Below are 288,358 nucleotides of genomic sequence, written 5' to 3'. Positions count from 1 at the left end.
TGCCCATGCCAACCAACATGCTCTTATCTATACTAGTCCTATCTGCCCGAAGTTGGCCCATATCCCTCTAAACATTTCCTATCCATGTATATCCAATTGTCTTTTAAATGTTGTCATAGTATCAGCCTCAACCACTTTCTCTGGCAGCTAGCTCCATATCCCCACCACCCTCTCTGTGAAAAGTTGCCCCTCATGTTTCTAGTAACTCTTTCTCCCCTCTCACCCTTAAACCTATGTCCCCTGGTTCTTCAATCCCCTTCTCTAGGTAAAAGACTTTGTGCTTTCACTCTATCTATTCCCCACATGATTTTATACGTCTCGATAAGTTCACCCCTCAACCACCTGCACACCAAGTGCTACCCTGCCCAACCTCTCGCTATAGCTCAGGCCCTCAAGCCATCGCAACATCCATGTAAATATTCTCTTACTCTTTCCAACTTAACTCTTTCCAGTTTAACAATATCCTTCCTATAACAGGGTAACCAAAACTGAACAGAGCACTCCAAATGTAACCTGACCAACATCTTGTAACATAACATCCCAGCTTCTATACTCAATACCCTGACTCACGAAGGCCAATGTCCTTCTGAACCACCCTAATTACCTTTAATGCCACTTTCAAGGAACTAAGTTCCTGCACTCTAGATCCTTTTGATCCCCAGGGACCTGCCATTCATTATGAAAACCATGCTGTGGTTTGACTTCTTAAAATGCAATACACTTACCTGCATTCAACTCCATTCCTCATTCCAACCCAATCTTTCCTGCAACTGATAGCATTGGGAACAGCCAAATAATCCTTCTCTTTTCAATATCTTTCCTGACAAGTGTTGCCCGGATTGCCCACAACACGCCAGCTGAGGTTTCACCAATCATTTATAAAACTGCAGCATAACCTTTTTGTTTTTTATACGGTTTCTCGACTTATACAACTCACATCCAGTTTACATTTGACAGGTCTAGCCATCTCACAGGGTTTCAACATGGACACCAAGGTCCCCCTGCTCAATTGCTGCTTTCAGAATGATGCCACTTTTTGGCAGACATCTCCACATTAATCCTCGTAAAATGCCTCATGTCACACTTCATTGAACTCCATCTGCTATGCATCTGTCCACTTCCATTCTACCTATGTTCTCCTGAAGTCTACATTGCACCTAGAGGCATCACGGGAGAATTACATGACTATGTCATTATAAACACATTACATAGAAACATAGAAAATAGGTGCAGGAGTAGGTTATTCAGTCACTCGGCCCAGCACCGTCATTCAATATGATCATGGCTGATCATCCTAAATCAGTACCCTGTCCCTGCTTTTTCCCCATATCCCTTGATTCCTTTAGCCCTAAGACCTAAATCTAACTCGCTTGAAAACATCCAGTGAATTGGCCGCTACTGCCTTCTGTGGCAGAGAATTCCACAGATTCACAACTCTCTGGGTAAAAAACGTTTTCTTCATCTCAGTCCTAAATGGCCTACCCCTTATTCTCAAACTGTGACCCCGAGTTCTGGACTCCCCAACATGGGAATTTTTTTCCCTGCATCTAGCCTGTCCAACCTCCAGGGCCTGTCCCACTTAGGCGATTTTTTGCTGTATACGGCTATATACAGCTGTAAAATAGGCTGTCACCACATGTTCGCAAGTGATGCGGGGTGACCCCTGTATTGTCGTGAGATGTCTCCTCAAGTATCATAACTTTTTTCTGGTCGCCAAAGGATTTTGAAATGTTCTGTGGGCTTGACATTTCCTGTCTTCTCCTGTCGTAGGTGCTGTCGAAGGTTGTCTCTGGGTGCTGACTTTGGCGAATTCCATTGGCAACTCCTTACGTCAACCGGCGACAGGTACCGGCGACTGAATTGTCTTCAGTTGTCGCCGACAGGGTCATAGTTTGTCGCTGGTGGACGTAAGTTGACTTCGGTTGTCGTAGGTTGTTGCCTGTTTGGTCGAAGGTTGTCGTAGGTGTGGTCGTTCGAGGACATCCCAAGTCGCGCGGAATTGTGTCGCCGGTTAACGTAGCTTGTTGTAGCTTGACGTCGACTAGGTGGTAGCTTATCGTAGACGTTGTCGTAGGGAGTCCAGAGAAGCCATTTTTTCGGCATCCCGCTACGATTGTGTCACTTGCAGTCACCTAAAAATCGCCTAAGTGGGACAGACCCTTTAAAAATTTTATATGTTCCGATAAGATATCCTCTCATCCTTCTCAACTCCAGTGAATACAAGCCCGTCGACCTATTCTTTCATCATATGTCAGTCCCGCTATCCCAGGAATTAACCTGGTGAACCTACACTGCACTCCCTCAATAGCACGAATGTCCTTCCTCAAATTATAGAGTAAAACTGCACAAAATACTGCAGGTGTGGTCTCACTAGGGCCCTGTACAACGGCAGTAGGACCTCCTTGCTCCTAAACTCAAATCCTCTTGCTACGAAGGCCAACACACAATTAGCTTTCTTTGCTACCTGCTGTATCTGCATGCTTACTTTCAGTGACTGATGTACAAGGACACCCAGGTCTCGTTGCACTTCCCCTTTTCCTAATCTGACACCATTCAGATAATAATCTGCCTTCCTGTTCTTGCCACCAAAGTGGATAACCTCACATTTATCCACATTATACAGCATCTGCCATGCATCTGCCCACTCACCCAACATATCCAAGTCACCCTGCATTCTCATAGCATCCTCCTTGCAGCTCACACTGCCGCCCAGCTTTGTGTCATCCGCAAACTTGGATATGTTACATTTAATTCCCTCTTCTAAATCGTTATATTATATATTATAAATATTTGGGGTCCCAGCACTGAGCCTTGCAGCACCCCACTAGCCACTGCCTGCCATTCTGAAACGGACCCGTTAATTCCTACTCTTTGCTTCCTATCTGCCAGCCAGTTCTCTATCTGATTCTCTATGCCAATATCCTGGATACCATGTACATGGTATCCATGTGCTCTAATGGTGCACACTTATCTCTTGTGTGGGACCTTGTCAAAGGCTTTTTGAAAGTCCAGATATTACAGACTTGAAATGTTATGTGTTGATCATATGGGAGTACCACTCATGACCAGTGTAGTCAGACCCCGATTAAAGTGTTTTAACATTAATATTCAGCTCCTTGCAATATGCTCAGCAACAATTATTAGTGTTTCAATCACAGGAAAGGGTTAATATTGATATGGGAGGCATTGTACAACATGTACTGTCGGCTTGGCTGGCCATTAACTCCCCTAATTGTCTGCTACTTCATTCAGGTCAATATTGCAATAGTTCCATGATCCCACAGGGTTAATATCTTCATCAGGGAGATCAGCTGGTCCCACAGCAGTGTAGCTGCTGCTAAAATGTGGCTGCATTGATAGATGTGGATATCCAGCTGGGTCCAATGAAGAGGAAGATCTATTTGGCTTAGGGAATGTGTCCATGTGGTGAGGGTTGTTATAAACTGGCATCAAATGTCTATAACAGAGGGCTTGGGCAATTGGATCATGCCTGATAACTGCAGCAGTCTGAGCAGCTTGTTCCGCAGACAATTTGTCATCTCAGGTGTTTAGCGTCTTCTTGTTCTTTAGGGGCACGCTGTCATCCTACACACAGCTGCACCATCCTCACTGCTCTGTCTGCCGGGGAAAGACAGGATGGAATACAATATTCCACTTCGCCATTTCTCTCAGTACTCTTGGGAGTAGCAGTTCTAAGAACATCAAACATCTCTGTTGATGCCGACTATTTCCTTCAGCCATGATCTCATGGGACAAGACTCATCCACGAAAGCTTTCAAATTCTAGGGCATTGGTTAAATAGGTCAACGTTTGCAAATATTTGTTGAGGCAAGAGTGAGGCCCAACGCAAATTGGAAGAACAGCACCTCATATTTCACTTGGGCAGCTCACAGCCCAGTGGTATGAATATTGATTTCTCTCACTTCAGGTAGCCCCGGCAGTCCCTTTCTCTCTATCCTTCCCCACCCAAGTCGCACTAGTTTCTCATCTTCACCCTACAAACAGCCTGTTCCTTTATCATCGTAACTTTTAAACAAATCTTTCATTCATTGTTCTTTATTTCTCCACATCACCGTCTATATCTCTCATTTCTCATCCCTAACCAGTCTGAAGAAGGGTCTCGACCCGAAACATCAACCATTCCTTCTCTCCAGAGATGCTGCCTGTCCCGCAGATTTACTCCAGCTTTTTGTGTCTATCTTCGGTTTAAACCAGCATCGGCAGTTCCTTCCTACACACTTGTTCAGGCAAGATACTCTAATCATTCTTGACCACTACTGAGCAAATGAGAAGGAGCTGAAAGTGACAGAAGTAGGAAGGAGTTTGGAAAATCAAGTTAAGTTGAATTTACTGCCATGTGCTTCAGTTCAGAGAGCTACAAGCACAATGAAACTCTTGCTTGCAGCATCACCACAGGTAAGTAGACTCTGACAACTAAATACATAAATTACACATAACTTATACTATATATAACGGCAAAAAGAGAAAAAAGACTTTGCAAAAAGCAAGGCACTCATGCAAGGCATAATTTGAAAAACACCAATCTGTGTTAGTGCGAGACATGGAACTCCCAAGGCGTGGAAGTCCAGGATTTGATCATCAGTTAATTATGGACCTCCTGGTGTATTGAAGGTTAGGTGGTCCGCAGTGTTCAGTTGTCAAGATAGGGTCAGAGTTGTACAAGTCAATTCAAGAAGCTGACAGCTACTGTATAACTACCCATGTCACGAGGAACCCATGTTCTGTATCGGTCAGCTCTGACCCAGTTGACTTTCATCTAGCTGGAGATTAAACGGTATTGTGAGTGTAGTTGTAGTGGGGAGATGAAAGAGGCAATAGATCAAACCACACATGTATTGTGTAGGATGCGTGGCAGTGCGGATGCAGGTTTACACTGAAGCTGGAGTAACTCTGCGAGACAGGCAGCATCTCTGGGGAGAAGGAATGGGTGACGTTTCGGGTTGAGACACTTCTTCAGATGGTAAGGGATGGGAAACGAGAGATGTGGGGAGATAAAGACCAATGAATTAAAAATATGCAAAAAAGTTACAATGATAAAGGAACAGGCTGTTTGTAGGGTGAAGATGAGAAACTAGTGTGACTTGGGTGGGGGTAGGATAGAGAGAGAGAGGGAATGCCGGGGCTGAAGTGAGAGAAATCAATATTCATACCACTGGGCTGTGAGCTGCCCAAGGGTAATATAACCATATAACCATATAACAATTACAGCACGGAAACAGGCCATCTTGACCCTTCTAGTCCGTGCCGAACACATAATCTCCCCTAGTCCCATATACCTGCGCTCAGTCCATAACCCTCCATTCCCTTCCCATCCATATAACTATCCAATTTATTTTTAAATGATAAAAACGAACCTGCCTCCACCACCTTCACTGGAAGCTCATTCCACACAGCCACCACTCTCTGAGTAAAGAAGTTCCCCCTCATGTTACCCCTAAACTTCAGTCCCTTAATTCTCAAGCCATGTCCCCTTGTTTGAATCTTCCCTACTCTCAGTGGGAAAAGCTTATCCACGTCAACTCTGTCTATCCCTCTCATCATTTTAAAAATCTCTATCAAGTCCCCCCTTAACCTTCTGCGCTCCAAAGAATAAAACCCTAACTTGTTCAACCTTTCTCTGTAACTTAGTTGCTGAAACCCAGGCAGCATTCTAGTAAATCTCCTCTGTACTCTCTCTATTTTGTTGACATGAGATGCTGTTCCTCCAATTTGCCTTTAGCCTCACTAACAATGGAGGAAACCGAGGACAGAAAGGTCTGTGTGGGAATGGGAAGGAGAATTAAAGTGTCCAGCAACCGGGAGATCAGGTAGGTTCATGCGGGCTGAGCGAAGGTGTTCCACGAAACGATCGCCCAGTCTGCGTTTGGTCTCACCGATGTATAAGAGTCCACATCTTGAACAACGGATACAGTAGATGAGGTTGGAGGAGGTGCAAGTGAACCTCTGCCTAACCTGAAAGGACTGTCGGGGTCCCTGGATAGAGTCGAGGGAGGAGGTATAGGGACAGGTGTTGCATCTTCTGCAGTTGCAGGGGAAGGTACCTGGGGAGGGGGTGGTTTGGGTGGGAAGGGATGAGTTAACCAGGGAATTGTGGAGGGAACGGTCTCTGTGGAAGGTGGAAAGGGGTGGAGATGGGAAAATGTGGCTAGTGGTGGGATCCCCTTGGAGGTGGCGGAAATTCCGGAGGATTAAATGTTGTATGTGATGGCTGATGGGGTGGAAGATAACGACTAGGGGTAGTCTGTTCCGATTAGGGGGAGGGGGATCAAGGGCGGAGCTGTGGGGTATCGAGGAGACACAAATGAGGGCTTCATCTATGATGGGAAAGAGGAACCCCTGTTCCCTAAAGACTGAGGACATCTCGGATGTTCTAGTATGGAACACCTCATCCTGGGCAGAGATGCGGCATATTCGGAGGAATTGGGAGTAGGGGATATAGTCTTCGCAGGAACCAGGGTGGGTAGAAGTGTAGTCGAGATAGTTGTGTGAGTCAGTGGGTCTGTAATAGATGTCAGATCTATTCCAGAAAGTAGCTGTTCTTGAACCTGGATTCTGAACCTACGTGGTTTAGTTAAGTTTAGTTTAGTTTGGAGACACATCATGGCAACAGGCCCTTCAGCCCACTGAGCCCACGTCTGTGCTGGCTCGAAGGGCCGAATGGCCTACCCCTGCACATATTTTCTATGTTTCTTGGTCCTTCTGCAGCCTACACCATGGTAGGAACAATTTACAGAAGCTAATTCACCTACAAACCTGCACGTTGTTGAAATGTACGAGGAAACCTGAGAAAACCCTCATGGTCACAGGGAGAATGTATAAATTCCATACAGACAGCACCCATAGTCAGGATTTAACCTGGGTCTCTGGTGCTGTAAGGCAACATCTCTACCGCTGCGCCACGGTGCTGCCGTTCAAATGAAACAAGTAGCAGCGAGAGGGCATTGCCCAGATGGCCGGATCCTTAAGGGCCTGTCCCACTTGGCGATTTTTACGGCGACTGCCAGCATCATTGACTGATGTATCAGGTCACCGAAAAATTTGGGATTGACAATAACTTCCAAGCTGGTGAGCGTGTCTTCTGAGCTCCAACCAAACACCCCTGACATTGAATGTGTTCTGTCTGTCAGATTTATGAGAACGATCCCAGGAATTAGTGGGTTAACATATGATGGGCATTTGACGGCACTAAGTTTGTACTCACTGGAGTTTGAAGGATGAAGGGTTCTCATTTAAAATTACCAAATAGTGAAAGGCCTGGATAGAGTGACAGTGGAGAGGATGCTTTCATTAGTGGGAGAGTCTAGGACCAGTGGTCATTGTTTCAGAATTAGAGGACGTTCCTTTATGAAGATGAGGAGGGATTTCTTTAGTCAGATGAATCTGTGGAACTCTTTGCCACAGAAGGCTGTGGAGATCAAGTTAATGGATATGTTTAAGGCAGTGATAGATAGATAGATACTTGATTAGTAAAGGTGTAACTTGCAAATCATCTGATATTTAAATATACAAAGTAGATCAAACTCAATGTAATTAAAAAGTAATCTGAACTCAAACCAAATTCATTTATTAAACATAAACTCAATATCAAAGATTTTAATTACAGTCAAGTTAATTAAATTCCATCAAATAAGTAAATAAATAGTAATTAGGAATGTCAGGAGTTGGCTGGGTGGCAGCTAAAGTGGAATGTGCCAGACAATTCGAAATTACTCTGCTCGGAGATTATCCTGCAAAGGACAATCTCACTCGACCCTGTCCAACCATGAGTGAATGAAGAAGGGTCTCAACCCGAAACAACACCCATTCCTTCTCTCCAGAAATGTTGCCTGTCCTGCTGAGTTACTCTAGCATTTTGCGTCTACCTTCGAAGTTTGGAACAGTTTTTCCCACGATTAGCTCATGTTGGAGCACAGTGCACATAAGGGAGGTGAGAAGCTGTCTCATAAGGAGCTCATTGTAGACTTCAGGAAGTCCAGAGGCGGCACGCACACCCCCATCCACATTAACGGGACGGAGGTGGAACGTGTTTCCAGCTTCAGGTTCCTGGGAGTCAACATCTCCGATGACCTCTCTTGGACCCACAATACCTCAACTCTGATCAAGAAGGCTCACCAGCGTCTCTTCTTCCTGAGGAGACTGAAGAAGGTCCATCTGTCTCCTCAGATCCTGGTGAACTTCTACCGCTGCACCATCGAGAGCATCCTTACCAACTGCATCACAGTATGGTATGGCAACTGCTCTGTCTCCGACCGGAAGGCATTGCAGAGGGTGGTGAAAATTGCCCAACGCATCACCGGTTTCCTCGCTTGAGTTTGTCCAAAGCAAGCGTTGTCTGCGGAGGGCGCTCAGCATCGCCAAGGACTGCTCTCACCCCAACCATGGACTGTTTACCCTCCTACCATCCGGGAGGCGCTACAGGTCTCTCCGTTGCCGAACCAGCAGGTCGAGGAACAGCTTCTTCCCGGCAGCTGTCACTCTACTCAACAACGTACCTCGGTGACTGCCAATCACCACCACCCCCCCCCCCCCTGGACACTTATTATTATTTATTCAAATCATTTGCTATGTTGCTCTTCCAGGGAGATGCTAAATGCATTTCGTTGTCTCTGTACTGTACACTGACAATGACAATTAAAATAGAATCTGAATCTGAATCTGAATCATAAATCATAGGGAAACATGACATGTCTCCAAGGACTCTGACCAATTTGTTTGAAAGTCATGGTCAAGGTCTCCATGGGGTAGGTGTGGGAAGGTACTGCAGATGCTGGTTTACACTGAAGGTAGACACAAAATGCTGGAATAACTCAGCGGGTCAGGCGCATCAGGGTCCTATCCCTTAAATCCAGAGATGCTGCCTGACCCACTAAGCTACTCCAGCATTTTGTGCCTATATACAAGGGGTACATTGCCCAACCGATGCCAGGACAAAAAGGGCACTGAAAAAGGAGGGGAGAATCCATCCATGGTCCATGTCCAAATGGAGGTAGGTTGTGAAAATGAATAGTATCTAAAGGAATGCATGGGAACAAGGAATAATGAGGCCACGTACCAGAAGCAGGCAGGAAATATGTTTACCTTCATTTATACCTCAATGTGCCTCGGCAAGGCCAGCAGCATAATCAAGGAGAAGTCACACCCTGGTCACTTTCTCTCATCCCCTCTCCCATCAGGCAAGATTGCAGATTCAGGGACAGTTTCTTCCCAGCTTTTATCAGGCAACTGAATCATCCTACCACAACTTGCAAGCAGGGCCGAATTACTATCCTCATTGGAGGCCCTCGGACTATATTTGATCGGACTTTGCTAGCTTTACCTTGCACTACAGGTGCACAACCTTTTATCCGGTGTTCCAGAAACCGAAAAGCTCCGAAAACCGGCCATTTTTTCCAGATGTCGTCTGCGCACCAAAGCTCGCGTTTGGCGCCAAACTTGACCCAAAACGACCCACGGTCAACCCAGGTCTGTACTACTGTAGCGGCTGCCTCCTCCCTGGAGACCGGGAGACGCTTAAACATCTGTAAATCATTGCTTAAATGTTAGTCAGTTAGTTTGGAGGTCTTTTATGTGAAGGGGGGGTGAAGGGGTAAACTTTAATTCTTAGTCCCCTACCTGGTCGGAGAGGCGGGGAGCGGTCAATGCATTACCGGGTCGCCGTGCAGTAAGCTCCGCAGCGCTGTGGCCGGTGGGGCCGCGGGCGGCGCCGGTTGTAGCTCCGACCCCGGCAACTCTACCCCTGGCTGCGTGGCGCTCCAAATCCAGCGCGGCCCGCGGCCGGACGCCCCAGCTCCGCGAATGTCGGGAGTCGGCGGCGTCGCGCTGGGATACCAGCGGGGAGCGGGCAATGCCTTACCGGGTCGCCGTGCGGCAAGCTCCGGAGCGCTGTAGCCGCCGACACACAACATCGCAGAGCGTCGCTGGATTTGGAGCCGCGCAGCCAGGGGTAGAGTTGCCGGGATCGGAGCTCCAACCGGCGCCGCCCGCGGCCGGACGGAGCCTCCAGCTCCGCGGCTCCAAATCCAGCGACGCTCCGCGATGTTGTGTGTCGGCGGCCACAGCGTTCCGGAGCTTGCCGCACGGCGACCCGGTAAGGCATTGCCCGCTCCCCGCTGGTATCCCAGCGCTGCGACGCCGCCGACTCCCGACATTCCCGGAGCTGGGACGTCCGACCGCGGGCCGCGCTGGATTTGGAGCGCCTCGCAGCCAGGGGTAGAGTTGCCGGGGTCGGAGCTACAACCGGCGCCGCCCGCGGCCGGACGGAGCCCCCAGCTCCGCGAGGTTGGGAGTCGCCGACCAGGTAGGGGACTAAGAATTAAAGTTTCCCCCTTCACCCCGACTCCACCACCACCACATAAAATCCCTCCAAACTAACTGACTAACATTTATGCAATGATTCTCCCGGTCACCGGGGAGGAGGCAGCAGCTCCAGACTTTTCAAGCCGCCCGCGCTACCTACCTAATCTACGCTAAAAATCTTCCATTCTGAAATCCGAAAATGTCCGAAATCCGACAAGTGTCTGGTCGCAAGGCTTTCGGATAAAAGGTTGTGCACCTGTATATGTTATTCCCTTATCATGCATCTGTACACTGTTAACGGCACTATTCTGATCGTGTATTCTCTTTCCGCTGATTGGTTAGGACACAACAAAACACAAAAACATTTCACTGTACCTCGATATGCGTGACAATACACTGAAGCAGAAACTTTAACATGGGCTTTTCTATCACAGATTCTCAGCTGAATGGTTCAACACTGATGTGCAAAGTAAGTTTAGCCGATGAAATAATGTGGTGGTGGCAGTTGAGGTCAGTTTATTGCCATCCCCAGCTGCAGGCCACACCCCCCCCCCCCCCCCCCCTGAAGCCGGCCCCCGTCCCCAGCTGCAGGATGCTCTACACCAAGGTCGGTGGTGAGCAACAGCGGTAGGCCCATGCCAGTGGCAGCAGTAGGCCAGGGCAGGATTAGGTCACAGCTGCGCTCTCCCCCCCCCCCCCCCCCCCCCCCCCCCCCCAACCCCCCACCGGACCCCAACAGGCCCAGCCTGAAGCTGACCCCGCCCCCGGCTACAGAACACTGCCGCCTGAAGCCGTCTCTGTCCCCAGCTGCAGTTCATTCGGCCCACAATATCCGTACCAGCATGCTAAAAGTCCATTCGGCCCACAAAGTCCATACTAGTCCTCTGGAACCAGTCCTTTTGGCGCACAGCACTGTACCAGCCTAATAAAAAAGTCCATTCGGCCCACAATATCCATACTAACCCACAAGAAATGTCCCTTCTGCCCACAACACCAGTACTAGCCCAAGAAAAGTGCCTTCCGCCCACAACCAGTCACTTTGGCCCACAACACAAGTACTCGCCCTCCAGAAAGACCCCCCCCCCCCCCCCCCCCACCAGCCCCCTGCCTGAAGCTGTCCCCTCCTCCGTGGCTACAGGGTGCTTCCTCTGGCCCCCGCCTGAAGCAATCCCCTTCCCCAGCTTCAAGACGCTTCCCACCCCCGCCAGCCCCCGCCTAAAGCCGTCCCCCCTCCAGCCAGCTGTAGGACGCACCTCCCCCCCCCCCCCCCCCCCCCCCCCCCCCCCCCCTACAACAGCCCACGCCTGAAGCCGTCCCTCTCCCCTGGCAGCAGGACGTTCGCCTTCACCCCCCAGCCCCTGGCAGCCCCCTCCTAAAGCCATCCACATCCCCAGGCTGGAGGACACACCTCCCCCAGCTGCAGATCGCTCACCCCCCCTCCCCCCCTCCACTGGCCCCCGACAGCCCCAACAGCCCCTGCCTGAAGCCGTCCCATCCCCAGCTGCAGGGCGCTCCCCACAGGTCCCCGCCTGAAGTGACAGGTCACGGTCATGGCAGCGTTAAACCACGGCAGCGATAGGCCACGGCAGCGCCAGTAGCAAGCCATGACAGGGGTAGACAGCGGTAGGCCAGAGCAGCGCTCCCCCCCCCCCCCCCCCCCCCCTGACACATTCTCAATTGAAGATACCCATCCAAGTGTCCGAGGATACATGCTGAAACTTTGAGAAGAACTCTCACACGGCACGTTTGATGAGGCAAGTGAAACTCATTGTTTGGGATGAATGCCCAATGATTAGGAGGGAGAGCTATGAAGCGGTGGACAAAACTCCTCAAGATGTACACACCAACACTAAGCCTTTTGGTGGCATTCTTACCATTTGTTGTGGTGATTTTTGACAATTCCTTCCTGTAGTGAAAAGGTGGATGCTGGTGTCGAGAATTCCTGCATCAAGAAATCCTACTTGTGGAGACTCTTCACCAAGTTTCAATCGCAGACGAATATTGAATTGAGAGAGGGATAAAGCGACTATTCTCAATTTTTGTTGGAAGTTGGAGAAGACAAGATTTTAAAGAAAGAAGACAATGAAATTGAAATGCCAGATCAGCAAAAACACTGGAGAATTGTATTGATTTCATCTATCCTGCATTTGACAAACCTGCAGAATTATTCTCCGACAATTGTATCTTGGTTCCACACAATGATACGATGAGAAGGATCAATTCTATATGTATCAGACGCTTCCCTGGAATCCTTAAGGTGTACTTTTATTTCAATTCTGTCACTGAGGGAACTGATGCTTCCTCGATTCACATCTCTGGATTACCACCACACAAATTGGAGTTGAAAAAAGGATTTCCGATCATGTTAATGAGAAACTTGGAACCCCCCAAAGCTATGCAATGGAACGAGGATGATTGTGGAAGAGCTACACAATCATCTGATCGTTTCAAGAATCAACATGGGAGCCTTCAAAGATGACATTATTCTCATTCCTAGGATAACGCTCAATTTGACAGAAGGCGAAGACATTCCCCTTCAGCAGACCCAATTCCCCATTCAGTCCAGTGTTGCTATGACGATCCATAAAGCGCAAGGACAAACCATGGAGAAAGTGTTGATATACCTCAAGAAACCGGTATTTCAGCATGGACAACTCTATGTGGCTCTTAGCTGAGGAAAGGTGAAGGAAAATGTCAAAGTTTTCCTAAAGGATGGAACATGAACCAAGAATGTTGTCATTAAACACGTGCTTGGAGGAATGATGACTTCTGAGGTAAATTGTCAGATTTTCTTCTTTAAAGTTTGACCACTCAATAATGTCTCTATATTAAAAGCTTGTGTGTCCTTTTTTTCATCAACAGCAAAGAGACATCGAGACGCTGTGAGCAGCAGAACGCAACAAGAAAGAACTGAACTGAATAAATCCCATCTTTAACGTTTAAATTGGTGTTATATTTTAAGAGTTATTCACATTTAAGCTTTAATAAATTCCTTTTCCACTTGCTGCGCCCATCAACTGCGCCTGCACAGTAATACCTGCGTGTACTATGTTACAATGACCATATGGTGCCAGCACAACAACCTGGCTCTCTATATCAGCAAAACCAAAGAACTGATTGTGGACTTTGGAAGAGGAAGGATGAGGACCCACAATCCTGTTTACATCAATGGGACGATGGAAGAGAGAGTCAAAAACTTCAAATTCCTGGGCGTGTATATTTCTGACGATCTTTCCTGGGCCCAGCACAGTGATACATCAGATGTTCTAACTGAGACAGACACCCAATCACATCTGCCATAGATGTCCCAAATCATCCGACAAGACATGTCCAACAGACTTGGCTTTGACTTTGCCCCGACTCGGGGTTGCCAGGCTGCTCCCTTCAGCAGTGCAGATAGGTGGTCTGTTGGTATCATCTTTAATTTACCAGACAGGTTGCACCTGCTAGTGACTCCGAGCCTTACTCCCTTCTGGAGCCCCAATGAAGTATTACATGGAAGGACTGGAGCGCCTCTGGCCCCCATATGACTCGGATGAGCCGGCGTTATAATCGGAGTCACCTCTTCCCGATAGTCCGCTAGACTGAGTGGGAGAAATACTGCAACTCTGCCAGGTGTTGTCATAGGCAATTGCGCTCATGTGATTAAAAGAAGCATATCCCCATAAAATCAGAGATTCGACTACTTTATCGATATGCAGATAGTTGGAATCTCTTATAAATGACTCTCCAACAGTCTCCTCTAGTGAACTGAAATTACCATGAAGCCACCAGGTCTCTGATAGGCACAGCTCAAAAAAGGCTTCCTAAGCCAGGAGCTCTGGACTGCAATGGCAAGACCAATTTCACTACCCCATTGGTGTATGTGATAAAAATGTCTTTTGTAATTATCATTTACTATAAACTTTATTGGCATGATTAGATATATCGTTATACTGCCAAAGAAATAAACATGACCTTTGAATGCTAGCGACTACAATAGTCACAAACATGACCGTGTGGCAACCGCTATTGATGCCAACTCTATTTATAGCTGCCCAAAATAAACATACACTATATGATGCTGTAGCATACGTAGCTGAACCCCTCAGTTAGCAGCAACTATGTTAAAACTGCTCAGTGCTACGGCAGCTGAGCTTACCTGAGCGGTAGCTCCTAAAACCTCCTGCTGCAAATAACGAAATCCTGGCTCCTTACGGAGCCCCACGGCTGCCTGCAAATCTGTCCACCTGCTCCCGTTCGGAGCTGGTGCCGGCAGCCATCATCCCAGCTCCTATGGAGCCCTACAGCGGTCTCCAATATCGCCCGCTTGCTCGCGTGCGGAGCTCGAACGGTGGAAACCGCAAAATTAAACTCTAGCTCCTTATGGAGCATCCATGGTGGCCCAAACCCCGGCCGCCTCCATCAGTGGGAACAAGCTACTTCGGGCCCGCTACCGGAGCGACTCGCTGGGAATAAAATTGACTTACCTGCTAGAGCAGTTCAAACTGCTCCGGCATGCGCGCCATGCGTTAGACGTATTGATGCGCATAAGGGCTGGCGGGCTTCTTCACGTGGTCACTCACGTGACTTCGATATAAAATGTAGCTTGTCAGGATTTGAATGGCTTACCACAGAAAAACCAATCCCTGATCTTCGTAGTCAAAGCATTGATATGTTTGATTCATCTGAATCTCCAAGTACCAAGAAGCCAGCTACGATGCTGATGGTGAGAAAGTCGATGATTGTAATATTGTTGAATGTCAAGGGTAGATTGGTAATGTTTCTCCTGTTGGTAATAACACTTAAAGATCATGATTGTCTTTTGCCAAGCGTCAACCTACGTCTAAGTCTTGTGTACAGGAAGGTTGCATGAGTACAGCATTAATACATAAAACCCTTCAGCACACCAAATCTACACCATGAATCACCCATTTACACAAATCCTATAGTATCAGAATGATTGAGTCATACAACAGGCCTTTTGGCTCAACCTGCCAATGCCGCACAAGATGCCCCATCTACATCCACATCCACATTGCCATCAACTTGTCCCAGGTGCTACTACTCAACGACACAAGTGGTCCATCAACCTACCAACCCACATATGCTGGGAGGGAACCAGAACACCTGGAGCAAACCCATGTGGTCACAGCAAGTACGTGTAAACCCCACCCAGCAACGGTGAGTCAGTAATGAACCCAGGCTGCCGGAACCCAGGCCCTTGCTGGTTACAGACCACATTCAATTCTGCATCGATTGCTGAATGGATCGATTGTGATCATGGATTGTCTTTCCGCTGACTGGTTAGCACGCAACAAAAGCTTTTCATTGTACCTCGGTACACGTGACAATAAACTGAACTGAACTGAAACTGACCTACATTAAATCCATTTACTTTTACCCAACAAGTAAGAGTATCTCCAACCCTGTGTGAAAATTAATGCACACTTCACCTCTCTGTGGCAATCTAGGCTTCACTGCAGGTGGCATCACTCTGCCACAGATGATTGGCATGGTTTACTCTGGCTACCATTTGGGAAAGCGAACCAAGACTCAACTAATACTAAAGGTGACAAGTAAAAGCAAGGAAAGGAAAGTGAAAGGAAAGTCTCCAGGAGTAGCTGAAATGTAGAGAATGATGATCCAGAATTATGTTCCAGAAGGCATTGCTTGGCAATGGCAGATATAAAACCACACTGAACTACCCACACACACACACATCGTAACTCCGAGCAGGCTCTGCCACTTACACCCTGCTGAGCTCATTTACCATGTTTAAATCATTGTGTTTGTTTGAAGAATGTATTAATTTAGATGTTTTAATGCTTTATGTGATTTTTTATTTAATCAATAATTTTTACATTATTTAAATACATATCACACAATTAACATCAATTGTTTAATTGCCTTCAGTCGTTTTTAATGTATCTGGATTTGGAGCTTGCAGAAGAAATAGAAAATAGTACTGACTGCTTTTATTTAGGTTTCAATGCTTTATATAATTTTTTAATAGTTAATATTTTTTACATTATTTAAATATAAATCACACAATTAACAGAATCACAGTTACACAATTGTGTAACTGCTTTCAGTGGTTTTGAATGTGTCTAATTTCTGGGCGTTCAGGAGGAATAGGAAAGACTGAGTGCATTGATCGCTGTCTGGTTTGGCTCATGACCTTGCTGTCAGCCATTTTGAGGGCGGAGCTTGTTCCCACCTGCCGATCTCTGCTTCTGTGCATGACCTCACCGCTAGGCCTGAGGATTACAATTCTACACAACAAATTCTATGTAATTTTTATTAAGCAGTTGCTACCTTTCCGGGTATTGACAGAGCAACTAAAGGGTCTTGATACAAAACGTCACCCATTCGTTCTCTCCAGAGAGGCTGCCTGTCCCGCTGAGTTACTCCAGCATTGTGTCTATCTTCAAGTGTAAACCAGCATCTGCAATTCCTTCCTTTGACCATTAACATGGGTTTGGATATTTCTATATCTAAATTTCCCTTCCCCTTACAAGTTTCTCTTGTGAGGAACCTAGCTATAGTTGGGCCCTGTGTAATCCATTCTTACAGATGCCATTTCCATTTATTTGGTGTCTCGAAATCAAGTTTTCAAATCTATAGGAACATAGAGATGTGACAACATAAGAAAGAGGAGCAGGTGAAGAGTTGCTGCCTTACAGCGCTTGCAGTGCCAGGGACTCAGGTTCGATCCTGACTATGGGTGCTGTCTGTACGGAGTTTGTATGTTGTCCCCATGACCCCACACTCCAAAGACATACAGGTTTTGAGATAAATTGGCTTGGTATAAGTGTAAATTGTACCTACGTGTGTGTAACACAGTGTATGTGTTCGCGGATTGCTGGTCTGTGCGGACTCGGTGGACCGAAGTGCCTGTGTCTGCGCTGTACCTCTAAACTAAACTAAACTAAGGTAAACTAAGCTAATACACTGGGTCATCATTTTCAAGTGTTGTAAGGGCGGTGTAGGGGGCGCCGTTCAGTATGGCTGCCCTGCCAGCAGCTGTTAGTCCTTTCACCCTTTAAAAAAAAATTTAGTGAGTTAAAAAGTGTTTGTTTTGGAGGTCTAGTCTTTTTATGTGGGGGGTGGTGTGGGGGGGGGGGGGGGGGGGGGGGGGGTAGTGGGAAACTGTTTTTTCTCAGTCCCTACCTGGTCAGAGATGCTTCTTTCCTCCGAACCGTATCTTCACCCCTTCCTCACGGCCTACCAACGGGACTGGAGCAGCGTTTCCTGCCAGGACCGGCCAGAACTTCAGCTTTGGTGGCAGCACAGCGCTGAAGCACCCTCGTGGAGCGGGCGATGCCTTACCCGGGTCACCGTGTGGTGGGCTCCAGAGTGCTGAGACCGCCGACTACGAAACCGCGGTGCTGCAGTTTGTGGAGCGTCCAGCCGCGGAGGCGCTGAACTTTAAACACCGCGGAGCCTGGGATCTCTCGCCGAGATCGCCAGTGTTGGAGCTCCGACCAGCGCGGCCTGTGGACTTCAGGAGCCACGGTCTCCGGGGAGGAAATGTTCTCCCGACGCCAGAGTTCCATTATCCGGCGAGAGGGTCTGAAGCCGCTACGGGCAGCCGTAGCGGCGATTGAGGAGGCCTCAATAGGCCCAACTATGGATGAACAGGGGATAGGACTAGACTTTGCTGCATTCCATCACATCTCCATTGTGGGGGGATGTTTTTATGTTTATTGTTATATTCTTTAATGTTGTGTCTTATCTTTATTGGTGTGCTGCAAATGGCAACTCAAATTTCACTACACCAATAAATGTCCTTTGTATCCTTTGTAAGTGCAGGGATCTTGACCTGACCATGAAGGTCTGTTGTCCTGCTGGCGTTGCAGGGTGGGCCTGGCTGTGTAGCTGTGGTATCTTCCACTGCTGCTCCACCGCTATAGAGTACGTGTGATCCATGTGCGCGGCCTCTTCGACCAGCGCACAGTCCAACTGAGCTCCAGGCTGCTGCAGGGCCTCCAGCGGCCCACTCTCCCATCAAGCCCGTGCACCCACTCCCAGGCTGCTGCAGGGTCTGCCCACCGGCCCACACATGGGAAAGAGACTCTGCATCTACCCCATCTGTAATCCTCTCCTTTAAGATTTAAGGGGCAGCCGATTGAAAGGCTTTCTAACTTGAATATTAGAATCTCAAGACATATGGTGACACTATCACTTGATTTGTGGAGATGTTGGCTGAGTGCTGGGGTGAAACGATTATGCTTATCATTGTACTTATCACCAGTTGTGGAGCTCCAACCGGCGCGGCCTTGTCGGCTTCGGAAGCCGCGGCCTCCAGTACGGAGGCGCCGTTCCAGGGTTCCCATGCCGCTGTGAGGACTCTCCCAACGCCGGAGCACCACCACCCGGCGAGAACGGCCAGGAACATCGGGCCTCCGTAGAGGCAACTGTGGAGGCCTCAATAGGCCCGACTATGGGTGAACTGTGGTTGGGGACTGGACTTTGTGCCTTCCCTCATGGTGGGAGCCATTGTGGGGGGATGTTCTTTGTGTTTAAGACTCTCATTGGTGTTATGTCTGTATTCTTTTGTGTGCTGCAAAATGGCAAAAAGCATTTCACTTCATTACAGTGAATGTGACCAATAAAATACCTTTGATACTGAAGTGATTTTCACTTCTGTCATAGTCACTGACAGTGAGCCAGGTTTGTGGGTAAACAGAATATTCATGGAACGGGCAAGACTGGCTTTGAAAACACGTCAACTTTGAATGTGTTGGAGCTACAGTTAATATTTGCAGCGCGCACCGAACAGCGACGAAACATTCTTAAATGAGTGTACATGGAGGCAATATTACTTTACTCAGATCAACAGGATGGGTGTCAACAGGATGGGTGTCAACTGAGCAACAGTTTCTTCAGCTGTGGAAACAGAGAAGCTTCCTACAGCAATGCTACTGTGCCTCTTGTACAGATGCTCATCAGCTCACATCTGTTGTTTTGAATTAACATTCTAATCCTAGTGTTCACATTTCTTCACGGCCCTTCCTTTTTCTTCAATATTCTGTTGCAAAAACGATCTCCAAATTCCTTCCTTTCTTTAGCATGCCATTGGATGTCCTGCCCGCAGCTGCACTGGCCCCAAGTTCAGTTTAGTTTAGAGATATAGCGTGGAAACAGGCCCTTCGGCCTCCGAGTCCGCACCCACCAGCAATCCACGCACACTTACATTACCCCACAAACACACACTTGGGACAATTTACAATTATACCAAGCCATTTAACCTACAAATCTGCACATCTTTGGAGTGTGGGAGGAAACCGAAGATCTTGGGGAAAACCCACGCAAGTCACGGGGAGAACGTACAAACTCCGTACAGACAGCACCCGCAGTCAGGATCGTACCCGGGTCTCTGGCGCTGTAAGTGCTGTAAGCAAGCAACTCTACCGCTGCGCCACCGTGCCACCCGTAAATTCTGGATTTCCATCTCCAAATGTCTCCTTTCCTTAGCTGTTGTTTAAAACTACCTCAATGCATGGAAACAAGCCCTGCAGCCCACCGAGTCCACACAACCAGTGATCCCCATAAATTAACACTATTCTACACACACTACCAAAGTCAATTTACCTACAAACCTTTAGTTTAGTTTAGAGATACACGCGGAAACAGGCCCTTCGGCCCACCGGGTCCGCACCGACCAGCGATCCCCGCACATTAACACGATCCTACACACACTAGGGACAAGTTTTACATTTACCAAGCCAATTAACCTACAAACCTGTACGTCTTTGAAGTGTGGGAGGAAACCGAAGATCTTGGAGAAAACCCACGTGGTCACGGGGAGAACGTACAAACTCCGTATCAAGCTCGGGTCTCTGGCGCTGTAGGGCAGCACCTCTACCGCTGTGCCACCGTGTTGCCCATGATGCCCATTGCACGTGGTGGCAATAAAAATGAAACCAATATTGTGTCTTCAAACAGAGCAAGGAAGAAATAGGAGACTCGGGCTACAACTGGCAAGAGGTAAATTTACTTAATGGATTATACGATATGATGTGATATGATAGAACTATATTTATCCCAGGAGAGAACTTGGTCTGCCAACAGTCATAAAACACAACAAGATACACGAAGCATCAATTTAAAGTGATGTGGAAAGTCCAGGATTGGGGGATGTGCAAATAGTTGTACAGTTTGATAGACACGGGGGACAAAAGATTTTCCTGTGGCGTTCTGTGCTGCATCTTGGTGGAACCAGTCTGTGCTGAAGACTGTATGATCCACATTTGCAAGTGGTCATCCAAATCAGATGGAAATATCACTTAGAATTACACAATGTATGAATCCTGTACTCACCAAGTTAATGAAACATTGAGCCTATCATATCTAGTCCAATCAATGGAAAACGATGTAACCTTTCTGACCTATGTCCACCGCCCTGCTCTGGTCACACCTCTTTAAACACACATCCATATAATGAGGGCTCTTGTCTCCACCACACTTTCAGGGCGTGAATTCCAGAACCCTGCAACTCTTGGGATGTGAAAATAATTTCTTCAACTCCTCTCTAAACCTTGTACCATTTATTTTAAATCAATGCCCATTGATTTTTGACGCCTTTGCCAAAGGTAACAGATTCTTCTTATTTACTTTGTCTCACTTCACTCGACAAAGTTCTCAACAAAGGCTCCTCTGATCCAAACGCCTGCCAATCCTCATTTAACAATTTTCCAATCCTGGTAACACCCTCAGAAATGTCCTTAACACGTATTGGGATCATACAACACAGAAACAGGCCCTGAAGCCCAACTCACCCCTGTCGACCAAGATGGCCATCTAAACTAGATCCATTTGCCCCTGTTTGTCCCAGGTCCCTTTAAACCTTTCCTATCCATGTAGCTGTCCAAATGCATTTTAAAAATTATTGTACCCACCTCCTCTGGCAGCTCATTCAATCCACCCACCACCAAATCAAAAGGCTCCTGTTAAATCTTTACAATCTCACTTTTAAATTATGTTTTCTGGTATTGATTTGCATATCCCGGTTAAAAGACTGTACATTCACCCTATCAATTCCCCTCATGATTTATAACTACATAAAGGGGAAAAATGTAACTAGAGAGAGAGTGGGACCCGTCAGGAATCAAAGTGGCCACCTCTGTGTGGAGCCACAGGAGATGGGCAAAGTCCGCCATGTGTACCTCCCCTCTGTATTTACCGAGGAGAAAAACAGGAAGACGGAGGAACTTGGGGCAGTCAATGGAAGTGTCTTGAGAGCAGTCAATGTAACAGTCAAAGAGGTATTGAAGGTACTAGTGTATGTGAAGGTAGACAAATCTCCTGGGTCAGATTAGATATTCAAGGACATTGGGGGACTCTGGAGAGGAAATTGCAGGAGCCCTGGTTGACATTTGCGAGTTGACTTTAAATACAGGAGAGGTGCCGGAAGACTGGAGGGTGGCAAATGTTGTGCCTCTATTCAAGAAGGGCTGCAGGAATAATGCTGGGAATGTGAGCTTAACATCTGTGGTTGTAAAGTTGCTAGAGAGTATTCTGAGGGATAGGTCATACAGGCACTTGGATGGGCAAGGGCTGATTAGGGATAGTCAGCATGTGTTTTTAAGTGGAAGGTCGTGTCTCACAAATCTGATTGAGTATTTTGCTAACGTGACAAAAAAGGTTGATGAGGGAAGAGTTGTGGATGTTGTGTACATGGACTTCAGCAAAGCTTTCAACAAGGTTCCACATGGTAGGCTGCTCTGGAAGGTTAGATCGCATGTGATCCAAGGGGAGATAGCTGAATGGATAGACAATTGGCTTCACGGAAGGAAGCAGAGGGTGATGGTGGAGGGTTGCTTCTTGGACTGGAGGCCTGTGACTAGTGGTGTGCCTCAGGGTTCGGTGCTGGGTCCATTACTGTTTGTCATCAACATCAACGTTTTGGATGAGAAGATACAGGCCAAGATTAGCAAGTTTGCTGATGATACAAAAATAGATGGTTTTGCAGATAGTGGTTGTGAAAAATTGCAGCAGGATCTTGATCGATTGGCCAGGTGGGCTGAGGAATGGTTGCTGGAATATAGAGAAATTTGAGGTGTTGCATTTTGGGAAGTCTAACATGGGCAGGACCTATACAGTGAATGGTGGAGCTCTGGGGAATGTTGTAGAGCTGAGGGATCTAGGAGTGCAGGTACATGGTTTCTTGAAGGTGAAGTTGCAGGGGGAATGTGTGGTCAAAAAGTATTTTGGAACTTTGGCCTTCATCAGTCAGTGTATTTAATATATAAGTTGAGAGGTCATGTTGTAGTTGTATAAGACGTTGGTGAAACCACATTTAGATTATTGTGTTCAGTTCAGGGCACCATGTGACAGGAAAGATGTTGTCAAGCTGGAAAGGGTACAGAGAAGATTTGAACGTTTGAAAATCATGTCAGAGATTTCATCAATCAGAGTGTTGAGTAAAGAAGTTGGGAGGTCATGTTGCAGTTGTATAAGTCGTTGGTGAGGCCAGCATTTAGAATATTGTGTTGTGTTCTGGGCAGCACGTTATAGGAAAGATGTGCTGAATCTGGAAAGGGTACAGAGAGTAATTATGAGCATGGTACCAGCAGTGGAGGGTGTGAGCCATAGGGAGAGGTTGAGTAGGCTGGGACTCTATTCCATGGAGTTCAGGAGGATGAGGGGTGATCTTATAGAGGTGTGCAAAATTATGATAGGAATAGATCGGGTAGATGTAGAGAGTTTCTTGCCCAGAGTAGGGGAATCAAGGACCAGAGGACATGGATTTAAGGTGAAGGATAAAAGATTTAATAGGAATCTGAGGGGTCATTTTTTCACACCAAGGGTTTTGGGTGTATGGAACAAGCTGCCAGAGGAGGTAGTTGAGGCTGGGGCTATACCAATGTTTAAGAAACAGTTAGACAGGTACATGGATAGACAGGTTTAGAGGGATATGGACCAAATGCGGGCAGGTGGAACTAGTGTAGCAGGGACATGTTGGCCGGTGTGACTCGTACACAGAACTAGTGTATGAGTGATCGATGGTCGGTGCGGACACGGTGGACCGAAGGGCCTGTTTCCACGTTGTATCTCTAAACTAAACTAAACTAAACTAAAAAACTAATTTCCAGGTATTCATATGATATACTCCTGTAGATGAGGAATTGAGGCTTGGGAGTTGTGCGGTTAGGACATGGCACATGAGATCAGGGGCTGAGAGTTAAGATATCAAGGCCTGGGATTGAAATTATTTGTGCCCAGTGTTTGGGCATCGGAGGATGCAGTTTGTGAGCAAGTAGCCTTGAAATCACGTGATTCTGGCCTGAGGTTAAAACATCTGGCTCTAGGTGTTTTGCTTTTAGTTGTTTTTATAGTTTTAGAGATTTAGTTTTAGAGATACAGCGCAGAAACATGCCCTTCGGCCCATTGGGTCCGTGCTGACCAGTGATCCCCGCACATTAACCCTATCCTACACTCACCAGGGACAATTTTTACATTTACAAAGCCAATTAACCTACAAATCTGTACGTCTTTGGAGTGTGGGAGGAAACTAAGCTCGGAGAAAACCCACACTGGTCACGGGGAGAACGTACATACTCCGTACAGACAGCAGCCGTAGTCGGGATTGAACCCGAGTCTCCGGCGCTGCATTCGGTGAGTGCCTGAGGATTGTATTTGGAATATGGCCCATTGAGATTGGAGCCTAAGAATCAGGAATGGAGGCTGAAGATCGGCAGATGTGGGCTTAAACATAGAAACATAGAAATTAGGTGCAGGAGTAGGTCATTCGGCCCTTCGAGCCTGCACCGCCATTCAATATGATCATGGCTGATCATCCAACTCAGTATCCCGTACCTGCCTTCTCTCCATACCCCCTAATCCCCTTGGCCACAAGGGCCACATCTAACTCCCTCTTAAATATAGCCAATGAACTGGCCTCAACTACCCTCTGTGGCAGAGAGTTCCAGAGATTCACCACTCTCTGTGTGAAAAAAGTTCTCCTCATCTCGCTTTTAAAGGATTTCCCCCTTATCCTTAAGTTGTGACCCCTTGTCCTGGACTTCCCTAACATCGGGAACAATCTTCCTGCATCTAGCCTGTTCAACCCCTTAAGAATTTTGTAAGTTTCTATAAGATCCCCCTCTCAATCTCCTAAATTCTAGAGAGTATAAACCAAGTCTATCCAGTCTTTCTTCATAAGACAGTCCTGACATCCCAGGAATCAGTCTGGTAAACCTTCTCTGCACTCCCTCTATGGCAATAATGTCCTTCCTCGGATTTGGCTTGGAGGCTTAGAACATTTCAACAGAGAGTTATGGACCTGTACAGCACAGGAACGGACCTTCTGCCCTTCTTATCCTTGCTGACCAAAGGAAACTTGTGGAAGAATTCTTCTCACCAATTGTTTAAATGAACAATAAGTGCACATCTATATTTATCAGAAGTGTGATTTTCAAGAGTTGTTCATACAAATGTCTGGGATGGCATAATTCAACTTTAAGATCTCTGTAATCATATTCCACTTTGAACAGTTTAGTTTTGTTTATTGTCAAGAGTCAATATCACCAACAACATCTCCTGGACCACCCATATTCAATCAACGACTAAGAAAGCACACCAATGCCTCTACTTCCTTAGAAGGTATAGGAAGTTCTGTATGTCCTCTGCGACTCTCACCAACTTCTACAGATGCGCCATTAAAAGCATTTTATCAGGATGCATCACAGCTTGGTTTGGAAACAGCCCCATCCAAGACCACAAGAAGTTGCAGTGAATTGTGGATGCAGCCCAGACGCAAACCAACCTGTGTAAGAAGGAACTGCAGATGCTGGTGTAAACCGAAGATAGCTGGAGTAACTCAGCGGGACAGGCAGCGCCTCTGGAGAGAAAGAATGGCAGACATTTCGGGTTGAGACCCTTCACAAACCAACCTTCCATCTATTGACTTCATTTATACCTCACGCTGCCTCGACAAGGCCAGCAGCATAATCAAGGACGAGTCACACCCTGGCCACTCCCTCTTCTCAATGCACACCTCCAGATTCAGGGACAGTTTCTTCCCAGCTGTTATCAGGCAACTGAATCATCCTACCCACAACCAGAGAGCAGTCCTGATCAACTATCTACCTCTTTGGTGACCCTCGGACCATCCATGACCGGACTTTGCTGGCTTTACCTTGCACTAAACGTTATTTCTTTATCAGTACACTGTAAATGGCTCGATTGTAATAATTTACGGTCTTTCTGCTGACTGGTTAGCACGCAACAAAAGCTTTTCATTGTACCTCGGTACATGTGACAATAAACTAAACTAAACTAAACTAATGTGTATCGAGGTACAGATGTATACTATCAATTTGCATCATTCTGACGAGTCGTACACACATAAACAGACACAAGAACATCTTTCTTGGCACTGTGGCAGGACTTTCACTTGTGTGTCAGTAGGTCATTAGATTAGGGATTAAACATACAAGACAATCAGGTGCAGAGATGATTCCTATCTGTGCAACAGGAGATGCTGTCTTTTAAATAATACCATGAAACTGAAATATTGTCTTCCCTTATATGTGGCAATCATAAGTTCAGACTCTTATATTTGTGGTTAATAATACAAACTCATACTGAATACAAAATGTTTATTCTCTGACACTATAGCTCAGGCCTGAAACTCCAAATATTCTCAAGAAGGATCCTGACTTGTAATGTTGTCTGTCCATTTCCTCCACAGATGCTGCCTGACCTGCTGAATTCCTCCAACAATTGTGTTTTGTACAAAATATAGAATGGCCATTTTTATTTATAGCAACATTTTGAGCTTTTCCTGCCCTATATATATGTATCAAAATTGGGCTTGTTAATAGCATGGCTATTGAGTTAACCCATAGTGGGTTAACTCATAGATAAACAAACAATGCTGGAGTAACTCAGTGGGACAGGCAGCATCTCTGGAGAGAAGGAATGGGTGACATTTTAGGTCGAGACCCTTCTACAGGTTAACTCATGGTGGATACAGCACCAGTGTGAATATTGCTCCAGGGATTTCCATATGTTTTCATGTTAGTATGTCAATGTGCATCCAATCGCATCCCTATTTGCTCAATATTCACTCCTTTAGTTTTGTTTAGTTCCGTTTATTGTTACATGTACCGAGGTACAGTGAAAAGCTTTTGTTGTGTGCTAACCAGTCAACAGACAGACAATACATGATTACAATCAAGCCATTCACAGTGTATAGATACATGATAAGGGAATAACGTTTAGTGCAAGATAAAGCCAGTAAAGTCTGATCAAAGATAGTCCAAGGGTCACCAAAGAGCTTGATAGTAGTTCAGGACTGCTCTCTGGTTGCGGTGGGATGATTCAGTTGCCTGATAACAGCTGGGAAGAAACTGCCCCTGAATCTGGAGGTGTGCGTTTTCACACTTCTATACCTTTTGCCTGAGAGAGGAGAAGAGGGAGTGACCAGGGTGCGACTCGTCCTTGATTATACGGCTGGCCTTGTTGAGGCAGCATGAGGTATAAATGGAGTCAATGGAAAGGAGGTTGGTTTGTGTGATGGTCTGGGTTGCGTCCACAATTCACTGCAATTTCTTGCGGTCTTGGATGGAGCTGTTCCCAAACCGAGCTGTGATGCATCCTGATAAAATGCTTTCTACACCGCATCCTGTCTCGCCAGTCGAAATGAGTGCTTTTGGCCATAATCACAGCACGAGTGAAAGTACACTGAGTTACTCTGTTGTTTCCTTCATAATTTAAGGAGAGTCTGCTGACTTCTGTAGCCTTTTTCAGACAGCTTCAGGCTGCCATGCATCCTCCAAGCAACAAGTAAAGTGAGCATTTTGGTGACCCTCGGACAATCTTCTATGCTTCATGCTTTATTTGACACTAAATGTTATTCCCTTATCATGGATCTACGGTATACACTGTGAATGGTTCAATTATAATCGTATAGTCTTTCCGCTAACTGGTTAGAATGCAACAAAAGCTTTTCACTGCACCTCGGTACACGTGACAATAAACTAAACTAAACTAAACTAAACTAATCAGTGCTGTGTTCAGGACTCTGCTCATGTTGAATTGGTTGGGGTGAAGGGGGTACGTCACTGCTGCAGCCAAGAGCGGAACCCGCTATCAAAACATGGAGGGGACGGGGGACACAATTTTTTGGTGGCCACGCGTGCATGCGCACACTCACACACATGCGCGCGCGAGGCTTCGGAGGCTCAATCCAGCGCTAAATGCAGCTCAACTCTGCCTGTCTTACCGGGTTAACTACAGCCCTGTCTGGACTGACGGGATACCAGCGCTGTTTCTCCACGCTGGCCATATTTCCCGCAAGTCCAGGAAGGGCTGTAAGCTCACCTGGCGGGACAGGCAGAGTTAGCTGGGTTTAGCGTTGTTTCTCTGCGCTGGCCCGTCTGACTCCCGACCAAAGATCCTAGATCCTATAGCGGAGGATCTTTGCTGCCGACCTCTCTGGCCACCCGGGACCCGGGGGCACTCGGGACCGCGCCGGAGACCTGGCCGGGATCGATTCTGGCCCGGATCGAAGCGCACGTCTCTGTGCCACTTCTCCCCCTCCCCCCCCCCCCCCCCCCCCCCTCAATCATCGCGCCGAATCATGTCCCGTCCCCATTGCCTGCCTCTCTCCTCCAATTGGCTCCCTCGATCACCGGGTTTTAAAATCCCGATTACAAAAACTTGGGGGGGATGTCCCCCACCTCTCAAAACATGGAGGGGACATGTCCCCTCTGGCCTCCCCAGGTTTTCCGCCCCTGGCTGCAGCAGGATGAACTGCTGTAGTTCCCACATGCCGTGCAGATGCTCCTGTTGGGGTGAAGCTGTTCATACAAGGCAGCTCTGTGCTAGTGATGAGGTGCAACCTGCTTTATGCCATCTCCCTGGTGAAGGAGAACATATGCAGCATCCCACTGCTCCTGGGGAACTGCAAGCTGCTCACTGGGAGCATCTTGGGGACCTTGGGGAAAGCAGCAAACAGCTTGACAATGGAGTAATGGAGTCCCCAGCCCACTGCAGCCAATGGCTGTCGATGCCACAATGATGGCAGATCACCACTGCCCTGGTCATCACTATCTTCTCATCAAAATCTATTTAGATGATGCCATTCCTTCGTGAAGACTGTCCCTGGGTGATCTCTCTGATGTATGGGAGAGGAATGTGTTGGACAACACAGCCGAGATTTTCTGCAGCCACTGAGAGGCCCTGTGGCAAAGGAGCTGAGAGTCAACATGATATTGGTTTCCAGAGAGAGGACAGTGCAGGAACGAGACCACAGCTCAACGTCTGCCTCCAAACCACATATACTTCAGCCGAGGAAAATCTACGTCTGTGAATACATTGTTTATCCAGAAGGCATAGAAGAGCAATCTCTCTGACAGTCTGTAGGAACGGGCTGTCTGCTGTCTGTAGGAACAGGCTAGATGCCACAAAGCATAGCCAGGTAATCTTCTACCTCCTGCTGTGAAATCCTAAATTCAACGAGTGTGAGTACGGTTCAGATTCAGATTCAGATTCAACTTTAATTGTCATTGTCAGTGTACAGTACAGAGACAACGAAATGCAGTTAGCATCTCCCTGGAAGAGCGACATAGGATATGATTTCAATAAATAAATCTATTTACATGTATACAGTCATAGTGTATTTTCCTGTGGGAGGAGTGTCCGGGGGGGGGGGGGGGGGGGTGATGATGGCAGTCACCGAGGTACATTGTTGAGTAGAGTGACAGCCGCAGGGAAGAAGCTGTTCCTCGACCTGCTGGTTCGGCAACGGAGAGACCTGTAGCGCCTCCCGGATGATAGGAGGGTAAACAGTCCATGGTTGGGGTGAGAGCAGTCCTTGGCGATGCTGAGCGCCCTCCGCAGACAACGCTTGCTTTGGACAGACTCAATGGAGGGGAGCGAGGAACCGGTGATGCGTTGGGCAATTTTCACCACCCTCTGCAATGCCTTCCGGTCAGAGACAGAGCAGTTGCCATACCATACTGTGATGCAGTTGGTAAGGATGCTCTCGATGGTGCAGCGGTAGAAGTTCACCAGGATCTGAGGAGACAGATGGACCTTCTTCAATCTCCTCAGGAAGAAGAGACGCTGATGAGCCTTCTTGACCAGAGTTGAGGTATTGTGGGTCCAAGAGAGGTCATTGGAGATGTTGACCCCCAGGAACCTGAAGCTGGAAACACGTTCCACCTCCGTCCCGTTAATGTGGATGGGGGTGTGCGTGCCGCCCATAGACTTCCTGAAGTCTACAATGAGCTCCTTGGTCTTCTTGGAGTTAAGGGCCAGGTTGTTGTCAGCGCACCATGCTGCTAAGTGCTGGACCTCCTCCCTGTAGGCCAGCTCATCATTGTTGCTGATGAGGCCAATCACCGTTGTATCATCTGCATACTTGATGATGGTGTTAGTACCATGTACAGGTGTGCAGTCATAGGTGAAGAGGGAGTAGAGGAGGGGAATCAGCACACAGCCCTGTGGAACACCGGTGTTCAGGGTGAGGGTTGAAGAGGTGTGCTTGTCTAACCTCACAGACTGTGGTCTGTTGGTTAGAAAGTCCAGTATCCAGTTGCAGAGGGAGGGGTCGATGCCCAGGTTACCGAGTTTGGGGATCAGTTTTGATGGTATAATGGTGTTGAATGCTGAGCTGTAATCGATGAACAGCATTCTTACGTAAGTGTCTCTGTTGTCGAGGTGGGAGAGGGCGGAGTGAAGTGCCGTTGAGATGGCATCCTCCGTACTCCTGTTCTTGCGGCAGGCAAACTGATAGGGATCCAGTGTGGGGGGTAGGCAGCTTTTGAGGTGTGCCAGGACCAGCCTCTCGAAGCACTTGGTGATGATGGGGGTAAGTGCAACTGGGCGGAAGTCGTTGAGGCTTGCCGCAGTGGAGTGTTTTGGCACTGGCACGATGGAGGTGGTTTTAAGGCAAGTGGGGACAACTGCTTGGGCAAGTGACAGGTTGAAGATGTCAGTCCAGACGTCTGTCAGCTGCGCAGCACAGGCCCTGAGCACGTGCCCGGGGATGCCGTCAGGGCCAGCAGCTTTACGTGCATTAGTCCTACTCAGTGCCACGTATACGTCGTCGGGGGTGAATGTGAGGGGTTGGTGATCGGCAGGTAGCACAGCCTTGATGGCTGTCTCTAGATTGTCCCTGCCGAAGCGGCCATAGAAGTGATTAAGCTCCTCAAGGAAGGAGGCGTCGCTGTATGTGGGGGTGGTGTTGGAGGGTCTGTAGTCCGTGATGTCCTGGATGCCTTGCCACATGCGTCGGGGGTCGGAGATGTTGTAGAAGTGCTCCTCAATCCTGAGCTTATGGCAGTGCTTGGCCTTCCTGATGCCCCTCTTCAGGTTAGCCCTGGATGAACTGTAGGCTCGAGCATCGCCTGACCTGAAAGCGGTGTCCCGTGCTTTCAGCAGTAGCCTGACCTCGCGGTTCATCCATGGCTTCTGATTCGGGAATATGGTCACCTGTTTGAGGGAGGTGACACTATTGATGGTGGAGTTTATAAAGTCCAGAACAGAGGATGTGTAGGAATCAATATCCGTGTGGGAGTCAAGGGTGGCCTGGGCTGCAAACGCCTTCCAGTCAGTGTTTCCAAAACACTGCTGAAGTGTGAAGTCCGCTTCCTCTGACCAGACTTTAACTGTCCTTACAGTTGGTTTAACCCGTCTGATGAGTGGGGAGTACTTAGTGAGCAGGAACAATGAGACGTGATCAGACTGACCAAGGTGGGGGAGGGGGATGGCTTTGTAAGCTTCAGCCATGTTAGTGTAGACTTTGTCCAGTGTCTTGTCTACTCTAGTGGGGAAGGAGACATGTTGGTGGAATTTGGGGAGTACAGTCTTCAGGTTGGAGTGATTGAAGTCACCCGCAACAATGAAGGCTGCCTCAGGGTTGTGAGTCTGTTGTTTGCTAATGGCAGTATGCAGCTCTTTCATTGCAAGCTTAGCATTAGCATCGGGAGGGATGTAGGCTGCAGTCACAACAGTGGAGGTGAACTCTCTGGGCAGATAGAACGGTCTGCATCTAACCAAGAGGAACTCAAGGTTAGCTGAGCAGTGACTCTCGATGATGGTGGAGTCCGTGCACCATGCTTTGTTTACATAAATGCACAGGCCCCCACCTCTGGTCTTACCAGAGTCTGATGTCCTGTCCGCTCGGAGTAAATGACGCCCCGATAGCTGGATGGCGCTATCAGGAACGTCGATGTTGAGCCAAGTTTCCGTGAAGATCAAGATGTTGCAGTCCTTGATCCGGTTGTGGGAGGTGATCCTTAGCCGGAGTTCATCCATTTTGTTTGCCAGTGAGCGCACGTTGGCGAGGAAAAGGCTAGCAATCGCTACCCTGTGTGGGGCTAGCTCTAACCTGGCCTTTAGGCCACCTCTGCGTCCCCGGCGGTGCTTTCGTACGCATCGCCGTCTGTTGGTGCTTCCGGTTGGCCGAGCTGGCTTAGTGCGCACTGGTGTACTGCCGCTCCGTTGCTCCGCATCTCCGTTGCTCCGGTGGCGGTCTCCAGCCCCATGGCTTTGCTGGCGGTCTCCAGCCCCGCGGATCCGCTGGCTTTCTCTAGCCCCGTGGATCCGCTGGCTTTCTCCAGACCCGCGACTCTGCTGGCGTTCTCCAGACCCGTGACTCTGCTGGCGGTCTCCAGCCCCGCGGCTCCGCTGGCGTTCTTCAGCCCCGCGGCTCCGCTGGCGGTCTCCAGCCCCGCGGCTCCGCTGGCGTTCTTCAGCCCCGCGGCTCGGGTGGCGTTTTCCAGCCCCGCGGCTCCGGTGCTCCGTTGCTCTGACGAGCTCAGGAGCAAGATGGAGATCGCCCAGAAAGTTGTTGCAGCCGCAGGAACCGAAGTCCAGAAGTTCCTGTCGGCTGTACGAAATGGATACAAGACTGCTCCGTGTGAGCAGCCTTGAAACAGGTAGGGGAATTGTCGCTATTTTTCCCATTCTTGGGAGACACGGGGCGTTGCGATGTGCCCGTGCCGCCGCCATTTTCTTTATCTACATCCACTCTTATTCCTATGATGTGGGAGAAGGTAGGCCTGCTGTTTCACACCTCCAATAACTTAGGGTGGATGTTGACCTCCATCATCGCTCTCTACTTGGTGTTAACTGTGACAACATGAGGTTTCTTCAGTTGGATTATTATTGGATTCATATACACTGAACTCCGGAGTGCCACAGGGCTGTGTGCTCAGCCCTCTCCTCTACTCCCTCTTCACCCACGACTGCATCCCAAAGTACGGATCCAACGCCATTATTAAGTTTGCTGACGATACCACGGTAGTAGGACTGATCAGCGACAACGATGAGTCAGCCTACAGGGATGAGATCCAGCACCTGACAGCCTGGTGTGCCAACAATAACCTCGTCCTCAACTCCAAAAAGACGAAGGAGATTATTGTCGACTTCAGGCAGACCAGAGGAGGCAGTCATACCGCCATCCATATCAACGGGACTGAGGTGGAGCGCGTCTCCAGCTATAAATTCCTCAGAGTGCATATCTCGGAGGACTTGTCCTGGTCCCTCAACACCTCCAAGCTGATCAAAAAGGCACAGCAGCGCCTTTACTTCCTTAGGAGGCTCAAGAAAGCCCACCTGTCCCCCCAGATCCTGACCAACCTTTACCGCTGTACCATAGAGAGTATCCTGACCACCTGCTTCACGGTATGGTACAGCAGCTGCACTGCTGCGGACAGGAAGGCACTACAACGGGTGGTGAAAACCGCGCAGCACATCATCGGTGCCCCGCTCCCTGCCATGGATGCCCTCCACCGAAAACGGTGTCTGAGACGGGCTGGGAAGATCATCAAAGACCCCTCACACCCCAACCATGGACTGTTTGCCCTCCTCCCATCAGGGAGGCGGTACAGGAGCCTCAGGTCACGTACCAGCAGGATGAGGAAAAGCTTCTATAACAACACAATCACACTGCTGAACTCGGAGTCCCGACGATAGATTTCTCTGGTCCCTCCGTCCCCCTTTGTTTAATCATTCTGTATTTCCTGATTATTCTGTATCTTCCCTCTTTCTATTTTTTTCTTGTTTTTTCTCTTTATGTACAACTACTACGGACTGACGCAAAACTGCATTTCGTTGTACTGATACTTGTATTTGTGCGATGACATTAAAGTTGAATTGAATTGAATTGAATTGAATTGAATTGAATAAAGTGTGGACACGGTGGGTTGCAGGTTTCAGTGCTGTACTTGAAATAATATGAGTGCAACATACCTGCACACAGCAAGATCTAGTCATGGGATGAAACATGTCGAGAAACATCATGATCCTTGAGTGTTATAACCAACAGTGGATACTAACTATCTATTCCAGAAACTCAATGGCATTACATTCATTGATACAATCACACAACCAACCTCCCTTCCATTGACTCCATTTATACCTCACGCTGCCTCGGCAAGGCCAGCAGCATAATCAAGGATGAGTCGCACCCTGGCCACTCCCTCTTCTCCCCACTCCCATTGCGCAATAGGTATAGAAGTGTGAAAACACACACCTCCAGATTCAGGAACAGTTTCTTCTCAGCTGTTATCAGGCAACTGAATCATCCTACCACAACCAGAGACCAATGCTGAACTACTATCTAACACATTGGTGACCTTCAGACTATCTTTGATCGGACTTTGCCGGCTTTACCTTGCACTAAACATTATTTCCTAATCATGTATCTGTACACTGAATGGTTCCATTGTAATCATGTATTGTCTTTCTGCTGACTGGATAGTACTTAACAAAAGTCTTTCACTGTACCTCTGTATACGTGGCAATAAACTAAACTGATACTCCCACCATCAACATCCCCCACCTGAATGGCTTCTACAAGCTGGAAACTCAGATGAATCAGCCATAAAGTGCCTTGCTCACAGAGGAGGTCTGTTATCCCTGTGTCCAGGTAGGTTATCCTGTGGCCTGACAAAAATAAATGACCTGAACATAAATGTAGATGGGTTTGGTGAGTGAGTTTGCTGACAACACCAACATTGGAGGAGATGCAGACAGTTAGGAAGGCTGTCGGCAGATACAACGGTATATAGGTCAACTGCAGAAATGGGCCAAGAAATGGCAGATGGAGTTTAACTTGATGAAGTGTGAGATGTTGCACTTTGGTGGGTTGAATCTAAGGGGAAAGTATACAGAAAATTGGCAAGACCCTTAACAGCTTTGTTGTGCAAAGGTATCTTGGAGTCCAAGCTCATAGCTCACTGACTGTGGCAGCACAATAGATAAGGTAGTAAAGAAGGCACATGGTATGTTTTGCCTTCATCACCAGAAGTATTGAATATAAGAGTCAGGAAGTCATGATGCAACTCTACAGGACTTTGGTTGGACTGTGTTTGGAGTATTGTGTGCAGTTCTAGCCAGCGAATTACAGGAAAGATGTAGAGGCTTTTAAGAGGGTGCAGAGGAAATTTATCAGAATCCTGTACGGATCAGAGTTTGGATAGACTTGGATAGTTTTCACTGGAAGTCAGAGGTTGAGGAAAGACTTGATACAAGTATATAAATTATGAGAGGCAGAGATAGGGTAGACAGTCAGAACCTTTTCCCCAGGGTATAGCTATAAGGCGAGAGGGAGAAAGTGTAATGGAGATGAGGAGGGTAAGTAGTTGGGGCCTGGTACGCATTACCAGGGGCAGTGTTGGGGGCAGATATGATAGTGGTATTTAAGAGGCTTTCAGACATGTACATGGAAGTGCAGGGAATAGAGAGATATGGATCATGTACAGGCAGATGAGGTCCGTTTAGTTTGGCATGTTGTTCGGCACATTGTGGGCTGAAGGGCCGGTTCCTGTGCTGTACCATTCTATGTTCTATGTTCCATTGTTCTTCCCATGGACAAGGATATGAAGACTGGGGAACTTGGGACAGTTAATGGAAATATCTTGAGAGCAGACCCTATAACAGCCTAGGAGTTGCTGAATGTCCCCAGGTTTATGAACGCCTGATCAGGTTTATCTCTCGGGCCTGATCAGATATGTCCAAGGACACTGCAGGAAACTAGAGAAGAAATTGCCTTGCGGTGTCTTGACTGAGATGCATGAACCATCATACATGGGAGAGGAGCCAGAACACTGGAGGGTGGCGAATGTTGTGCCTCTATTAAAAAATGCGTGGAAGGAAAAGCCTGGCAACTATAGACAAGTAATCACATCTGCGGTAGGCAAGTTACTGGAGAGTATTCTGAGGGATAAGATATTTGGACAGACAGGGGGTGATTAGAGATAGTCAGCATGGTTTTGTAGGGCCTGGTTCTGTGCCGTATGACTCCATGACTCTAAATAGTGTTTTGTCTCAATATTGTTCTGTCACCTGACTGTGCACATTCTCGCGGCAATCTTTGGACATTTTACAAGAGTATCTACCTAGCAAAATCAAAAGTACTCTGCACGGTGGCACAGCGGTAGAGTTGCTGCCTGACAGCGCAAGAGGACTGGGTTCAACTCTGACTACGGGCCCTGTCTGTATAGAGTTTGTACGTTCTCCCTGTGATGGCATCAGTTTTCTCCAGGTGCTCCAGTTTCCTCCCACACTTCAAAGACGTACAGGTTTGTAGGTAAATTTGCTTCGGAATAATTGTAAATTGGCCAGAGTGTGTGCAGAATAGTGTTTGTATGCGGGGATCGCTGGTCGGTGCAGACTCAGTGGTCCAAAGGACCTGTTTCCACGCTGTATCTCTAAACTAAACTAAACTAAACCTGGATGTAAATTGAGAGTGTTTGCTACTTTCATTATGAAATAGATTCTCACAGCTTCTTCAGAATTCGTTGCTGTGGGCATGTTTTGAATCATTTTGGTCTCTGTGGTTAGTAACTGCGCTGAGATGGAGTTTAAACATTTGAAGTTACGGGTGAGACTGAACTAAAGAATAGAAATGTGTTTTTTTGCAGGTTGCGATTAAAAATTCAGTTTAAAAAGCATGAACAATGTCACGCATATTGAGCATGCCGGTACTCCAGAAATGCCTCATGCCTCATCAGAACAAAATGTTCCCTGAGATGTAACCCGTTTGGTTTGTGATCAGGTTGACCAAATAGTGAAAGGCTTGGCTAGAGTGGATGTGGAGAGGATGTTTCCACTAGTGGGAGAGACGAGGACTATAGGTCATAGCCTCAGAATTAAAAGACATTCCTTTAGGAAAGAGATGAGGAGGAATTTCTTTGCCACAGGCGGTTGTGGAGGCCAAGTCATTGGATATTTTTAAGGCGGAGATAGCTAGATTCTTGATTAGTACTGATGTTAGGGGTTATGGGGAGAAGGCAAGAGAATGGGGTTAGGAGGGAGAGATAGATCAGCCATGATTGAATGGCGGAGTAGACTTGATGGGCCGAATGGGTTAATTCTGTTCCTTATGGCACAGGTGGTCTCTTGAAGAAGGAGTCATGCCCATCAACCAGGTTCTTCTCTCCATTAACCTTGAACAGCTGCCAACAGCCTCCCAAACTGTAAGGGTGGCACCTTACTGAGACTACTCAACACATGCAGGTCACAGGGAGAATGTACTGGACAAGAATGTACAAACTCCATACAGACAGTACCCGTAATCAGGATTGAACCTTTCTCTGGCGATGTAAGGCTGCAACTTTCATTTATTCTCATTTAACCTCTAATATACTGGCGAATAGCAACTTATTCAACCACAGGTGCACAACCTTTTATCCGAAAGCCTTGGGACCAGACACTTTTCGTAATTCAGAATTTGTCGGTCTTCGGAATGGAAATTTTTTAGCGTAGATTTTAATGGCTGGCTCAGTGGTAGAGTGCTCGGCTCATATCCGCAAGGTCGCGAGTTTGCGCCTTGATCCCGGCAGTTACTCGGTCGCGAATTTGAGTCTTCAATGTCGTTTTTTCTTGCAGAATAAATGTTTGTATGAAATGCAGTGTAGGAGAGGTGTACTGACTGTGTGGGCAGAACTTTGGAAGTGATTGCCCACCAGTCTAAAAAGCCGCTGTCTCCCTGTCCCTGGGATAGCAGGGGGCGATCAAACAGCACAATACCCCCCTCCCCCTCCAACTCCAGAGGAATCGTCTCCCCGATGGGCCGCTACGGCGACAAGTGGCAGTTTGCCCACAGCCCGAGCTGCGCCACCCCAAGAACACCTTGCACACCGTCAGCTTCTGCCCCTACGTGTTCCTCTGGAGTTGGAGCGGGGCTGGGCTGGAGTTGCTGCTGGCTATGGGTCTCTGGGATCTCCGGGCTTGCAGTGGGCCTGGGGGTCACTGTCCCGTTGGTCCTGACGTCTCCGGCCACCCCCCTGGACTGGAGCTGAGACTGGGAACTGTACCGCCCTTGCCCCCTCCCTCTGCAACTGCAAACAACCCCACTCTCCTGCAAGGGCGGTACAGTTCCCGGAGGATAGCAGGTGGCCAGAGACGTCAGGACCAACAGGAACCCGCTCCCCGATGGGCCCCTACGACGCCCCGAGCCGCGCCCCGTCATCCGCAACCCAGGTTCCTCTGTAGTGGAGCGGGGGTCGGTGTCCCGTTGGTCCTGACGTCTCCGGTGACTGGCACTGGCTCCGACGTGAAGAAAGTACAAAGCCCCCGCGCCGGTGCAATGAGCGGGGAGTTGGAGAGGGGAGGGAAGGGCATGGCCGGGAAGCAGAGGGGTGTAGGTGGGGTGAAACTGAAGGGAGCGACAATCTGCTGCTGCCTGCCCGCTGAGTTAAAAAGTTCCCACGCAAGACTCACAATACACTGTGTATCGTGAGTCTACCGTGGGAACTTTTTAACTCAGCGGGCAGGTAGCAGCATATTGTCAATTATTAACCCTCCCGCTCAATATACCCTCACCTTCTCTTTTATGAATGGGGATTTAGTTCCCCTTTCTTCGAGGACCAACCGGAGGTTCCGCTGTCACCTCTGCGGGCCGCCCTCGGTGAACGTTTTCAAGGTCCTTTCTTCAAGGACCGAAAAATTGTCCGCTATTCGGAGGTTTTCGTTATTTGGATCTTTGGATAAAAGGTTGTGCACCTGTAACAGTAAAAGGCAGTCATAAAGCTAAACAGCATGGATTAAGGCCCTTCGGCCCCACTTGTCACTGCCAACCAAGATGCCCCAACTAAGATACTCCCATTTTCCCACCTTTGACCTATCTATCTATACTATTACTAAAATTCTCATCTTGACCACTACCTGTTTGCATTTTTTTTCTCTCGCAAAAACGGTACCCTAAATCGCTAGGATTTTTTTGCCACCTTACTCGCCTTCTCCTCTGCCCCAAGCGCACCAGGTTTTGTTCCAATCAGTGGAATATTACAAATGTTATGAAGGTTTAAGAAATCGTGAGATCAGCAGATTGGTCTTCTCGCCTGTCATCCACCATCCCTTCCGTGCGAGGAGAAAAAAATACCCCGGAGGCGGGGCTGAGTCCACAAGCCACGTGGAGTCTGGGGAAGCCGCTGTGTGGACTGTGAGGAGGATGCTATGAGGATGCAGGGTGACTTGGACAGGTTGGGTGAGTGGGCAGATGTGTGGCAGATGCAGTTTAATGTGGATAAATGTGAGGTTATCCACTTTGGTGGCAAAAACAGGAAGGCAGATTATTATCTGAATGGTGTCAAGTTGGGAAAAGGGGAATTACAATGAGATCTGGGGGTCCTTGTTCATCAGTCACTGAAAGTAAGCTTGCGGGTACAGCAGGCAGTGAAGAAAGCAAATGGCATGTTGGCCTTCATAACAAGAGGAGTTGAGTATAGGAGCAAAGAGGTCCTTCTGCAGTTGTACAGGGCCCTAGTGAGACCACACCTGGAGTATTTGTGCATTGAGTATTTAGTCTCCAAATTTGAGGAAGGCCATTTTTGCTATTGCGGGAGTGCAGCCCAGGTTTACAAGGTTAATTCCCGGGATGATGGGACGGTCATATGCTGAGAAAATGGAGCGGCTGGGCTTGTATACTCTGGAATTTAGAAGGATGAGAGGGAATCTTATTGAAACATATAAGATTATTAAGGGTTTGGACAGGCTCAACGCAGGAAACATGTTCCCGATGTTGGGGGAGTCCAGAACCAGGGGCCACAGTTTAAGAATAAGGGGTAAGCCATTTAGAACGGAGATGAGGAAAAACGTTTTCACATAGAGGGTTGTGAATCTGTGGAATTCTCTGCCTCTGAAGGTAGTGGCGGCCAATTCTCTGTTTGCTTTGAAGAGAGAGTTGGATAGAGCTCTTAAAGATAGCGGAGTCAGGGGATATGGGGAAAGGCAAGAACTGAGTACTGAGTGTGGATGATCAGCCAGTGAATGGCGGTGCTGGCTCGAAGGGCCGAATGGCCTATTCCTGCACCTATTGTCTATTGTCTGTTGTATATTGTCTAAATACTGGCTTGAACTCCTTTGTCCACATATAACCAATGAGCTCACATTTATCCCAATGTGTATCACACCTGATGCTTGGGCAGTCACTCTACTCATGAGTGGCTCTGCCTTCTCCCCAATACCACAAATTCAGCCCTAGTGTGCTTCTCACCCGCTTGGACCATTGCCTTGAAACATCCAACTGTCAGGAGTGGCCACGATGATGTATAAGGAAACAATTTCTTCTTACTCTTTCTTGAAGTGCCTTTTATGGCATTCCATTTTAAGTCTTCCCACAGTGCTCTAACAATAACATTGCTATCACTTCCCAAGTCTACTACAATGTCTACTTCTACATCTCCAATTCTCACCGGCACCTTTGTGTGCTTATTGTTGATAGCAAAAGCGTATCTTGCATCCATCCTTATTTCATCACGTTCACATTCATACCGACATTCATCAACTTGGCATCAATTTCAACGGTATCCGCCTCTGCCCCCTTCTTCCTCCAAATCTATTTGTTTATCCATCATCTCTCTCTGGTTTTCCTGAGGCTTGACATTTCTTTGCAAAATGTTTTATTTTACTTCGGAGTCACGTGAGTGACTTCGTGAAGAAGCCCGCTCAGGGCGCAGGTGCGGCATTACGCCAGCAAGTACAACAGCGGCGGCAGCTGGAGTCAGGCTCTCCAGCTGCACTTTCAAAGCGCACTTTCAGGTAAGTGAAGGGTGCGTTGGGAACGGAGCGAGTAGGAGTTGGTTTTTGTTTCAGGAAAACATGTCCCAACGCAAGAAACTCGCGACCAGAGCTGCCCGAGCTTTAACTCCGCCAGAGGAATCTATTCCAGCGGGGCAGCAGCCAGCGGCACTACCGCTGGAACAGCGGTTTGAGATTCCTCATACCGAGCCGGGCCCAGTCACGCCAGAGCCTACACGGCGGGCTGGGAAAGCCACCTGTAAAACTAACCGGCCGGCCGATTCCGATTCGTCGGAGGAGGACATGTCCACCCCCAAGCTGGGGAGAGACAGCCGCTTAAGCAGCATCATGCAGCTGCTGGAGGGGATGGTCTACCGGGAGCAGCAGCGCTCTCGGTCAGACAGGACAGGCGCCCCCTCCATGGTGCTGAGTCCGGCACCCCCCTTTGCGACCTCGGACCAGGACTGGGAGGTCAGCATCGGTGACCAGGAGCAGGCTGGTCTGAATATGGGGCAGGCGGAAGGTACCGACAAAGAGCAGGGTGTGCAGGAAGAGCTGCTAGGGGTAGTAACACGATTCGTTGCTACCCCACGGGTTGGAGCACCACTGCAACCTAGAATGGCTGCAAGTATAAATCATCTATCAAATAAGCCATTGCAGGAAAAGGTGCTCGCCCAAGTGCTGGACGAGCACATCGCCCCGGATAACTGTGAAGCCCTGAAGGTCAAGAGCCTCAACCCTCAGATATGGGGTAACGTGGGTGGACCTATCCGCACTCAGGAGGTCAAACTCCAGCGGGTACTTCGCCTCCTGACGGCGGCGATAACAGCATACGCACGGGGAGTCGAGACCACAGAAATGACAGCTCATCAACAGGATGTCTTGGCGCTCATGTGCACCACGCAATACGAGCTGAACAATCTCAGGAGAGATAACATTAGGCCGGCACTGAATCCTAAATTTGCAGGATTGTGTAAGGCTCCCACTGTAGAGACCGACTCATTTCTTTTTGGAAAAGATTTAAATAAACAACTGAAAGAAATGGAGGAGGCTTCGAAAACCTTTAGCCTCATGAGGGCAACACCGCCAGCACCTATACCGAAGCTTTTTATAACACCAAGGCGGCAGCACACCGCTGCATCCACCAGTCGGCATCATCCATATGCGACTGGTCAAAGCTTGGGGCCGCACTATCCCCAGAAACCTTTTTTAGGTCAGGGCCTGCAGCGGACCCCCTGGAAAATGCGCCTCCCCCCAACATCGCCAGCTCGTCAACAGAAAGCCATCCAAAAAGAGAAAACCTCAACCCCGCCAATAACCATGGAGGTAGGTGGATCTGGTTCCTACCCGCATATTGTGAATAAGGGTGAATTACTAACAGGGGGAAGGTTACACTTATTTACAAAAGCATGGGGGAGGATCACAGATGATAAATATATACTTAATAGTATTCAAGGTTATAAAATAGAGTTTATTTCGAGTATACCGCCAGTTCAACACATGCCTAAGAGGACATTTGTACTGTCCAACAAACAACAACTGGAGGGACAAGCTGAACTGGTAAGGCTTATAAACAAAGGGGTCATAGGAAAAACTATTCATGAGCCCTTGGAATTTGTTTCCAATATATTTACTAAATGTAAAAGGATGGTGGATGTCGCATCATCATTGACTTAACATCCTTGAATGTGTTTGTTAAGTATATACATTTCAAAATGGAAACATTTGCGACTGCTAGACAATTGATTTTCAAAGGATACTATATGGCCAGCATCGATCTCAAAGATGCTTACTATCTAGTACCGATACATAAAGATTATAGCAGATATCTTAAATTTATCTGGATGGGGGAGCTTTGGCAGTATAAAGCACTGCCTAATGGGCTTACTTCAGCTCCAAGACTATTCACTAAAATATTGAAGCCAGCCATGGCAATGTTAAGGAAACAAAACCATATAGTCATGGCATATTTGGACGACATCCTCATAGTTGGGAAAACTATGGAATTGGCTGTAGCAGCAGTATCAGCTACAAAACAGCTCTATTAAGTTTCTAGAACTCTAGGGTTTGTCTTACATCCAGATAAATCCAAGTTAAATCCATCCACAATTATGGACTACTTGGGGTTCACAATTAACTCAGTCCAAATGACGATTACCATGCCAAGGGAAAAATGATTGCATTAACACAATCATGTGAAAACTTAAAAGTAAAGAGAAAGCCAACTATTCGACAAGTGGCAGCAGTAATTGGCAAAATGGTAGCAGCATTTCCAGCTATCCAATTTGGACCTTTGCACTATCAAAATTTGCAAAGAGCAAAGATAATAGCATTAAAATGGCACAGAGGTCATTATGATCGGATTATGACTATACCCCCTGAAGCAATAGCAGAGCTACAGTGGTGGATTCAATATATTTGGCATGGTTATAGTCCTATAGTTATCACTAATCCTACGTTAGTAATCCAAACCGATGCTAGTGCTCAAGGCTGGGGAGCAACTAACTCCATATCCAGCACAGGTGGTAGATGGACTAACTCAGAATCCTCATTACTATCTACACTGGGCATTAACACTTTGGAAATGTTGGGCGCCTTTTATGGTTTGAAAGCATATGCGTCTGATATGCGTCACTTGCATGTTAGATTAGAAATAGATAATACAACGGTGGTGGCTTATATTAACCATATGGGCGGCATCAAATCTTTATCATGCGACAAATTGGTTAATATGATTTGGCAATGGTGTGTCGAAAGACATATTTGGCTTTCAGCTACCTATCTACCAGGTAAGCTAAACATAGTGGCGGACACCAGGTCACGGAAATTCAATGACAACATCGAATGGATGTTAAATCCTAAAACATTTGCTAAAATTGTAAAGCAATATGGGAAGCCAGATATAGATTTATTTGCATCAAGACTGAATCACCAACTACCAGTCTATGTCGCGTGGGAACCAGATCCGGAGGCAGCAGTGGTAGACGCTTTTACGTTAGATTGGGGAAAGTTTGTGTTTTATGCTTTTCCCCCCTTCTGCCTCATTAGTCGGGTGCTTCGAAAAATCCAGACGGATTCAGCGTCTGGAGTTTTGGTGGTGCCCGACTGGCCTACACAGCCATGGTTCCCAATTCTCCAGGACATGGTGGTGGAAACACCTATGGTATTCCCCAGTCATCCAGGGTTACTGACTCACCCAGTATCAGGCATCAGCCACCCATGCCACAAAGATATGAATCTCCTGGGTTGCAGATTTTAAACCGACCTTACCTGGATCTGGGGCTATCGGAACAAACCATCGCCACCATGTCAGCATCCCTACGGATATCCACGAAGAGGCAGTACCTAACCTGCATCAGAAAATGGGAAACGTACTGCCAGAAAACCGGGATTGCTTATAAAACGGCCACAGTAGCGGATGTTCTGGAATTCCTGGCAGACTTACATCATCGTGAAGATTTGAGCTACAGTGCCATCAACACGGCACGTAGTGCTCTTTCAAATTACCTCAAACCTGCGGGACATCAGGCCATGGGAGCCCATCCGCTGGTGGTAAAACTGATGAGGGGCATATTTAACAGCAAGCCCCCCACCCCGAGATATACAAAAATCTGGGATGTCAGTGTTGTACTAACATACCTTCGGGACAGACCACCAGCCAGATCTCTCAGCTTAGAGCAGTTGACTTTAAAAACACTCATGCTCATGGCACTAGTATCTGCACAGAGGGTCCAGTCCTTACATAAACTTCGACTGGACAACATGGACACTACATCGGATCAGATCACATTCACTATTCAAGGTCTGATAAAACAGTCCAGGCCAGGAACATCCAACACGCTAGTGGCATTCCGGGCATACCCACTAGAGCCACGATTGTGTGTGGTGACCCACATAAATATTTACATAGACACTACCCATAACATCAGAGGAAGTGAGAGAGCCTTATGGGTCAGCCACAGGAAACCACATGGCAGGGTAACAAGTCAAACCATTTCAAGGTGGTTGAAACAGGTTTTGGAAGCTGCTGGAATTAACATTAATCTGTTTAAATCTCATTCTACCAGGGCAGCATCCACATCATCGGCGGCCAGAATGGATGTGCCTGTGGACTTAATCCTCAAGAAAGCAGGATGGTCACGGGAAGCCACATTCCGAACATTTTATAATAAACCGTTGGTGGAACCTGATATATTTGCAGTCAGCATTTTAGAAACTGCAAATGTTTAATTTAAAGCCTGGGGGAGCTATTTTTTCTTTTCGTTATTGTTAATAAATACCGTTTTGTTTTCAAAACAGATTCATTGGTTGATTACAATAACACTTCCTTCCTCAAGAGCTTTCGGTAGTGAGTGTATAAACTGTTACACGGTTTGAAATCACAGAGCTTTGAAATCTTCACGAAGTCACTCACGTGACTCCGAAGTAAAATAGTAAGATTAAACGAGAACTTACCAGTTTGAAGTTTGATCTGTATTTTATGAGGAGTTACGATGAGGGATTACGTGCCCTCCGCTCCCACCCTCATTACATGGATCAAACCGATAAATTGATGTCTCTTTGTTCTTTACTATGTTACTTCAAATACGTGTCTGTCTGTGATTCCACACCGCTGCTTGGAAGCATGCCGCACCTGCGCCCTGAGCGGGCTTCTTCACGTAATCCCTCATCGTAACTCCTCATAAAATACAGATCAAACTTCAAACTGGTAAGTTCTCGTTTAATCTTACTATTTTCCCACATCTTCTGCACATTTGTCCCATGGCAGGGCATCAGGAATCCTTGCCAAAATGTCCAAAATTCCCACATATAAAACTCTCACCGTCATCTGCAGCTTTGGAATGACCCTCGCCAAGTGTAAGTCCCTTACGAGTGCCAGTAGATGTCATCTTGTTAACATGGCATCCTCCATCCAATCTCATGGTCGGAAACTGGCTTTCCACGGCTTCAAATGACACGGCAATTGTCACTGTTTCCACGAATGTCAACGTGCCATCTTTCTCCAACACCTTGCGTCATAAGCAATTTGATTTGCAACTTTGTACAAACTAATCCCTGATTTCAGTTCCGTTCAGTTCAGTTTTATTTGTCATATGAAGGTTAACACAGGGTCAACGGTACAATGAAATGTTTTTTGACATGACAACGTGTCACCTCATCAACGATGTTCCAAGGATGAAATTGATTCTCCAACTCAATTCCATAGTTGCAGCGCTCAGAAACTTGACACAATCTTGTGACAAACTCAGCAATGCTTTCCTCATCTCTCTGTGTCGTCTGGCGAAATACATGTCGTTGAATGCCCGGCGATGAAATGTCCGGCAGGCCGCTGTGGAGTAGCCGAGGCCAGAGCCCCCGCGGGTCGGAGTCCGTGGCCGGTGGAGCCCGTGGCTGTCGGAGCCTGGGTCGTTGGAGCCCGCACGCTGAGGTTGGAGCCAGCACGTTGCAAGTCGACGGAGCCCATGGCTGGGTTGGTGCCATGGAGGCGTCAGGGGAGCACCAGGCAGCGTTAGTGGAGAGATCGGGGATGGCACCAACCGAACGTCCACTCACCACACTTGCTTCCCCACTCGGCTCAAATAGATTCAAACCTCTAATCCCAGATGCTCCCACTCCACCAAACACCATGTCTGATTCCAAAGTTGAACTACACAATTCCTAGGTACACAAAAATGCTGGAGAAACTCAGCGGGTGCAGCAGCATCTATGGAGCGAAGGAAATAGGCAACGTTTCGGGTCCCCGAAACGTTGCCTATTTCCTTCGCTCCATAGATGCTGCTGCACCCACTGAGTTTCTTCAACATTTTTTGTGTTACTTCGATTTTCCAGCATCTGCAGTTCCTTCTTATACACAATTCCTATCTCATCATTGTCAGATCCTCACCTTGATCCGATGATGTAAAATACATATTCAACACCAATGAATACAAACCTGCTGCTTTATTCCCCATCAGTTATTTCCCACCAACATTTGTCACCAAACCTTTCTGCCTGTGTAACATGTGATACATTTCAATACAACAAAAGTTGCCATGACAGGTATTTCTTTGGACCAATCTACCTGAGGCATCAGGAGGGTCAGGTACATAGGTGTGGGAGCTAGTTAAACATAGAATAAAGAAAAGTACAGCACAAAATAACATTCAGCCCACAATCTCATTACCAACACAATGCCTAGTTAACGCAGTAGAGTATACACAGTGTTTAAGACACAATGCCTAGTTAAACTGATCTTATCTGCCTGTACATGATCCATACCCATCTATTACCAGCATGTCCATGTGCCTTTCAAAAAGCCTCTTAAACGCCACTATTACATCTGCCCCTTCAACACTCATGGCAGCATGTTCAAGGCACTCAACACTCACTGTATAAAAAAAGCCGGCCCCACACGTCGCCTTTAAACTTTGCCCTTCTCATCTTAAAGCTATGCCCTCTGGTCTGTGCAGTTCCACTCTGGGGAATAGGTTCTAACTATCTACCCTTTCTATGTCTCTCGTGATTTTCTATCACTTCTTCACTTAACCTTTTTAGCGTTCCAGAGAAAACAAATCTAGTTTGTCGAACGTCTCCTTTCAGCAACCACTCACGAATCCAGGCTACATTCTGGTGAATCTCTTCTGAACCCTGACAATAGCATCTGTGTTCTTCCTGTAATGGGGTGATCAGAACTGCACACAATACTCCAAATGCAGCTTCACCATCCAAATGCAGCATCCCTGACTCATATATTCAATGCCCCGACAATGAGAGCAAGCATTCCATCTGCCGCATTTACCATTGGCCCTGCTGGATAAAACTTGGGCAACAGAACTGAACCGTGGGATCCCAGCACTATTACAACTTTGTTGTTATGAGTGTCCAAGACCATGCACTGTTGGGACAAGCTGAACTAATTTCCCAAGTGGAGACCCAATAGAGATATGGAAAATAGTGCATTTACTGCATCTCACTCACTAAATATGTCAGATATGGACAAACCATGCAGCTGAGAAATGGCCAGCCACATTTTTGGAGTGGTGAGAATCGACCTGGAAATGGTTATTAACACGTCACTGAAATAAATAGAGCTACCGTATGTGACTGACTTTCTATATTTCCAGATGCACATTTTATTGACATGAACAAGGATTTAAGCAGTCCTCCCAATTCAGAATATCTTCATGCTTCAGGGAACGGGGGTTCCCCTCCCCTACTGTAGATGAGGCTCTCACCAGGAGTTCTTCCATACCCCCTAACACTGCTCTCTCTCCACATCCCCCCACTCGCAACAGAGTCCCCCTAGTCCTCACCTTTTAGCCCACTAGCCATCACATACAACAAGTAATCCCCCGTCAGTTTCGCCACCTCCAACGTGACCCCACCACTCGCCACATCTTCCCAGCTCTCCCCCCCCCCCCCGTCTGCCTTCTGCAAAGACCGCTCCCTCCGTAACTCCCTGGTCAATTCTTCCCTTCCCTCCCGCACCACCCCCTCCCCGGGCACTTTCCCTTGCAACCGCAAGAGATGCTACACTTGTCGCTTTACCTCCCCCCTCGATTCCATTCAAGGACCCAAGCAGTCGTTCCAGGTGCGACAGAGGTTTACCTGCATCTCCTCCATCCTCATCTATTGCATCCGCTGCTCTAGATGTCAGCTGATCTACATCGGTGAGACCAAGCGTAGGCTTGGCGATTCGCCGAACACCTCCGCTCGGTTCGCATTAACCAACCTGACTTCCCGGTGGCTCAGCACTTCAACTCCCCCTCCCATTCCGTATCTGACCTCCCTGTCCTGGGCCTCCTCCATGGCCAGAGTGAGCACCACCGGAAATTGGAGGAGCAGCACCTCATATTCCGCTTGGGCAGTCTGCACCCTAGTGGCATAAACATTGAATTCCCCAATTTCCGGTAGCCCTTGCTGTCTCCTCCCCTTCTCAGCTCTCCCTCAGTCCTCGGGCTCCTCCTCTTCATTTCTCCTTTCTTCTCCCCCCCCCCCCACCTACATCGGCCCGAAACGTTGATTATTTCCTTTTCTGCTGCACCCACTGAGTTTCTCCAGCACTTTTGTCTACCTCCCAATTGAGAATTAGATTTTATTATGAAGATAGACACAAAATGCTGGAGTACCTCAACGGAACTGGCAGCATCTCTGGAGAGAAGGAATGGGTGACATTTTAGGTCGAGACGCTTCTTCAGACCCTGCACATTAGGGTCTTCCAGCAAATTAGATTTTATCATCCCATTCTTTTCTCATTGCCATCTTTATTTTGGTCCCCCCCATTCTGGCGATCCCTGTGCTCTATAAACTCATCAGCAGCATAAACAGAGTTCGCTGTTCAGCAGGGGATCAGTGCAGCTAGTTGTTTGAGAATAAATGTAAAGGGCATCTTGTCTACACAAGTGAGAGCCAAATGTCAGGGGCAGCTGCATCAAACTTCTACTACACAGCAAGACTTGCTTGGAACCGCTGCCCATTCTCATCCCCCACGGAGAACTGCAGAAGGAAATATTACTGCCTGTTCAATTAAAGCTAATAATAGTAAATTAAAATACTCTGATGAACAACCCATGGGGAACACTGGCAAGTAATGATGGAAAAATAAAATATCATGTTTTAATGTCTTAATAAGCTGATCCCACTACAAATTGTGGAAAATAGCCAAATATGGCCTTAGGATCTCTGAGCTGGGGGAAGGGTTGCTGGCTGACAGATTTCCTGTCCCTAATTGCCTTATTGGAATAGCTAAAACAAGTAGAATGCTGTGCAATGATAAATTTGACCTTGCTTCTGATTATTCGGGTGGTTTAGTTTAGTTTAGTTTAGAGATACAGTGTGGAAACAGGCCCTTCTGCCCACCGAATCCACACCAACCAATGATCCCCGCACATTAACACTATCCAACATACACAAGTGGCAATTTACATTTATACCAAGCCAATTAACCTACAAACCTGTACGTCTTTGGAGTGTGGGAGGAAACCGAAGATCTCGGAGAAAACCCATGAAGGTCACGGGGAGAACGCACAAATTCCGTGCGTCGGGATCGAACCCGGATCTCAGGCACTACATGTGCTATAAGGCAGCAACTCTACCGCTGCGCCACCATGCCGCCCGTTTGAATAGCTCTCTGTGAATTAAAACAGGCCACTTAGATGTGGCCACTAATACCACACACATGAGGATGGCAATACCCTCCCTCATAAAAAGAGAAACTTACTGAATAACATTTTTTTGTAAATAATTGACGTTTAATTTTACTTCGGAGTCACGTGAGTGATTCCGTGAAGAACCCAGCAGGTACTGCGCATGCGGCATTATCGCACAGCTGTGCAACGCGGCCAGCGGGAGTCGGGCTAGCTCCCGCATCCAAGGAACGAGAGGTAAGTACTTACCTTAATCGGGCCTTGTGATTTTTGCTCCAGGGGGAGCAAAGTAGAGAGGCATGGTGAGCGGCCCCCGTTTCGACTCCAGCGTGGAGCCGACAGTGGACGGGGAAAAGGTGCCACCCGGACCGCTAACGCTGCGGACCGCTGCAGGGAGCTGCGCTATACCGGTCCGCTGAACAGCTGTTTGCTAACAGCGGCGGACCGGCGGGAAGTTTAAAAAACCCGACCGGCAGCCCTGCAGACTCCTGACTAGGAGAATCACCGCCCGGGAACCGCCACAACGCCGCCTGGAAAACGGCAGGCAGCCTCTACATGCAGGTAAGGGGAAATCTTACCAATTTACAGGTTCTACAGGAGCCATCTTCCTCCAAGCTGGAACAGGTTGGAGAAGGCAAAAATAAGTATGTCTGTCTCCCCAAGCCAGAGGAGGTCATGGAGTTCACCTCCAGGAGAAAAGGGGCACTGGCTGAATGCCAAGGGAGCTGACTCCTACCCCAGTGCTATTGCACTAGCCATCTCCCTTGTCGAGGGATTGATGCAACAGCGGAGTTTGAGCTATGCCTCCTCCAATTTAGCACACCCTTTTGCTCCCTCTTTTGAGGCTAGCTAAGGAGGCCAGGGCTGGGCTGGCTTAAACGCTGGGCAGGCGGACGAGAACAGCAGTATGCCAGGGGAGCAGGATCAGGAAGAGCTACTGGGTGTCGTGGGCCACTACATGGCTCCTCCACGCGACCATCTTCCCAACAAAAGTCCTGCAGGAGCAGGCCTTTCCAGAGGCAAATCCGCAGGCAGCTGGGTCAGCAGACTCGCAGACAAGCAGCGAATTCTACAGAAGGGTCAAGATGTTACCGCCTTTGCTCGCCTTTTCCACGGATTATACTCTCCCAGGATGAGACTATCCCATTGCACTACCAGGGTGCTGACGCCTAAGATGTTCCCAAATTTGGGATACTCGACTGAACAATGGTGCATATAGACCTGCCCGCAACCCCAAATATATGGGGCTATGCAAACCGCTGCTGCGGGAAGAGAGGCAGATAAACCTGTGCGCCTCATGAAGGCAGGCCATGGAACGAGCAGGACATCGCATCGAACACCCAGCTGGCAGCACCCCTTGGCATCCACCAGTGAATCAAACAAGGACTGGTGAAAGCCTGGCGACCGCTTCACTTTACCCCCAAAGTTCTTTTCAGACGGGGCCCAGAGCGGAGCCGTGGGAAGATGCGCCGCCCCACCGACAGCACCAGCATACCAGCAAACTACGCCTTCATGAAAAAACAACAAACATGGAGGTAGGTAGTCTGGTTCCTCCCGTTTACACTAAACAAGGGTGTTCTACTAACTGCGTGGGGGGGGCATTTACACTTGTGGATAAAGCATGGGATGCTGTCACAAATAACTAAAATATACTCAACAGTCTTAGAGGATAAAAACGAATTCAAATTGGGCATATTACCGCCAGTTCAGCAATGCGCCCAAAGGGCATTTTCTCCCTCTAAGAAAAGAGAAGTGAGAAGGTCAAGCTGAACTAGAAAGGCTCATTACTGAACGGATCATGGGAGTAAACATGAGCCATTGGAATTTGTATCGAATATATTCACCAAAACTACAAAAGATGGTGAATGTAGCATCATCATTGATCTAATATCACTAAATAAATCTGTTGAGTATATACACTTTAAGATGGAGATGGGTTCTTGTCACTGCCAGACATCTGATCTCCCTAGGATACCTATGGGGAGCATTGATATCGAAGATGCTAACTATCTTATACCCATACACTAGGATCATTATAGATACCTAAAAAATTTTACCTGGATAATGGATATCCCGGTTAGGGCAACCATGGGAGCATATAGCATTCCCTATGGTCTAACCTCAGCCCTAAACTATTATAAATGGCCATGAAAATATTAAGAAAACAAGCATAATCATGGCATATATTGGATGATATCCTCATATTAGGGGAAACAAAGGAATTAGCTGTGGCAGCAGTTCTAGCTACGAAACAGCTCCCTAAAGCTGAGGTTTATCCCACGCCCAGATAACCAGAATTGAAGCGTTAACTACCAAGGATTATCTGGGCTTCAATAATAATTCCGTCCATATGACTGTTACTTTGCCAAGGTACTTGGGTCACTATATCAAATCATGAATGTACCCACTGAAGCTATATCACAATTAAGGTGGTGGGCAGACATATATTTGGCATAGTTTTCAGCCCTATTATCATCACCAATCCCAACCTGGTTATTAAAAACCGATGCCAGTACTTTAGGCTGGGGAGCAACTAAACTCCATATCCAGCACAGGTAACAGATGGACCAATTCACAAACATCGTTACTACACATACCGGGCATCAACTACTTGGGATTGGTGATCGCCTATTGGGCTAAAAAGCATATGCATTTCAAATGCAGCACGTACATATGTGGTTACGGATTGATAATACTATGGTGGTGGCTTATATCAACCATATGGGGAGCATAATAATCATTATTGTGCAACAAATTGGTCAAACACATCTGGCAATGGTGTGTCAAAAGACATTTTAACTATCAGCTGCCTATGTCCTAGGAAGCTAGAACACAGTGGGAGACACCATGTCACGGGGTAAAATCTATGATTACATTGAATAGATGTCAAACCCAAAATATCTGCTAAATTTATTAAGCAGTTTGAAAGCCAGATATCAATTTGGTTGCACAAGACGGAATCACCAGTAACCCATGTATGTGACTTAGGAACCAGATTAGAGGCAGCAGCAATAGATGCCTATACGCTGGAAGGGGGAATTTCTGCTTTGCCTTCCTCCCTTCTGCCTCATCAGACGGGCACTTCGCAATACAGAGGGATCTGTCTCCGAGATATTGAACGTGCCCGACCGGCCTACACAGCCATGGTTCCCAGTTCATCACGACACGGTGGGCGAGTCACCTATGGATTTCCCTAGTGGACCATGGTTGCTGACTCAACCCAGTATCAGGCACAAGCCACCCATGCCAGGGAAACATCAAACTCCTGGGTGCAGGGTTTGAATAGACCTTACCAGGGACTGGGATTATCCAAAGGAACCATTACCACCATGTCGGCATCCCTGCGAACAGTCACTAAAAGCTAACATGGGTAAAATACTGCCACGACGCAGGGACAACGAACTATTCAACCACTGACGTATTGGAGTTCCTGGAACATCTACACCATGACTAAAAGGTGAGTTACAGTGCCGTAAATACAGCATGGAGCGCCTTATCTGCTTATCTAAAACAGCATGTCAGCAGAGCATGGGATCCCATCCACTGAAGGTATGAAGGGCAACTATAATATAAGCCCCAAACACCCAGGTATATACCCATGTATGGGATATTGGTGTGACATTGACATGTCTCAGAGATGGCACCAGCCAGATCCCTCAGCTTGCTTAATCTATGTTTTTAAAAAACGCTCATGCTTATGGCTCTCGTACACGCTCACAGAGTCCGGTCACTCCATAAACCAGACTGGATAACATGGTGATTACCCCAGACGCATCACGTTCATATTTAGGTCTGGTAAAATCTAACTCGCAGGTATATGGGACTAGGCGAGATTATGAGTTCGGCACGAACTAGTAGGGTCGAGATCGCCTGTGTTTTCCGTGCTGTAGTCGTTATATGGCTATATGGACCAGGAACGCCCAATTCACTGGTGGGATTCCGGGCCTACCCACCAGAGTCCAGGTTGAGTGTGGTGACCCATCTACTACTATATATAGACACAACCCACAATCTTAGAGGGAGAGGAAAGCCTATGGGTCAACCACAGTAACCCAAGACGGGGTACGAGCCAAACCACTCCAAGGTGGCTCAAACAGGTACCGAAAGCTGCCGGAATAGATAATAATACATTTAATCCCATTCCACTAGGGCAGCATTGGTATCAGCGGCTGAACGAATGGACATCCCGGTTGACCACATTTTCAATACAGCAGAATGGTCAAGGGAACGGCGTTCAGAACATTTTGTTTTTATTATAAACCGTTGATAAACCTGATTTAATTGCAGGAGAATATTACAAACTGCAATATTAATTTAAGCTCAGAGGAGCTCTTTTATGTTGTTATTGTTAACAAATACCTTTCTGTTTCTTTTGAAAGCAGATCAACTGGTTGATTACGATAACACTTCCTCCCTCATAAACTTCGGCAGTGAGTGAAATAAAAACTGTTACACGGTTTGAAATCACAGACCTTTGAAGTCTTCACGGAATCACTCACGTGACTCCGAAGTAAAATAGTTAGATTAAACGAGTACTTACCAGTATGAAGTTTGATCTGTATTTTATGAGGAGTTACGGTGAGGGATTAAGTGCCCGCCGCTCCCACCCTCATTATATAGATCAAGCTAATAAACTGATGTCTCGTGATCTTTACTATCTTACTTCAAATATTGTGTCTATTCTGTGATTCCACACCGCTGCTTCGAAGTATGCCGCATGCGCAGTACCTGCTGGGTTCTTCACTTAATCCCTCACCGTAACTCCTCATAAAATACAGATCAAACTTCATACTGGTAAGTACTCGTTTAATCTAACTATTTTATGTACATTGTCCTGTTTGTGGACAATTGCAGTTCAGAATCATGTTCTTCTTCTTCTTGCCTATGGCGTGCACAGCCTAAAGTTGTAGGACAACTTGTTCTATTTGATCTTATTTGATTGTGCACGCCAGGTTGATTGCATTCGTCGAAAAAGTTTTCATTCGTTCATTTTCATTCAAACGTAGCATTTGGTTGCACCACGTAATGCTTCTTCAAAGCAGCAACAGTCATCGTATAATCTACTTGTCCACCTCCCTGGAAGTGTTTTGAAAGTCTCCAGAACTGAAGCTACAGCGCTGTATGATATCAATGATCACTGTCGTGTCAGCTGCACTGGAGTTGCTAGTCAACATGGTTCATCTGACTACGCGTCCCGACGTCCACTCACCACACTTGCTTCCCCACTCGGCTCAAATAGATTCAAACCTCTAATCCCAGATGCTCCCACACCACCAAACACCATGTCTGATTCCAAAGTTGAACTACACAATTCCTAGGTACACAAAAATGCTGGAGAAACTCAGCGGGTGCAGCAGCATCTATGGAGCGAAGGAAATAGGCAACGTTTCGGGGACCCGAAACGTTGCCTATTTCCTTCGCTCCATAGATGCTGCTGCACCCGCTGAGTTTCCCCAGCATTTTTGTGTACCTTCAATTTTCCAGCATCTGCAGTTCCTTCTTATACACAATTCCTAGCTCATCATTGTCAGATCCTCGCCTTGATCCGATGATGAAAAATACATATTCAACACCAATGAATACAAACCTGGTGCTTTATTCCCCATCAGTTATTTCCCACCAACCACGTGAAGGTTGCAATCCCCCACCCCAAGAATCATGATTGTGAGGTTGAACTCTCAAGTCTGCGCTGGCCACATGGTCGCCACATGGTCGCTGGTGGTCGCTGGTGAGTCTCCTTCATGGTCGCGAGGAGTTCCCGCATTCTGGGATCTAGTCGCGGCCTCAGTATGGTCGCCATGGAGATAATCAATAATCCTGTAGTTGTGGGTGTAGTTGTAGTGGGGTAGCCATGTAGTTGTAGGTAGTCGAGGCAGTTGTAGGTAGTTTTAGTTAATCGCCTTTGTTGACTGGTCATTTTCATTGGCTCATTGGGGGAAATAAAACGTAAGCACGAGTTTTCAGAACCGAGGAAAACTGACCGATAATGTTAAATGTCCGCCAAACTTCACAGCTGTGTATCTCTGGCTTATTAAAAGTTGTCTGGCTTCTTAAAAGTTGTCTCCATTCCTTCTCCCTTCTTCTCCCCTCCCCCCCTCTTTTAAAGGACTTACAGTACACTGTGCTTTAGCCGTCTTAATTACAGCGCCAACCTTCCTGTTGATCGCAGTGTGTATCTGTATCACCTTGGCTTTGCACCGTGGGAATTTCAGATAGTGCTCCCCCCGCTTGCCCTGGCCCCTGCCTTTGCGATGTGTGTGTGTGTGTGTGTGTGTGTGTGTGTGTGTGTGTGTGTGTGTGTGTGTGTGTGTGTGTGTGTGTGTGTGTGTGTGTGTGTGTGTGTGTGTGTGTGTGTGTGTGTGTGTGTGTGTGTGTGTGTGTGCGTGTGTGCGTGTGTGTGTTCCACTCTGACAGACGCCGATCCAGTCCCCGGTTTTTCAGGGGACTGCTGGCAACTTGACAGTCGCCGGCAGAAAAAACGCCTAAGTGGGACAGGCCCTTTAGTCAGCAATTGCAGGTGACTGTCGCTATTTATAGACTCGTGAGCTCAATTATAGGTAGTGGTATCTTCATGATTCAGGCCAATAACTGTCTTTCAGTTCCTTCAACTTTGTTTTGCATCTGTAACAGATGGTGGCATCTGGTGCGTGATACTTCAGCAATGGCAGATGTGCCAACATTCATGTGCTTGCAAATAGAAAGGTTCAGAATGTAGCTCACACCTGCTGCAATAAATAATCAAGACTCTTCAATCATGCTGTCAACAGCCATGGCCCAACGTGGCCCGTGGTGCCTCACCGATGTGAATTCCAGAACTGAAACTTCTGATCACTGAAAGATATTTTGTTGATTTACTGATTGGACTTCATAGAATCGAATGGCTGAGAGGTATTCAAGGGAGAGTTAGAGCTCTTAGAACTAAAGGAATCAAGGGATATGGGGAGAATGCAGGAACAGGGTACTGATTTTGGATGATCAGTCATGATCATATTGAATGGCGGTGCTGGCTCAAAGGGCCAAGTGGCCTACTCCTGCACCTGTTTTCCAAGTTTCTATGAGAATTAAAGGGAATTAAATTTAAAGCACCATTGTGACAAAAATTGAATTGTCTGGTGTCTGCATTGCCTTTACTGCTGTGTCACATTCCAAAATAAAACTGGGATTTGGGATTATTTCACTTTTAGGTCATTTATTGAAATTGGCAGCAATTGTATATGATTGCATTTCACGTATTCAAAGGTTTGAAAAGTTACAAAGGTTACTGTGTGAATGCAGCAGTGGCCCAGCGGTAGAGTTGCCGTCTTGCAGCGAATGCAGCGCCAGAGACCCTGGTTCAATCCCGACCACGGGTGCTGTCTGTATAGAGTTTGTACTTTCTAACAGGACCGCATGGATTTTCTCCGAGATCTTCAGTTTCCTCCCACACTCCAAAGACGTACAGATATGTAGGTTAATTGGCTTGGTAGAAATGTGAATCGTCCCTAGTGTGTGTTGGATGGTGTTAATGTGCGGGTATCGCTGGTCGGTGTGGGCCGAAGGGCTTGTTTCCACACTCTACCTCTAAAACGAAAACTAACAAAACACCCCAAGACAATGTTTTTCATTCTCTGATACACTGGTAGACAAAAATGCTGGAGAAACTCAGCGGATGCAGCAGCATCTATGGAGCAAAGGAAATAGGCAACGTTTCGGGCCGAAACCCATCTTCAGACCGATCTGATACGCTGGATATGCTGATACCCTGATGCACTGGATATGAAACGTCCTGCTGAAAAAGTTCTGATGCATCCACCCAGGTATTGTTAAACATATGGCATCTGCGGAAAAAGATGCCATACGGTTAATATTTTGAGTCGGTGACCTTCCGGTAAGCTCTGTAATTATAGAGAGAGAGCTGTGGCTGAGGCTGGAAGCATAGAGGCTTTGGCTTAAGTCCACAGTATACACTTTTTTGGAATTAATGCACCATGACTGGTATGTACAAACCTTGTCAAGGACATGCAGAATACTTTAGTGGCTAGAAACCCATATCCACAGCAGTGTGACATTGAGACAGTCTCAGCAGACGGCAGGAGTGGCCACAAATGTTGCCTTCCATCCAGCAAGGCAGTGCAAGTGACATAAAGCATCCCAGGTTGAATTAATTCTCAAGTGCATCGTACGGTGAGGTACAGGTACAATGAAAATCTTGCTTGCTGCAGCATCATTGACACAAAGATGCAGGCAACACACAAAAACATCAATTATACATGAGTTACATATAAATTCTGTAAGACGGTCAAAAGAAAAAGACCATGCAAAAACAAGATCTTCTACAATAGATGAGGCTCTCATCAGAGTCTTTTCTATATCCCGTAATTCTACTCTCAGCCCCTACCCCCCACTCGCAACAAGTCCCCCATGTCCTCACCTTCCACCCTACCAGCCGTCCCATACAAAACAAATAATCCTCCGACATTTTCGCCACCTCCAACGTGATCCCACCATCTTCCCATCTCTACCCCTGTCTGCTTTCCGCAGAGATTGCTACCTCCGTAGCTCCCTGGTTAATTCGTCCCTTCCCACCCAAACCACCCTCTCTCGGGCACTGTCCCTTGCAACTGCAGGAAATGCTACATTTGTTGCTTTACCTCCCCCCTTGACTCCATTCAAGGACCCAAGCAGTCTTTCCAGGTGCGGCAGAGGTTCACCTGCACCTCCTCCAACCTCATCTATTGCATCCGCTGCTTCTAGGTGTCAGCTGCTCTACATTGGTGAGACCAAGCGTAGGTTTGGCAATCGCTTCGCCCAACAATTCCGCTCGGTTCGCATTAACCAACCTGATCTCCAGGTGGCTCAGCACTTCAACTCCCCCCATTCCGAATCCAACCTTTCTGGGCCTCCTCCATGGTCAGAGTGAGTTGCACCGTAAATTGGAGGAGCAGCACCTCATATTTCGCCTGGGCAGTCTGCACCCCAGCGGTATCAACATTGGCTTCTCCAATTTCAGGTAGTCGTTGCTTTCTGCTCCCCTTCCCAGCTCTCCCTCATCCCACAGTCTCCACCGCTTCTTTTCTTCTTCCCCCACCCCCCTTCCCACCCTCACATCAGTCTGAAGAAGGGTTTCGGCCCGAAACGTTGCCTATTTCCTTCGCTCCATAGATGCTGCCTCACCCGCTGAGTTTCTCCAGCATTTTTGTCTACCTTGCAAAAACAAGATGTCAGTGCTAAACACATGTTGGAAACAAGTCCATTGGAGTTTCAGAGGTGGGACCTTTGTCACGGTCCTTTCAGCATCATGTTCCTTTGCCAATGTAAGATTAGGCATAGGGTCAACAAGAACCTGATGGTTGTGGGAAAGTATCGGTTACTGAACTTGATGGTGCGTGGCTTCAGGCTTCTGCCTGGCAGGAGTAGCAAGAAGAGGACATTGCCCAGAGGGATCCTGCCCCATAGATAGATGTTGCCTTCTTGAGGAAGTGTCTCATATAAATGCATTTGATGGTGGAGTTGGCAGGACTTGACTGAGTCCACAATTCTATGCAGCCTTATTCATTCTTGGGCATTGAGATTTCCCTATAAGGTCATGATGCAACCAGATTATCCACCATGCACCTGTAGAAAGTATCTTGATTGAAATTCCTTGTCACCATTTCCTTGCAAAATCCATTGTCTTCCTTGTCCCACGCTAGTCATGGATTGAAAAGGAAACGCTCAACTCCATTCTTCAAATCTCTCTTCAGCTTTGAGTAAACCTAGCACACAAGCTGGGACCTGAAATATCAATAATAATAAGTCATTGACAAATTAAAAGAACATCCTACTTAAATCATCTGGAAATCTCGGGGTTACATACCCAGGAATAGTCTGAAGAAGGGTCTCGACCCAAAATGTCACCCATTCCTTCTCTCCAGAGATGTTGCCTGCCCCGTTGAGGTTCTCCAGTTTTTTGTGTCTATTTTCGGTGTGAATCAGCATCTGTGGTTCCTTCCATCACAACAGTTATGGCCAGTTGTGTGACTTTGCATGTAGTGTACAAAACCGCAGGAGCAAGATTAAACAAGGGACAGATATGCATGGTAGAATATGCACTAGCAGCTGGAGCATGGAAGGTAAAAGCAACAAATGGGGTGGTACGGTGGTGCAGCGGTAGAGTTGCTGCCTCACAGTGCCATAGACCCAGGTTCGATCCCGACTAAGGGTGCTGTCTGTATGGAATTTGTACGTTCTCCCCGTGACCGCGTGGATTTTCTCCGAGATCTTCAGTTTCCTCCCACACTCCAAAGATGAACAGGTTCATAGGTTAACTGGCTTGGTATAAAATGTAATATTGTCCCTAGTGTGTGTAGGATAGTGTTAATGTGCAGGGATCACTGGTCGGTGCAGACTCTGTGGGCAGAAGGGCCTGTTTTTGTGCTGTATCTCCAAACTAAACTAAACTAAACTAAACCACTGTCAGAACCTCGCCTTGATCCGATTATGATAAATACATTTAAACTAAACTAGACTAACATGGCTGGTGCTGTTGAAAATGGCGCATATCCCTAAAAACGTACTATCCTTAGAGGCATTTTCTGCAACGAGCCAAAATTGAAGTGATCAAGATATTCGTCTCATTTGATTGTAATCCTTCAGCAGTAAGTACAGGTGCTGGTAAATGGAGTAAACCTCTCACCTGTAAACATCTGTATGCACTCTCCCATACAACATCAGGCGATAACGTTTTGATATGCTGCACAGGCAAATATAGGTCAAATTACTTGATTTGGAAAAATCGCTCACAGTCATTCTTTATTTCCTGAATTAAAGTGTCATCTGCAAAGTCAATGGCCCATCTACCAACTTCAGTAAACATTCAAAAGTAAGGTGACTACTAATCTCTTCAATACAAATCTATCCAATACTGTTCAGTTTTAGCCACTGTGCCATTGGTAAGATGCCATTAAGCTGGAAAGGGTGCAGAGATGGGTGTTTGAAATTGAGTTTGATATTTTAACCAGTATATTTGTATTGGTTTGGTTCACTTTGGTTGTTCGTATATGGTTATTAGAAGCAACGTTGATATAGAACGATGTGCAAAGATCTGAATGTGCTCTGTTCCTGCCTTTAACTTGTAGTTTGAGTTATAATCAACTGTGGCTCAGCAGTAATTTGAGTCTCATCATTTCCCACTCATGATACTAGCTGTGGTGTTTTACTAACGCTAACAGGAGACTTTGACAAAATTACAAAGATGGATCCCCACCACCACCTGTTTTTCAGCTTTCCTTCCCCTTCTCCAAACAGTCTGAAGAAGGGTCCCTATTCAAAAGCTGTTCATTCCCCCCACATATGCGGTTTGATCTGCTGAGTTCCTCCAGCACTTTGTGCTGTACTAATAAGGAGACTTACTTTCCCCTCAGGAATGCATAACACTTTAGCCACAAGTGCCGGTAAAATTAGTGCTGGCTGGATGACACTGATCCAGCTGTCTCTCGCACATCAGGAAATAAGAGAGAACTGCATAGTCATCAGCAGCTATGCCAGCAAGCTAAAATAATCAACTGAAGCACACAGACTAGAAAAAAGCATTGAGATAACCAGCAGTTGGTTACTGTGGCAAAACAGTGGGAGCAATTTTGCAAAGAAGACATGGAAATTCTCCTGTGTAGTTGTAAGACTTGGCTGAAAAATGTGACCAAACCTAACCTAGTTCCTATGTGTCAGAAGGAACAGCTGGTTTACACTGAAGATAGACGCAAAATGCTGGAGTAACTCAGCAGGGCAGGCAGCATCTCAGGAGAAGAAGGGTCTTGACCCGAAACATCACCCATTCCTTCTCTCCAGAGATGCTGCCTGTCTCGCTGAGTTACTCCAGCGTTTTGTGTCTATAACCTAGTTCCTGGTGACATCAGGCCAGTAATATTGTCTGGCACTGTCAATCAGAACATTATTAAAGGTTGTTGAGATTAGAATGGGGAGGAAATATTTACTCTCTTCTCCAGTGTGTGTTTTTTTTTAATGATTAAAGCACTTGTTGTGCAGAATATTTAACTTTATACCTGAGCTTGGTACATCAAAGGTGTGTAACACAAAGGGCACAAAGTGCTGGAGTAACTCAGCGGGTCAGGCAGCGGGTCTGGTGAACATGGATGGGTGACATTTCAGATTGTGTTCCCTCTCCAGACTGGAAAAAATGGTCCCGATCTGAAACGTCTCCTATTCATGTTCCCCTGGGATGCTGCCTCAACCACTGAGTTACTCCAGCACTTTGTGCCCTTCTGCGCTGTTAATCAGCATCTGCAATTCCTTGTTTGTACATCAAGGGTGCGTGACGTTTTCAGATAAAACTGCCCGTCACTATCAATTCCTGATGTGTTACTGAGTTGTAAACTGTCCTGGGTTCGGTACAATTCCACATTGTACACACGTCGCGTATTCCTCTGTACACAAGTATGATTGGGTTTTGTCACTTGCCACAATGTTAACCCAAAATTGCAATTTTGTTGTGGGATTGGAAAAAATCCCTTTTATTTGGCATCCAGTGATTTGTTGATAGTCTAATGACAAATTATTTGTTGAATAATTCACTGAATTGTGTGTAATTCCACCACATATTGGTGAGGGGCAGTCTGGTTAACATTAACATATGGTTTCTTTATTGTCTGGTGTATCAGGTGCAGTGAAATATATGTTTTTGCCTACAGCTCAGCAGACTATGTCTGTCCTTGAGCACAATCACCCCAGTTAGTACAGAATGTACAGAACAGCCCACTGTATCCATCCGCATGCATGGGGCACCATTTAGGTGCCATTTCCCAGTCCCAGCTGCCATTGCCTCCATTCCAGTCATCCGGTGATCTGATATTCCGCTCCCCACCTAACCCTCTGCAGCCAACCTCGAGGGTGCGGAAGGTGTTCCTCTTTGTCCAGAGCCTGCCGCCGCTGTCGTCCTGATTCCCGGTCCACGGGGTGAACAGGGGCCGGGCGCGGTGACCTTCCCTCTCCGGGTGAGCCGGGCCTGCGGTTGGGATACAGCTGCTCCCGCCGGGCCCTTGGCCGAGCCCCAGGCTGCTACCGCCCGGGCCCCCAGCAGCCCTCTCCACCACGGAGGCCATGCACTGCTTCCCACCCCCGCTCCATAAACCGGCCCTCAGTCCGACTCCTTCCTCTCTGGTCCACAGGGTGGGCAGGGGCCGGGATCAGCGGCAACCTCTCCGGGCGGGATCTCATTACCACGGCACCGAGCCGGGCCTGTTGTCGGGCATGTCCACAACCATAGCCCGTCAAAAGTGGATAGGTGTTTGATACAGAAATATCTAAAATTGGGCAAGACTTAATTTATAGCAAAATGATTGATGGAAGAAAATGCAGTGAGAAATAATATCTGAAATAATAGGCACCAAGACAACTAGATTGAATGGCTTGACAAGATGGCCATTGTAAGCAGCAAATAGTCAAACAACAAACTCCAGGGATGAAGGTCGTGGAAGTTTAATTAATCTCAGACTAGTTTAAGATTCATTTGTTGAATAGTTTTTTTTAATTAATTATTATCATTAATTACTATAACAAATGTTATTCTGTGACATTGATGTGAGTATGAGAATCAGGATAATGGGAATCAGGATAACTATGTCATTGATGTGTGTATTAGAATCAGGACAATGTTTCCTCCACTTGAAATGCAACAGCAAGATAAACTAGAAAATGAATGAATCTCATAAAAATGAAGTGGGTAGTGGCAGCAGTAGGCCTCGGCAGCAGCAGCGGTAGGCCATGGCATGTGTAGGCAGCAGTAGGCCTCGGCAGCAGCAGCGGTAGGCCATGGCATGTGTAGGCAGCAGCCCCTGCCTGGAGCCGTCCCCCTCCCCTGGCTACAGGATCCCCCCCCCAACCTGAAGCCATCCCCATCCCCGTCCCCGGCTACAGGACGCTCCCGCCAGCCCCCGCCTGAAGCCACCCCCTCCCCCATCTGCAGGTGCTTCCACACCGGCCCCCGTCTGAAGCCGTTCCATCCCCAGCTGCAGGATGCTCCCCATCGGTCTGGTGGCAGCAGTAGGCCATGGAAGCATTAGGCAGCGATAGGTCATGGTAGTGGCAGCAGTAGGCCATGGCAGCAGTAGGCGAGGGAAGCGGAAGGCCACGGCAGCATTCACACGCCAGCCCCTGACAGCCCCCGCCTAAAGCCGGCCCCGTCCCCAGCTGCAGGATGCTCCCCACGGTCCCCAGCTGAAGCCGGTGGGGGGCGGCAGTGGTAGGCCATGCCAGCAATAAGCAACGGCAGTGTTAGGCAGCTGCAGGCCATGGCAGCAGCAGGGATAGGCAGCAGTAGACAATGGCAGCGGCAGGCCACGGCAGTGCTCCCCCCTCCACCACCAACCCCCAACAGGCCCCCGCCTGAAGCCGTCCCCCTCCCCCAGATGCAAGACGCTCCCCCCCCCCCACCAGCCCCCGACAGCCCCCGCCTGAATCCGTCCCCCTCCCCGGCTTTAGGATGCTCCCCACCGGTCCCCGCCTGAAGCTGATGGAAAGTGGCAGCGGTAGGTGTAGGCCATGCCACGGCAGCGGTAGGCCACCGCAGTATTCCCCCCCTCTCCACCGGCCCCCAACAGGCCCCGCCTGAAGCCGTCCCCCTCCCCCGAATGCAGGACGCTTCTCCCACCAACCCCTGACAGCCCCTGACTGAAGAAGTGCCCCTTCCCCCGGCTGTAGAACGCAACAAGAAAGAATGGACTGCATAAATCACATCTTTAACGTTTAAATTGTTGTTATATTTTAAGAGTTATTCGCATTTTAAGCTTTAATAAATCCATTTTCCACTTGCCATGCCCGTAGCTGCACCTGCACAGTAATACCTGCATGTTTTACATCTCAATGGGAATCCAATGAGTGGGAATGGCTGCACTGTCGGAGAGCCGCTAAGAGTGGATGGGGGAGGGGTTTGAGGGGGAGAAGGAGTGAGTGCGTGGGGGGGAGGGGGGGAGGGCAAGGGGCAGAGTGGGGATTTGAGGGGAGGAGGGGGATCAGCGGCATCACAACGGGATGCGTGAGTGGTGGAATATTGTGTTGAGGGACCAGGAATCCCTTGTGACGTAGTCTAGTCTGTCCTATAACATGGTGCCCAAAACTGAACACAATACTCTAAATGTAGCCTCACCAATGTCTTATACAACTGCAACATGACCACTCAACTTCTATACGCAATGCTTTGACTAATAAAGGCCAACAGATTTTGAAGGATTTGAGTTTAGGAGCAAGGAGGTCCTTCTGCAGTTGCACAGGACTCTGGTGAGACCGCACCTGGAGTATTGTGTGCAGTTTCGGTCTCCTAATTTGAGGAAGGACATTCTTGCTATTGAGGGAGTGCAGCGTGGGTTCACCAGATTAATTCCTGGGATGGTGGGACTGACATATGATGAAAATATGAGTTGACTGGGCTTGTATTCACTGGAATTTAGAAGGATGAGAGGATGATCTTATAGAGACATATACAATTGTTAAGGGTTTGGACAGGCTAGATGCAGAAAAAATGTTCCCGATGTTGGGAGAGTCCAAAACCAGGGGTTACCGTGTAAGAGTAAGGGGTAGGCCATTTAGGACTGAGATGAGGAAAGACTTTTTTACCCAGAGAGTTGTGAATCTGTGGAATTCTCTGCCACAGAAGGCAATGGAGGCCAATTCACTGGATGTTTTCAAGAAAGAGTTGGATTTAGCTCTTAGGACGAATGGAATCAAGGGATATGGGGAAAAAGCAGGAACGGGAGTACTGATTTAGGATGATCAGCAATGATTATATTGAATGACAGTGCTGGCTCAAAGGGCCGAATGGCCTACTCCTGCACCTATTTTCTATTTTCTGCCTATGTTTCTAACGTACCAAAAGCGTTTTTGACCACCCTACCTGTGGTGGCATTTTCAGCTATTTATGTACCTCTTGATCCCTCTGCTCTACAACACTCCCCAGTCCCCTACAATTCACTGTTTAGGTTCTGCCCATGTTAGTGCTCCCTAAACACCTCACATTTCTATGTATTAAATTCCATCAACCATTCCTCAGCCTGCCTGCCCTTGGGTTTTATCCACATTAATGCTCTTCAAGAGCCACATCTTCTTCAACTTGAATTCCCTTTCACATTAGGATTCTCAACACTGATCTCACTGTCTTCCATGTCCTTCTCCCTGGTGGAAACAGATGAAAAGTATTTGTTTATAAACAAAAATACTGGAGAAACTCAGTGGGTGAGGCAGCACCTATGGAGAGAAGGAATAGGCGACATTTCGGGACGAGACCTTTATTCAGACTGATGTCGGGTGGGGGTGGGAAAAAGGAAGGAAGAGGCGGAGACAGTAGGCTGTGGGAGAGCTGGGAAGGGGAGGGGGAAGGGGAGGGAGAAAGGACCATCTGAAATTGGAGAATTCAATGTTCATACCGCTGGGGTGTAAACTACCCAAGTGAAATATGAGGTGCTGCTCCTCCAATTTGCGCTGGGCCTCACTCTGGCATTGGAGGAAGCCCAGGACAGAAAGGTTGGATTCGGAGTGGGAGGGGGAGTTGAAGTGCTGAGCCACCGGGAGATTAAGTTGGTTAGTACGAACTGAGCGGAGATGGTGGACGAAACGATCGCTGAGCCTGCGCTTGGTCTCACCGATGTAGAGAAGTTGACACCCGGAACAGCGGATGCAGTAGATGAGGTTCGAGGAGGTGCTATTTGTTTAGCACCTCACCTACATCCCCTGCCTCTATGCATAAATTCCCTGCTTTATCCAAGAGTTGTCCTATAATCTCCCAGATTATCCTCTTGATTGCAATATAGGAATGAAAATTGAGGATTTACTCTAATCCAACTTGCCAAAGCCATTTTGTAGTCTCTATTGGCCCTTCTAATCACCCGCTTGAGTTCTTTCCTATCTTTATATTCCTTATAGGCTTTGTCTGATTCCAACATCTTAAGCATTGCTTGGGGAATACTTGCATAGAGTATCCTTGCCTTCATTTGCCAGGGCAGTGTGGGTAAGAGTCAGGAGATCATGCTTTATCAGTCTGAAGAAGGGTCTCGACCCGAAACGTCACCCATTCCTTCTCTCCAGAGATGCTGCCTGTCCCGCTGAGTTTACTCCAGCATTTTGTCTACTTTCGATTTAAATCAGTTCTTTCCTGCAGGTTTATAACACTTTGGTTAGGGCATATTATGCACAGTTCTGGTTGCCCTGTTATAGGAAGGATGGTGAGGCTTTGGAAAGGGTGCAGAGGAGTTACATGAGATTGAGACCTGGGGAGATAGTTCAAACTTTAATTGCTTTCTCAGGAATACTGGATGCAGTTTCAGGGGAAACCTGATGGAAGTATTTAAAATGATGAGAGGCATAGCTAGATAAAACAGTGAGAACCCTTTTTCCAGGATGGAAATATCAGATACTAGAGGGCAACTTTGAGATGAGAGGGGCAAAGTTTAAAGGAGATGAATGGATTAACTAGTTTTGAACTAAATCAAAACCCAGTCTTTGTCTGTTTTTCGTGAAGTTCACTGCACTTTTTTTCTCTTTTGTGTTACTCAAAAGGTCACTTTCAAATTGAAGATCATAAGAGTGGGATTTTCATAAATTCATAAGACATAGGAGTGGATTTAGTCCATTCGGCACATGGAGACTGTTCCGCCATTCAATCACGGCTGAAAAGTTTCCTGTCTTCTCTCTTGCCTTCTCCCTGTATCCTTTGACCCATTACTAATCAAGAACCTATCAATTTCCTTTTTAAAAGTACCGAATGACAGCCTCCACTGCCATCTGCGGCCATGAATTCCACAGATTCACCACCCTCTGGCTAAAGAAGTTCCCCCTCTTACGCCTTCTGAAGGTACACGCTGTTATTCTGAGGCTGTGCTCTCTGGTCCTAGACTCTCCCACGTCTGGGCGGCTGGGTGGTGCAGCAGCAGGGTTGCTGCCTTTTAGCACTTACAGCGCCAGAGACCCGGGTTCGATCCTGGTTACAGATGCTGTCTGTACGGAGTTTGTACATTCTCTCCGTGACCTGCGTGGGTTTCCTCCAAGAACTTCAGTTTTCTCACACACTCCAAAGACGTACAGGTTTGTACGGTAATTGGGTTGGTATAAAGATGTTTTTAAAAATTGTCATTAGTGTACGATAGTGTTAATGTGTGGGGATCGCTGGTCGGTGCGGCCTCCGTGGGCTGAAGGGCATGTTTCTGCGCTGAATCTCGAAACTAAACTAAACTAAACTAAACTGAAAACTTCCTTCCCACATCCACTCTAAGCAAGCCTTTCACCATTTGGTAAGTTTTAAAGAGATATCCCTTCATTCTTCTAAACTCCAGCGAGTACTGGCCCAATGCCTTCAAATGGCCCACATACGTTAACCTAATCATCTCTGGAATCATTCTTGTAAGCCTCTTCTGAACCCTCTCGTATCCGAGCACATCCCTCCTCAAATATGGGGGCCAAAATAAGCGAGTTCGGTATTCCGAAATTTGCAAGGAATCATGGGATTTGTCAAAGGTCGAACGCTATAAATAAAAATCAAACGAAGCACTGTAGTGTGTATAGTGAGTATAGTTTGGGTCCGATTTTTTTTTGGGGGGGGGAGATGGGGAGGGGGGGGGAGAGGGAGACTTGCAAGGGATGCCGAACTGCCACTGGACCATCCCCGGTCCCCTCCCCCCTCTCAAGACGTCCGGACCAACAGTGCACCGGCCCCCAGGCCCAGCACGGAGAAGCACCAACCCCAGCTCACCTCCGCCTCTCCTGCCCGGCCAACCGACAGCCTGGATCAACGACACCAGTGACCCCAGGCCCACAGACAGCACCAACTCCAGCCCAACCCCGCTCCAACTGCAGAGGAACCAGCTCCCCAATGGGCCGCTATGCCGACAAGTGCCAGTTCGCCCACGCTCTGGCTGAACTGCACTCCTTCAGCCGCCACCCCAAGTACAAGCCTTACCTTGCACACCACCGGCTTCTGCCCCCACGTAACCCGCTGCCGCTTCATGCGCAACCCCAAGGAGGAGCGAGAGCCCCGGCCTCACCTGCGCCAGCCTCCTTCGGCCCGGCGCTAGACTGGGCCGCGCTGCAGGCGGCCTTCAGCCCCGACCTGGAGTTGGAGCTGGCTCGGGCTCTGGGCTTGGGGCTGGGCAAGGGAGGGGGAGGAGATTGCTGCTGCTGGCACCAACAGCACCAGCGGTCCACCGGCCTGCCCATGGCCGGCAGGAGCCCATTCGCAGACTCCCTCTCCGACCAGGACGACTCCAGCAGCAGCGGCTCCGGGTCGGCCACCCGCCCAGCGGCTGCCCATCTTCAGCAGGATCTCGATCTGAGGGGGGGGGGGGGGGGGGGGGAGGAGGTGGAGGGCTGTCGGGCCGACCCGGGCGGCTGCACGTCTGGGGCCGCCCCACTAGCACATGGCCACTCCGGACACCTCCGGATAGGATCGGGACACCAGGGAGGGGACGGGAACGGCCCAACAATAACTCAACAGCATCGGAGAGCCGACCCCGACCACAACTACGGACGAAATGCAAACCTGCACACAATGCAACACCACCGTTTTATACCTAGTGACCTATGACCTGGGCATGTGCAGTCGGAATACCGAACTTGCTTATTGTTCACAATATTCCAAATTAGGCCTGACCGGCAACTTGCTAAACTGGTGATTACATCCTTGCTTTTATTGCATTTGTCTTCCTTACTCAATCTGCAAATTGGCCTTTTGCACCATCACACCCAAGTCCCTTTTCACTGCTGAATTCTGAATCCTCCCCCCATTTACAAAATAGTCTATGCCTTCATAGCTACTACCAAAATGCATGGCTGCACACTTTGCTACACTATATTCCATCTGCCCACTCTCCCAACCTGTCCAAATCCTTCTGTAGACTGTATGCTTAGAGTCAGAAAAAGGCCCTTTGGCCCAACTTGCCCACACCGACCAACATACCATCTACACTGGTCCCACCTGCTTGCATTTAGTCCATATCCCTCTGAACCTTTCTATCCATGTATCTGTCCAAATGTTTCTTAAATGTTGTGATAGTACCTGGCTCAACTACCTCCTCCAGCATCTCGTTCCATACACTCTCGATTCCCCTACTCTGGCTAAAAGATCCAGTGCATTTACAATATCTATTCCTCTCTTGATCTTGTACACTTCTATAAGATCACCCCTTATCCTGCTGCGCTCCAAGGAACAGCCTTCACCTGCCCAACCTCTCCCCATAGCTCAGGCCCTCGATTCCTGGCAACATCCTTGTAAATTTCCTCTTCAGCCTTTCCATCTTAACAACATACTTCCTCCAGCAGGATGACCAAAACTGAACATGATACTCTAAATGCAGCCTCACCAATGTCTTGTGCAACTGTAACATGGCCTACAAACTTCTATACTCAATACTTTGATTGATGGAGGCTAATGTGCCAAAAGCCTTTTTGACCACCCTACAGTATCTACCCGTGACGCCATTTTAAGGAGCTATGTACCTGCACTCCTAGCTCTTTCTGTTCTACAACACTCCCCAGAGCCCCGCCATTCAGTGTAATCATGCCCTAGTTAGACTTACCAAAATGCAACACCTCACACTCCTCAGTATTAAACTGCATTAACCATTCCTCAGCCCACTTGCCCAGCCAATTAAGATCCTGTTCCAATTTATGATTCACTATCTATAATACTGCCCATTTTAGTATCATCTGCAAACTTACCAATCATGCCTTGTACGTTCTCATCCAAATCATTGATATAAATGACAAACAGTAATGGAGCCAGTACCAAACCCTGAGGCACACCGCAAGTCACAGGCCTTCAGTCTGAAAAACATCCTTCCACCATCACCCTCTGCTTTCTTCCATGAAGCAATTTTTCTATCCAGTCAGCTAGCTCTTCTTGGATCCCATGAAATTTAAATTTGCAGAGCAGCCTACCATGTGGAACCTTGTTAAATACAGTATTTCCTCAACACTACCTGCCCCTCACCTGCCTTCATTTCATCTGCAAATTTGGCAACAAAGCTATCAATCCATCATCCATAGCATTAACATATAATGTGACAAGTAGCAGATCCAACACTGACTAGTTAGAACACCACTAGTCACCGGCAGCCACCCAGAAAGCCCCCCTTTATTGCCACTCTTTGCCATTTGCCAATCAGACAATTTTCTATCCATGTTAGTATCTTCCCTTTAATACCATGGGCTCCTATCTTGTTTAGCACCCTCGCTTACAGCACTCTATCAAAGGCCTTCTGAAAATCTAAGTTAACACTTACTCTCATTTGTCTATCCTGCTATTTACTTCCTCAAAGAATTCCAACAGATTTGTCAGACAAGATCTCTCCTGGGCAAAACTATGCTGACTTTGACCTATTTTATCAAGGGTTCCAAGTACCCCGAACCATCAACCTGAATAACAGACTCTAAAATTTCACCCACCATTGAAGTCAGATCAACCAGCCGAACTCTTCCTTTCTTTTGCCTCGTTCCCACGGTGGAGTTACATTTGTGACAGAACCATTCCTGATTCTAGTGATTCTTGAAAGATCTACACATCTACTAATGCTTCCACAATCTCTACAGATACCTCTTTGAGAACACTGGGGTGCAGGCCATCTGGTCCAGGTGACTTTCACCTTCACACCTTGCAGCTTCCCAAGTACCTTCCTCTCAGTAGTTGTGACTGCACTCACTTCTGCCCTCTGACCTTCTTACATTTCTGGCATGTGCTCTCACTGAAGACTGATGCATAATTGTACTCAGTTCATCTGTCATTTCTTTGTTCCCCATTACTATTTCTCCAGCATCATTTCCCTGCGGTCCGATGTCCACTTGCCTCTCTTTACTCTTTATATATCTGAAAACAACTTTAGTATCCTCGTTTATATTATTGAATAGCCTACCTTCATCTTTTCTCTTTTTATTGCTTTTTAGTTGCTGTTGGTTTTTAAAGGCTTCCCTATCCTCTAGCTTCCCTTTGCTATATTACATAGCTTTTTGTTTGTCTTTATGCTGTCTTTGACTTTTGTTGTCAGCCATGGTTGCCTCATTCTCCCCGTGGAACAAAGATGCTGGATTCATGCCACGTTAATCGGGTGGCAGCCTCGCCAGCAGCGTCAATCATTTCAACTTATTTTTAGTATGTCTAAATGTACGCGCTAATGTTTCTCTGTATGTTTTTATGTGTGGGGGTGGTGGGGGGGAATAGGGGGAAACCGTTTCCAGTCAATTATCTCGTCAGAGATGCAACCTTTCTCCTAGTCGCCTAACAACTTGGATTGGTGCGGCCATTCCCGGAGACGGCCCAGAGCTTCAGCAGCAGGCGCGGCATGGCGCAGACTTCCATCGCGGAGGCAGAAGGAAGGCTACAACCGCCGGCCTGTTGACTTTAACATCGTGAAGCTGCGGTCTGCGGAGCTTCCAGCAACAGGCGTGGCGTGGATTTACCATCCTGGAGCCAGGGATCACCAGAGAACAGCTCCAACCTCTGGCCTGCGGCCTATAACATCTAGAAGCCGCAGTCTCCCGTAAGAAAGTGGCCGATTCGGGAACTCCAAGTTCCATCCACCCTGACTGCGGAGGGTCAAGGCCCCAAACACAGGTGAACAAAAAGGAGGAACACTGAATAAACTTTATGGCCTTCACAGTGATCACAATGGCGGATGTTTATGTTAAGTTCTATCATGTATTGCGTTCTTTTAATTGCATGGTAACTCAAATATCACTCACTGTACCTCAAAATGGTGCATGTGACAATAAATGTGAACTTGAGGGACTCGTATTACAACCATTCAGAAAAATTGTTGCCTTGCTTTCTTAAACTATTCGCCATCTTTCTCTTTTTTAATATCTAAGCTGAATGCATAATAGACCCAAATTCTATTAATATTCCTGCCAGTAAACCGTCTAATGGATGTCTAGGTTTTGAATTTCATGTGCAGACATGATTTCATGGTTCATTCACTCAGGTCCAAAATACATATTTGTAGTGAGCTTGTTATTTTGCACAAACTATTTTCAACATTGAGGACATGCCTGGTTCCCAGAATGACTTGGCTATTATCAGGTTTTCTGCAGGTTATAATTAGTATGTTAACTTTTGCTGCTTAGAAGTAAGTTCAAATACTCATTTGTACGGGATTAATATCCATTTTCCAAATGATAATGAGCCGAATGATAATGCAACACCGACTGAAATTAACTAATGTGTTTGAATCTTGCTGAAGTATTTGAAGTCATAGCTTCTAACTCAGAGCCAAATATACTGTTACTGAGCTGTACTGAACACCCTGGGTATAAATCTTGTGCTATATTCTCTAATTGAAATCTGTGCATGAGGTTTGCATATGGCCCATAGGAAGGACTATATATATATATATGTATATGTATATATATCTTAGGGATTGGTGTTTCAGAAAGAATGGCCAGGCCAAGAGAAGGCAGTACCAAGGAAGTACTGTACTGGGCCATATTTGATTAACACACCCCAGACAAGTTTCATAAGTAATAGGAGGAGATTTATGCCATTCGGTCCATCAAGTCTACTCAAACATTCAGTCATGGCTGCTCTATCTTTCCCTCATAATTCTATTCTACTGCCCCCTCTCCATAACCACTGACACCCATATTAATCAAGAATCTATCTGACCCTGCCTTAAAAAATAACCATCAACTTGGCCTCCACAACCTTCTGTGGCAATGAATTCCACAGATTAACCACCCTCTGACTAAAGAAGTTCCTCCACATCCCCTTCCTAAAGACACATCTGTGGTTATGACCTCTGGTCCTAGACTCTCCCACTAGATTGGAAACACCCTCTCCACATTCACTCTATCCAAGCCTTTCACTATTCGATAAGTTTCAATGAGGGTCCCCTCATCCTTCTAAACTCCAGTTAGTACAGGCCCAGTGCCGTCTAATGCTCATCATATGTTAAACCACTCATTCCTGGGATCATTCTCGTAAACCTTTCTCAGATATGGGTCAAAAATTGTTTCACAGTACTCCAAATGCAGCCTGACCAGCGCCTTATAGAGCCTCAGCATTACAATAGACAATAGTCAATAGACAATAGGTGCAGGAGTAGGCCATTTGGCCTTTCAAGCCAGCACTGCCATTTAAAGTGATCATGGCTGATCTTCCCCAATCAGTACCCAGTTCCTGCTTTCTCTCCAATATCCCCTGACTCTGCTATTTTTAAGAGCCCTATCATGCGTGCTGGCAGGGTCTTCACGTAGTCACTCATGTGACTCTGAAGTAAAATTGCCTCCTTAATGCAGGTATAAGAGAGCTCTCAGCACCTAGTCTTTCCTCCAGTCTTTCCATCACCTTTGAAACTTTTATCGCTGTTCATCAACATAAGGACCAAAGTTGTCCAATGAAAGTCAAAGAAGCCATTATGGGACTGAGAAACAAGAATAAAACAGTTAGATACATCAGCCAAACCTTGGGCTTACCGAAATCAACGGTTTGCTACATCATTAAGAAGAAAAAGAGCACTGGTGAGCTTACGAATTACAAAGGGACTGGCAGACCAATGAACACCTCCACATCTGATGACATAATATAATAAGACTATAATAAAGAAAAATCCCCAAACTCCTGTCCAACAGATCAGAAACACTCTTCAGGAGTCAGGTGTGGATTTGTCAATGACCACTGTCCGCAGAAGACTTCATGAACAGAAATGCAGAGGCTACACTGCAAGATGCAAACCACTGGTTAGCCGCAAAAATAGGATGGCCAGGTTACAGTTTGACAAGAAGTACTTAGAAGAGCAACCACAGTTCTGGAAAAAGACAGATGAGATGAAGATTAACTTATATCAGAGTGATGGCAAGAGCAAAGTATGGAGGAGAGAAGAACTGCCCAAGGTCCAAAGCATACCACCTCATCTGTGAAACACAGTGGTGAGGATGTTATGGCCTGGGCATGTATGGCTGCTGAAGGTACTGGCTCACTTATCTTCATTGATGATACAACTGCTGATGGCAGTAGCATAATGAATTCCAAAGTGCATAGACACATCCTATCAGCTCAAGTTCAAACAAACGCTTCAAAACGTTGGCCGGTGGTTCATTATACAGCAAGACAATGATCCCAAACATACTGTTAAAGCAACAAAAGAGTTTTCCAAAGCCAAAAAATGGTCAATTCTTGAGTGGCCAAGTCAACCACCTGATCTGAACACAATTGAGAATGCCTTAATATGCTGAAGAGAAAACTGAAGGGGACCAGCCCCCAAAACAAGCATAAGCTAAAGATGGCTGCAATACAGGCCTGGCAGAGCATCACCAGAGAAGACACCCAGCTACTGGTGATGTCCATGAATCGCAGACTTCAAGCAGTCATTGCATGCAAAGGAAATGCAGCAAAATACTAAACATGACTACTTTCATTTACATGACATTGCTGTGTCCCAAACATTATGGTGCCCTGAAATGGGAGGACTATGTATAAACACTGCTGTAGTTTCTACATGCTGAAACCAAAATGCATCAAAATGGCCTTTGTTAAAATCTGACAATATGCACTTTAACCACATGAGATTTTTCCTATTACAAATCTCAAATTGTGGAGTACAGTGCTGGAATCTAGCCTATTGTTACCTCCTTGCCTGTCTAATGGGATATTTATGCCCAATGTCTATGTTGATGGATGTTCTTATGCCATTTAGTGATGGGGGCGCCGTTGAGTATGGCTGCCCTGCCTGCAGCTTTTTTTCCTTTCACCGTTTTTTTTATTTTTAGCGTGTTAAAAAGTTTGTGTTTTGGAAGTCTAGTCTTTTTATGTGGGGGGGGGGAGGGGGGGGGGGGGAAACTATTTTTCGGGGTCCCTACCTGGTCGGAGATGCGGCTTATAGTTATAAAAAGATGAGGTTATAGTGTAAAAAGGGTCTAGTATAAAAAAGAGGTCCATGCTTATGGTACCTGGAGCTTGTGAACCAGCAGGAACTCTGGGTTTGTTGTGGAATGGGAGGTGAGAGGAAGGATCAGTCTGGTGACACAAGGTCCTGCAGATTCTGGAATCCTGAGTAAAACACAAAGTGGCAAGTGATAGGTGGATACTGGTGCAGAGGGTTCATGTTACAGATAGGTGGAGTAAGACAAAGGCGAGAGATGAAGAGGAGACAAAGAGGGGACAATACTGGGACACATGACAATAAACTATCTTGAAGTGGAGTGACTACAGAAATGTCTCCTCATCTCCTTCCTAAAGGAACATCCTATAATTCTGAGGCTATGACCTCTGGTCCCAAGTGTGGCTTCTGCTAGGCAGCAGAGTTTTACAGTAATTCATTCACGACCTATATTTTTAATTCTTTAAATATTAATTAAATCTCTGTGGGAAGACAAACAATCTTTGTCATAATGAGTTCTGCTAACACTGTTTGGCATGGCGGAATGAATCAATCCCTGTTGCCTCAGTGAATACGCTTTGTGTGGTTTACAATGTGTGTATCCCAGAGCTTCCTTTAGTTGCTACTAATTATCTGTTGGAGGAACTCAACAGGTCGGGCGGGAAAAGCACAATTGACGTTTCAGAACAGGAGTCTTCATCTGGATGCAGGTAGGTTGATGGACGTCAGGTGGGACGGGTGGCGGAGACTGGGAGGTGACAGACAGGTGGTGGCAGCAAAGGGCTGCAGATGGTGGCATCTCATAGGTAAGGATGTGAATCGTGAAACATTGGGTGGGTTATTATCACCATCTCTCACTAACGGGACACTATCACTATATCCACCCATCATCCCTTTCCTGACTCCGTCTGACAATCACCCCTCTTCATCTGGACCCACGTATCACATGCCACCTCTTGCCCCATCACTCCCCCTCTCACCTCCTCATATTGGCAAACTTCCCTCTGCTCTTCCAGTCTAGATGAAGTCCCAACCTGATACATCCACTGCCCCTCTCCCTGCACTGATGCTGCTCAACCCGCTGAGTTCCTCCAGCACCTTCACTTCTATCCCCATCTTCCTTTGGTTGCTGCTTGGGTGAAGGTAGGAGATAAGTGGGTGATACATGCCATCAAACTGCTCTTGTCATTGAAGGAGCCCTTCATGTTCTATTGACAAGTGCCGGCCCTGTGGTGGATGCCTTGAGACAAAAATGCAACATGCTCAGCAATTCAAGCAGCACCTGCACAAAGAGAAATAGTCAACGTTTCCGATCTGAAAATATCACAGAACTGAAACTTTGACTGTTTGTCTCTCAATAGATGCTGCCTGACTTGCTAAGATTTTCCAGTATTTCCTGTTTCTTTCCTAATTCCAGAATCAGCAGTTTTTTTAAATTCTCATTGATGACCTGGGGACAGTTTGGGTCAGCCCTCTTTGCAGCTTGCCATTGGATCGTTTGAGAGTGGGGTAGGGTGACATGTATAATTTACCAGCTTGAAATAGCTGCCTGCTCCTGCCGCACCTCTCGTTGAGCAGTGCTTAGTAGGGGGCAGACTCACAGAGAACGCTGAAGTCTCAAGCTAATGTCCTGTGCAGATGGCTCCTTGCTCAGTGGATTCAGCTAGAACCAAAACTGAAGTTCTATATTGCATCAGCATCTTGATGAATGATTGGACACATGGTAATCTTGCCTGGAATTAGCACTGCTGCAAGTGATGCCGGAGATAACTATGTTATTGTGGATAGTCCAAACTCACATAGGGGTTTAATCCTTAGGGGAATGATGTGGCTTGATAACTCTCCTCATATGCTCTCAAGTGGGGCAGATATTTTAAGGAGAGTTTTAAGGGGAGTGTCATGGTGGTGCAGCGGTAGAGTTGCTGCCTTACAGCACCAGAGACCCGGGTTCGATCCTGACTACGGGTGCTGTCTGTACGGAGTTTTTTACATTCTCCCCGTGACCTGCGCGGGTTTTCTCTGGGTTCTCTGGTTTCCTCTCACTTTCCAAAGACGTACAGGTTTGTAGGCTAATATTTAGCCTAGTTTAGTTAAGAGGTACAGTGCGGACCGACCAGCGATCCCCACATATTAACACAAGCCTGCACACACTAGGGATGATTTACACTTATATCAAGTATACAAACCCAAGCCAATTATCCCACAAACCTCTACGTCTTTGGCGTGTGGGAGAAAACCGAAGATCTCACAGGTCATGGGGAGAATGTACAAACTCCGTACAGGCAGGACACGGTCGGCTTGGTAAGGCAGCAACTCTACCGCTGCACCACGATGCCGTAATTGGTTTGGTATTTTTGTGATTTGACCCTAATGTGTGTATGATAACGTTAATGTGCGGGGATCGCCGGTCAACATGGACTCGGTGGGCCAAAGGGCCTCTTTCCGCACTGTACCTCTAAATTAAACTAAATTAAATGTGCAGGGCCAGTTTTTTTACACAGAGTAATCGTTCACCAGTTTATTGTCACGTGCAGAGAGGTAGTGAGAAGCTTTTGTTACGTGCTAACCTGTCAGCAGAAAGACAAGGAAAGTCAGCAAAGTTCGATCAAGGATAGTCCGAGGGTCACAAAAGTGGTAGATAGTAGTTCAGTATTAGAATTGGTGGAGAGGTGGAATATTGCTTTGGGGAACCAGCCCTCCCGTGTGAACATGGGACCCAACGGGTCCCACTTAGTCTAGTTAAATCATAAAATTTGAATAATTCTTAAAATATAACAACAATTTAAACGTTAAAGATGAAATTCATTCAGTCCATTCGTTCTGCAGCTAGAGGAGGGGAACGGCTTCAGGCAGGGGCTGTCGTGGGCCGGTGATGAGGGGTGGGAGCACTGCCGTGGCCTATTGCTGCCTACCCCAGTCACTGCCATGGCTTACCGCTGCCTACCTCTGCCGCTGCCGTGGCCTATCGCTGTCGTGGCCTACCGTTGCTGCTACCTCAGGCAGGGACCGGTGGGGAGCATCCTGCAGTCGGGGAAGAGGGATGGCTTCAGGCAGGACCTGTCCAGGGCCGAAGGTTGGGGGTAACGCTGCCATGACCTGCCACTGCCTTGTTCTACCGCTGCCTATCACTGTCCTGGCATCCCATTGCTGCTGCTTACCGCTGCCATTGCCGTGGCCTTTTGCTGTTGTGGCCTACAGCTGTGGCACTCCACCGGCTTCAGGCGGGGGCCGTGGGGGGTGGGAGGTGAGTGTCCTGCAGCGGGGGATGCAGATGGCTTAAGGCGGCGGCTGTTGGGGGCCGGTAGGTGAAGGGGTGGCGTCCAGCACCCGCGGGAGGGAGCCAGCTGCAGGCAGGACCTATCGGGGGCCGGTGAGGAGGAATGGGAGCACTGCCATGGCCTACCGCTCCCTACCCCTGCCGCTCCCTACCCCTGCCGCTCCCTACCCCTGCCGCTGCATACCCCTGCCGCTCCCTATCACTGTCGTGGCTTACCGCTGCTGTGGCCTACCGCTACCGCTACAGCTACCGCTTCCTCGGGCGGGGACCAGTGGAGGGGGGAGCATTCTGCAGCGGGGGATGGGACAGCTTTAGGAGGGGGCTGTCGGGGGCCGGGGGTGAAGGGGGGTCCTATAGCTGGGGTAGGGGTGCGGTTTCAGGCGGGGGCTGTAAGGGGCAAGTGGGGGTTGGTGAAGAGCGTTGTACAGCCGGCTGAGGGGGACGGCTTCAGACAGGGACTGTTGAGGGCCAGTGGGGAGGAAACGTCCTGCAGCCAGGAGATTGGGACAGCTTCAGGTGGGGTCTGCCGCGGGCCAATTTGAGGGGGGGGGGGGGATGGCTTCAGGCGGGGGCTGTCGCGTGCCGGTGGGGGGAGGGTTGGGACTGTGGTGGTGGGGGGGGGGATGGGGGGGGGTGGGGAGCATCCTGCAGCTGGAGACGGGGAAGGCTTCAGTCAGAGGCCTGTGGGAGCGTTCTGTAGCCGGGGGATGGGGAACGGGGACGGCTTCAGGTGGGGGCCGGCGGGGACCGTCCTTCAGCCGGGGGAGAGGGACGGCTTCAGGCGGGGCCTGTTGCGGATGTGGGAGAGCGCTGCTGTGGCCAAAAGCTGCCATGGCCTACCACTGCCGCTCCCCACCGGCATCAGGCGGGGACCGGTGGGGAGCATCCTGCCTCTGGCGAAGGGGCCTGTCGAGGGCCGGTGGGGGGGGGCCGCTACTGCTGCCACTACCTACCCCTGCCCTGCCACTGCCCATCCCTGCCGCTGCCACTGCCGTGGTCTACTGCTGCTGCCTGCGTGGCTTATCGCAGTCGTGGCCTACCGCTGGTGTGGCTTATCGCAGTCTTGCCTACCGCTGCAGTGGCCTACTGCTGCTTCTCCCCACCGGCTTCAGGCGGAGACCGATGGGGAGCATCTTGCAGCCTGGGACAGGGACGGCTCCCAGGCCCGGCCTCACACAGCGGCTCCCGGCTACGGCCGGACTCAAAAGATCCCAGCTCCAGCTCTGACTGCACTCAACAGCTCCCGGCCTGGGCCCCGGCCTCACTCAGTGGCGTCCGGCTCCCGGCTCCACTCAACGGCTCCCGGCTCCACTCAACGAATCCCGGCTCTACTCAGCAACTCTCCCGGACCCGGTCAGCAGCTCCCAGCTTGTAGTGGTGGTCGACGCAGGCGCAGACATAGACGCCACCCGCTCTCCATAGTCTACTCACTCCGCTCCGCTGGTTTTGACGATTCTTGAAACTTAATAACTTTTGCATTTTGCACAGTTCAGAACGATATGTGGTGCACTCGCAGCACAGGAGAATGGTGAGTGAGCTGGCGAAAAATCGTAGCGCTATCGCGTACCGTTTTTGCGCAAATAGAAAAACGGCACAAACCGGAAGGTAACAAGATCAGAGTTTTAGTTATGTATAGATAGATATAGGGGTGCAAATGAACGTGGTATTTCACTTTTGAAATTCAGCACAAGGTCATTTCAAAAGGAGATGATGATGTATTGTAATTGGCTCCTGGATTGGCTGTTTAAATCAGAGGACCAGGATTCTATTTGTTATATAAAGTAATAACCTCTGGGGTAGTTTGGAATAGATGGGGTTTTTCCGACTTTGTTCAGGAACTGAGATTTATTTGTCTTGGCTTAATTGGCAATATGCGACCTCTGTGGCTGAGCGTTATGGGTTCAATTTCCATTACAAAAATGTATGTGCATATATCTGGACTGGATGCTTCAAAGATAGTGCACAACCCAGGCGACTATTAGCACGCTAGCCACAGAAGCAGATCTACAATCATTTATGCACACTCTTGGATCTCTGCTCCTACGGCAGCGTTTCTTACTTTAACTTTGCTGGCTTTACCTTGCACTAAACGTTATTCCCTTATCATGTATCCATATACTGTAATGGCTCGATTGTAATCATGGTAAGGCCATCAAAGAGGCCAAAAGGGACTTCTGCTCTAAGCTGGAGGATGAGACGGATGTTCGGCAACTGTGGCAGGGCTTGAATGCCATCACTTCCTACAAGGCGAAATCAGGAGGCGGCTCAAACGACAGCGAAGCTTCACTTCCCAACGGGTTCAATGCGTTTTATGCACGGTTCGACAGGGAGAACACTGGTGTGCCTTCCTGAGCCCCTATTCGCCCTGACGGTGTTACAGTCATAGTCACAGAGGCCGACGTCAGAAGATCCTTCAGGGAGGTAAACCCTCGGAAAGCATCTGGACCTGATGGTATACCCGGTTGAGTTCTCAAGCAGACCAACTGTACAGACCAACTGGCTGGAGAATTTACAGACATTTTCAACTTTTCATTTCTGAGGTCTGAGGTTCCCACCTGCTTCAAGAGGGCATCAATAATACCGGTGCCCAAGAAGAGTAAGGTGATGTGCCTCAATGACTATCGACCAGTGGCACTAACGTCTGTGTTGATGAAGCGCTTTGAGAGGTTGGTTATGGTGCACATCAACTCATACCTCGACAAGAACCTCGACCAACTACAGTTCGTATACCGCCATAACAGATCAACGGTGGATGCGATCTCACTGGCTCTCCATTCCGCACTGGACCACTTGGACAATAAAAACACCTACGTCATACCGTAGTTTATAGACTACAGCTCGGCGTTTAATACCATCATCCCTTCCAAGCTAGTTACCAAGCTCACGGAACTGGGCTTCTGCGCATCCCCCTGCAATTGGATCCTCGACTTCCTCATCCACAGACCACAGTCTGTTCAAATTGGAGGAACCACTTCATCCTCAGTAACAATTAGTACGGGAGGCTGCGTGCTCAGCCCCCTGCTTTACTCACTCTATACCCATGTAGCCAGACATAGTGCGAACTCCATCATCAAGTTCGCCGATGACACCACTGTGGTTGGACGAATCACAGATGGGGACGAGTCAGAGTATAGAAGTGAGATTGACCGACTGACCAAATGGTGCCAGCACAATAACCTGGCCCTCAACATCAGTAAGACCAAGGAACTGATTGTGGACTTTGGTAGGGGAAGGATGAGGACCCACATTCCTGTTTATATCAATGGGACGATGGTGGAAAGGGTCAATAACTTCAAATTCCTGGACGTGCATACATCAGAAGATCTTTCCTGGACTCTACTTCCTGAGAAGATTACAGAGATTCGGCATGTCGAAGAGGATTCTCCTAAACCTCTACAGGTGCACGGTAGAGAGCATTCTGACTGGTTGCATCATGGCCTGGTTCGGCAACTTGAAAGTCCGGGAATGAAAAAGACTGCAAAAAGTTGTGTCCACTGTCCAGTCCATCACTGGCTTTGACCTCCCCACCGTCAAAGGGATCTATCGTAGTCGCTGCCTCAAAAAGGCAGCCAACATCATTAAGAGGTCACATCATCCTGGCCAAACACTCATCTCACCATTGCCATCAGGAAAGAAGGTACAGGAGCCTGAAAACTGTAACGTCCAGGTTCAGGAACAGCTGCTTCCCGACAGCCATTAAACACTACAACGAATAAGCTCTGAGCTCTGAACTGCAAAAGACTATTATTATTTGTTATTTACACTATATTTGTTATTTATTGAACTTTTTCTTTTTTTCCCCCCATTATATACAATGTTTACATATTCACTTATTCTGTTGTGCTGCAGCAAGTCAGAATTTCATTGTCCCGTCCGGGACATATGACAATAAAACACTCTTGACTTGTATTGTCTTTCCGCTGACTGGATAGCATGTAACAAAAGCTTTTCACTGTAATTTGTTACACGTGGCAATAAACTAAATTGATACTCTAGACCAACATTAATGAGCACTGCTCTATCAGAAATCACTTCTTTCAGATGTTAAGCCGGGGTCTGAGGCAAACTTTTAAATTGTAGAGAATTGTCGGTATGTCAAGGAGGACTCTCTCGAACTTCTACAGGTGCACAGTAGAGAGCATGCTGACCGGTTGCATTGTGGCTTGGTTCAGTAACTTGAGCGTCCAGGAGCGGAAAAGGATGCAGAAAATTGTAAACACTGCCCAGTCCATCACCGGCTCTGATCTCCCCACCATCGAAGGGATCTATCGCAGTCGCTGCCTCACAAAGGCAGCCAACATCATCAGGGACCCACACCATCCTGGCCACGCACTCATCTCTCCACTACCATCGGCAGAAGGTACAGGAGCCTGAAATCTATTACATCCAGGTTCAATAGCTGCTTCCCCACAGCCATCAGGCTATTAAACTTGCCAACAAACAGACTCTAAACTGTAACAGCCTATTGCACTTTATCTGCTTATTTATGTGTATATTGAACTGAACTGTTCTGTATTTTTGCTTACAATATTCTGTTGTGCTGCAGCAAGCAAGAATTTCATTGTCCTATCTGGGACACATGACAATAAACTCTCTTGACTTGACTTGATACTATAGCAGTATATCAAAGTAGAGATATCCCAGACACTCCAGACACTTCTTTATCTTTCAATCAACATCAGTAAAAAGAGATCATCTTTATTGCAAGACAACTGTTTGTTGGAAACTGCCTTGTACTGATTGGCTGTAGCATTTTTAGAACAAGGATTATATTACATCAGTCTTTTAATGGCAGTAAAATGCCTTGGGACTTTCAGAAGTTGTGAGAAGCGGTTTAAATGTAATACATTGAAGGTGTCCTTGAAGACTTGCCTTTACGATTGGTTCTAGTTTAGCCTGGAGCTCAGAGTAAAATAGAATTACACAGTTTAATGTAACTGCTCCACTGATTTAATCAAATGGAGAGTTTGATCCCTTGACAAAACTCAATGTAATACGGTTTATGTTCTTGTTAAGTGTGAAAAGTACTGAACATGTAGAATAGTACTTTGCTTCCAAATCCTTGCTGGGATCCCAGCTTCTTGAAACTCATCAACTTGAAAGATGTTGCAGTTTTCCAGAAATAAACCACTGTTATAAGGCTTGTTCTGGTAATTATTGACATGTTCATACCTTTTTATCAATAAGATGGGCAGGGTCAATTTTGCTTTCCAGTAGCATTCTTGTTTTCAGTAAAAAAAGTGGCAACTTGGGACTGGACTCATCTTTGGACATGTGTGAAGAGATTTTCAGATTCTGCACATTCCATTGTAAAAAGGGAGTAGACTAACTATCTTATGATCACTCCCCCTCGACTCCATTCAAGGACCCAAACAGTCGTTCCAGGTGCAACAAAGGTTCACCTGTATCTCCTCCAACCTCATCTACTGCATCCGCTGCTCTAGATGTCAGCTAATTTACATCGGTGAGACTAAGCGGAGGTTGGGCGATCGTTTCGCCGAACACCTCCACTCAGTCCGCAATAACCTACCTGAACTCCCGGTGGCTCAGCACTTCAACTCCCCCTCCCATTCCCTATCCGACCTCTCTGTCCTGGGTCTCCTCCATTGCCAGAGTGAGCAACACCGGAAATTGGAGGAACAGCACCTCATATTCCGCCTGGGTAGCTTGCGTCCGGATGGCATGAACATTGAATTCTCCCAATTTTACTAGCCCTTGCTGTCTCCTCCCCTTCCTTAACCCTCGAGCTGTCTCCTCCCTTCCCCCCGCCATCGGGCTCCTCCTCCTCCCTTTTTCCTTCCTTCTCCCCCCCCCCCCCCCCCACCCCCCATCAGTCTGAAGAAGGGTTTCGGCCTGAAACGTCACCTATTTCCTTCGCTCCATAGATGCTGCTGCACCCGCTGAGTTTCTCCAGCATTTTTGTGTACCTTCGATCTTCCAGCATCTGCAGTTCCTTCTTGAACATCTTATGATCACTGATGGGCCTGTATTTAGGCTTTATTATTTACTTCGAAAGAACAAGTTAACTAAGTCTGAAGGAGGGTCTCGACCCAAAACGTCCCCTAATCCTTTTATCCAGCTGTCTGACCCGCTGAGTTATTCCATCTTTTTGTGTCTATCTCTACTAAATCATCATATGGATTGACCACACTGCTGAAAAACATTTTACTCAATCTACTAAAAGATCATGACCTCCAAACTCATAATCTCAAGAATATGTATCCACCCTCTGAATTCTCTTCGATGTATTATCCTTGTGAAAAAGTTTGTGCAAAGATGTTTTTAATATTGCAAAAAGTAGCCTCGTTATAAATTAAAGGTCAAGATAATGTGTTCAGCAATCAAAAATGGTCAAAAGTGCATCTTACAAATGTTTTAAAAACTTCAATTTTCAACTCATTGATTTAATGACAATGGCAGTCCAGATCCACAGTAAATCTTTAACAACAGCATTTCATTACTAATACATTTTATTGCTTCATTTAATTAGCAAACCACTACAAGACTGGGTGAATTGTGCTTCAATTGATACAATTTTCTGACACAGTATTAATTTCTCAACCCAGCGTGACTGCAAATATACAGAACATTCACTAAAACCCATACATGGTTCAAGAGGAATGTATGCCTGCAGCAAATACATATTAAAAAATAGAACTGCTTCTCCAAACAGTTTTTTTGCAAAACATAAAATACTATTAACATCAGTATGCAAACAATTACAATAGGTTCTCTTTACAAAAATATTTACATTTTAATAGCAAGATTTCATCAATGGCCTTCAAGTTAATTATTCATTTGTCATTAAATGATCTTGGACATTTCCTAACCGCAGCAAAATGACCTTTTCTTCAACGGCGAAGTTCAGTGTAGTATTTTAGAGTGCATTACAAACATGATGGAAAAGTTCAGAAAAGTTTAGTTAATGGGGAAAACAGTGGAATGTAACACTTTGAAAATGACACCATTGCAAAGATGGTATTACATTTTAACAGGTACAAATTCTTGCAAACTAACACTGCTCAAATCATTCAACAACGTAATATTTTAATACAATTGATATCTGACTATGTGAGATGACACTTAAATGCCTGCCTGGGTCTATTTAACTACAGACGACTAGAAGAAACAAAAATCATGAACAAGTTGGAAGGACACACTTGGAGAATTGTGAATCATTTTTGGTCTCCCTGCCATAGGAAAGATGCCTAGAAAGTCTGCAGAGAGGATTTACGATGTTGCTAGGCCTTGAGGACCTGAACTGTAGGGATAGGTTGGGCAGGCTAGGATTTTATTCCTTGCAGTCTTTTTCCCCAGAGTAGGGGGAAACAAAAACTAGAGGGCATATGTTTAAGATGAGAGAGATAAGACCTAATAGGATTCTGAGGGGCAACTTTTTCCACACAGCCAGCGGTCTGTTACACAGACAGCAGTCCATATTTGTATATGGAATGAGCTGCCAGGGGAGGCAGATAAAATGTTCAAGAAGGAACTGCAGATGCTGGAAGATCGAAGGTACACAACATTGCTGGAGAAACTCAGCGGGTGCAGCAGCATCTATGGAGCGAAGGAAATAGGCGACGTTTCGGGCCAAAACCCTTCTTCAGACCCCAGGGGCAGATAAAATAACTACATTTAAAAAACATGTGGATTGATACACAGATAGGAAAGATTTAGAGAGACATAGGTGGATACATGAGTAAAGTTTAGATGGGGCTAAGACGAATTGGACAATTTGGGCTGAAGAATCTGTTTCCGTGTTGTATGACTAAGTTCCTATTGCTGAAATAATGAGCTGAATGCTGAATTCCAACCTTATTTTCTGAATTTTTTTTGTACAGAGATTTTATTCCACCTATTTGAAATGTTAATTATTTAAACAACAGGTAAAAGAGTGCTATGTCGACATGTTGGTTTATTGTCCAACACCCTGGCTAATTCCAATTCCTTTTGACTCAACTAATTCTAATATAATTGAAAATCAGAAATTTAGTGTAGTAAAGAACATTATTTTCAGTGTCTTTACTATTTTGACCAATGCTAATATATATTATAGTTCACTTTTAAAAACTCTATATTGTCTAATGGAATATAAAATTACAATAACAAATAAAACTACACTTGTGTAAACAATAGACCTCTAAGGTTAAACGCAAAGTCACGCAGATTTCTTCCTCACTATTGGACACTCAACATATGCACTCATTGATTAGACTGTGGACATTATTGAGTAGCTATGCTTTTGTAGGTGCATTTGGGAGGTAAAATTACCAGCATCACAATTCTCAATAGTTTCGAAGTCATACTGCCAGAGCTATTATTTTATATATTAATTTAGCAACAAGATTGCATTTTTTCATAGTCTGCATCACAGGGTTTCAATTCAGTACAGATGAATTCACAGATCTCATACCAAAATTGTATCAAAGATCCCTAAACCAATGTTGGACAGGTGTAATATAATACAAATTATATAATGTTGTCTATCATATATTGCCAATACAAATACATCTGATTGTCAAGGAGGTGAACTGAGTGGGGCAAGATATTCTATTTATAACAGGTTTGTATTTACCAAAGTACTTTATTTTAGCAAATATGAAGGAGGAAACCTATTTGTTCGTTCTTTCACTGTCAAATCAATGATCTTCGTAATCAACGTAATCTTCATGATATTCTAAACTAGCAGGATTCCAAAATCCACCCATCTCATTTCCATGCAAGCGCACACGGATTAGAAGACAAATACAAATTCAATGTAATAATCTGTTGAGAGATCTCACTCTGAAATTTGACATGAGCAACAAACAGATTCATCAAGATTTTCCCCAAGACTTGGTGGAATAATTATTTTGTTAATCTGGAATTTGACTTTGAAGTCCAATTATTTTTAGTGGTGTCCAGGCTACGTTCCTCCATATTGGAATGAATCAATTTTTGATCCATGCTCTCTGGTCTTTTGTGTAATAAGTAATAATTTTCTACTTCAGGTTGTTATTTTTTTCTTATGCTCATAAACCAATGTATTTTCTTCAGCTATAGAAATGGACCATCAATGCTTATGGTACAGGATATCAAGTTATTTGCCCCCCCAAAATGTACCTCCTTATTTATGATTACATCAGTGGTATATAACAAAAACATTAATAGCTTCAAAAGGTTGTCCTTATGATCAGTTAACAGACTACAAACAAACAAAGTCAATGCATGGTTTAACCGGAATATAAATGTATTCAAGGCCGTAGACCTAGATTTGTCATTTTGCTCTATGTTTTAGCATTAGCACAAGCACATGTATAACTTCAGGACATAGGCTTTTAAACACATGAACAGTGTTTCACTGACTATCAACTCACAGGCTAAAAAAGGGGTGATTATTTGCAGTCTCCAACACAAATATCACACTGACGAACATTGACGTTTCATGGCTCCAGTAGCAGAATAGCATCAAGCTTGTTCTTGGGAAAAATAAACACATCTGAAAAATGGTAGACAGATACAAATTCTGTTTCTATTTCGAAATATCTGATTCAGTCCAATATATATCCATTCATTGTGCAAACTGTCGATGGGTAAACTTTAGTGCAGTATCCTCCATAGTGGATAACAGCTGCTCTGGTCTAACCAAAGTCAATCCTTGGCCGGTACTGTAGTACCATTGGATAAGACTGTAAAAACAAAAACAGTGATTACTAGAAGGACAAGATTACAATTGATTAGATACTTAGGATAATGCTTATACAGAAGTTATATTCTGAATATTTTTCAATTATAATCACTATTTCTATTGATTATTGATACAATTGGTACAATCCATTTGATAATCCATTCAATAGCAGTGTGGATCACAAAAATAGTAGGCAATGTCCTCCAAGCAAAAAAAGCCTGTCCACTTAATCTTGATATCCACGTTACCTGAGTAAACACCATCAAAACACCCGCAGCTTTGCCACTGAACCAAAAGACAACTGGACCAGCCACTTAACACTGTGACTTTGAAAGCTACATACTCTTTGGTGTTTAGCCTGCTCCCTGATGCCCCAAAATCTTTTGACCCCCTACAGCTCAGTGTTGAAAACCATCATCCCCTCCAAAGATGTTACCAAGCTCATGGAACTGGTTTGTGCACACACACACACACCCTTGCAACTGGTTCCCCAGCTTCCTCATAAACAGAATACAGTTGGTATGAGTTGGCACCAGCAATTGCTCTTCGATAGCTGTCTGTGCAGGGGCACCTCAAGGCTGTGTGCTCAGTCCCCTGCTCTACTCACTCTACAGCCATGAGTGTCCAAGCCCATCTTTAAATTTGCCGACAACACCGCTGTTTATAGATAAAACACAGATAGTCATGAGTCGATGAGAGCGAGAGATCGTCTAATTAAATGGTACCAGAACAGTAACCTTGCTCTCAATGTCAGTGAAAGCAAGAAGTCGGGTGGTGACTTAGAAGAGGAAAGAGAAGGATCCACTAAACGGCATTCAGTGAGAGAATCAACAACCAATTTCCTGAGCATGCATATCTCTGGGAAACTGTACTGCACCCAGCACATTGATGCAATCGTCAGATAAAGCCCATTAAAGTCTTTAGATTGCGGAGATTCGGTATGTCGATGAATACACTCTTGAACATCTACAGGTGTAAGGCAGAGAGCATATTTTGTGGTTGCATCATGGTCTAATTCAGCAACTCAAAGGCCCAGGAATGAAGGAGATTACAAAAAGTGGCAAAGGCTGCCCGGTCCATCACATGAACTGATCTCCCCACCACTGTTGGGATCTCGGGGAGGCAGTGCCTCAAAAAGTCATCCAGGACCCACACCACCTGGCCACACACTCATTTCATGCCTGCCATCGAGTAGAAGGTACACTGAAAACTGTGGCCTCAAGGTTCAGGATCAACTCTTCCCAACAATCAGCAGGCTATTGAACACTGCAAACACCAACTAAACTTCAAACTACAAACTGGCTTGGTTACACTAAGGAATTTTAGTTTTTATTTTATTTTGCACTATATTGTATTGTTTTTAATTTACTGAACCGCATGTTTATTATGTTATCTATTGAATACTGTATTTACAAAGCTGCTGTGATGCTGCAAGTGAGAATTTCGTTGTTCCATTTGGTACATTTGACAATCAAATACTCTTGACTCTTTGAAAAGCAGTGTTGATGCCCTGTCAGGTTCTGCTATAATCTCATAAAGTGGCAGAGCAGGCTTAAGGTACTGCCTGGCCTACACCAGCTTTCATTCTCCTAATGAGTCAGGTAACATTCATGTCAAAATTACTATTGTCTGGAAACTGAAATGGATTATCCGTGAAATTAGAACAAATCAGAGACTGAATATTCTGCAAAGAGAGACTTACAAGTTGATACCTCAAACCTTCTTTCCTTCCACAAAGCAGAGGAAAGGAGCATGATGATGTACTCTCTAGTTTCCAGCACTCTCACAACACTCAAGAAACTTGTAGAAAGGAACTGCAGATGCTGGTTTACACCAAAGATAGATGCAAAGTGCTGGATTAACTCAGCGGAACAGACAGCATCTCTGGAGAGAAGAAATGGGTGACGTTACAGAATGTCTTCAGAATTCAGAGTTGTCACCCATCTCTCCCGAGATGCTTCCAGCATTTTTTTATCTATTTCAAGAAACTTGACAGCAACAAACTAAAAACAACCAACTTGACTTGGTCTCCACCACCCTAAATTTGCCTAAATTCCAGCAAAATTGCACCGTGGTTGGAGGTGTGCCATCTTAAAATGCACTTAATATCAGGAAAGACCAGAGCTAAATTTAAACAACAAATTTTGCATCGTAATTGAATAAATAAAAAATGACTAAACATAGTGCTTTTTTCTGATGGCTACTATGATGTACCAGCATCTCTGAAAACATTAAGCCGTTTTTTAATCTTTTCAGGCAATGTTACACGTTTGTTTATTAATGGTGTTTTCAGCACCTTTTCGACTAAAGCCAGTGTATATTGTATGGCTATTTTGGTTTGCAAAGAAATAGGACTTTGCAGTATATTATTCTGAATATGTCATGGTGGCGCAGCGGTAGAGTGCTGCTTTACAACAAATGCAGCGGCGGATACCCGGGTTCGATCCCGACTACGGGTGCTGTCTGTACGGAGTTTGTATGTTCTCCCCGTGACCTGCGTGGGTTTTCTCCGAGATCTTCAGTTTCCTCCCATACTCCAAAGGCGCACAAGTTTGTAGGTTAATTGGCTTGGTATAAATGTAAAAATTGTCCCTAGTGTGTCTAGGATAGTTTTGGTGTGCGAGGATCACTGGTCGGCGCGGAACCGGTGGGCCGACGGGCCTGCTTCCACGCTGTATTTGTAAACTAAACTAAACTAAACAGTAATCCAAAATGAATAACTTATCGCCTTCTAAGACACTTTGCAGAAATGTGTTTGTGTGTAAGAACGATTAATACAGGCAAATGCTCACAGAGCTGTGTAAAATACTCCTACAGTAATTACCACCCTAACCAGGCCCAGTGCCTAATTACAAAGTAATTAGAAATTATAAATGAGCAGTTGTTTGCAACCAGCATGTAGAATTAACAAAGTCAGCAACTTGGTTCTATTAGCTATTTATGTACTGATGCTACCACCATTCATCTTGTAACAAATGTTTTCCAATGTTCTATTGTTCAATTGACACATTATTTTATTGAATGTGAATGTGCTATGATAAATAAGGCCACTTTGATCAGCTTAACCACCCATTAAATACTGTGATTACATGGTAGTTTGGGGAAGAGCAGCATATTTTCAATTAGGTAACATCTGTTTCATTAGTGCATGTATTTTGAAATAATGGTCACACGAAACAAAAACAAGTTAATACAGACTTAGGAGAACATTTCAGAAAATGAAATATCTTCAATCATCTTCGTAGCCCCAAACTTATGATGTGGCTGAATTTTTAGAAATCATGGCAAAGGTGTTCAGAAAAAAACGTGGAAGGATTTGAAAGCTGAAGATTTAAATAATGTTATAAATCTAAAAAGTTTCATTTTTAAGTCACACACTGAAAACTGTCCCAAGCTTATACTGTACATCAGGCTTAAAATATATAACACAGCTGCTATGTTCGTGAAGAAATCACTATTTATTGTTCAACATCCATTCAGGAACACTTACTTCACTTGTCTCTGCATGCATTTATGAATATTGTGTTGTACATAGTACATACAGTAGATAAAATATAGAACAGTACAGCACAGGAACGGGCCCTTCAGCCCACAATGTTTGTGCCAAGCATGATGCCAATTTAAACTGATCTCATCTGCCTGTACATGATCCATATCCCTCTATTCTTTGCACTTTTATCCGCTGATATGAAAGGCTCTTAAACATCAATATTGTATCTGCCTCCACCACGATCTCTGGCAATGCATTACAGGTCTCCTGTGCAAAAAACCTGCCCCATGCATATCCGTTAAACTTTCCCACTCACCTTATAGCTAATCCCTCTAGTGCTGGGCATTCCCATCCTGGGAAAAGGGCTCATTTATCAAATTATCTCTGCCTCTCATAATTTTACATAGTTCTATCAAGGCTCTGCTCGAACTCTGATATTCCATAGAAAATAACCCAAGTCAATCCAAACCCTCCCTGTAGCTGACACCTCCTAACCCAGGCAGTATTCTGGTCAACCTCCTCTGCACCCACCCTAAAGCTTGCACATCTTTTCTGCTAGGGGGTGACCAGAACTGCATGCAAGACTCCCAATGCAGCCTAACCAAAGTCCTATAGAGCAGCATCATGACTTCCTGACTCTTCCTGCCCCCGACCAATGAAGGCAAGCATACCATCCATCTTCCTTTCCACCCTGTCTACTGGTGCTGCCACCTTCAGTGAGCTATGAACTTGCACCCTTGGATCCCTCTGTGCTGTTGAGGGTCTTGCCGTTAACCTTAGATTCTAATCTCCCAAAGTGCAACATCTCACACTTGTTTGTATGAAGCAAAGATTCTAAATCTCAATGAAGAACAATCAGAGGCCATCCCAGAAAAGGTCCATTTGAGTTGGGGAGGCTATCTGGTGCAGCTGTAGCTCCTACTTTCCTGCTCCACAAATAATTCTTCTGATCTTCCAATCTACCTGACTGAGGCCCTGGTACTTTCTCTGTTCTGAATCACTATATACGACTGCAACCAAAAAATATATTTAAGGGATTCGACAAAATACATTTATCCTTATTCATGCCAGATGAATAAATAAGATCTTAAGAAGGTTACCAGCCTTTTTAGAATCTGATTCCTAGTTAGGGTCTTGCATTCTCAGACACATACACCACAGCTCTTTCAATCACCAGTGGTTATAAACATAAGGGATTTTTGCACTCAGATTAAATTCATAATTGTGTTTAACAGTTGCAATAGATATTTATCTTTAAATATACATTTCTATTTGAAAGATGTAACTTTCTTAATCTCCTCCAAAATGAAACGTCTTTGATGGAATGTTTCATTCAAATAATCTCATCCACCTGCAATCCATTGCTATGGTGACACTGTACAACAATTATACTGAGCCGCAAAGTTCTGCAAAACTTTGACCATGGGAACAGCTTCTGTCCTTGTGCCATCAATCAATTCAATGAATGGATGAATGAATGAACACTTTATTGTCCCATGTGACAAGTCCCAGTGAGATGTTTTGTTTTGCATTACCAAGGTATGCAAAGAGTCACCACATAAAGGGTGCTGACAAACTATTCCACCTCAGGTCCTCCTTTGTTCTACCCGACCTCTCATGGTGGTCCCCCGATGGCGGATCCTCTGTTGCCCCCCCCCCCCCCCCCCCCCCACGGTGGTTCCCCATGCCGGGTCGTCCCTTAATTGTGGTGGACAGATGGATCTTGAAATTCAAAAACTTGTTTTGTGAATTCTGATACCAGCAGATTGAGGCTTGAAAGAAATTGAAAAATGCTCCAAGGTGCTGTCTGAGAGAATGGCTTGTCATGTAAGTTCCAGGCACAGTATCTCACCTTCTGACAAGGTACTGAAGATGGATTTGAAATAAGGGAGTGTCTAATATAGAGCTAATGCAGAATAATGTTAATGGTGTGGCACTACATTAAAGATAGAATTCTTTCTAAATAAAAATAGGAAATACTGGAAATATTCAGTGGCTCAGCCTCGCTCTGTGGAGAGATATATAATGAGTTAATGATCCAGACTGAGTACTTTTCTCAGAACATGGAAAGTTAGAAAGAAAACGTCAGTGAGAGGCTGAAGACAGAGAGTTTGAATAGGTTGGTGGCTGATGGCGGGTGGTGACATCTTGTCCCAAAGGTTCAAGGAATAGCATGTTATCTTCCAATGAGGCTTGCCGTCGCCTTCAGGACTCATCACTCAATATAACATTTCCGACAACCAGCCTTTCCAGTTTATGTCAGAACTGATGAAAGGATGTCAACTTGTTATGGTGTCACAGATTGTCTTTCTCCACAGCATTGCTGTGCAACCTCCTGGGCATTTTCTAGTGTTCTCTCTCAGTGTATCATATCTCACAGTTCCTGCATTATCACCCCTCCTCCCCTCCACCTTCTCATGTCTTCATTCCTCACTCTCTCTATCAGCTCCAACTAACAAACCCTCACCCTCTCAGCTGCCACAGCAACTACAATATTTACACCATTTGTGAACGATGTCTCCATACATCGCCTTTGTCCTCTCTCCTGCCCCTTTTTCTCTGCAACCTGAAACATGCTTGCTTTTTTCATTTTTTCTCCATCAGAAACATATAAGGTCCTGAAGGATCTTGACAGGATTGTTGCAAAGTTCTTGTGGGAGAATTGAGAACTGGAGGTCACCGTTTCAAAATAAAGGGTCAGCATTTATGAAATGTAAGGTGACTATTTTTTCTCTCAGAGAGTTAGGGTCTTTGAAACTCTCTTCTGCAAAGGGCAGTGGAAGATTAGATTCTTGCTCTGCTAAGATGTGGAAGACAACTCAGGATAGATAGGTATAGAGTTGAGTTTTGAGTCGGATTAGCCACAATATAAATAAATGCCAGAGAGACTTCCTCTACAACTTCTATGTAAAGGGCCTGTTCCACTTTCATGACCTAATTCACAACTTTTTTTACTCGTGGACATTTTTCATCATGCTAGAAAAACGCACCGACCTACTTGATGCCACGAGTACCTACGACTAGCATCATGGCCTGCTACGACCTACCTATGACCTCCTATGACCTTGTGACGACCATGTTGCGAGTATGAGTCAAGGGCAAACTCGGCAAAATTAGGTCATGATAGTCGGACAGGCCCTTTAGTAAGATAAAATTGCAAGATCAATGTGGATGTCAATCATTTAGAGTCATAGAGTGACACAGCATGGAAACAGGCCCTTCGGCCTAACTTGCCCGCACCGGCAACATGTCCCAGCTACACTAGTCCCACCTGCCCGCGTTTGGTCCATATCCCTCCAAGCCCGTCCTATCCATGTACCTGTGTAACTGTTTCTTAAACATTGGGATAGTCCCAGCCTCAACTACCTCCTCTGACAGCTCTTTCCATATATCCACCACTGTTTGTGTGAAAAAGTTCCCCCTCAGATTCCGATTAAATCTTTTCTCCTTCACCTTAAACCTATGTCCTCTGGTCCTCGATTCACCTACTCTGGGGGCAAGAGCCTCTGTGCATCTACCCGATCTATTCCTCTCAGGATTTTATACACCTCTATAAGATTACCCCTCATCCTGTTCTCCAAGGAATGGAGTCCCAGCCTGCTCAACCTCTCCCTATAGCTCACACCCTCTAGTCCTTGTACAATACTGTATGACATTACTGGATAAAGTTTGAAAAGGCCGAAATGGTTGTGGGACACACTTACACACTAGATCACACACTTTCCAGATTGTGGTCACTCCAAGTCATGCAGCTACCCATTAAAAATGCTTCACTTTAAAGAGATTTAAAGCACCTCTTTATTGTGCTTTACCTTATATACGGTTTCTGGTAAATTACCTAAGTAATATTGTAATTTCACCAAAAAATTGAACAAAATCCATTTAAGAAACAGCTCTAGTCTCTAATTATTAGATAGAATTTTAATTCCCAACTGTGTATTGTATGTGAATGAATGAATGATACTTTATTATTACATGTGACATGTCACAGTGAGAGTCTATGTTTTGCGTACGCGAGGTATGCAAAGAGTGGCCACATAGAGGGCGCTGACAAAGGCACAAAGCATCAGATGTACTCATAAATTATTTTGCAAGTTTCTCGAACTTTGTAAACTTAATGTGATATTCTTAAGATACGGTCCATGGTAAAAAAAAACACTACCTGCGAGATACAATGCAGTGATTAATACAATTTTACTTCGGAGTCACGTGAGTGACTAAGTGAAGAAGGGCCGCCCGTCTGCGTCATTACGTCTGAACGCAACGCGCGCGACGGACTGGCAGAGGCATTGTGTCCTCCCAGCCCGTCGGGATGGGCAGGTAAGCAAAGTTGAATTACTTACCTGCGTTCTTTCGGGCTTGAAGCTTTTTGTAGTTTCAGGGCCCAGATGTCGAGGAGACGGTCCGCGGGGAAGTCGGCTGCCGAAGACCGCAGCATTTCCAGTAGCGGGTGACGGTCTTGTTCCCGACATTAGCGCCGGCAGAACCGGCAGGAGTCTTCGGAAGGACTCTCCCACATGGGGCAACTTTTGGAGAAGTTGCTCCAACAATGACCTGCCCCAAAGGAGGGAGCTGTGTCAGCCCGGGGCCTACAGCAGTGCCGGGAGCCTCGCACATGGGGCAGCCCCACATGGAATCTACACTCCCTACCAGTCCTACTCCCAATCAAGGGGAGAGTTCACTCAGTAGACGACCAACACACCCCACACCTCCATAGGGGTAAGCGGTTTCACTGACCACTGCCCCATTGGAGGGGGAAGTACATATGGAAGAAACCACACTGAATCAGTTCAAAAGCAGGGGGGGGGGGGGGAACCTTCCCAGGGACAAACAGAAGAAAGGAAGTAAGTAAGTAAGTTTTACTTTCACTGTTTAAGTTAACTCGCATTGACACCAAAGTGCTTGACATAAAATGAATAATAAGCTTCCATACAAACAAAAGAAAAGAAGTACTTCTGCAATCATGCAGGTTCCACTGGGTGCTTCCCTGGATGGAGATCTAGCAAATGTCTCCTGCTCTGAGGAGAGGAGCATTCATGGTCAGTTTCAGTCTGACCCAAAGCAAGAATCTCCTTTAGGTCAGCTGGATGGGCCATGTCAGCACAGGTATCCTCAGGGGCCTGTGGCAGCACCTGTTTTGAGGACTGCCTACAAATCTCACTCTCAGTGGAGGGGTGTGTGAGTGATCAGTAGGTAACTGATCTCGAATTTAAAGTATGAACATACTGAAGCACATGCATATGGCCTCAAGAGCCAGCAGTTGGCAGAATATCCGCACGCTACAAATGCCGGCAAGGTAACAGCACTATCAGGGTGACTGAAGAAACCAGCCGCCGAATCCTCTCTTCAGGTAAGACCAAAAGAAGGAAGCAAAAGCTGTTGGACCAATCAAGGTACCAACGACAAGCAAAACATCATCAGTAGGCGACAACACACCCCACACCTCCATACGGGGTAAGCGGTTCACTGAAGCCGGTGGTAGCTTGAAAGCTGGGCACGGAAATATGATTAGTCGTCTTTCAAGGCAGACTCAGAATTATGGCCAGAATTGTCCTACAAGGCAGGCTCAGTATTATGAGGTTTTTTTCAGACCAACATGGAATCTACACTCCCTACCAGTCCTACTCCCAATCAAGGAGAGAAAAGGAACCCGCATCAGGGGCCTTTGGGCTTACCACAAGACCACCGGTAGCCATGGAGGTAGGTGGGTCTGGGTTTACTGAAACAAGGGATTGTGGACCAGTTACATTGTGTTTTTGTTCAAAATGACAATAACATGAATTTCAGATCTGTTTTAAAAAAACAGATACTAACATGTGATTATGTTTGCTGCACAACATACATAGGTCCCAAGCACACTTGGAACTCGGACCGGAATTGTCTTCAAGGCAGGCCCAGTATTTTGGGCAGGATTGCCTTTCAGGACAGGTGACAGATGGAGGATGTCACTTCATCCAGGTTTAACTCATTTGTGCAGTACAGACTTTTAGAAACAGCAAATTTTGTTACGGTCTAACAACTGTTTTATAGGAGTTTCCTATAAAATGGTCACATGGCATGCATCGACCTCAAAGATGCATACTATTTGGTGTCTATTCATTAAGAACAGGAGATATTTGAAGTTTAACTGGATGGCATGGCTCTGCCAAATGGGTTGACCTCAGCTCCTAGACTATTGACTAAACTACGGAAACCAATTCTGGGTCTACAAAGGTCTCAGAACCACATAGTAATGGCATATTTGGAGGACATTTTTCATTTTGGAGTCACCAAGAATTGGCAGAAGCATCAGTCAAAGCAAACCAAAACCCTGTTTGAAAGAATTAGTTACCTCATCCATCCAGTTAAATCAAAATTGACACCTACAAGGGTAATTGATTACCTAGAATTTACTATCAAAAACAGTAAATATGTTGGGAACTTTGCCTAGGGGCAAGCAACAATATTTAATTAAGCCTGCTATGACCTGATAGTCAAATACTAGCCATCTATCAGGCAAACAGCGAGTGTAATTGGCAAATAGTAGCTGCATTTCCAGCAGTACGTTACGGGCCTTTGCATTACCAGAATTTACAGTGAGCAAAGGAACGAACACTCAGATTCCATGCAGGCCAAATTGGCAAACTATGGATTGCCAGCAGAGGCCATTGTTGAATAACTATGGTGGATAATGAATGGGAGACAGCTCAAGGGAAATCTTGCTCGAAAGCTATCAGGGGTTCTTCAGACCTATGCAAGTGACTAAGGATGGGGAGCTACAAACACAGTCTAGAGCTGTGGGGGCAGATGGAATGAGCAGGAGTCTGTATTCCCCAACACATGGAATCAATTACCCAGAATTGTTGGGGGCACAATATGGACTCAAGGTTCTCTGTAGCAATATGCAACCGGTGCTTGTTCAAATTCAGATTGATAACACCACTGCGGTGGCATATATCCATTAACAAGGGTGGTGGAAAATCTGTATCTTACGACAGATTGTCGAACCTCATTTGGCACTGGTGTATCGAGAGGAATATTTGGGTAACAGTGGTCTATCTACGAGGTAGATATAACACACGGTGACAGATGCTGGATCACGAATGTTTAATAACAACACAGAATGGATGTTGAATCAGGCAGTATTTAACGAAATAACTACACGATTTGGCATACCAGATATTGATCTGTTTGCATCTAGACTAAACCATCAGTTACCCAGATATGTGTCCTGCGAGCTGGATCCAGGAGCAAAGGCAGTGGATGCTTTCTCCCTCAATTGGGGAAGAATGTTTATGTATGCTTTCCGCCAATTTGTCTCACAAACCGAAGCTTGACCAAAATCAAGCAAGACTAAGCCACAGGCATATTGGTAGTGCCAGATTGGCCTACTCAAGCCTGGTTCCCAAAAACTAATAATTTGGGAACTATAGTCCAGCCAGTTATGGCTGTACCCAAGAGCAGGGACCTCCTAGTGAACCCAGTTACAGAGAGTAATCATCCACTACATGAACGTATTAACTTGTTGGTCTGCAGATTCTGAGGAGGCCATTTCAAGGCATAGGACTGTCCGAACAAATACAACACAGTTCGGATAACGGATGTCTTGGAGTTCCTATCAACTCTGTACTATAACTATAAACAAAGTTATAATGCAATCTATAGTGCCAGAGGCGCACTCTCCTCCTATATATTGCAAGCAGGGCACGGGTCGATAGGAATGCACCCCTTTACAACAAAATTCATGAAGGGAATTTACAATTTAATACCTCCAAGGCCAAGGTACATGGACACATGGGATGTGAGCATGGTACTAACCCTACTTTGACAGTGGGGACCGCCTATAACTAACCCTGAAGGTGGTATGCTGACAAAGAGTCCAGACACGGCAAAAGCTACGGTTGGACGACATATGAACAATGTGACCACCAATATGAACAACATAACATTCGTAATCAGGAACCTGATAAAACAGAGCAGGCCAGGAATGCCAGGGATGGAGATCCAGTTCTTGGCATATCCAGAGGACCAACGGTTGTGTGTGTGGTAACATACTAACACCACTATCTGAGAGTTATGGAGAACCTCAGAGGCTCAGAACAATCCGTCCTCATCAGCCATAAAAAGCAACACCAGAAGGTGTCAACTCAAACCATCTCCAGATGGTCAAAGGAGGTAATAGCGGTAGCAGGAGTAAACGTTTATATGGTTAAATCTCACTCCACCAGGGCTGCATCTACATCGGCAGCAAGAGCTATGGACGTGCCCCTTGACGACATCCTAGTGGCTGCAGGATGAAGACGAATAAGAAATAACGGTCCACCGGTTTTTGATGGGCAAACCCTGTAACCACGGTACTGGGGTGTTTTTGCACGTACCACTTTTAAGTTCTGTCCTTCTTATTTTTCCCCCCAAGGTTGGGAGGGGAGAGGGTAGGCTGAAGATTTTTTTTGCTCCTGGGCTTTTCTTTCATTTAAAGCATCAGTGTCTTTACTTAACTACGTAATGTCTGAATGCTTTTAATTATTACACGCATCCATTCAGTGTGTGGGCACCCTGAGGGATTCATAACCGGCGTCCGCATCACAGAGCCTTGAAATCTTCATGTAGTCACTCACGTGACTCCGAATTGTAAAATAGTAAGGGTTAAACAAGAACTTTGTAGTTTGAAGTTTGATCTTGATAATTGATGAGGAGTTACGATGAGCAAAAAAAAAAGTTTGACGTGCCCTCTGCTCCCATGAGCCTCATACTATCAAGGTCATATGGAAGTTCAAGTTTCTTCACAATCTTACTATTCTCAGATCTTCTTTTTGAATTTGTAGAATTCCCTGCCACAGAGGGCAGTGGAGGCCAAGTCACTGGATGGATCTAAGAGTTAGATAGAGTTCTAGGGGCTAGTGGAATCAAGGGATATGGGGAGAAGGCAGGCACGGGTTATTGATTGGGGATGATCAGCCATGATCACAATGAATGGAGGTGCTGGCTCGAAGGGCCGGATGGCCTCCTCCTGCACCTATTTTCTATGTTTCTATGTTTCTAAGATTCTTAGCCCGTAATTGACTATAAAACTAACAGGTGGGAAATTACAAGAGTAGTCAAACAGTTTATTTCCTTTAGCTTACAAGCCAGTGGTATGAATCTTGCTTAGGCAATTTTCAGAGGCCAATTAATCTACAAACCCGCAGGACTTTGATATGAGGGAGGAAACAAGGGAACCCAGAGTGAACACACGCAGATCACAGGGAGAAGGTGCAGACTCCATACAGACAGCACCCGAGGTCAGGAGCTGTGAAGCAGCAGCTCTGCATGGGAGGGTCCAAATCAAAAGTCTCAAAATAGGGGCATTCATTTAAGGCTGATTTGAGGAAGGATTCTTTTCTCCCAGAATTATGAGTTTATGGAGCTCGTTGCCACAAAGCGCTGTTGGGACAGTTATTGAGCATATTTAAGGCTGGGAGAGATCGATTTTAAGGATCAGGAGGAAAATATAGGAAAGTGATTGAGGAACCCTACCGAGTGACACAACAGGCTCGAAGGGGTGAATGCCTATTCCGGTTCCCAAATTTCATGGTTTTACACAGTGCCAGCCCCTTAGAATGCTATATTTATCACAAAGATTACATCTCATCCTAGTATGAAATATGTTATAAATAATTTATATCAATTTTTCCCTTTGCATCCCCCACACTGAATAATCCACTTTGCAAATATTATAAAACATTTTTTAATTATGAAAGCAGAAAATTCAGTCAATATTGTCCAGCTGTCCATGATAGCCTTTGTAATCCCTCCTCTACCCTGTTCTGCATCAAAAGCTACCTTGTTAGTTAGTTTAAGAAGGAACTGCAGATGCTGCAGAAATCAAAGGCAAACAAAAAGGCTGGAGAAACTCAGCAGGTGAGGCAGCATCTATGGAGTGAAGGAAATAGGTGACATTTCGGGTCGAGACCCTTCTTCAGACTGATTATAGTTTAGTCATTTTTGCCCTCAATGCCAAATTGACTAAATTCTACCACTGGATTACATTTAACTTTCACTGTAATACAACGATGAAATGTTGTTGATCTATCCCTGTTATACAGCACTAAAATTCAACATGGCTCTTACTGTAGTACATCCTGAGTTACACCTGTTCTCATAATGCAATATAACAAATCATCGGTTGTGGATAATATGGTGTCACAATTACCATGGAGCATCCAGGCCAGGGCTTCAAACGCCCCACAACTGAGACTTCAAGTGCAGTAGTGAATGTCCGTTGCACTGTCCATGCTGTTGGCTTTCTAAATGTACTGTACACTACACAATGACAATAAAGTTTGAATCTGAATCTGAATCTGAAATGAAATCCTAAACCATAGCACCCATACTTTCTTGGAAGGACGTAAAAGATATATTGTAACGGGCTCACAATTGATCATAACATGTTGATCTGTATTTATCTCATAAGCAAAATCACTACAACAGGTTATCTGGTTGTAATCACAGTGCTACTGTGGAATCTTGCTATGCACAAACTGTCGACAAACAGTGTAAAAATAAGTGTTGGAGTAACTCAGCGGGTCAGGCAGCATCTGTGGAGAACATGAGGTGATGTTTCTAGTCAATAGACAGGAGTAGGCCATTCGGCCCTTCGAGCCAGCACCGCCATTCACTCTGATCATGGCTGATCATCCACAATCAGTACCCTGTTCCTTCCTTCTTCCCATATCCCTTAACCATATAACAATTACAGCACGGATACAGGCCATCTCGACCCTACAAGTCCGTGCCGAACAACTTTTTTTCCCTTAGTCCCACCTGCCTGCACTCATACCATAACCCTCCATTCCCCTCTCATCCATATGCCTATCCAATTTATTTTTGAATGATACAAATGAACCTGCCTCCCCACTTCCACTGGAAGCTTATTCCTACCACCGCTACCAACTCTCTGAGTAAAAAAGTTCCCCCTCATCTCCCCTCTAAATTCTGTCCCTTAATTCTGAAGTCATGTCCTCTTGTTTGAATCTTCCCTATTCTCAAAGGGAAAAGCTTGTCCACATCAACTCTGTCTATCCCTCTCATCATTTTAAAGACCTCTATCAAATCCCCCCTTAACCTTCTGCGCTCCAGAGAATAAAGACCCAACTTATTCAACCTATCTCTGTAACTTAGTTGTTGAAACCCAGGAAACATTCTAGTAAATCTCCTCTGTACTCTCTCTATTTTGTTGACATCCTTCCTATAATTGGGTGACCAAAATTGTACATCATACTCCAGATTTGGTTTCACCAATGCCTTGTACAATTTTAACATTACATCCCAGCTTCTATATCCCTTGACTCCACTATCTTTAAGAGCTCTATCCAACTCTCTCTTGAAAGCATCCAGAGAATTGGCCTCTTCACTGTCTTCTGAGGCAGCAAATACCTAGAAACATGATGCAGGAGGAGGCCATTCGGCCCTTCATTGTAGCACCCCCATTCATTGTGATCATGGCACCATCCCCAATCAATAACCCGTGCCTGCCTTCTTTCCCCAAAGTCGATTCCACCTAGCCCCGATTCCACAGATTCACAACTCTCTGTGTGAAAAAGTGATTCCTCATCTCCGTTCTAAATGGTTTATCCCTTATTCTTAAACTGTGGCCCCTGGTTCTGGACTCCCCCAACATCGGGAACATGTTTCCTGCCTCTAGCTTGTCCAAACACTTTAATAATCTTATATGTTTCAATAAGATCCTCTCTCATCCTTCTAAATTCCAGAGTATATAAGCCCAGCCGCTCCATTCTCTCAACATATAACAGTCCCGCCATCCCGGGAATTAACCTTGTAAACATAGGCTGCATTCCCTCAATAGCAAGAATGTCTTTCCTCAAATTAGGAGACCAAAACTGCACGCTATAATCCAGGTGTGGTTTCACCAGGACCTTGTACAACTGTAGAAGGACCTCTTAGCTCCTATACCCAACTCCTCTCTTTATGAAGGCCAACATGCCATTAGCTTTCTTCACTGCCTGTTGTACCTGCATGCTTACTTTCCGTGACTGATGTGCAAGGACACACAGATCTCGTTGTACTTCCCCTTTTCCTAACTTGACACCATTCAGCTAATAATCTGCCTTCCCGTTCTTGCCACCAATGTCGATGTCCTCATATTTATCCACATTGTACTGCATCTGCCATGCATCTGCTCACTCACCCGCATCTGTCCACTCTGCATCCTCCTCACAGTTCGCATTGCCACCCATTTGTGTCATCTCCAAAAGTTGTAATTTTTTGTTTAATTTTAATCTAAATCATGTGGGTATATTGTACATAGCTGTGGGATACAGCACTTCAGCAGCCTTCCTGGTACCCAACTTCCTTTTTATGTAGTCGCGACATCAGTAGCCCCCTGAACCTTGAAAGCGGAATGAATACCTTTATTGGCCAAGTATTCACATACAAGGAATTTGACTTGGTGCTCCAGCACATGACGGGACATACAGTGATTGTTAGGAAACACATAAAACATTAATGCATTAATAATAAAACATTATTAATTAAACATGTGAATTAAATAAAATACCAGAGCAAAAGGAGGCTACAGATTTTTGGTTATTGAGTAGAGCTACTGCACGTGGAAAAAAAGCTGTTTTTATGTCTGGCTGTGGCAGCTTTGACAGTCCGTAGTCACCTTCCAGAGGGAAGTGATTCAAAGAGTTTGTAGCCTGGGTGAGAGGGGTCAGAGATGATCTTACCCATTCAGAAAATAATCTGCCTTCCTGTTTTTCCACCAAAGTGGATAACCTCACATTTATCCACATTAAACTGCATCTGCCATGAATTTGCCCACTCACCCAACCTGTCCAATACACATTGCATCCTCATAGCATCCTCCTCACAGTTCACATTGCCACCCATCTTTATGTCATCTGCAAATTTGCTAATGTTACTTTGAATCCCTTCATCTAAATCACTAATGTATATTGTAAATAGCTGCAGTCCCTGCACCGAGCCATGCGGCACCCCACTAGTCATAATTGTACGTGGGGGAAGAAAGCTAGAAAAGATGAGGTACTGGACAAAACCTGGCAGGTGATAGGTTGGTGCAGGTGAGGGGGGAGGTTCACACTGGTAAAATCCACAAACTGGATTGACCTGATAGACTCATTGTTTCTGCCAGCTCCTGCCTCAAGGAACTCATGTCCAAAAACATTGATTCCATCCTATTCCCACCCTGGTCCCCTTGTCCAGTCTGTTCTGATCTGCATCTGAGACACCTCACATGCACTTCAAATTTTCAATAGCTTTTAGTTTCCCGGCTCCTAGTGTGTCATTTTTGTCATGGATGTCCAGTCCCTTTACCCTTCCAGCCCCCACCAGAAAGGTCTTGGGGACCCTATGGTTCTTCCTTGAACAGACACCCAAACAGTTTCCCCCGACTAATATTCTCCTCAGCCTGGCGGAACATGTTCTCATCCTTAATAACTTCTCCTTTGACTCCTCTCACTTTCTCCAAGTTAAAGGTGTAACCATGGGCATTTGCATGGGCTCCAGCTTTGCCTGCGTTTTTGTCGGTTACGTTGAACAGTCCTTGTTCCAAACATACTCTGGCACCTTCGCCCATCCCTTTCTCCACTACATTGATGACTGCATTGGGGCTGTCTCCTGCACTCGTGCAGAACTCATGGATTTCATTCACTTTTACTACTAACTTCCACCCTGCCCTCAAATTCACTTGGACTATCTGACACCTCTCTCCCCTTTCTGGAATACCTGTCGCCAACACAAGAGACAGACTATCGACTGACGTCTATTACAAACCTACCAACTTCCACAGTTATCTGGACTACACTTTCTCCCACCTGGCCTCTTGCAAATACGTTATCCCCTACTCTAAATTTCATAACTTCCCGTTGGATCTGCTCCCAAGATGAGGCTTTCCATGTGATTTCCCCAGCCGTCATAGAAGGATCCCTCACCCGTGACTCCTCTGTGTCCTGTAGTTCTGCTCTCACTCCCCCTCCCCCCAAATGGAAGAAGAAGAGTTCCCTTGATCCTCACCTCTCTTCCCACCAGCCTCCACATCCAATACTCCATCCTCCGACATTTCCATCACCTCCAACATGATCCCATCTGTGTTTCCGATGTGGCCTCCTGTACATCGGTGAGACTACGTGTAGACTCGGTGACCATTTCACAGGGCACTTGCACTCGTTCTGCTGAGGACGACTGGATCTCCCAGTTGCTAACCATCTCCTCTTCCCATTCCCATACTAACCTTTCTGTCCTGGGCCTTCTCCATTGCCAGAGTGAGACTATATACAAACTGCAGGATCAACACCTCATGTTCCGCTTGCGTAGCTTGCATCCTATGCACGGTATGTACCTTGAATTCTCCAATTTTAGATAACTACAAAACCCTCCCCCCCCCCCAGATAATTTCACATATCAAAACTCTTCAATCTTTTTGTCTCACACCTTCTGTCTTTTCATCTTTGGCCTTTGCCACCATCTGCCTATGAAAAACGTCCCTCACTTGTGTCAATGAATAGGCTTTGTCCAGCCCCTGTTCCAGCTGTCTCTCCCACCCCAACCACACAATCAGTGTGAAGAAGTGTCCCGACCATCGTTCTCCAGTGATGCTGATTGACCTACTGAGTTTAGTGGTTTAGTTTTGTTTAAGTTTAGTTGAGACATACATCGTGGAAACAGGCCCTTCAGCCCACCGAGTCCATGCCGACCAATGATCACCCTTGTATACTAGTTCTATACTACACACTAGGGTCAATTTACAGAAGCCAATTAACCTACAAACTTGCAGGTCTTTGGAATATGTGAGGAAACTGGAGCACCCAGAGAAAACCTGCACAGTCACTGGGAGAACATACAAACTCCGTACAGACAGCAGTCATTAATCTGGATTGAACCCAGATCTCTGCGGCATAAGTGACTTCCTCTGCCCCACTTTGCTGTCCAGCTAGTTACTCCAGCTCTTTGTTTAAGAAGGAACTGCAGATGCTGGAAAATCAAAGGTAGACACAAATGCTGGAGAAACTTAGCGGGTGCAGCAGCATCTATGGAGCGAAGCAAATAGGCCTTTGCTTCCTTCGCCCCATAGATGCTGCCTCACCTGCTGAGTTTCTCCAGCATTTTTGTCTACTCCAGCACTTTGTTTATTTTTTTCATAAACCAGCATCTGTAGTTCTTTGTATCTACATTTTACTGTACAAAATGTTTTTTTGACAATGAAGTGGTTTGGAGTGTGTGAGATGGCATTGTGGTGTTGTGTAAATTCCCGCCTTCCAGCCATTCTGACTATAATACGCTAATCTAAGTGAATTACTGCTGATCTTCCTCACTTCAACATGTTGGCCACTTGTGAATAAAAAAAATACATGTTTACTAATGGTAGACACAAAATGCTGGAGTAACGGCGGGACAGGCAGCATCTCTGGAGAGATGGAATGGGTGGTGATTCGGATCGAGACCCTTCATCAGACTCGCTTACTAATCACAGAAAAGCCGTAAGACTTTATTAATATTTCTTTTTCATCTTTAAAGCTTAGAGACTCAAGTACTCTCATAATGATCTGTTCGAACACAATCATTGCTTTGTTTAGCCACACTGGGCCTGACTAGTACACCTGAAACCAAGAGTTTATTCCATCAAAAATTGCCATTAAGTTGCACAAATGCAATAACTTCTAACAGATCAGTGATGGCTCAGCAAAGTTTGTACTTAAAATCTTACAAATCAATAAGTCTACATTGAAAGTGTTTCCAACCCTTAACAAATTGGGGTCTGGTTAAATGATAAAATTCAAACCTGGAGTATAATACAGATAAGTGTGAGGTATTGCATTTTGGGGCAGGCCCTCACAGTGCACGGTTGGGCACTGGGGAGTGTTGTAGAGCAGAAGGATCTGGGAGTACAGGTACATGGTTCACTAGAAGTGCGCCACAGATAGATAGGGTGGTCAAGGGACATGAGTATTTTATTGTCATTTGTCCCAATGAAATTCCTACTTGCAGCAGCACAACAGAATATGTAAACATAGTACACTGTAAACAATAGAATAACCGAGAAAACAAAAATTTAGTGTGTATATATACACATTCATAATAATATAGATTTTATATATAAAGAAGGCTTAAGCTTAGGCAATTTTTTTGGCGACTACAGGCCACTAGGCTGTCGCCACATGGTCTCCGGGTAGTTGAGGCAGATACTAGAACAGCATTTGATAGACACTTGGATAGGTATATGGATAGGAAAGGTTCAGAGTAAAATGGGGCTAATGTGGGCAAATGGGATTATCTTAGATGAGGCAGCTTGGTTGGCATGGATGGGTTGGGCCAAAGGGCCTGGTTCCGTGCTGAATTACTCTATGATTCCAACCCAACATCTTCTTGGTTTAATAGACACAAAACAAGGAGCAGAGCACCATTGTTCACTCAGAAAGTAGGTTGGTAATTTGCATATTTTCATGAGTTTGAAAATCTCTAGCTGTGTAACGACAAGTGAGAGGGATGGAACATAGAAACATAGAAATTAGGTGCAGGAGTAGGCCATTCGGAAACAGGCACAGCAGCCCCACGGACTGAAGAGAAGAAGTTTCGAGCAGAAATATGTAACAACACCGCCAAAGGCAGCAAACATGTCAAGACAAATAAACAGGGCTCGTTTACAATGAAGCACAGAATCTTGCAATTTCCAAGGGGTACGGAATGTAGACACATAGCCCCATCAAAACATCACTAAGCAACAATTTCTCATACTTAGTGATTTGTTCTGTCAACTGTATTCCTGCATTGTAGCACTATACGGCACCCGCTGAATGAATGTAGCCACTGTTAACCCATCACAGTGCTATTTGCTGGTTGAAAATCCTTATGCTAAATCAGACCCCCCACTGTAATTCCCACAGGAACAAGAGATCAGGACACGCTATTCCTTTGAAAAGCACATACTAGCACACTGTTTAGAAGCTTATTGCTTAAAAGATCATCCCTCATCAGTAGTGCTAATTGGGTGAGACCACAGTGACAATGTGTTGCACCTTGCCTCTGAAAGTAATTCTATTGTGAAATGTGGAGACATGCTATTCTATTGCACTGCAAGCATTGCAGCTAGGGAGTATTTCTCATCAAAACTCTTAAGAAACCTATGAAACACTAAAAACCTTATCAATTAATTTTAAGACATACATATTGTAGATCCCTAAAGTAATTTCACTTCTCGTCTTGTTTTTGATTTTGGTTTTGGGTGATTTGGAAAATGTAATCAATAAAGTTCCTTTCTTCTCGTATCTTGATTACGATAGATCAGGAATCGAGGAGGAACTTTAAATAATGAATATTGCAAGACTCCTAATCATACCACTGCCATGGCACGGCAACCCTGCAACAGGGAGAGTGGGCAGAGAACAGAAGTCAAATCAGTAAGAAAACTCAAAACATTGCTACACATACTCTAAATAAGACCCACACATGAGCAAGAAAAAGAGAGCTACCTAGAACTTAGAGTCAGAGTGATACAGTGTGGAAACAGGCCCTTCGGCCCAACTTGCCCACACCGGCCAACTTGCTCCAACTACACTAGTAGCCCATGTTTGGCCCATATTCCTCTAAACCTTTCCTACCCATGTATACATCCAAGTGTCTTTCAAATGCTGTAATTGTATGTGCTCCAACTAGGTCCTCTGGCAGCTTCTTCCTTATACCTATGTTCCATATACCCACCATCCTCATGTTCCCATTTCATCCTGGGATTTAATCAGCGCAGTTTTAGAGCCCCAACACCTCTTCCCTCTCACTCTCAAACTACCCCTGCATATCAGTATTCTCCATACACATCTCACTGCCCTCCATGTCCTTCTCCTTGGTGTAAACAAAGTTCTTGTCCAGTATCTCAACTACCAGACCCCAAAAACAAAATGTTTAAGAAAGAACTGCGGATGCTGGAAAATCGAAGGTAGACAAAAATGCTGGAGAAACTCAGCGGGTGAGGCAGCATCTATGGAGCAAAGGAATAGGCAACGTTTTGGGTCGAGACCCTTCTTCAGTCTGAAGAAGGGTTTCGACCCGAAACGTTACCTATTTCCTTCGCTACATAAATGCTGCCTCACCCGCTGAGTTTCTCCAGCATTTTTGTCTACCTCCAAAAACACATTCCTCCTTTATCCACGAATGGTCCTCCTCGCTCCCTGGTTACCGTCTGGTTTTTAATCTGGGTATAAAAGGTTTGGGATTTTCATGTTGAAAAGACATACGAGCGGAATTAGGCCATTTGGCCCATCGAGTCTACTCCACCATTCAATCATGGCTGATCTATCTTCCAGAGCAGCCTACCATGTGGAACGTTGTCTAATACTTTGCTAGTCATTTATCCTCCTCATCTGTCCTTCCCTCTCATCCCCATTCTCCTGCCTTCTCCCAGTAAGCTCTGACAGAATTACTAATCAAGAACCTATCAATCTCTGCTTTAAAAATACCCAAAGACTTGGCCTCCACAGCTGACTGTGGCAATGAATTCCACAGATTCACCATGCTCTGGCTGAAGAAATTCCTCCTCATCTTTCTAAAGGTATATCCTTTTATTCTGAGGCTGTGCCCTCTAATCCTATATTATCCCTCCAGTGGGAATATTCTCTCCACACTCACTCCACTTTCATTATTCGGAAAGCTTCAAAGAGAGCCCCCGCATCTTTCTTTAATCGACTCTCCAGTCATTTCATGGTCCCCTTTGTCGATGAACCAGTTTCAACCATATTCTCAGGCAGGGCCTTATAATCGTTCCCGCTCTCAGGGTGAAAATGTCACCCCCAGATGCCCTCTAAATCTCTTCCCCCTTGCCCTAAACCGATGCTCTTTAGTTTTATCTACCATCGATGGGGGGAACTAGTTCCTGCAGTCACACCTACCCATATCAGCATAATTTTATAGACCTTATTTTTGCTCCCTCTTATCCTCCTCCATGGAGAAAACACCCAGCTTCTCCAGTCTCTTCCCACTACTGTCACAAGCTTCATCCTGGCCAGGGAGCAGTAAAGAAACACTGATAATGAAAACAGACCATCACTAAAGGTCAGCAGAACATCCATCAACGTGGACATTGGGCATAAATACCCCATTAGACAGACAAGGAGGTAATGATAGGCTAGATTCCAGCACATCATAGTGCAATGGCATACATGGATTCTGCTGCAGAGGACCCAGATATGGATTTGCACTTGGGTGTGTTTTGTGCAGGCATATTCAAGATGGAAATGGTCAACTTTGTTTGGATGCTTGTGATCTCAATCATGATAGGGCCTCGGAGGGTCAACTTCCTTTGCATCACTTGCAAGGGCCATCTAATAACTGAACACAAGTGAAAGGTCAGCCGACACACACGCACTTGGCGACCTTTCTCATAATTACACTGTGGGGAGCAACATGCACAGGCACAGCACCCCAACTCTCCCTCCTTCAGTGGAATGCTGAGGCTCTATAAGGTGCTGGTCAGGCTGCATTTGGAGTACTGCGAGTAATTTTGGGACCCATATCTGAGAAAGGTTTACGGGAATGATCCCAGGAATGAGTGGATGTGGAGAGGATGCTTCCGATCTGGTGGGAGAGTCCAGGACCAGAGGTCATAACCTCAGAATTAAAGGACGTGCCTTTAGGAAGGGGTTGAGGAGGAATTTATTTTGATCAGAGGGTGGTGAATCTGTGGAATTAATTGCCACAGAAGGCTGTGGAGACCATCAATAGATATTTTTAAGGTACTGATAGTCAGATTTTTGATTAGTACGGGTGTCAGGGGTTATGGAGAGAAAGCAGGAGAATGGGATTAGGAGGGAGAGATCGATCAGCCTTGATTGTATGGCAGAATAGATGGTAGGCTGAATGGCCTAAATCTGCTCCTATTATTAATGAACTTACAAGAATGTTCTCCTGGTCAAAATCATTTTGCTCACAGATTGAACTTGCTGTAGAGTTTAACTTTAGCTGGAGCTAGCCTGCCACAATACTGATGTTGTTGATACATTGAACCAAGAGACTAAATTATTACCACTGCCTGTGTGCTGCAACCAAAGATACAAACATGAAGTTGGGATTCTACCTGCATTTCAAGCAAATTTACCAGTTAGTCATGGGCTTTTTGATTCATTAAATAACACTGGTCCTATTCTGTAAACAACATGCAAATCCTAAATAGAAATATCGTGCTGTAGATTCTGTATAATGATGTTCATGTTAAACTTACTTATTCAGAAATATTCTGCAGATGTAAACAAGAAACAATAGTTTGTGATAGTATACAAAATGCTGGAGTAATTCAGCAGGTCAGACAGCATCTCTGGAGAAAAGGAATAGGTGACGTTTCGGGTCTGAAGAGTCTGAAGAAGGGTCTCGACCCGAAACGTCACATTTCTTCTCTCTCGAGATGCTGCCTGTCCGGCTGAGTTACTCCAGCTTTCTGTGTCTATCTTCGGTTTAAACCTGCATCTGCAATTCCTTCCTAAACAATGGTTTATGATATATTTATTGGGACAAGCGCTCATGCCACATTCGTTTGTTAACATAAAAATGATTTATAACCTAAAACTAGACTAAGTGGGACCCGTTGGGTCACATGTTCACACGGGAGGGCTGGTCCCCCGACGCAATATTCCACCTCACCACCAATTCCAATAATGGTGGCCAATGGGGGGGCTTTCTGGAGTGCTGATATGGGTTCTTGGGGTGGCAGCTCAGTCCCTCAAGCCTGATCTGCTGGCAGCTCACTCACGGCTGGTGGGCTGGCAGTTGACTCATGACTATTCCTTGAAATTCAATTTCAAGCAGGGTGCAAGGCCACCAAATTCAAATCCATGTTCCTACCATTTCAAGCAGGGTGCAAGGCCACCAAATTCAAGTGCAGTTTCTTACCACTATGAGCAGGGTGCAAGGCCACCGAATTCAAGTGCAGATTCCAACCACTTCAAGCTGGGTGCAAGGCCACCGAATTCAAGTGCAGTTTCATACCACTTTCAGCAGGGTGCAAGGCCACAAAATTCAGTGCAGTTTCATACCACTTTAAGCAGGATGCAAGGTCGCCAAATTCAAGAGCAATTTCATTCCACTTCAAGGAGGGTCGAATTCCACCAAATTCAAATCCAGCTTCATACCATTTCATGCAGGGTGAAACCACCATAAAACCACACAAAACACCAAACTCACACTTCAGTAGACATTCAGTGTGTTCAGTTGATTCACAGCCCAGAGTCATGACCTCCCACAGTTCCGGGTTTTATAACTCCTCCCCCTCCCACCGGAAAAGGTGTGGCTTTCAGGGCGTGATTGACAGGAGAGAGATTCTCAACAGTTTTTAAACACTAATAACACTTTTATTTTTCATTGATGGGAATAATTATCTGCACCTGCTCGGCGGAGGGGGGACTGAGTAAGATGGCAAAAAATCACAGCCGTAAGTGGTAGCATTTTATCTTAAATCAATATTCAGTGCAAACAGGAAGTAAGTGCATTTTCAGTAGTGCCTTTAAACTTCAAGCCAAAGCACCCAAGCCACCATTTGCAGTAAGTAGTGACTTTCAACTTCAAGCCAAAGCACCAAAGCCACAATTTGCAGTAAGTAGTTCCTTTCAACTTCAAGCACCCAAGCCACCATTTGCAGTAAGAAGTGTCTTTCAAGCCAAAGCACCCACCACCATTTGCAGTAGTGCCTTTCAAGTTCAAGCCAAAGCACCCAAGCCACCATTTGTAGTAAGTAGTGCCATTCAATTTCAAGCAAACCACACAAGCCACCATTTGCAGTAAGTAGTGCCTTTCAACCTCAAGCCAAAGCACCCAAGCAACCATTTGCAATAAGTAGTGCCTTTCAACTTCAAGCCAAAGCACCCAAACAACCATTTGCAGGCAGTACCTTTTACTTCAAACAAACCATATTTTCATTTTCAAACCACATTAAGGGTACTCACAGTTGTGTAGACATTTGTTCAGTGTTATTCAGAGCTCATAGAGACGTGACCCTTGGCTTCATCCATCTTGCAGAGATTGAGGCACACCACTTCCTGGTTTTATAGTCCCTCCCCCTCCCTCCAGCAGGTGCAGCAGAGAGAATGGTGATTTTTTTAAACTTCAAGCCAAAGCTCCCAAGTCACCATTTGCAGTAAGTAGTGCCTTTCAACTTTAAACCAAAGCTCCCTAGCCACATTTTGCAGTAAATAGTGCCTTTCAACTTCAAGCCAAAGCACCCAAGCCACCATTTGAAGTAAGAAGTGCCTTTCAACTTCGAGCCAAATCACCCAAGCCATCATTTGCAGTAAGTAGTGCCTTTCAACTTCAAGCCAAAGCACCCAAGCCATCATTTGCAGCAAGTAGTGCCTTTCAACTTCAGGCCAAAGCACCCAAACAACCATTTGCAGGCAGTGCATTTTTACTTCAAACAAACCATATTTAGATTTTCAAACCATATTAAGGGTACTCACAGTTGTGTAGACATTTGTTCAGTGTTATTCAGAGCACAGAGACGTGACCCTTGGCTTCATCCATCTTGCAGAGACTGAGGGAGGCACACTACTTCCTGGTTTTATAGTCCCCCCCCCCCCCTCCCCTCCCCCCCTCCCTCCAGCAGGTGCAGCAGAGAATGGTGATGTTTTTAAACTTCAAGCCAAAGCTCTCAAGCCACCATTTTCAGTAAGAAGTGCCTTTCAACATCAAGCCAATTCACCCCAGCCATCATTTGCAGTAAGTAGTGCCTTTCAACTTCAAGCCAAAGCACCCAAGCCACCATTTGCAGTAAGTAGTGCCTTTCAACTTCAAGCCAAATCACCCACCACATCATTTGCAGTAATTAGTGCCTTTCAACTTCATGCCAAATCGTCTGCCAGTATTTGCAATAAATAATGCCTTTCAACTTCAAGCCAAAGCACCCAAGCCACCATGTGCAGTAAGTAGTGCCTTTCAACTTCAAGCAAATCACCCACCACCATTTGCAGTATTTAGTGCCTTTCAACTTCAAGCCAAATAACCTGCCACCATTTGTAGTAATTAGGGCCTTTCAACTTCAAGCCAATACACCCAAGCCACCATTTGCAGTAAGTAGTGCTTTTCAACTTCAAGCCAAAGCACCCCAGCCACCATTTGCAGTAAGTAGTGCCTTTCAACTTCAAGCCAAAGCTCCAAACCCACCATTTGCAGTAAGTAGTGCCTTTCAACGTTAAACCAAAGCTCCCAAGCCACCATTTGCAGTAAGTAGTGCCTTTCAACTTCAAGCCAAAGCACCCAAACAACCATTTGCAGGCAGTGCCTTTTTACTTCAAACAAACCATATTTTCATTTTCAAACCACATTAAGGGTACTCACAGTTGTGTAGACATTTGTTCAGTGTTATTCAGAGCTCATAGAGATGTGACCTTTGGCTTCATCTATCTTGCAGAGACTGAGTGAGGCACACCACTTCCTGGTTTTATAGTCCCTCCCCCTCCCTCCAGCAGGTGCAGCAGATAGAATGGTGATTTTTTTTAAACTTCAAGCCAAAGCTCCCAAGCCCCCATTTGCAGTAAGTAGTGCCTTTCAACTTTAAACCAAAGCTCACAGGCCACCATTTGCAGTAAGTAGTGCCTTTCAACTTCAAGCCAAAGCACCCAAGCCATCATTTGCAGTAAGTAGTGCCTTTCAACTTCAAGCAAAGCACCCAAGCCACCATTTGCAGTAAGTAGTGCCTTTCAACTTCAAGCAAAGCACCCAAGCCACCATTTGCAGTAAGTAGTACCTGTCAACTTCAAGCAAAGCACCCAAGCCACCATTTGCAGTAAGTAGTGCCTTTCAACTTCAAGCCAAATCACCCAAGCCACCATTTGCAGTAAGTAGTGCCTTTCAACTTCAAGCCAAAGCACCCAAGCCACCATTTGTAGTAAGTAGTGTCTTTCAACTTCAAGCCAAAGCACCCAAACAACTATTTGCAGGCAGTGCCTTTTTATTTCAAACAAACCATATTTTCAATTTCAAACCACATTAAGGGTACTCACAGTCATGTAGACATTTGTTCAGTGTTATTCAGAGCTCAGGGAGACGTGACCCTTGGCTTCATCCATCTTGCAGAGAGTAAGTGAGGCACACCACTTCCTGGTTTTATAGTCCCTCCCCCTACCTCCAGCAGGGGCAGCAGAGGGAATGGTGATTTAAAAAAAAACATTAATATCTCTCTGATTTTTCATCGATGGGAAAAATCCTCCGGACCCGTAAGGCGGAGTGGGGCTCTGAGCGAGATGGCCAAAAATGACGGCCGTAGATGGCGGCGTTCTGTCGGAAATTGCAGCACAGTGGGCCAAAAGCGGTCAAGATCAGAGATTTAGTAATATAGATAACAGAACATTTACATATGCATACTTACATTTTCAGCTCTGAGTCTCCATCTTGTCATATATATGAATTCCATAGTATGATCCTTCCCCATAATTTCCCCATTGCATAGAACATCGAGCTTTGGGAAGAAAACAAAATTATTATCATTGATCAATGCTTAGATATTTTATAATATATACATAATGGAGAGAGGCTTCCACTTCCATTCAACAAAGAGGCAACTTTGTTCATTTGAGTCATTGGACCTCAGCATGAAAAAAGTGAACATTTGTGATTCCTGAAAATGCATGTTTGATTTGTGGGTTTTTACTTTCAGAGGAACTGAGGTACCCTAATAGAAACATAGAAACATAGAAAATAGGTGCAGGAGGAGGCCATTCGGCATTTCGAGCAAGCAGCGCCATTCAATGTGATCATAGCTAATCAGCCCAGTTTAGAGAGACAGTGCGGAAAAGGCCCTTCAACCCACCGAGTCTGCATTGAACAGCGATCCATGCACATTAACACACTAGAGACAGTTTTTTTACATTAATACCAAGGTAATTAACCTACAACCCCGTTTGTCTTTGGAATGTGGGAGGAAACCGAAGATCTTGGAGAAAACCCATGCAGGTCACGGGGAGAACGTACAAACTCCATACAGACAACATCTGTAGTCAGGATTGAACTCGGGCCTCTGGTGTTGTAAGGCAGTAGCTCTACTGCTGCGCCACCATGCCACGCTAGTTCATACATCATCCAAAGACATACTGAAAACGGTCCTAACAAGATCATTAAGAGAATCCTGTGTTCAATCCCGAACACAAACCACAGCCTTTATTTTTTCATCACAATCAGTCACACAGCAGGAAACAGGCCCTTCAGCCCAGCTTGTCCCTGCCGACCAAGGTACACATGCATTAGTCCCATGTGCACGAGTCTGGCCCATATCCCTCTCACCCTTACCTCCCCATCTATCTGTCCCTTTTAAAAACAAAAGATTGGAACCTTGGAGAATCAGATGGGCATTGCTAGTCAATGTCACTACACCTTCTGAAAATGGGCCATTTAAAAATTATTTTCCCCATTCAAAAATATCGTCAAAAAACAGTTTATTGCTGGTTGATTTCAGTGTCGAAACAGGGGCAGGAGAATTGAAAATTAGTCGGTGGATTGGTTGCATGATCAAAATTGGCTAATTGAGCAATCAATAAAAAGGAGGCAATGTGTGGTGGAGCTGGCCTATTGAGCATCCACGGGGGGTGTATGGAGTGTCCATGAGGAGGGGGGTGTGTATGAAGGGAGGAGGAGGAGGTCAGTGTGGAGGGGTGAATATGTGGGGTGAATGTGTGGGGGAGGGGGAGTACATCGAGAGGGGGAATGTGTGTTTGTGTGGGGGGGGGGGGGGGTGGGTGGGGGATGTGTGGGGAGGGGATTGTGTGTGGGGAGGAGTGTGTGTGGGGGGAGGGGAATGTGTGCGGGGGAGGGGAGTCTGTGGAGGGGGTGTATGTGGGGGAATGTGTGGGGGAGGGGGAGTGTATTTGTGGGGGGGGTGTGTGTGGGGGAGGAGTGTGTGTGGAAAGGAGTGTGTGGGGGGGGGTGTGTGGGGGTGTGTGTGCGCGGGGGGTGGTGCGGGGGGAGTGTGTGGGGGGGTGTGTGTGTGGGGGGGAAGTGTGTGGGGGGTGAGTGTGCGGGGGGGAGAGTGTGTGGGGGGGGGGTGTGGGGGGGGCGGTGTGTGGGTGGGGGGGGGGGGAGGGGTGGGGTGGGTGTGTGGGGGGGGGGGGTGGGGGGGTGTGTGGGGGGGGTGTGTGGGGGGGTGTGTGTGGGGGGGGGTGTGTGTGTGGGGGGGTGTGTGTGGGGGGGTGTGTGTGTGTGTGGTGTGTGTGTGTGGGGGTGGTGTGTGGGGGGGTGTGCGTGTGTATGTGTGTGTGTGTGTGTGTGTGTGTGTGTGTGTGTGTGTGGGGGGAGTGTGTGTGGGGGGGGTGTGTGGGGGGGGAGTGTGTGTGGGGGGGGAGTGTGTGTGGGGGGGGTGTGTGTGTGGGGGGGGTGTGTGTTTGTGTAGGGTGTGTGTGTGTGTGGGGGGGTGTGGTGTGTGGGGGGTGTGTGTGTGGGGGGTGTGTGTGTGGGGGGGGGGAGTGTGTGGGGGGTGTGTGTGGGGGGGGGGGTGGGTGTGTGGGTGTGTGTGTGTGTGGGTGTGTGTGTGGGGGTGTGTGTGTGGGGGGGTGTGTGTGTGTGGGGGGTGTGTTTGTGTGTGGGAGTGTGTGTGTGGGGGGGGGGAGTGTGTGTGGGGGGGGGAGTGTGTGTGTGGGGGGGGGGTGTGTGTGTGCGGGGGGGAGTGTGTGTGTGTGGGGGGGGTAGTGTGTGTGCGGGGGAGGTGTGTGGGGGGGGGGGGGAAGAGTCTGCATCCCCGTTACCTTTCCTCTTCAAAACAGGTTTCCTCTTTATTTAGGGTGGGGGGATGAATGGTGGAAGGTGGCTTCTCGGACTGGAGGCCTGTGACAAGTGGTTAGGTGCCTCAGGACTAGTTTATATCAACAATTTGGATGAAACTGGACAAGGCATGATTAGTTTATTTGTAGATGACACTAATGTGGGTAGTGTTGTATATAGTGAAGATGATTATCAAATATTACAGCAGGATCTTGATCAGTTGGCAAGTCAAACCAGGGCAGGACCTTCATAGTGAATGGCAGGGCTCTGGGGAGTATTATAGAGCACAGAGATCTAGGAGTGCAGGAAAATAGTTCCTTGAAAGTGGTGTTACAGGTAGATGATGTGGTTACGAAGGCTTTTGTCACTTTGGTCTTTACCAGTGATGGGTATTGAGTGTGGAAGTTGGAATGTTACTTTATAGATGTACAAGACATGGGTAATACCACGTTTGGAGTATTGGAGTTTAATCTTTGTCACGTTGCTATAGGAAAGATGTTGTTCAGCTGGAAAGGGCACAGAGAAGACTTACGAGGATGTTGTCAGAACTCGAAGGCCTGAGCTACAGGGAGAGGTTGAGTAGGCTGGGACTTTATTCCTTGGAGCACAGAAGGATGAGGGGTGATCTTATAGAGGTGTATAAAATCATGAGGGGAATAGATAGAGTGAATGCAGTCTTTTACCCAAGGCAGGGGAACCGGGGACCAGATGCTTAAGGTGTGAATGGAAATTTAATAGGAATCTGAGGGCACCTTTTTCACACAGAGAATGGTGGGTAAATGGAACGACCTACCAGAGGATGGAGTTGAAGCAGGAACCATAAAGGTGTAGAGGGATATGGGGCAAATTCAGGCAGGTGGCACTAGTGTGGATAGGACGTGTAGGACTGAGTCTGAAGAAGGGTCTCGACCCGAAACGTCACTCATTTCTTCCATCCAGAGATGCTGCCTGTCCTGCTGAGTTATTCCAGCATTTTGTGTCTTGCTTTGTATAGATAGGACACCTTGGTGGGCAGGGGCAATTTGTGTTGAAGGCCTTGTTTTCATGCTGTATGACTTCATATATTGCTTCATGACTCATTAAGTAAATATATGTGCAAGGATACTTTGTAAATGGCAATTATTATCAAGTTTAATGGGATATTTAAAAAATGACCTTTGCATCTTTAGAAGAAGGCTGCGGTTAGGGAACAGTAGTCATACAATAGAAAAGGTTTTTGATCAAGCTAATTGCTCACCTAATTATTTCTAATCTCCTATGATAAAATGACTGAAGTGAAAAGAATGTCTGAGGGTTTTTCAGAAATTGCTCCCGATCTATCTTTGTAACATCAGGGAAATGCCTCTACAAACTTTTAATTAAGTTACAGTATCAAAGGAGAGCCACGTCCAAGGCACATGCCAATTAATATTTAATTCCATTTAACATTCTCTTGCTTGACAATCAACTATATATAAAAAACACTGTAAATGTTAAGAATTCTCTTTGGGGTTACACTGACTAACTATACTCAAATCTCTTTAATGTAGAACAGTCTTACTATTAAAAAAAAATACACATTAATGATTTTGTATTGTTGACTTTGGAATACATCGCCCATCTTTCTTACTCCGTCCAAATAGTTACTTGTTTCACTTCCAGACACTGAGTCAATTAGTTATTTCTTTTGGATGTATAATTTTTTCTCTGAACAAGGCTAAATAATGCACAATGCAGAAACTTTCCCATTAGAATCTGGCCTATGTGACAAAAAGGGGCAAAGTTGACTGTTTCAAAGAAAGGAATATCCGACTTTAATCCCAAACTACGATGGGAAAATACACATAAATGATTAACCAAGTAAAATTTTGCTTTGATTTTTCGTTTTAATTTGCAATATTAAGAGTGCTACAAAATGTGATTTTTATAAACTTTATGGATATTAACTGAGCAAAGAATTGCTCCTGCTCTGGGGAAAATTATCACATTATATTATTCTACATATTGAAGTTGATAAATTTGTGTCATAGGAGCAGAATTAGGCCATTCGGTTCATCGAGTCTACTCACCATTCAATCATGGCTGAACTATCTTTATCTCTCAAACCCATTCAAGCCCAGCTTGAGGGGGGCTGTGGCTGTCCAGGGAGACCCGAAAATCCCTCCCACCGTCGGGTGCAACCGCTGGCACCTTGCTTTATGCCAATCTAACGATGACTTATTGTTGCTCCCCGTGTTGTGTAGACGCTGCAGGAGAAGCTGGAGTATCCTCTCCAGGTTGTAGGTGTAGGTTTGCAGGTGATGTGTGGTCGGATGCAAGCCTGGGCGATGTCATATGGAGGACAGGCTGGTGCCCATGCAGCACATCCCCCCCTCTCCACATCGCTGATCGATCCAAAGGAACAGCAGGGCCGTTCCAGGAGCTGCCAGAGCGAGGTTGTAGACAACGACGAATGGCGTTAGAGGCTCCGACTCCGGATTTTCTTGATGTTTACTCCTGGAGCCTTTTCCATGACAAGGCAGTGGAGGTTTTAAATCAGTGTTTTCCCTCTCCTAGATGGACTGCCTTCCCAGGCTGACGAGCCCCATCTGCCCGAGACTGGTGGGGGCGGGAGTGTCTACCTTCCCGTGCAGGTCTAGAGCACCTGCCCACCTACCCTATCAATGCCTCTTCTAAGTTGATATACTTCTATCAGGTCTCCCTTCAACCTTCAGCCTTCCAAGAAAAGCAACCAAAGTCTGTCCAACCTCTCCCTGTAGCTGTTTAAGAAGGAACTGAAGATGCTGGAAAATCAAAGGTAGACAAAAATGCTGGAGAAACTCAGCGGGTGCAGCAACATCTATGGAGCGAGGGAAATAGGCAATGTTTCTGGCCAAAACGTTGCCTATTTCCCTCGCTTCATAGATGCTGCTGCACCCGCTGAGTTTCTCCAGCATTTTTGTCTGCTCTCCCTGTAGCTAATAGCCCACAATCCATCAATCTAGTAAACCTCCTCTTCACTCCCTCCAAAGCCACCACATACTTTACAATTAAAAAATAGATTTACTAAACAATTTTCTGTGAACAAAATCACCCTCTTTTATTTATTTTTAATAATTTAAAATATAATACATAATTTAAAAAAAGTACCATACCTTATTTTTCCTTCTGCTGACCTAACAACAACTTTTCAAATACGAATATTCTGCACCAGGTCTAACAAAGCAGGGTTCTAAGAGCAGATTTCTCCAGTTTAAATGCTGAGGTAACTCAGCAAGCTCTGGTTCTGCCATTGGATTCTATGGTAAGTTACTGGCAGAAGTCAACCAATTGGTCTGCGACATTCTCACCGGCACAGGAGACCTGATGTGTCCTGGTACTCAGACTATAAATAGTGCACAAGGCGTGAATTGTAACTTACGTTTCCTACCATTACAGCCATGTAAGTTTTTTATCAGTACAGTGATAATTTACACAAATCAGCTACCATTTTCTAACCAGTACTCAGTTCTGGCCAATGCCAACTTAAGGGCCTGTCCCACTTGGACGACCTAATCCACGAGTTGAAGAAAATGTCAAGGTCGTGTTGACTCGCCGAAGTAAAAGACCTCCTACGACTATGTCTACGACCTCCTACGACTATGTCTACAACCTCCTACGACTATGTCTACGACCTCCTACGATCCCCCTCGACCTTAGTCTTCCACACATAAGACCAACTACAACTAGCTACGAGTGGAAAATGATCACATGATAAAATGAGGTCATGTTTGAATTTTTTTTCTCGGGCCAGTTACCGACCTACGATTACCTACGACTACCATCACAACCTTGCCATAGAGGGAGTACAGAGAAGGTTCACCAGACTGATTCCTGGGATGGCAGGACTTTCATATGAAGAAAGACTGGATAGGCTCGGTTTGTACTCGCTAGAATTTAGAAGATGGAGGGGGAATCTTATAGAAACTTCCAAAATTCTTAAGGGGTTGGACAGGCTAGATGTAGGAAGATTGTTCCCGATGTTGGGGAAGTCCAGGACAAGGGGTCACAGTTTAAGGATAAAGGGGAAATCCTTTAGGGCCGAGATGAGAAAAACATTTTTCACACAGAGAGTGGTGAATCTGTGGAACTCCCTGCCACAGAAGGTAGTTGAGGCCAGTTAGATGTGGCCCTTGTGGCTAAAGGGATCAGGGGGTATGGAGAGAGGGCAGTTACAGGATACCAAGTTGATGATCAGCCATGATCATATTGAATGGCGGTGCAGGCTCGGAGGGCCAAATGGCCTACTCCTGCACCTATTTTCTATGTTCTATGTTTCTATGACCTACCTAGGAGTAAAAAGTATCAATTTTTTCCATGCCGACCTTTTTTTTTACTCGTGGACATTTTTTATCAGGCTGGTAAAAACACCGCAACCTACTTGAGGCCACGAGTACGCAGAGACGACTAATCCGCACGAGGAAGAGTTACGAAGACCTCCTACGACCTCTTGGTGACCATGCTGCGAGTATTAGTCAAGGGCAAACTCGGCAGAGGTCGCTAATTAGGTCGTAAAGTGGGACAGGGGCTTTACTTCCAACTCTGGCTGGCCCTTACTGGAACAGCCAACAACACGCAGGAAAATCTGCACTAAATAATCTTTGGGGCCTGAATGACAAAGCATATTTTCTCTTGGAAATATGTTTGCTAAATTTTAGTTAGCAAGAAAAAAATATTGCAAGCCCATCTTTAAGCATGGCAATATAAAAAGCTATGCATTAATTTGAATAATGCCACCGAGTAAATGAGAGGAGTATTGGCAGAGACTGACAGATGCACTGATTGCATTTGACATCAGATCCACTTCCAATCTTCTTTGTTGAAACAGAAAACACCACTAAAACCACACAATAATTGAAAGTTATCTCAATTGTATTGGGCCTGAGTGTATCAGAAGGTAATGAATGTAGAACAAATACAGTTTCAACATATTTTTCTTTTTGTTAACACAATACAGTCCTAGTTCTGGGTCAGTGACACAATCTATTGAGGAATACTGGACTAATCACACTAGAATAGGGTTGTAATGGTTGGTCTTGCACACATGCTGCATAATTTCACCCCATCAACCGTCACATACAACATATAATCCTCTGCCATTTTCGCCATCTCCAACGGGATCCCACCTCGTCACATCTTTCCATCTCCACCCCGTTCCGCTTTCCGCAGAGAACATTCCCTCCGCAACTCCCTGGTTAACTCGGCCCTTCCCACCCAACCCATCCCCTCCCCAGGTATACATCCTCCCTTGACTCCGTCCAAGGACCTCGAGGCAGAGGTTCACTCCACTCCATCAACCTCATCTACACTATTCCAGGTATGGACTTCTATACATGGGTGAGACCAAGCGCAGGCTCAGCGATTGATTCACTGCACAACTCTGCTCAGTCCGCCTAAACCTACGTGATCCCTCCCATTCCCACACAGACCATTCTGTCCTGGGCCTCCTCCACTGTCAGAATGTGGCCCAAAGCAAATTGGAGGAACGCCACCTCATATTTTGCTTGGGCAGCTTCCACCCCAGCAGCATGAATATTGACTTCTCTAACTTCAAATAACCCTTGCTTTTCCTCTCTCTCCATCCCTTCCCCATCCTAGTTCTGCAACGAGTCTGATTGTCCCCCTGATTAAATTCTATCTCTGTGTGCTTCATTGTCACCTTCTCCAAGCTAACCATGATTTATTCTACATTTTCCTTGAGCTTCATCACCTTTGATGTCTCACTCTCACACTTTATGCCCCTGTCCCAGTTAGGCGATGTTTTAGGCGTCTACAGGCGACTAGGCTGTCGCCACATGGTAGCCAGGGTGTCGCCTGTATGGTCGTGAGTAGCCTCTTCAGTCGCCCAAAGTGTTGTGCGGTTTTCTGGTCGCCGCTGGTTTTTTGCAATGATCAGAACTTTTCGGCGACAGTGGGCGACTGTGGGCATGCCAATGAGCGTAGCTTGACTTCTCCTGACGTAGGTGCTGTCGTAGGTTGTCGCCACGATGACGTAGGTTGTCGCCAGTGCTGACTTCGTTGAATTCCATTGGCGACTACTTACGTCAACCTACGTCAACCGGCGACAGGTACCGGCGACTGAATTGTCTTACCTTGTCGTAGCTTGTCGCAGGTGGACGTAGGTGGTCATAGGTGTGGTCGTAGGTGGATGTCCTAATGGGTCGTCAGTTTCCGTAGCTTGCCATAGCATGACGTCGACTAGGTGATAGGTTGTCGCAGGCATTGTCGTAGACATTGTCCTTGGGGGATCCAGTCGCCATTTCTTCGGCGACCTGCTACGATTATGAGTCGCCGGCAGTTGCCAAAGAAATCGCCTAAGTGGGACAGGCCCATTACCCTTCCTTACAGTATCTCTGTGTCTCCCTCTCCCCTGACTCTCAGTCTGAAGAAGGGACTCAACCCAAATCGCCAGCTATTCCTTCTCCAGAGATGCTACCTGTCCCGCAGAGTTACTCCAGCGTCTTACATTTAATAAAATAACACATTTTTAAGAAGCCAAACATGTTACAGCCAATGTTAGGGTATATTTGTGAGTATCAATTAATTCAGCTTTCATCCTCCCAGGTGCACACAAGTGTGTACACACAAACACTCACACAAACAGACACGCGCATCACATACACAGAAAGCAAAGGCATACATTGTCAGTACTTCAGTGATTATATTTTGCAATCTCACCTCACAAGTGCTCGGAAGTTTTAATTTCAAACTGAGAAATTTCTTTATAGTTCCCACTGTGACTCTTGTGGAGCAGCGGATAAATTTCTTCATTAAGCCCTGTTGACATCAGACAAATATTTACAATAAATGGCTAGGACCCAGCAGGTTATAAACTGTGTTCCAGATTCAGGTTTGTTACATATACTGAATTCAAAATTCCACCATATGCTTACAACAAATATTCAAGCTGATTATCTACTCACAGGAAGAAGAGTTTGCTTCGATCGACACAAGAGACTGCAGATGCTGGAATCTTGGGTGAAAAACAAACTGTTGGAGGAACTCAGCAAGTCAGGCGGCATCTGTGGAAGGAAATGAACAGATGATGTTTCGAGTCTGAAGAAGAGTCCCGACCCGATATGTCATCTGTCCATTTTCTTCCACAGATGTTGCCTGACCCACTGAGTTCCTCCAGCAGTTTTTTTTTTTCTTCTTTTAAGTTGTATCAGGCCTCAGTTCAACTTGTGAAATTATCCATTTGGTGACATTGTTCATTCATTATATCTTGTTAATCTAATTTAGCACTGGTGGGCTAGCAATATTGTGGCAACTGATGAGAGTGTATAAGTATACTGACAATATTCTGATCACTGATAGTCAGAAGGATGTAGTGTATGAAAAAGATGGTGAAATCTACCCCTTCTCCACTGACTCCATCTGTGATATCAGAAACGTAAGAAGAGTTTCTTAGCAAGACCTGGACATCAATGAAAACACTCAAAATATGGGTTGATTAAACTCTATGGACAAAAAGCATTCTCTTAAACTTATGCTTTCGCCTGTTTAAGAATTGACTAAACTGATATAAACTTACATAAGTGGTCATTAAGCAGGGGTGTGGAATCTGACAAGGTCTCCTACTAGACACAAGTAACGGCAGATGCTGGTTTTTAAAAAAGGTGGAGGGGGTGAAGTCAATGTTCATACCATTGGGTTGTGAGCTACCCATGCACAATATGAGGTGCTGTTCCTCTGGTTTGTATGTGGCCTCTCTCTGCCAATGGTGGAGGCTCAATAGAGTATCGGAATGGGAAGGGGAGTTAAGATGGTTAGCAAACGGGAGGTGCAGCAGGTCTTGGCAGAGCGAGCACATGGGTTTGGTGAAACCGTCGTCTTGTCTACTCGTGGCCTCACTAATGTAAAGGAGGCCACATTGGGAGCACTGAAGGCAGCAGATGAGGTTAGAGGAGGTGCACATGAACCTCCGTCGCACCTGAAAGAACTGTTGCGGTCCCTGGATGCTTGTGGGGGAGAAGGTTTAACAACAGGTGTTGCATATCCTACTGTTTCTGGGGAAAGTACCTGGGGAATGGATGGTTTGTGTGGAAAGGGATGAGTGAATTTGAAGAGGGAGAGAGATGAAAGGGGTGAGGATGGAAAGATCGCGTTGAAGGTGGCGGAAATGTCAAATGTGTTGGCTTGTAAGGTGAGGAACAGTGGAGTTCTATCCTTGTTCCTCCTGGGGGGAGGGCAACGAGAGCGGAAGCATGAGATGCAGGTGAGGGAGTTATCTCTGACATGAGCGAGGAAACTATTTTTACCATCATGGACGTCCAAGGGTGGGAAGCATCATCTTGGGTGTAGATGCGGCAGAGAAGGAGAGTTTGGGAGTTGGGGAATGTTTTTTTTTGCAAGAGTCATAGTGGGAGGAGTGGTCCAGATAACTGTGAGAATCAGTGGGTTTATAGCAGATGTCAATCAGTCATGTGTCCCCTGTGATATAGACAGAGAGAGATTAAGAAGGGAGAAAGCAGTGTCAGGGATATCAAGAAAGGGGACTCCCAATAGACATGAGTTGATTGCTGTGCTTACCTAGCTACAATGTTTTAGAAAGGTTGTAGGAGATTAAAACACTTCTGGTTTACTAGAATTGGAGGAAAATATCAATCGTAAAGAGCATTCTCACGTCAACCACTTTATTCTCAATTCTCACTATTTGCTTTGTGACTGATCCCACCCCTTTCTCAGAAAAATGTCTAAATATATCTCCAAAAAAATGAAATGACACTTCAAGATATACAATATTCTGTTTGAGTTGAAGATTAGTTAGTACCTTTACTGTATTGTCTCCCGATTGGCCATTGTTGCGAAGGCAGTCTAGACAAATGGCTATCTGTGGGTCACTTCTGTGATAATCCTGATCATCTTGGTCCTCTTCCTCTTCCACTTTAGGCTTCTTTGCTTTGGGGCCTTCATTATCTTTACAGAAACACAGGCAATTATTTTGTAAGATACACGCTGCAAACATTGTAGTACCAGTTCTCAGCCAGAAATGATCTTCTGAGGGTTATCTCCCAAATTGTAGTTCCTTATCTCATGTAATAATATTACAGCTTTTGGTACATGCTTTTACCACATTTCCAACTATTTAAAAATTACATAAGTCCACCCTAAAGCTTTTTAATATATGATCAAGAATCATGGTGATCAAATTGGAAACAAGATGACCAGCTGAAAATTAGGTTGACTGTGGAAAATTAAGTTGACTGGTGAATTGTCATTCTTGTCAATAGAAAATAGACAATAGGTGCAGGAATAGGCCATTCGGCCCTTCGAGCCAGCACCGCCATTCAATGTGATCATGGCTGATCATCTCCAATCAGAACCCCGTTCTTGCTTTCTCCCCATATCCCCCGACTCCGCTATTTTTAAGAGCCCTTGTCCTTATTCCTATGTCACTACTCAATAGAGAAAGAGAAGATTGTAGGGTTTTTTTGCAGCGTTAAAGCTAGTTGCTTGAGATGATTCATCTCAGTCTGTTTTTCCTCTCATGCATTCAGCTTTTCTGTTCAATTGGTCAGGGTTTTCTTTCCGTCATTGTTCCAAAATAATCAATTATTTTCACCCATGTGAAATCCTTCTTTAATGATCTTCAACATGAATGCATTGGATTTCTCAACAGGATGATCAAACATATATTAAAAAAATGTTAGTTACCGACAAAAATTTGGCGATTTCACAAGCACACATAAAGTAAACAGTACAGGGATACTCTCCGGGGATTGGAGTGGGGATGCATGTTGCTGAGGTTGATGACCTTTCCAACTGAACATACTATATTTAATCTGGCAACATTTAGCAGGATACTGGTTAGCTATATGATAAACACATTTTTTATCACTGACACCAAAGCTTGAGGAACATATAATTTGGGCGAATGTTAATTTAAAAAATATTTTGTTTAAATGCTCTTCCTCTTTTTTTTTGTCTTATTCTTAATCAACTTACTTTATCCACCATATCTGAATAATGATCCAAAGTTCCCGATGTTGCAGGAGTCCAGAACCAGGGGCCACAGTTTAAGAATATGGAGTAAGCCATTTAGAACGGAGACGAGGAAACACTTTTTCTCACAGAGTAGTGAGTCTGTGGAATTCTCTGCCTCAGAGGGTGATGGAGGCCGGTTCGCTGGATGCTTTCAAGAGAGAGCAAGATAGGGCTCTTACAGATAGCGGAGTCAGGAGATATGGGGAGAAGGCAGGAACGGGGTAATGATTGGGGATGATCAGCCATGATCACATTGAATGGTGGTGCTGGCTCGAAGGGCCGAATGGCCTACTCCTGCACCTATTGTATTGTCAATTATACCATTTCCATGAACCAAGGTGAATTGGGTTCAAATTAATATTTTCTAGGGTGGGAGACAGCAACCTTCACATGGTCCACCCTGTTTCGACTAGTGCAATCAACCCGGCGTGCACAAGCAAATAGATCAAATAGAACAAGTTGACCTACAACTTTAGGCTGTGCACGCCATACGCAAGAAGAAGATTTTCTACTAAAAGTTCTGTCATTTCACTGTGGATTCCTGAATATTAGCAAAGAAATATTAAACAAATGGCTGGGTTTAACGAATAAACATATTACTGAAACAAGATTGCTGTTGTCTTTGCTTTCAGATTGCTGTTTGATCACTTCACTGATAATCAAGTAATAACTAAGTGAACCAAGGAGGTAAAGCTTTGACAAAAGGTGTCCTCTTAAATGAGGAAAAGGATGAATGGGAGAAATGAAGCAGGTTACTGCTTTGCCATCTAAATTTAGCAACAGAAATAGAACTGTTGGATTTGATGTGCAGGATGGAACTGCAGATGCTGGTTTAAACCGAAGATACACAAAAAGCTGGGGTAACTCAGTGGGTCAGGCAGCATTTCTGGAGAAAAGGAATAGGTGACCCAAAATCACGGTCTGCTTCCCTCGTTTCCCTTTCCCGTGACTCTCAGTCTGAAGAGGGGTTTCGATCTGAATCGTCACCTATTCCTTTTCTCCAGAGATGCATCGTGACCTGCTGGGTTACTCCAGCTTTTTGTATTGTTTAAGAAAGCACTGCAGATGTTGGAAAAATCAAAGGCAGACTGAAAGCTGGAGAAACTCAGCGGGTGAGGCAGCATCTATAGAGCGAAGGAATGGGTGGTGTTTCGGGTCAAGAATGGTAAATAACCTAGAGTAAATGAAGGGTCAGTGTGAGCGGGCAACCTACTGCCAAAATACGCTGTAGTAAGTACAGCAGACTTAAGTTTTCATCAGATGACTGGTCTTCTGTACCAACACAAGGTCTCCAAAACCACAAGATCTTTAGGACAATTCATTACACTGAAGGTGAAGCAAAGATTCTAATTTAATTTACCTTCTCCATTCTCTTGTGGTTTATTTTTTTTCCAGAATTCTTCTTCCTGTCGTTTTTCCACTGGCCAAAAGAACATATATATCCTCTAAGATTATTAAAATATTTTTCAATTTACATAGAAAGCAATTATAAAAACCATGGGAGTAGCATTCCCTGTCACCACATACGGTGGATTTAATTTCAAATGGAGGACAGATACTGCCAGATTTAAACATTATTTAGGAAAATGCCTCAAAGGTTTTTCTTTAGCTTTTAATGAGTTGTTTACATCTTAGAATAAATCAACCCCATTCTACTTAATCTAAATGTGTTAGCATTATCCAAATAAAACATACAGGTGCCACCTGTTGTTCTGAGCACTGAGATGGTCATAGAAATGTCCTACATTCAATATTTTGCTCATTTAACTATGGAATGTGCACGGTTCAATCAATTAATACACAAGATCACGCAGTCACTATTTTATATACCAAAACTCAGAGGTATTGTTCTATTGTGTTATTATTTAGTTTAAATTAGTTTAGATATACAGCAGGGAAACATACCCTTATTAGGTATTTAGGCCCACCGAGTCCACATCGACCACCGATCCCCATAAACCAGCACTATCCTACACAATAGGGACAATTGTTACCGAAGCCAATTAACCTACAAACTTGCACACCTTTGGAATGTGGGAGGAAACCGGAGCACCCGGAGAAAATCCACTTGGTACATAGGGAGAATGTACAAACTCTATACAGACAGCACCCATAGTCTCTGACGCTGTAAGGCAGCAACTCTACTGCTGTGCCACTGTGCTACCTTTTTGAGTAAGGTCAGATGACAAGTACTCAGATCTCCCTCATTACTTGCTGGTATTGCAAGTTTCACAGGCATACTCTACCTAAGACAATCTGAGACTTATTGAGTAAGCAATCATTTATTTATTCTACTTATTCAACTTCCACTCCTAAATCTGCACCCATACAGTTGAATAATCTCCACAGATATTATAAGATTACAATTTTTAATTTTACTTGTTGAAATATTGCTTCTAAAAACATCCAATTACTCTTACAAAACTATCAATGTTCATAATTTAGAATGGAATTGCTTTCTCTTCACCTGTTCAGATATCATTTATTCCAATCCTAATTTCTATTTTCAGAACATGAATGATACTTCCATCATGACTATAATACACGATGACAGTTCTCTTTTTAATTCATATTTTTAAAAAGACAATTTAAATAGACAGTGAATCTGCGGAGTTCATTGCCACAGAAGACTGCGGAGGCCAAGTCAATGAATATTTTTAAGGCAGAGATTGAAAGAGTCTTGATTAGTACGGGTGGCATGGGTTATGGGGAGAAGGCTGGAGAATGGGGTTAAGAGGGAAAGATAGATCTGCCATGATTGAATGGAGGAGTAGACTTGCTGGGCTGAATGGCCTAATACTGCTCCTATCACTTATGAAACATAGGAAATAGAAACATAGAAAATAGGTGCAGGAGGAGGCCATTCGGCCCTTCAAGCCAGCACTGCCATTCATTGTGATCATGGCTGATCGTCCCCAACATAGAACTAATGAACAATTTCAATCAATATCAACTAAACATGATATTTGTAGAAATGATACTTCATTGTTCACTTATTTAAGGGCACTAGAGTCGGCAAATAGTTGCATTTTGAATGCACTTTTGATCCAGTGAGATTTGTACTGGGCTAAATGAGCTGCATGAAAGAGTGAACTACCTCAGTGAGATCACCCTTAACTCTGGCATTCCTGCTCAGCTGTTAGAACTGGAGCTTGTTCTTCCTTTCCATCCCAACTCCTAAAGGGCCATAAATAACATAATTGATCTTGAATAAGGATTTAAACATCATCAATAATGTTTTTGGTTGACCATTTATTAGAAATACACTAATTCAGAAGTAGGACTCAAACTGATTTAAAAATATGTGATAAAGATCTGTATCAGCTTTCTATTTTATTTGGTCACCGCTTTATATTACTTTTCATTAATAAAAAGTGGAACACATCCCCCTGAGTATCAGTTTCAATTTAAACAAATCTACTAAATACATTTTATCACAGATGGTCCACCACAGTATTAGTATATTAAAGGGAATCTCACAGTATTAGAAGGAAGATACTAGCATGGATAAAAGGTTGCAATAAAGGGTGAACAAAGGGAGCTATTTCAGGTTGGCTGCCAGTGACTAGCGGAGTTCCGCAGGGGTCGGCCGCTACTCTTCACGTTGTCTATCAATGATTTGGATGAGGGAATTGAAGGCTTTGTGGTCAAGTTTTCAGATGATATGAAGATAGATGGAGGGGCAGGTAGTGTAGAGAAAGCAGGAATTCTGCAGAAGGACTTGGACAGGTTTGGAGAGTGGGCAAAGAAGTGGCAGATGGAATACAGTGTAGCAAAGTATGGAGTCATGCATTTTGGTAGTGGGAATAAAGGGGTAGTCTATTTTCTAAATGGGGGGAGGATTCAAATTTCAATAATATTTCTAATTTCCAAGTGATCTAAAGGGAGGCACTAATGACTGATAAGGTGTAAATAGAGTATTAATAGGACCGAGTGCATTAAACATTTGGCTGGAACAATAAAGAATTTAATGATGATGTTCACTTACATTCTTTAAGACCAGGCACCACCTTAAATATAATTTCTTCCAAAGTATTGTCCAACCTGTAAAATAGATTCAGATAGGGTTACGGTTAGTTCAAAAACAATCCTAAAACAAATCATTCTCTCAATTCCAAAATGAAGATTGAATTTTCATGCATTTTAATTCTGCTAAAAGCAATATACAACCGCCTTGGGGTTCCTCTCCTGACCCGCACACAATTGGCACCAGGACCCACATTTCCCCGCATATTATCATAAGGTCATAAGTGAGAGGAGTAGAATTAGGCCACTCGGCCCATCAAGTCTACTCCTCCATTCAATCATGGCTGATCTATCTCTCCCTCCTAATCCCATTCTCCTGCCTTCCCCCCATAATCCCTGACACCTGTACTAATCTAATATTCTGCTCCTTTCCTCATTGGACATGAGAAACTTCACCTGGGAGCATATTAGTTTTCGGGCAAAGAAGGTGCAAGAGCTTTTCCATCCACAGAATGTTCTTAACTCCCATATCCTCATGTCGATTTCGTTTAGCTTTCCTTTTGGACAAAATCTATGTTCACCTACTTCAGAAAGAAAGGTTCTCCATATCTCTCTAAATGACTATCTGCCATTATGTAGTCCACTTCAAATGCTGATGCACCATGATGCCGGTTTTGTATAAACAGTACCATCCATTATTACATGAAGCATATCGATTTGCCTCATATAAAATCTTAATGAAGCCTCATTTAAAAATGCTGTGTTTCAGTTCTGGCCCCTGCACACGGCAGACTGAACTGGGGCTTTGCAATGGAACCCCAGGTATGATTTATAGGGTGATTGTACGGTTGACACTTGACCCGTAATGTTGCCACGCAACGCCTTCTGGAGGACAAGCGATGCACTGGAGGCAAGCGCGAGTGTGTTGATTACTATGGCTGCCAGTATAGCCAGACGTCTTCGGCCCCAGCAGTCCCAGTTGAATTGTCGCTGGAGCTTGTTGGTAAGCATTTTACCAGTCCTCCCGAAAATATGTCAGAGTATGTCATGGAGACCGATGACCAGGGAGAACAAAAATGGTGCTACTGTCAGGAGGTGGACAGTGAGAAAATGATCACATGTGACAACACAAAATGTCCTATTTCATCGTTTCATTTTGAATGCCTGAAACTACCAGAAAATAATGAGATACCAAACACATGGTTTTGCCCAGATTGTAGGCTCCTCCCAAAATCACAAAGAAAAGTTCCCAAAAAGAAATGAACTGCAAGTGTTGTGCTGAACAGGTTTGTCATCAATACCAAATCTTGCATTTGTCTACCAAGTTAGCCCTACACTGTATAAAACCACATCATAGGGCATTTTGTGGTCATTTTCACACACCAGTTTCTTTTTCATACTCTAATATTTAAGTTTAATATTAAATATTTTGATTGGTGCAGAGTTAAGCAATGATATGCACCCTTTTGGCATATGTTTTAATTTTTAAAAGTAACAACGGTATTAAAAATAGAGATACCAAAGTTATTTAAGTGTGCTCTCTTTAATTAAAAACATTTAAAAAGGTGATTTCTTTGTTTCAGAAAGTATGGTGTTTTCTTTGTAGTATGCCTAAGTAAATCATACATGTATCTGTGCTTTTATTGAATTGGTAGATTAATGGTGCTTTCTTTGAAGTATAATCCATATGTCAACGATACATCAAGTGTGTGCTGTTGAGGTAAACTGTACTTTCTTTCAAGTGTGTGTGTGTGGATAAAAAATGACAAACTGTCAATTGATATAAAAATAAGTGTGCTTTCTGAGAAAACTGGGAGAAAAAATGCTTTATTTCAAGTGTGCTTGTTGATGTCAACACTGCCAAGGCAAATTGAGAAGTTATTTTCCAGGCCTTGTAGTGAACTCATAAAAGAGACAAAGGAGACAAGACTGATGAAACATTGCCTGATGAAACATTTTAAATGGACACTAGACTAAGTGGGACCCGTTGGGTCCCATGTTCACACCGGAGGACTGGTCCCCCGACGCAATATTCCACCTCTCCACCAATTCCAATATTGGTGGCCAGTTGGGGGGGGGGCTTTCTGGAGCGCTGGTATGGGTGTTGTTGGCTGCAATGACTACTAGTCTCCAGAGGGCTAGTGTGAACATTGTGGGCCAAATGGATTCTTGGGGTGGCAGCTCAGTCCCTCGAGCCTGGTGTGCTGGCAGCTCACTCACGGCTGGTGGGCTGGCAGTTGACTCACGGCTATTCCTTGAAATTCCATTTCAAGCAGAATGCTAGGCCACCAAATTCAAATCCATTTTCCTACCATTTCAAGCAGGGTGCAAGGCCACCAAATTTAAGTGCAGTTTCTTACCACTTTGGCAGGGTGCAAGGCCACAAAATTTAAGTGCAGCTTCATACCACTTCAAGCAGGGTGCAAGGCCACCAAATTCAGGTTCAGTTTCATACCATTTCAAGCAGGGTGCAAGGCCACCAAATCCAAGTGCAGTTTCATACCACTTCAAGCAGGGTGCAAAGCCACCAAATTTAAGTGCAGTTTCATACCACTTCAAGGATGGTGCAACAGTTTCCACCCACCACATTCAAATGCAGTTTCATACTATTTCAAGGCCACCACATTCAAATGCAGGTGAAAACACCATAAAACCACACAGTAGACATTCAGTGTGTTCAGTTGATTCATAGCTCAGACAGAGTCGTGACCTCTCCCTCCCCAATCATGCCGAGACTGAGCCATACCCACACTTCCGGGTTTTATAATCCCTCCCCTTCCCACCGGAAAAGGTGTGGCCTTCATGGTGTGATTGACAGGAGAGAGATTCTCAACATTTTTTAAACACTAATAACACTTTTGTTTTTCATTGATGGGAAGAATCCTCTGCACCTGATGAGAGGAGGGGAACTGAGTAAGATGGCCAAAAATCACAGCCGTAAGTGATAGCGTTTTATCTAAAATCAATATCGTGCAAACAGGGAGTTGTCAAGTTTAGACAAACAACCATTTGCAGGCAGTGCCTTTTCACTTCAACCCAAACCCCCGAAACAACCATTTGCAGGCAGTGCCTTTTTACTTCAACCCAAAGCCCCCAAACAACCATTTGCAATCAGTGCCTTTTTACTTCAAACCAACCATATTTTCATTTTCAAACCACATTAAGGGCACTCACAGTTGAGTAGACATGTGTTCAATGTTATTCAGAGCTGAGATAGATGGCTTCCTCCATCTTGCAGAGACTGAGTGAGGCACAGCACTTCCTGGTTTTATAGTCCCTCCGCCTCCCTCCAGCAGGAGCAGCAGAGAGAATGTCAGTTAAAAAAAAACATTAATATTTCCCTGTTTTTTAATCGATGGGAAAAGTCCTCTGGTCCCTGAAGGCGGAGGGGGGCTCTGAGCGAGGTGGCCAAAAATGACGGCTGTAGGTAGCGGCGTTCTGTCAGAAATCGCAGCACAGTGGGCCAAAAGCGGTCAACATCAGACTTTTAGTAATATAGATATTACTAAAAGTCTGATTGCCATTCTCTCTGCTGCCCCTGCTGGTGGGAGGGGAGAGGGACTATAAAACCCGGAAGTGGTGTGCCTCACTCAGTCTCTGCAAGATGGAGGAAGCCTGAGGGTCACGTCTCTCTGAGCTGTGAATAACACTGAACACGTGTCTACTCAACTGTGAGTGCCCTTAATGTGGTTCTAAAATGCTTGCAAAAAGTGTCTCTTGTTTCTAAAATGGTTGCAAAAAGTGTCTATTGGTTCTAAAAGGCTTGCAAAAAGTGTGCAAAAAGTGTCTATTGGTTCTAAAATGCTTACAAAAAGTGTCTCTATTGGTTCTAAAATGCTTGCAAAAAGCATCTCTATTGCTTTTAAAATGCTTTGAAAGGCTGCACTGCAAAAAAAAAACGGCAGTTGGTGGTGGTAACTGCTTTGAAAGGCTGCACTGCAAAAAAAAAATGGCGGTAGTTGGTGGTGGTAACTGCTTTGAAAGGTTGCACTGCAAAAAAACTGGCTGTTGTTGGTGGTGATAACTGCTTTGAAAGACTGCACTGGAAAAAAATGGCTGTTGTTGGTGGTGGTAACTGCTTTAAAAGTGTCTATTGGTTCTAACATGCTTGCAAAACGTGTCTATTGGTTCTAAATTGCTTGCAAAAAGTGTCTATTGGTTCTAAAATGCTTGCAAAAAGTGTGTCTATTGGTTCTAAAATGGTTCCATAAAGTCTCTCCAGCAGGAGCAGCAGAGAGAATGGCAATTAAGAAAAAAACATTAATATCTCTTTGATTTTTCATCGATGGGAAAAATCTTCTGGTATGCGGAGGGGGGCTCTGAGCGAGGTGGCCAAAAATGACGGCCGTAGGTGGCGGCGTTCTGTCGGAAATCGCAGCACAGTGGGCCAAAAGCGGTCGAGATCAGACTTTTAGTAATATAGATGAATGGAATTTAAGTTTGTTCTCATTTTAAAAGGACAAAGTGCGCTTTTACTTCTGTGTTTGTGATTCAATGATTTGCCAATTTGTTACAATTTCATTCATAGTAAATGCTGATGAGCCAAGTTACTTTATTGTAAGTGTTGATTGTTGGTATATGCCCCATACGAAAGCACAACTACTGCGAGACTATGGATTAATTTAAGTTGACAAGTGCACAACAGATCCTTGCAATTTTATCAATTTTGGGTACTTGAATTTCAGAGTTGGTCATCATGTACTCCAGTGGTACAGTATGACTTAGAATTAGGTATTTTTGCCTGACAACGCCAATCACATGCTCTACATGAATGCGTAAATGTGCAATTTCATGAGTTTTTTCCACAACCAGCGCAGATAATTGTGCTTTCCCTCTTGTACATGCAGGAATTTCTGCTTCACAACCGTAAATTCCGGCATCATCTTTTATGTCAAAACCACAATCAGCTAAAATTACATCTCCAGGGAGCAGGTGGTCAAAAAAGTTAGATGAAAATGTGATTGTGTTATCTGTGCCTCTGATTCACAACACTACAGACAATCTTGTACCCAGGAAACAGTGGTCTATCAAATAATGGATGATTGGGAGAACCCAAGACTCTACATAGTCTCCTGGACTAACTTAATTGAATGTAAGGACTCGAGAGATAGTTAGACTTTGGACTTCACTTTAGAATTTAGAGATGCAGGGTGGAAATATGCACTTCGGCCCATCAAATCCGTGCTGACCAGCCATCACCCTGTAGTGTACACTAGCACCATCCTAAAGGGAAACTTAGAGATATGGAAATATATGGTGTGAAAACGACAGAAAAGCAGACAATGGTCAAGGAAATGTAGACCATATCTCTAGACTCACTCTCCCCTGACTCTCAGTCTGAAGAAGGGTTGTGATCCGAAATGTCACCCATTCCTTCCCTCCAGAGATGCTGCCTGTCCCGCTGAGTTACTCCAGCATTTTGTGTCTATCTTCGGTGTAAATCAGCATCGGCAATTCCTTCCTACACATCATGATTGAAGGAGATTTGGTAACAAAGATCTCATCACATTCTTGATTTGTGCCAAGTAGACAATAGAAAGGCTCTGGGTATCTGGACATTACTCACATGGCCGAATATCTACTTGATCTTGTAACCATATAATTTACATGGCAAGTCAACTTAAGCTTCTAGTTAAAGAAAAGGCACAAAATGCAGGAGTAAAGGGCCTGTCCTACTTAAGTGATTTTTTAGGCGACTGCCGGCAGCTATCATAGTCGTAGCAGGTCATCGAAAAACCGGCGATTGGACCCCCCTCTCCGACAATGTCTATGACAATGTCTACGACAAGCTATCATCTGGTCGACGTCTAGCTATGACAAGCTACTGACAACCGGCGACCCATTAGGACGTCCACCAACGACAACACAGGCGACAACCAAAGTCAACCTAAGTCCACCCGCGACAAGCTACGACAAGCAACGACCTTGTCGACAACAACTGAAGACAATTCAGTCGCCGGTACCCGTCGCCGGTTGATGTAGGTTGACGTAGGTAGTCGCCAATGGAATTCACCGAAGTCAGCACCGGCGACAACCAATATCACCTAGCTACAACCTACAACAGCACCGACGTCAGGAGAAGTCAAGCTACGCTCATCGGCGTCAACCCACTGTTGAAAACCCAGCGGCGACCAGAAAGACGCTACGGCTTTTTGGGCGACTGAGAAGACGACTCATGACCATACAGGTGACGCCCCAGCGACCATGTGGCGACAGCCTAATCGCCTAAAAAATAGCCTAAGTGGGACAGGTCCTTAAGTCAGTGGGTCAGGCAGCATCTCTGGAGAACATGGAAGGGTGACGTTCTGGGTCACGACCCTTCAGCACTTAGTGTCTTTTTTTAAGTCACTCCAGCATTTTGTGTCTTTTTGTTGTAGATTTTCCCGCATTTTGTGTCTTTTTTTTGTAGATATTCCAGCACTTTGTGCCTTTTATTTTACCTGCTGAGCTACTGGGTCTTTTTTGTAAACCAGCATCTGAAGTTCCCAGTTTGTACGTTTCCAGTCAGCTGTGGATCCCGACGGTTTTAGTGTATGATTCAGCAATGGTACTGTCATTGAACATTAAGGGTAATTGTTCAAACTTTCTCTTGTTTATTTTGCAATTGTTTGTCACAAATATAATTTCTATTTTCTGGCGTTCTATGCATTTCTGTGTCCCGGCAAGGGTTGTTTCATTTTCTGAAAGGTGGCTGAAAAAATTAAATATTGTGAAACTATTAATGAATATCCTCACTTCTGAGCTAATGTGAGGAAGCAGCTGAATATATCTAGGCTGTGGAGCATGCACTGAGGAAATCCTGCACAGATATTGTACGGCTGAGATGGCTGCCTTCCAACGTCTTCTGCCCATGTTTGGACTGAGGCAGTAAACTGAGTGCGGAGCTATGAAGTCCTGGTGAAATCTAAGTTGCACAGCTTCCACATTTGAAGGGAGATACAAGTGTGACAGCTGTTTTGAAACACCTTAACTAGAGATGCTGCAAGTTTTGGGATTCTGTCTCATCACGTATCTTTTATTCAATACTCAGCGGTGTTTTGATACCATCTCGAATTAACAAAGCTGGCACCTCAAAAAGAAGCAGAGGTACTTGATTGCCAGTTCCAAATGCTTTATCACTCACATGAATGGAGCTTACCCTTTTCTATCATAGATGAGGCCCTCACACGGGTTTCCACGGTACTCCGTAGCTCCGTTCTTGCTCCCCCTCCCCCGTGTCCCTAGTCCTCTCCTTTCACTCCATCAACCATTGCATGCAGCACATGATCCTCTGACATTTTCACTACAGGTGCACAACCTTTTTATCCGAAATTCCAAATAACAAACAGCTCCGAATAGCGGACATTTTTTCGGTCCTTGAAGAAAGGTCCTTGAAGACGTTCACCGAGGGCGGCCCGCAGAGGTGACAGTGGAACCTCCGGTCGGTCCTCGAAGAAAGGGGAACTAAATCCCCATCCGTAAAAGAGAAGGTGAGGGTATATTGCGCGGAAGGGTTAATAATTGACAATCTGCTGCTGCCTGCCCGTTGAGTTAAAAAGTTCCCACGATAGACTCACGATACACAGTGTATCGTGAGTCTTGCGTGGGAACTTTTGAACTCAGCGGGCAGGCAGCAGCAGATTGTCGCTCCCTTCAGTTTCACCCCACCTACACCCCTCTGCTCCCCGGCCATATGTGTGACCCCTTCCCTCCCCTCTCCAGCTCCCCGCCCATTGCACCGGCGCGGGGGCTTTGCACTGTCTTCACGTCGGCGATGCCAGCAGGTCAGTGCCAGTCACCGGAGACGTCAGGACCAACGGGACACCGACCGCCAGGCCCACTGCAAGCACGGAGATCCCAGAGACACACAGCCTGCAGCAGCCCAGCCCCGTTCCAACTCCAAAGGAACACGCTCCCCGTAGGGACAGAAGCTGATGGTGTGCAAGGTACGTCTTGTTCTTGGGGTTGCGGATGAGGGGGCGCAGCTCTGGCTGTGACGTCTCCGGCCACCCCCCCCTGTATAGGAGCTGAGACTGGGAACTGTACCGCCCTTGCAGGGATATGAGCCGAGCACTCTACCACTGAGCCAGCCATTAAAATCTACGCTAAAAATCTTCCATTCCGAAAGCCGAAAAATTCCGAATTACGAAAGGTGTCCCAAGGCTTTCGGATAAAAGGTTGTGCACCTGTACCTCCAAAATGATCCCACCACTAGCCACATCTTCCCATCCCCACCCCTTTCTGCAGAGACCGTTCCCACCCTGGTTAACTTATCCCTTCCCACCAAAACCATTCCCTCCTCAGGTACTTTCTCCTGCAACCGCAGGAGATGCAACACCTGTCCCTATACCTCCCCCCTCATCACCATCCCGTCAGGTGAGGCAGAGGTTCACTTGCACCTCCTCCAACCTCATCTACTGTATCCGCTGTTCCCGATGTGGACTCTTATACATCGGCGAGACCAAACCTAGATCGGGCGATCGTTTCACTGAACACCTTCGCTCAGTCCGCTTTAGCCTATGTAATCTCCAGGTTGCTAAACATTCTAACTCCTCTTTCCATTCCCACACTGACCTTTCTGTCCTGGGCCTCCTCCATTCTCAGAGTGAGGCCAAACGCAAATTGGAGGAACAGCACCTCATATTTCGCTTGGGCAGCTTTCAACTCAGTGGCACAAAATATTGATTTTGATAACTTCAAGTAATCCTTGCATCCCCTCTCTCTCCGTCCTCCATCATCCTAATCGTTGTACAGGTTTCACTGTGGTCCTGCTGAGTTTCACTGTTTGTATCACTAGTTATTACCTTCCCACAGCCAACAATAAACCATTGTGGGCTCCACCTTTTCTTAATCATCGGTGCCGGCCCTGTTTTGTTCTGTGCCTTTTCATATCTCTTGTTTCCCTCTCATCTGACTCTCAGTCTAAGAAGGGTCTCAACCCAAAACGTCACCTATTCCTTTTCTCCAGCGATGCTGCCTGACCCGTTGAGTTTCTCCAGCTTTTTGAGTCTAATCTCACTGTTGTTGAGGATAGGAATACCCCTGGAGAGCTATTCACCTGTTAGCTGTTTCAATGTTGATCGCATACACAACTGCATGTGGCGGGACCGCAGAGCTTTGATCTTCATTATCGTTAGTTAGATCAATTATCTCTTCTCAATCTTTAGATATATATTGTACTAATCCAATCAGGATATTCTACAAGGCTGACCAAACAAGAACTAGTCCACTGGGATACGTTTGTAACATGGGCTGTCAGGTTATAGATGGTGGGGGAATATATGTCCTTAACTCCTGATAACTAATGATACCTCAGGCACAAACTATCATATCTGTTCTGCTTCAATCCCATTTAACACAAGACTTCTATCACACAACACATTGGAGGTTGTCTTCATTGTGAACATAGGACGTGGTTGTGAACTGTTGCAGATCTAGGTCAAGTGGGTAATCTTAGTCAAAACACAAAGTGCTCGAGAAACTCAGAGGGTTAGGTAGCATTAGGCCAAGGATAGGCGACAATAGAAGCATCTACGCCCTCCACAGATGCTACCTGACCCACTGAGTTACTCCAGAGCTTTGTATTTTACTCAATCTGCATTTTACCCAATTTACTCAGCATCTGCAGTTCCCTGTGTCTGGTTGGTTTGTTCAGTAGCTGCCCTGCCCTGAAAGACTGTGAACTGTATGGAATTTATGGTCCGATAATTTCACAGCCATTATTGAAAGCAATATTAAATAAACCCTGATGAGTTGATCAACAATACAAATGTTCCAGCTGCCATGCGTTTGTGTGTTTCTTGATATTACATGGACTGAATCTAAATCATTGAGGACCAGCCTCTTCTGACGGGGGGAATGTCAGGAAAACACCAGACAAGATCACCTTTCCACATGGAAGGTAAGTATCCATCAAATTGTTGTGGATCTGAAGTCACATACAGCATAGACGGGGTAAAAACAGATTTCCTTCCCGACAGAATCAGTTGGATTTTTGCAACAATCAAATGACCTCAAAGTTACAATTGTTCCAGATTCAATTAATCAACTAAATTAAAATGACCCAGTTTCCATAGTAGAATTTGAACTCAGACCTTGATTACACTGAACAATGGAATACTGGTAGATACTGGTGCTATAGGGGGGTTGCACGGAAGGTCACTGGGTCATAGGGCTCGACGCACGGAGCCGCTAAATCCAACTGGAAGACATCCGTCACTTCTGGTATATGTTATTAATGCAAGAAACGCATACTTTCCTACCTGTTAAAATTGCCAAAATGTTGAATTCAGCAATTTTGTGTACCTTGGAGTTTATCAAATGTGTTCAGGAGAGTTTTCTCCAGCAATATGTAGAGGCCCTACATGGGAGAGGACAACACTTGATCTAGTATTGGGAAATTGGGAGGGGCAAGTGACTGAAATGTTCGTGGAAGAGCCTTTTGGGACCAGTGACCACAGTTCCATTAGGTTTAAGATAGTTATGGATAGGGATAGGGCGGGCCCACATGTTAAAATGCTAAATGGGGGCAAGGCCAACTTTGAGATAATGAGACAGGAACTCATGAACTGTGAGAAGGCTGCTATGAGAATGCAGGGTGACTTGGACAGGTTGGGTGAGTGGGCAGATGCATGATAAATGTGAGGTTATCCACTTTGGTAGCAAAAACAGGAAGGCAGATTATTATCTGAATGTTGTCAAGTTGGGAAAAGGGGAAGTGCAATGAGATTTGGGGGTCTTTGGTCATCAGTCACTGAAAGTAAGCATGAATGTACAGCAGGCAGTGAAGAAGGCTAATGGCATGTTGACCTTCATAAAAAAAGAGTTAAGTAGAGGAGCAAAGAGGTCTTTCTGCAGTTGTACAGGGCCCTAGTGAGACCAGACCTGGAATATTTGTGCAGTTTTAGTCTCCAAATTTGAGGAAAAACATTCTTGCTATTGAGGGAGTGCAGTGTAAGTTCACAAGGTTAATTGCCGGATTGGCGGGACTGTCATATGATGAAAGAATGGAGCAACTGGGCTTGTATTCACTGGAACTTAGAAGGATGAGAGGGCATCTTATTGAAACATATAAAATGATTAAGGGATTGGACACGCTAGATGCAGGAACCATGTTCCCGATGTTGGGGGAGTCCAGAACACAGTTTAAGAATAAGGGGTAGGTCATTTAGAACTGAGATGAGGAAACACTTTTCCAGCGAGTTGTGAATTTATGGAATTATCTGCCTCAGAAGGCAGTGGAGGCCAATTCTCTGAATGCATTCAAAAGAGAGTTAGATTGAGCTCTTAGGGCTAGCGGAATCAAGGGATATGGGGAGAAGGCAGGAACGGGTTACTGAGTGTGAATGATCAGCCAAGATCACATTGAATGGCTGTGCTGGCTCAAAGGGCTGATTGGCCTACTACATCTATTGTCTATGTATCTCTGTGATCAGAAGGGCAAAAAGGGAACAGGAGACAGCTTTGGCAGATAGCATTAAGGAAAATCCCAAGAGATTTTATAAGTACAAAAAGGGAAAAAGGCTATTCAAATATGAATATTGATTTCTCTAACTTCATGTAACCCTTGCATATCTTTCTTTGTCCCTCCTCATCCAAATCATTGTATGAGTTTCAAAGTCGTCTTGTTGAGTTGTCTATACCAATGACCTGTGTCCTTTATCATCCTTACTTTTTTGCATATCTTTCATTTATTTGTTCTATATCTCCCTATAATCATCATCTATATATCTTGTTTCCCTTTCCCCTGTCTGAAGAAGGGTCTCGACCCGAAACATCACCATTTCCTGTTCTCCAGAGGTGCTGTCTGATCCGCAGAGTTACTCCAGCTTTTTGTGTCTACCTTCGTGTGTTGAGAGCAGTCAGTATTAGGGTCAAGGAGGTGCTGAAGGTCCAGACCCATATGAATGAAGGCAAATCTTCCCGGCCGGATCAGACATATACGGGGATACTGTGGGAAGCTAGAGAGGAAATTGCGGGAGCCCTCACTGAGATTTATGAGTCGTCATTAAATACTGGCGAGGTGTCGAACACTGGAGGGTGGCAAATGTTGTGCCTCAATTCAAGAAGCTCAACATCTCTGGTCAGTAAGTTACCAGAGAGTATTCTGAGGGATACGATACACAGGCATTTAGATGGGCAAGGGGTGATTAGGGATAGTCAGCATGGGTTTGTACATGGGAAGGCCGTGTCTCACAAATCTGAGTTTTTTGAAGTTGTGACCAAAAAAGTCGATGAGTGTAGATGTTGTATACATGGATTTCAGTAAGGCATTCTACAAGGGTCCACATGGTAGGCTGCTCTGGAAGGCTAAGTCCCGTAGGATTCAAGGAGAAATAGCTGAATGAATAGAAAATTGACTTCATGGAGGGTAGCAGAGGGTGATTGTGGAAGGTTGCTTCTCGGACTATAATGGGTAGTTTACACGGGGCGACTTGACGCAAGATGTAGCCAGAGTGGAGTGGTCGTGGTCTAGCACGATATCACACGATATAACGGGGGGGTAGACCAAGAGTTCCCACGGTACTCGGCAATTCTGTCATTTGTGCGAGTGACTTGTCCGTGTCCCGATCTTTCCCGAATGAACATCGTGGACTGTAGTGTAGTTAATCACGTGGCACAAATGATGTTACTTTGTTGTCACACACTCTATTCGTTTTTTTCACCCGAGCTCTTTAATGAGCTGAAGAATAATCTGTTTTTTTAGACAAATGTTGTTTGGTGTGATGCACCTTCTCTCAATATGTGCAAGAAGTCGTCTTTTTATTTTGTCAAATATGAATAAAGACTGTATCTCACATTGACCATGATTATTGTGTTATTTTATGATCTACTGAGAGGTGAAACTTTCAGTCTGAAGAAACTTTCAGCCTGAAACGCCACCCGTTCCTTCTCTCCAGAGATGCTGCCTGTCCCTCTCTCTCTCTCTCTCTCTCTCTCTCTCCCCCTCCCTCTCTCTCTCTCACACAGGCATGAATGGATGAACTCCGCGGGCCAGGCAGCATCTACTGGACAGAGAGAAGGGACTTATGTCTCGACCCATTCTTCCCCCCCCCCCCCCCCCCCCCCCAGGCTGCCTTATGACCCCCCCCCCCCCCCCCCCCCCCCCCCCCCCCCCCCCCCCCCCCCCCCCCCCCCCCCCCCCCCCCCCCCCCCCCCCCCCCCCCCCCCCCCCCCCCCCCCCCCCCCCCCCCCCCCCCCCCCCCCCCCCCCCCCCCCCCCCCCCCCCCCCCCCCCCCCCCCCCCACCCCAACCACCCACCCCACACGCGAATGCTGCTGGAGAAACTCAGCGGGTGCAGCGGTGCCGAAACGTTGTCTATTTCCTTCGTTCCATAGATGTTGCTGCACCCGCTGAGTTTCTCCAGCATTTCTCTCTGTAGATGCTGCCTGGCCCGCGGAGTTCATCCATTCACGCCTGTGTGAGAGGGAGGGAGGGAGAGAGAGAGAGAGAGAGAGAGAGAGAGAGAGACAGTCCTGGTCAGTCCTTTGAAGATAGACACCAGTTGCTTGGAGCAACTCAGCGGGACAGGCAGCATCTCTGGAGAGAAGGAACGGGTGGCGTTTCGGGTCGAGAGCCTTCTTCACACTCTCCCTCCCTCACTCTCACACAGGCATGAATGGAGGAACTCCGCGGGCCAGGCAGCATTTACGTTCCTTCTCTCCAGAGATGCGGCCCGTCCCGCTGAGTTGCTCCAAGCAACTGGTGTCTATCTTCAAAGGACTGACCAGGACTGCCTCGCTCTCTCTCTCTCTCTCGTCTGTCCATTTCTCTCTGTAGATGCTGCCTGGCCCGCGGAGTTCATCCATTCACGCCTGTGTGAGAGGGAGGGAGAGAGAGAGAGAGAGAGAGACGCACACACAAGGTGGATGCGAAATCTTACCTGCCTGTTTCAGTGACAGACACCCACCGCCAGTAAATGAAGACACCCCCATCTTTCAGACAAAAAGAGACACACTGACATTAATGAAATGCTTAGCTAGTTTTATTAGATTTGTATGTAAATAGCAAACTGGCTGGATTCACTCTATCCAACTTCCGGGTTCACCGTTGGCAGGAGTTCCCACGGTGACCGCAAGAGTTACTACCGATATCGCACGGGACACTTCGTTCATAAAATGTTGCAATGCTCAACCACAAGTGCACAAGACACTCTTGGACAAATTCAAACATGTTTGAATTTTCTCCCGAGTACCCAAGGTACACGATTACATGCCGTTAGCGCCACGGTGGTCCACGAATGCCGTATTGTTACCGCACGAGGTTCCCACGATGTCAAACTCTGGTTACCTCTTGCGTCAAGTCGCACCGTGAAAAGGGGGTTTAAGCCTGTGACTAGGGGTGTGCCTCAGGGTTTTGTGCTGGGTCCATTGCTGTTTGTCATTCATATCAATGATTTGGATGAGAACATACAAGGCAGGACATGATGAGCAAGTTTGCAGATGATAGAAGAGTGAGTGGTATTGTAGATAGTGAAGATGGTAGTCAAACATTGCAGCAGGATCTGGATCGATTGGCCAGGTGGGCTGAGGAATGGTTGATGGAATTTAATACAGAGAAATGTGAGGTGTTGCATTTTGGGAAGTCTAACATGGGCAGGACCAACACAGTGAATGGTAGGGCTCTGTGTAGTGTGGTAGAGCAGAGGGATCTAGGAGTGCAAGTGCATGGTTCCTTGAAGATGGCGTCACAGGTAGATAAGGTGGTCAAAAAGGCTCTTGGCACATTGGCCTTCATCAGTCAGAAAATTGAGTATAAAAGTTGGGAGGTCATGTTGCAGTTGTATAAGACATTGGTGAGGCCGTATTAAAAGTATTGTGTTCAGTTCTGGGCACCATGTTATAGGATAGATATTGTCAAAATGGAAAGGGTACAGAGAGAATCTCGGGAGAGAAGGAATGGGTGACGTTCGGGTTGAGACCCTTCTTCAGGCTTGAGTCAGGGGAAAGGGAAACAAGAGATACAGATGGTGAAGTTGAGAGATGTAGAACAAAAGCCCTTCAGCCCTTTTCTTCTTTGTTTTGGATAAACATTTAAATTAAGCTAGACACAAAATGCTGGAGTAACTCAGCGGGACAGGCAGCATCTCTGGAGAGAAAGAATAGGTGACGATTCAGATCGAGACCCTTCTTCAGACCCAAAATATCACCCATTCCTTCCATCCAGAGATGTTGCAAGTCCCACTGAGTTACTCCAGCATTTTGTGTCTAGCTTCAGTGTAAACCAGCATCTGCAGTTCCCTCCTACATTTTTAAACAAGTTTCTGCTTGAATTGTTTTCCTCATTTCATTCACATGCTTTCATTATGTTTAACATAATTTTTTACTTATTTCACTGCCCTTTCCTTTTATATATTTTACTTTAAACAAAAATTGAAAATTAGTATGTTTTAACAAGGATAAATTTTAAAAAAAGGGAGAAATGATAGTTTTCTGGGGAAAATATGAAAAGCAATTTTATGGAAATTGTTGGCCATTTTCACACCTGCTTTTGAAGTCAGCACCAAAATGAGATAATTTTTAAAAATGAATTAAAAGCAAGTTCCGTGAGGCAAACCTTAATATTTGGTGGGATGGGCAAAACCCAATTGTACAAACAAGGGAATTAAGACATTTTTAGTTATATGATTTTAGAAAACATTCAACAAAATAGCTCATAAGTATCATGAACAGCCATGGTCACAATGAATGGCGGCGCTGGCTCGAAGGGCTGAATGGCCTCCTTCTGCACCTAGTTTCTATGTTTCTAAGTTTCTAAGTAATTTGTTAGAAATTGCATAAGAATGCACTATTGGTTGAATGAGAAATAGAGATATGGAGTCATGTTTGTGCAGGATCAATTCTTATTTTCATATAACTTTGTACTTATGGAGCACAATATTGAAATAAAGTAAGCAGTTTAGCAAAATAATTGTAAAATATTTCCTTAGAGGCATAGACAGGTGAACAGAATAGGCAGGCCTAAGTTATTGTGGCAAGCAAACAAAAAGTGGAAGAATATCTTCAGTGGAAAGATGTTGAATAGCGTGGGATTACACTGTGTGCCAAAGCCAACAGAAATGTCAAAGCATTTTATAAATGAAAAATGAAGTTACAAGAATAAAGAAAAAATAATACTCTTGCGGGCAAGGCCAACAATAACTGCTATTGGAATCTTATTACAAAAAGGACAAAGCAGCCAACAGAGTGGAAACCCCTGAAAATCTTGAATTATGTGGAAGATTTTTATAACGGAGCAGGAGGTTGAGAGAATCTGTTTTTAAATGTATGAAGAATTCTAATGGGATGAAGAGGATAAGTGTCTACTGTAGATGCTGGTTTAAATTGAAGGTAGACACAAAATGCTGGAGTAACTCAGTGGGACAAGCAGCATCTCTGGAGAGAACGAATGGGCGATGTTTCTGGTCGACACCCTTCTTCATACAAAATGAATGGATTGCAACCTTTGTTAATGTTAACAATTGCTGAATCATGGAATTTTTTGATGCAGGGAACAACTTCGACATAACTATTGCATTATTTAAAGAATCAGAATCTATGTTCTCCCCCTTTTTCCTACCTCATCAGTCAGGCACTACGGCCTCGTCAGTCGGGTACTGCGCACATGCCACGATAAATTAAACTACTGGGTTGCAGAATTGGGAAGACCACTGCTTGGCCTGGATTGTCAAAATAGTGCTATCGACACGATGATAGCATCCCATCGCATATCCACTAGGGAGCTTACTTGGCGAAACATCAAGAAGTGGGAAGATACGACTTCCAGTGGCACCATGCTGGACTAGCAGTCGCAACTTTTAGCTCCGCTGCTGTAAAATCGCGATTTTTCGCGTTAAAATCGGGTCTGGAGGTCGGGACCAATTCAAAAACTCACTGGAGCCCCGGGACGTCGCGCTGATGACGTCATCAGTAAGCGCTGCAAGTTAAAACGGAGGGAAAAAGGATTTAAATGAAAAAAACGTCTTCAGCTCAGAGCCCTCAGAGAACAGTCTCATAACTGCTGAAAACACAGAAAACTGAAGAACAGATCTCTGAAGTGGATTCTGGAATGGCTACAAGGGCAAAGACTGAGATGGCTACTAAGGAGAAAAATGAAATGGAGGAGATAAAGAACTCGGTAAGAGATCTGAGAAAAGATATTGAGGCTGGAAACTCAAAAATGATGGAAAATATTAATGTTAAATTGATGGAAAATATGTCGAACATTAATGCTGGTAATCAAAAAGTTATTGACTGCATTGGCATTATACAAAAATGAATTGAGGATGTGCATGAAGAGCTAATGGGGAGAATTAATAAAGGGGAAGAAGAATCTAAGAAGAAGTTTGAGGCAGTGCATGTAATTGTTTCTTCACAAGTAACTGCAATGAAAGACATGGAAACAGTTGTTGATCAAATGGCTGAAGATATGCAGGGAATGAAGCTAGAACTAGACAGCCTCAAGAGTCAACTGGCAAAAGTCTCAGATAAATGTCTTGATCTCGAAGCTTGCTCAAGGCGCCAAAATCTACGAATACTGGGAGTAACAGAAGGGGCAGAGGGAAACAACGCCCGTGAGTTCACTGCCAACTTAATCAAAAAGGTACTCAATTTACCTGTGGAACCGGAAATTGAAGTGGCACATCGAATACCCAGATTTAAGTCAAGATCACAAGCAGATCCAGCCCACCCACGACAGATCATAGTCAAACTTCGGGACATTTCAGCACTTGAAGAGCTGATGAAAAAAATCAAATATGGAGTGAAGATGACCTTTGGAAACGACACTATCAAACTCCTCCGGGATCATCCCTATGAGATCGTGCAAAAGAGAAGAAAGTTTGCACAGACAAGACAGATTCTCCACGGAGTTAAAGATGTCAGAAGTGACGTTTTTTATCCGGCCAGGATGCGCATTACTTTCAAGGGAAAAGAGAAAACTTGCACTAATTCGGACGCATCTTATAAATATGCCCAAGAGATTGTGGCAGAAACAGAAGATTAATCAAGGCAGCGGGACGATATGGACAATTTATTTCCTTTTATTACTTTATAGAGAACACCCGAAGATAAGGGAAGGAATACTATTCTCAAAAAGTTTTAAATGGAAGATCATTTCCACGTGCGCCGGTCTAGACACCTTATCTCCTTTGGACGCTTTGGAATTCAACTCAAGGACATTCTTTGTTCAAAATGAAGGAAAGACTGATAAGCAACGCAGAGACGAACAGCAGAGCCGAATTTGGAAAACATCACAAGGACAAATGGCGGTTTAAGATCTTAAAACAGCTTTACAAAATATAGAGAATTAACAATACTAATATAGAAATATAAATGGAAACTAACCTGAACTATATAATGGGCAAAATGTAATAATGTGCTAAAAAGACTGACTAGCGCGTATATAGAGATAACACATTTTAGAATTAAAGTAGATAATACTGAATGTTTAAGTGTTATGTAGTTTGGCTGGGGAAGGGAGAAGACTCAGGCACCTGGCATAATTCCAGGAGCCGGTTTCAGGTTAACCCTTACAGCTAACAGTTTACTATTATCAAAAGTATAACCAATTATAAATAATTAGTAGATGAAAGTGTTAGATAAATAAATTTCACAGTAGCTGAACACAAATCTGATAAGTCTGAATGAAATATATAGTGTAATTGGGTGAAATATAATTGATTTTGAAATGGTACCGCCCTCTTAGGTTTAGAGTAATAAAAGGAGCGGAGCTAATTGTACAACATCAACTTCGGAAGTCGAATAGATGTCGAACCACACAGACGCGTGGGACACGCACTACAGTGTCGAATACTTCAGACACTGTAACTTTACTTGTTCAATTTTTTTTTAATCACAATATGTCACTATGTGGTTTTTTTTCAAGGAAAATCGCAAAAGGGATCTACTAAGGAAGTTAGTAATAAAAACGCCCCCCAAATATCCAGAGTCCTGAGGTATGGATGCACCGTAATAAATAAGGGTATTAAAATCAGAGAAAATGCAAGATGATAAACAAAAGAAAATGGGAGGAATCACATTGTGTAGCTGGAATATAAGGGGTATTAATGAACCAATTAAAAGGGGCAAAATACTAGCTCAGTTGAAATCATATAACACGGACATTACTTTTCTACAAGAAACGCACCTTAAACATCAAGATCAGATGAGATTGAGGGCGATTTTGGATAGGCCAAACATTTCGCTCCTCATATACTTCGAAATCCAGAGGCACCGCAATCATAATTCGCAAAGGAATACCATTCAAATTAAAGAACATTATATCAGATAAGGAAGGGAGATATCTTATAGTTACAGGAGAGATCCATGCTACGCCAATCACCTTGGTAAACATATATGCGCCCAATTTTGATAATCCTCAATTTTTTAATCAAATCCTGAATATAATTGCAGAATTTAACTATCAAAATGGTATAATTGGAGGAGACTTCAACTGTGTTTTAGATCCGTACTTAGATAAATCGATGCAAAAACAAAGAGGTAATATGAAATCTAAAACTAGTGAACTCTTAAATACATATATAAAAAATACAAATATAGCAGACGTCTGGAGGATCGCGAATCCGACTGGAAGGGAATACTCGTTTTATTCAATGGTACACAAAACATACTCACGTATAGACTACTTCCTAGTGGATACAAAACTAATCCCTTATACTACGAACCCTAAATATCACACCAATACGATTTCAGATCACTCTCCGCTAACTTTCGTTCTAAAATTAGAAGGAATGTCTACGAACAAATCGTTCCGGAGGTTTAACTCACAAATTTTGAAAGACCCACAAGGGAGTATATATCTAAAAAAACAGATGGACCTATTTTTTGAGACAAAAGATACACCAGATATATCGCCCACTTTATTATGGGAATCCTTCAAAGCATTTATTAGAGGAGTCATTATCTCGTATCAAGCTTTCCAAAACAAAAATAATAAGAATGAACAAAGACAATTAGAAGAACAAATTAGAAAACTAGATATAGATAATGCTAAAGATCCAACTATGGATAAACATAATAAAATTTTAATACTGAAATTTAAGCTAAATAAATTATTATCAGATTATTTATAAGATTATAAGATTATAAAATCATTCCAAATTACAAAACAAGAACATTTCGAATTTGGGGATAAACCCCATAAACCTTTGGCACGCCAACTGAAAAAACGGGAAACAGATCATGCAATTTTAAAGATTAAATCAGATAGAGGGGAATTATTAACACTTCCTAATGATATCAATAAAAGATTTGCTCAATTTTACAAGAATTTATACACATCAAAAACGCTAATAGACAATAATAAAGTTTCAGAATTTTTGGACAATTGTAACCTTCCAAAACTAGAACTGAAGGAACAAGTGGATCTGAGAGCACAAATTACATCTAAGGAAATAGAAGACACAATAAACTCACCAGGACCAGACGGATTCAGTAATTAATTTTATAAATGTTTTTACGACATAGTTACACCACATCTACAGAAAATGTATACATACGCTTTTAAAGAACAAATCTTACCTGAAACACTAGCAGAATCAACGATCACATTAATACTTAAAAAAGATAAAGATATAGAAGAACCAGGCTCATATAGAGCTATTGCTTTGTTAAATACGGACCAAAAAATATTAGCGAAAACACTAGCTAGAAGACTAGGTCAATATGTTAGTAAATTAATAAATGAGGATCAAACGGGATTTATAACTAAGAGACATTAATTTAATAACCTGAGACATCTGCTTAACATAATGCACTCTCACAAATCTCAAGAACCAGAGTTAGCTATCATTTCATTGGACGCAGAAAAAGTGTTTATTCAAGTAGAATGGGATTATATGATTAAAGTATTGCAAACATTTCAAATGGGAGAGAACTTCATCGCATGGATAAAATTATTATATAACAAACCCACGGCTAGAATATTAACTAATAATATACTATCCACGAAATTCCAATTAACAAGGCGCAATAGACAAGGATGTTCATTATCACCGCTGTTATTCGCTCTGGTAATTGAACCTTTAGCTGAAAACATTAGAACACACCCGGATATTTATGGTTATAATACTAAATATTCAAATAACAAAATATCCTTATATGCAGACGATGTATTACTGTATATCACAAAACCCCAAATCAGTATACCAAACATATTAAATCTAATTGAGGACTTTGGATCTTTCTCAGGATACAGAATAAACTGGAACAAAAGTGAAATCATGTTGATAAAACTGAAAGACTCAACACATCTCTTGAAATTCCCCTTTAAAATATCCACAGAAAAATTTAAATATTTAGGAATTGAAATCACTAGAAACTATCATGCTATGTTTAACGCCAATTATAGCCCCTTACTTAAGAAACTAAATAATCTAATCAAATTCTCTAAAACGCTCCCGATGTCTTTAATAGGTCGAATAAATGCTATAAAAATGATCTTTTTACCACAAATCCTATATTTATTTCAATCAATTCCAATATATCTTCCAAAAAAGTTTTTCAAAAAACTAGACTCAGACATTACAAATTTTATATGGGATTATAAATCCCACAGAATACAAAGAGCACACCTTAGTAAATCAAAAGAGATGGGTGGTCTAGCGTTCCCTAATTTTATGTACTATAATTGGGCAGTAAATATTAAAAATATGATTCACCACCTGGACAATTCTGCCCAGCAGGTGGACTGGATTGTAATGGAGAGAGAAGACTGCTCTCCGTGTAATACAGGAGCGACTCTCCTCTCACCAATGAATCTGAATAACAAAAATTATAATAAAAATCCAATGATACATAGCACAGAACTTGGAAACAAATAAAACAGAATCTAAATTTAAGAAATCTATCTGTTTTAATGCCAATAGTCAATAACCCGTCGTTTAAACCTTCAATTATAGATAAATCATTTACACAATGGGAAAGAATGGGAATTAAAACGATCGGAGACCTGTATGAATTAGGAAAATTATTATCATTTCAACAATTACAACTGAAATATAATTTGAAAAATAATCAATATTTTAAATATCTTCAAATCCGTGACTATCTGAAAAAATACACAAAAGACTATCATAACATGTCCCCAGACTTATTGGATGAAGCCATGAAGACAAAGGCTGAATCAGCAAATCTAATATCATACTTATACAACATTATTTTAAATATAGAAATACCTACAACCGATGGTATTAGAAGAGACTGGGAACAAGAACTAGCTATAAAAATTTCAAAAGAGAGCTGGGATAAACACTTACTATATGTGCATAAATGCTCGATCAATGTATGACATACTATAATTCAATACAAAACATTACATAGACTATATTATTCAAAAACTAAAATAAATAAACTTTTCCCCAATGTCTCACCCATTTGTGATAAATGTCAGTCACAAGAAGCTACCATAGCGCACTCTTTTGTTTTTTGTATAAAAATCCAAACATTTTGGAATGAAATATTTGAAATCTTCACAAAATTATTTAAAATAAAACTTGTACCAAAAGCAGAATGGATCATTTTTGGAATATCGGAAGGTAACCCCGAATTAAACGTGTTTCAAGAGAACTTAGTTAATTATGGGCTAATAATCGGAAAAAAGCTTATACTCAAATTTTGGAAAAATGCTCCAATACCAACAATAAAAATGTGGATTTCAAACATGTTCGAAACACCACACTTGGAAGAGATGAGACTTCTCCTAGCAGGCAAAGCAGACCACTTCCAAAAGACGTGGTCTGCATTTATGGAACTATTACAAGCATAAGCTGCAATAATAATTTAAAATATAAATGGTACCAGGATCTGGTAACGGGGGGTATAAAATATATATATTTTTTAAAACACGGTATATCCTTTTTTGCGAGTTTTGTGTTACAATAGAGCGATTGTTTTTCCTTTTTTTTCCTTTTCTTTCTAGGGTCTTATTTCCTTTCTTTACTTCCTTCTCTAACTTCTTCCCTAAGGGGCTTCTTTTCCCAACACTTTCCTGCACCTTCACGATTCTTGCTCACTTTCCTTACTTCTTTTATTTCTATCTTTTTTAAAGCTCGAAAAACGAAGTGTACAACAAATGTAATCAGATATATCTGATGTTTATTATTGTAATTTACTGTACTTCTAATAAAAAAAAAAAATAAATAAAAATAAAAAATCAGAAGACAGCATTTGAAGCAGAAGCAGGTACAAAGCTGTGGGAGAAGACTAGAAAAGTAAACCAGCATCTGCAGCTCCTTCCTACACTAGAAAAGTGGGATTTGTTTATAAATTAGTCGATCAAAGACATGATATCTCCAAGTGTCTTAAACTCTGTTTTATACTATGAATAACTACTTTGGTTCCGTCTTCACTAAGGAAGACATAAATAATCTGCCGGAAATAGCAGGGGACCGCGCGGGTCAAAGAAGTTGGAGGAATTGAGTGAAATCCAGGTTAGCCGGGAAGTGGTGTTGGGTAAATTGAATGGATTAAAGGCCGATAAATCCCCAGGGCCAGATAGGCTGCATCCCAGAGTACTTAAGGAAGTAGCTCCAGAAATAGTGGATGCATTAGTAATAACCTTTCAAAACTCTTTAGATTCTGGAGTAGTTCCTGAGGATTGGCGGGTAGCAAACGTAACCCCACTTTTTAAGAAGGGAGGGAGAGAGAAAACGGGGAATTACAGACCAGTTAGTCTAACATCGGTAGTGGGGAAACTGCTAGAGTCAGTAATTAAAGATGGGATAGCAGCACATTTGGAAAGTGGTGAAATCATTGGACAAAGTCAGCATGGATTTACAAAAGGTAAATCATGTCTGACGAATCTTATAGAATTTTTCGAGGATGTAACTAGTAGCGTGGATAGGGGAGAACCAGTGGATGTGGTGTATCTGGACTTCCAGAAGGCTTTTGACAAGGTCCCACATAAGAGATTAGTATACAAACTTAAAGCACACGGCATTGGGGGTTCAGTATTGATGTGGATGGAGAACTGGCTGGCAAACAGGAAGCAAAGAGTAGGAGTAAACGGGTCCTTTTCACAATGGCAGGCAGTGACTAGTGGGGTACCGCAAGACTCAGTGCTGGAACCCCAGCTATTTACAATATATATTAATGATCTGGATGAGGGAATTGAAGGCAATATCTCCATGTTTGCGGATGACACTAAGCTGGGGGGCAGTGTTAGCTGTGAGGAGGATGCTAGGAGACTGCAAGGTGACTTGGATAGGCTGGGTGAGTGGGCAAATGTTTGGCAGATGCAGTATAATGTGGATAAATGTGAGGTTATCCATTTTGGTGGTGGCAAAAACAGGAAAGCAGACTATTATCTAAATGGTGGCCGACTAGGAAAAGGGGAGTTGCAGCGAGACCTGGGTGTCATGGTACACCAGTCATTGAAAGTAGGCATGCAGGTGCAGCAGGCAGTGAAGAAAGCGAATGGTATGTTAGCTTTCATAGCAAAAGGATTTGAGTATAGGAGCAGGGAGGTTCTACTGCAGTTGTACAGGGTCTTGGTGAGACCACACCTGGAGTATTGCGTACAGTTTTGGTCTCCAAATCTGAGGAAGGACATTATTGCCATAGAGGGAGTGCAGAGAAGGTTCACCAGACTGATTCCTGGGATGTCAGGACAATCTTATGAAGAAAGATTGGATAGACTTGGTTTATACTCTCTAGAATTTAGGAGATTGAGAGGGGATCTTATAGAAACTTACAAAATTCTTAAGGGGTTGGACAGGCTAGATGCAGGAAGATTGCTCCCGATGTTGGGGGAAGTCCAGGACAAGGGGTCACAGCTTAAGGATAAGGGGGAAATCCTTTAAAACCGAGATGAGAAGAACTTTTTTCACACAGAGAGTGGTGAATCTCTGGAACTTTCTGCCACAGAGGGTAGTCGAGGCCAGTTCATTGGCTATATTTAAGAGGGAGTTAGATGTGGCCCTTGTGGCTAAGGGATCAGAGGGTATGGAGAGAAGGCAGGTACGGGATGCTGAGTTGGATGATCAGCCATGATCATATTGAATGGGGGTGCAGGCTCGAAGGGCCGAATGGCCTACTCCTGCACCTAATTTCTATGTTTCTATGTTTCTATACATCTTTGTGGCTCAGTTTGCTTCTTATCTCCATGTTCCTTCAGATCATTCAAATAGATCAATTTGTTTGCTTTAAATTCACCATGGCTCCCTTTACAATTCCAGTCCCCAGTGCTCATTAAACATAGTTAGCTAACTGAGAAATATTATGAATCACATCTTCATTTTTTTCTCTTTCTTTAATTATGCCAAGTCTTTACAAACTGAACAACCACAGTTATCATTTTTAAATCCCTACCTCTCGCGACAGCTATTACCATCAAATCTTGGATCTCAAAAAGTCCGGCACGGTGGCGCAGCGGTAGAGTTGCTGCCTTACAGCACCAGAGACCCAGGTTCAATCCTGACTACGGGTTCTGTCTGTACGGAGTTTGTACGTTCTCCCTGTGACCTGCATGGGTTTTCTCTGAGAGCTCTTGTTTCGTTCCACATGACAAAGGCATACAGGTTTGTGCGGTTAATTGGCCTGGTAACATTGTAAATTGTCCCTACTGTGTGTAGGATAGTGTTAGACACAAAATGCTGGAGTAACTCAGCAGGACAGGCAGCATCTCTGGAGAGAAGGAATGGGTTGCCTTTCAGGTCGCGACCCTTCCTCGGAAAATGTAGGAAAATGCTAATGTACGGGGTTCAGTTATTCGGCGTGGACATGTGGGGCGAATGGCCTGTTTCCACTCTGTATATCTAAACTAAACAAAACTGCCACATCACCTTCATTGCTAAAGCTGCCTCTATCATACTTAGAGTCATGGAGTCATAGAGTGATACAGTGTGGAAACAGGTCCTTAGAAACATAGAAATTAGGTGCAGGAGTAGGCCATTCGGCCCTTCGAGCCTCACCGCCATGCAATATGATCATGGCTGATCATCCAACTCAGTATCCCGTACCTGCCTTCTCTCCCTACGCCCTGATCCCCTGTAGCCACAAGGGCCACATCTAACTCCCTCTTAAATATAGCCAATGAACTGGCCTCAACTACCTTCTGTGGCAGAGAGTTCCAGAGATTCACCACTCTTTGTGTGAAAAAAGTTCTTCTCAGATTCGGTTTTAAAGGATTTCCCCCTTATCCTTCGGCCCAACATGCCCACACGTCCCTCAGCTACAATAGTCCCACATGCCTGTGTTTGGTCCATATCTGCATCTATCCAATCTATTCGTCTCATGATTTTATACAACCCAGCATCCTCCTGTGCTCCAAGGAATAGAGACCCAGCCTACTCAACCTATCCCTATATCTCAGACCCTCTAGTCATGGCAACATCCTCGTAAATCTTCTCTGTACCCTTCCCACTTCATGTAGTTTATTTAATTGCCCACCTTTATAACACCTGAATACTTTACATTCTTGGAGAACCTTTTCTAACCTGCCATACACTCTAAAATGGAGACCAGAGAAAGTTGGCTCTCAGCTCTGATTTCCAATTCTTCTTTCCAGATTTTTGTCCATATTTTTTTTTTCAATACTAATGTCCGTGCACCTCTGAGCTTTTGTGCAGCATCAATTTGACCAGGTACATGAAAGGGAAAGGTTTGTGGGGTTTGGTTCAAACAGGGGTAGGCGGGATTAGTGTCGATGGGCATCTTGCTACATGGGCAAGTTGCGACATTGGGGCTGTTTAAGTCTATAACTATCAACTTTCCAAACGTATTGCTTTACGTACTCTGCCACTCTACATGCTTGTGCTCATAGTGTTGAAACTAAGCTGTGTTGCACAAACCTCTACTTCTCAGCATTCTTTCCCAAATCTTCACAACTGTGAACCTCATTACATTGTACAGCATTTTCTTCTGGTAAAAGTCAAGAAAGTTTGTATTATGTGCTCTCTATTTTGCCTTCTACTTCATATGTTTTTTAGTTTAGAGTTACAGCACGGAAACAGGCCCTTCAGCCCACTGAGTCCGCGCCAACCAGCGATCCCAACAAATTAACGCTACCCTTCACACACGAGGGATAATTTACACTTATACCAAGCCAAATAACCTACAAATCTGTACTTCTTTGGAGTGTGGGGTGGAAACCCAAGATCTCGGAGAAAACCCACGGGGAGAACGTACAAACTCCATTCAGACAACACCCCTAGTCTCTGGCGCTGCAAGCGCTGTAAGGCAGCAACTCTACCACTGCGCCATCGTGCCGCCCTTCGATGACGTCTTGATTTCCCAGTTTAAAACATTTTTTTTGAGTCTCTAGATATTTAATGATGAATCGTACCTTAACATTTCCAATGGGTTCGTTTCATGAACTTGAATTCCACATTTTGGACAGTCGTTTGAGTCTTCAAAATGTTGAACAATACATCTTTTGCAAACTGAAAAAAATGAAAGGTATTTGAACTTAGTAAAACATTCTATTTTAGACCGATGATTTCAACTAATGATATTTACTATTATAACATAATAAAAGATGAAATGTATTGGGTTTCAATCTGTACCAAAATTAAAGTGAAGATGCAATTTTTCAATTTGCCAAGCAATGCTGAGTGCTACAGTGAAATGCATTGGTAGACAAAAGCGTTGGAGAAACTCAGCGGGTGCGGCAGCATCTATGGAGCAAAGGGAATAGGCAACGTTTTGGGCCGAAACCCTTCTTCAATTCCCGCTGAGTTTCTCCAGCACTTTTGTCTACCTTTGATTTTCCAGCATCTGCAGTTCCTTCTTAAACAGTGAAATGCATTTGTAGCCAAAGGACTATGGGGTTTAGTATTGTGAGTACTTACATCATATGAACTTATATTATACACACTCTCCTAAAACCTCACACAAACCCTCTTGGTCTAATACATTGTTCAGTATGCATAATTATCCATACATAATTCTTATCAATGTTCGGCAACTACTCTCATGGCTTTAACTTTTGATTTTGGAAACTTGCTTTGTGGCATGATGGGTGTGGAACCTCTTAGCCTGCCAACAATTGCTTATAAATTCCAATCTCCAAGAGTTATCCACTTTTAAGTTTTCATCTCAAACGCAGTAAAACCGAAATAAGTCCTGACCATACTGCAAGCTATTCTTCATTCTAACAAATAGCTTAATACCACAGTATTAATGCTGTGTGACTGCAGCTACCACCAGAGACATGTAAGATAATCAAAGCACTTTGAATAATTTCTTCAACTTCTGTTCTTTTCCCTACCTCATTCAGTCATCTCCATGATCTTTTAATTCTAATTGATTTTTACCTGGCGCAAAATTTAAAATAAAGTTCTGGTGCAGAAACTGGAATCACATTTTTAGAAGACAATTTGCATTATCCATATATATATATTTTGATAGACACAAAATGCTGGAGCAACTGTGGGTGAGGCAGCATCTCTGGAGAGAAGGAATGGGCGACGTTTTGGATCGAGAACCTTCTGCAGTCTGAGGGATGCTGCCTCACCCGCTGAGTTGCTCCAGCAATTTGTTTCTACCTGCGATTTAAACCAGCATCTGCAGTTCTTTCTTATATATTTTGGTACTTGCACAGTTCACATTAAAGTGGTGCTCAGTTGCTGTGTTGTGCTGTGAAATGGTGTTTGAAAAGTAGAAGATTGATCTCATCCGGGATCCAGTCCTCCGGGCAGTATGGTAAAAAAGAATGACCATCATACGCATCTTCCCAAGGATGCATGAATTAAATGTGCAACGTGTTATTCGTCTTCATGATAGTCTTCTGCTGATTTGCAACCACAGTCATCGAAAGATTAACAAGGTTAATTCCCGGGATGGCGGGACTGTCATATGCTGAGAAATGGAGCAGCTGGGCTTGTACACTCTGGAGTTTAGAAGGATGAGAGTGAATCTCATTGAAACATATAAGATTGTTAAGGGTTTGGAGACGCTAGAGGCAGGAAACATGTTCCCAATGTTGGGGGAGTCCAGAACCAGGGGCCACAGTTTAAGAATAAGGAGTAAGCCATTTAGAACGGAGACGATGAAACACTTTTTCTCACAGAGAGTGGTGAGTGTGGAATTCTCTGCCTCAGAGGGTGGAGGAGGCCGGTTCTCTGGATGCTTTCAAGAGAGAGCTGGATAGGGCTCTTAAAAATAGCGGAGTCAGGGGATATGGGGAGAAGGCAGGAACGGGGTACTGATTGGGGATGATCAGCCATGATCACATTGAATGGCGGTGTTGGCTCAAAGGGCCAAATGGCCTACTCCTGCACCTGTTGTCTATTGTCTATTGAAAGATGCAGCAAAGAATGGCACTTCAGCCCACCAAGTCCACGTTGACCATCAGTCACTTATTTACAGTAATCTTCCATTGATTCCTTTATTTTTGATTATCCGCACAATCTTGTGAACTCCCACCAGATTGTACCTCTCACCCACACGCCAGAGGCCAATTAACCTGCCTACTCGGTGTGTTGGGTTTGTGGGAGGAAACGGGGGCATCCGGGGAGAAACTCACACGGTAACAGGGAGAACATGCAAACTCAACACAGACAGTCCGTAAGGTCAGGATCGAACCCGGGTATCAGGCCCTGTCGGGAAGCACCGGTGTTGCCACTCGCCAACCCGAACTTTGATGGAATCGAAACTGGAAATTATCCGGGTTATCTGTGGAAGCCCTCAAGAGTTAATGAGAACCATCAACATTGTAAGAGATGCCCCCATTGTAAGTGATCAGCGATGTTGTGGAATCCCAGTTCCTGGAATACCAATTGTTCCATATATAAAAAGCATCGAACTTCATCTCTGCATATAAATGTGCCCGGGTGACCTTTGACGCAGCAGTGAACAAGCAGTACATTGTGAGACGGGGTAGAGGTGTACCATGGCTGATGGCAAAGATCGTAAAGTGAGGGTGTTGAGAATTGATGTAACCTTAATATCCATTAAGGCATTAGTCGAGGAACAAGTATGATCACAGGTCTTCTTGCAGAATTTTGCACACTACAGTAAACGCAGGCTTGGGAAACCAAACCCTACAGCATATCAAACTTTTTATTTCTTTAGAGGAAATGAATGAGTAAAGATTAATAAAAAAAACTACCCACAAACATGAGTGTGCCTTTACCTCACTGTTCAAAGTCCACAAACCAGCTTCACTGCCACACTGACATCTTTGGTACTGTAACAGACTGCAGCCAACAGAGTCATCACTGGAGTACCCACCAAAGATACTCTTTGGTACCCACTGCATGAGCATGTTAATGTGAGCACATTCTGAACTTTAGAAGACACTAGACCAGTGGGACCTGTTGGGACCCAGTCCCCCAACGCTACCCGTTCCACCACTCAACCGTTTCTCCAACACAACCTGTTCCCCCAACGCAATATTCCAGCACTCACCCATAGCCAACAACTGAGCAGGGGCTGCTGATTTCGCCTTATTCAGCCTCCCTCATTTTTAAACATAAAAAAAAAATGCAATTGCGCTAGCTAGTTAGCAGAACTCAGTGTACCGTGACTTAAAAAAAAGGCATTTGCACTTGCTAGAGCTCGCAGGACTCAGTGTACCTGGATAGCAATAATGTTGCGAGCAGGGCTAAGCACAGGGAATAAGTGAAAGACAGTTGTTTTTATCCAAGTTTGTTAAGATTTTTGAACATTATGATTAATAACAAGAAATAATGCATTAAATTTTCAGATAAGGCAATTTTTGATCATGGGAATATCGGAATAAGTAAAAATGTTACCGGTAGTGCGTTGTTTTTTCGAGAAGATGTAAATCACACACAAACACAAATAAATACACATCCAAGATCAGAGTTTTAATAGTTACTAGACCAAGTGGGACCCGTTGGGTCCCGACCCCTCAACTCGCAGTTGCTGGGGGGGCGGCCTGTGGCATCACACATACACTAACCGCCCCCCACATATACTAACCACACCTCCCCATACACACACGCACAGGGGGGGGGGGGGGGGGAGGAGGAGAGGAGGGGGGGGAGAGGAGGAGGGGGAGCGGGTGGGTGCAGAGGAGGGGAAGAACAGGGAGGAAGGGGTGAGTCACTCGCTGGCCTGGAACATAGCGCAGCAGGTCGCGCGGAGCAGAGCCAGTGTGACGTCGGCGAGACCATCTTGTGCAAAGCTCGGAGAGAACTGCAGTAGCAAAATTTTCAGGCCCACTTTTGCTCGTTCTTTCCCTGCCCTATCTTTATAGAAGAAGGTGCATCTAGGAGGGGGGGGGAGGAGAAGGGTGACGTCACAGGGGGGGGAGGGCTGGTTACCGAACGCAATACTCCCTCGCTCCCGGATGGCGCGGCTGGACGCTGAGCGGGCGAGGCCACGGTGAGTTGGCGTTAACCAAAGTGCTGCGAGTCAGGGGGGGTGACGTCACTTGCAGTGCGTGGAAAACAGTTCGCAGCAGGACGCGCGGAACAGACCTATTGTGACATGATCAGCTCGTTTATTTTCAGTTATTTCAGATTTGTGAACATTTTCATAAATAACTCGAGAAATAATGCATGAAGTTTTCAGATAAGTCGAGTTTTTACTTCACGGCATAAATCTCTATCGGAATATGTGAATCGAGAAGATGTGAATCACATACAAACACACAAATAAATACACATCCAAGAGTTTTATAGTTATAAGGATAAAGATATGGATATGGATTTAAGTAGCCTTGAGTTAGTCTGAATTCAGTCAGTCATGTCTCCTGATACTAACAGAATGCATCTTTAAATAGGAATTAATGCAACATAAGTAGTTCCCAGAATGTTCAGTTTAGTTTATTGTCACAGGTACCGAGGTACAGTGAAAAGCTTTTGTTACATGCTAACCTGTCAGCAGAAAGGCAAAACATGATTACAATCGATCCGTTTACAGTGTTTAGATACATGATAAGGGAATAACATTTAGTGCAAGGTAAAGCTGTATCCTGTCTGAGGGTCACCAATTAGGTAGATAGTGCTTCAGCACTGCTCTCTGGTTGTGGTAGGATGGTTCAGTTGCCTGATAACAGCTGGGAAGGAACTGGAAAAAACTAGGAAGAAAAAAATTGTAACTTGGAAATTAGGACAAATAATTGTTTCAATTTATTTTGCATACTGTTTTCATTGTTGTTATTACTTTAATCAATTTATTTATTTACTTTTTCATTGGTGTTTAATTATTTTGAGATATTTATTGCAAGGAAAAGTTGTCTCTGGTTTTACCCTCTGTCAGACACTGTCAGAACATTTCAGTATCATGGTCTTGATTTTCTACTGCCTGTAGTCCACTCAACACCAAAATCTTGCCGTACACTGCCGGAATTCCAGCATCTGCACCAGAGTATAGAAAAGTAGGCAAGGAATAGGTGGCAGGCTTGTTTAAGAAGGGAATTAGAGAATCCAGGGAAATATAGGTTGGTGAGCCTCGCATCAAGGGCAAGGAAACTATCAGCGAGGATTCTTTGGGATAGGATTTACTCCCATTTGGAAGAGAATGGGTTAATTCGAGACACTCAGTATGGCTTTGTACACCACAGGTCATGATTTACTAACTTGATGGAGTCTTTTGAGGAGGAGACGAAGGTAACCGATGAGGGTAGGATGGCGATATAGTTGCCCATGGGAGGCTGATCCAAAAGATTAAGATGCATGTGATTCACATATTGATTCTTACTGATAAATGACAAAATGTTGTGGTCGAAGGATGGTATTCAGGCTGAAGGTATATGAGCAGTGGATCAGTTTGTGACAGGGATCTGTGCTGGCACTTGTGTTGTTTTGGATATATATATATATATATATAAATGACTTGGACATAAAGGTAGATGGTTTGGTTGATAAGTTTGCAGATGACATCAAGATTTCTGAAGTCACGGAATGCGAGAAAGGCTGTCAAAGTATGCAGCAGGATATAGATCAGCTATAGGAATGAGCAGAGATATGGCACATGGAATTGAATCTGAGCAGGTGTGAGCTGCTGCACATTCTGAAGGCAGATGTATGGGGGAAAAGATGCGAGAACTTAAACAGCATTGATGTACAGAAGGATCTCGGAGTGCCAAGTACATAACTATCTGAGAGTGGCAAAATAAGGAAGAATGGTGAAGAACGCGTATGGTATGCTTGCCTTCGATGGTCAAGGTACTGAATGTAAGAATCAGGATGTTACAATGCAGCTTTATAGGACTTTGTTTTGGCCACATTTGTAGAATTGCGTATATTTCTGGTCGTCCCAATAGAGGATGTGGAGGCTTTCGAAAGGGTGTAGAGGAAGGTTACCACAATAATGTCTGGATTAGAGTGTTGGAATCCTCTGATAATTAAATGTTAGGCAAACTCAGATTGTGTTCTTCTGGAATGACATAAGTCAATGAGAGACCTGATAGATTTGTATAAAATTATGAGAAGCTCAGGCAGGGTAGACAGTCAGAACCTTTTTCCCACGATGGAAATATCAAATACTTGAGAGCATCGATTTAAAATGAGATGGGCAAAGTTTAAAGGAGGTGTGTGGATATATTTTTTGTACAGAGGGCAGTGGGTGCTTGTAACACATTGCCTGGGGTGGTGGCGATGGAGGCAGATATGATAGTGGTGTTTAAGAAGCTTTTGGACAAGCCCATGGATATGCAGGGAATGGAGTGATATGAATCACATGCAGGCAGATAACAGCTTGCCTTAACCTCATGTTTGGCACAGATATTGTGGGCTAAAGGCTTGTTCTTGTGCTGTTCAATTTTATGTTCAGAATGTGTAAGAAGGAACTGCAGATGCTGGTTTAAACCAAGCATAGACACAAAATGCTGGAGTAACTCAGCGGGACAGGCAGCATCTCTGGAGAGAAGGAACGGGTGACCTCCAACCTCATCTACTGTATCCGTTGTTCAAGATGTGAACTCTTATACATCGGCGAGACCAAACGCAGAACCGCCTGAACCTACCAGATCTCCCGGTTGCTGGACACTTGAATTCTCCTTCCTTTTCCTACACTGACCTTTCTTGGTCTCCTCCATTGTCAGAGTGAGGCTAAACGCAAATTGGAGGAACAGCATCTCATATATCGCTTGGGCAGCTTACAGCCCAGTGGTATGAATATTGATTTCTCTCACTTCCGGTAGCCCCGGCATTCCCTCTCTATATCACTCCCCCACCCAAGTCACACCAGCTTCTCATTTTCACCCAACAAACAGCTAACAATGGCCTGTTTCCTCTATCATCGTTACTTTTTTGCATATCTTTCATTCATTGTTCTTTATCTGCCCACAACACCATCTATATCTCTCATTTCCCTTATCGCTAACCAGTCTGAAGAAGAGTCTCGACCCGAAACGTCAGCCATTCCTTCCCTCCAGAGATGCTGCCTGTTCCGCTGTTACTCCAGCTTTTTGTGTCTACCTTCCGTTTTATGTTCTATGTTCTATGTAGCCCAAATAAGTGTAGATTCTTGCGAGATGTCACATGTATCTGGTTGTCCCAATGTCAATAAAGTGAGAACATATGTAGTGAATCTGAAACAAAATAATCTTTAACTCTTGCCCCCGTCATGTTGAACAGGTCTGGCTCATAAATGTATAAACATCTTATCTTTGTGGTTTACAGTAAATGGTTATAAAGAGACCTTCTGACTGTTATCTGCTCATTTTAATTTAAACAGAAAGTAATTGCATTTATAAAGAACTATTCACAACCTCAAATACATTACGCCAATGAAAATATACCACTTGAATCAAGTGTATTTAATTGAATGGTGAATCTATTGAATTAATTGCCACAGAAGGCTGTGGAGGCCGAGTCAATGGATATTTTTAAGGCAAAGATAGATTCTTGATTTGTACGGATGTCAGGGGTTATGGGGAGAAGGCAGGAGAATGGGGTTGGGAGGAAGGGATAGATCAGCCATGATTGAATGGCAGTATTAGACTTGATGAGCTGAATGGCCTAATTCTGCTCCTATCACTTCTGAACTTATGAAATTTATTTTCTAGTCTTTTCTACGATGAGGTCAAAAATCACATGTTTTTTTTCATTTTAGTATCCATACAAACATCTGGTCTCTCTCAGATGACAGCTTATTTGTCCTGTCCATCCCTGCACTGGATCTTTCATATCTATGATCGTCCTTGATCATTTGCTTACTGATTCTTTTGTATTCAACGCTAGGCAGGTTTAGCACACAGTTGTAATCCAGTTTCCATTAGTCAAAGTGAATAGAAACAGATTCCTTATAAATGAAATGGACTCAGTACAGCAATGATATGCACTAAATTAGTTCTGTACATGGTAAGGGTCTAATCTCCTGAAAACGATTTATTTATTTATGTAACGGCTGAATGAAAGGAACTCCTGAGTACAGATGTATATGAATATAATGTACTCTCAGTTATTAGTCTTTATCAAGGGAAATAAATCCCAAAATACTGCATTATCTCAGCGGGCAGGGCAGCATCTCTGGAGGACATGGAAAGGTGACGTTTTGGGACTTCTTCAGATGCCATGGCTAAGCAATGTTTTGAATCCCGACCCTTCTTCTTTAGTTACTTTGTCACAACAAGACAGACTGCTTAAAGAAGTAGAGCAGTAAAATACTGCATGGTTCCTCGAGCCCACCGCAATCAAATAAGATCCTTGATGTGCATCTCCGTTTATGTCTCATTTTGACACATTACCCTTCCTTATCTCTGTGTCTCCCTTTCCCCTGACTCCCAGTCTGAAGAAGGGTCCCCACCTGAAGCTTCACCCATTCCTTCTCTCCAGAGATGCTGCCTGTCCCGCTGAGTTACTCCAGCATTTTATGTCTATCTTCAGTGTAAACCAGAATCTGCAGTTTCTTCCTACACAAATCATGGTCTCAACTCCCCTTTTCTGCCTGATTCCTCTATAATCTTAACATCTAGCTTGGATTTAAATATATATTAATGAAACTCCGTCCCGGTTCTACGCCTCTTTTGGGGAGAAAATCGCAAAGATCTCTGACCATCTGAAACGGGAATGTCATCACTTTGAATAGCTTGCCTCTTATTCTGAAACTATGACCCACTGGTTCGACTTTTCATCACAAAAAGGAACATACTTCCAATGTCAATATTGTCATTTCCTCTCAAAATTCTGTAGGATTTAGACTTGTTGTGGTTTTCAGAGGGTTAAATTTATTATAGTTTCAAGATCAATAGAAATCTATCCAAAATAAATTTCCAACTGTGATGCGTTTTGTAAATTACTATTTTACAACAACAGAGGCTGTTTGAAAGAACGAATTAATTGCTAGAACTATGAACCTTATCCAAAATTTCTAACAAATAAGAAGGAAATTACAGTGTAATAAGGCAGAACTGTCAACATATTTTCTTAATACCTAAACAAGTAAAATAATTCCTATACAACTATGGTAAATCAGCATAAGGCAGGACAGACTCTATTTGGACAGAATATTTTAAATGCCTATGGTTTCATGGTTACGTTAGAGGGCCCTATATGTCGATGTTAGATGTTAGGGGCTAGTGGAATCAAGGGATATGGGGAGAAGGTAGGCACGGGTTATTGATCGGGGACGATCAGCCATGATCACAATGAATGACGGTGCTGGCTCGAAGGGCTGAATGGCCTCCTCCTGCATCTATTTTCTATGTTTCTATGTTTGCATTGGCGAGTGAGTCAATTCAGTTATGCTTTTTTTTTTTACCCCCTTTAAAAATTATTGCTTCAAATCCACACACTCAGGGTAAAGAAGAGCAAAGGTTGAAGAAATGTAATGGGTAACTTGATTAATACCTAAGATATGCAAAAAGGAAACACCATTACTCCAACATTAGTGTTGACAGAGCAAATCAATTATTTGCAGGAATTTGCAAGGTGGTCTGCACCTTATTTCACAGGGAGAAGATCACAAAGTCTACAGCCTCATACAGTCAATCTTTAAAGTACTGGAATGTAGGCCTTGCTCTATTCAAGGCTATCAAAGCAATTACTGTTCTTGATATATTTGTCAATATTGCCTTCCAGTAATATTTGCCAAATCTCTTAGCAGCAAGCTACAGATGAATTATCAATATTCCCATTGCTGAGATAAACCTACATATTTATAATTTGGCAATGTTCCAAAGCACATAGGGCATTTTTAATCATAGATACAAAGCACTAAGGACATTAGTGAGGACATCCAACTACCCCTAGTCTCCACCACCACCATCACGTGCTCTATCCTCTTCATGAAGAAAAAATGACTACCCATCAAGATTTCTCCAATATTATCCCTTACAGGAACAGAACACATTCCATGGTAGGCAGCCGGTCTGTGTACCTGAATACAGACCCATTGCACTGGTTGCTGCCATGGAAGCTACCACCCACCCCTTCCTAATTAATTCAAGGAAACTTAGATGAGAAGAGGCAATTGTAGTTAACATTGTTAGTTTAGGTAAATTTGCTTCTTTACAATTATAGTATGCATCCTTCCAATCTATAGCCAATGAACTGGCCTCAATTACAATGGCTTCTGTGGCAGAGAATTCCACATCCCATTAACTTTGCCAAAAAACAGAATCTCTTTCATTATCTTCTGCCTTTTTCCTATTGATCGTTGCACGTTAAATATGTCAAACAAATTCTCAACCAATGTTATAATACTCCACGAATGACATTTGACAAGCTAACTATGGGTTTATTTGACACCAGCTTCTCTTTTATGGAAGTGTAGATTGGCCTCCTTCTGTGTACTCTACAAAGTTGGATTGCTGTTGGTCTTCTAAGGCCATGATCACTAAACTCTCCACTCCATTGGAAGTTAAGAAACAGATGCAGTGGCCCTTTTCTTCACACTCACTCTGTCATTCAATTGTGATCAACGCTGATCTATCACTTTAGCTCCTATTTCACATGTCATGGGCACATCACCTCAGGAATTCATGTATTTGGTCCGTTTTTGGATCAAGGTTGTGATCAGCTCTGGATCAGTGCATCTAGCAAACGCAAACATGAGCATCACCTAATACGTTACTGGAGAATGACACTGTCAGCACCTTCCTGGTGAGAGAAGCATTTGATGGTAATAACACAGATTGGATTTACCCTGCCTTATGTCTGTCAGGGAACGTTCCTGAAAGCTTTACATTGCATTGCAATATCATCAATTCTTATTTAGTTTAGTATACTTTAGAGATACAGAGCGGAAATAGGCCCTTCGGCCCACTGAGTCTTTGTTGATCTGCAATCCCCGTATTTTAGCACTATCCTACACACAAGGGACAATTTACAATTTTTACCAAAGCCAATTAACCTTCAAACCTGCACGTCTTTGGAATGTCGCAAAAAACCAGAGCACCCAGAGAAAGCCCACGTGGTCATGGGGAGAACGTACAAACTCCGTACAGACAGCACCCGTAGCCAGGATGGAACCCAGGTCTCTTGCGCTGAAAGGCAGCAACTCTACCGCTGCACCACCATGCTGTCAGTCTTTTATTTGTCAAATATCTGTGGAAAATCTAAATCCACCACATACAGTATGCCTGCTGGATCTTCTGGTCACTTCCCATTCCCAAATTGACCATTCTGCCCTGGGGCTCCTCCATTGCTTGAGTCCACACTCAAACTGGAGGAACAGCACCTCATTTTCCGCTTGGGTAGTTTACAACTCAATGGTATGAACATTACTTTTAGTCTTCAAGATACAGTGTGTAAACAGGCCCATTGGCACCAAGCTCCTTGCCAATAATCACCCACCCATACACAAGATCTATGTTTTCCCAGTTTCGCATCCTACACACTTGGGACAATTTACAGAATCTAATAAACCTACAAGCCTGCACGTCTTTGGAATGTGGGAGGAAACATGAGCACCCGGAGAAAACGCACGCAATCACAAGGAGAATATACAAACTCGGTACAGACAGTAACCGTAGTCAGGATCTAAACCGGGTCTCTGGTGCTACGAGGCAGCAATGCTCTAGTTGCACCACTGTGCAGCTCTGAATTCTCCAATTTTTGGGTAATACACCCCCTTTACCTCTCTTCTCTTTACTATGCCCCCCTCCCATCACATTCTCCTCTGCTTTCACCTATTCCCTTCCTCTGGCATTACATTTTACTCCTCTTTCACTTCCTTTTTCAATTAACTGATACCCTTTTCTTTCCTTGTCTCCTTTTTGTCTCCCTTTGTCCCCTTTCGTCACCTTTTTGTCTCATATCTATCTAGCTTTGTCCACTTATCGACCATTGAACCCCACCCCCTTCTTTCACCTGGATCCACCTATTACTCACTAGGCTTTGTCTCGCCCCTACCGCTTTTTTCGGCTTTGTCCCTCCATCACAATCAGTCTGAAGAAGGGTCCTGGCCAGGAACATCACCTATCTATGTCCACCAGAGATGCTGTCTGGACCGCTGAGCAACTCCAGCACTTAGACCAGATTCCAGCATCTGCCTTTCCTTGTGTCTCCACTACATCTACAGGCTTTCCTCTATTAACATTGCTTGTTCCATTTAAAAGAAATTCAGTAAATTTATAAAATATGATCTAACTTTCATAAAAACATGCTTATTTGGTTTGATTACAATAAGCGTCTCTAAATAACTGAATGCACATTAAATACAACTTTATTTATGTCAATAGACAATAGACAATAGGTGCAGGAGTAGGCCAATCGGCCCTTCAAGCTACCACCACCATTCAATGTGATCATGGCTGATCATCCACAATCAGTACCCTGTTTCTGCCTTTTCCCCATATCCCCTGACTCTGCTGTCTTCAAGAGCCCTATGTAGCTCTCTCTTGAAAGCATCCAGAGAACCGGCCTCCACCGCTCTCTGAGGCAGAGAATCCCACAGACTCACAACTCTCTGTGTGAAAAAGTGTTTCCTCATCTCTGTTCTAAATGGCTTACCCCTTATTCTTAAACTGTGGTCCCTGGTTCTGGACTCCCACAACATCGGGAACAAGTTTCCTACCTCTAGCATGTCCAAACCCTTAATAATCTTATATGTTTGATTATATGTCAATTGAGTAAAAATCCTACAATCATCCAACCACAACTAGAGAGCAGTCCTGAAATACTATTTGCCTCATTGGTGACCCACAAACGCTCCTTGATTGGACTTTACTGGCTTTACCTTGCACTAAACGTTATTCCCTATGTTAGTGGATTACATGTAAATACATTGTAAATGGCTCAATTGTAATCATGTATTGTCTTTCCACTGATTGGAAAGCAGGCAACAAAAAGCTTTTCACTGTTCCTCAGTGCATGTGACAATAAACTATACTAAGTCAAGTCAAGAGAGTTTATTGTGTTAAAGAAGGAACTGCTGATGCTGGAAAATCGAAGGTACACAAAAATGCTGGAGAAACTCTGCGGGTGCAGCAGCATTTATGGAGCGAAGGAAATAGGCAACGTTTCGGGCCGAAACCCTTCTTCAGACCCTTCTCCATTTATTGTCATGTGTCTCAGATAGGTCAATGAAATTCTTGCTTGCTGCAGCACAACAGAATATTTTAGGCATAAATACAGATCAGATCAGTGTGTCTATTTACCGTAGAATATATATATATATATATATATATACACACACATAAATAAACTGATGAAGTGCAATAGGCTGTTATAGTTCAGAGTTTGTTTGAAGTTGTGTTTAATAGTCTGATGGCTGTGGGGAAAAAGTTGTTCCCGAACCTGGGATGTTGCAGATTTCAGGCTCCTGTACCTTCTACCTGATGGCAGCGGAGAAATGAGTGTGTGGCCAGGATGGTGTGGGTCCTTGATGATGCTGGCAGCCTTTTTGAGGCAGCGACTGCGATAGATCTCCTCGATGGTGGGGAGGTCAGAGCTGATAATGGACTGGGCAGTGGTCACAACTTTTTGCAGCCTTTTCCGCTCCTGGACGATCAGGTTGCCGTACCAAGCCACGATGCAACCGGTCAGCATGCTCTCTACTGTGCACCTGTAGAAGTTCGAGAGTGCTCCTTGACATACCGACTCTCCGTAATCTTCTCAGGAAGTAGAGGCGCTGATGTGCTTTCTTTAGAATTGCATCAGAGTTCTGGGACCAGGAGAGATATTTGGAAATATGCACGCCCAGGAACTTGAAGTTCTTGACCCTTTCCACCATCGACCCATTGATATAAACGGGACTGTGGGTCCCCATCCTACCCCTTCCAAAGTCCACAATCAGTGGTTTTGCTGGTGTTGAGAGCCAGGTTATTGTGCTGGTGCCATTTGGTCAATCGGTCGATCTCACTTCTATACTCTGACTCATCCCCATCAGTGATACGTCCCACAACAGTGGTGTCGTCGGTGAACTTGATGATGGAGTTTGCACTATGTCCGGCTACGCAGTCATGAGTATAGAATGAGTACAGCAGGGGGCTGAGCACGCAGCCTTGAGGTGCTCCCATGCTGATTGTTATCGAGGATGACACATTTCCACCAATACAGACAGACAGTGGTCTGTGAATGAGGAAGTTGAGGATCCAGTTGCAGAGGGATGCGCAGAGTCCCAGATCTGAGAGCTTGGCAACCAGCTTGGAGGGGATGATGATTTTAAATGCCGAGCTGTAATCAATGAATAACAGCCTGACATATGAGTTTTTGTTGTCCAAGTGGTCCAAAATGGAGTGGAGAGCCAGAGAGATCGCATCCACCATTGATCTGTTGTGGCGGTAAGCGAACTGCAGTGGGTCTAGGTTTTTGTCGAAGTATCAGTTGATTTGCGCCATGATCAACCTCTCAAAGCATTTCATCACCACAGACGTTAGTGCCACTGGTCGATAGTCATTGAGGCACGTCACCTTGCTCTCCTTGGGCACCGGTATTATAGATTCCCTTTTAAAGCAGGTGGGAACCTCAGACCTCAGAAGTGAGAGGTTGAAAATGTCCGTAAAAACTCCAGCCAGTTGATCCGCACAAGTTTTCAAAACACGCCCGGGTATACCATCAGGTCCAGGCACTTTCTGAGGGTTCACCTCTCTGAAGGATCTTCTGACGTCAGCCTCTGTAACTGTGACCGAAATAGCATCACGGCGAATGGGGGCTCGGGAAGGCACATCAGTGTTCTACCTATCAAAGCGTGCGTAAATCTTAGCAACAACAAATGTTAAGATAATAGGCCGACAATTATCTGCCTTTCACCTGACAAAAGGCAGATAATTGTAGGCATATTAGTTGTTGCTAAGATTTAGTTTAGTTTATTGTCTCGTGTACCGAGGTACAGTGAAAAGCTTTTGTTGCGTGCTTTCCAGTCAGCAGAAAGACATTGTAAATTGAGCCAGTTACAATGTATTTACATGTCATCCACAACAACTTGTAAGTGAATCACAAGGACTGGTCAGCAACAACCTTTATTTCATTTATCACTCCTATCATATGTTACGTCTGGATTTGAAGATACTTAGCTCCAAGTGTCATTGTTATCTCTCTTCTCTTAAAAGATGGGAATAGACCAACATTTTACCATCAAAATCATTCTGAACCAGAGAAAATGTTCTATACAAAATTACTTATAAAATTTAGTTTAGAGGCCAATAAAATAATATTTATTTAGATATTCACAGCACCAAGAATTAGAAAAATCAACAACTACTATGATGTCTGGTGGATGCACCTTGCATTATCTTACTGAAAGCAAACTACAAATAAAACAATGAATGAACTGTTTCCATTCTGTCGACCAACACCAATAATCTATGTGCCCGGGATAGAGCCAACCCCAAATTACCAACGTATCCATCAAAAGATAGGTTTTGCTTTTATAAAGTTCAGAGTTTGGGAATCGTATGGAACATTGTCATAGAATCATACAGCATGTAAAGGGGCCCTTTGGTTCGACTTGCCCATACCGACTAAGATGCCCCATCTGCACTAGTCCCACTTGCCTGCATATGGGATATCAGTGATATCACAAATCTCAGACATGCAGCATGGTCCCATTTCACTTCAGCAAGCTCCGTGGATGAAACATGACAACGTGAACATCAATAATCCTTCTTAATGCTCCCAAAATTTACATCATGAAATAGCTTTATTACTTGGGTTTTTCCATGGTGACCAGCTTTTGCAAGTTGACATTCTATGTTTCTGTTCAACAAGAAAGGAGAATCGTTTTTCAGTTTCCATGTGCCAGTGACCAGAAATATGTATTTCATAACAAGCAAATTGACACCCTTGGTTTATGCATTAGCAACAGGTTAATAAATCTATCCAATGGTATTTTTAATTTTAAACAGTTTACATTACTAATTTAATACCTTATCAATATTTTTTAAGTGATATTATTGAATATGTACTGGAAACTGCAAGTTTCAAAAATTAAGAATGTTTCATTCGCTGAATGCACATTAAATACAAAACAACTTTATTTATGTCATATTCCTTGTATGGCCTTCCTCTATTATCTGGTGAAATCTTAAGTGTGTTTTCTAATTATAGGCTAAAAGATGTAACAGCACCATCTCTGGATGGAAGAAAAATAACAGGTCGTCTTGCATTACTTTTAAGTGTTGCATGGTGAAACTTTGGAGCAATTAAAGAAATAGAGAATACCATTAGCACAGATTTTAATGGACTGAAACCGTTAAGGTATTGCTTTTTAAGAAATTAAAACATAAATCCATAACATGTCCTTCATGGGGACTATTCACCGTTGGATGTTATGGTGTCTTTTCATTTATTGTAACTGTGGGAAAAGTTATGATATCCTCTGCAATAAGCATGAACAAGTGGCATTTTTGAATTAGTGGGGTTTTTTTAAAGTAGTAACAGTGCCATCCTCAGGAGGAAGTAGAAATGGCTGGCATTACCACTCCTGTATTGCCCATTGATTTCTATAAACTGGAGGCTATAAACTTGTAGGATTCTATTCATATGGCACTGAGACACATTTCTCTATGGAGACTGATGTGGTTAGTTCTACAAAACTCTGCCAGCCTGTATTTTAAATAATGTGAGGAAAGTTTCACCTTTTTAATTTGTTATTCAATGTTGACTCATTTTCTCCGAGTCATTTTCTCTGGAAATTTAGCCAAATGATGTACTAAACAGCATTAACAGTTTACAAGACAGGAACTAAAAATATGTCTCTTAAATACCATAATGGCTCCATGATAGAAACACACACATAAATAAAACCACAGCACAAAATCACATTATCTGAGTTGCTGAAGTCTTCTTGACATTTTCAATCATTTTCTACAAAGTGCTAATTATGTTTATAATATTATTAACAATCAGCATTTTTTGCACAGAAGGGTAAATCAAACAAGCTAAAATGGAATGAATAGGAGACCGTATTTATTACCTAAATTTATTTTGGCTATCAGCATAAACTGCTAACATGCAAAATGGTGTTCAATTCAAAAGTGAAATATGGCAAGTACATATCAAAAGAAAATGGAAAAGAACATAAAGGCCATTGTGTTCTTTGCTATTCATATCTAGTCAACCTGATCAATTTATAATAGATTCTGGAATGATACAAAAAGATAGAGGAAAAAACAAATCTATACTTCATAGACTTAATTTCCAAAGATGACAAATTAAATGCATTCAGAGTTGCAAGGTTAGCTTCTGCTATGGATCCCTTGATGTTGTTTTCTTATTCATTCTTCTTCAAACACTACAAGAACCAAAGTACCGAAGATACTAGCAATCTGAAATCAAAGCACCAAATACTGGAGAGATTCACCTATTCAAGTAGCATTTGTAGAGAGGTGGGTCAGGTCTAATACCCTTTGTCTGTTCTGAATCATTGGAAACAAACCCTTCCTCGATCAGGCCAAACCATTCAGAATTTAACTAGCATAGATGAAAGTGGATTCTTGCTGGACCTTTAGATCGTGAAGGCACTAGGTCTTGGGATATTGTCTTTGGTCTGGGGTATTGTGTAGGAAGGAACTGCAGATGCTGGTTTAAACCAAAGATAGATCATTCCATATACCCACCAGCCACCGTGTGAAAAAAATCTAGGCTCAAAGTCTTCTTGTTGAGTCTCATTGTCTGTAACGCGTTCTCACCTAGCCCTCAGCTAACAATGGCCTGTTTCTTTTATCATCGTTACTTTTTCGCATTTCCTTCATTCATTTGTTCTATATCTCTCTATATCATCGTCTAGATCTCTCATTTGCCTTTCCTCTGACTCTCAGTCTGAAGAAGGGTCTCGACCCGAAACGTCGCCTATTCCCTTTCTCCAGAGATGCTGCCTGGCCCGCTTTTTGTGTGTATGTCTTGGGTGTTGTAGTGCTGAGGCCCTGCCTCTAGAGCACTCTGCTGGCTTTAACAGAAGGCAAAGCCGAGGGAGGAGCTTTGCTTTCCGTCACATTGTCAAAGCACTTAAGATTTTTAACTGCCATTGACATTTAAACTGATGTAAATAATTAGCAATAAAAATAATCTATAAACCAAATATAAGTTAATTAAAACATAAAATCACCCACCAATCTTTGAAAAGGATTTTTTTTAAATTAATATTCAATTAGATTCCCCCATCAGCAGGCCAATGATTCATTTTAATGTGATTATGATATTCAATCCTATATCAGGATCCGTAAGATAACCGCATTTGAAGAAAATATGATATTGTATAATTATTAATGAAAGGGTCATGACTTGAAACATAATTTGTCCATTCGCTCCACAGAAATTGCCTGCCCCTCCGAGTGTTTCCAGCACTTCTCCAGAAGGAAGATGATAAATGGTAATTCTGCATTTGTCATTAAAAAGTGTTGCATGTAGAACCCATGGAGCACATATAGAAATGCCACTCAGGGAGTCCTGGGAGCATGGCAGATCTACATAAACTTGAGATTTAATTCAGTACAAACACCAGTGCTTCACCATTATAATAGTTTCTCTACAGGTCTGATCCGAAACGTCACCCATTCCATCTCTCCAAAGATGCTGCCTGTCCCACTGACCTACTCCAGCTTTTTGTGTCTATCTTCGGTTTAAACCAGCATCTGCAGTTCCTTCCCGCACGTCTCTCTCCAGGTGCCAGCTTGGATCCTGAGTATTCCAACATTTTCTGTTTGCATTTGTTACTTTTGAAAGCCATAACTATCTTCTGAATATATTTCATCAGAACCATTTCACCGAAAACCATCAAAACAAAACAATAAATCTATTATCATAATAATAGATTTTGTGTTTTTGGACCTTTATTGTTCTTAATTCGACATTTCATTCTAACATATTCAGGTAATACTGAATTTGGAACTGAATAATAATAGTAATAGCCGAGTTGGATTCATGGGAGGTAGTCTTGGAGGGGAGGATGCTCCTCAAACTGAGGAACATCCTGGACAATACAGCTCACCCCTTCCATGACACACTGGTCAACCTGAGAAGTACCTACAGCAACAGACAAAAATGCTGGAGAAACCCAGCGGGTGAGGCAGCATCTATGGAGCAAAGGAATGGGTGACGTTTCGGGTCGAGGCCTTCAGAGTGGTGAGGGGATGGGGGGGGGAAGAAGAAAGGAAGAGGTGGAGACAGTGGGCTGTGGGAGAGCTGGGAAGGGGGAGGAGAAAGAGGGAGAAAGCAAGGACTATCTGAAATTGGAGAAGTCAATGTTCATACCGCTGGAGTGTAAACTACCCAAACGAAATATGAGGTGCTGCTCCTCCAATTTACGGTGCGACTAACTCTGACCATGGAGGAAGCCCAGGACAGAGAGGTCAGATTCGGAATGGGAGGGGGAGTTGAAGTGCTGAGCCACCGGGAGATCAGGTTGGTTATTGCGAACTGAGCGGAGGTGTTGGGCGAAGTGATCGCCAAGCCTACGTTTGGTCTCACCGATGTAGAGCAGCTGCTACATAGAGCAGCGGATGCAATAGTTGAGGTTGGAGGAGGTGCAGGTGAACCTCTGCCGCACCTGGAAAGACTGCTTGGGTCCTTGAATGGAGTCAAAGGGGGAGGTAAAGCGACAAGTGTTGCATTTCCTGCGGTTGCAAGGGAAAGTGCCAGGAGAGGGGGTGGGAAGGGTGGGAAGGGAACAATTGACCAGGGAGTTACAGAGGGAACGGTCTCTGCGTAAAGCCGACAGGGGAGATGATGGGAAGATGTGGCCAGTGGTGGGATCCCGTTGGGGGGGCGAAAATATCGGAGGATTATTTGTTGTATGTGACGGTTAGTAGGGTGGAAGGTGAGGACAAGGGGGACTCTGCCCTTGTTACAAATGGGAGGGATGGGGAATAAGAGCTGAGTTACGTGGTATAGAAGAGACCCTGGTGAGAGCCTCATCTATAGTCGAAGAGGGGAACCCCCATTCCCTGAAGAATGAGGACATCTCCGATGCCCTGGTTTGGAACACCTCATCCTGGGTGCAGATGCGGTGTAGATGGAGGAATTGGGAGTAGGGAATGGAGTCCTAACAGGAGACAGGGTGGGAAGAAGTGTAGTCCAGATAGTCATGGGAGTCGGTGAGTTTATAGTAGATGTTGGTCAGAAGTCTGTCGTCTATGAAGGAGATAGTGAGGTCTAGAAAGGGTAGGGAGATGTCAGAAATGATTCAGGTGAATTTGAGTGCTGGATGGAAGTTTGTGGTGAAATGGATGAAGTCAGTGAATTCTGTATGGGTGTGGGAGGTAGTACCAATGCAGTCATCGATGTAGCGGAGGTAGAGTTCGAGGATAGGGCCACGGTACACAGTACACGGTACACGATAGGGCCACAGCAACAGACTGGTTCCACCAAGATGCAGGACAGAACGCCACAGGAGATCCTTCTTCCCTGTGGTTCTCAAATATTACAACTCCTTCCTCATCTGTCGTGGGGTAGACTGAGACCAACTGACTCCCCCCCCCTCCCCAATCCTTGCACATCCCCCAAGCCTTTCCACTCATCACTTTAATTTCATGTTCCATGTATTTTGTGTTTTTATGACTGTTGTCAGATCAGTTTCCTTCCCGGGATAAATAAAGTTCTATCATATCGTATCGTAAAAATTGAATATTCTTTCATTAAATATTGACATTTTATTCTGAACTTAATTTTTTGGGTTAATTGTTACCATTAGTTACCCTGGATCCTTTAGATCAAGCACCAAGGGACATTTATGACCATTTTATCCAACTCCCTTTACATCAAGTTCCACTAATTCCGATTTATCATAATAAGCAAGGAATGAATAAAATTGTAGCAATATTTCCAGCAACATTAAAATGGCTAATTGTGAAAAATTTGAAGGAAATCTCCAGCTCATGCCTGAAGACAATATAACTAAGGGCGAGATGAAAAGCAGACAAAGATCTTGGGACACACTGAAGTTGAGGAACTGCAAACCACTGTCCAGGTCAGCATTTTGATTCAAGTGTTAAAGGTGTCTTTTCATTGTTCGTTTAGTATCAGTTTTTACCAAGGACAGTCTGAAGAAGGGTCTCAACCCGAAACGTCACCTATTCCTTCTCTCCAGAGATGCTGCCTGTCCCGCTGAGTTACTGCAGCTTTATGTGTCTATCTTCAGTGTAAACCAGTATCTACTGTATCTTCACCATGGACAAACTAGCTGTGCAAGACCAGAATCAAATAATTCTGGCAGCAAAGAAAAAGTGAGATTCAAAGGAGAGTGTGCCTCACAATGTTTCTGTTTGATACTACATAAAATGTAGTTGAAAGTGAAGAACAAGGCTGGACCCCTGATTACTTTAGCATGAATTTAAATATTTAGAGAATAAGTATTCTTTCTTCACTCTCACCATAAACATTTCAAGTTTCTATATTTGCCAGATAGCTTCCTTCATAATGTATTCAGTATACACAAAGCTTCCTTCCAAATTGAATTGTTAAAAGTTTCACTCGGAAGCCTGTCAAAGAAAGTGAGATAGACACAAAATGCAGGAGTAAAGGGCCTGTCCCACTTTCATGACCTAATTCACAACCTTTTTTACTTGTGGATATTTTTCACCAACGCCCCGACCTACTTGATGCCACGAGTACCTACGACTAGCATCACGACCTGCTACAACTCACCTACGACCTTGTGACGATCATACTGTGAGTATGAGTCAAGGGCAAACTCGGCAGAGGTCGTGAATTAGGTCGTGAGAGTGGGACATGCCCTTAACTTTGCATGACAGGCAGAGGGAAGTTTTGCTTGAATTGAAATTGAACCTAACAGCTCTAATGCATCTGAAAGATCCAAGATGCTAAAGGTCAAAAGTAATGCAGACATATTGTCCAATCACTTTTGAATTTGTAACTCAGAGTACAGTTCAATAAGAAAGATGAATGGACATAAAATATGGTTGATATCACTTAATCTTTAGTTTAAAAATACCATTCATTTCTTTCCTCAACAAGGATATTACTTTGTAACTCAGGTCATGATTCAATGACAATTAGTAAAATAATTCAACTCAAATGTTCTAAACCAGAAAGTATTGTTCAATTAAAATCACAATCAGGATAGAGATTTTGAACTGCACAAAATATTGTGAAATCAGAAATGGTTGTCACGTGTACTGAGATACAGTGGAAAGACTGTATTTTGAATGCAATCCAGAAAGATGGCACCTCCCACACATAGACAGATAGACACTGAAAGCCGGAATAACTCGGCAGTAATACAGCATCGCTGGAGAGAAGGAGTAGGTGACTTCTTCTGAAGAAGGGTCTCAACCCGAAACGTCACCCATTCCTTTTCTCCAGAGATACTGTCTGACCCACTGAGTTACTAATGCCACTAAGCACTCTATCTCTTTCTTGCACACCATCTTGTCGTTGTTTGAGTTTAGCCACGACAGAGGTGTCATCTGCATATTTGTAAATACAATTAAAGAAGAATTTGGCCGTAAGCAGGGAGTAAGATCATAGCCTGATGATCAAATTTTCCAAAACATGGGCAGGGGAATATCGTAAGGGTCCTAAAGACTCTTGATGAGCATGTAGACTAATTGTTGGGAATTATTGTGCAGGGTGCTAAGTCACCAAACCATACAGATTGTAAACAGTGGGTCAGGAAGTTGCAGAGGGTACTTAATCCTAGATCCTGAGGCTTGAAAATGGGTTTAGTTGGAATTATGATGTTGAAGGCAGAACTATAGTCAATAATTATCTAATAAAAGCCCCTCGCACGTTTACACGTTTTTAGAATAACGTGCTTGTCTAATTACCACCAAAGTTTAATCTATGCACTCCTATTTTCTGAATAACACTCATATGTTTGCCTGGCACTGTATGGCAACATTGTTACATGGGGTACATGGTATATGTTTAATTTACATGCCCTTCAATTTACACTCTGCTTTTCAAGCAGGTAACTCCTGTTTAAAACATGAGGTGCCTGTTCTTGTTATCCAGATGCTTAGGAAGGAACTGCAGATGCTGGTTTAAACCGAAGATGGACCCAAAAGCTGGAGTAACTCAGCGGGTCAGGCAGCATCTCTGGAGAAAAGGAATAGGTGACATTTTGGGTCAAGACCCTTCTTCAGACTGAGAGCCAGGGTAAAGGGAAACAAGAGATAAGGACGGTGATGCAGAGAGATATAGAGCAAATGACCGAAAGATACGTATAAAAGTAACAATGATCAAGGAAACAGGCCATTATTAGCTGTGTGTTATGTGATAATGAGTTACAGACAATGAGACTCAACAAGATGACTTCAAAGCTGTTATGACTTGGGTGGGGGAGGGATGGAGAGAGAGGAGTATGCAAGGGTTACTTGAAGTTAGAGAAATCATAATTCATACAATTGGATTATAAGCTGCCCAAGCGAAATCTGAAATGCTGTACATCCAATTTGCGTTTGGTTCTCAACTCTGACAATGGAGGAAGCCTAGGATAGAAAAGCCAGTGTGGGAATGGGAAGGGGAAAAGTGTTTAGTAACCAGAAAATCAAATAGGCCCAGGTGGACTGAGTGAAGGTGTTCAGCAAAACGATCGCCCAGGCAACGTTTAGTCTCGTTGATGTATAAGAGTCCACACCTTGCACAACGGATACAGTAGATGAAGTTGGAGGAGGTGCAAGTGAACATTTGCCTGACCTGAAAGAACTGTCGGGGTCCCTGGACAGTCGAGGGAGGAGGTATAGGGACAGGGGTTGCATCTCCTGGGGAAGGGGTGGTTTGGGTGGGATGGGATGAGTTAACCACTGATCTACTCCAGATTTTTGAGACTAATTATCCTGATGTTCCAGGAATGAGTGTGTGGCCATTGAGATGGCACCTGCTATGGACCTGTCGCAGTGGTCGACAAATTGAAGTTGATCAAGGCCTCCGGAAGGTTGCAGTTAATGTTTGCCATGACAAGTCTCTTGGAGCGCTTCATAATGCTAGATGCTAGATGGTAGTCAATTAAGGCACAGCACCTTATTTTTCTTTGGTACAGCGATGATTGTAGTCTTCATAAAGTAGGTGGGAAACACAGACTGTAGTATGGAGAGGTTAAAGATGTTCCTGAATACTCCAGCCTGCTGGTCTGCATAGGTTCTGAGGACATGGTCAGGGACTCCATATGGGCCAGTTGCTGTCCACGAGTCCACTCTCAGGAACGCTGATCAGCTCAGGTCTATGACAGTGACCGTGAGTACAGGTGCACCCGAGACTGTTTTACTGGGAGGTGATATTTCACTGACTTCATGTTCCAAAATGAGCATAGAATGCATTGAGCTTGTCGTGAAGGGATATGTTGTTGCCAGCGATTCTGTTTGACTTTTCTTTGTAGCATATTATTACATGCAAGCCTTGCCTCAACTGACGGACACAAGTGTGGTTAGTTTGAGACCCTAGCTTGGTCTGGAATTGTCTCTTGGCATACCTGATCGTCGCACCTACATTTATTGTAGGGATACACAAAAATGCTGGAGAAACTCAGGGGGTGCAGCAGCATCTATGGAGCGAAGGAAATAGGCGACATTTGGGGCCAAAACCCTTCCTCAGACCGTGATCACCCGAATTGGACGCATCAGACTTGGTTTTCACTCGAGAGTGGATCTCACGGTTCATTCGTGGTTTCTATTCAGGGAATTTTCGTATTGACTTCTGTGACATACAAACCCCTACACACTTACTGATGAAATTTGTGATGGTAATGGTTTACTCATTTAGTTTAGCTGCTGAGTCCTTAAATATGGACCAGCCCACCAATCAAAGCCATCACATTGGATCTCATGTGTGAAATCAGACCAGTACCGTACAGCTTTCTGTACCGGATCCTCCGCCTACACTTTCTTCTTGCAAGCAGGGAATAAGATCATAGCCTGATGGTCAAAATGTCCAAAGCATGGGCAGGGGATGAAGCAGTATGGTTGTATATCAGTGCTTGGGGATACTTGGGCCTCCAGTGAGACAGGGACATGTTGGTAGTATTTTGCTAGCGCACTCGTGAGGTTAGCTTGGTCAGGATCGCCGGCTATGATGATCAAGGCCTTGAGATATTTTCTTTCAAGCCTATTGGTGGCACTGTACATTGCATCCTGTGCAAACATATAAGATTATTAAGGGTTTGGACATGCTAGACGCAGGAAACATATTCCCGATGTTGGGGGAGTCCAGAACCAGGTGCCATAGTTTAAGAATAAGGGGTAAGCCATTTAGAACAAGAGATGAGGAAAAACTTTTTCACACAGAGGGTTGTGAATCTGTGGAATTCTCTGCCTCAGTAGGCAGTGGAGGCCAATTCTCAGTTTTCAAGAAAGAGTTGGATAGAGCTCTTGAAGATAGCGAAGTCAAGGGATATGGGGAAAAGGCAGGAACGGGGTACTGAGTGTGGATGATCACCCATAATCAGTGAATGGCTCGAAGGACCGAACGGCCTACTCCTGCACCTATTGTCTCTTGTCTATTGTGCAAGCTACACTTCCACTTGGGCTGGGATGATGGAATCTCACAAATGGTGATTTTCTGTAATAGTTTTGAAACATGCCTTATACACTAAAGTAGTAAACTTAAAAAAATTAATTATAATTTGTACAATTAGTATTGTAATGGTTGCCTATTGTCAGTCAAAATGAATTTGGCTGAAAGGGTGATTGATAAATAATACCATTCTGTGACATTATCACAGATAAATCAAAATGACAGTCCCATCATAGTTCATCAGGCTCCAATTATCTATATAATTAAAAGTGTCATCTTGACCACTTCCTGTCTGCGCTGTATATTGATTTTAGAAAAAAACGCTACCATATATCACTATGATTTTGGCCATCTTACTCACAGTCCTCCTCCGCTGAGGCAGCCCTGAGGATTTTTCCAATCGATGAAACATAAAAATGATATGGGTGTTTAAAAAATCTTGAGATCAGCTGATTGGTCCTCTTGCCTGTCAATCACCATGATGAAGGTAACGCCCCTTCCGCAGGGGGGGGGGCAGGACTATAAAACCTCAGATGCCTGGACGTGACTCAATCACTCTGCAAGATCGCGAGGGAGAGGCCACGACTCTCATTCTAAGCTGTGAATCAACTGAACTGTGAGTCTGCAATGTACTTGCAATAAATGATTTGTTAGCCCTTAATGACAATGCCAGTGTTGCTTGGCCTGCTGCCCTGCCTGTGCTTGAAACTGCAATGCTTTCTTAGGTCCAACTGTGTTTAGAAGGAATAAATGCTTTATTAGGTCCTACTGTGTTTGGTTCAAAAGTCCTGCTCATTTAGTGACTTCCGCTTAGTGGACAGGTCGCGTGATTGCATAATTTCCGATTAGTGCAGAGGTCGCGCTGATTGTGCAATTTCCGGTAAGTGCAGAGGTCACGCTGATTGCGGAAGTGCCGCTGACTGCGGAAGCCCCAAAGTGGAGAGGCCGCGCTCAGCCGTGTGAGTATTCAAGAAAGTTCACTGCCATATATATGTGAGTCAGTGTGTGAGTCAGTGAGTGTGTGTGTATGAGTTTGTGTGTGTGTGTGTGTGTGTGTGTGTGTGTGTGTGTGTGTGTGTGTGTGTGTGTGTGTGTGTGTGTGTGTGTGTGTGTGTGTGTGTGTGTGTGTGTGTGTGTGTGTGTGTGTGTGTGTGTGTGTGGTCTCACTGACTGAGCTGCCAGCCCAAGAATCCATTTGGCCCACAATGTCCATACTAGCCCTCTGGAAATAGTCCCTTCGGCCCACAACACCATGTTAGCACTTAGTCTAGTTGTTCTTAATGATATTGTAGAATAGAGAGTGTAGAAAGGAACTGCATATGCCGATTTCAATCAAACAAGAACACAAGATGCTGGAGTAACTCCGTCTGAAGAAGGGTCTCGACCCGAAATGTCACCCATTCCTTCTCTCCAGAGATGCTGCCTGTCCCGCTGAGTTACTCCAGCATCTTGTGTCTGTTGTAGAATAGAGTTGAGCAGGTTTGAGCAACATCAATATTTTGGCTGACTCCACAAAAACTTAAAACATCATCTTACTGCCTTGAGCTTCAGTAATGCAGCAAATTATTCTGCACATTAATCGCATAAACAGAATGCAAAGCAATTTCAGCAGGTTTAGCGAGTTCAACTCTGTTTGGCATCACACCAAGTCAAGACTATTGTCAAATGTACAAATGTGTGTGGTGAGCATCACAAGCACAAAACTCAGCCAGCACACAAAATTAAAATTGTAAAGCAATTATACATCAGTTATGTAGATATGTAGATCTGTGAAAAGAGAAAAAGATTGTGCAAAAACAAGAAATTACTGCAAAACACAATTAAAAAAACAAGTCCATGGTCACATGTGGTGATCTGTTATGTTTCATTGCTGAGGTAAGATTAGTGTTGTGCAGGTCAGTTTAAGAACCTGGTGGTGGTAGGAAATTAGCTGTTCCTAATCCTAGTGTTGTGCAACGTCAGGCCTGGCGGTATGCATGAATAGAACGAATGGGTGACATTTTGGGTCGAGACCCTTCTTCAGACATAAATCGTCACCCATTCCTTCTCTCCAGTTACTCGAGCATTTAGTGTCGATCTTCAGTTTAAACCAGCATCTGCAGTTCCTTCCTGGAGGCTGGTGGTATCCATCCTGTGCTACACCTGGTGGTGTATCTGATGGTAGCAGTGAGAAGAGGGCATGGCCTGGATGTGGGGATCCTTGATGACAGATGCCGCCTTTGTGAAGCAGCGTCTCAAATACATGCTTTCAATAGTGCGGAGCTCTGTGTCCATGACAGAATGACCAGGTGGAGACCTCTTGGCAGTCTCTAGCTTACCTGTGCGTGGTAATTGTCATATCAGATCATAATACCAATCAATCAGGATATTTTCTACAGTGCATCAGTAAAAGTGTGTTAGGATATTTGGTGACATGACGAATCTCTTTAAAGTTCAAAGTAGCTGCACTGTTGAACCTTTATCATGATTACATCTGTGTGCTGGGCCCAGTACAGGTTATCTGAGGTGTTAGACACAAAAATACTGGAGTGATTCAGCAGGTCAGGCAAAATCACTGGAGAAAAGGAATAGGTGACGTTTTGGGTCAAGACCCTTCTGTTCATGTCCAGTAATTTGTCGTTGCTATCTCTCTACACTGCCAACCCACCAATAAAAATTGACAGTCCCCAGTGTGAAGTGAATTGTTAGTTCCTTGGTTTTGTGGACTCTGAGCGAGAGCTTGTTGTTGCCTCAACCAGGTGTTCCATCTATTTCCTGTACACTTAATCATGGTGATTCGGCCAACAACAGTGGAGTCATCGGCAAACTAATCGATGGCATTGGGGCTATGCTTAGCCACACAGTCATGAGTCTAAAAAGAGTAAAGCTGGGGTCTGGGCATGCAGCCTTGCGGCAGCCTTGGTTGGTGGTCAGTGAGGAGGAGATGGTGCTAAGTTCGCACTGATTGAGGTTTGCCAATGACGAAGTCAAGTCGCAAAGGGTGGTACACAGCCCCAGGTTTTGGAAGATAAGACACAAAAAGCTGGAGTAACTCAGCGGGTCCGGCAGCATCTCTGGAGAAAAGGACGTTTGGAACTTGGCAATGCATTTGAAGGAAATGATTGTGTTGAACACTTCCTTTAGGCCCCCTTCGGTCATGGCTGACCATAGGTGTCTCCAGGGTGCTATTCCCTAGATGGAGAATGCTTGTGCGTGACTTTGGTTAGCGTGGGGAGACTGGTGCACAGACAGCCACCCCACGGTCTTTGATAGATCTGGGCAGTGGCATGGAGTCCAAGACGACCGGAGACCCTTTTCTGCTGCAGCCTTCATCCGCCTTCCCAGCCGTTGTGACGCTCCACTAAGGTCAGCCATCGTCCTCCGCCTGTTCCACCGTTAAGGTCTTGGTTGGATTGCTCTTTGTCAGAAACCTCCCCCTCGACCTTACCGCCATGGGTGGCCCTACCAGGAGCACAGCTCCAGACGGCATCGCTCTCAGGATCTCAGAACACACAAATTTCTCCACCACGACAAGATGACAATCCACGGAGTCATGATGAACACTCAGCTGCAGTCAATAAACAACAGCCTGATGTATGTGTTGCTGTTATGCAGATGGCCCAGAGCAGAGTGGAGTGCCAGTGAGATTACACTTAGGTTGACTTATTGTGGCGATAGGCAAATTGAAGTGTATTCAGGTCACTTCTAATTCAGTTGATTTGTGCCATAATCTACCTCTCAAAACCCTTCAGTGTTCATTATATATGGTTGGCTTTCTTTGTTTTAACAGCATAAAAACTCGCAAACTGAAACTTAATCTACACAGTGGCACACATGTTCAAGGCTGTACACTATAGTATACTGACTGCAATACCCAGTCTATGGAATGCCTGAAATATGTAAATCACATATGTAAATCAGCCAATATGTAAATCAGCCATGAAATTAGCATAAAAAATAAATCTACATGCAAAATCCATCCACACAAAGAAGAACTATATATTTTGATATATTATTGATATAAAAAAGTATTTGGCATGCTTGCCTTCTTTTAGTTTGGGCATTGACTATAAGTGTCAGGAAGTCATGATGCTGCATAATAGGACTTTGGCTAGACCATATTTAGAGTATTGCGTGCAGCTCTAGTCATCCCGTGATAGGAATGATGTGGAGTATTACTACTAAATACACTGCAAATACTTGTCCAGGTAGCCCCAGTTGTAGCTTCCAAACCAGTGACCTCTACCACCATTAAGGACAAGAGCAGCAGCAAACAACACAATCTGCAGATTCCTGAGAAATATTATCACTAGAGCCATGATGTTTAGGCACTAAAAAACTCTGAAATAGGCACACAAAAAGGCATTATAAAATCACAAAAAAGGCACGAAAAAGACATTTGTGGACAAAAAAAGGCATAAAAAGGCATGTATTTCTACCACCAAAATATGGTTTAAAATGATAATATAAAGGTATGCTACATTAAATGACCATAGTTGCCTGGTTGCACATAATTACTAGCATTTGTTTCAAATTATCTGGTGTTAAACTATGCCGTCTGTCAGACAGAATATGCTTCAGTTGTGAAAAACGTCTTTCTACCTCAGCTGAGGTCACTGGTACATACCCAAAACAAGCTACAGACTCTATATTCCTGTTGATATCTTGGCATTACAACTACATTTGAGAACTTCAGTAACGTTTTATATTTCTTCAAGATCTTTATTAGCTAAAATCACTCTCTCACATTTTCCTTGTATGTCTTTACCAACATCGCCAGGAATTCTACGAATATCGTCAGTTACTTTGTTGAAAACGTGCAAGTTATTCACTAATGTTTCGCCACATTTCTCAAAGGAAGTGATAGGGTGTGGGAGGTTTGCAAAATTGGAAGCAATAAACACAAGATCGCGGTGGAGGGACTTTTTCTGCATGATTTCACCGACGATCCTGACTACAGCAGATTCTTCTTCTTCAAAACAAGTGATGATTTTTTTAAATCTTTTCAAAATTTGCAGCATAGTAGAGTACAGCAGAGAGCCATGTACCCCACCTAGTCAAAACGGGCTGAGGAGGTAGCGGAATCTCGAGTGCCATTTCCTTAAACAACTGCACACGTGACGGTGCTTTGAGGAAGATTTTCTTGACATTGGAAACTAAGCGATCGTCATTTGGAAACAAGCTCCGTATTTGCTCGGCAATTCTATGAACTCCTTGAGCTAAGCAAGTAAAATGCAGATACAGAGCTTCATCAGTCACAAACAGAAGAACATTCTCGGGTTTTATACCTTCTGGCCAAAGTACAGCAAGTGAAGATGTAAACATCTGAGCAATAGTTGAGCTGTTTGACTTCTCCAATACTTCCGATGTCAACAAATACTCCTTTGATGGTTGACCTGCCTCCAGTGTACCGATGACCACATTGGCAACATATCTCCCCACAGCATCGGTTGTCTCGTCTATTGAGATTCATATTTTGTTGCAAGCAGCTTCATCTCTAATTTTCTGCACAACAATGTTGAAGTTGCTATCAATATAATTTTTCCGTAATGATGACTCGCTTGGTGTATGTTCCTCTGTGTATTTCTCTAAAAAACCTCTGAGAGATTTGTTTTACAATTTCCACAGTGGAATTCCAGCATCAATGAATGCCTTGCACAGATCACTCAAACTCAGATAAGTGATTGGAGCCAGCAGTAAATGTAGTGAGAAGGCAAGCTTGGGTATTTAGCTTGTCGTCTCCCTTTCCCCCCTTTCCCTTCCCAGCACTCCTTCTAGTCATATTGTCTCCGCCTCTTCCTTTCTTTTTCCTGCCACCCACCCACATCAGTCTGAAGAAGGGTCTTGACCCAAAAAGTTGCCTATTCCTTCTCTCCATAGATGCTGCCTCACCCGCTGAGTTTCTCCAGCATTTTTTGTCTACCTTCGATTTTTCCAGCATTTGCAGTTCTTTCTTAAATAGATCTTGGAGAAGACTGAACCAGCGAGCAGCGGCGTGAACGAATGAACGACTGACGGTGGCGCCCCCGGTTTCGCCCCGGTGGTGGAAATTTTCTTGTAAGTTATACTATGTTAACATGTTAATAATAACATTAATATTAACGTGTCAACATAGAAAACGTCATTGTAATCAGGTACAACTAGAGAAAATAGCACAAGCTTTTAGCAAAACGGCAAAAAGAGGCTGATTAGGCACACAATGTTTGTGCCGAACATATGCCAAGCTAAACTAATATCCTTGCACTGCACAAGATTCATGCCCCTTCATTCCCTGCATATCCATGTGCCTTTCAAAAAGCCTCTTAAACGTGCCTATCGTACCTGGCTCCACTAACACAGCTGACAGAGTGTTCCAGGCATCCACCACGCTCTGTGTAGACAATTTGCCAATGTAGGTTATTGGTGATTAAGTGCCACCTGACAGCACTGCCAACAGCGGCTTTCATCTGTTTCTGCTGACGAAGAGTAGACTGACTGAACGTTAATTAGCCAGCTGGATTTATCCTGCTCTTTGCAAACAGGATATACCTAGGTAATATTTTATATTATAACCCATATGCCAACATTAGAAATGTACTGGATCAACGTGGCCACAGGCATCAATAATACATACATGGAACTGCAGATGCTGGTTTACAAATAAAGACAAAAAGTGCTGGGGTAACTCAGCGGGACAGAGGGCATCTCTGGAGAACATGGACAGGTGATGATTTGGGTGGGGACCCTTCTTCAGATTGATTGTGGTGGGGGGTGGGGAGAAAAAAATGGAAGTGAGGTGGGGCAGGACAAAGTCTGGCAATAATAGGTGGCTATGCAGTAGGTGAGGGGGGAATGTGATAGGCAGATTGTTGGACAAAGGCCAGAGATGTAAAGACAGAAATTGTGAGACTAAAGCATTGAAGTTGTGAATTGTGAAGCGATAGGAAAGAATGTGTGGAATGGGAGTGGGAGGGGAGAAATAAGTGATGGAGTTTAATATAGAGAAATGTGAGGCGTTGCATTTTGGGCAGGACCTACACAGTAAATGGTAGGGCTCTGGGGAGTGTTGTAGAGCTGTAGTATCTGAAGAAGGGTCTCAACCCTAAATGTCACCCACTCCTTAACATAGAAACATCGACATAGAAACATAGCAAATAAGTGCAGGATGAGCCATTCGGCCCTTTGGGCCAACACTGCCACTCATTGTGATTATGGCTGATCGTCCCCAATCAATAACCCGTGCCTGTCTTCTCCCCATATCCCTTGATTGCACTAGCCCCCAGAGCTCTATCTAACTCTCTCTTAAATCAACCCAGTGACTTGGCCTCCACTACCCTCTGTGGCAAGAAATTCCACAAATTCACAACTGTCTGGGTGAAAAAAAAAATCCCACCTCAGTCTTAAATGGCCTCCCCTTTATTCTAAGACTGTGGCCCCTGGTTTTGGACTTGCCCCACATTGGGAACATTTTTCCTGCATCTAGCTTGTCCAGTCCTTTTATCGTTTTATATGTTTCTATAAGATCCCCCTCTAAATCCTTCTAAACTCCAGTGAATACAAGCTTAGTCTTTTCAATCTTTCCTCATATGACAGTCCCGCCATCCAAGGGATCAATCTCGTGGACCTTCACTGCACTGCCTCAATCCTTCCTCAAATTTGGAGACAACTGTACGCAATACTCCAGATGTGGTCTCACCAGAGCCCTATACAACTGCAGAAGAACCTCTCTACTCCTATACTGAAATCCATTTGTTAAGAAGGCCAACATTCCATTAGCTTTCTTCACTGCCTGCTGTACCTGCACGCCAACTTTCAGTGACCGGTGTACAAGGACACCCAGGTCCTGCTGTACCTCCCCCTTACCTAACCTAACCCCATTGAGATAATAATCCTTCTCCTTCTCTCCAGAGATGCTGCCAGTCCCGCTGAGTTGCTCCAGCATTTTGTGTCTATGTTTAGGAGTGAAGGTACATAATTCCTTGAAAGTGGCATCGCAGGTAGATAGGGTGGTCATAAAGGCTTTTGGCACATTGGCCTTTCTCAGTCAGAGTACTGAGTATAGAAGTTGGGGGAGGGGGGAAGCTTATATTGCAGTTGTATCAGACATTGGTGAAGCCACATTTAAAGTATTGTGTTCAGTTTTGTACAACATGTTATTGGAAATATTGTCAAGCAGGAAAGGATGCAGAGAAGGGTACCTGGACGTGGTGCTGACAGACAAGAAGTCGAAACCAAAGAACCGAATGGAAATGAGGCCGAAACGCCAATAAACGGAAAGAGTACGAAGACGAAACGCCTACTAACCGAAAGAATGGGACGCCTAAATACAAACTAACCAAAAGTGTGGGACGCCTAAAACCCAAGGAACCAAAAAGCTGTGTCGCCTAAAAGCAAACTTACCGAATGGCCGCTCTGTCGAAACGCCACCTACCCGAAAGGCGGCGTCGCCTACAGGTCAAAGGACCGACTGCCGCTCAACAGAAACGTCCAATAACGGACATGACGTTGCCGGGGGGCGGGACTTGTCCGCGATTGGTCCAGACCCCCATGTCCATCACATCACTGTGAAGGCATGAACATTGTCCCAAACCTCCGCTCCACCCGACCCACAGCCCGCGGAGAGTGGCCCTGGGAGAGTGGGGGCTATACCCTTCAGTCCCTTTCAACTTGGTGCTTGGGTTCAGATTGCCCAGTCACCTATGGCTTGTGTGGGAAAATGAACCCCACATTCCTGTCTCCCCCTTCTCTCTCCCCTCTTCTCTCTCTCCCCCTCTCTTCTCTCTCCCTCTCTCCCTCTCTCTCTCTCCCTCCCCCTCCCTTCTCTCTCCCCTCTCTCTCCCCTCTTCTCTCTCCTCCTCTCTCTCTCTCCTCTCTCTCTCTCCCTCTCTCTCCCTCTCTCTCTCTCTCTCTCTCTCTCTCTCCTTCTCTCTCCCCATTCTCTCTCTCCTCCGTCTACACCTGGGGGAGCGTCCCACAGTCACTGACCGCGATGCACCGCCACGGACCCCAACCTCCATACCAGGGCGATTCCCATGCACAAAACAGGCAGCATCTATGGAGAAGGAATGGGTGGCGTTTCGGGGCGAGACCTTTCAGATGCGCGCTGAAGAATGGGTGGAGAAGGAGGAGAGAGAGAAGGGGGAGGGAAGGTGAGAGAGAGAAGGGAGAGAGAGGGGGGGAGAGAGGGAAGTGGGAGAGAGAGAAGGGGGAGAGAGAAAATGGGGAGCGAGAGTAAATGAGAGAGGGAGAGAGAGGAGAGAGAGAGGGAGAGAGAAGGGGAGAGAGGGGGGGACGGAGAGGGGGAGGAGAGAGAGAGAGAGAGAGAAGAGGGAGAGAGAGAGAGAGAGGAGAGAGAGAGAAGGGAGAGAGAGAAGGGAGAGAGAGAGAAGGGAGAGAGAGGGGGAGAGAGAGAAAAGGGAGAGAGAAGGGGGAGACAGGGGTGCGGGGTTCATTTTCTCACACAAGCCATAGGTGACGGGGCAATCTGAACCTAAGCACCAAGTTGAAAGCGGCTGAAGGTGTGCATCGCTCGGGACAGCCCCCACTCTCCCACGGCCACCCTCCGCGGGCTGTGGGTCGGGTGGAGCGGAGGTTTGGGTCAATTTCTGTTGAGCGGCAGTCGGCCCTTTGACCTGTAGGCGACGCCGCCTATCGGGTATGTGGCGTTTCGACTGAGCGGCCATTCGGTAAGTTTGCTTTTAGGCAACGCAGCTTTTCGGTTCGTTGGCTTTTAGGCATCCCGCCCTTTCAGTAAGTTTGCATTTAGGCCTCCCATCCTTTCGGTTAGTAGGCGTTTCGTCTTTGGACTCTTTCGGTTTATTGGCGTTTCGGCCTCGTTTCCATTCGGTTCTTTGGCTTCGACTTCTTTGCTTCGGCATCTCGTCCGTCGGCGCGTCGTCCGCACATGGCAGAGAAGATTTACAAAGATATTGCCAGGACTAATGGGAAAAGTTGCACAGGCTATGCGCTATTCCTTGGAGCACAAGAAGATAAGGGACCATCTTATAGAAGTGTAAAAAAAGTGAAAGGAATAGATCTGGTAAACACAGAGTCTCCTGCCCAGAGTAAGGGAATCGAGAACAGAGGACATATGTTTAAGGTGAAGAGGGAAAGATTTATTAGGAACCTGAGGAGTAACTTTTTGACTCAAAGGGTGGTTTACGTATGGAACGAGCTGTTGGAGGAGGTAGTTGAGGCAGGACTATCACAACATTTAAGAAACATTTAGATGGTACATGGGTAGGAAAGGTTTAGGAGGGTATGGGCCAAACGCAGGCAGGTGGGACTAGTGTAGATGGGACATGTTGGTCGGTGTGGGGAAGTTGGGTCGATGGGTCTGTTTCCACGCTGTTTCACTTTGTGACTCTCAATGAGTTGCAAATTGTGGAGCCAGAGCAATGAATGTAGGTGGAAGGGCAGGGAGTTATGAATAGGTGTACATCCAGATGAGGCACGGGCGGGTTGAAGAAAGGGGGTGTGGGGGAGAAAGGGAAGGGAGGGGGGACTCGAAGGACTCATAGCACCTCTAGTGGAACTGTCATGAGCGTCAGTGAAGACATACCCAAGGATCATGATGGAGGAGACAAGTACATTATTTGTGAAAATTAATTACGTGAATACGAGTATGTCAGGCTATTTTTGACTAAACTATGGACCACCAGTTCTCTCAGTCCAGATACCAATTACCAGACATTTGTAGGACCACTGGGCTGGAACATCTTGTCCAATTTTGTGCCGATATCAATGATAAGTGTCCTGGTTAAACATGACTTTAATGGTACAAAGTAACGGCTTGCTAGGCCGCTACGTGGGGTTTAAAAATCAACCAGATGGATGTGTTTGTTGGTTCAGAAAAGAGTAGCAGGTTTCCTCCTCCCAGGATGAACGTTATTCGTAAACCCATGTTTAAGAAGGAGACCCATGACCTTTTATGAAAACTTCTCATGATCATCAGTACTAAAGCTAGTTGGTGATTTGTTTTACTAAATTTCCAGATTATTAATTTGAATTCAGCTGCCACAGACAGATTGGAACTCTTATCTCTGGATCAGTTGTCAAGAAAATCATTTGGCCAACTTCCATAATTGCAATGGAGATTTCTGAATTTGTAGTACATTGTGGGTTGGACAAAGCTCATAAATGTCATATATATATTTTGATATGATTAAAAATGAATCTTTTGGAAACCTGCCCGTTTCTTCCGCATTAGATCACTTTGAAGCATAACATTATATACACATATTCTTGCCAGAAAAATAATTTTACATTGACTAGAACTAGCTTCTTTATTGTAAGGTCAGAGGGGAAAGAAGAACAGATGCATCAACCTAAATATCCTAATGTTTATTGAACACTGCTTTATAAGTCTTTAGAACAAAATCACCAATCAGTCATCAGCTAGACTCAAAGTTTGATTAACAAAGCACAAATGCACCAACTAAGCACATTGATAAATCATGCATTCTCATAAATCCGCCTTCATCCCAGCGACTAAAAGCAGCTAGACTTCTCGTATTTTAAACATGTATCTTAATTCATCAGTTACATTGCCTGTCATGTAGATTGTATCCAATTTGGCCTTCCTTGTAGTCAACTTCAAGAGAATAGTGTTTGTATGGGAATGCCTTCTTATTAACTTCTCCATTCCATCTTAGGTTCTCAGTCTCAATGGAATCATCTGTTCTCATGCAGTCTTCCCGTTCCTATCCATAAGTTTCACAATCGGGACACTATCGCTGTGCATGAAGAGTTTTAAACTGAATGTTGTATTTCTTGTTTAAAATATAGATTTTTTTTTAAATCACAGCTAGGGGCGTTACAGTGGCACAGCAGTAGAGATGCTGCCTAACACGCCAGAGACCCAGGTTCAATCTTATGTATCTATCCGTGTGCAGATGTGGCGCCGATGGACGAGAGGCCGAAGCAAAGAAGTCAAAGCCAAAGAACGGAATGGAAACGAGGCCGAAACGACAATAAACCGAAAGAGTCCGATGATGAAACACCTACTAACCGAAAGGACGGGACTCCTAAAAGCCAAGGAACCGAAAAGCTGCGCCGCCTAAAAGCAAACTTACCGAATGGCCGCTCTGTCGAAACGCCACCTACCGAAAAGGCGGCATCGCCTACAGGCCAAAGGACCGACTGCAACTCAACAGAAAAGTCCAATAGCGGACATGACGTTGCCGGGGGGCGGGTCTTGTCAGTGATTGGTCCAGACCCCCGCGTCCATCACATCACTGTGAAGGCATGAACATTGTCCCAAACCTCCGCTCCACCCGACCAGCAGCCCACGGAGGGTGGCCGTGGGAGAGTGGGGGCTGTCCCGAGGGATGCACACCTTCAGCCACTTTCAACTTGGTGCTTGGGTTCAGATTGCCCAGTCACCTATAGCTTGTATGGGAAAATGTACCGCTCGCTCCCGTCTCCCCCTTTTCTCTCCCCTCTTCTCCCTCTCCCCCCCTCTTCCTCTCTCTCTCCCTTCTCTCCTTCTTCCTCTCTCTCCACTCTTCTCTCTCTCCTCCTCTCTCTCCCCTCCTCTCCCCCCTCTCTCTCTCCTCCCTTCTCTCCCCCTCCTCTCTCTCCCCTCTCCCCCCCTCTCTCTCTCCTCTCTCTCTTCCCCTCCTCTCTCTTCCCCTCTCTCTCCCTCCCCCCCCTCTCCCTCCCTCCCTCTCTCTCTCTCCCCTTCTCTCCTCCCTCCCTTCTCCGTCTCTCTCTCCTTCTCTCCCCCTTCTCTCTCTCTCCTCCGTCCCCACCCGAGGGAGCGTCCCACAATCACTGACCGCGATGCACTGCCATCGGACCCCAACCCCTACACCAGGGTGATCCCCCCCCCCCCCCCCCCCGACTGCAGTCAGTGAGAGACGGAGGAGAAAGAGAAGAGGGGGAGTGAGATGAGAAGAGAGAGAAGAGAGAGAGAGAAGAGTGGAGAGAGAGAGGGGAGAGAGAAGAGGGAGAGAGAGTGGAGAGAGAGAGTGGAGAGAGTGTGGAGAGGGAGGGTAGAGAGAGGGTGAAGAGAGAGAGAGGGGAGAGAGAGGGGGGAGAGAGAGAGGGGGAGAGAGGGAGAGAGAGGGGGGGGGGGAGGGAGAGAGGGAGAGGAGAGAGAGAGAGGGAGGGGAAGAGAGAGAGAGGGAGAGAGAAGAGGGAGAGAGAGGGGAAGAGAAATAGAGAGAGGGAGGGAGGGAATGAGAAATGGAGAGAGAGAAGGAGAGGGAGAGAGAGAGAGAAGAGGGAGAGAGCAAGCCATAGGTGACGGGGCAATCTGAACCCAAGCACCAAGTTGAAAGCGGCTGAAGGTGTGCATCCCTCGGGACAGCCCCCACTCTCCCAGGGCCACCCTCCGCGGGCTGCGGGTCGGGTGGAGCGGAGGTTTGGGACAATGTTCACGCCTTCACAGTGATGTGATGGACGCGGGGGTCTGGACCAATCGCTGACAAGTCCCGTCCCCTGGCAACGTCATGTCCGTTATTGGACATTTCTGTTGAGCGGCAGTCGATCCTTTGCCCTGTAGGTGCCGCCGCCTTTCGGGTAGGTGGCGTTTCGACAGAGCGGCCATTCGGTAAGTTTGCTTTTAAGCAACGCAGCGTTTTGGTTACTTGGGATTTAGGCATCCCGCCCTTTCAGTTAGTTTGCATTTAGGCGTCACATCCTTTCGGTTAGTAGGCATTTGGTCTTTCAGTTTATTGGCGTTTCGGCCTCGTTTCCATTCCATTCTTTGGCTTTGACTTCTTTGCTTCGGCTTCTTGTCTGTCGGCGCCACGTCCGGGTACCGTATCTATCTGCATCTACAACCCATTACTTTCCCCATCAATCCTAAAAATAGAATACTTCAAAATTAATTGGAGAGATAAAATAGGCATTGGGAGATTGATTGTGTAGAAAGGAACTGCAGATGTTGGTTTATGTCAAAGATAGACACAAAAAGATGGAGTTACTCAGCGGATCAGGCAGTAAGTCTGAAGAAGGGTCTCGACCCAAAACGTCACCTATTCCTTTTCTCCAGAGATGCTGCCTTATCCGCTGAGTTACCCCAGCTTTTTGGGTCTATCTTGGGAGATTGATTGTCCATTATTGAACATAGAAAAATACTGCACATGAACAGCCCTTCAGCCCAAAATGAGTGGCCGATGTGATGCCCAGAAAAACTAATCTCGTCTACCTGCACATGATTCATATCCCTCTCTTCCCTGCACTTCCATGTGCCTATCTAAAAGCCACTATTGTATTTGCCTCCACCTCCACCCCGGCAAGACTTCCAGGCACCCATCACTCTCGATATAAAAATACTTGCCCCGCACGTTCCCTTTATACTTTGCCCCTCTCACCATAATGCTATGCCCTCTTGTCTTTGATATTTCTGCATTGGGAAAATGTTCTGACTGACTACCCTATCTAAGCCTTTCATAATTTATTATACCTATCAGATCCCCCCCCACCCCAGCCCCCACCCCAAGCTTCACTTTTCTATCTACTTGTGTTGTCAATTTCAGGGAGCTCTGGATTTGGACCCACGATCCACAGCACATCGATGCTGGTAAGCTTCCTCTGCGCATCTTACCATCAACCGTATACCTTCTCCGTACATTCCCCATTAATGTGCAGCGATCCCTGCACATTAACACTATCCTACACATACTAGGGACAAGTTACATTTATGCCAAGCCAATTAACCTACAAACCTGTATGTCTTTAGAGAGTGGGAGGAAGCCGAAGATCTCGGAGAAAACCCACACAGTCATGGGGAGAATGTCTGGGATGGCACAGTAGCGCAACGGTAGAGTTGTTGCCTTACAGTGCTTGCAGCATCGGAGAGCCGGGTTCGATCCTGACTACGGGTGCTGTCTGTAGGGAGTTTGTATGTTGTCCCCGTGGCTGCATGGGTTATCACCAAGATCTTTGGCTTCCTTTTTTTCCCCCTCTGACCTTACAACAAAGAAGCTCATTCCTGTCAATGTAAATTTATTTTTCTGGCAAGAGTATGGCTGCCTATAATGCTTCAAAGTGATCTAATGTGGAAGAAACGGGCAAATCGCCAAAAGATTCATTTTTAATCATATCAAAATATATTTATGACATTTATGAGCTTTGTCCACCCATCTACATCAGAAATCTCCATTGCAATTATGGAAGTTGGCCGAATGATTTTCTTTACTAAGCTCTTCCTAGTGTCTTGGCAGAATTCCTCTGATGGTAAAGCTGTAGCTCCCGAGACTCAGATGCGCTCCTGATTACGGGTGATGCTGTATGGAGTTTGTATGTTCTCCCAGTGACCGCGTGGGTTTTCTCCGGGTGCTCTGGCTTCTCCCACATCCCAAAGATCCTCGCACATCAACACAATCCTACACACACTAGGGACAATTTACAATTATACCAAGCCAATTAGCTTACAAACCTGTATGTCTTTGGAGTGTGGGAGGAAACTGGAGATCCCAGAGAAAACCCACGAAGGTCACAGAGAGAACATCCAAACTGTGTACAGGCAAGCACCGTGGTCAGGATTGAACCTGGGTCTCTGGCGTGTTAGGCAACATCTCTACTGCTGCGCCACTGTAACGCCCCTAACTGTGATTTTTTATTAATCAATATTTTAAACAAGAAATACAACATTCAGTTTAAAAACTCTTCCGTTGCACCACCGTGCTGCCCAGAGTCGCAAACATCCTATCCTGACTCCTACCCTGTCTTCAGCCTGAATTGCATCCACTCTAACCACTGTGTCTTTAGCATCTTACATTCTTCTAATTGGAACGGCACTACTTCTTAAAGTCTTCATGAATTAAAAATTAATTAAATGAGTTCAGGTAAACAGCTTAGTTGAGATTAATTTAGAGATACAGAGTGGAAACAGGCCTTACGGCCCACAATGTCCATGCCAACCATTGATCATCCACATGCTGGTTCCAAGTTATCCCACTTTTGCATCTCACACACAAGGGACAATTTACAGAAGCCAATTAATCTACAAACCTGCATGTCTTTGGAATGTGGGAGGAAATCGGTGCAGCTGGTGAAAACCGACATGGTCAGAGGATGCACATGCAAACTCTGTACAGACAGCACCCCAGTCAGGATGGAACCCGTGTCTCTGGTTCTGTAAAGTAGCAACTCTTCCACTGTGCCAGTTTGTTTTAATCGTTTTCTTTAAAAGCCAGCATTAAAGCTAACTGTTGCCTTCATAGATAACCTCTTGTGTTTTCCTGCTACTGAAAGCACGCTTGTTTTCTAATTTTTCCCAGTTGTGATGAGAGTTATGGACCTGAAGCATTCATTTTGCTTCTCTCCCCATGGATACTGCTTGGCTAACTGAGTACTTTTTCCATTAATATAGACTGTTGGGAAAATGTTAGCTCTATGTATTTCCACTACCATTCAACATAAAACTTGATCACAGTGAGTATAAATAGATTGTAATCTTAAAGGATTTACAGGTTGATCACCAATTTTCTGACAACTGATGGTCTGTACACATCTCTCATCTGGACAAAATTCCCAGTTGAGCCCAGTTGAAATTCCCTGAGCGGCCACAGGTGGCATCGCGAATGGTGAGCGCTCTTTCCAGTCGTGTCTCTCCGTCATTAAATAATCAACTGTGCTCTTAATCATCTCTCCTAACTGTTTTACAGACAGTACAGTAAACCCTTGTTTTAACAACCCCCTTTAACAGACGTCGTAAATAGCGGACAGACCTGCCGACCCACCATCTCCCCGGCTTTATAAAGCCCCGGCTTCCAACCCCACTTCTGACTCGTAAGGTGAATTCAGTCAGTTGAGTTATTCCAGCATTTTCTGTCGTTTCACATTAAAACTAGTTGTAGATGCTGCTGGTCTGCACCAGCGAGCACTTCTTCACCGGTTCACATGCCTGTTATTACAGCTCACCTTGTAGCCCCTGGGGTCAGCACTTTCTTCATTGAGCCCCCACTGACAGAACGCTCCAAGTCACCATGGGGCTCCCTCCCCTCTCACTCGTTGTTGCTTCTATGGTGGAGTATGGCAGCAACTCCAGGGGAGATGGAGGAGGCGGCCCGATGGAACTACAACGTGAGCAGCAACAACAGCCGTGTCACTGGACCACATGGTGGGTGAGGAAGGGCTCACTCCTGCCAGGAGTGCATTGGTGTTTGATTATCACATGACTTCTGTTGGTCCAAAAAACAGATAATCCAGAAAGGCTTTGGAACCGAGGGTGCCGGAAAATCGGTGTTCAACTTGTAATAGTTAAAAAAATAAATAAAATTATCTGCAGTGGAGGCAGCTAAATTGGATGCCATCAGAAAAAGGGCTCAGGGTTTTAGACATGTTACTCATCTAGCACATCAAACCAAATCACTCACATCAAATTTGTTCAGCCTGATAATTCATGTGATTTCACCATCTAAACAGAACTATGTTATAGATCATAGCTGATTGATGGACTGCAAAATATCAGGGTCAGTTCAAATTATCATGCATTTCTTGAAGTCATCTGTCAATTCTTAGGAGAAGGGAAGTAATTGCAACTTAGTAGATGATACACAGGATCCAATGTGTAATTACATCACTGGAGACAAGAAGATATTGTCGATACTCTAAAGGTGACGAAGCCCTCCAGACAGTCAATGAAACAGGAGTGGGCTATTCTGGCCCCTCATTCCTGCACAACATGCACCATAAAATCATAGCTGATAGTTGATAGCTGATAGCATAGTTTTTTTCCATAAACTATAGAAAGCTTTGATTCCCTTAATAATAATAAAATCCATCTATAATATACTCATTTTCTGAGCCTGGCCACATATCTCAATTAGAGAATTCCAGAGATATGCTGTCTTCTGAGCGAAGAAGAAATTTCTCATCTGGGTCCTCAGTGGCCAACCTTTATTTTTACTTTTGGACTGCAACTCCAGACCGAGCACTCATGAATGTACCCCGTCCAAGCTCAAGAATAATTCATACATTTCAATGAGAGCACCTTTCATTCTTGAACATTCAAGAAAGCAGAGGCACAATTAGTTTAATCTTTCCTTGCAGCACAAATTTACCATGCCAGGAATCAATTGATGACATTTTCCTTTTTTTCAGTTCATTCTAAGGTACGGACATCATCATATTTACACAATATTCCAGGTGCTCTCACAGCAGAGCTCGAAATAATTTCAGTAAGAGGGTCTCATTCTTGTATTAAAAACTTCTTGCAATAATGCCAACATACTGCTTCACCTGCTTATTAACTTTCAGTGATCCATTTACAATGACACAAAAGACCTGAAAGATGTGAATGGAACACCATAATCTCACCATTTAAATACTATTTCATTTTTCTATTCTTCTGTCATAGTGGGTGACCTCAATTTGATGTTATGTCATGATGAATGTCCATGTCCATTTATTAAATCTATCTCTGCTTCCCCTCTTCTCCACTCCCAGGCCAAACTAGTTTCATCCCTACAGCCCAAGATGACCAGTATATTCTTCTTTGTTTTCCATTCATTGACTAATCTATGTTTGTGACACACACATAATATTTGTTTGCTTTCTTTACTGTTTCCTTATTCCCCCATGTACACTGTAATTCTTAAGAGACCCACATTAGCTTCAGCTAACTTTTTACCTTTTACAAATCCATGGATGCTTCTGGGAGTCAGCATTTATGGTTCTCATTAGAATTATGAAGGAAGTAAAAATTAGGAATAATCCTCCAGTGCTCTTCTCCACATTTTTAACTTTTTCCCCCAATATTTATGTCCAAAGAAAATAAAGAAACTATAGCTAGTGGAATTCTAGAACAAAAATTAGAAAATTGCTAGAAACACGTCAGGCAGCATCTGTGAAAGAGAAAGTGAGTTACCATCTTGGGTCAAAGATCCTTCCTCAGATCCAATCTGATGGAGAGTCATTGACCTGAAATGTTAACTCAACTACCTTTTCCAAAGACACTGCCTGGCCTTCTGAAGGTTTCCAGCAATTTATCCGTTTGCCTCAGACATATACATTTTTTGGCAATATTGTAATATTCTTCCTTTGATCTAAGACTATATTTAACGTCTTGTTAACCAATGGTGGGCCACATTTCCTGTTGGGTTTTGGTGCCCTTTGTTCTATAAGATACATTTCTTCTTTGAAGGTTGCCCATCACTTGTTTACTGTCATATCTTTTAACACAGGTACTTAACCCACCACAGCCATTTCTCACCTCATTTCTTTGTAGGTTTCTTTTTTAGATTTTAAATCCTGATTGAACAAAATTACTTGTAATCTATTATAATATAAAACTTTGATCTTGGATGTTTATTTGTGGGTTTGCTTGCTTGATTGCTTGAACTTTTTCTTTGATTCACATCTCCTCGAAAACCCGAGGCACTAACGGTGAAATTTTTACATATATTCCGATAGAGATTTACCTCATGATTTCAAAAATCCCCTCATCTGTAAATTTGATTCATTATTTCCCAAGTTTTTTACTAAAATTGGTCACCAATCTGAGATCTATTTTGAAGTTAACGAGTTGAAGCAAGCTGGATGACGTCACAATGCCTCTGCTCCTTGCGGCAAGCTGCGCAGAATTTTCAACGCGCAGCCATGAGCTGCGAGTTTCGTGGCCCAGCCGCCCTCTAACGTCCCCCCCCCTCGTCGTGCAGCGCCCTCTGCTGGGCTCCTTGAAGTTCTCCAACACGGTGGCAACGGGCGTTATCGCAGCACGGGCATGGACAAGCGCGGTGGATAAGTGGCCGTGGCGGCCGTCAAAGGGGATGACCTCCTCTCCGTCTTCCCCGCCCGATCATCTGTCACACTGGTGGGTAGGCATCCCCTCGTGGAAGCCACGATCGACCGGCCCTCTGCTGCTTTTAACCATCCTCAGATCGCTCCGGACCTTGCTCTGGTCCACGCCGGCCTCAGCCTAGCTCGGGCCCGGCGCATGGTGGGGAGGCTGCTGCTCTACGACCTAGGTAGGTGCTGCCTCTACCCCCTCCCCCTCCCTCTCTCTACCCCCTCCCTGGGGCAGAGAAGTAGAGAGAGGGGGGGGATGGGGGGGGAGAGAGGGGGGGAAGGAGAGGGGCGATGGAGGAGGGGAGGAGGAGAGGGGGGAGGAGGAGAGGGGGAGGAGAGGGGGCCCTCGCTCCTCGCCCTCACTCCCTTTCTGCCCCCCCCCACCCCCACCTCTCTGCCCCACTCCCTTTCTTCTGCCCCCCCCCCCCCCCCACCTCTCTGCCCCACTCCCTTTCTGCCCCCCCCCCCCTACCTCTCTGCCCCCCTCCCTCTCTGCCCCCCCCCCCCCCTCCCTCTCTCGGGAGTGGTGAATATTGGGACCTACGGGTGAATGGTGGAGTATTGTGTTCAGGACCCAGCCCTCCTCTGTGACGCTGCGCCCCCACCATCCCTCAATCTTTACACCCTTCCTTCTCCCTCCCTACCTCCTTCTCTCTCTCCTGCCCCCCCCCCCCCCCCCCTAGCCGCGCCTGCGTGAGGGGGGGTGGGTGGGAGAGAAGGAGGTAGGGAGGGAGAGGGAGGGGTGTATAGATTGAGGGGTGGGTTATTACTAATATTATATCAAGGGGGGAGGGGGTTAGTGTGTGCGTGATGCTGAATGCGGCCCCTTCCGCAACCGCACATTGAGGGGACGGGCCCAATGGGTCCCCCTTGGGCTAGTTATATTATACAACTTTGATCTTAGACGTGGTCTATGTTTCTGGACCTATTACAAGTATGAGGTGCAATAGTAATTTTTTTTAAATAAATAAATAAATAAATGGTATCAGGGCCTGGTAACGGGAGGTAAAACAACAAAAACAGACTTGGTTGGTAGTCCCCTTTCTGCGGAGTTTAATGTTATAATAGAGCGATTGTTCCTATTTTCTTTTTCTTTCTTCTCTAGGGTCTATTTTCTCACTTTACTTCCTTCTCTAACTTCTTTTCTAAGGGGCTTTCTTTTCCCAACACTCTTGCACTTCACGACTCTTGCGCACTTTCTTTACTTTCTTTACTTCTATCTTTTTCTTAAAGCTCAAAAAAAAATGAAGCAGTACAAAAAATGTATTAAGATATATGTGTTGTGTAGTATTGTAATTTACCGTACTTCTAATAAAAATAAAAAAAATTTAAAAAAAATAAATAAATAAAAACTTTGATCTTGGATGTTTAGTTGTGGGTTTGCTTGCTTGCTTGAACTTTTTCTTTGATTCACATCTCCTCGAAAACCCAACATTGTAACGGTGAACATTTTACATATTCTGGTAGAGATTTACCTCATGATCTCAAAAATCCCCCATCTGAAAATTTGATATATTATTTTTTACTTTTTTTAGTTTTTTACTAAAATTGTTCACCAATCTGACATCTTTTTAAAATCTAACGTGCTGAAGCGAGCTGGATGACGTCACAATGCCTCTGCTCCTCGCGGCAAGCTGCACAGAATTTTCAACGCGCAACCACACTTTTTTCCACGAGCTGCGAATTACGTGGCCCAGCTGTCCCCTGAGGACTCTGGATAGAAGCCGTTGAACACGTGTTCAAGTTGTGCAGCGCGCTCCGCTGGGCTCCATCAAGTTCTACAACATGGCGCCGGCGGTCGCTATCACAGCGCAGGAGCGGACAAGCGCAGTTGAAAAGTGGCCGTGGCAGCCGTCACAGGGCAAGACCTCCTCTCAGTCTCCCCCGCCCGATCGTCTGTCACGCTGGTGGGTGGGCTTACCCTCGTGGAAGCCACGATTGGCCGGCCCTCCGCTGCTTTTCACTATGCTCAGACCGCTCCGGGCCTGGTTCTGGTCCACGCCGGCCGCAACCTAGCTCGGGAGGTTTCTGCTCTACGACCTGGGTAGGTGCTGCCTCTATGCCCTCCCCCTTCCTCTCTACCCCACTCCCCGGGGCAGAGAAAGAGAAAGAGAGGGAGGGGGAGAAAGAGGGGGGTGGAGTGGGAGAGGGGGGAGAGGGGGAGGGGGGGGGTGGATGGGGGGGGGGGGGGGGAGTGAGTGGTGGGTGGTGAGTACTGCGTTCTGGATCCAACCCTCCCCTGTGATATCATGCCCCCCCACCCCTCAATCTCTACCCCCCGCCCCCTCTAGCCGCGCATGCGCAGTTGGGGGTTATGCGTGAGTGGATAGGGTGTGGGAATGGGGTAAAAGGAGCAAATGAAGATTATATCAAGGGTGTGTGTGTGTGTGTGTGTGTGTGTGTGTGTGTGTGTGTGTGTGTGTGTGTGTGTGTGTGTGTGTGTGTGTGTGTGTGTGTGTGTGTGTGTGTGTGTGTGTGTGTGTGTGACGCCAAAGGGCTGCCCCCCCCCCCCCCCCCCCCCCCCCCCCGCAACGATGGAACAGGTCCCCCTTGGTCTAGTAAATATATAAAATCCATGACTAGACTGTCAGACTACTATGACACCAAACTCTAGTGAATAGAGCCATCTTGGAGGAATGGCTGCTAACCAGCAGCTGTCCGTTAAACTCGCTTTTAAAAAAAGCTTTTAGTTAGTCCTGTCTCGTCCGTTTGGAGAAATGGACTTTTTAATGTGGGGGTTAGGGGTTAATTTTATTTCTAGGTCCCTACCTGGTCGGTGAGGCAGCATTTTCTCCGGGCTACCCGTCGACCCGCCCTTGTGGCCTACCCGCGGGCTTGGAGCTCCGTTTCCTGGCGGGGACCGCCCAGCACCTCGGCCTCGGTGGCGGCACAGCGCTGGAGCGCTATCGAGGAGCGGAGCGGGCGATGCCTTGCCTGGGTCGCCGCGCTGGATCGACGCGCTGGAGCTCTGGTGAGCTGAGACCGCCGTGTTCAACACCTCCGGGCTGCGGGTCTGCAGAGCGGAGCGGGCGGCGCCGTTTTCAACATCGGGAGCCTGGGAGCTCCAAACCGGCGCGGCCTTGTCGGCTTCGGAAGCCGCGGTCTCCAGCTAGATAGCGGCCGTTCCAGGTGGCCCAGCCGCTGAGAGGACTCTCCCGACGCCGGGGCAAGACCACCCGGTGAGAACGGCCATGAACATTGGGCCTCTGTAGAGACAATTGCGGTGGCCTCAATAGGCCTGACTATGGGGTGAACTTGGGATAGGGACTGGACATTGTGCCTTCCCCCACAGTGGTGTCCATTGTGGGGGGATGATTTTTTGTCTGTAAGGTAATCCTGTTAGTCTTTGTCCAAGATGGCTGCCGTGAAGGGAGAGTGGACGCTGGCGCGCTTTAGCTGCCGCTGCTCTCTCTTCACATTGTGTTTTTGATTTTTGTTTTTGGACTGAATTCTGTTTTTAATTTGTGTTTCTGTGATGTCTTTATTATTTATTTAATCTGACTATATGTTTATATTTCCTGTTAACCTATGTAAGGTGTCCTTGAGATGTCTGAAAGGCGCCCAATAAATAACATTTATTATTATTATTATTATTATTATTATTATTATTATTATTATTATTATTATTATTATTATTATTATTATTATTATCCCACTCAACCACTCTTCATAGGACTGGCTCACCATCCAGAAACTGGTGATGAATCATCAGTTTACTGCACTCCCTCTTTAACAAGTATATCTTTCTTTAAGAAAGGAGAACCAAATTGCACTATATTCCATATATGGTCTCATTTTGATGCTATATAATTGTAGTAAGGCATCTTACTATTCCACTCAAATCCTCTGGTATAAAAGCCAATATTGCATTTCTCTCATCTTCCACAATTTAAAAACACATTTCCCTATTTTTTTCGCCAACAAAAGCAAAATCGCACATTTTTTTACATTATACTTCTCATGCATTTCTCACTCGCTTTCCTCATGTCAAGAGTCAAGAGTCAATGTGTATTCATTGATGCTTTTCTGTGTGCTTATGACTATCATATTCCAGTTTTAGGTAATCTGCCACCTTTGAAATATTATACTTGGCCCTTTCCAGCAAATTGTTACGGCAGATTTTGAACAATTAGACCCCGGCAAAGATCCATGTGTTATCCTACTACTTAGTATCCTGCGAACCTACTCTGTATTTTCTCTGTGCCTTTCTGAACTCAACAGTTAGTTCTCTGATGTTGTTGAATTGCAGCACCAGTGAATCCAAATATATGCTATTCACCAGTTTTCTTTAATTTACTCTACAAGACACAACCTTAAAAAACTCAAATGGATTAGTCAAGCAAGATTTCCCTTCCATAAATCAATGTTGACCCTACTAAATCATTATTTTCCAAGGGTCTTGACATCGCAAGAGTCTTAATAGTGCACAGTTATCTTTGTGGGAGCACAGACTGAAGCCAAGAGAAGGAGGTATGGGACGTTCTCCAAGATTCAGCCCTTGGTGTAAAGTAGTCACCTAAAGATGGAAGGCAACACTGTAAGCCTAAGAATATGGGAGTCATGTGGCTTGCCAGGTGCTGATCAATGGCAATATGCATAAAATAATCAACAATTCTTGCAATCAATGCCCTTTTGAAAGATAGCCTCGAAACCCTACATGTGCCCTCTATCTGCAAACCTCACAAATCCATATGCTTGTTCAGTCTGATCTTCTCCGTGCAATTCTCCTTGAGTAGAATGCCTCTGTGATGTCCATAGTGCAGAGGTGCACAACAAACTAGTAATTATGGCATAGATCAGCTGTTGTGCCTGATATTGCAGTCGTCACCACACAGAAACAACTGAAGAAACTTTAACTTACTTGTCATCCCAATCATGTGTTTGACATACAGATGAATTAAAAAAAAAAAAATTTTAATCGTGAAATTGTTTTTAACTTTAGAACAAAAACACTTAAACCCCTGTCCCACTTTCACGACCTAATTCGTGGCCTCTGACGACCTTAAATGACCTAAAAAAAAAACCAAGGTTGTGGTAACCTACAACATCCTATGACCTTCCACGGCTATGTCAACGACCTCCTATGACTATGTTGAAGACCTCCCCACGACTATGTTGAAGACCTCCCACGACTATGAAGAAGACCTCCTTTGTCTATGTTGAAGACTGGCTTCGACCGTGTACGTTTTAGTGCTGTTTGCAGTAGCCCTTTTGCTTCAGCAGCCTTAAGAAAGGCAGAAGGGGAAGTGCAAGGGTGAAGAGGAAGCACAAGAAGAGGTCTCAATGGGTGAATGGAGACGATGTGATGGACTGTCCCAGTACACCAGATGACTGGAAGAGAGTGGCGCTGGGCTTTGACAAAAGATGGAACTTTAAGCACACATGTGGGGCAGTGGATGGCAAGCATGCCATTCTTGTCCCTGTCCCTGTACCTCTCATTTTCCTTTTCGTACAGGATAGCATTCTGCTGGAAACATTCCTCAAGGTCCCCCTCCTGCTGCCTGGTGAAGGTGTAGGGCACAACCTTCCTCCAGCCCTCCCTCACCACCAATGGGGCATCTGCCTCTGATGCTGTGTCAGACACAGGAGAAAGGGTTGCTTTGCTGCCTTCAAATGAGGCAGTGAAGGATGGGGTGGTGGTGGGGACATATACTACCACCCTGGTCTCCAGCTCCAGGGGTATCTCATGCAGGGCTACCTCCTCCTGCACTATCACCTCCTATGGCATCACCTCCTGCCACTCCTCCTCTTGGATGGGCAACACCTGCATGGCAGTTTTTTTTTTAGGGTTGTGCCCTTCCCCTGCGCTGCTGCCTATTTGATGCCATCTCTAAAACACGTCTCCTCTCCAAAAAAACTATCCAGCTATGAATGAACGTGCCTTGGAGTGACAGAAGTGACCTTCTGCTGTTTAAATAACCTTTTTTTTCTACTGACCTTTTTTTCACCCCGGAGCTATTACCTTTGACTGTCTCCGACCACCTACGACTACCAACAACTACCAACGACTAGCATCGCAACCTACTACGACCACCAACGACCTACCTACAAGTAAAAAGTATTGATTTTTTTCCATGCCGACCTTTTTAATACCCGTGAACATTTTTTATCAGGCTAGAAAAAACGGCGCGTCCTACTTTATGCCACAAGTACTTACGACTAGCATCACAACCTGCTACGACCTCGTGGTGACCATGCTGCGAGTATGAGTCAAGGGCAAACTCGGCAGAGGTCGTGAATTAGGTTGTGAAAGTGGAATAGGGGCTTTAGGTAAAAATGTTTAATAATAAACCAAGTTCACACCTGGTTGCCTTATGGAATCCAATGACAAAGTTAGATCACAGTTGGCAAAATCTTTGCAAAGAGCAGATGGGATTTCTGCTTAATTTTGGAATACCATACTTGGTGGCACTAATACACATTAATGTGAACACTTTTGGAAACACTACCAGCTGGGCATCTTTTAAATTAGATTAGCTATGCCCAACAGGTCAATGAGACTGAAGATAGACACAAAGACGCCAAAGTAAAACTCAGCGGGTCAGGCAGCATCTCTGCAGCAAAAGGATGGGTGGCGTTTCATGTCGGGCACCTTCGTCAGACTGAACGTAGAGGGGAGCTAAGAAAAAGCCAGAAAAAGCAGGACCAGCAACAGATGATCAAGGAAGGTTGTAGCCTTAATGGCCCATTCAAGATGGCGGACTGCGGGGGTGATGCGCCGTTGTGTATGGCCGCTCCTCCTGCAGTCCGTCCTTTCACCCTTATTTATTTTTATTTTTAGTCCTGTTGGAGGTCTTCTTTTATGTGGTGGGTGGGGGAGGGGAAGGGGGAAATTATTTTTAACCCCAGTCCTACCTGGTCGGAGATGCGGTTTTTCTCCGAACCGCATCTTCGTCCTCTCTGTGCGGCCTACGAACGAACTGGAGCAGCGCTGGAGCGGCGTTTCCTGCGGGGACTGCAGCTTCGACGACGGTGTAGATGCTGGGACACCTACAAGGAGCGGGCGATGCCTTGCCGGGTCGCCTTGCGGTAAGCTCCGGGGCACTGTTACCGCCGACAGCACCGCAGAGCCTGGGATCCGAGATCGCCAGAGTCGGAGGTTCGGCCGGCGCGGCCTGTGAACTTTGGTCGTTGCAGTCTTCGGGGGGGAAGCGGCCGCTTCAGTCCAGGCCGCTGATGGATGTTCACCGACGCCGATGGTCCAGCTTCGCGGCAGGAGGGCCTGAAGACACCGGGCTGGCTGAGGAGGCCAGATATAGGCCCCGACCTCGGGTGGACTATGAGGGGGAGAACTGGTTATTTTTGGTGCCTTCCCTCACAGTGAATTCTGCTGTGGGGGGACGTTTCATGTTGATTTCTATAGTGTACTGTTTCTGTGTCTTTTTTCTTATTCTCTTTTTTCTCTTTTTTTGATTTGTATGGATTTATTGCATTGATCTGTTCAATTAATTTAATCAATCTTTGTAAAGCACTTTGGTTCAAATACTGGTTTTGTTGAAAAGTGCTATATAAATAAATATTATTATTATTATTATTATTGTTGGCTGGGGAAGAGGTGATAGGAGGTGAAGGGATACAAGGATACAACAGTGGAGTTAGTTGCATGAGTCACTACAGCATTTTGTGTCCATCTTCGGTATATACCAGCAGGCGAATGAGACTGTGCAAATTTACATTAAGTTCCAACTAATTAAAAAAAGTATTGAGTGTTCCTTTTGTAAAAGTACACATTTTGCTGGATTTTATGTCATTTTACATTGCTGAAAATTAAATTATTGTTAATGCAAAGTTTTATTTCGTTTGCAATCTTAGTATTTATAGCATTAATATAACATAACTTCACAAAAAGTCAGTTTTCACAATCATGATTATAGTTCTTCTCTTATGTGACGCTACAAATGTTTAAAGAAAGAAACAATGTGATGAATTTGTTCAATGTTTATAATTGTTATGACTTATATTTTTCATGGTGCAATCTTCAATGATTTCTTTATTTGTTCATTGCATTAACATCCTTCGTGACAAATGTTCCTAAAGTCATTCAACATTTCACTTCCAACCATTTATAAGTGGAGAATTTAGGGCTTGTTTCATTCCAGAGAATAGCAAACCATAGCCTAAGTGTGTGTTTGGAATACCTTTTGCCACAGAACAAATACAAAATCCTACCATTAAAAAATGAAAGTTCCCCAGGCAAATTAATGGTCTTATTTACAATAGAATTTTGTTCATAGAGATGATGACAGAAGACTTTCAGAACATATGTTAATTGAAATATTCCAGAATCACAATTATTAAGTTGCAATAGTAAATGTTATATTATCATGACAGGCCATCACTGATATTATGCCATAGTTCGCTGCACTTTCCTTTGCATGAATCTTACCTTTGCTAATTCACTTCAAAGCTAAATCTGAGGTATATCTATTACATCTACATCCTTGTGATTGAGGCAGTGCAGCGTAGGTTCACGAGATTGCTGGGATGGCGGAACTGTCATATAAGGAAAGATTAAAAAGTCTAGGCTTGTATTCACTGGAGTTTAGAAATGATGAGGGGGGGTCTTATAGAAACATATACAATTATAAAAGGACTGGACAAGCTAGATGCAGGAAATATGTTCCCAATGTTGGGCGAGTCCAGAACCAGGGGCCACAGTCCTAGAATAAAGGGGAGGCCATTTAAGACTAGGTGAGAAAAAACGTTTTCACCCAGAGAGTTGTGAATTTGTGGAATTCCCTGCCAAATCACTGGATGGATTTAGGAGAAAGGTAGATAGAGCTCTAGGAAGCTCTAGTGGAATCAGGGGATATGGGGAGAAGGCAGGCTTGGGTTCTTGATTGGGGGATGATCAGCCATGATCATAATGAATGGCGGTGCTGGCTCGAAAGGCCGAATGACCTCCTCCTGCACCTACTTTCTATGTTTCATGTAAACCACTTTGTATTCCTTTAACATTTGTGATCAGTTCAATAACTGTTCTATTATATCCATTCTCTCACTGATATTGCTCACAACAAATTTATAAAAGCAATATGTAAACTTACAAATCTCTGGATGCCATGTTTCGACGGCAGATGGTTTCAATGGAAGCAAGGCAATTGAATGCCTCTCGGGTCAACGAAGTTTCAAGCTGCAGCGCCCCATGTTTTACGCATGTTTGAGTTATGCGTTTTTGAAATAAGATGTTTGTTCCATTAATACCAAAATTCAATATCCGCGCTGGTATTTTTGGGATAACGCTCTCAAATTTACTGCTGGCGGCGTGGTCGCGTATGTTTAATTTATGTGTTGAAGGACACGCTGCACACAACCCCCATGTAAAACGTGAGGTGCCCATACTGAAACTGGTTTACAAACAAAATACTGTTCCGTCTATATCACTCTAAACCTTTCCTAATCATGTACCTGTCCAAATGTATTTTAAATGTTTTATAGTACTTGCCTCAACTACCTTATCAGACAGCTCATTCCATATGCCCACCACCCTGTGTGGAACAAAAAAATACTCCTCAGGTTCCTTTCTTGCCCTGCTCACCTTAAAACAAGGGTTCCCAACCTGTGGTAAATTTCACCTACCCAGGGGGTAAATTTGTTGATTCTGGATTTGTACACATTATTTTCTCATTAACTGACTGTGTTTGGTTCTGATTCATCATTAGTTGTTCATAAATAAGTGAAATAACATTGTTATGTGCTATCAAAGTTGCCAGGGGTAAATGGGATGAATAAGGTTGGGAATCCCCGACTTAAACCAATGTCCTCTGGTTCTTGTTTCCCCTACTCTGGGTACAAGATTCTGTGCATTCACCCTATCTAGTCCCCTCATGATTTTATACACCTCCTGCACTGCAAAGAATAGAGCCCTAGCCTGCCCAACCTCTCCTTATACCTCAGTCCATCAAGACTGGGAACATACTCATGAATCTGCACTCTTTAATAACATCCTTAACAACCACTAGACTACGTGGGACCCATTGGGTCCCAGTCACAGGGGAGGCCTGGTCCCCCAACGTAACCCATTCTCCAACGCAATATCCCACCATTCACCTGTTCCCCCAACGCTACCTGTTCCGCCAATGCAATATTCCGCCACTCACCTATAGCACCTAACTGCGCAGGTGTGGCTGACGGGTTCCCATTGTGACGCCGCCTGATCCCCCCTCCTCCCCTGCGCAGACCGGGAGGGGAGAGAGCGTACTGCAGCCTAGGGAAGGGGACGGCTTCAGGCGGGGGCTGTCGGGGGCCAGTGGGGGGGGGAGAGGGGGGGGTGCATCCTGCAGCTGGCGGGGGGGACGCGGGGGGGCAGCTGGGGGTGAAGAGGGGGGGAGCTTTCGGGGGGCTTTCGGGGGGGTGGGGGGAGGGGGGGGGTGCGTCCTGCAGCTGGCGGAGGGGGACGGCCTCAGGCGGGGGCTGTTGAGGGCCGGTGGCGGTGGGATCATCCTACAGACGGGAGGGGGAGGAGGGGGACGGCTTCAGGCTGTCAGCGAGGGGGGTGGGGTCAGGGGCCAGTGGGGCGGGGGGGGGCAGTGGGGGGGGGGGTGGGCATCCTACACTCACTCCTTCCCCCCTCAACTCCCACCCCTTCCATTCTCCGCGGCTCTCTGGCGGCGCAGCCATTCCCACCCAATGGCTTCCCATTGTGACGTAGAACATGCAGGAATTACTGTGTAGCCGCAGCCAACGGGCACAGCAAGTGGAAAAGGGATTTATTAAAGTTTAAAATATGAATAACTCTTAAAATATAACAACAATTTAAATGTTAAAGATGAGATTTATTCAGTCCATTCTTTCTTGTTGCGCCTCTTGGGGGGAAGGTGTGTGTGGGGGCGAAGAGGTTGTGTGGGTGGGGGGTTTGTGGGGGGGGGGGGGGTTTGGGGGGGGGGGAAGGGGGGGTGTGGGCGGGGGGTGTTGTGGGAGGGGGGGTGTGTGTGGGTGGTGCGGGGGAGAGAGCTCGGAGAAACGACGGGGGTTGTTGGGAAAGGAGCCAGCGAGGGGGACCAGAGGGGAATGGTCTGGAGTTGACGGTGCGATGGGAACTCACAGCGGTCGCTGATCGCTGGTCGTTCTCCACCGCCGAGATCAGAGTCTCTGCTTTCAGTTTGGCGAAATAGGCAACATCTCCGACTCAACGCCGGGTTGGGCCAGGCTGTTTCGGGTCCCTCCGAAAATTGTGTCAGGTTGGAAACCTCCGCCGGCCATCCTCAGCTCCAGTAAAGACATGATGGTGTAGGAAGGGGCAGAGTGACAGGAGAAAAGACCAATCCACGGGGCGCTGAACGGCAGGAGAGGAGGTCGATCTGCGCGCGTGTGGTTTTTACGATTTTTTAAACCTCGCTAACTTTTACATTAGACCACCGATCAGAACGAAACTTGGTGCAATCGCAGCACAGGAGAATGGTGAGTAAAAAAGCTGTTGAAATATCGTAGCGCTATTGCCTACCATTTTTGCACAAAAAGAATGGCCACACAAAGCGGAAGATAACAAGATCAGAGCTTCAGTTATGTATAGATAGTAGGGTGACCAAATATAGCAGGGTGGCCAAATTGAACACAATACTCCAAATGCAGCCTGGTTGGTTGAATCAATAGGATCATACAGCTGGCAGATGCTGTCACTTTAGCACAGCTGGAGATACTGGTGCCAAAATCAGACCCTCTCTCACACCACCCGCTGCTGAAAGACTCATCCATGCCTTCATTTCCTCCCGACTGCACTACTGTAACTCTCTTCTCTTTGGCATTAATTCCAGCAACAACAACCGACTACAACTGGTCCAGAATGCAGCCGCCCGACTCATTACCCACACCAAATCCTGGCACCACATCACCCCAGTCCTCAAAGAACCTCACTGGCTTCCCATTTCCCACCGGATCATCTACAAAATCCTGGACCTCACCTACAAAGCCCTCAACCACTAGGCCCCCCCTTATCTCACTGACCTCCTCACCCCCTACCAACCCTCACGGTCCCCCAGATCCATTTCAGCCGGTCTCCTCTCCATTCTGAAATCCAACCTCTGCACTTTTGGAGACAGAGCCTTCTCCAGGGCAGCTCCCAGGCTCTGGAACTCCCTCCCACAATTGATCTGAACTTCTGAGTCCCTCACCATCTTCCAGTCCCGCCTCAAGACCCATCTCTTCACCTCTGCATACCCTTAGTCCCATGTCCCCTCCCCTTTGCATCTCTGTCTTACTGCTCTATTTTGTTTTGTTCTTGACTCACCATGTAAAGTGACTTTGAGTCCTTGAAAAGCGCTATATAAATAAAATGTATTATTATTATTATTATTATTATTATACTGAAGGATAATAGTAATTTTTTTAAATCTTTGTTCTTTGTGAATTTAGGCTATTCCCATGATCTAGATATCGCTAGTGTAGACTACGTTCACCATCTGAAGTCCAGTATAATATTACATATGATGTACCAAGCTCATAACTCATTGAGGTCAAGCAATTCCCATCATAGGAAATGCTGGTGCCATTTTCATGGCTTCACCAGCTTTGTAATTGTTGAATTTAGGTGCTATCCTTTCCAACGTTGTTCAAGATCTCCCAACATAGATTAACTAGAGTTGCACATCAAAAGGGCAGAAAAAAATTAAGCCCAAATCCATTGCAGAACAGAGAATTGGATGAGTGCAGAGGTTATAGGGATTGTAGAGATACACCTTGATTGCAGTGGAAAGAGGAAGATTGCAGTTGAGCGGATATGGGTGATACTGCAAGGCCATACAGAAACTTGAAAACACCAATCAGGTTTCTAACAAAAAATGTCAACATTGTCCAGTGGTGCCCATCTGAGTCACATATATTTAGCCAAGTTCAATTACCAAGTACACACAATATATTAATTTATAGAACAGATGTGTCTTCTTGGAATAAGTCCATCACAAAAAAAATTCTACATTGTTCCCACTTTTCCTGCAGTTTAGAGCATGGCCTTTGAGCTTAAACTAGTCTGGAAATCAAGGCCAAAACTCAGCAGTCAGAACAAAACAATGTGGGTTTATGCATCCTGTAGGATGTGTAATGCTCATAACCACTTCTTTGTTCCTACACAATCGAATGAGACTACTATTTCTTATCCTCAAAGGAGAGAGGTCATAGATCATTGTATTCCTATTAGTAAATATATTATGTGTAGGGAAGAACTGCAGATGCTGGTTTAAATTGAAGATAGACCCAAAATACTGGAGTAACTCAGCGGGACAGGCAGCATCATTATAGATGATGTTTCGGGTCGAGACCTTCGGTATATATATTATAAATATATTATTGCAGGCTTCAGAGAACTTCCACATGGACAAATCCTCTCTGCAGAGACAAGGATTTAAAGCTCATTTCAAAGTATTCCTCAACTTAGATGCAACTGTGTACACTTTCCAGAATCATCAAGGTGATATTTATATTTATATAGAAAATTATATATTTTTTAAAAATCGATCTGCTCATTCAAATAAAAAAATCCCCGCAATGGCCTTTAGTAAGAGCCAATTTGAATTGTTTACAGAAAATCAACATTTCCTTTAATGGAGACATCAACTTAGCACAGTTGGTAGCTCTCCACTGTTCAGAAATGTATGGATGAAGCCAGCACTTCAGCAGCAATCCAAGCTAATTAGATAACCGTATTCAGAAAAGCACACTCGTAGTACATTGCATGTTATGTGGCACTTGTTCATTAAACACTTCTGTTGTCACTATTCTGCTGGCTGATTGAAGATAAGGCACCCAGAAATCAAAACTAAATGGTTGAACATTTTACCATTTTACCATTTTACCATGTGAATAATGATGAGAAAGTAATCAATTCAAAGAAAATACTGATGACCGATGAATACAAAAAATCCTGAATAACCAATCTGCTTAATATATCATGAAGAATAAAAAGAGGGTGACTCAATAAAAACAAAATTTCAGAACACCGTAGAGACTGAAATTTCTTTACATCAAAATAAAGTTGCAACAAATAAAACATAATAACAAAGCTAAATTTAACATAAAAGTCTGTGCTCATTGATAATATTACTAATGTATTTAACCTGTAATATAGTCTGACCATTGAACATAACAATAAAAAACAACTTTGATGGGATTGCAAATATTTGCAATACAGACTCAGGGTACTTTCTACAATTTGTTCTTTGAATTTACTTCAGAGAGGCTAATTGGTATCTGTGTATAACGGATTGCAGATCCATCTCGCAATCAGTCTGCTATTTCTGAAATCTGTTGTAAGGGGGTCATTTTTACCTTTGCCAACGTTTTACCTTTTAAGATCTTATCTGCACATGTGACATAGTTTGAGAAAGGTATGCAGTCCATACAGGGTCTGTGTACACAATTTTTAAATACGCATCAGAAACATTCAGTCAACTGAAAAGCAAAAATGAATTGAAAAGTTAAAGGACTTTTTCAAAACTTTAGCAACAATTGAGGTTTCTAAAAAATAACAAAGCTAGTGGCAGTTTGTCATCTTGACATTGGTGTCAGAACTTGCTAGCATTGCATTTGTCTTCCTTACTACCAATTCAACTTCCAAGTTAACTTTTTGGGAATCCTGCACCTGCACTCCTAAGTTCCTTAGCACGGTACCCGGACGTGACGCCGACAGACAAGAAGCCAAAGCAAAGAAGTCGAAGCCAAAGAACTGAATGGAAACGAGGCCGAAACGCCAATAAACGGAAAGAGTCCGAAGACGAAACGCTAACCGAAAGGATGGGATGCCTAAATGCAAACTAACCGAAACAGCAGGACGCCTAAACGCTACCTACCCGAAAGGCGGCGTCGCCTACAGGCCAAAGGACCGACTGTCGCTCAACAGAAACGTCCAATAACGGACTTCACGTTGCCGGGGGACGGGACTTGTTAGCGATTGGTCCAGACCTCCGCTTCCATCACATCACTGTGAAGGCATGAACATTGTCCCACCGGCTGGGTCACTGTGTGACAGCAGTCTCAATGGCCGGGTCACTGTGTGACAGCAGTCTCACCGTCTGGGTCACTGTGTGACAGCAGCCTCACCGGCTGGGTCACTATGTGACAGCAGCCTCACCGGCTGGGTCACTGTGTGACAGCAGCCGCTCCGGCTGGGTCACTGTGTGACAGCAGTCTCACCGGCTGGGTCACTGTGTGACAGCAGCCTCACCGGCTGGGTCACTGTGTGACAGCAGCCTCACCGGCTGGGTCACTGTGTGACAGCAGCCTCGCCGGCTGGGTCACTGTGTGACAGCAGCCTCGCCGGCTGGGTCACTGTGTGACAGCAGCCTCGCCGGCTGGGTCACTGTGTGACAGCAGCCTCGCCGGCTGGGTCACTGTGTGACAGCAGCCGCTCCGGCTGGGTCACTGTGTGACAGCAGCCTCACCGGCTGGGTCACTGTGTGACAGCAGCCTCACCGGCTGGGTCACTGTGTGACAGCAGCCTCACCGGCTGGGTCACTGTGTGACAGCAGCCTCACCGGCTGGGTCACTGTGTGACAGCAGCCTCTCCGGCTGGGTCACTGTGTGACAGCAGCCTCACCGGCTGGGTCACTGTGTGACAGCAGCCTCACCGGCTGGTTCACTGTGTGACAGCAGCCTCACCGGCTGGGTCACTATGTGACAGCAGCCTCACCGGCTGGGTCACTATGTGACAGCAGCCTCACCGGCTGGGTCACTATGTGACAGCAGCCTCGCCGGCTGGGTCACTGTGTGACAGCAGCCTCGCCGGCTGGGTCACTGTGTGACAGCAGCCTCACCGGCTGGGTCACTGTGTGACAGCAGCCTCACCGGCTGGGTCACTGTGTGACAGCAGCCTCGCCGGCTGGGTCACTATGTGACAGCAGCCTCGCCGGCTGGGTCCGGCTGGGGTAACTGTGTGACAGCAGCCTCACCGGCTGGGTCACTGTGTGACAGCAGCCTCACCGGCTGGGTCACTGTGTGACAGCAGCCTCACCGGCTGGGTCACTGTGTGACAGCAGCCTCACCGGCTGGGTCACTGTGTGACAGCAGCCTCACCGGCTGGGTCACTGTGTGACAGCAGTCTCTCCGGCTGGGTCACTGTGTGACAGCAGCCTCACCGGCTGGGTCACTGTGTGACAGCAGCCTCACCGGCTGGTTCACTGTGTGACAGCAGCCTCACCGGCTGGGTCACTATGTGACAGCAGCCTCACCGGCTGGGTCACTATGTGACAGCAGCCTCACCGGCTGGGTCACTATGTGACAGCAGCCTCACCGGCTGGGTCACTGTGTGACAGCAGCCTCACCGGCTGGTTCACTATGTGACAGCAGCCTCACCGGCTGGGTCACTGTGTGACAGCAGCCTCACCGGCTGGTTCACTATGTGACAGCAGCCTCACCGGCTGGTTCACTGTGTGACAGCAGTCTCAACCGGCCAGCATCTCTGGAGAGAAGGAATGGGTGGCGTTTCAGGTCGAGACTTTTCAGACGCACTCTGAAGAATGGTCTCGGCACGAAACATCACGCATTCCTTTTCTCCAGAGATGCTGCCTGTTTTGTGCGTGGGAGCTTGGGTGCGTTCCGCAAGCACAGAGACGGTAATAAATATACCGTCTGTCCCCGCGGCCGGGGTTGAATCACCCGGTGTGGAGGTTGGGGTCCGATGGCGGTGACTGAGGGACGCTCCCTCGGGTGGAGACGGAGGAGAGAGAGAAGGGGAAGAGATAGAAGAAGAGAGGGGGGACAGAGAGAAGGGGACAGAGAGAAGGGGGGAGAGAGGAGGGGGAGAGAGAGAGGGGAGAGAGGGGGGAGGGGGAGAGAGGGAGGGGGGAGAGAGAGAGAGGGGGAGAGAGAGAGAGAGAGGGAGGGGAGAGAGAGGAGGGGGGAGAGAGAGGAGGGGGAGAGAGAGGAGGGGGAGAGAGAGAGTGGGAGAGGGAAGAGAGAGAGAGCGGAGGGGAGAGAGAGAGAGGGGAAGGGAGAGAGAGGAGGGGAAGAGAGAGGAGGGGAAGAGAGAGGAGGGGATAGAGATGAGGGGAAGAGAGAGAGAGAAGAGAGCGGAGGAGGAAGAGAAGAGGGGAGTGAGAGGGGGAGAGAGAACAGGGGAGAGAGAGAGAAGGAGATAGAAGGTAGAGAGAGAAGGGAGAGAGAGAAGGGGAGAGAAAGGGGGAGACGGGAGTGTGGCATTCATTTTCCCATACAAGCCATAGGTGACTGGGCAATCTGAACCCAAGCACCAAGTTGAAAGTGGCGGAAGGTGCGCATCCCTCGGGACAGCCCCCACTCTCCCAGGGTCACTCTCCGCGGGCTGCGGGTCGGGTGGAGCGGAGGTTTGGGACAATGTTCATGCCTTCACAGTGATGTGAAGGACGCGGGGGTCTGGACCAATCGCTGACAAGTCCCGCCCCCCGACAACGTCATGTTCGTTATTGGACGTTTCTGTTGAGCAGCAGTCGGTCCTTCGGCTTGTAGGCGACGCTGCCTTTCGGGTAGGTGGCGTTTTGACAGAGCGGCCATTTGGTAAGTTTGCTTTTAGGCGACGCAGCTTTTTGGTTCCTTGGGTTTTAGGCATCCCGCCCTTTCTGTTAGTTTGCATTTAGGCCTTCCATCCTTTCAGTTAGTTGGCGTTTCGTCTTCGTAATCTTTCGGTTTATCGCCGTTTCGGCCTCGTTTCCATTCGGTTCTTTGGCTTCGACTTCTTTGCTTCTGCCTCTCGTCCGTCGGTGTCACGTCCGCAGACGCCTTAGCAACTCTCCCCATTTAGAAAATAGTCTAGGTCTTCATTCCTACTACCAAAATGCATGAACACACTTTGCTGTAATCCATCTGCCACTTCTTTGCCCACTCTCCCAACTAGTCCAAGTCCTTCTGCAGAGTCCCTGCTTTCTCTACACCACCTGCCCCTCTACCTATCTTTGTATCATCTGCAAACTTGGCCACAAAGCCTTCAATTCCCTCATCCAAATCATTGATAGACAATGTGAAGAGTAGCGGCCCCAGCACCGACCCCATGCGGAACTCCGCTAGTCACTGTCAGCCAACCTGTTAAAACCCTGTTTATTTGCCAGGCTTTGCATTCTGCCATTCAACCAACCTGCTAGTATCTTCCCCTCTGATTCCATAGGCTCTCAGCTTCTTTAGCAGCCTCACGGGTGGCACCTTATCAAAAGCTTTCTGAAAAGTCCTGCATATATGCAGAAATAAAACATAGGTTTTGCAATATTTTAACTCACTCCCCTCTCAAGTGGAAAGATGGCTTGAAATTGCTGATTGCTGACCGTAGCAACAGACTGTAGGATAATACTTCCGTCCTAATAGACTATTGGTTGGAGGAGGTACAGTTGATACTCTAGGTTAGGCTGCCACAGGGCCTGTAGTAAATTGGAGACCACTGAAGATTCTGTTAAGTTATGTCTAATCCAGTTTAGTTTAGACATACAACATGGAAACAGGCCTTTCGGCCCACCAAGTGCGTGCTGACTAGCGATCCCTGCACACTAACACTATCCTACACATGCTAGGGACAATTTACAATTTTACCAAACCCAATTAACCTAAAAACCTGTAATTCTTTGGAGTGTGGGAGTAAACCAGACCACCCAAGTCGTGAGAAGAAATGTACAAACTCCGTACAGACAAAAACCGGTAGTCAGGATCGAACCCTGGTCTCTGGCGATGTAAGGCAGCAACTCTACCTCTGCACCACCGTGCCGCCCCACATTTCACATAGGACTAACTCCTCGGCTATTTTCGACAGAAACCCACAGAACCCGATGGATTACCCAAGGAGAAAAAGAGGATTAGTCAAGGTTTTATGGTTTTATGCCTGAGCAAGTATGAAAGAGGAAGGTAGACACAAAATGCTGGAGTTTCGAGTCGAGACCCTTCTTCAGACTGATGCTGAAGAAGGGTCTCGACCCGAAACGTCACCCATTCCTTCTCTCCAGAGATGCTGCCTGTCCCGCCTGCTAAGTTACTCCAGCATTTTGTGTCTAACTTCAATTTAAACCAACATCTACAGTTCTTTCCTACACATGAAAGAGGAGGATACATTTTCAAGTGAAGATGTTGTGTTTGAAAATCTGCCTGGTGTAGAAGCACCCAGGTAGATGCTGAAGTACCCCAAGTGACAGCTTTCCTTGCCCTTCAATGTATTTGGCAGTAAGCCACGGGATTGTTTCCTTCCAGTTGGAGAACAAACACCATGACCATGTCAGCACTGGACAGTAGCGATAGCTCACAGTATAAGGGAAAAGGGAATACAGAGTATCTAAAGATAGAGATGAAAGAACATAAGGCGGCAGGTGAACGAGAATCTCAACCAGACACTCGGGAACGCCAAGCAATTAATTTATTTATGTTATCTATCTGTACATAGCTAAAACTCTGATCTTGAGCTCTTCCGGTTTGCGTGCTTTTTCTATTTGCGCAAAACGGTACACGATAGCGCTACGATTTTTCAGCACCTCACTCACCGTTCTCGTGTGCTGCGAGTGCAACAAGTTTTGTTACGATCGGTGGTGTATTATAAAAGTTAGCAAGGTTTTAAAAATCTTAAAAACCGCGCATGCGCAGACTGATCTCCTCTCCTGGCAGTCACACTATTGGGATTGGTCTCTTCTCCTATCACTCCACGAGACGGTCCGCCCCTTCCTGCGTCATCGCGTTTTTACTGGAGCTGAGGGAGGCTGTGGATGGCTGACAGAGGTCTCCAACTGGACACATTTTTCAGACGGACCGGAAGCTGCGCGGCGCGGAGTCGGAGATGTCGCCGAACGGAAAGCCGAGACTCTGATCCCGGCGGAGAACGACCAGCGACCGCTGTGAGTCCCCATCGCACAGCCAGCTCCAGCCCCTTCCCCTCTGGTCCCCCTCGCCGGTTCCTGCCCCCGCTCCACTCCTCTACCCCCCTTCCCGCATCTTTTCTCCAGCTCCTCTACCCACACCCCTCCCCCCACAACCCCCCCGCCCTTCCACAACCCTCTTTCTCAACCAAAACGTCACTCATTCCATCTCTCCAGAGATGCTTCCTGTACCGCTGAGATACTCCAGCTTTTTGTATCTATCTTCGATGTAAACCACCATCTGCAGTTCATACCTACACACCTCATACATCTTCAAACTTTAAATAGTGCAGGTACAAGGCAAATCTCTACTGTTAAGACTTGTGCATGGTTCACACTTCCATGATTCACTTTCACAGGAAAGACAGCAGTTGGGCATTGCCCATGAATCAATGTTACCTGTACCCGTCACCCGTCATTGTACCAACTTCAAAGTTATCTTGTTGAGTCGCATTGTCTATAACTCATTTTCACCCAAGCCACAGCTAACAATGTTTCCTTTATCATCATTACTTTTTTGCATATCTTTCACTCATTTTTTCTATATCTCTCTATATCGTCTATTTCTCTTGTTTCCTTTCCCCTATCTCTCAGTCGGAGGAAGAGTCTCGACCCGAAACGTCACCTATACCTTTTCTCCAGAGATGCTGTCTGACCCGCTGAGTTACCCCAGCTTTTTGTGTCTATCTTCAACTACACATACTCTGTGTTCAGTATATAGATGCATCTCATACATTGACAAGTAGGTGAAAGCTACTGTTTTACACTCTGAAAACTTCTTCAATCATGTCTTGCAAACACATCACTTAAAAACTGCACTGAAATTCTAGTCTCATTACTTGCCCATAGGTTTGGAGAAACAGCCAACATAGGGGAACCAATCTATTTAAATTTGAAACGTTGATATTTTTTATCAGTTTCAATAATTTTGTCTGTGTATCACAGTATGTTTTTCTGGCAATGATTTGAAATTAAACATTTCTAAAAACAAGTTACTTTTAAAAAAAGTTTCAGAAAGCTGAAAAATAGTGATGATACCCGAACCTACATTGACGATACAACCGTTATGGGTGAAGACATTTCTACATATTTACTACCAAGTGGGGAAAAAAGTCTACTTCGCCATTCAATCATGGCTGTTCTATCTCTCCCTCTCAACTACATTCTCCTGCCTCCAAATCTGAGGAAGGACATTATTGCCATAGAGGGAGTGCAGAGACGGTTCACCAGACTAATTCCTGGGATGTCAGGACTGTCTTATGAAGAAAGACTGGATAGACTTGGTTTATACTCTCTAGAATTTAGAAGATTGAGAGGGGATCTTATAGAAACTTACAAAATTCTTAAGGGGTTGGACAGGCTAGATGCAGGAAGATTGTTCCCGATGTTGGGGAAGTCCAGGACAAGGGGTCACAGCTTTAGGATAAGGGGGAAATCCTTTAAAACTGAGATGAGAAGAACTTTTTTCACACAGAGAGTGGTGAATCTCTGGAACTCTCTGCCACAGAGGGTAGTTGAGGCCAGTTCATTGGCTATATTTAAGAGGGAGTTAGATGTGGCCCTTGTGGCTAAGGGGATCAGGGGGTATGGAGAGAAGGCAGGTACGGGATACTGAGTTGGATGATCAGCCATGATCATATTGAATGGCGGTGCAGGCTCGAAGGGCCGAATGGCCTACTCCTGCACCTAATTTCTATGTTTCTATGTTTCTCCCCATAACTCCTAACACCCGCACTAATCAAGAATCTATCTATCTCTGCCTTGAAAATATCCACTGAAAATATCCAGCCTTCTGTGGTAGTTGTGATTGGTAGTATAATATGACTGCATAGGTATAATCTTTTATTAGTTCTAGGACCTCTCTTACTTTGTAAGACAAAGTTTACTGAATGAATTAATTTTGTTCTTTAAATTTTTTTAAAAAGCAACCGTGGCCATGTTTATTTACAGTTCCAATGAGGCAGGATGGAATTTGTATATTTATTTACGCAGCAGTAATAAATGCCAGAATAAATAAATCACGTTCTTCAAATTAAACAAATTCACCTATTTTTGAAATAGTTTTGAATGTAAACATGCCATCAAAAGATACAAAAAGTGTGTGGCTTGGAACTCTTTCAGCAATACAGGATTTTGTTTATCAACAGTGAAGTAGGAACATAGGATTTAAGTTTGAAGGTAAGCTTTAATTTACAAAAAATAAACAACACCTTTACACAAAACAACACCTTTACAAAGATAAAAATGTATACATTTACTTTTGTTTTTGTAGTTTTATTTGCCACAATATACCAAACTCTAAACAGTTTAAATGCAGAAATCCCCATATTTATGCAAAAATATGTTTCTAATGTAAATATCATATGTAACGGAAACTTTTCTGATAAACTTACAATAGATGGTATTTCGCAGGAATCAATTTAGGAAAATGTTCAAACATGCTTGTATTATTCCTTTTCAACAAATAGTTATAAATATCCACATTTGCACAACTTAACAGCAACTAACCCAACCCACCCCATCCACCCAGCACTGCATACCATAAAGCAAAGGTTCAACAGGACATAACAACCAATTTTCCAGCAATCGGTGGTCCGACCTCCACGCCCTGGCCAAACCCCAACCCCCCCCTGGAAAACTGGCACATAGGATGGGGTAAGGCGGCCAATCTTTACCTCATCGAATTTGCCGCCAGCGGCAGGGACTCTAGAACTCCGGCCCAGCTGGAACCGGCAGATCCGTAGATCAAATTTGCCACCTGCGACCAGGGCTCTGGAACTCCAGCCAGAGCCAGCAGATCGGTTCCCAAACCAACTTCACCGGCCAACTTGAGGCCGTAACTTCTGCTGACAAAATGGATAATCACGAAAGGCTATTGAACCAAGCATGCCAGAAAATTGGAGGTGGACCTGAATTACATTGCATCATCTGTCATCATTGAAGGTCCACCATCATATTTGAATGTAGCCAAGTCTAATCTTAATCTACATTTTTGAAAAATGCATAGTAGTTTTCAACTTCATCAACAACGTAAAGTCAGAGTGTATCCCTGGCAATAATGGACCTCTCCACAACAAGTTGTATTTAGTTTAGTTTAGTTGAGATACAGTGCGGAAATAGGCCCTTTCAACCCTTCCAAATGTGAAACCATGTGTGTCACCAGAAAGAGGAATCCAGGCGAAACATCTTACAATATACTTGGTGCCACCCTTGAAGAATCCAAACAAACCAAGTATCTTGGCATCAAATTGCAGAATGATCTGCGTTGGAATGGTCAGACTCATCATGCAACGGTGAAAGTAACAGGTGTCCTAAACTTTCTGAGGCGCAACTTCATCATTGTTCAACTTCTGTCAAGGAGAAGCTATACTTCACCCTCGTTAGACCTCATTTGGACTACGCAGTTGCAGCATGGGACCCATACACAAATAAAACATTTCTTCCATCGAACGTGTCCAAAGACAGGCAGCTCGATTTGTTACTAACACCTATGAGAGAGAAGCGAGTGTCACCAAACTTCTGAATTCTCTGGGGTGGAACCCTCTCCAAGACAGACGTGAAGCTCACCGTTTGACCTGTTTTAACAAAATGTTAAATGGTCAGCTCAACATAGATCACAAGACCTACACCAAGCCCAAACCAATTAGGAGCAGACAAGGGCATTCGATCCAATTTGTGATCCCAGCTACAAAGACAGATGTATACAGCAATTTGTTCTTCCCCCGCACAATTAAAGCATGGAATAATCTCCACCCTACTATAGTTACCCAACCAGATGCAACTAAATTTAAAGTATCCAAGACACCAAGAACCAAGAACCTTTGGCGCACCGAGTCCGCACTGACCAGCGATCCCCGAACATTAATACTATCCTACACACATTACCCCATTATTCCAAGCCAATGAACATACAAACCTGTACATCTTTGGAGCGTGGGAGGAAATGCAACATCTCAGGGAAAACGTGCAGGTCACGGGGAAAACGTACAAACTCCGTACAAACAGCACCCGCTGTTGGGATCGAACCCAGGCCTCTGGCTCCGTATGCTTTGTAAAGGGCCTGTCCAACTTGGCCATCATTTGCGCCTCATTTATGCGTCATGTGTAAAATAGATCGACTTGTCGTGATGCGCGACGTTGCACGCAAATCACTAGTCAGCACAGCCGCCTGGTGCGCGTGACGTCATTAGAATACCCTGCGGCGCACAGCGATGCATGGTTACGGACGTCGACACACGGTGACGTAACCCTGCGTCACCACACGATATACGTGAGACGTCGGGACACCAGCTTGCGAGGCTAATGCGTCAGCGTGCGTAGCCAATGTGTGTGCATGCGTACGTGATACATCACGCAGGTGGCGCGCAAGGATTTCATTACACTATGAAATCCTGGAGTGCCGCATGATACCGCACTCCACCGCATGCGATTCCACACCTCACCATGCGCAATGCGTGCGTCACGACGCGTCGACCTATTTTACATATGACGCGTAAATGAGGCGTAAATGATGGCCAAGTGGGACAGGCCCTTAAGGGAGCAACTCTATCGCTGCGCCCTATTCTCTATTCACTTTAAATAGAGGGTATGGGGTATGATGCCACCTGCCCCAACAGTCCAAGGTGCACCTGTTACCCATGGTCACCATCACAACCATTGTATTGCCGTTCCTGAGAGTAAACCCACAGAAATCAACTGGTCTGACAGTATCCCAGAACCTGCACGGAACAGCTAGAAGGGCCTCTCTAACCTCTCCCCTGCCAATCTGTGGTTCTCACCTGCTTTACGGAGACCACTATTATCCAGGAGCTATAAGAGATAGTGAGCCATAATAACTATCATCTAGCGACTGATGGTCACTATTGTGAAGTACTTCAAGAGGCTGGTCACAGGCAAATATCAATTCAAGCCTCCCAGGCAGCCTAGATCCACTGCAATCATCTATCGGCATGACAGATCCACAGCAGATACCATCTCCCTGGCCTTACACATGCTTGGAATATCTGGATAACAAGGACACCTATGTGTAGGAAGGAACTGCAGATGTTGATTTACACCGAAGATAAACACAAATGTAGGAGTAACTTAGCGGGACAGGTAGCATCCCTGGAGGGATGGGTGAATGGGTGACATTTCAAGTCGAGACCCTTCTTCAGACTGGTCACCCATGCCAGATTCCTACGTATCGGAAATAGTTCCATCTTCAACACTTTAACACCAATCAAACTCATCTCCAAACTGAATTTGTGCAACAGGTGTCCTAAACTTTCTGAGGCGCAACTATTCAGCTTCAAGTTCCTGGGGGTCAACATCTCCGATGACCTCTCTTGGACCCACAATACCTCAACTCTGGTCAAGAAGGCTCACCAGCGTCTCTTCTTCCTGACGAGACTGAAGAAGGTCCATCTGTCTCCTCAGATCCTGGTGAACTTCTACCGCTGCACCATCGAGAGCATCCTTACCAACTGTATCACAGTATGGTATGGCAACTGCTCCGTCTCTGACCGGAAAGCACTGCAGAGGGTGGTGAAAATTGCCCAACGCATCACCGGTTCCTCGCTCCCCTCCATTGAGTCTGTCCAAAGCAAGCGTTGTCTGCAGAGGGCGCTCAGCATCTTCAAGGACTGCTCACCCCAACCATGGACTGTTTACCCTCCTACCATCCGGGAGGCGCTACAGGCCTCTCCGTTGCCGGACCAGCAGGTCCAGGAACGGCTTCTTCCCTGCGGCTGTCACACTACTCAACAATGTACCTCGGTGACTGCCAATCACCCCCCCCCCCCCCTCCGGACACTCCTCCCACAGGAAAAACACTATGTCTGTATACATGTAAATAGATTTATTTATTGAAATCATATTCTATGTCGCTCTTTCAGGGAGATGCTAACTGCATTTCGTTGTCTCTGTACTGTACACTGACAATGACAATTAAAGTTGAATCTGAATCTGAATTTACGACAGTGTTCCCTCTGTAACTGGATCCTTGACTTCCTTACCCATGGATCGCTATCAGTAAGGAAAGGGTAAAAGTCATCCACCACAATAATTCTGAACACTAATGCTCCACAAGCTTGCATTCTTGGCCCCTCATTATGCTCCCTATACACTCACGACAGTGCCGCCAAATCCTAGTCTGAATCCATTACAAGTTTGTAAATGACATCAGTACAGTAGGCCAGATGTGAGACAAAGATGGGACACAGTACAGGAACAAGGTAGAGAGCTTAGTATCAAGGACACCAATCTTTCCTTCAATGTTAGCAAAATGAAGGAGCTGGCCATCAGCCTGAGGAAGCAGGGTGGAAGTACACACACCAATCCGCAGTCATGGTGCTAAAGTGGAGATGATCCAGAGCTTCAAGTTGCTAGGTGTACACGTCAACAAATATTTGTCATGGTCCAACCACATCGAAGTTATGGCCAAAAAATAACATTGCTGCCTCTAATTCCTCAGAAGTCTAAGAAAATTTGGCATCCTCCAATGACTCTTGCCACAGGTGCACCATAGAGAGCATCCTATAGGGAAGCATTATATCTTGTTATGGCAACTGCTCTGCCCAAGGCAGCAGAAAATTGCAGAGTAATGGGAGCAGCGGTGTCTATCACACAAACCTGCCTCCCCCTCTCACCAACCCCTCCTCCACCTACATTTCACAGCGCCTTGGTAAAGCAACCACATAATCAATCCATGACCATTCAGACCTCAGTCATTCGTTCTTGTCCTCTCTGCCCTTGGCAGAAGTTCCAAAAGCTTGAAGGTATGTACCACCAGATTTAAGAACAGCTTCTTCCTGCTGTCATCAGACACTTGAACACACCTGTCTTATGTTAAGGATGAATTCCCGATCTTTCCATCTACCTCATTGTGACTCCTGCACATTTTTTAGCTGCACTTTCTCCGTATCTGGACCGCTACATTTTGTAGTTTCCTTTCTCTTTTGCGCTGTCTGTTGTACATATGATTTCCCCCAAAAAAAATTCACTGTATCCTGATACACATGACAACAATAATAAACCAATCTGATGATTCTGAAGGCATCATCGTTGACACGTTTATATCTCACCTGACATTTCTCTTTGCAATGGGTTGTCAAAGCAGTAGTTTGTTTCATTTGAAAATGAAAAAATTAATGAATTCCACCAACACTCATGTCAATACAGACAGTTCCCACTGTGCATTGTTAAGCACTTACATTGCTACAAATTATACATAATTTCTAGGTATAATTGCTGACTCAGTCAAACTATCTATGCCCATTAAATATCAACAATGGAGACGCAAGGAACTGCAGATCAAACTGTCTGAAGAAGGTCCCTATCCAAAACTAATTCTCATTGCTGCCTGACCTGTTGAATTCCTCCAACACTATATGTTTTGCTCAATAACAACAATAGCCCTCCATTTTCCACAGACTTAACAACACATCCCAACACGGCGATGATTCATTCCAGCCTGTTCGCTCTCTCACACACGTTGGCTGCTATGGTGCTTACACATGCATTGATTTCCTTAATGTTGCATCCTTCTGAACCTTCTGAATGTTGTAGCCAGCAGGGCAGTACTCTGCATATCGCCAACTTGGACAATTTACATTTTTTATCAAGCCAATTAATCAAGCCAATGAACCTACAAACCTGTATGTCTTTGGAATGTGGGAGGAAACCGAAGATGTCAGAGAAAACCCACGCAGGTCACGGGGAGAATGTACAAACTCCATACAGACAGTATCCGTATTCGGGATCAAACCCGGATCTCTGGCACTGCATTTTGCTGTAAGGCAGCAACTCTACCGCTGTGCCACCGTGACTGCCCTCATCTTCACAATGTATGAATAACCCTTGTATTCCAATAATGGCTGTCAAAGATAGATGCATTTTTAATTTGGGCGGCACAGTGGTACAGCTGTTGCCTTACAGCGCCAGAGACCCGGGTTCCATCCTGACTACGGGTGCTGTCTGTACGGAGTTTGTACCTTCTCTCTTTGATCACGTGGATTTTCTTCAGGTGCTCTAGTTTCTTGCCACATTTGAAAGACGTGTAAATTTGCAGGTTAATTGCCTTCTGTAAATTGTACCTAATGTGTAGGATAGAACCAGTGATGGCTGGTTGCCACGGACTCAGTGAATCGAAGGACCTGTTTACATGCTGTATCTCTAAAACTAAATAAGTTGTGCATTGAACGTGCCCCGGTGATTATGCTTACGACAGCAAGGCTGAAAATGTTCAAGATGACATTAAAGTAACTTTAAGGTCACATTAAAGCATTCTGAACTGTGAATATGGATAAAATGAAATTTTGATTGCAGTATGGATCAAGCATCCCAACAATCAGGGCAGCATAGTGGCACAATTAATTGACCATTTGCTTCACAGAGCTAGAGACCAGGGTTCAATACAGACCTCGGGTGCTGCCTGCGTACAGTTTGCACGTTTTTACTGTGACTGTATGGGGTTCCTCCAGGTGCACCAGTTTAGAGTGATTGAGTCAGAGTCATACAGCACAGAAACAGAAACAGGCCCTTTGGCCCAACTTGCCCATACTGACAAAGGTGCCCCATCTGCACTAGTCCCACCTGCCCCTTATGTCCATATCCCTCTTTTCCCATCAATCTACCTGTACTAATGTCAATTAAATGTTGTTATAGTACCTACTATAGGCAGCTCGTTCCATATACCCACCACACTCTGCATGAAGATGTTACCTCTCAGGTTCCTATTAAATCTTTCCTCTCTCAGCTTAATAGCCCTTTTTCACGGGGCGACTTGACGCAAGATGTAGCCAGAGTGGAGTGGTCGTGGTCTAGCACGATATCACACGATATAACGGGGGTAGAGTAAAGAGTTCCCACGGTACTCGGCAATTCTGTCATTTGTGCGAGTGACTTGTCCGTCTCCCGATCTTTCCCGTTAATCGTGAATGAACATCGTGGACTGTAGTGTAGTTAATCACGTGGCACAAATGATGTTACTTTGTTGTCACACACTATATTGTTTTTTTTCACCCGAGCTCTTTAATGAGCTGAAGAATAATCTGTGTTTTTTTAGACAAATGTTGTTTGGTGTGATGCACCTTCTCTCAATATGTGCAAGAAGTCGTCTTTTTATTTTGTCAAATATGAATAAACACTGTGTCTCCCATTGACCGTGATGATTGTGGTATTTTATGATCTACTGAGAGGTGAAACTTTCAGTCTGAAGAAGGCTCTCGACCCGAAACGCCACCCGTTCCTTCTCTCCAGAGATGCTGCCTGTCCCGCTGAGTTGCTCCAAGCAACTGGTGTCTATCTTCAAAGGACTGACCAGGACTGCCTCTCTCTCTCTCTCTCTCTCTCCCTCCCTCCTTCTCACACAGGCATGACTGGAAGAACCCCGCGGGCCAGGCAGCATTTACGGAGGGAAATGGACAGGCGACCCATTCTTCAGGCTGCCTTATGTCTCTCTCCCCCCCCCCCCCCAACCCAACTCCCCCCACACACACAAATGCTGGAGAAACTCAGCGGGTGCAGCGGGGCCGAAACGTTGTCTATTTCCTTCGTTCCATAGATGCTGCTGCACCCGAGGAGTTTCTCCAGCATTCGCGTGTGTGGGTGGGAGTTGGGGGGGAGAGAGAAAGGCTCGCCTGTCAATTTCCCTCCGTAGATGCTGCCTGGCCCGCGGAGTTCCTCCAGTTAGAAACTGCTTTCAGACAAAAAGAGACACATTGACATTAATGAAATGCTTGTTAGCTAGTTTTATTAGATTTGTATGTAAATTCAAACTGGCTGGATTCACTCTATCCAACTTCCGGGTTCACCGTTCGCAGGAGTTCCCACGGTAACCGCAAGAGTTACTACGGATATCGCACTGGCCACTACGTTCATAAAATGTTGCAATGCTCAACCACAAGTGTACAAGTCACTCTTGGACAAATTCAAACATGTTTGAATTTTCTCCCGAGTACCCAAGTTACACGATTACCTGCCGTTAGCGCCACGGTGGTCCACGAATGCCGTACTGTTACCGCACGAGGTTCCCACGATGTTAAACTCTGGTTACCTCTTGCGTCAAGTCGCCCCGTGAAAAGGGAGTTTAAACCTGTCCCCTGTTCCTTGATGTCCCTACTCTGGGCATTCCCCTCATTATCCTATACACCATGGCACGCTGCTCTGGAAGGTTAGAGCACATGAGATCCAAGTAGAGATAGCCAAATAGATCATTAGCTTCATGGGAAAAAGCAGAGGGTGATGGTGGAAGGTTGTTTTTCAGACAGGAGACCTGTGACTAGTAGTGGTATGCCTCAGGGTTCGGTGTCGCTGTTTGTCATCTATATCAATGATTTGGATGAGAAAGTACATGGTATGATTAGCAAGTTTGCAGATGACAAAAAAGTGGGTGGCATTTGAAATAGTGAGAAAGGTTGTCAAAAATTGCAGCAGGATTTTGATCGGCTGGGCAGGTGGGCTGAGGAATGGCTGATGGAGCTTAATACAGGGAAATGTGAGGTGTTGCATTTTGGGAAGTCTAACATGGGCAGGACTTACGCAGTGAATGGTCGGCCTCGGGGGTGTGTTGTAGAGCAGAGGGATCTAGGAGTGCAGGTACATGTTTCCTTGAGGGTGGTGTCACAGGTAGATAGGGTGGTCAAAAAGGCTTTTGGCACTTTGGCCATCAGTCAGAGTATTGTGTAGGGGGGGTCATGTTGCAGTTGTATAAGACGTTGGTTAGGCCGTATTTAGAGTATTGTCTCCAGTTTAGAATGGAATCAACTCAAGAATGGCATACAATCTCATCTTCCTGTAATTTAACAATAATTTAATTTTTAAGATTCTCCTCACATTGGGAAATGCTACTTTCATCACTTCTTGCTGTCTTCCATAGCCTCCGACCTAATCGTTTTCCCAGCCCCGCACAACCAATTTTTACCATCTCCCTAAAATCCATGAACACAACAGCCCTGGCAGACCCATTGTTGCTGCCTACTCCTGTCCCACTGAAATGATTTCCACGTACCTCGACTCCATCCTATCCCCCTCCCGGACCAATCTCTCCCGACCTATTTGCAAGATAGCTCACAAGCCCTTCTTCTCTTTAATAACTTCCGCTTTCAGAGCCCCCACTCCTTCATCTTTACTATGGACTTTCAGTCATTCTACTGCATCCCCCACCAGGAAGGCCTGAAAGCCCTATGTTTCTTCCTCAACTGCAGAACCATCCAATTCCCCTCTCTTTGATTCCTCCCACTTCCTCCAAGTCCAAGGTGTAGCTATGGGCACCCACATGGCCCCCAGCTATGCCTGCCTCTTTGTAGGGTACGTTGAGCAATCCCTGTTCCAGGCCCTATTCCCGAACTCTATCTCCATTACATTGATGACTGCATCGGTGCTACCTCCTGCACCCATGCAGAACTCATGGGCTTCATCAACTTCACCACCAATTTCCATCCTGCACTCAAATATACTTGGACTATATACGACATCCCCCTCTCTTTCTTGATCTCACAGTCTCCATCACAGGAAATAAACTATCGACTGACACCTATCACAAACCCACTGACTCCCACAACTATCTCGACTACATTCCTTCCCACCTCACTTCCTGCAAAAACTCTACCCCCTACTCCCAATTCTTCCATCTACACCGCATCTGCGCCCAAGATGAGGTGTTCCATACCAGGATATCCGAGATGCCCTCATTCTATAGAGAATCCCCCATCATAGATGAGGCCCACACTCGTGTCCCCTCGGTACCTCACAGCTCCTCCCTTGCTCCCCCTCCCCCTAGTCGCAACAGAGACAGAGTCCCCCTAGTCCTTACCTTCACCCCATCAGCCGTCGCATACAACACTCTGAAATTTTTGCCACCTCCACTAATCACATCTTCCCATCTTCGCCCTTTCCGCCTTCCGCAGAGACCGTTCCCTCCGCAATTTCCTTGTTAACTCATCCCTTCCCACCCAAACCACCCCCTCCCCCTCCCCAAGTACCTTCCTCTGCAACTGCACAAGATGCAACACCTGTCCCAATACCTCCTCCCTCGACTCTGTCCAGGGACCCCGACAGTCCTTTCAGGTTGGACAGAGATTCACATGCATCTCCTCCAACCTCATCTACTGTATCCGTTGTACAAGATGTAGAATCTTATGCATTGGCGAGACCAAATGTAGACTGGATGATCATTTCACTGAACACCTTAATTCGGTCTGCCTGTACCTGCCTGATCTCCCAGTTGCTAAACACTTTAATTCTCCTTCCCACTGCCACACTGACCTTTCTGTCCTCGGCCTCCTCCATTGTCAGAGTGAGGCTAAATGGAAAATGGAGGAACAGCATCTCATATTTCGCTTGGGCAGCTCACAGCCCAGTGGTATGAATATTGATTTCTCTCACTTCAGGTAGCCCTGGCATCCCTTCTCTCTATCCCTCCCCCACCCAAGTCGCACCAGTTTCTCATTTTCACCCAACAGCTAACAGTGGCCTGTTTCCTCGTTACTTTCTTCCATTTCTTTCATTCATTGCTCTTTATCTGCCTACATCATTGTCTATATCTCTCATTTCCCTTATGCCTAACCAGTCGGAAGGGTCTTGACCTGAAACCCAGTCCTTCTTTACAGAGATGCTGCCTGTCACGCTGAGTTACTCAAGCTTTTTGTGTCTATCTTCAGTTTAAACCAACATCTACAGTTCCTTCCTACACAAGCTAAAGATCCATCTGCTCTCTCCACTCAATATTTCCTGACAACTCAGGAGACCATTTTGACCGATTAAATATATTCCAGTACAGAGAAATCCCCTTCCCCACTTTTCCCGAAAATCTATTCACCCCAAATCAAATCTATTCCTCCTCAGATTCGTGCACAATATGGACAATTTACAGAGGCTAATTAACATAGAAAACATAGAAAATAGGTGCAGGAGACCATTTGGCCCTTCGAGCCAGCACTGCCATTCATTGTGATCATGGCTGATCGTCCCCTATCAATAACCTGTGCCTGCCTTCTCCCCACATCCCTTGACTCCACTAGCCCCTAGAGCTCGATCTAACTCTCTCTTAACTCCCTACTAACACACATCTTTGGAGTGTGGAAGGCAAAAGCATCCATGAGAAACCCCCACGTTAGTTAGCATGTGCAAACTCCACATCGCACTGGACGTCAGGATTTAATCAAGGTTGCTGAAGATATAAATCGCAGCATTACTGTGCTGTCCCTAAAAGATTCACCTGAAGGATCTCAAGGCATTATTTCAAAGTAAAGGAAGTGTCCTGGCCAATGCTTATTTATCAACGAACATCATTAAAATATGGACCATCATATGGTCCTTTATTCTTTGGTGGAAGAAGCAAGCTATAGATGTATCTACTCTCCGCCCGTTGCATAAACCTACCTGTCTCCCGGCTGCTAAACACTTTAACTTCCATTCCTACACCGACCTTTCTGTCCTGGGCTGCCTCCACTGTCAGAGTGAGACACAATGCAAATTGGAGGAACAGCACCTCATATTTCGCTTGGCAGCTTACAACCCAGCGGTATTAATATTGATTTCTCTAACTTTGTAACCCTTGCTTTCCCTCTCTCTCCATTCCTATCCCTCCCTCCCTCCCCATCTTAGTTCTCTGATCAGTCTGACTGTCTTCCTGATTAAACATTTTACATTGTATGCTTCGCTGCCACCTTCTCCGAGCTAACAATGATCTATTCCTCATTTTCCTTGATCCTCATCCCTTTTGATGTCTTATTTTCTTCACACCTTCCCTTCCATACTTCTGTGTCTCCCTCTCCCTTGACTCTCAGTCTGAAGAAGGGTCTCGACCTGAAACGTAACCCATTCCTTCAATCCAGAGATGCTGCCTGTCCTGCTGAGTTACTCCAGCATTTTGGGTCTATCTTTGGTGTAAACCAGCATCCGCAGTTACTTCCTACACAAGCTATTGATTATCTAGTGTCAATCAGAGCATTGCTGTTCATGGAAACAGCTGCTCACATATCCGACTGAAAGATTTTTCTATATCACAATATTGACTCCATTTCAAAAAAATCTTCATTGGTTTGGATTACTAACAGAACAAAGGTTGTAAACAAATAAAGTCTTCCCTACTTTATTTTCAAACCAATCTTAGCAGCATCCATTTATTGGGAATATTTGTTTCTGTCTATTCAATTCACATGATTGCATCTGCAGCATTCCCACTTAGGCTACCCACAGATCAATTTGCATTACAACCAATATTATGGCCCCACTCTTCTAACAAAAAAATCTCATTGTCACCATAGGCATGTATTTATTCCCAAATAAAGAGTTACAAAACACTGCACACCGTTGGGATTGTTTTTAACAACTGAGAAAGCATGCAATCTTTCCTTCCAAGATACTTCTAGCTTGGAACACTATTAAAAACTCTAATCTCATTTTGTGTAGCTGAATTTGGATGGGGCTGCAAACTCAAAGATACTTAATTATCACCTTTGCTCTGCCCACGTGAACCATCCCAATCTCCCGGTTGCTGGACATTTTAATTCTCTATTTCCTTCCTATTCCTACACAGACCTTTCTGTCCTCAGTCTCCTCCATTGTCAGAGTGAGGGCTAATCGCAAATTGGAAGAACAGCATCTCATATTACCCTTGGACAGCTTACAGCCCAGTGGTATGAATATTGATTTCTCTCACTTCAGGTAGCCCCAGCATTCCCTCTCTCTCTCTCCTCCCCCACCCAAGTCGCACTACAGGAGAGGTGCTGGAAGACTGGAGGGTGGCAAATGTCGTGCCTCCTTTCACGAAGGGCTGCAGGGAATGCTGGGAACTATAGGCCAGTGAGCTTAACATCTGTAGTTGGTAAGTTACTGGAGAATATTCTGAGGGATAGGATATACAGGCATTTGGATGGGCAAGGGCTGATTAGGGACAGTCAGCATGGTTTTGTACGTGGGAGGTCGTGTCTCACAAATCTGATTGTGGTAGATAAGGTGGTCAAAAAGACTTTTGGCATTTTGGCCTTCATCAGGTTATGGGCCGCATTTGGCCCAGGGGCCATAGGTTGCCGACCCCTGCACTACATCATACTCTGACATGTTCGGCACCTCCATTGTGACTGGACCGAAGTCACATCTTCCCATCTCCATCCCTTTCCGCCTTAAGCCGAGACCGCTACATTCACAACTCCTTGGTTCACTCATCACTCATCCCTTCCCAATCAAACTAGCCCTCCCGAGATGCTTTCCCCTGCAACCGCAATAGATGTAACACATGCATTGTAATTTCCGCACTGTATCTCTAAAGTAAACCTGTCCCTATACCTCCTCTCTCGTCTCTATCCGGAGACCCCAGCAGTACTTCCAAGTGAGACACAGGTTCACATGCACCACCTCTAACCTAATCAACTGCATCTAATCTTCCCAATGTGACTTCCTGTACATTGGCAAGACCAAGCGTACACATGGCGACTGGTCTGCCAAGGCCTGTAGGATAGACAAAAGTGCCTGAGAAACTCAGCGGGTGCAGCAGCATCTATGGAGCGAAGGAAATAGGCAACGTTTCGGGCCGAAACCCTTCTTCTAAGGCCTGTAGAATATCCTGGTTGCTACCCATTTAACTCCCCATTCCGATACTGACCTTCCTATCCTGGGCCTCCTCCATTGCCAGAGGGAGACGAAATGGAAACCAGAGGAACAGCACCTCATGTTCTGAATCCTGCATATGGATATGCAGGGAATGGAGGGGTGATATGGACTATGCAAGTTGCTAAGAGATAGCCATGGCATCATGAATAGAATAGACATGCATTCATTCATTCATTGAGAGCTCGGGCAGCTTACACACAACAGTATGAACATTTAATTCACCATTTTTTAGTAACCTCTAACTAATCCCTACCCAAACCCCCCCCCCCCCCCCACCCCACCCACACACACACACACACACTTTCTCCCCCCCTACTCCATCTCTCTACCGTACCCTACCACCCTTCCCTCCCCTGTGCCCCACATGTACTCCCACCTATTTCTCCCATCCACCACCTTGCCTCCTCCCGCTACATTCCTCCCTCTCACTTCACAATCTACAGCTCTTTAAACCCATCACACAGCTTCTGTTCTTATCTCTGGCCTTTGTTCCAACTAGCTGCCTATCAAAACCCCCCACGGCCTATTACCTGCCATACTTTATCCTGCCTCTCCCCATTTCAAGCTTCCTTCTCCCCTGCTCTACAATCAGTTTCAAAAAGGGTCTAAACCCAAAACATTGCCTATCCATGTTCTCCAGAGATGCTGCCTGACCTGCTGAGTCACACCAGCACTTTGTATCCAAGTCTGACCAACTTCTTCATATACCTACCCACACTCTCCAACACATTCCCCTTTCTTCCCTCTCCCCCTTTCCAAAGCCCCACTTACAGTGCCCTCCATAATGTTTGGGACAAAGACCCATCATTTATTTATTTGCCTCTGTACTCCACAATTTGAGATTTGTAATAGAAAAATAATCGCATGTGGTTAAAGTGCACATTGTCAGATTTTAATAAAGGCCATTTTTATACATTTTGGTTTCACCATGTAGAAATTACAGCTGTGTTTATACATAGTCATACATTTCAGGGCACCATAATGTTTGGAACACAGCAATGTCACGTAAATGAAAGTAGTCATGTTTAGTATTGTGTTGCATGTACTTGCATGCAATGACTGCTTGAAGTCTGTAATTCATGGACATCAACATTTGCTGGGTGTCTTCTCTGGTGATGCTCTGCCAGGTCTATTGCAGCCATCTTTAACTTATGCTTGTTTTGGGGGCTAGTCCCCTTCAGTTTTCTTTTCAGCATAAAAAAAGCATGCTCAATTGAATTCAGATCGGGTGATTGACTTGGCCACGCAAGAATTTACCATTTTTTAGCTTTGAAAAACTCCTTTGTTGCTTTCGCAGTATGTTTGGGATTATTGTCTTGCCGTAGACTGAACCGTCGGCCAATGAGTTTGGAGGCATTTGGCTGAACTTGGGCAGATAGGATGTGTTTATACACTTCAGAATTCATTATGCTACTACCATCAGCAGTTGTATCATCAATGAAGATAAGTGAGCCAGTACCTTCAGCAGCCATACATGCCCAGGCCATAACATCCCCACCACCGTTTTTCACAGATGAGGTGGTATGCTTTGGATCTTGGGCAGCTCCTTCTCTCCTCCATACTTTGCTCTTGCCATCACTCTGATATTAGTTAATCTTCATCTCATCTGTCCACAAGACTTTTTTCTAGAACTGTGGTTGCTCTTTTAAGTACTTCTTGTCAAACTGTAACCTGGCCATCCTATTTTTGCGGCTAACCAGTGGTTTGCATCTTGCAGTGTGTTTCTGTTCATGAAGTCTTCTGCAGACAGTGGTCATTGACAAATCCACACTTGATTCCTGAAGAGTGTTTCTGATCTGTCGGACAGGTGTTTGGGGATTTTTCTTTATTATAGAGAGAATTCTTCTGTCATCAGCTGTGGAGGTCTTCCTTGGCCTGCCAGTCCCTTTGTGATTAGTAAGCTCACCAGTGCTCTCTTTCTTCTTAATGATGTTCCAAAAAGTTGATTTTGGTAAGTCTAAGGTTTGGCTGATGTCTCTAACAGTTTTATTCTTGTTTCTCAGTCTCATAATGGCTTCTTTGACTTTCATTGGCACAACTTTGGTCCTCATGTTGATAAACAGCAATAAAAGTTTCTAACGGTGATGGAAAGACTGGAGGAAAGACTAGGTGCTGAGAGCTCTCTTATACCTGTATTAAGGAGGCAATTAAACACACATGAGCAATTACAAACACCTGTGAAGCCATGCGTCCCAAACATTATGGTGCCCTGAAATGGGGGCACTATGTATAAACACAGCTGTGATTTCTACATGGCGAAACCACAATGTATAAAAATGGCCTTTATTAAAATCTGACAATGTGTACTTTAACCACGTGATTTATTTTTATTACAATTCTCAAATCGTGGAGTACAGAGGCCAATAAATAAATGATGGGTCTTTGTCCCAAACATTACGCACAAGAACAAAAAAGATTGCAAAAAGTGGTGAGCACTGCCCAGTCCGTCACGAGTACTGACCTCCCCTCCATCGAAGGGATCGACAAGACTTGCTGCCTCATAAAGACCGCCAGCATTATCAGTAACCCACACCACCCTGGCCAGACTGCCATCAGGAAGGTGGTATAGGAGCCTGAAAACTGTAATGTCCAGTTTCAGAAATAGCTTCTTCCCAACACCCATCAGACTATGATTAACTACATATAAGCATTGAATTACATAGACTAGGGGGCAATGTTTTTACCTTTGCACTATTATTATTATTTTTTTTAAATATATATACTGACCTTTTTGTTCTTTATTATGGTGTTTGCAGAGTACTAGGTTTACATATCTGTTGTGCAGTTACATATCACTGACGACTGCCATAACATTCTCCTTAATCAATAAAGCAACACCCCCTCCTCTACCTCTCCTGTAGCACCTGTACCCTGGAACATTATCCTGCCAGTCCTGTTACGCTCTGAGCTAGGTTTCTGTAATGGCTACCATGTCCGATCGCTCATACCTATCCAATCCCCAAGTTTATCTACCTCACCCATCAGGCCTCTCACATTAAATAAATGCAATTCAATCCAACTTCCTCCCATCCCTACCATGCTCCTGCCTATTCTGTCCACTGAACTTTCTTTCTTCACCATCCATACCAACTTCCCGCATCTCACCTGTCTCAATCCTGTATTGTAACCCACCCCTTGCCAGTATAGTTTAAACCCACCCATGTAGCACCAGCAAACCTGCCTGCCAGGATATTGATTCCCCACAGCTCAGGTACACCCCATCCATCTTGTGCAGGTCACCCCTGCCCCAGAAGAGATCCTAATGGTTCAAAAATATGAATCCCTGCCCCAACTCCTCAGCTACACATTCATCTGTCCTATCTTCCTGATACTGCCCTCATTCTTGCCTAAATAAGAAAGGCAAAACTGCAGATAAAGTCTCACCAATGCCTTTATAACTGAAACAAAGCATCCCAACATTTTCTTCCATATCTCGAGCAATAAACAAATACATTCTATTATTTTTTTCTAATACTCACTGTATCTACATGTTAGTCTTAATGTAGGATGTAATCCATATCTCTTTGAAATGTTCTTATAATTTTGTAATTGCAAAAAGTTGTAAAATGTTGAGGCCCACTGATATATATATATACACCTAGCCTGCTCAGTATTAGCCACCCATTCTTCTACTCAATCCAATGTTTCACCTGCTACACAATTGATTTTTCCTTTGGTTTTTGATTTTCCAGACCTCTTCGACATTTTAACACTCTACATATCATTCCCCATTTCTTTCAGCCACTCATTTCCTTCTGTTCCGATAACTTTATTAATCTAGCTTTCCTCCTCTGACTGTCTAAACTTTCCCTTCCAGTCATATCACTTCAATCTTCTGTCACCATTCTTTTTAACTCTCCTCCCTACAAGAATGCATATAGCATTTTGGTTTTGGTGAGGATCAGCATCTTGATTCAGTTCCCACTCAGGGCTCACTCAAATATAACAAATATGTGAAACTTGCCTTTGTGCACAACTCCCCACATCAACCTTGGCATTACAAAGACACAAGCAGCTCTCTGAACATCATCATTCTTTTTTACCCCCCAAATCACAGTGACACAAATGGTGGAGCTGCAGTCTCACAGCGCCGGAGACCAGGATCTGATCCTGACCCCGGGAACTCTCTGCATGGAGGTGCACATTCCTCGCTGTGACCTTGTGCGTTTCATGCAGGTGCTCCGGTTTCCACCCACATCCCAAATATGTGCAGCTTTGTACATTAATTAGCCTCTGTAAATTGTCCCTAGTGTATGGATGAGAAAGTGGGATAACATCAAGTTAATGTGAACCGGTGAACAATGGTCGGCATGAGATCAGTAGGCCGAAGGACCCGTTTCCATGCTGTGTCACTAAACTAAACTAACATCCAATGCAATTTCCCCAAAGCAAGACCGGTCTTGAGTTTATCAAAATGACAAGTTCCAACATTGACCAGGACATTCGTCCTCAATGCATGAGCTTCTCTATCCTTCACAGAAGGCAAATACCATGAAGCAACAAAAATCGACACGGTAATACAGCAGGGTGTGCTGCTGCCTCAGATCCAGCAAAACTGGCTTCAATCTTGACATACAGTGTTGTCTGTGTGGTTGGTGTCTGGTCGTTCCTGCTGTGAAAATGTTAGTTCCCTCCAACATACCACAATCTGGTCAGTAAGTGAATTAGCTCTTGTAAATTATCTCTGGGAAAAATTCTCACGAGAACCAAACTTCAGCAAGGGAAAAATTCAATGTATTTTTCAAGTAAGCATTAGAAATGGGAAACAAAAATCTCCTGACCATATGCTCCTTGGGGTTTTCATAACAATATTTAATGCATCCCTGTCAGCTCAAATATAACATTTTTAGATCCACTATAAGAAGGGAAACAAAACAATCCAAAACACAGATCATCACAAAACAACATCTTGCATCAATGTTGCACTTTCACCATGGCTAAAATTTCCCAAAGGAAATCATTACACCCATTCTGACACCAAGCAGCACACGGCTGGATACAAACAAACTTGGGCAGAGAGGGAGGGAGGGGTTAAGGGGAATCTCAACATAGCCTTTGGATGGGAATTCAAGAGCTTTAGCCATTGGCATGAAGGAACATCCCCCATGGAAGAAGAAAGAAACATTAGATGCACAACAAACCACAACTGGAGGAACATAAGGAATTCAGATTACAAAAGCATTCAAAAACATGAGCATTCAGTGAACATTAAATAGATTATATTGAGGCACGATGTAGGTCACTAAAAACTAGGGTGACAAATAAATGCATTTATAAGCAATTAATTGACATAACTAATTTAAAACAAATTCAAAATTAAAATAAATACAAGTGAAAGTTGGACTCAATGTGCAGTCAATTAAGTATTGATTCTCAGTCAATAGAGTGAATAATTAGTATAGATGTACAGGACTTTATCAGTAAATGTTTGCACTTCAGGTGCAGTCAATAATCTGGACACAAATTGAACTTTAGACAGTGCTCGATTTCTAAAATAGATTTATGATTGAAATTTCTGCCTAAACATCTTTACACAATCATAATGAAAGGAAATACTAATCTGTCATCGGCAGTGGGAAAATACATGAAATCTAATGATTGATTGATTGATTGAAAAATACTGTATGGAAACAGGCCCTTCGGCCCAGTGAGTCCGTGCCGACCATTGATCACCCGTTCACACACGTTCTATGTTATCCCACTTTCACATACACCCCTACAAACGAGGGGCAATTTTACAGAGGGCCAATTAACCTACAAACCCACACATCTTTGGGACGTGGGAGGAAACCAGAGCACTCGGAGGAATAAAAGATGTGATCTTAAGACAAATAGAAAATAAAAATATAATTGAGTTGTATCTCAGAGACAATTAGGCACAACTCTATATGGTATATATGGATTTTCAGACTGCTTTTGAAAAGCTCACATATGTCAGTGACAAGATTAGAAAAATGGAATTGATGGCAATAAATTAGCATGCGTAGGAAAGAACTACAGATGTTGGTTTAAATCGAAGATAGACACAAAATGCTGGAGCAACAGCAGTACAGGCAGCAATTCTGGAGAGAAGGAATGAGTAACATTTTGGGTCGAGACTCTTCTTCAGACTGATGTCAGGGGAGTGGGCAGTACAGAGATAAAATGTAGTCGGTGACAGTAAGACTGGTGGGAGAACTGGGAAGGGGGAGGGGATGGAGAGAGACGGAAAGCAAGGGTTACTTGAAGTTAGAGAAGTCAATGTTCATACCGCTGGGGTGTACGCTACCCAAGCAAAAGATGAGGTGCTGTCCTCCAATTTGCACTGGGCCTCACTCTGACAATGAGAGGGGGCCCAGGAAAGAAACGTCACCCATTCCTTCTCCCCAATAAATTAGCATGGATTGAGAGTTGGTTAACAATGGAAACAAACTGTAGGAAATGGAAAGTTCTTCTTAGGTTGTGTGTAAAACAGTACAGCAGAAATCAGTGTCTGTGCCACAACTATTCCCCAATCTTGTTTCCAGCCGGGAAGAGAGCGGAGCAGAGCAACAACGGGAAGGTTTAAAAGAGCACCGTGTGAACAACTGAGCTACTGAGTAACCAGCCAGGAGAGGGTGCAGAGCAGCAGCAATGTTCGTGGGTAAGTGTCGAGGCTTTGACTCAAGAGGCTTTGATAAGAAGCCTGAGCAGAGGGGGACTGCAAGATAAGGAGAGTCTAATTTTTTGTCTTTGAGACTTTCTTCGTGAGTCTAAGTGCAATGGGGATGGCAGTTAGGTCATTGGTGTAAGAAAGAACCGCAGATGCTGGAAAATCGAAGGTAGACAAAAAACGATGGAGAAACTCAGCGGGTGAGGCAGCATCTGTGGAGAGAAGGAATTGGCGATGTTTCAGGTCGAGACCCTTCTTCAGGGAATGTTCCTCTTGCAAAATGTGAGGTCCGGGAAACTTTCAGTGTGCCCGAGGACTACACCTATAGGTGAGTCCAGCTGCAGCTCCTGACTGACCGAGTGATGGAATTGGATCTGCAGCTGGATGACATCAATGAATGGTGGTGCTGGCTCGAAGGGCCAAATGGCCTCCTCTTGCACCTATTTTCTATGTTTCTATGTTAGGACCTACACAGTAAATGGCAGGGTGTGAGGAGTGGGGATCTAGGTGTGCAGGTGCATGATTCCTTGAAGGTGGAGTCGCAGGTAGATAGGGTGGTCAAATAGGCTTTTGCCACATTGGCCTTCATCAGTCAGTATTGAGTATAGAAATTGGGAGGTCATGTTGCAGTTGTATAACATGTTGATGAGGCCGCATTTAGAGTGTTGTGTTCAGTTCTGGGCACCATGTTATAGGATAGATGTTGTCAAGCTGGAAAAGGTACAGAGAAAATGTACAAGGATGTTGCCAGGGCTAGAGGGTCTGAGCTGTAGGGAGAGGTTGAGTAGGCTGGGATTCTATCCCTTGAAGCATAGGAGGAGGAGGGGTGATCTTGAGAGGAATAGATCAGGCCGATGCACTGAGTCTCTTGCACTGAGTAGGTGAATCGAGAACCAGAGGACACAAGTTTAAGGTGAAGGGGAAAAGATTTAATAGGAATCTGAGGGGTAACTTTTCCCACACAAAGGGTGGTGGGTGTATGGAACAAGCTGCCAGAGGATGTAGTTGAGGCAGGGACTATCTCAACATTTAAGAAAAAGGCAGGTACATGGATAGGACAGGTTTGGGTGGATATGGACCAAAAGCAGGCAGGTGGGACTAGTGTAGCTGGGACATGTTGGCCAGTGTGGGCAGGTTGGGCCGAGGGACCTGTTTCCACACTGTATCACCGAGAGTGGTAATCTCTGGACTACTCCCGTGCTACACACTTGTAAGGGTAGGAATAGAAGGATAGGCCAAGTTAATATGTAGTTAAGGAACTGATGCAGGGGACAGGGGATCAGGTTTTGGGATCATTGGGATCTCTTCTGCGGCAGACGTGACCTGTATAAGTGGGACTCTAATGCTACTGAAGGGTTTAAACTGGATTGGCAAGGGGGAGGGTCCCAGAGGAGAAAGGAGGAAGATATTGTAGTCATAGAAAGCAAGATTAGCAGTTCAGGATAAGAGTGCCTGTTTGGTGCACGGCAAAGAGAGAGAAAGCCTCAGTGGTTTAAACTGTACTTACTTCAATGCTGGAGGTTTAACAGGCAAGGCAGATTAACCCAGTGTATGGATTGGCTTGGGGGACTGGGATATTATAGCCACAACAGGGATGTGGCTGAGAGGAGGCCATGGTTAGCAGGTCAATATTCCATGGTACATGATACAGGTGTCAAAGAGAAGTAGGTAAAAGAGGAAGGGTGGTTGTCTTTTTCCTCAGGGAGGATGGAACTGCAGTGCTCGTAGATACAAGGAACAGCAGATGCTGGAATCTTGCACAGAATACAAAGTGCTGGAATAACTCAGCGGGCAACTTTTAGATGAAGCCTTCTTCAAACTGATTGTAGTAAGAGAGAGAAAGCAAAGAGGTGGGGACAGGATAGAATGTGGTAAGTATTAGAGGGGCATTTGATTGGCAGATGCGTGAACAAAGGCTAGAAATTAAAACAGGGCGAGTGACGAAAGAGGGCTAAATGAGTCAAAAAGGAGACAGAGTGCCAGATAAGGAGAGAAGAGGAGGAGTGAAATGTAAAGTTAGAGGAAGGGATATAGGTGAAATGAAATGGGGAACCAAGTGGGGTGGGATCGTGGGAGAAATGGGTGTGCATCGGGTTGGGGGGCTGGTGGGAATGAAAGTGTTTGGCATTCATACTTAAGGGACAGGCTCAGAAAACAACGTGGACACTGCCCCACTCTTTAAACTGTTTATGATCAGCGAATTGTTTATAAATAGAGGTGGACAGAACTCATGAGTCCCTGCAATAGGTAAGGGAAGAGTTTTGTTCTGAAAAAGTAAAAGCATGTGGTCATTTGTTACAAGTTCCTGGATCCAATGAGGTGTGTAAAGATAGACTGAAAGATATGGAACTGAAAGATATGGAACTGAAAAGTCCTGAAAGGTAGAAAGGGGAAAGGTTTAGCAAAACAAATCCAAAAATTAGACCCAGAACATGTATAACCATATAACCATATAACAATTACAGCACGGAAACAGGCCATCTCGGCCCTACAAGTCCGTGCCGAACAAAAAATGTTTTCCCCTTAGTCCCACCTGCCTGCACTCATACCATAACCCTCCATTCCCTTCTCATCCATATGCCTATCCAATTTATTTTTAAATGATGCCAATGAACCTGCCTCCACCACTTCCACTGGGAGCTCATTCCACACCGCTACCACTCTCTGCGAAAAGAAGTTCCCCCTCATATTACCCCTAAACTTCTGTAGGAACTGCCATTAATGGAATGGAAACAAAATGGAGATCCACGTATACCCAATGACAGAATAGGAACTAGGAAATAGGAAGCCAGGGATAAGGATTTTAAGAACAAGTTGTTGGGTAAGATAGACACAAAAAACTGGAGTAACTCAGCAGGTCAGACAGCATCTCTGGTGACCCTTTTTGAGACTGAGAGTCAGGGGAAAGGGAAACCAGCGATATAGACGATGATGTAGTGACATAATGAACAAATGAATGAAAGATATGCAAAAAAGTAACAATAATAAAGGACACAGGCCATCGTTAGCTGTGTGCTTGGTTGGAGCGAGTACGGGCAATGGGACTCAACAAGACCACTTTGAAGCTGGTACGACTTGGGTGGGAGAGGGATGGAGAGAGAACTTCAAGGGTTACTTGAAGTTAGAGAAATCAATATTCATACCACTGGGGTGTAAGCTGCCCAAGTGAAATATGAGATGCTGTTCCTCCAATTTGTGTTTAGCCTCACTCTGACAATGGAGGGGGCCCAGGACAGAAAGGTCAGTGTGGGAATGGGGAGGGGAATTAAAGTGTTTGGCAACCGGGAGATCAGGTAGGTCCAGGTGGACCGAGCGAAGGTGTTCAGCGAAACAATTGCATAGTCTACGTTTGGTCTCGCCAATGTACAAGAGTCTGCACCTTGAGCAACGCTCACCCGCTCCACGCCGAGAGTCCACGCTGTGCCCGCCGCTGAAGCCCCGGGCGCGTCTCCGGGAAAGGCCGCGCCGATCCTTGATGTTAGGCCACGGGGGAGGCGACCTGGAAAAAGTCGCCTCTCCATGGAGGAGGCGACCAAAGCAGTTTCCCCCTTACCCCCCCACACCACCCCCCACACAAAACACACCGAGAAACATCAAACACATACTTTAAAACATACTAAAAAAAATTTAAAAGTTGAAAAAACTAACGCGCTGCTGACATGGCTGCTGCCTGATGTTGACATTGTACTGTTGTAAGACGACAAGATGATAGCCAAAGCAGGCAAAACGCTGAAGGCAAGTCTCACCGTCCACCGCAAATATGTCCTTCCAAAAATGAGGCCAATCTTTGTATAATTAAGGGCCGATTTCCTTATTTGACCAAGTGCAGACCTGTTGGGTCTGTTCCCGCAACGCGCGGTTGCAAGGGGAGGGGGCTGCCTGACGTCATTGCACATTGCCGCGCGCTAGGCGTACACCATCAAGGCACTGCGTACGATGTCAAGACGCTGCGTACGATGTCAAGACGCTGCGTACGACGTCAAGACGCTGCGTACGACGGCAAGACGCTGCGTACGCCCGTCGAGGAAATAAAATCGCTAGCGAAATGGTAGAAATCTCGGCGTTTTTGGAGGAGAGCCGGGCGGCAGCAGCCGTTATGGGCGCGCGATGAGAAGGTGCCCAGCGTGAGGCGAAAGAAATTAGTGAGTGAGGGGGGGGGGGGGGGGGGGGGAGGGGGTTTTAGGATTTTATGAAAAATGTGTACAGAAATGTTCAACATGTTGAAAATCCAGCAGCAAACAGATAAAGGTACAACGCTTTGGGCGACTACTCACCACGAAACAGGCGTCACCCCGTGACAACGCTGCTGGATTTTCTGGTCACCGCTGGATTTTCAACGTGTGGAAAATTTTAAGCAACCTGCTGTGACTATGACGGTGCCGGCAGGTCGCCGAAAAAAATCGCATAAGTGGGCATAAGACAGGCCCTTTAAATGCCACTATCTTGCCTGCTCCACCAATACACTCTAGGCACCCAATCGTATTGATATTAAAAAACTAGCCCCGCATCTATACATAACTAAAACTCTGATCTTGTTATCTACCAGTTTGTGCGGTCTTTCTATTTGGGCAAAAACGGTTTACGATAACACTATGATTATTCGCCAGTTCACTCACCGTTCTCCTATGCTGCGATTGCACCTAGTTTCGTTCGGAACGGTTGAACGTCATAAAAGTTAGCGAGGTTTAAAAAGTCTTAAAAACCGTGCGTGCAGATTGATCTCTTCTCCAGCCTTTCCGCACCGCGTGGATTAGTCAATTCCCCTGTCACTATCCGGGACGGTCCACCCCTTCCTGCGCCATCGCATTTTAACTGGAGCTGAGGATGGCCAGCGGAGGTTTCCAACCAGACACAATTTTCAGAGGGACCCCAAGCAACCCAGTCCCAAGCAGCCCAGCGTCGGAGACCCAGTGTCGGAGACCCAGCCCAGCGTCGGAGACCCGGCCCAGCGTCGGAGACCCGGCCCAGCGTCGGTGGCCCGGCCCAGCCCAGCGTCGGAGACCCGGCCAAGCGGAAAGCGGAGACAGCCCAGCGTCGGAGACCCGACCCAGCGTCGTGGCCCATCCCACCCAGCAATTCCAGAGACCCAGCCCAGCGTCGGAGACCCAGCTGTCGGAGACCCGGCCAGCGTCGTGATACCCCCCTCTGCCCGGAGACCTTCCCCAGCGTCGGTGGCCCGGCCCAGCCCAGCGTCGGAGACCCGCGGCCCAGCGTCGGTCTGTCCGCGTTTTTATTATTTTCGGTCTGTGTTTTGTCGTAGACCCGGTTATTTTTGTGTCGGGTGTGTGTGTGGGGGGCGTCGGAGGGGTGGGCCAGAGGGTCGGGGGCCCTTTTTAAATCTCCCCTGCACTGGAGACCCAGACCTTTTTCTCGGAGACCCGGCCCCGCGTCGTTGAGGCCAGCAACGAGCGTCGGAGACCCGGCCCAGCGTCGGGACCCAGGCCCAGCCCAGCAACGGAGACCCAGTGTCGGAGACCCGGCCCAGCGTCGGGAGCGGTGGAGGAGCGCTGCTGACCCGGCCGCTGCTGCGTCGGCTGCCCGGCCCAGCCCAGCAACGGAGACCCAGTGTTGGAGACCCGCCCAGCGTCGGAGACCCCGCCCAGCGTCGGAGACCCCGGCCCAGCGTTTCGGAGACCCCTGCCCAGCGTCGGAGACCGGCCCCGCGTCGGAGACCCGGCCCAAGAGCTCGGAGACCCGGCCCAGCGTCGGAGCCCCGCGCCCTGCGTCGGAGACCCGGCCCTTTACGAGCGCAGCAATGGAGACCCAACCAGCGTCGGAGACCCAGTGTGCGACCTCGCACCCGGCCCAGCGTCGCTTCAATGGCCCGGGGACAATCGCCATCGACCCGGGGGCTTTGCGTCGGAGACCCGGCCCAGCCCAGCATCGGAGACCCGGCCAAGCGTCGGAGACCCGGCCCAGCCCAGCATCGGAGACCCAGCCCAGCGTCGGAGATGTCGCCAAACGGAAAGCGGAGACTCTGATCCCGGCGGAGGAGAACGACCAGCGACTCACCATTGCACCGTCAATTCCAGCCACTACCCCTCTGGTCCCCCTCGCTGGTCCTCTCCCTCCCCGTGATACCCCCCTCTCGCCCATGGCTCTTCCCCAGCTTTTCTCTGAACTCACTCCCCCCCTGCCCACACACCCCTCTCCTCCCACAACTACCCCCCCAAAAGGGTCCCACTTAGTCTAGTCTCCTTTAAACTTTTCCCCTCTCGCCCTCTAACGTTTGACATTTCCTACCCTGCGAAGGTGGTTCTGATTGTCTCCCTGACATATGCCTCTCATAATTCTGACCATCTCCCCTATATATGCCTCTCATAACTTTTTTTCTCCTATCAGGTCTCCCCTGAGCCTCCGACACTCCTGATAAAACAATCCAAGTATGTCCAACCTCTCATGACAGTTAATGCCCTCTAATTCAGGCAGCAACCTGGAAAACCTGCAGCCATTCCTAAGCCTCTGCATCCTTCCTTTAATGAGCCAACCAGAACTGCACACAATACTCCAAATGCGGCCTAGCCAAAGTCCTATAAAGCTGCAACACTACTTCCTGACTATTACGCCCAATGCCCTGACCTATGAAGGCAAGCACACTATATGCCTTCTTTCCCATACCCATGTTGCCACTTTCAGGAGCTATTGACTTGGATCGCAAGATCGGAGGATCCTAAGGTCCCAGATCATCTCCAAACTTGTGGAACCTGAAGCCATCACCTACCTCCGCAACTGGATCCTCGACATTTTGACGAATCGACCACAATCAGTGAGATTAGGTGACAAATCATCCTCTACGATAATCCTTAAATCTGGTGCTCGGCAAGGATGCGTTCTCAGCTACCTTCTTTACTCCTTGTACACCCATGACTGTGCAGCCTGGTAGAAATCTCATTCAATTTACATAGTGGGCCGGAATAATGACGAGACAGAGTACAGGCAGGAGGATGAGCACCAAGTTACCTGGTGCCAAGACAACAACCTTTCCCTCAATGTCAGCATGACAAAGTAGATTATGATCAACTTCAGGAAGCGAAGCGGTACAAATAATTTGACAGCACAAAAGTAGAGATGGTTGAAAGCTTCGAGTTCCTCGGAGTAAATATCACCAATCCCAGGACTAGCCATGTCAAAGCAATGGTCAAGAAAGCACACGAAATCCCCTACTTCTGTAGAAAGCTTAGGTAGCTCGTCTTGTCTCCAACAACTCTCACCAACTATAGATGTGCCGTAGAAAGCATTTTGTCGGGATGCATCACAGAATAGTTTGGGAACAGCTCCAACCAAGACTGCAAGAAATTGCAGAGAACTGAGGACGCAGCCATCATGTGACCAGACCATCGCACAAACCAACCTCCCTTCCAGTGTCCCCACCTACACTTCACGCTGCCTTGACAAGGCCACCAGCATGATCAAAGTCGAGTCTCACCACGGACACTCCCCTCTCCCATCAGGCAAGTAGTACTGAAGTGTGAAAAAACATACTTCCATAGTCAGGGACAGTTTCAGGCAACTGAACCATTCTATCACCAACTAGAAAGCAGTTTTGACCTAGCATCTACCTCTTCAGACATCCTCGGACTATCTTAAATTAGACTTTTTTAGAACATCACATGGAACAGCCGATATGATCTTGACAGTGCATCAACTACAACAAAAATGTCGTGAACAACTTCAACCTTTGTACATGGCATTCATCGACCTCACTAAGGCGTTCAACTCGGTAGCAAGGGAACTCTAATGGGACATCCTATCCATCTTTGGATGTCCTGAAAAGCAGAGTTATGGACAGGGAGGAAGGTTGTCAAAGTATACAAATGGTTACAGATCGGCTATGTATTGCATATCATACAGAAATGGACGGAAAAAAAACAATGGCAAAAAAAATTGTCACAAGGTTTTTCCAAACTACAATACATGATTACAATCAAGCTGATAGCAGCGAACAGATACAGTGTAAAGGGAATAATGTTTGGTGCAAGATAAAGTACAGTAGTGGCTATCCCTCGAGGTGGAGGATGCTGGTCTACGTTCTGTTGTTTTTATGGATTCTCAGGTTGCTTATGAGTCCAATCCAGTTGGCAGATCGGGCTTTGGTTGTTGCTGCCTCTCTGCCGATTTTGGTGTAGCCTCAATCTGCCGATTTTGGTGTAGTCTGCAAACTTACTTAACAACAGCTGCTACACATCCAATAAAAACATCTAACTCTCCATTCCCTGGCCACATTTTAGGAAATCTATAAACAAAATCTGAAGCAGGAAGTTATTCAGTGCTGGTCTGCAGAAACAGGTGACATCCTACACAACTGCTTGGAGTCAGTGGTTTGGTCCATATTCAGGGAATCTGCGATAGAGTACACCACTGCTGTGACTGACTTCATCAGCAAGTGAGTAGAGGAATGCAAGCCAACGAAGACAATCCGACTGTTCTCCAATGAAAGAATGAATCATGGGTCCAATGAACCATGGATGAATCATGCGCTCTATTCCCAAGTGAAGGCCAAGACAAACAATCCTGAGCAGTACAAGAAAGCTTGCTATGATCTTCACAAAGCTATCAGGAATGCCGAGAGACAATGCTGGTGCAAACGTGGGTCCTGGTATAATTACTCGGACACCTGTTGCAAAGCTTGATCACTATAACTGGCTTCAAAGTGAAGTCAGGCAGAACCACTGGTCATTGTGCAACCCTCTCTGATGAACGATGCATTTTATGCTCAAAGATAGACAGTAAATGTTGGAGTAACTCCACGGGTCAGACAGCATCTCTGGAGAGAAGGAATGGGTGATGTTTCGGGTCGAGACCCCAGAAGGCTAAGATGACATCTGTTCCAACAGACTGGAGTGTGCTTCTTCCCAGGGTCATTGTTGCATTTTCCCCGACCTGCCTGGGTTTTCTCCGGGTGCTCTGGTTTCCTCCAAAGATGGACAGGTTTGCAGACTAATTGGCTTGGTAAAATTGTAAATTGTCCCTAGTGTGTAAGGTAGTGTTAGTGTGAGGGGATCGTTGGTCGGCATGGATTCGGTGGGCTGAAGGGCCTGTTTCAACCCAGTGATCTCACTGTCCTCATGTCCTTCTCCTTGATGAATATAGATGCAAAGTACTCAGTTAGTACGTCACCTACATCCACCTACTCCAAATACCATGTGACAAAAACTGACGTAAGGGTTTCTGGTGCAGTGGCAAAAGCAAGCAAAGTATGAGAAGGAAAATTAAAAAGCAATTTGCAACAGAGAGGTTTTCATAAGATAGGAGCAGAATTTGGCCATTCAGCCCATCGTCTACCCCGCCATTCAATCATGGCTGATCTCTCTCTCCTCTCAACACCATTCTCCTGCCTTCGTCCCATAACCAGCAGTACTATTCAAGAATCTGTCAATCTCCACCTTAAAAATATCCATTGACTTGGCCTCCACAGCTGTACGTAGCAATGAATTCCACAGATTCACCACCCTCTGGCTAAAGAAATTCCTCCTCATTTCCTTTCTAAAGGTACACCCTTTTATTCTGAGGCTATGTCCTCTGGTCCCAGATTCTCCCACAAGTAGAAACATCCTCTTGTTTTTAATATATAAAGTGCCTTGGGATTTGTTTAATCCAATTCGCCAAAGATATTTCATGGCCCCTTTTGACCCTTCTAATGTCCCACTTGGGTATATTCCTCTTTAATTTATATTTCCCCAATCAGGTTTTATCTTTCTAAACCTTACATAATCTTCCTGTCCACCTGTCTGTCTTTTCGATAGGACATATAACCCTGAATATTCAGTTCCCAGCCCTGGTCCTCTTGCAACCATGTTTCTGTAATTCCCACATCATACTTGCCAATTTCTAACTGAGCCTCAAGCTCATCCACTTTATTTGTTATACTTCGCACATTCATATATAACACTTTAAATTCAGTATTCACCACCCCTCTCACACCGGTTCCTCTTTAACCTGACCTTACTCTCTTATCCCTTCTTGAACTTTCCGTACCATTAATTCGGGTGTCTTTCGTCACTTTTCCTGTACTCTCTGTCCCTTTAACTCCATCCTTATACTCCCAATTTGTCGACCCCTCCCCCCCGCTATATAGTTTAAACCCACCCGTGATGTAGCATTAGCCAACCTGCCTGCCAGAATGTTGGTCCCCCTCCAGTTAAGGTGCAACCAGTCCCTTTTGTACAGGTCACTCGTACCCCAGAAGAGGGGAGGGGTGGCCTGCTTCCTGCACCAGCCCCATAGCCACACATTCAGATCACCCATCTCCCTGTTCCTGCCCTCACCAGTACGACGTACGGGAAGCTATCCACCACCCTAGAAGTCCTGTTTTTCAGTCTTCTTCCCAACTCACTAAACTCACTTTGCAGAACCTCCTTCCTCTTCATCCCAGCATCATTTGTGTCGACATGCACAACCACTTCCGGCTGCTCCCCTTCTCCCTTGAGGATGCCCAGCAATCGGCCCGAGACGTCTTGGACCCTGGCACCAGGGAGGCAACACACCATTCTCGAGTCTGGCCTGTTGCCGCAGAATCTCCTGACCGTACCTCTCACTATTGAGTCACCTTCCACTACAGCGTTACATGACGTAGGTCTTTCCGGTTGAGCCTCAGCACCAGAATTAGATTGAAAGATCTGTCTGCCGCTCGGACTGGACGTGTCTTCCAACCCGACAGCTTCCAAGAGGGTGTAACAACCTCATTGTAGATCCTGTCCAGGAAGCTCTCGTTCTCCTGGATGGTCCTGAGATCATCCAGCTGCTGCTCCAGTTCCTTTGCGGGAATGGTAATGGGGCCTCCTGCCCTCTCAGCCTATTCTCTCTCCTGATGGCCATCCACCTCACTGTACCTTAATGGTGTCCCATTCACTATAACTCCTGTCCAGGGCACTCATACACTCCTGTATAATCCTGAGGTCGACCGTTCACAGCTCCAGTTCCCTCACTTGGTCAGTGAGGAGCTGCAGCCAGACATATTTCCCACAAGTGTAGTCCTCATTAACACTGGAAGTTTTCCTGACCTGCCACATCCAGCAGGTGTATACCAATGCCCTAATTATCATTTTCACTGCACTGTCAGAAGAGGAACTAGTGAAAGAAAAAAACCTCATCTTATTCCATCATCAGCCTCCTAGCTGAAGCCTCAGCATTCATTCAGCCCAACTTATACCTGTGTAAGAACCTTACTCACACATATACACGCACATTTATACACACATACAATATTCAGAGCATCATACAGTGTGGAATAAGTTTTTCAGCCAAAGTTGCGCACACTGACCAACATGTCCCATCTACACGAGTCGCACCTGAGTGCGTTTGGCCTATTTCACTCTAAGCCTGTCCTTTCCATGTACCTGTCTAAATGTTTCTAAAACGTTGTGATAGTACCTACCTCAACTATCTTCTCCGGCAGCTCGTTCCATACCCTTTGTGAAAAGGTTACCCCTCATGTTCCTATTAAATCTTTCCCCCTCACTTTAAACTTATATCCTCTGGTTCTCAATTCCCCTACTCAGGGCAAGAGACTCCACGTGTCTACCCGATCTATTCCTCTCATGATTTTGTACACCTCTATAAGATCACCCCTTATCCTACTGCAAGGAATAGAGTCCTAGCCTACTAAACCTTTCCCTATACCTTAGGCCCTCGAGTCCTGGCAATATCCTCGTAAATCTTCTCTGCACTCCTTCAAGCTTGACAACATTTTTCCTGCAACATGGTGCCCAGAACGCAATACTCTAAATGCAACCTAACCAAAGTCTTATATAACTGCAACATGACCTCACAACTTCTATACTCAATACTCTGACTGATGAAGGCTCATGTGCCTAAAGCCGTTTTGACCATCCCATCTACCTGTGGTGCCAGTTTCAATGAACTATGTACCTGCACTCCTAGATCCCTCTAGTGTACAACATTCCCCAGAGCCCTACCATTCACTGTGTAGGTCCTGCCCATGTTAGTCTTCACAAAATGCAACACCTCACACTTCCCTGTATTAATCTCCATCAACCATTCCTCAGCCCATCTGCCCAACTAATCAAGATCCTGCTGCGATTTTTGACAACCATCTTTACTATGTGCAAGACCACCAACTTTAATGTCATCTGCAAACCTGCTGATCTTGCCATGTACAATCTCATCCAAATCATTGATATAGATGACAAGCAGTAACAGGCCCAGCACTGGACCCTGAGGCACACACACCGCTGGTCACAGGCCTCCAGTCGAGAAACTACTTTCCATCATCACCCTCTGCTTCCTTCCATGAAGTCAATTTTCTATTCATTCAGCAATCTCTCCTTGGATCCCATGCGATCTAACCTTCCACAGCAGCCTACCATGAGCAACCTTGTCAAATGCTTTGCTGAAATCCATATATACAATGTCTACAGCTCTACCTTCATCACCCTTTTGGTTGCATTATCAAAACACTCAGTCAGATTTGTGAGACACGACCTCCCACGTACAAAACCATCTGATTATCCCTAATCAACCTTTGTCCATCAAAATGCATATATATCTTCAGAATACTCTATCGACCATACTTTTTGACCACAGATATAAAGCTCACTGGCCTGTAGTTCCCTGGCTTTTTCCTGCAGCCCTTCTTGAATAGAGCGACAACATTTGCCACCCTCCAGTCCACCGGCACCTCGCCTGTATTTAATGACGACTCGTAAATCTAAGCCAGGGCATCTACAATTTCCTCTCCAGCTTCCCACAGTATCCGCAGGTAAATCTGATCAGGCCCTGGAGATTTGTCTACCTTCATACACGTCAGGACCTTCAGCACCTCCTTGACCGTAACACTGATTGCTCCAAGTTCCTCAGTCCTGTCTTTCTCAAATACAAATACTCATTGAGGACCTTGCTCATCTCGTGTGGCTCCACGCAGAGTTGACCATTTTGATTCCTGAGGGGTTCCATTCTCAATTTCTCAAACAGCGCCTATTTCCCTCATCATCCATTCTTCCTTACGTTTGCCTGCCTTGCCCTTCACTCTCACAGGAACAAGCATGTCTTGAAGCACACTTTTAAATGCATCCCACTTTCCTGATGTTCCTTTCCCTTCAAACAACCTACTCCAATCAACTTGAGCAAGTTCCTGTCTCATACCCTTAAAGTTTGCCTTGCCCCAATTTAGCATTTTAACTCATAGGCCCACCCTGTCCCTATCCATAACTATCCTAAACCTAATAGAAGTGGTCACTGGTCCCACAAGGCTCCTCCACAAACACTTGCCCTTCTCAATTCCCCAAACTTAACTAAAAATGTGGGGCACTCCACATATTGCCAGAGGAAACTCTGACTATTGACTATTTGAGGGTCTGTAGTACACCCCCAGCAAGATGATCATCCATTTATTGTTCCTCAGCTCCACCCATATAGCCTTACTAGACGAACTGTCCATAATGTCACCACTACCATGACATCCTCCTTAACTAATAATGCAACGCCCCCTCCTCTTTTACCCTCACCCCTATCTCGCCTGAAGCACCTGTATCCCGGAACATAGTCAGTCCTGCCCCTCTCTTAACCAGGTTTCAGTATGGCTGCAACATCTTATCCATGTCCTAAGCTCATGTACCTAGCCATACCCTAAGCTCACCTGCCCTATCTGTCAGGCCTTACATTAAAATAAGTGCAATTTAAACCAACAATTCTTCCACACTCCCTGCCTTTCCGCGGTCTATTCTGTGCACTAAACATTTTCTCATCACCCTCCATACCAACCTCTAACCTTTCACCTGCCTTAGTCCTATATAAGATCCCACCCCTCTACCAATTTAGTTTAAGCACATCCATGTAGCACCAGCGAACCTGCCTGCCAGGATATTGATACCCCTCCAGTTAAGGTGAAACCAATCCTTCTTGTATAGGTCACCTCTGCCCCAGTAGAGATCCCAATGATCTAGAAATCTGAATCCCTGCCCCTTGCACCAATTCTTCAGCCACACATTCATCTCCCCTAATTTCCTGTTTAGAATGTTCTAATCTTCCTTATAAATTCTCTTACCTCAAACCTTCACTTTTAACAGGCCACCTTATTGCCAACACTTTTTTGTTTAAATAGATCTAACGTACAGATAAAGTTTTAATCTTGCATAGATGTCGGCTACAAGTCATTAGATGTAATATGTAATCAGTTTGTATGGGTTTTGATATATAGTTCTCGCAACTCATTTTCTTGCTCTATCTTTGTCTCATCTGCCAAATGTATAAATACACTCAATCTCTTCATGTCATTATTATTAGAGTCTAGTCCCTCCACGCACTAGAGTCTCCCAATCCATGCAGAGTAGTTATTAAGATGGCTGATCCATGGGCGGTTGCTGCTGGGACGCAAGTCGGGGCCTGACCAACCCCAGCTGTGTCGCCTGGACGAGGGTGTCTTCTTCTTCTTGCGTATGGCGTGCACAGCCTAAAGTTGTCGGACAACTTGTTCTATTTGATCTTATTTGATTGTGCACGCCGGGTTGATCGCATTTGTCGAAACAGGGTGAACCACATGAAGGTTGCAATCTTCCACCCCGGCAAGGGTGTCTGATGTTGTGAGACCCAAAACACCCAGATCACATTACTGAGGATGCGTCCCAGCGCATCTAGAAGATGTATATTTTTCACATAGATTGCAAGCAATTGAACCCCAACAGTAACTCACAGTTACAATCCACTAACGTCACAATGACCAGTTTATCGCTTTGTTTCTGTTGTTATCTATCCATTCTGTGACCCTCAACTCTTTTTTTCTTATGCAGTAATTGTTTTGTAGACACTAATACAAACCATGAGGAAATATAAATGATACTGGGTCCACGGGCTCCCCTTTCTGAACCCTGATAGTTACTACAAACATTTGCACAACATCTGGTAAACATAATTTTTCTTTCATAATGTTACAACTGTGTCTAATCACATTATGCTTTGTTCTGATTTCTTTAATATCAGAATCCAGCATTTTCCAAAGACTGATGTTAATCTGCAATTTTCTGTTCAAGAAAGGAAAGATAAAACTGCTACAACAAATACAAACGGGAGGTAGCAGATTAGGGAAAGTTCTTAAACTTGGGGCTTCAACACGAGAATGTCAAGTGTGTTACATTGTCATATGTACTGACAGCAGAACAATGAAATTCTTACTTGCAGCAGTGTAACAGGCCTGTAAACACATGTCAGATGGAGTGCAATGTGGACATGGACTAAAGTGTGGAATGATGCTGAAAAAGTGGACAGAACAACAGTACGAGAGACCACAATAGGCTGATTTTAGGGGAGCAATACACAGTGGGCTAGGAGATGTTGAAACATTATTGGTAAAGGAGCAAAAGTTGCAACCAATGTACATAGTAGAAAGGAGATCTTAGATTACTAGAACAAACTGAAGAAAGCAAAAGTGCACTTAGGTTAGGAGCTTGATGACAGATGTGCTGCTTAAGTACTACTAGCTGCCAAGTACAAACTAGTTGAGTATTCTGCAAGCAAGATTAATTAGTACAATATAGTGGAAGCTAATCAACCAGGTAGCCACTTTGGAAGCTTAACCACTCCATTCTAAAGTTCATTCCTATTATTTGAAAGCATCAACAATTTTAATTATATCCAGAATTGTCTATTACTGTAAGAAATTCTTCATTTACCACCACAATTGTGCTCTTCCAAGTGCTTGCTCTTAGTTTTCTAGTAAACATTGCTTTCAATGTGATTGTTTCATATGTTGTTAAGTGCAGAAATTGATGTTGAACACACACAAATCTGATCTTATATTCCTGTGCTACTATTCAGAAACATGTATGATGATTCTTGCAGCTTTACTTACAAGTGTGTAGACACTCAGTCACTGTAGTTGGCTTGATAAGATAGCCCTTGCAGATGTAACAAGTGATGAAGGCGTTAAATTCTCTGACTAGGTGTTTCCTTTGTGCAGCCATTGTTGGACAGGATAACAGTACAAGAACAGGACAATCAGGCCAGCGTTGCAGGGGGCAGTATGCTTAAAGGGCCTGCTGTGCTGCACGGCACAGCTGCACTTCTCCAGGCATCTGAGAAATTTGTTAGTACAATTTGAAGCAATTCAACTTCTCCAGGAGCACATTGTCCTTTACGCAAGGATCAAGGTTACGATTTTCTCTTCTGTGTTGTACAAAGTGTCCCAAACCTACAGCATTACAAGATAAAGATGTTAACTGTACGTTAAATTATATTTAAAAACAATGCAATTGTAAGCTATCGATTGCTCTAAAATTAGCATTTACTCATTCAAAATGTTTCCTTGGATGTTATTTGGTGTAACTATCATCATTTACATATAAATTAATATCCATACATTATATAATGAATATTTCCAAACTTTTGATAGAAAATCAATAATTGACTTTTCAGTTTGGAGTGATAACATACCAGTTTAGATTCTGGCATATCGCAAATCTAAATCCTAATGCTAACTTTTTTTTAAATATTAATTTTTATGTGGCACCAACAGAAATGACACCTAAATTCAAAAGAGTGCTCCAATTTTATGTAAAACATTGCTCATGAATAATTCAAACAATTACAATAAATGACACTTAGTTTGGAAACATTACTTTCAAGATGAAGAAACTGTTGGAGGGATAAAGTTCCATCTATAAATAGCTCGCTAAATAAAGTGCAATAAAATATTGAAAAAAGCACGTAAAAGGGGTTTGTCATCTCATCGGGGGAATTTCCAGCCAGTCAAAACTCACGTCAAAAGCAAGGGCATCGTGCTGCGAGTTAAACGGTTACTTGTGGGATCTACAAGCACTAATTTAATTTGTAACTGTTCTTTAAATCAGACTTATCTCTGAAGGATCGGGTGCTTAACTGGATAATATACACTATAACTCTGAAACATAACCGTAGAGCTTAATAATAATGGGAAGTTTGGGAGTGAATGGTGCAACTATTTCTCTGGACTTGCACAATTCTGATGGAATAGTTTTAAAAACATAATAACTTAAGCAATAACTGCGATTTGAAACTTTAAATTGCTGGCGGAGTCTATATCGATTACCCGTTACTGCCCCAGATGCTGCTTTTGAATGCCACTTGTGCATCCTCACAGCGATAAGTTTAAAATGCAGCTTAGTGGGGAAGTAGGCCGTATCGCATGGCTGGCGTCTAATCGGGCATCCTTAATTTCAAAGAGTGACTCTTGCCTTCTTTGCCGGAACAGCAAATTGATGGGTACACTTGTGCAAGGCGAACACGTGGAGAGCCCTGTCAGGCACTTTCACTCGGAGTGGGCTGTAGCTTTGTGTGCGCAGGTGTATGCGTGGACCTTGTACGCACTGTATTTCTCAGAAGCCGCTCCAATTTCACTGCACAGTACCGGCAATGATCCCCGTGTCTAATATCAGCTGACACGCTACGCAATTCATGCTATGCTTGGGGTGCAGTCGGAGTACAGTTTCTCCTGTAACACAAACTCATATCACCACTTGCACCTCGCACAGGAGAGATGCCGATTGCTCGAAGCAATCCCTCCCTGGGAAATTGCAGGCAACTACGCAGCATGATGTGGGTGGTGGCGAGAGGGAAGGGGAAGGTGAGAGCCCGCTGACACTGGACCAGAACCGGTACCAAGCGCGCTGTGTGTCGTGTCTGTCCCTCATCAGGAAGCCACAAGCGTCACTATTTGCGTCAGTCTGCAAGAGAGAGAGAGAGAGAGAGGAGGGAGGGGGGGGACGGGACACACAGATCCGTTCCGACCCGGAGCCACAATTAAATTGTGGAAGTCGCTTTAACAATCCGATCGGATCCAGCGGGGGAGGAAGGGAGAGACTGAGAGAGGTGCTGGGGAAGGCGCGTCTCCAGCCCTGCTTTCCTCCGCCTCTCCCCCACCCCGTCGCTCTCCAGATATAAATAACAAGCGCTGGAAGTTTCCAACACAGTTTTGTGGCGCATTATTTATTTCCGAGCTGGCGGGCACCTTAACTTGAAGGCTGCTGCACCAGCACCAGCACCAGCAGTAGCGGCAAGGTCGCTCGCTCGCTCGGCGTCTGCCTCGGCAACTTGATCCTGACACATGATCGCATCCTACACAAACTTTACGGTGCTGCTGAGAAGAGCCGGCACGGCTTGCCTCGGCTCGGCTCAGTAAAGCACACATCTAACCCTTTCCTTGCACACACACCCTCCCAATAAACACAACTCCTGAGTTAGGATTTTTCTTTTTGCGAATGCGTTCCTTACCTTATATATTATTTTCCCCTCTCAAGAGGCCATACTGATTATAAGAGGACTAGAATTTTTTTTAAATGTTGTGGAGTGAAGCCCAGTCGGATGATGCCTCAACAACAGAAATAAATAAGCCAGAACAGGGGGGAGGGGAAAAAAAGGAAAAGCGAAAGGGGCCAAGTTTGTCTTGTGCGTGAATGGCAGTAAGCACTTGATACACTGTAATGAGCTGTAGTGAAAACACGGAAATACTCCGAGGGCGGAGGAGTTAGTGCTGCGCTTGTTTACGCATCGCCCCGGTACTCCACACCACACCGTGCTCATTGCACCCAAACTAGGGCGCCCGCTTTCAATCCGCTCGCTGCCCCCCGTCCACAGCCCTGGCCCCCTGTCCCTGCCCCATCCCCGCCCTGCACTACCCGGTCCTGCCCCCCCCCCCACATCCTCGCCTACCCGGCCCTGCCCCCTTGTCCCTGAGCCCGGCCCCGCCCTGCCCCCCCGGTCCTGTCCCTGCCCCCCCCCCCCCCGTCCTCACTACCCGGCCCTGCCCCCTTGTCCCACCCCTTGTCCCTGCCCCATTGTGGGCACTACCTGCCCGCCCTGGCCTTCCCCCCCCACCCCCTGCCCCTGAAAACTCCCCTCCCCTTCTGTATCTCTGTCCCTGCCCACTCCTCGCACTCCCGGCCCTGCCCCCTTGTCCCTGCCCCCTGTCCACATCCCCACACTACCCGGCCCTGCCCCCCTGTCCCACACTACAGCGCCCTGGCCTTCCCCCGCTCACCTCTGCCCCCTGAAAACTCCCCTCCCCTTCTGTATCTCTGTCCACTCTCATCTCCTTCCACTATCCCCTCCCCTACGGGCTGGGCTCTGTGTGTGTGTGCGGGGCCGGGGCTGGGCTCTGTGTGTGTGTGTGACAGAGCGGGGCTGCGGGCTGGGCTCTGTGTGTGTGTGTGACAGAGCGGGGCCGGGACTCTGTGTACGGGGCCGGGCTGTGTGTGTGTGACAGAGCGGGGCCGGGACTCTGTGTACGGGGCCGGGACTGTAATCCCCCCCACAGGCCGCACCACCGGCATGGCAACGGCAGGCCCGCGTGACGTCACCCCTAGCAACCCGCGCAACTCGTGGCGTCGCTGTTTCGTTGACCTGACGTCACAGCCGCCCGTGACGTCAGCGACAGCCGCGTAATCGTCATCGGCATTGCGTCATCGTGTGGGTGGGGGGGGGGACTGCAGGGGGGGGTGGCTGACACTTGACAACCATTGTGGACCCAAAGTGCAGGAGTAACTCAGCGGGACAATTTCGGGTCGAGACCCTTCTTCAGACAGAGTCAGGGGAGACGGAGACAGATAAGGATGTGTTAGGTGTGAAAACGAGACATCAAAAGAGATGCTCAAGAAAAATGTCAAATAGATCATTGTTAGCTGGGAGAAGGTGACAACGAAGCACACACAGGTTAAATTTAATCTGGTCTGAAAAGTAAGAAGGGGGAGAGATGGAGAGAAAGGGAAAGCAGGGGTTACTTGAAGTTAGAGAAGTGAACATTCATACCATTGGGGTGTAAGCTGCCCAAGCGAAATATGAGGTGCTGTTCCTCCAATATGCGCTGGGCCTCACTCTGACAATGGAGGAGGCCCAGGACAGAAAGGTCAGTGTGGGAATGGGAGGGAGGGGGGGGGGGGTTAAAGTGTTTAATAACCGGGTGATCAGGTAGGTTTAGGCGGACTTAGTCATCCTCTTGGATTCATACATTGATCGTCGCCATGGTAATTAAGGATTTGTTTAATAATCATCCTCCTGAATGGTTAACTCTTGCTTCTCTCACTGCAGATGCTGCTTGAAGTGCTGAGGTTTTGCCACTTACTGATTTAAAAAAAAAAATTTTCATTGAATCACATCATACTTATATTGATTTTATTTTATAACGACCTCATGCCTGGAGTAACCTAGATTTCATATAATTACTTAATCGTCACGACTGCCCAAGTATCACTTAATGACATAATGTAATAAAAATAAACTACAAATGCTGGTTTATACCATAGATGGACACAAAATGCTGGAGTAATTCAGTAATTCAGCCATCTCTGGAGAAAATGGATAGGGGGCGTTTTGGGTCGAGACCCTTCATCAAATATGTGGGGGGACTGCAAGCGAGAAATAACCCTGCATAAATCAGGGCCATCAACTGATGACCTCAGGCAAGAAGGTTCCCTGATAGCTCAATTGTTGACTCGAGATATTATGAGCCCTGGAGGGAATCATGATTGCACACTGTGGAACTGGTTACCAGACTTTTAGTGGAGGAAGGGGGGTAAAGAGGGTAGAGAGGAGGAGGGACGATTTAGTTTTTAGCTATAGAGATACAGCGTGGAAACAGGCCCCTTGGCCCTCCAAGTCCACGCTGACCAACGATCACCCATTGACATTAGATTTATGTTATCCCCACTTTCTCATCCTACACACTAGGAGCAATTTACAGAAGCCATTTAACCTACAAACCTGTACATCCTTGGAATCTGGAGGGAAACCGGATCACCCGGGGGTAAACCCTCGCGGTCACGGGGAGAAAGTGTAAATTCCGCACCCGTAGTCAGGATCTAACCTGGGTCTCTGGCGCAGTGAGGTAGCAGCTCAAGCGCTGCGCCCACCATGCCACTTTGTCGAGATAACTGTAGAAATTACCTAAAATGAGAGAATTCAATGTTCATACTATTGGGTTGTAAGCTACCCAAGCAAAATATGAGGTCTTGTTCCTCCAATTTGTGTGTTGCCTCACTTTGGCAATGGAGGAGGACCGGGACAGAAATGTCAGAATGGGAAGTGGAGGTTCAAAGTGGTTGGCAACCGGGAGATCTAGTAGCCCTTGGTGGACTGAATATAAATGTTCAGTGAAATGGTTGCTGAGTGACTTGGCTTTGTTGTGCCAGTGTACAGGAGACCACATCAAGAACACCGGATGCAGTAGATGAGATTGGAGGAGGTTCATGTGAAACTCTGTCTCACCTGGAAGGACTGCTGGGATCCATGGATCAGGTATAAGGGATCAGGTATAAGGACAGGTGTTATATCTCCTGCGGTTGCAGGGGAATGTACCTGGGGATGGAGTGAACAAGTGGGTGGGAAGGGATGAGTGAAGAGTTGTGAAGAGGGTGGCCTCTGGAAGCAGAAAGGGGTGAGGATGGGAAGATGTGATTGTGGGATCACATTGGAGTTGATGGAAATGTCATGATGACGTGTTGGAAGCGGGGCTGGTGGGGTGAAATGTGAGGACCAGGGTAACTCTGTCCTTGTTGCATCTGGGGAGAGGGAGCTAGGCAGAATTCTGGGACACAGAAGAGACACGGGTTAGGGATCCATCTATGGCAGCCGGAGGGAAACCACTTTCACTAAGGAATGAGGAAATCTCGGATGACCTTGTATGGAAAGCCTCATCTTGGGGGCAGATGCAATCGAGACGGAGGAATTGAGAGGAGGGGATAGTGTCTTTGCTAGAGGCAAGGTGAATGGAGGTGTAAATAACCGGGAGTCGGTAGGTTTGTAGTAGATGTCAGTCAATAGTCTTATCTCCTGTGATGGAGACAGTGAGATGAAGAAAGGGGAGAGAGGTGCCAGATATAGTCCAGGTCAATTTGAGGGCAGGATGGAAGTTAGTGATGAAGTCCATGAGTAGTAGAAACACAACTGCAGATACTGATTTATACCAAAGGTAGACACACAGTGCTGGAGTAACTCAGTGGGAGAGTCAATAGTCAATATTAGTCAATATTTATTACATGTCATTTGAACCTCAGTGAGGCTCAAACGAAACTCCGTTTCCACAGCCATACAAACAAAGACAATTTCCTACAGACATACACACAATTCAATTTACATAAACATCCATTACAGTGAACCACAGTGAACAGATGGTAGGTCCGCAGCTCTGCAGGCTCCATGACTGGAGCCCCCAGGTCGTTCAGGCTGGAGGCCGCTCCACGGTGCTAGGCCCCAATGACAACGGAGACCCGACAAGGAAAAGGTCGGGTCTCCCGTACAGGGAAGAGATGTTAAAAAGTTTCCCCCTTCCCCCGCCCCCCACATATACACAGTTAAAAACACTATTAAAAAACACAAACAACTACATTTAACTAGACAAAAAATAAAAAAAAGACAGACAGGCTGTCGGGGCCGCTGCAACACAGAGTCGCGCCACCACGCATTAGGCGGCATCTCTGGTGAAAAAGGATGGGTGACGTTTCAGATCGGGACCCTTCTTCACACTGAAAGTAGTGGGTAGCGGTTGAGGGGGGGTGGGTAGAAGGTGAGGAGCTGGAGGTGAGAAAAGATCAGGGCCAGCCACAAATGGCCTCAGGCAAGGCAGTGCCTGCTCAGTCTATTGTTGGCTAGGGAAGGTGAGATCTCAAGAGAAACAATGTGAGCAACTGTGGAACTGGTCAAATGACTAGGAAGGAGGGAGTGGATGGGGTGAGTGTTCAAACCGCTGGGGTGTATTCTACCCAAGCAAAATTTGAGGTGCTGTTCCTCCATTTTGTGTTGGGCCACACTCTGGCAATGGAGAAGGCCCAGGCCAGAAAGGTTCAGTGTGGGGAGGGGAGTTAAAGTGTTTTGCAATCGGGACATCCCATGGGCCTACGCTGACCTGTAAATGTTCAGTGAAACGATCACCGAGTCTACCTTTTGTCTTACCGATGTATAGGAGTCCATGCCAGGAACACCGGATGCAGTAGATGAGGCTACACGAGGTACAAGTGAACCTCTGCCTCACCTGAAAGGACTGTTGGGATCACTGGATGGTGTTGAGGGGGGAGGTATAGGGACAGGTGTTGCATCTCCTGCAGTTGCAGGGGAAAGTACCTGGGGAGGGGGTGGTTTGGGTGGGAAGGGATGTTAACCATTGAGTTACGGAGGCTACGGTCACTGCAGAAGATGGAAAGGGGTGGAGATGGGAAGATGTGATTCGTGGTGGGATACCCCATGTTCTGCATGGGTAGACACAAAATGGTGGAGTAACTCAGCGGGACAGGCAGCATCTCTGAAGAGAAGGAATAGGTGATGTTATGCATGGGTGCAGGAGGCAGGGCAGGTGCACTTGTCGAAGTAGCAGAGAAAAGGTTGGCGGATTGGACCGGTGTATGCATGGAACAGGGACTGTTCGATGTAACAGACAAAAAGATAGGCATTGCTGAGGCCCTTGCGAGTGTGCCCATGGCTACACCTTTAACTTGGAGAAAGAACCGGTTCTCTGGAGTTCCCGCAAAGACAGCTTCATCCGCTGGACTGGAGGGTGGCAGCTTCGACCGCCACGGGCCGCAAAGTTTGAACCAGCCCATTCGTGGAGCACGGATGCGGCCGCTGGACTTACCATCTCCCGGCGGGGTCCCAACATCGGAAGCCTGGATCGCCTCAACGCAGAGGGAGAACAAGGAGGGAAGAGACAAGGACTTTAAGACTTTTGCCTTCCATCACAGTGAGGAGGTGCCTGGTTGACTCACTGTGGTGGATGTTAAGTGTGTGTGTGTTTTGTTATTTTATTCTATGTTATGACTGCAAGGTATACAATTTTGTTCAGACTGAAATGTCTGAGTGACAATAAAGGATACTTTACTTTAGAAGAAACGGAGGGCCTTGAGATTCCTAATGGGGGGTGGAGGTGGAGAGAGACTGGACATCCATGGTAAAGATGAGTGATAGGGGGAGTAAAATCAAAAAATTATTAGAGTTGAAGGGCGTGTGAGGTTTCAGTCATAGGTGGGGTGGGATTGGATAGAATCAAGGTATTCAGAGATGAGTGGTGCAGAAGCAGGCAGAAACAATGGGGCTGCCAGGGCAGTTCTCTGTGGATTTTGGAGAGGAGGGAGAAACGTTATATAGAACGTTGGAGGCTTTGGAGACCAGGTCGCCAGAGGTGATGAAATAAGAGACAATCTGGGAGATGATGGCCTGGTGTTCATCTGTGGGGTCATGGTCAAGGTGTGGGTAGGAGGAGGTGTCTGAGAGCTGGTGCCTGGCCTGGTCAGCGCGCCAGACTACAATGGCACCTCCCTTGTCGGTGGGTTTAATGATAATGTCGAGATTGTTGTGAAGTGAGCGAATGTCAGACAGGGTGAGAATGGAGTGGGTAAAGGGAAGTGGAGAAGCCAAGAGAACGATGTCTCGCTGGCAGTGAGCAATGAAAATGTCCAGAGAAGGTAGAAGGCTAGCAGGAAGAGTCCAAGTGGAGAAGGATTGTTGCAGACCGGAGAAGGGGTTGTCACTGGTCGGTGAGATCTCCTCCCCATAGAAAAAGGCACGGAGGCAATCATGGTGGACCTGGACTTCATCGAGGTGGGAGCAAAGGGGTACAAAAGTAAGGACTCTGTTGAGGACTGACCGCTCTGTATCAGAAAGGGGGAGATCAGAGGGGATGGTGAAAACATGACAGGGGTGAGGGCTGGGGTCTGAGGCAAAGAGGTGGTACTGTAGAGAGATAATGGTTGTGCAGAGAGGAGGGGGGTGAAGCGTGTATGGTAGCGAGGTAGTAGAAGCAATGTGATTTTTAAAGGGGGAAGGGCAACGGGACCCAATGGTATAATTGTAGAGGCTCCCAGAAGGAAGGGAGGGGAGCAGTCAGGCCACGTGGTGTTGGAGTCTGCATCATGGAGGTTGTGGGCCCAGTGCTGAGCCTGGAACTCAGGTGAGGAGACGGCTCCAGCCCGCTGATGGGCAGTGGGGAGGCGAGGGTTGGTAGAGTCCAAGGGAATTGCACAAAGAAACGGGATAGGGATAAAAATAATTAGTGTGGCACAGTGATGCAGCGGTAAAGTTACTGCCTTATGGCGCCAGAGACCCGGGTTTATTGCTGACTACGAGTGCTACCAACTCCCAATACCCACCTGCCTTCACCTGCTGGTCTCCCACTTTCTGCCAAAGCCAGACACGGTACAAAAATGGAAAAGCAGAGTTTTTTTAGAAGATTGGAAGAGTGATGTCAGAGAGAGGGGGTGTCTTTGTAAAGATACGACTAAAGGGGTGGCACGGTGGTGCAGCGGTGCCTTACCTCAGTTTTCTTAGTGCTTGTGACTGCGACTCCATCTCTACCTCGGGGTTCCAGACCTCCCAGTTCGGACCCAACCCGGATTACAGGTACTGGCAGTCGACCTACTGCTTTTCACACCAGTTCTCCATCCATGGCCTACGTTCCACAATGGCTGTGATGTGCCGGCACCAGCAGGCCCTCGCTCTGACTCTCTCACAGCTCCAGGCCTCACTCACCCACACCTTCAATGGACCCCAGCTTTACTTCATTCTGCGCCAGATCCACAGCCTCAACAAACACTTCCTCGCCTACCTGGACTCTACAGAGGATCACAAGCTTACCTGCCTCCAGTCCAGTCCCTCCACTGACATTCCTCGACTTGACCGCCCGCAGGCCCAGGGCTCCATAGCTGGACCGTGCTGCCTGCCCAATCACCACGGGGCCGAGACCCACAACATCATCACCACCATGAGGAGCAGCACCATCAGCCACCGCCAGTCCCACCTTCACACCCTTCCCGGCCAGTCCCTGGCCAGGGTCATCAATGCCGACTTCACCACCAACCTATCCCTGCACTCTGCCTGTGACCTTTGCCTGTTTAGACATTAGAGATACACCGTGGAAACAGGCCCTTTGGCCCACTGAGTCTGCACCGACCAGTGATCACCCCACACACTAGCACAATCCTACATATTCGGGACAATTTACAATTTACAGAAGCCAAATAACCTACAAACATGAATGTCTTTGGAGTGTGGGAGGAAACCGGAGCACCCGGAGAAAATCCACGTGGTCACAGGGAGAACGTACAAACTCCGCACAGGCAGCACCCGCAGTCAGAATTGATCCCTGGCGCTGTAAGGTAGCAACTCTGGAGGAAATGGATAAGTGATGTTTCAAATTGGGACCCTTCTTCACGCTGATCGTAGGAGGGGGTGAGGCATAAGAAACTGGAAGTGAGAGAATAAAAAACAGGACAAATTGGGGCCGGTGACAGATGAGCTCAGGCAAGGAGGTTCCCTGATAGGCCAATTGTTTGCTCGAGACTGTGTGAGCCCAAGATGGATACATGATTGTAAATTGTGGAACTGGTTAACAGGCTTTTAGTCGAGGGGGGGAGGGGGGATTTGTAGTTTTGGAGATACAATGTAGAAATAGACCTTTTTGCCCACCAAGTCCAATCCAAATATGGATCACCCAATCACTCTAGTTTTATGCTATCACACTTTTGCATGCTACACATGCATGCAGACAGACTGGAGTCTCTTTGCTACTCAGTCCACCTCCAATTCACAAGTGGACATCAACTCGTACACCTCAACAGTTCTGGACTATATAAAATTCTGTACCGATAATGTCACTACCCACAAGGAGATAAAGACCTTCCCTAACCAGAAGCCGTGGATGAGCAGGGAGGTCAGACTCCTACTGAAGGCTCGCGATGCCGCTTTCAGATCTGGCGACGTTGAGGGATACAGCTCATCCAGGGCCAATCTGAAAATGGGAATTAGGAATGCTAAACTCAATCATAAACGGCGGATTGAGGAGCATTTCCACAACAACTCTGACCCCAGGCGCATGTGGCAAGGAATCAAATCCCTTGCCGATTATCAGAAAGTTAACACCCCTCCCCCAGACAACGCCACCCTCCCTGACGAGCTAAACCACTTCTATGCTCGCTTTGACCGGGACAACAAAACCCCAGCCATTAAAGTTGCTCCACCCCCGAATGAACAACCTCTCAGCCTCTCCACCTCTGCTGTACAAGATGCACTGAGCAAGGTGAATGAGCGCAAAGCTGCCGGCCCCGATGGCATCCCTGGCCGGGTGCTTAGGGCATGTGCTGGACAACTATCCCCAGTCCTCTCCGACATTTTCAATCTCTCACTGGCCCAGGGTGTTGTCCCCACTTGCCTCAAGGCATCAACCATCGTGCCAGTGCCCAAACAGTCAGCTACAGGGAGTCTCAACGATTTCCGCCCAGTGGCACTCACCCCTGTCATTGCAAAGTGCTTTGAGCGGCTGATCTTGGCTCACCTCAAAGCCTGCCTCCCCCCCACACTGGACCCCCACCAGTTTGCCTACCGGACCAACAGGTCTACAGAGGACGCCATATCGGCGGCCCTACACTCTGCCCTGACCCACCTGGACTACAACAACTCCTACATCAAGCTGCTGTTCATAGATTTCAGCTCTGCCTTTAACACCGTCATCCCCGCCAGCTTGATCACCAAACTCAGTGGACTTGGCATCTCCACCTCCCTCTGTAACTGGACACTGAATTTCCTCACTAACAGACCACAGTCTGTTAGGGTCAATAACCTCACCTCCTCCACTATAACACTGAACACCGGAGTGCCACAGGGCTGTGTGCTCAGCCCTCTCCTCTACTCCCTCTTCACCCACGACTGCATCCCAAAGTACGGATCCAATGCCATTATTAAGTTTGCTGACGATACCACGGTAGTAGGACTGATCAGCGACAACGATGAGTCAGCCTATAGGGAGGAGATCCAGCACCTGACAGCCTGGTGTGCCAACAATAACCTCGTCCTCAACTCCAAGAAGATGAAGGAGATTATTGTTGACTTCAGGCAGACCAGAGGAGGCAGTCATACCCCCATCCATATAAACGGGACTGAGGTGGAGCGCGTCTCCAGCTATAAATTCCTCGGAGTACATATCTCGGAGGACTTGTCCTGGTCCCTCAACACCTCCAAGCTGATCAAAAAGGCACAGCAGCGCCTTTACTTCCTGAGGAGGCTCAAGAAAGCCCACCTGTCCCCCCAGATCCTGACCAACTTTTACCGCTGTACCATAGAGAGTATCCTGACCACCTGCTTCACGGTATGGTACAGCAGCTGCACTGCTGCGGACAGGAAGGCACTACAACGGGTGGTGAAAACCACGCAGCACATCATCGGTGCCCCGCTCCCTGCCATGGATGCCCTCCACCGAAAACGGTGTCTGAGACGGGCTGGGAAGATCATCAAAGACCCCTCACACCCCAACCATGGACTGTTTGCCCTCCTCCCATCAGGGAGGCGGTACAGGAGCCTCAGGTCACGTACTAGTAGGATGAGGAAAAGCTTCTACAACAACACAATCACACTGCTGAACTCGGAGTCCCGACGATAGATTTCTCTGGTCCCTCCGTCCCCTTTGTTTAATCATTCTGTATTTCCTGATTATTCTGTATCTTCCCTCTTTCTATTTTTTTTTGTTTTTCTTTATGTACAACTACTACGGACTGACGCAAAACTGCATTTCGTTGTACTGATACTTGTATTTGTGCGATGACATTAAAGTTGAATTGAATTGAATACACACTAGGGCCAATTAACCTACAAACCTCTACGTCTTTGGAATTTTTGGAGGGAATCAGAGGACCCAGAGGAAGCCCACGGGGTCACATGGAGAATGTGCAGACTCCGCACAGACAGTCCCTGTAGTCAGGATCGATCCCTGGTGTCTGGCACTGTGAGGCAGCAACTCTACCACTGCGCCACTTTGTTGAAGTTACCTAAAATTGGAGAATCCAATGTTCATAATGCTACTCAAACGAAATATCAGATGCTGTTCTTCCAGTTTGTGTGTGGCCTCACTATGGCAAAGGAGGAGGCCCAGGACAGAAAGGTCAGTATGGGAAGGGAATTAAAGCGGTTAGCAACCGGGAGATCCAGTAGGCCTTGGTGGACCAAGAGTAAGTGTTCAGCGAAATGGTTGCCCGGTCTACTATTTGTCTCCGCCAATGTACAGGAGCCCACATTGGGAACACCGGATGCAGTAGATGAGGTTAGAGGAGGTACATGTGAAGCCTGATAGGACTGTCGAGGGGTGGGGGGGATTGGAGGATGGAGGTATGAATACAGATCTTGCATCTCCTGCAGTTGCTGGGAAAAAAAACCTGGGGTGGTTTTGGTGGGAAGGGATGAAGGAACAATGGAGTTGTGATGGGAGCAGTGTATACAGGAGGTGGAAAGGGATGGAGATGGGAAGATGTGATTAGTGGTGGAATCATGTTGAAGCTGACAGAAATGTTGGAGATGTGTTGGATTTCACTTAATAATGGTATATGGATTAATTAGCCAGCTTATCACTTTAATGAAGTGTATGAATCAAGGGATATGGGGAGAAGGCAGGAACGGGTTATTGATTGGGGACGATCAGCCATGATCACAATGAATGGCGGTGCTGGCTCGAAAGGCCGAATGGCCTCCTCCTGCACCTATTTTCTACGTTTCTATGTTACAAAATATTATGGCTTTAAAAATGTAATTAATAATTACAAAGCACAAGACCAACGCATTTATTGCTATCCTTGGCCAGAAACAACAAATAAATGATCTTTCTCATCCTCCTGCTGAGGACCACTACCAGTTTTCAGCTAATTTGATTTATTCTATTTGAAATTAAGAATGGGCTGAGTGCATCAGACATAAATTCACCGACCGGGTGTATACTGAATTACTGAGGTGGCATTGCAGTTCATCATTCCTGGTTAAGTTACTCCAATAGACGGCTAGCATCTTATTGAAAAAATATTCTAAAATGAAAGTAAGATAAAATTCAACTTGGCAAACAGCATTAAAATTCAACCTGGCAAGAAATAATCGATGACTTACCACAGTGCTCTCAGTCAACCCTTGATACAAATTTCCACCCACAGTTCAGTTTGAAAGTATTCCAGGCCTTGTTCAAACAGCCGGGGCTTAAGCCACGCTACCAAAGTACTATCAGCACATCTCCGATCCCTCAAGAGCCACAAAGATCCTCGACCACGGCTACACAACCAACGAAGATGATAACACCCCTATCCCACAACCTTACATTGAAAAATCTGACCATCTGACTGGGCTTCTATTCACTGCTTGCAAGCAGAGTCCCCCTAGTCCTCACCTTTCACCACATCAGCCGTCACCTACAGCAAACAATCCTCCGACATTTTCACCACCTCCAATGGGATCACGCCACTAGCCACATTAGCCATCTCCACCCCTTTCCGCAGAGGCCGTTTCCTCCACAACCCCCTGGTTAACTCATCGCTTCTCACTCAAACCACCCCCTCCCAAGGCACTTTCCCCTGCAACCGCAGGAGATGCAACACCTGTCCTTATACCTCCTCCCGCAACTGTCCAAGGACCACGACAGTCCTTTCAGGTCAGGCAGAGGTTCACTTGCACCTCATCCAACCTCATCTACTGTATCCGCTATTCCAGGTGTGGACTCCTATATATCGGCGAGACCATACTCAGAGCACGGCGATCATTTCTCTGAACACCACTGCACAGTCTGCCTAAACGTGCCTCATCATACCTAAACACTTTAAGTCCCCCTTCCATTCCCATACTAACCTATCTGTCCTGGGCCTCTCCAGTGTCAGAGTGAGCCCCGGTGCAAATTGGAGGAACAGCACCTCCTATTTTGCTTGGGCAGCTTACACCCTAGTGGTATAAATATTCACTTCTCTACTTTCAAGTAACCCTTGCTATCCCTCTCTCTCTCCATCCCTTCCTATTTCTCTGACCAGTCTGACTGTCCACCCTGATTAAATTTTATCTGTATTTCTTCATTGTCAACTTCTCCTAGTTAAACATGATTTATTCTACATTGTCCTTGTACTTCATCCACTTTGATGTCTCATTTTCACACACAACACTTCCTTATCTCTGTGTCTCCCTCTCCCCTGATACTCAGTCTGAAGAAGGGTCTTGACCTGAAACATCACCCATTCCTTCTCTCCAGAGATGCTGCCTGTCCCGCTGAGTAACTCGAGCATGGTGTGTCTATCTTCAGCAGAAACATAAGCTTGGGATCTGCCACAGAAAGTCATACAGTGCTGTCTGAGGAAGAGGATGAGAACCTTTCATTCTAAAAATTGAATATAGTTCCACTTTCAATAACATATTGCCAAACAAACTCTTCTCCAAACATTTTTTTTGTATACCAGCATTTGTAGCTCCTCATGTCTTTGTCTCCAAATTCCTGGATATAGGACTCAACACCCTGATCTACCAATGGATCCTTGACCTTCTGACCCTTGGACTACAAACAGTGAGGATAGATGACAACACTTTCCCCACAATCATTCTCAACACCAGTGCCTCACTAGGATGCATTCTTCACGCCATACTATACTCCCAATGCACACAACTGTGCAACCAAATGATACTTTAACTCCATGTTCTGGTTTACAGCTGACACCACTGTAGTTGGGATGATCTTAAACAATGACAAGACGGAGTACAGGAAAGAGATGGAGAGTTGAGTAACATGGTGTCAAGACAACAACCGCTCCCTCACTGTCAGTAAGATGAAGGCACTAGATATTGACTTCGGGAAGTGAGGTGGACTGCTTACCCACATTAGTATCAATAATGATTCTATTGGGTTGCATCAAAGCTTGGTTTGGGAACAGCTGTGCCCTAGACTACAAGAAATTGCAAACTTTTGGATGTGGCCCATCGATCACACAAACGAGCCGCCCCACCATTGACTCCATCTACACTTCACTCTGCCTTGGGAAAGCTGCCAACCCCCCCCACCCTCACATCAGTCTGATGAAGGGTTTCGGCCCGAAAAGTTGCCTATTTCCTTCGCTCCGTAGATGCTGCCTCACCCGCTGAGTTTCTCCAGCTTTTTTGTCCAACTTCACCAAGAATTTTTTTTACCCAGTCATCCTCTCTTCCCTCTTCTGCACGACAAAAGATACAAAAACCGAAAGTACATACCACCAGATTCAGGAGCAGCTCCTTTATCAGACTACTAAATAGTCTTCCCATAAGCTAGGGTGTGGTCTCGATCTTTCAGCCTATTTCATTGCAGACCTTGGACCAATTCCCTGCATTGTAATTCTATAATGCTGTAATGCTATATTTCGGACTCTGGTCGTTTTTGTTTTGCACTATCTGTAGTACTTGTGTATGGTTTAATTGTTCTCACATTTCGTATGATTTGATTTGACTCGAGAACACCCAGAAACACAAACCCTCACTGATTTTCAACACAATACCAACCCCTCCCAGCCACGGTGCTCATCTCACACTTTTCAAGAATTTTGGCCTTGATGTGACCAAATGGAAAATTCATCTTGCTTTGTTCACACCTGGCACAAAAGAAAATTACTACTGGAATTTGGAATTCAATTATCATAGACATAGAGTTTTGCATTACAAATTCCCCAGGGCAGATTCTGAAACTGAATTATCAATAAGAAAAGTGAGGCAGTTGGTTGATAATTGCACAATATGTGATAATTACATAATATATAACTTGTCAAATATTAAAACGCCTGATGGCAGGTAAAAATCTCGATAATATCCCACTTAAGATGAAAAGTAACATTCATCCTGCTAAAAGTGTTAGACAATAATGATCTCCAAGATGACAAAGCCTAAGAAGTTTCTTTTGCTATTTGATGCCAGGACTATTGTCAAGTCCACGATCACCATCAACATGAACAACTATGCACCATGGTTACTAAAGCTGCTCCAAGACTGAATAAACTTTGCTGACAAAACATGTTTATTGTATGGCACAAAATAGGAATATTTTTGATTTACTTGCATACAGGTTCAATAACATCTAACACCTTGCAACTCAAATCAATATCTCATTTTACAAATAACCCAAATATTCACTTCCTCCACAACAATCATTGATGTACTATCTACCTTTTTCCTTCAGTGGCAGCTTGCCGAGGCTTCCAGACAATGCCTTGAAATCCTGTCACTCCTAAATGATAAGGGCAGTTGTTGCTTAGAAACACTATTTGCTTAAACACGCACTGGTCTCATTTGAACATATTTGATATTTGTTCATTATCACCGGGACAAAATTTTTAACCCTCTATGATAAGAGCAAGTTCACCATATGGACAATTAAAAGGTCTATCAATGGTTCTCTACAACAGTGAGGATAGGGCATAAGTGCTGGTCTTGCCAATTATGTCCTTAGCAATTGGCCTACGGTCACTTACATCATTATTACTAAGATTGAGATTGGAAATCACTTACAATATCACAACAGTTGCATATAGATGTATTTTACACTGATAATTATAATAACTTAAAATTATAACCCACTTTAATAACCAAGTAACTGAAAATCAGTGGATAACTCAGTAGAGCACATAGTCACCAGTTGCCCCAAACACCGGCCACAGAATGGTGAATGAGGTCTGATTGACCTGGACGATGACACGTTGGCCTGGCTCACCTCAACGGAGTTGCAGGTCTAAAAGACACACGACAGAAGAAGAAATGGATAACTGAGTGACTAAAATCAAGCGTAGACACAGAATGCTGGAGTAACTCAGCGGGTGAGGCAGCATCGACGGAGAGAAGGAATGGGTGACGTTTCGGGTCGAGACCCTTCTTCAGACTAAAATCAAACTACAATTTTACAGCTACTGGTGTTGTGGTCATTGAATAATCCAGTATATTCTCCATTTCTCAGAATACCAATATCCAGGGCGATAGGGCCATTCTTCTGCAGTTGTATAGGGTTCTGGTGAGACCACATCTGGAGTATTGTGTCCAGTTTTGGTCTCCTAATCTGAGGAAGGACATCCTTGTGATTGAGACAGTGCAGCGTAGGTTCACGAGATTGATCCCTGGGATGGCGGGACTGTCATATGATGAAAGATTGAAAAGACTAGGCTTGTATTCACTGGAGTTTAGAAGGATGAGGGGGTATCTTATAGAAACATATAATATTATAAAAGGACTGGACAAGCTAGATGCAGGAAAAATGTTCCCAATTTTGGGCGAGTCCAGAACCAGGGGCCACAGTCTTAGAATAAAGGGGAAGCCATTTAAGACTGAGGTGAGAAAAAAAGTTTTCACCCAGAGAGTTGTGAATTTGTGGAATTCCCTGCCACAGAGGGCAGTGGAGGCCAAATCACTGGATGGATTTAAGAGAGAGTTAGGTAGAGCTCCAGGGGCTAGTGGAATCAAGGGATATGGGGAGAAGGCAGGCACGGGTTATTGATTTGGGACGATCAGCCATAATCACAATGAATGGCAGAGCTGGCTTGAAGGGCTGAATGGCCTCCTCCTGCACCTATTTTCTATGTTTCTATGTGTCAAAATCTTTTATGACTCCAGAGCTATTAGTAAAATGGCACAATAACAAGTGGCCAGACTGGATGGGGTGGTTTTGCTTCCAATGGACCTGAGGACACTGAAGGCGAAATTAATAAAGTTTACAAAACTCTGAGAGGCATAGAAAAACAGGAGACTCCTTTCTATAGCAGTGGAGTTTAAAGCTAGATGGCATAGGTAGAAAGTCAAGGGAAATGAGGAAGACTTTTTTTCACTCGGAATGTGGTTGAAATCCATGGGCTACAAGCTAATATTAGAGGCAATCTGTTGGAATGACACATCTCTATCAGATTAACTCAATGCCTTTTATGTCTTGAACATGAAAGAAAAGTTCCATCAAAGTGCATTCCACTTTTGCCGCTGGTTCTGTCTCGATCATCTCAGTGGCAGAAGTTAGATGTGTTTTCATGAGGCTAAACTCTCAGCAATCAGCCAGCCTGGATGAGTTCGGAAACCAGACGCCTATCAAATAGGCCCAGTCCTCAACGGTCCTCAAAGAGGTTGTCTCCAACCTCTCACTTGAATAGTCTACTGACCCCATCTGCTGCAAAGAAACTTTGATGATTCCTGTCCCCAAGAAAAGTGACGGCTTCTCTCAATGTGCTTTGAGATATTGGTGCCAGTCTTATGAGCAATCAGACCCCTTGCAATTTGTTGTAAAAGAACAATAGGTATCTTATGGTAGGGAAATGGTAGGGAATTGAAGAATACAGTTGAACAGAGGGATCTGGGAATAACCGTGCATAGTTCCTTGAAGGTGGAATCTCACATAGATAGGGTGGTAAAGAAAGCTTTTGGTGTGCTAGCCTTTATAAATCAGAGCATTGAGTATAGAAGCTGGGATGTAATGTTAAAATTGTACAAGGCATTGGTGAGACCAAATCTGGAGCATGGTGTACAATTTTGGTCGCCCAATTATAGGAAGGATGTCAACAAAATAGAGAGAGTACAGAGGAGATTTACTAGAGTGTTGCCTGGATTTCAACAACTAAGTTACAGAGAAAGGTTCAATAAGTTAGGTCTTTATTCTCTGGAGCGCAGAAGGTTAAGGGGGGACTTGATAGAGGTATTTAAAATGATGAGAGGGATAGACAGAGTTGATGTGGACAAGCTTTTCCCTTTGAGAATAGAGAAGATTCAAACAAGAGGACATGACTTCAGAATTAAGGGACAGAACTTTAGGGGTAACATGAGGGGGAATTTCTTTACTCAGAGAGTGGTAGCGGTGTGGAATGAGCTTCCAGTGGAAGTGGTGGAAGCAGGTTCATTGGTATCATTTAAAAATAAATTGGATAGGCATATGGATGAGAAGGGAATGGAGGGTTATGGTATGAGTGCAGGCAGGTGGGACTAAGGGAAAAAATTTGTTCGACACGGACTTGTAGGGCCGAGATGGCCTGTTTCCGTGCTGTAATTTTTATATGGTTATATGGTTATATGGTATCGGGAGGATGTCATCTCTCTTGGACTACTTCCAGCTCTAGAGCCATGAAGTTGTGATGCAGCTCTATAAACCTTGGGTTGGGCCACTTTGAAGTATTGTGTGCAATTCCAGTTGCCTCATTGCAGGAAGGACATGGATGATTTGGTGAGGATGCAGAAGAGGTTTACCAGATTGCTGATGGACGTATCTAAAATTATGAGCGGTATAGATAGGGTGGATGCTCAAAACATTTTCCCAGGGTGGACATGGTAAAGGCTAGAGAGCATAGCTTTGTCAGAAGGGGAAGGTTTAAAGAAGATATGTGGGGCAAGTATTCTTTTATAGTATTGGTGCTGAGAATGCAGGTACTAGTGGAAGCAGATATGAAAATGGTGTGAAATTGGATTTTAGTTAGGCACATGTCCATGCAGGAAATGAAGCAGATCACCTTGACAATGAGAACACATACTGTATGTCAGGATGCTATTCATTGGCTACAGCTCAGCCTTCAACACTATAATATCAAATACGCTCATCACTAAACGCATGGACTTGGGCCATGGGGACTCCATCTGCAACTGGCTTCTGGATTTCCCAACTGGCACACCACAAGTCGGAAAGTCGGACAGAATCGCTCTTAACATTTCCTTCACCTTGACCGTCAACGTTGGTGCCTCTCAAGGTTTGTCCCCAGTCCCCTTGACCGTCAGCCACGGTTGTGTGCCTCCATCGATTCGACACAATACGGTTTTATTTATCCCAGGAGGGAAATGTCCCCCAACTGTCCCCAAAATACATGAAACATTTAAAGTAAAGGATTGGGATGTGCAAAGCTGTGCAGCCACGGTTGTGTGGCCAAGTGTACCATACGATTCGACACAATACGATAGAACTTTATTTATCCCAGGAGGGAAATTGATCTGCCAACATGAGTGAGGGGAGGAAGATGTAATGTGAACATAATCCTGTCCCTATCATCAGATCTGCTTTAGAGATGGTCAGAAACTTAAAATGACTTAAGGCATCTACATAACCAGCAACCCAACCCGATGCCTTCACACTGATGCAGTGATCAAGAAAGCGTACCAGCATATTTACTTTCTTAAGGGGCTGTCCCACTGTACGAGCTAATTCAAGAGTTCTCCCAAGTTTCCCCTGTTTCGAACTCAGAGATTTACGGTATTGGCCGCTCGTAGGTACTCGGGGCTCTCGTGGACATTTTTCAACATGTTGAAAAATCTTCACGAGTCTTCACGAGCTTACCGCGTTTCCCGAGTACCTGCCATTAGCGTTATGAGTCGGTAAGAGACATCCCGAGCTCTGACGTACCCGCTACGTACATTCTACGTGCTTACCACGAGTTTGATTTTTAAAAGTCGGGAGAGCTCTTAAATTACCTCGTACAGTGGGACAGCCCCTTTAGGTATCTGAGAAGATTTGGCTTGTCCACGAAGATTCTCTTGAACTTCTTCTGCTGAGATATTATAACGGATGCATTTCCATCTGGTTGGGCAACTGCATTGCTCTTCAACCCCTGAACCTGCAGAACGGGGTGTACATACGGACTCATTGCTTCCTTCCATCCAGTCCATCTTCACAGCGCAATGCATTAGGAAAGCTGCAGGTGTTGGCAAGGATGCCGACCACCCTGGTTATGCTATTTTATAGAATTATAATCAGAGTCACATAGCACAGAAGCAGACACTTGAGCCCAACGTCCATTTGAACCAAGATACCCATGTAAACTAGTCCCACTTACCTTCTGCTGGCCCAGATATATCTAAACCTTCCAACAAGAAACCTTCCGTCATGAGGCAAATACCCAAAGGCGGGTATTTGCTGAACGGCTGAAATGTGACTTTCTGGTCAATGTGAGCAATCTGGAGCTGCCCAAATGTCTTTTCAATGTTGCTCTTGTACCTGCCTTGGCTAGTTCCTCTGGCTAATGGGAACCTGAGGGGTATTTTGCCCCTCTCACCTGAAACCTACATCATGTAGTTCATGATTCCACTATCCGGGAAACATCTCTGTGCATTCACCCTATTTATTCACCCCATGATTTTATACACTTCTATCAGATCAACCCACAATCTCCTGCACTTCAAGGAATAAAGTCCTAGCCTGCCCAACCTCTCTCGAGCGTAGGCCCTCAAGCTCAACCTCGCTAGCGTAGACCCTCAAGTCCAAGCAACGTCCTCATCAATCTTCTTTGCATCCTTTCCAGCTTTGATGTCATTTTTCCTACAGCAGGGTGACCAAAACTGAACACAATGCTGCAAATGTGGTCTCAGCAACAACTTGTACAACGACAACATAACATCCCTAACGTTCACTGTGAAGGTCCTGCACTGGTTTGACTTCCCAATACCTCATACATCTGAATTAATCTCTATTGGCCATTCCTTGGCCCAATTGATCAAGATGCTGCTGTAATTCTTAATAACCATCTAGCTGTCTACAATAACACCTATTTTCCAATGTTCAAGGACTCGGCAATGGACTTGAACGAATACGCCACATGCGTTACAGACTTCATTAAGAAATGTGTGGAGGACTGCATCCCCATCAAAACCTTCCGAGTGTTTCCCAATCAGAAACCTTGGATGAACTTTGAGATCCGCACTCTTCTGAAGACCAGACACCGGGCATTCATGTCAGATGATACAGTGGTCTACAAGAAGTCCAGATACGACCTTGGTAAGGCCATCAAAAAGGCTAAAAGGGACTTCTGCTCCAAGCTGGAGGATGAGACAGATGTTCGGCAGCTGTGGCGGGGCCTGAATGCAATCACCTCCTCACAAGGCGAAACCAGGAGGCAGCTCGAATGTCGGCGAAACATCACTCCCTGATGAGCTCAATGCGTTTTACGCACGCTTTGATAGGGAGAATACTGATGTGCCTTCCCGAGCCCCCATTCGCTGTGATGGTATTTCAGTCTCAGTCACAGAGGCCGATGTCAGGAAATCCTTCAGAGGGGTGAACCCCCGAAAAGCACCTGGACCTGATGGTATACCTGGTCATGTTCTAAAAACCTGTGCGGACCAACTGGCTGGAGTTTTTACGGACATTTTCAACCTGTCACTACTGGGGTCTGAGGTTCCCACCTGCTTTAAAAGGGCATCAATTATTCCACTGCTCAAGAAGAGTAAGGTGACATGCCTCAATGACTATCGACGAGTGGCACTAACGCCGGTGGTGATGAAGTGCTTCGAGAGGTTGATCATGGAGCAAATCAACTCCTACCTCGACAAAAACCTGGACCCACTGCAGTTCGCGTACCGCCACAACAGATCAACGGTGGATGCGATCTCACTGGCCCTCCACTCCGCACTGGACCACTTGGACAACAAAAACTCATATGTCAGGCTGTTATTCATTGATTACAGCTCGGCATTTAATACTATCATCCCCTCCAAGCTGATTACCAAACTCGCAGAACTGGGTCTCGCCGCATCCCTCTGCAATTGGATCCTCGACTTCCTCATCCACAGACCACAGTCTGTCCGTATTGGTGGAAATGTGTCAGACTCGATAACAATCAGCACGGGAGCACCTCAAGGCTGCGTGCTCAGCCCCCTGCTGTACTCACTCTATACCCATGACTGCGTAGCCGGTCATAGTGCGAACTCCATCATCAAGTTTGCTGACGACGCCACTGTCGTGGGACGTATCACTGATGGAGATGAGTCCGAGTATAGAAGAGAGATTGAGCAACTGTCCATATGGTGCCAGCACAATAACCTGGCCCTCAACACCAGCAAAACCAAGGAACTGATTGTGGAGTTTGGAAGAAGTAGGATGGGGACCCACAGTCCCGTTTATATCAACGGGTCAATGGTTGAAAGGGTCAAGAGCTTCAAATTCCTGGGCGTGCACATCTCTGAAGATCTTTCCTGGTCCGAGAACACTGATGCAGTTATCAAGAAAGCACATCAGCGCCTCTACTTACTGAGAAGATTACGGAGAATCGGTTTGTCAAGGAAGACTCTCTCTAACTTCTACAGGTGCACAGTAGAGAGCATGCTGACCGGTTGCATCGTGGCTTGGTTCGGCAACTTGAGTGCCCTGGAGAGGAAGAGACTACAAAAAGTAATAAACACTGACCAGTCCATCATCGGCTCTGACCTTCTTTCCATCGAGGGGATTTATCGAAGTCGCTGCCACAAAAAGGCTGGCAGTATCATCAAAGACCCAGACCATCCTGGCCACACACTCATCTCCCTGCTACCTTCAGGTAGAAGGTACAGGAGCCTGAATACTGCAACAGCCAGGTTCAGGTATAGCTACTTCCCCACAGCCATCAGGCTATTGAACCTGGCTCGGCCAAAACTCTGAACATTAATAACCCATTATCTGTCATTTTGCACTTTATCAGTTTATTTATTCATGTGTTTTGTAGTCAATGCCTATTATGTTCTGTGTGCTGAAGCAAAGCAAGAGTTTCATTGTCCTATCAGGGACACATGACAATAAACTTGAACTTGAAATATACAAAAGATTGAAAGTCTGGTCATTCGGACTTAAGAATAGCTTCTTCCCCACTGTTCTCAGGGTCATAAGCCTATTACCTCATTTATACTCTCTTCCTGGAGATGCTACACTTACTTTTAACACATTCAGTTATTCCATTATTGAACTTTATTTGGGGTTTTTTGCCCTAATTTAAGTTGCATTATAATCTTTGCACCATTCTGCTGTTTTGCATTTGTCGTTGCATTCATTGGCGGATCTCTCATTAGTCGAAGAATACTATGAGCTTCATGTGAACAAAGAATTTCATCTCACTCTGGTGTAAGAAGTATTTTGATAAATATTTGATTCACCAATTCACAAAAAGGTTACAGACCTTTGGAATGAGTACAGATCAGTATAGGACAAAAAGGTGACCGGCCAACTGTTGTGGCTCCATAATATTGCCTCTTGATTCCAAATACAAATTATTTGTTATTTTACCTTAGATTGGATATGGTTATCGAGGAATACATGGTGAAAAAAGTGAAGATGATGTTCTCTTTGTCTGTGAATCTGTCATAACAAACTATTCACTTTTACTGTATATGGAAACAGGATTTTTCAGTGTCATACAATAAGTGACATGAAATATTTCTTGGACAGTTTTCGCAGTGACTATCATGTTATTCACATTTTTATGAATGAGTTTACAAATAAGTAGCAGTAGGAGTAATATTAGAGGATTGGAAGTAGCACATCGCAAGAAGCTATAGGTCAGTGAGCGAGTTACATCTATTGTAAGCTGTGACGAATAATGAACATCAAAAAGACCTGCAAATACTGGAAATCTGAAATAAAAACAAAATCCTGAAAGAAAACAGAATTAATCTTTCAGGTCAAAGGCTGTTCTTTCCAATTGGGAAAGAGAGTAAATAAATCCGTTATTTAAGTTACAGGAAATGTGAAGGAAGAGTTGTTCAGACAATGGAAATATCTCAGAAAGGGGAAATCCAGGGTTGTCAGGGTGATAGACTGTAGAGACTATCTGGCGGTACTCAGAGCAAGAGAAATGTACGGAGGTTATGAGATAACAATAGTTAGATTGCAAGAATATAGACAAAGGAACATAAAAGTTGCAAAATAATCAGCAGGATAGGCTGCAATAATGGAAAAAGAAAACTGGTCCGATAGGGTGGCACAGCAGTAGAGTTGCTGACTTAGAGCGCTTACAGCGCCGGAGACCCAAGTTCGATCCTGACTATGGGTGCTGTCTGTATGGAGTTTGTGCGTTCTCCCCGTGAGCGAGTAGGCATTCGCAGAGATCTTCAGTTTCCTCCCACACTCCAAAGACGTAAAAGGTTTAACTTCGGAGTCACGTAAGTGACTACGTGAAGACCCCGTCCAGCACACATGCGCAACATAGCATCTCACGCAGTGCGCAGCGACGGACGGGAGTACG

At 45.4% G+C, this 288,358-nt stretch overlaps 1 protein-coding gene across 2 annotated transcripts; it reads right to left on the bottom strand.

Annotated features, from left to right (window-relative positions):
* Positions 1-84,831: 84,831 nt before the first annotated feature.
* pcgf5b (polycomb group ring finger 5b) lies at positions 84,832-265,294 on the bottom strand. 2 transcript variants are annotated; one of them, XM_055646578.1, is made up of 10 exons: positions 264,921-265,294; positions 262,525-262,863; positions 159,590-159,686; positions 132,351-132,406; positions 129,723-129,782; positions 127,149-127,294; positions 125,299-125,397; positions 125,054-125,152; positions 115,998-116,087; positions 84,832-88,174 (listed from the first exon to the last, which is right to left on the bottom strand). In XM_055646578.1, the coding sequence occupies exons 2-10, from the start codon at positions 262,634-262,636 to the stop codon at positions 88,127-88,129; spliced, it is 807 nt and encodes a 268-aa protein (XP_055502553.1). In that variant the 5' UTR covers positions 262,637-262,863; positions 264,921-265,294; the 3' UTR covers positions 84,832-88,126. The 2 variants fall into 2 exon arrangements, with proteins under 2 accessions (XP_055502553.1, XP_055502554.1); XM_055646579.1 differs by lacking the exon at positions 125,299-125,397.
* Between the last annotated feature and the right edge of the window lie 23,064 nt (positions 265,295-288,358).

Source organism: Leucoraja erinacea, chromosome 15 (assembly GCF_028641065.1).
Source record: "Leucoraja erinacea ecotype New England chromosome 15, Leri_hhj_1, whole genome shotgun sequence".
Lineage (NCBI taxonomy): Eukaryota > Metazoa > Chordata > Chondrichthyes > Rajiformes > Rajidae > Leucoraja > Leucoraja erinaceus.
The sequence above is the reverse complement of the archived record's forward strand: the minus strand, read 5'-3'. Positions and strand labels throughout refer to the sequence as shown.

What these genes read in the sequence shown, in the direction of transcription:
- pcgf5b (XM_055646578.1), bottom strand. Translation starts at nt 262,636, where the DNA reads ATGGCTGCACAAAGGAAACACCTAGTCAGAGAATTTAACGCCTTCATC. An exon ending in GACTGAGTGTCTACACACTT is followed by an intron (nt 159,687 to 262,524) that starts GTAAGTAAAGCT and finishes CATTTTTTTCAG; the next exon opens with TTTGCAAAAGATGTATTGTT. An exon ending in GGAGACTCAGAGCTGAAAAT is followed by an intron (nt 88,175 to 115,997) that starts GTAAGTATGCAT and finishes TTGTTTTTACAG; the next exon opens with TCTTATCCAATGGTACTACA.